This window comes from Magallana gigas, chromosome 1 (genome assembly GCF_963853765.1).
Source record: "Magallana gigas chromosome 1, xbMagGiga1.1, whole genome shotgun sequence".
Classification (NCBI taxonomy): Eukaryota; Metazoa; Mollusca; class Bivalvia; order Ostreida; family Ostreidae; genus Magallana; species Magallana gigas.
In genome coordinates this window covers 12,649,992-12,896,588 of record NC_088853.1, presented here as the reverse complement: position 1 = coordinate 12,896,588, position 246,597 = coordinate 12,649,992, and the positions used below count along the sequence as shown (strand labels likewise).

General features: G+C 34.5%; 5 protein-coding genes and 1 pseudogene across 14 annotated transcripts; 3 read left to right on the top strand and 3 right to left on the bottom strand.

The window, feature by feature from the left end:
- The first annotated feature begins 3,366 nt into the window (after positions 1-3,366).
- LOC105327299 (multiple epidermal growth factor-like domains protein 11) lies at positions 3,367-18,252 on the top strand. Of its 2 annotated transcripts, XM_011427676.4 has the most exons (13): positions 3,367-3,522; positions 4,400-4,624; positions 4,822-5,055; positions 5,335-5,475; positions 5,860-6,000; positions 7,484-7,621; positions 8,234-8,371; positions 8,759-8,896; positions 9,517-9,657; positions 10,006-10,143; positions 10,412-10,523; positions 16,735-16,805; positions 17,955-18,252. In XM_011427676.4, exons 1-13 carry the CDS (start codon positions 3,453-3,455, stop codon positions 18,008-18,010), a joined length of 1,743 nt encoding a protein of 580 aa, XP_011425978.3. In that variant the 5' UTR covers positions 3,367-3,452; the 3' UTR covers positions 18,011-18,252. The 2 variants fall into 2 exon arrangements, with proteins under 2 accessions (XP_011425978.3, XP_034319117.2); XM_034463226.2 differs by lacking the exon at positions 3,367-3,522 and having other exon boundaries at positions 4,474-4,610.
- Positions 18,253-27,095: 8,843 nt separating this feature from the next.
- Positions 27,096-27,668, bottom strand: LOC117688399 (uncharacterized). Its single transcript, XM_034466453.1, has one exon. It carries the CDS (start codon positions 27,666-27,668, stop codon positions 27,096-27,098), a length of 573 nt encoding a protein of 190 aa, XP_034322344.1.
- A 4,629-nt stretch (positions 27,669-32,297) lies between these two features.
- Positions 32,298-122,871, top strand: LOC105348255 (multiple epidermal growth factor-like domains protein 10). Of its 9 annotated transcripts, none has more exons than XM_066083282.1 (21): positions 32,301-32,498; positions 64,126-64,335; positions 74,559-74,789; positions 84,367-84,507; positions 84,909-85,049; positions 86,655-86,792; positions 90,770-90,907; positions 95,663-95,800; positions 103,152-103,286; positions 103,705-103,842; positions 104,954-105,091; positions 107,234-107,371; positions 108,478-108,615; positions 109,727-109,864; positions 112,007-112,144; positions 113,256-113,393; positions 116,432-116,569; positions 117,165-117,299; positions 117,924-117,954; positions 122,099-122,175; positions 122,661-122,871. In XM_066083282.1, the coding sequence occupies exons 1-21, from the start codon at positions 32,390-32,392 to the stop codon at positions 122,687-122,689; spliced, it is 2,757 nt and encodes a 918-aa protein (XP_065939354.1). In that variant the 5' UTR covers positions 32,301-32,389; the 3' UTR covers positions 122,690-122,871. The 9 variants fall into 9 exon arrangements, with proteins under 9 accessions (XP_065939393.1, XP_065939389.1, XP_065939376.1 ...); XM_066083278.1 differs by having other exon boundaries at positions 32,303-32,498; positions 117,858-117,954; XM_066083304.1 differs by lacking the exon at positions 117,924-117,954 and having other exon boundaries at positions 32,300-32,498.
- LOC136273375 (uncharacterized) lies at positions 87,353-90,562 on the bottom strand (annotated as a pseudogene).
- Positions 122,872-135,126: 12,255 nt separating the features above from the next.
- LOC105348250 (protogenin B) lies at positions 135,127-183,682 on the bottom strand. The gene is made up of 21 exons (XM_011457591.4): positions 183,484-183,682; positions 172,818-173,132; positions 159,952-160,099; positions 154,403-154,569; positions 153,951-154,082; positions 153,313-153,456; positions 152,899-153,047; positions 151,898-152,036; positions 151,102-151,239; positions 150,239-150,397; positions 149,467-149,658; positions 148,774-148,890; positions 148,144-148,359; positions 147,126-147,375; positions 145,702-145,829; positions 145,049-145,216; positions 144,334-144,462; positions 143,789-143,903; positions 143,111-143,288; positions 141,156-141,302; positions 135,127-140,237 (listed from the first exon to the last, which is right to left on the bottom strand). Exons 1-21 carry the CDS (start codon positions 183,548-183,550, stop codon positions 139,491-139,493), a joined length of 3,945 nt encoding a protein of 1,314 aa, XP_011455893.3. The 5' UTR covers positions 183,551-183,682; the 3' UTR covers positions 135,127-139,490.
- Positions 183,683-203,395: 19,713 nt separating this feature from the next.
- LOC105331878 (uncharacterized) lies at positions 203,396-212,094 on the top strand. Its single transcript, XM_011434249.4, has 4 exons — positions 203,396-203,642; positions 208,830-209,595; positions 209,705-209,926; positions 210,047-212,094. The coding sequence occupies exons 2-4, from the start codon at positions 208,881-208,883 to the stop codon at positions 210,331-210,333; spliced, it is 1,224 nt and encodes a 407-aa protein (XP_011432551.3). The 5' UTR covers positions 203,396-203,642; positions 208,830-208,880; the 3' UTR covers positions 210,334-212,094.
- Positions 212,095-246,597: the final 34,503 nt, after the last annotated feature.

Below are 246,597 nucleotides of genomic sequence, written 5' to 3'. Positions count from 1 at the left end.
TTATGTATGTTTGCATCTCTTAAGGTAAATGATTGAAATAAAACCGAGTAAAATGTTATATAAATACTAAACCAAACTTCAAGTTTATAAGAACTACTTATGCAAGCGGAATGTGTGCGCACGTGGAAGCATTTGCCGGATGCCTCATATGGGCACAAAAGTGATCGGCCGAAGCCGATCACAATAACTTATATTGCTAATCCACAGGACAGTCGTTTGTTTAAAAAGACGAATAAACTTACCTTGACGAGCTAGCTCAAGTGTATGATACATCGATGATATCAGTCAATTTATAATTTTCTACGTTTTAGATGCAGATCAATCATGAAAACTCCTATTGGTTTATGCTGATCACATGACCTTGAAGAACACAATGTTTTACAATGGTTTGCTTTGACGCTATTCTCGCAACTTATTGAATTCACTTAACACGTTTTATCTACTGGTTCAATACATCTGCATGTTATACATGCAATGCTTAACGTAAATTATTAATTATTATTATACGGCATATTATTTCAAATAGTACTACAGATTGCTCATTTCTTGAAACATATTCCGTAGTATAAAAAGAAAGGACACTCATTTAGAGAGTTTCCTCTTACATTTTCCAAGCATCTTAATTTTTCATTTGGATTACGGTGTCATAAATAATTGAATATTTGCCAATGAGCCAAGGTAGTAATTTATATATATGTATTTAACAGCAATTATCTGATTTATATTTTAACAGTATATCTGCCTTATATAACTATTATTGATTATGATGTTCAAAATTGGTTCCTTGAATAAGGGATGTATTTTTCGCGTTCAATGAAATAAAGAAATAAAAGAGAAAGGGACACAATTATCTACACTGTACCATCGTGATGATGCATTAAAAATATAGTGTGAACATCTTGTTAACCCACTTATCGTTAAACTCTCGGAAGAGTCTACGTTAACATTCGGCAAACGCGTTTGAAATCGTTAGTCCGCCATTTCTTCGGCAAAATCGCAATCGGGCTCGATATCAGTTTGTTGTCTAACAAAAAAAAACCTACCGGATTTCATTTTTCCGATATGCCTGGCTGGGTTAAGTAATAGACTACCTAAACTCTCTCTGCAACAATTCTGCATAAACCTGATTCTTGCATAGAATGAAAACATCTGTTGTTTGGATTGATAGAAGCTTATTTTTGTTCATCCATTTTAAACTACTGATCAGATCTCAGATGTAATCTATAATTAAAAACATAAATTCAATTACATCATTTGTAAGCTGATGAGTGAAAAAACTCGCATAATATGCACGAACAACCAAAATAGCAATCTATCAATATTTCATGATTTTCAAGCATAAACATCTGTGGAACGCATGTTGTATTATATGTCATGTTTACTTGCTAGCATGTCGATAGGTTCAGATACTGTACAAAAATAGAAATACAAGGAACATGCACGTAGAAATTCAAACTAAAAAGAAGAGCAGTCTGCAGCAGCTTGATGTAAAACCAAGACAGAGATGTGTATCGTATATACACAGGGCCTTAGTGGCATTACTAAACAGGTATCAAGTGGATGGTACTGATCTTAATAAGGAAGAGAAGAGAAGTCCTGATAAAATAATCGACCCTTGTTAAATTTTGTTTTCTCATTTTTTCTTTATTACTGTGTTTCTACTAAAGCATACATTTTTTCCAAATATATAAGTGATAGAGTTATCGGTTTTTCTATATCTATCTATCTATCTGTCTGTCTGTCTGACTTATATTGCAAGAAGGCCTTTTTAATCAAGATCCAATTGCATTAATAAAATTAGGTTTAAAAGAGTGGTTGTTTCTATTTTTGGGTTCTGTGGTTAATAATTTTTTTTACAATGTCATAAGCATTTACTGACATACACAGCGTCTACTGCTGTATTTAATTTTTTTAGCAATAGGTATTTCCGTCCAAACACAGTGGACAATATAATGAGGAAAACACCCTATACCTCTTCTAATTTCCTATTCTTCTCGGATTAAATATATAACATTAGTCAGATTTTTTGAAAAACGAAGACTTTTTATGCGAGCTCATCAATATGAAAAGGATCATTTAAACATGAAGTGAATATGTTAATATGAAAATACATATACTTAGCTTAGATTGAATAATTTAGTCCCAATAAACACTCTGATTATTCATGGCCACTGAAAAAAACAACATATAACGATTAAAATATGATTTTCTTTTGCTCAATAAAATACTGATCAAATTAAACCGTATCAAATTTTCGTCTTTAGTCATAACAATATTACAATACTTATAGGTTAAAACTTATTGATAAAAAAAATGTGAGGAACTGCTTGCTTTATACATGTAACAAGTAAAGCAATAAACACTAGAGGTCAAACTTACCGACCTCGTTCTTAAAATGTTTTTTTTTACCTGCAGTCCTTGAGAGAACGGTCTCAACTAGGCAATGATATTTAGAATTTAAAAAAAAATTCTGTTTAATTTAATCTATATTAGACAGGGAGTTTCAAAATTGGGAACTTTACTGCATCATGGATGAACACTTTTCATTCAGTCATCTTTCCAAACAGTTAAAATTCAATGTTTAGATAAGACATGTTAATCCTGTTCTTATATAAACCAATTAAAACTTGCTACAGAGTGAATTCATTATACAAAACAACAGTGTAAATAAGTAATGTAAAGTACAATTTTGAGGAAACTTCTTTTTTCAAAGGTGTATGATTAAAACGTATATTTACAAGTGTAATTGAATACAACTATGAGGAAAACTTCAATGCACATAATATCATACTAGTATTCTTAAATAAATGTAAGGAAAGGAAATTAATAAAGAAAAGCACGGACATTATAAAATATATGCTAAAAATTAGAGAAACAACATAAAGAATTTTAAAAACGAAATCATGTCAATCAATGTATTGCCACTCGCTGCTGGTATGTAGACCCATTTTTGAAAAAAAAATTCGAATAGACGACCTGGGAGCTACAGTTCCTTACTTGTTAAACAGTTGCAATTGATGGTGCACAAAATCTTAAAATATCCTTGTTGTATTATAGACAATCTTAAATGCTACTGTTTGTTATTGATTATAAAAATGTTTTATAACAATAATATCTATTGACAAAATTTGTTAACAGAAGGAGGATTCAGAGTCGAAAACACCTTAAAAATCAATTAAAACTATTGTACACATTTGGAACATTGTGCTTGAATATAATATGCAAAAGCAATACATAATAAATACAAACCACATGAATTGCTCATACAGAAGATTCAACGCAAATAGTAAAATGACCTCCAAACTTATACCTTTTACAGTGTTTCGTTTATGATTCGCTGTTTTGTTGCATTCACTTAATTGTTTTGATCTTTGCTACGTCATATCAGGAAATTATCAAGATGGATAAATTGTTTGTTTCGGGAAGAATTTAAAAAAAAACAAAAAATAAATATGGCTGTAGCAAATGCCCGTCATTCAGTATTTTTGATGTTGCTGAGTGTTGCCAATGTCTCAAGTTACCGTAAGTAAACTGTTTCCGTAGCTTTTGCAATTGCACCGAAAAAAGAGCGTTATTTTCTCAGTGACCAAACAATACTAACGTGTAAGCAAATAATATCATAATTTTTAAAATAGCCATTTTGATGTGATTATGCTTATTATCGCCCAGTTGTAAAATGCCCAGTTTGACATACAAAAGACGGATATACTATATATTTGATCCGGAACTTGGTGAAATATTATCACCATTCTTTACACAAATATGCCACTCTGCTATAAAGTCAACTAAAATTAACCGCCTTTTCAGACATTCTTTTGACTGTTCAGATGACTTAATTGAACTAATATAACTTCTGTTATTAATCATCCTGAATTACGAACGTTGTAATCTTATATAGCAATATCATAATAAGTACACTGAGGGATGATGTTTAAATAATGGGAATTTTTTTTAAAAGTTATCAATGGTCCTCTTATATTTCATTCAGATATATCAGATCCAAGAAGAAAATTTAAAAGGGATATCAATCCAAAATATGTTCTTTTTCGATTTATTTCTTATTTGATTATTTAAGATATAAGGAATCATTCTAATCATGAGATGATAATTTCGGTCAGGGCGTGATCAGATCCAATAAAGCCCGAAGGGCTTAATGACAGATTTGATCACACCCCGACCGAAATTATCAGCTCATAATATTCAAAAAATGATTCCTTATTACTTATATCTATATATTTTTTTAGCAATTGTACGATTGAAATACTTGAATATGAATAAGCAAACCCCGCTTGTTCCCCAATTTTACGTCATTTGAATTTATTAGAGTGTAAAATATAAAATTGATTCGTAGTGTTATAACAGGCAAAGGCACTGAAAATGTAAATATTACTATTTGCAGTGCAGTTTGTAGTCCCCGGTGTTACACAAGCCGACAGTAGCTCAGTTTATGATTTCGAGGGAACGTACTATTGTTGGCCAAACAGGACTGTGGACGGAAACTTCAATCCAAGCATCAGAAACTGCTTACATACAGCAACGACTGACGTTACCGAAGCGTGGTTGCGAATCGATCTTCAAAGAATGAGAAGCGTTAAGTCAGTGAAATTCTGGTATCGAAACGACAGTATGTGTTGCTAAGACACGTTCTTCATTCCAATATTAACTGTTTTATCTTAAATTTTAAAAAAACGCATATTCAAGCCAACGTTGTTACACAAATCACAATTAATGATTATACATGTACTTTAAACAGAAACTTTAATTTGCCTTTTTGACTCTTCTTTTAAACAGTAACACTGTCTTATTGAATCTTTTTAATAGGAGGTGACAGTGCGACAAACACAATTCGACTGAAGGGATATAGTATCAGAGGTTCGAACACCACCGCACAGTCTTCTATCACTCATGTCTGTTATAATGACACAGGGGCGACCACTCTACCTACTATTATTGAGGTAGAGTGTAAGTTGACCGCCAGGTATATCTGGTTTTATCAATCCCACGCGCCAAATAAAGAGGTTCCAATGCTCGAAATATGTGAAGTCCAGGTGTTTGGTATGTTTTTTTTTATCTGAATGTCTGTTGATGTAAACTTCTAACATGCATTCTATTGAGCTGCATGAAGCGAAATCTGTTTGTGTGTTTGTGTAATAATATTTGATAAAGGTACGTATTTTCATTATTTAAGTGAAAATGTAAGTACATTTACATGTAAAATGCAATTTATTTAATTTCTGTCTCATTATATCTTAGAAGATAAGTCAATAAAATTCAAACTAAAATGATAATATAAGCGATTGTACATGATATCATATATTTTCTATACTATATAAGGTTGTAATGCGGTGTCTTATGGGGAAAACTGCTCCAAAAGCTGCACGCACTGTAAGAATAGTGCAGTGTGCGACATTGATACAGGGCAATGTGATGAACTGGGATGTGCTCTTCCTGAAAATCAGGCACCAAATTGCACTGGTTTGTTCACTGCATACTATTAGTACTACGGATGATGTAATGTTCTTTATTATAAACTGTCCCACTTTATGAAATAAAACCACCAGTTGTCTTTTATATTGAAAATATCACCTGATTTCATTTTTTGGGACCCTTTACGTATTAATTAAGTCACTAAATGTCAAGCAAGTTTTAGTACTGATTTAAAATTTTTATTATTATTATCAATCAGGCTTCTGTCGGTTGGAAAATTTTAAAATTGTTTTTTTTTTTGTTTAGATATTTAAATAAAAGGCATTCTTTTTTTAAGTGTTTTATTCCCTGATTCCAAGTTTCAGTTTACATGTGTTTCTTTCCATCTATATTCCGTATCTTTTAATGATGTGCTTCTAAATTAAATTTTAGGTTGTAAACCTGGATTTTATGGAGAGACGTGCTCCAAAACGTGTGACCACTGTAGGTATAGTGAAACATGTGACAAAGACACGGGCCAATGTGACAGTCTCGGATGTTTTCTTCCAGGATTCCAACCACCTGCTTGTAATGGTAAAAACTGTAAACGTATTTAATGTAACGTGTTTTATATATTATCTTAGATGTACTCTTCCTGATTACATGTTTCAACCTTCAATTTGTTTTGTTTAGTAGTGTCAAGCCTCTCTCTCTCTTTCTCTCTCTCTCTCTCTCTCTCTCGCTCTCTCTCTCTCTAATATTGCCACCTTTATAACTGTGTACAACTTTTCATGGCCTATGTAATCATGAACGGGATTTTTTTCTCCACATATTGATAAATGGTAACTAGGGAAACTATATTTACAATTAAAAGTTTTTATGATATTGCAAGCAAACTGTTCGGTACATAGTCATTCCGATAAAGCATCATAAAGGTTTGTAAATGAGATCCCCATGACAGTAACTAAATAGATTTTTTTGAAAAATGTGTATTACAAAGAAACTCATATTACAGATTGTTGGATAGTCTGTTGGAATGCATGATTGGAATGTTTTAGCTCTTCAAGAAATAAATAATGAATTCTTCTAAAAATGAACTATTAAAAGTGTTAATGTAGATTATAGTTGCTAAGAGGAAAAAATCACCTTCCATCACCCTTTTCAAATAAGTAAAAATAAAAAAAATGAAAATGAAATAAAAAGATAAGAAAAACAAAAGAAAGCAACAACAATCAGTTGCATTAGTATTACTAGGGGTTCATATTTAAACAAAAGTGCATGTATGCTAACAGTAGGAGTCCTTAACATTTAACAGAAAAGCATTGGGATCGAGATGTTTTTCATGACTTTCAAAACCATATGAAAATCTTGAATTGTACTGGGTACTGAAACAGCTTTGTCCTTTTTATTCATTTATTTATTTATTCATTTATTTATTTGTTTGACGAAAACCATCAAAAGGTCACAATGATTACCCCCTCGGCATGTATGGCATAGCATGTTTAATTCTTTATAATACATTTTTTTAGGAAAAGTATAAAACAATTAATAGATAGTAAAGTTCTTGTCCTAAATTTACTTTGAAGGCATGTCCAACTTTTCCAACTGCAAACATCATCGTTTAAATTAACTTCTAAATAGATTATCGTCATCGGAGGCCCATTAGTCGTTACTCTAAGGAAATTAAAAGGTTAGACGCTCTGTTAAACTTTTTACACGAAATTTATATTTGAACGACTACCATTTTTTCGCATAATTTTTCATTATACTCATGAAATTTTTTCTCATCAACCTTTGACTAAATTTCTCGCGAGAAACGCGAACAAAACAACAGGGACACGACTCTAGGACAGTCTTATTTACAGAACGTGGGGGTTTCCGGCCAATATTTCATGCTTATTTTAAGAGAACATTCCGAATAAAATATATACAGAGAATGGATGGCTGTCGTTATAAAGGTTGATCTTTCATAAAAACCACAGGGCCAAACATCATAGTTTGTGAACCAAGTTCTTTAGGGCCTCCGACGATATAAAGTACTCAATCCAAATGGGAAGGTAATATTGATTTTTTTCAGAATGTTTCCCTGGATTCCACGGCCCTGACTGTAGGTCCCATTGCAGTCCGTTCTGTAGAACTTACTACTGTGACCGAGTAACGGGCGCATGCTTACACTACTGCCAAAATGGTCATCTAGGTCCATACTGCAATTACAGTAAGACTACTCTTATACTGCAACCACAGTTAAACTATATTCTTATCAAGAAAATGTAACCGTTTTACATGTGTATCACATTTGGTTATCTAGGTCCATACTGCATTCACCGTAAGACTATTCTTGTAGTGCAACTACAGTAAGACTATTCTGATCAAGAAAATTTAATCGTCTTACATATTCTTTTTAACATTTATGGTGAAAAACCGCTTCCGCTAACTGAAGAACATAGGTAAATGTCATTTATAGATGCATAAAAATGAGCACAGTCTGAAAAACGTCAATTCATATCCACGCCAACTTGTTGAAAAATCATTTTCCGCCAAATATAGTACACGCTTAATCTACATGCTGTGTGTTTTATACAGTAAATGTTTAATTGGATTTATAGTCGTTTTCGTCCAATCTTTGCTAGCCAAGGGTCCGATCTGTTTATTCTCATCTCCCCAAACGACAAATCATAAGAACCACGAGATGGCTTTATGCAGTGCACTCAAACTGCCAGGGGAAACATTGGAATAAAAGAATTAGATTATTGTCTACGGAATTTTTTTTTTCGAATTATAGGAACATAATGGCTTCCACTTGTTTTTTTTCCCTCTCTTTACTCAGCCTGCCCTGGTGGTTTATACGGGCAATATTGTTCAAAATCGTGTGGGAACTGTTTACAAAACACAACTTGTAACCATGGTAACGGAACCTGTCTGGATGGCTGTGATGCTGGTTATAAAGGGAAATACTGCACAACACGTAGGTTTGATAGAGTCTTTTTTAAAAATGATAATTTTTCATATCAATTTATCATATTAAATCTCAAACATTAAGCAATTTACGGAACATTTCATAATTTCATCCTGATTGTTTTTTCCCGTTAAATAGATCTTGTGCAATCGTATCTGTTAACGTTTAAAATAATCAAAACCTGCACGGTTCACTTTGTTATATTTCAAGAATATAGTGCTTTAAATTCAAGTAGTAACTGTTGTAAACTCGCATTCTAGGAAAATTTGGGCAATGGTAAAAAGAGGGTTAAATATATCGTTAAGTTATTTTATATGCAATTTTTTTTATCAAAATGATCAAAGTTAAGTAACGTTAAATGATTTTTGAAACAAATGAGTAATACTTATTTTACAGCTTGTAGCAATGGCGAATATGGAGGTAACTGTATACACAAATGCAGTGAGAATTGTGGGAATGGCGAGGTATGTGACAAGGTGCATGGACATTGTGCCTCCTGTGAACCTGGGTTTCAAGGGCTTCAGTGTGATGAAAGTAAGAATAGCAAACTTTACATTTTCCCTACTTCGTTCGCCAGAATATAAGACAATAAAATGCTTAATGTATTACAAAAACAAATATTACGTAGGAACGCTGTTCGCTTACGATTCTTTAATTATACATAAAATACAATTTACACAACATTATGATCAATCCAATAATACGCTTCTTCATTTGAAAGTGCCGTGCTACCGCATGCTAGGTCCTACTACATGTATTTATACATTTAGATCACGTAACTCAAATGTAATCGAACACTTAAAATCATGCCGCACATAGTTCTAATATAAGTAAAGTAAAGTAAATTGCAATTAAAAGAAGACAGAAGAATCGAGGCTCTGCATATAAAGATTAGAATTAACTGCCAAAAAATGTAATACTAAAAACCAATTTTATTCGCGGCAACTTTATTTCGCGATCAACGGCCGATAAACTGCTTTGCAACGACTAATGTTCGCGACCAAGCCTTATCCAGACCTGTATTGTTATAAAAACTATAGACAAAGGATTGGTTCTCGGCGAGAAATATTCGCAACGACAAGGCTCTCGCTAACCTCGCGAAAATTTCTCGCACGCGAAAAGTTGGTTTACAGTATGTATATTTTGCGTTTTAGAATGCAAAAACAGAAGTTTTGGAGAGGGTTGTTCCAAACATTGTGGAGGATGTCTACATGGGAGGGCTTGTCATCACATTACTGGCCGTTGTGATTTGGGTTGTGACCCCGGATGGCAAAAGACTGATGAATGCAACATCAGTATGTCGCAACTACAGTTAAAAATGAATGTGTAACCAAAAATAAAAAAACCAACGCTTCGTTTTATTATGAAAGTCACTCATAAATCAAATACAAACGTCACATCTCTCTCTCTCTCTCTCTCTCTCTCTCTCTCTCTCTCTCTCTCTCTCTCTGGTATTTCAAAAAAAAAACAAACAAACAAAAAACAAGCCTATTAAGATTAACCATATTTTCTAATTGTTTTGTTTTGTTTGGTTCGCATTAAGCGGTTTAATTTACAGATAATAAAAAATAACCTAATATAACATTTAATATAATTATAAAATATAACATAATATAACATAATTTGATATAAATTAAATTCAGCTTGTGAAAATGGTACCTTTGGCAAAGATTGTGTTCATAAATGTGAGGGACAATGTCTGAACGATGAACCCTGCAACAACACAGATGGAACGTGTTCGAAGTGTTCATCGGGATGGGCTGGTGAATTTTGTAACATAAGTAAGATGAGTGTATTTTTTCTTGAACTGAAAGTATTCTTTGAAAATTTGAAAATTAATTTTCTTTAGTAAAATATATCTTAACTTATATGCAACTTTTAGTTTTTTGGTAATAATGAACTTGCAAGGGATTTCCAAAAGTACATAAAAGGAACGTCATTTCTGCATACCAAATAAGAGAGGAACCGTTATTGACTTGATTCTTGTTATGACAGTCTTTTTCTTTTTCAAGCGAAAATTTTAGAGTCTGTTGTTTGAATTGTTTATAGCCGAAAGACTTCTGAAGGAGAAAATGAAACAAAGCGTTGGAGTTATAGCTGGCCCCTTGTTTGGTGTCCTCGTCATCTTAACCTGTGTGACGTTCGCTATATTCATTGTCAGGTGAGCTCAAAATTGTCGGACAGGTGCGATATTTCATCTTACCAATTCCTTTCTTGGAAATATATTAAATATTTGTGCGGTAAAAATGGATATTACCATAAGAATTAACTTGTTAAGCTACGAAAGTTATGAACTTTCTGCAAATTATACAACCAAACTAAATTCCATTAAAAAGTAATTAATAATAGTTTCCAATTCAACGCTATTCTTAAAATATTCATTGTCAGGTGATGTCACAAGCTTATAAGCACAATAACTCGACCCAAGAGCATGTTAGTTAACGCACATGCGTAGATCCACCAAAAACTAAATTACCAAAAAAAGGTAGCATTGAAAATCCGTCTTTTCCCATTGATTAGACACATATACGTTTTAACCAATTTATAATGCTTTACATTTGTCAAAAAATTTACGATATTGATAAAAATACGGACGAAATGTTTTGATACGTTTTCTTGTTTAACTTTTGCAATTGGTCTTTGTCCGTTGTAGTGCGTCGTGCGTTAACAATTTTACATTTTGACTCCAGTCCGGTTAATAATGCAGAAAGAAATCAAAGTGGTAGAAATTTATTTTAAACAAAGACATCTGATTCATACACAAACATATTCATAAAAAATTCAAAGAACATGAAGGTATCAATCAAAAAATTCCCAACTCGAATGTTTGTGTAGATAGTAAATGACAACATATTGAGAAGGGAAAAAAATCACTGCAGGGGGAGCGTCTTTGCTGATTTGATAGCTTGATTCTTAGTAGGATCAACTGAAATACCATCTGCAGAAAATTCATAGTCGAAGAATGATCTCAGATAGTATGACTGTGTTGGGCCGACGTTGGTAATTGGTTGTACCGTTGGTCGATGGTTGGTCCCAGCATGATAACATGATAACACAACTTTCCAAAGTGTAACATTGTGTCTAATAACTTAGAAAGTGAGGGTCAATATATCGGTGCACAGCATCTCTAAACCAGTAGCCTATCACTTTACCCTGTTCCACTGGAACTCCAATGTGACTTAACCAGGTGGCTCCGCCTCCACGGAAAGAGTGACCTTTAATGTTGCTCTCATCTAATCCTGCCCGAGTCAATATGGAATGAAGTTTCTGACGGAATATGAAGTAGGTAAAGGCTGATGCTGTTCCTGTAAGCAGTAGTGGTCGAAGGAGAGCTGCTTCGCTTGTGAGATAAAGGTAAGTAAGCCTGAATGACTGTAGCTGGGCACAAATCACCATTAACTTGTGGCAAGATAACATTCCGCTACCGTTAGCGAAATTGAATTGTCTTTTTATGCTGTAAACAGAGTAAGCAGCCCCAAGAGCATAGCACAAAGTAAATACGCCGTACATGTTTTGATGGGTCAAATGATGAGGCAGGCACACCAAAAAGCACGGTCTGCAACGGAAGAACACTCCAGTAATGAACGGATCCTAAGTAGATGATTTGTGTCACTGTGTCAACTGGCGCTTGGGCTGTACCCAGTTCTCTTTTCTCCCCCATAAGTAGGTATTTCAATTGAAAGTCCTGCGAGATAGGATCTAGGAGATCACAAAGTTTATGCATGTGTGGTATAATGTTCAAGTATTGTTGAATAGAACAGAATTTAAAACGTTTCACTTTCGCTAAGTATGTCACATATAATTGCAAGGTTTCTGAGGTTGCAGGTAATTGTGGTACCGAAATCTGGTCACAAAAACCCAACATTTCATGGTTTGAAAAAAGTACATCAATAAACCAAGCTTGTTTAGAATTTAATAGGACCCAACACTCTGACCACTTCGTGAGTTTTTATTAAATGAGTTATTATGGAAGTGTAGAGTGTTTCGGTGGTTTTTTAAGAGAAAAGTGAGTTTTTGCTATGAAGGTCCGCCTCATCAGGGGTCCACACATTATTGTAATCGAGAGTGAGTTATTAATTCGCCTATGTTTTTGTGTTTACTGTAGGCGATTATTGGTTCAATGTTAAAAATTTCTTTGCAGATTGGATCTTTTTGCAGAATCTTCCTGTGTTTAAGAATGCGTTTTTAGACCCTTAATATGAGGGTTATATTTATTAATCATGACATTTAGTTCGCGCTATTTGCTTTCCTTAGCTTTTTTATGTAAATAGTTTGTTCTATTTGTTTCACATATTTCGAGGATAATAGGATCAGTTTCCTTATCAGAGTGGCCTTTCTTAGACAAATGAGTCTTAAACTTGTTTAAGAATTTTGTTAAGATTGATGGATCACTTGTATTTCTTGCATGTCTGATACATTCACCTTTAACAAATCCTCTAAACACAGGAGGGCTGTGGGCGCTCTCTCTCTGTGTAAATGTTGAAAATTGTGTGTTACTTTGACTTATGATCGAATGTCAAGTATTTTGTTCTTCTGGAATCTGATGCCCTTGTAAATTGCAGTGTCAAGAAAATTTACTTTTCCATCTGAGATTTCAAAAGTAAATTTCAAATGGTCATGACATGTGTTGCCGATATTAAAGAATTCCAAAATTTAATTTTTGTGCCGTTGAAGGCTATGAATCCATCATCTCTAAATCTTCCGTGGTAGAGAACTTGATTAGCAAATTTGATTAGAAATTTGAATTTCGACATGATATGATTTGTGATTTGATACATTCGTGTATCAGATACTTCGGGGGATGGTATCACGCCCATGCTACAACCTATGATTTGTTTGTAGTATTTTCTTAAAGTAATTGCTGTCAAGGACACACTTCAGTAAGAAGATCAGGTCTTCAGCATCTGGATAAGGATAAGGAATGTCTGATTGCGGTTTGGTAGTGCATGTATAGTGCATGTATAGGTTTCATAGACGGCGTTAATTAACTCCTCAAATTCCATGTTGATATACATACTAGTTACATCATATGTAATAAGTAGTACATTAGCTGGAAGTTCAAGCGTTTCGATTTTATTGATAAAATCGGTTGTGTCTTTAATATAGGCTGATTGTTTTTGCACAATAGGAATGAGAAAATAATTACAGTAGGCGCCAAATTTTCTTGTTGGCGTATCGCACTGTGAGATAATTGGGCGCCCAGGTGGTAGTTGTCTGAGGCTGCAGAGACCGTTAAATAATGCAACTCGGACATTATCTTTAATCTTGTGTATTTTGGGGAGCATATATAAATGACCACATTTTAGCAAAGGTTTGTTACCGCTGAGAAAGCGTAAGTTTTTCCTTATCTTTTGTCCCTTTAGAGTGCATTTCGACAATTTTTTTTTTGGATCATGTTATGCAAGTGATTAATTTTTGGTTTTTCAACTTGCATGTAATGCTTGGATTGCAATTGGCGCAAACCCTCTGCGATGTACTGTTTTTTTTCCATAAAAACTATTGTGTTGCTTTTTTCTGCTTTTTTGATAACAATATTGGAATTGTTTCTGAGAGAAGTGAGTGCCTCTCTTTCCAGTTTGGATGTATTATTGCGTATTGTTCTGATTTGAATAGATGATAACTCAAGTTTAGTTTTGTCTGAAAAAAGTATATCAATCAACAAAGCTTGTTTAAAATTTAATAGGACTCGACACTCTGACCACTTAATTAGTTTTTATTGAATGAGTTATTTTGGAAGTGTAGAGTGTTTCGGCAAGTGGTAGCGGTAGTATTAGCCCATGCCTTTCTTTTCAAATCTGATGATTGGTCTCGTAGGGACTGAACTGTAAATCCATCTAGCAAAAATAAATGGTAATGACCTGTGAGACAACAATTTTGTGATTGAAAAAGTGTCATATTGCAATGAAGGCACACATGAATAAAGTTTAGTAAGTTGTCCAGGCTCGGGAAGACGGGACCATGCATCTGCAATATTGTTTGTTTGCCTGGTAAATATTGAGCGATGAAAGCACAATTGTACATTGCAGATAACCAGAAAAGAAAACGGCACATAAACTGGATCAAGGGTGTCCTGGATGTTCCTTTTTTATCCAGGAAACACCGGAAGCATTATCACTGTATATGACCACTTTCTTGTATAAAAAGTTATTGCTCGACCTAAACACGGCTAGGAAAATAGCAACAAACTCTTTAACGTTTATTTGTTCAGATGCACAATCTGGTAAATCTAATGCCCAGTTAGCATAAAAATAGTCTCCATTGTAATAACCTCCACCTCCTTCAGAAGAGGCGTTAGTTTGGAACTTTGGAGAGACGAGATAGGACGGGGTTCCTGTATTCGGCACGTGCCATTGAATACTTTTATGAATAATAACCACCACCGAAGGTCTGCAAAGAAGTCGTTTGTAAGCAAGACTTTATGGTGTCTCTCCTTCACTGAATTCTTCAAATTTAACACTCTCCGAAGAAAAGCGCGGCCTCCGCATATCACTTGCGAGGCCCAATTGAGCTTTCCCACTAATGTTTCCAGCTAACAAACACATACACGTTTCTTCTGTGAAAATTTTCTTAACAAGGTACTAAAGTCTGCAAGTTTTGATGTAGGTAAGGCTAAGGTCATGGACACCGAATCTGCTACAACCCCTAGAAATACTAACTGTTGAGAGGGTCCCTCAACTTTTGACCAGTTAATAGCAAAACCTAACTGTCTAAGGAGGTAAATAAGTGTATGCATCGCAATTGAACATTCTACAAAAGATTTTCCAATAATCAAAAAAATCATCAAGATAGCAGTATAATTGTACGCATTCTTTAAGATTCGACAGACTGTGCTACTAAGTCGCTGAAATATATGGGGTCTTTTTGCCGCACCAAAGGGTAGCTTGGTGTCATACATACATGTATAAGTAGGTGAAGAAAAATTAGCAAACTGCCATTTTAACCCAGGTGCTTGATAATTGGTAGGGTGAATGGGAATAGATCTATAGGCCGAGCTTAAATCTATCTTTGCAAGTTTACACCCTTGGCTGATAAGCTTATTTAAACAATATTTATTTAGTAACTGGCATCATACATATTGCAGCAACGGTACATAACAGATTGAGAAACAAGCCAAAAGCCTTATGTTAATCTCGCTCTCGTCAGTTTTCAAATGAGAGGTGATTGAAATTTTCAAGTACAATAACATTACACATAAACATTGATAAAGAAAAATGTAGGGGATAAAAGGAAAAAAGAAATAAAAAGGCGAGAAATGAATAGCTGGAATTGAGTATTGAGACAATTGTAACAAACCAATAATTAATGTCTATACTAAACGACTAAAGCTACTTAATAATATTGAAATTTTAGAATTTGATTTTTGGATAGTTCCCAATGCACCAACAACAGTAGGTTTGACACAAGTAACAACATAATTATTGTTTGATACCTCACACATAATTTCTCTCGACTTGTTCTGCATATTGTAAGCAAGGCTGATAATTGTCAACTTCACATGGGACAAGTCGTGCTTAGCCCCCTCATCTATAATTCGAAACCCATCTTTGACCCCCTTGCTTAAGAAGTCACGATCAAAATCATCTTGTAAATAAAATTCCCAGACAGAATGATTAAGCCCAGGAGGAAAGCATGAGCAGCCACACGCCACATGGTCTAGTTTTTTGGATGAGAGAGTGTGTTATAAGATTGCGAATAGCACACAAAACAACAACGTTGTAATTTACAGTTAGAAAAGTCGCATGCATCTGTATTAAATTTTCGCATATCTCCTTTTCTTCCGGAGTGAATGAACCACGTTGGGTGCCTCTCTGTTTGGGGTTACTGTCCTTTCTTGTATAATTACTTGTAGACGAGAGCGTTCCTTGTAGAGCTTGTACAGTGAGATTATTTGGTTTCGAAATGAGCTGAAAATATTGTAGATGTGTGCGGGACCTAATTGGAACTTCTCCTTGAATTGAAGTTCACGATACTAAAAGTCAAACAGAAGAACACTGCCTTTGACATGCTTGCTAAAGAGACGGTTGATGTATCTAGTTCGCAGGTCTTTTATTTCCAAAAGTTTACAATTTTTGGCCCCTGGAGCTAGGGAATAGATAATTAGAGATTCCTCCGACTCTTGTAACACCCCCACCCCCCCCCCCTTCCCGCACACACACATTTTCATGAATGAATGTTTTTTCAAGCATCATATAATGAAAAAGGGGGTAACAGTCGGAGAAGTCTCAGATTAGGGTTAAGACTTCAACATGAAGCTTAAAATGCAAACATGAGACTCTGACATGTCAATCTAAGGGCCATGGTACTCAGGTGACCGTCAAGGCCTGTGGGCCTCTTGTTTCTTCTAAAAGTTGTTATGCAACATTATATTTCAGAAAAAAGCATAAGAGTAAAACGACGAGTGAAAAAGTAGACGACATGAACATATATGATTTGCCAAATAAAGGTGCGGGAAAATTAGAGATTTGTATATTTAAAGTAAAGTTGTTTTGTGGCATCTGTCAGGTTATGTTGTCCGTTTATTATGTTGCTTTGTTAAAATGAAAAAAAACCACCAAACCAAAACGAAACAAACGCGCTGATGTAACAGTAGCGTTTTTGTGATATACAGACAAATTGATCAGATGTTCAGAAGTAGAAATCATTTGTTCCATTTCCGTTTATGATGTTGCTTTGTTAAAATGAAGAAGAAAAAAAAAACAACGCGGTGATGTAGTGACCACATACAACACAAAGATAACGTTATTTGTTATATACAGACAGATCGATTGATCAGATGTTCAGAAGTAGAAATCATTTTTTTTCCTGAAAATTAGTTCCATAACACTTCTATCTATGACTAAAAGGCTCCGTATAAAGATATGGTAAAATGTTCAAATGTTTAACCTTAAATAATGAAAATTTTCTTTACTTAATAATAGTTTATAGCTTACTAGATAATTATATTTGAAAAATTAAAGTTGATCTTAATGGCAATTTATTGACCACCTAGCCTCCTTAGATCACAATTTGTACACAATAGAAAAGTTTTAGAACATTAAAAGACAATTGTTAAAAAAAAGTGTTCATTCAAATTGTTCTCCTATGTTGTTTTGAGTTTCAAACTAAGATTGATAAGTGTTGGGTAATTGACAGAAAATTTTGATTGAAGTCTTGGATTTTTTATGATCCCGTACCCTGATTTAAATTAGATTGCGTTCAAACTAAAAAAAATACACTACGCTGTGAGATATTACAGGTGTGATAGAAAATATTTGAGAATTACTGTGGAATCATTTAAGTTCATGGGGGCAAATTTTCGAGGATTGTGTGGTTTTTGCTTATTCGTGGGGATGTTACTTCGTGTATGGTTCCTTTTTCATTTCAGTAAGAAAGATAATTCTTTCTAAATTTGTTTTCGTCGAGAATGTAAATTCGTGGGGAAGGGCTACCCACAAAATACACGAAAATTGAGCCACCATGAATTCTAATAATTCCATCTTATAACAGTTTACACACGTAATTTATTGTTTCTTTCTAAAGAATGTACGTCATAGTATGGAGTCGCCCAGTATCTCCTTAAAACCTATGCTATCTTTTTTTTACTTCCATTCAGGGGACAAGGACTATGACTACGTCAACACTTTACCATCACGTGACCAGTCTACATGAAAGCAGATAGACCTCATTTGTAGGCCGTCATACCGGGCTATTATATGCACACATATAACAATATGATGACTTTATTGTTTAAAATTCTTCTTCTTCTATCCGGTATGGAGTCGACCTCATTAACTGGGTGATAATAACTCCGGCGATTTCTTGATAACTTCTTAAATGTTAATGTAGAAGAAAAAAATAAAACATTTATAAAATTTGAAATAAATGTTTGTGAAACAAAAAACAAATATTAATTGGTACGTATTACTTATTTCTTCTTAATTCACGCATGCGCAAGTAAAAACACGGGAAGATATCTGTAGTCAACGAAGTCGTTTCTTTTTAAGAGGGCTGGATGGCCTCAGCCATTTTTACGTTATATTTAACTCTGAAAGACGAAGAGCTCTGTATCTAAATATCGTAGAAAATGTTCAAATTTTTAATCTACTTTATTTGGGTTTTTTTCGTTACTCAATAATAGTTGATTGCAAAACACATCATATTTAAAAGTTTAAGGCAGATCTAAGGATTAATTGTTGACCCCCCGGCCACCTTAGTATGTGTATGAACTTGAGTGTTCCGTCATGGATCCAGAAGGGTGACACCCTATTATACAGAACAGTGTAAAGATCATTGCATTTCTAAAGTTATATAATCAAATCAGTGATATTACTAAAGGGAGTTGAATTTCATTAAGATTATTTTTTAATAATTTAATTCTGGTTGTAACGCGGCATTTGATTGGATAGAAAAATTAAGTTAAATTTGTATAACCTGGTTTGCACGTCACAATTCACGTCACAATGCACCAACGTACTAATTCACTTGACGTTACGTTTGAATTTTGAACAGATTTATATCATTTTTAAAAGTAAAACGGACTCAATTTGTACAGCAAATTCCAGAAAATTAAATTATAAGGAATGAACTCAATATCTACCCAAGTTATACTCGTATAACCTGGGTTGGAGCAATTTACGCATTTTTATAATCCGCTTCGCGGATTATAAAGCGTAAATTGCCCCAACCCAGGTTATACGAGTATAACTTGGGTAGACATTGAGTTCATTTCTTAAATCAATTCTTCAGTTTCATTCATTTTAGGTATAACAAGCTTCTGATTTCTTAAAAGAACTATTTTATATTGCGGATACATTAATCCAATGAGAGGTCCATTTTACTTCCGAAGCGACTGATTGCACGCAGGACATGATTTTAATAAAATCTACACTCGATAAATTCACGACAGGATCCTTAAATTTTTAAACGTTTCCCTAAAAAAGTTAATTTCTCAATTGAAATTAAGATTATATGTAGGACAAATGAAAGAAAAAGTGAGCAAGTTCACATACCCGATGTTCCCACATTACTTCATAATACTACACATTACGAATACACACTCAATGCGCAAAATTATTAATCAAAGGGGTAGAACTTGCGAAAAACTATCACATCAAAACTTCCGGTAAATATGCACGTCTACACTTTTGTCGTTAACAACAAAAAACAAAAAACAAAGTTCAAAATTGCCTATATTCACAGAAAAATCATAGAATCAAAATTTCCTGTTGATATGCTATTCTAATAAGTTTTAATTTTTACCAGACACCTCTACATCCGCGCATTCATGCCTAAAAAGTATCATACAAATTGTATTCAGGAGTTTAAGAGCAGTTTAATATATTCAAAACTGGCCAGACTTTTAAGTTCAAAAGGACATAAATTCATGAAAAATCATGAATACGGAATTTCCTGGTAAAAAGCATACCTACACATTGTATCCTTATGGTTAACAAAGTGGGTTGAAATTCTTTGCAACGGTTTTAAAGGAGTTGCAATGACTAACTGTTCTATTACTTCTTTTCTAATGGCCAAAATTTTAAGTTCAAAAGGGCGAAAATAAAATGTGAACATTGTAATATATGTTCAAACCTTTAACTAGATACAAGCCATTACCAAATTAAAAGTTATGGATGTTGGATCGCTGAATCAATTGTATGCTATATCGGTGGTGAAATCTTTGAAATGTCTTAACAAGAAAAGGCGACAGACTATATCGTTAGAAATGACATGTTGTGATAACGAACAGTGTTCAAATTCAAAAGACCAAAGGGAAATTCTGCGAGAATTTTACCTTTGAAGCCCTATATCTAAAATTTGACATCACTGACCCCCATGTTATATTATGTCAAAATGATACTGAATACATACATTTATCTAGGCAAACTGGATTAATCTTATAAAATTTTTGATATTCAAAAAGTTTTTATTTCAAATCAAATTTGAAAAAAAAAAACTGGCAACTCTAAATTTCTCTCTTCAGGGTGATTTATTTAAGCACTGAATCATTATTTTTTGAAAAATGTGGTCTCATAACTGCAATGGTGTGTGCATACAAATTGAATAATGCGCGCTAGCGCGTTATGAAAATTTGTTTGCACACACCGTTGCAGTTATGAGACCACATCTTTCAAAAATAATGATTCAATGCTTATATTAACGTTGTTTTAACTTTATTCCCTTTCCGCAATAAAGATTTATTTTTCAAAATCTCTGCCTTATTCTACGAGTAATGCGCAATTAACGGAAGAGCCACTGGAACAGCCGAATTATGCTGACAAAAATAGTACACAATGCTATAAATTCTAAGTTCACAATTTTATTTTTCAATCTGTTATTCAATGAATATAATCTTTGATATAATAATAAATAAATAAATTGATTTCATTTAACTGTTAAAAAATATTTATATTATATAATGAAATGTTTGTCAGCGTAAGTTAAATATCAGGTCGTGATCCGGTTTGAAGTCGCGAGGAGAGTCAGTCATGTTCTTTGAAAAATACTGAAGGAAGATTGTATTCATACGCACCAGATTTGGTGATTGGGTCTTCTGTGTTATGCGTAAATATCATTCAAATCAATCAATGCAATTTAATAGGGGGAAAGAAGGTGAATATAAATATTTTTTATTTATTTATAAATTATACCACAGCGAACCTGCAGGTGTCCGTTAATTATACTTCAACCAAAGGACCCCTGTTACATGAACTGTATATATAAATGTCTACATTTGATTTTTCTTATTCATTCTTCCTGTCTATCTTTTGCTCTCTCTCTCTCTCTCTCTCTCTCTCTCTCTCTCTCTCTCTCTCTCTCTCTCTCTCTTTATTTGCATCATATTGAAATATTTTTCCACCTTCTTGTCCTGAGATTTGATATTAACAACAAATGAGTTGTCAAAAAACTATTTCAATGTATGACAAAAAGTGCAAATTGAATCTACTTTAATCAAAATAAGTTTTTTTTAAAATCTGACAAAAAATAACACTAGAAAACCTTTTAAAAATAAGTCTTGTTTTCAATAAAATATCACTACTGGCTCTAAAAAAAACCCTGTCCGTATTAAAATCCCCTGTCTTCCCCTGTCACCCTTTGTGTGTTCACTGTCATCCCCTGTACATCCCCTGTGTGCCACTGTACAGAGCCCCTGTGTGCCACTGAAAGCCCCTGTCACCCCCTGTAAGCCACTGTATACCCCTGTGCATGCCCCTGACATCCCATGTACGACTTTTGACTGTGTTTTTTTTTTCAATGTTATATTCTTTATTCAACTATTGAAATCACATATGTTATATTTTGAGCTATAAGTCGATATTTGCACTTAACAGCCCCGAATCACAAGACACGCTGTTATCGTAATTTTAGAAATGGCGTGTTTTAGTTAATAATTTATTGATACTTAAATAATCTTGCTTACAACTACAGATTTGAGATTCACCGGGTGGTAAACCGCAGGTGAGGGCGGGGATTATTTTTTAAATCAGGTGTGAAAGGCCTTAGGGCATGTAGTCCTTTAGAGCTTGGGAACATCGCTATGTTTGAAAAACAGACATAAAAAATACAACATAGAGTGAATTATTTATTTTTTTGAATTGTCTACAGATATATGTACGCTTTACATATGAATATTTTAAATCTATGAATCACATAATTCTTGGTAATAAACAATACAATAGACACTAAGATAAAGCCCGGCACATGGTTTTTAATTTTGTATATATCTAAACATATAGGTGCGCGCTAAAACCAATAAATCAGTCAGAATGTAGAATTTATAAGCAGGTATTTACCTTTCTTCTTTTTTTAAAACCAAGTTCTTTGTTATATCTTCATTGATTTCCCGTAAATAGCAAAATAAAGCTTCAATAGCTTATATAAGATTGCCTAAGAAATTATTTAAGTATGTTTGTATGTCTCTGACCGGCTTATTAGACTCTTGAATTGAATTTCAGCTGATGATTTATTCTCATTATCAATTTCATTAATTTCTAAAATCTAATTTTCAATTCAATTCAATTCAATTCAGTTTATTTCGCTCACACCATGGATGGTACATGAGGTCAATCATTATATACAGTTCAAAAGTCAGAGGTACATTGTATAAATGAATAGATAAGTAGTAAATAAATAGAAAATAAGCATAAATTTACAATATATACAATGAAGATAGGAAAAAGTATAATAATGGAGGACAGACTATCATATCAGACTGTATATTTTGATCATAAAATAACATAATTTTTTCAGGTTTGTAGCATTTGAACAAGACATAAGTTCACAAAACTTAATAGTATTTGGCGCTGACCAGTATTTTTCATCAAGATATTTACGTCTAAATGTCAATAGTTCTTTACATTCCAGAATATAATGAAATTCGTCAGCAATTTGACCAGAATCACACAGTTTACACACTCTTTGGTTTAAAGGTGTATTGTACCATCTCCCAGTCTCCACTGGGAGATGGTGATTTGAGGTTCTAAATTTCATAAAAACCTTTCTTAGCCTAAGTGGCAATATATTACTGTAATTTTCATAATTAAAATTTTTCTTAAAAATCTTGTAAATTTGCCCTTTTGACGAGTCATTAATGTTACTAGACCATTTTTGGATATATTGGTCTTGTAACCTTTGTTTTACAATTGTAGAAATCCACTTTACATTTACAATATTTTGTTCATACCAAATATTTGAAAAACCACACATATCTATAATATTTTTAACACCTACAATCCAAGAGTTTGACATATTTCCCCTTTGATATTGCAAGACCAAAAACTTATATAAAACAGATACAATTTTGCTTTCAGAGTTTGTAAATAACTTTGACCAGTAGGAAATCATTCTGGTATATACATTGATACATAAAAGGAAACGACCTGTTTCCCCGTAAACCATATAGGATGGTGTACTACTTTTGAAGTTAAAAACATATTTTAAAATTTTTAAATGTATACGTTCAATAACTTCTATATTTTCGTAACCCCAAATTTCGCACCCATACAATAACACTGGGGCTACAATTTTATCAAATAAGTCAAACTGACAATCGACAGGTAAATTAAATTGTCTTATTTTTCTAATAACACTGTACATTGCTTTCTGTGCCTGTTCACACAAATGTTTTTTAGCTTTAGCAAATGATCCTGTTCTGTAAAAGATTATACCCAGGTATTTAAAATCTTTGACATTTTCTATAGCAACCTTATTGTAATAAAACACATTTTTCGGTAGAGGGCCTTTTGAAAAAATCAAAATTTTTGTTTTGTCAGTATTGACTTGTAACTTCCATTGACTACAATATACATAAAATTCATTCAGTGCATTTTGGAGGTCTTCGGCAGTCTCAGTCATAATTACAGTATCATCAGCATAAAAAAGGATAAACAGTTTCATATACATAAATACGAGGGTCAATCAAAAAATACGAAGACTTTTGTCATATCTATGTTACTTAACGTCATATCATTACTAAATTTGGAAGACATAATTCAACAATAGTTTCAAACAATTTGCAAGAAAAAAAGTTAATAAATTTCTTTATTTCTAAGAATTGTTTAGAATTTAATCCTGCAAAAATGAGGTCACGGCGCACGGTCAAAATGTGTGTTATGTCAACAATAAACCATATTATGTTGAAAGTAATATCTCCATAAATTGGGCATAAAACCAAATAATATTGAAACTTCAAATTTAGTATAGTTCATGGTATTCTATGTACCAAATAATGACGGAATAAATTGTTTTGTCGAACAGATATTAGTAACTTAAGTCAGATAGTCCTCTTTAGAATTGACTAAAAACATCGACGTCGCCGGACGTCACGGCGCAACGAGAAGTACAAATAAAATGGATTTAACTCAGGAAAAAGCCGATACAAGCTGTGAAAATCCTCAATGGTGCAAAAAAAAAGTCAACAGTTATTTGCAAGTTTGTGTTTTACTGTAATAAATTTTGTGGGGGTGGTGGTCATTGTATTTTGAATATAAAACAGTCTGAAAGAGAGTAGAATATCTGTAAATATTTTGTCAAAAAAGAATTAACGTCAACCGACGTTCAGGGTTATCCTTACTGTGAACTAAGAGATACACGGTTAGAAAATGAAAACTTTGAAGAACTAACTTATGATTCTCGTACAAATGTGTGCAAATAAGATGTTTAGTGGTTCAGTGCCATTTTAAATTGTAAGGAGAAAGGCACAAGAGACTAAGCATGATATAAAGATGGGGTATATCTATAAACTGTGCGTGTTTAATCTTGACGTCATGTTTTGAACGTTACCGTGCGCCGTGGTGACAAAACATGTTGTTTTTAAAAAGGGGTAACAAAAATACCGTCTCATCAAATGGACTAAAACTTGGCATATCAATAACATAAGTGTTGGTGCACAGATTAATCTGTTAAGTATGACTTTCATGAAAAATATATGATAAACAGCCACATTGTCTTCGTATTTTTTGATTGACCCTCGTAATTCATTTTCTATAGCATCAGAAATACTCTTGAGACCTTCAATGTTTTTGTCTAATAAGAAATTCTCCAAATCACTGATATACAATAAAAACAAAAATGGTGATAGGTTTTTGCCTTGGCGAACTCCAACATTACAGTTTATAAAATCAGATGTGGTACCATCCATACTAATAAGAGATTTAATACCCTGGTACATATTTTTAATATAAACATAACATTTTCCACTAATACCATTTTTTGACATTTTGTACCATAATCCACTTCTCCAAATAGTGTCAAATGCTTGTTTAAAATCGATGAAGGCACAAAATAATTTCTTTTTCTGTTTCATAAGAGTTTCTGATAAAAACTGCAAAGTTAACGCATGATCTAGGGTAGAATGGCCTTTTCGGAAACCAGTTTGGCTCTCACTTATTATATTAATCTCATTTGCATATGCTTCCAGCCGTGTGCTTAAAATAGATGTAAAAAGTTTACCAAGACAACTTAATAAAGTTATAGGACGATAATTTTCAGGTTTCGTAGGGTCCCCTTTGTTTTTATAAATAGGCTTTACAATTCCAATTAACCACTCGTCTGGAACAATACCACTATCAAAAATAACATTAAATAATTTTTTGTACACTGGTAAAAAAACAGCAATAGTAGAACAAATATGTTCGTTCAACACTCTGTCAAAATCTGCTGCTTTGTTTTTTTTTTAGATTTTTATCCGCAGCCAATATTTCATCGTCATCTATTTCACAGTTAAGAAAATCACCAATATTTTCATAAGCGACATTTAAAAAGTAGTCATTATTTTCTACAGCAAGCGACTCATCCTCAGTTTCACTAATACCCTTTATAAAATTAAAATAATCATTAATATCAACAGCACACTTTAAATTTTGTCTTTACATTTTGAATTTAAAATTTTCCAGTACTCTTTGGTATTTGTAGTACGCACATTCTTAATTTTTTCGGTAATGCTTTTCCAGTAATTTTTTATACACTCGTCCATAACCCGCTTATAGTTTTTGCTTTGAGACTTAAGATGACTTAAATTTTCCTCGGACTTGCAGTTATTATGATTTTTCTTTGCCAAATGAAAATTTTTCCTTGCTTTTCTACATTCTTTGTTGAACCATGGTTTATTATTCGACTTTTTTCCTGAAAATGTGTTGCATCCCATATTGTAATTACCGAATGTATCGCTTGCTGCTTTGTGAAAAACATTACAAATTTTTGTAGTTATAGTAGTAACACTTGTTTTACATACATTATTAACACAAACAGACATTTCTTCTAAGTCTAACTGAATAGCGTCTACCGCTGAAATATCAATATTCTTACAGAAATCTTGTGCTTTGTCTGCTGACCATAATTTTACAGTTGGTTGGTTTTCACCTATACACTCGTTTGTTGACAAGTTTTTACAATGAGAAAATGAAAACGATATTGGGTTGTGAACATCAGAGTACAAATTACAGAAATCAAGGACAGCAAACTCTCGTATAAATTCAAATGTATATGTACTAGCTAGGACATAATCAACGGTACTACTGTTTTTGCATGTTAATCTACCAATGTTCTTATCATTATACATACGACCATTTACTATATACATATCATTGTTTTTACAAAGTTCAATCAACTTGTAACCGTAATTGTTGACAGTATGATCCTGTGCAGTTCTTTCTAATGCTACACTGCATTTTTCAAATACCAGAGACCGAGTAGCAATATCAGATAGAAAAATATCTTCAAAGTCATTTACATGCATCAAATAATTATCGGGTGTATAAAAATCGGGTAAATGACCAACTCTAGCATTAAAATCACCAAACAAACAAATATTTTCTTTATCCTTTGTAATGGACAACAGCTCTTGTTCAATATCAGAAAAACAGTCTAAGGAGGAATATTTGCTGCCCTCCGGTGGAATATAAATAACACCACATAGTAAATCATCTTTAGTATTCAATAACACTTTGCTTAACTTAAACCAAAGAACATATTTACAATCTGTATTTATGATTTTTACATATTTAACAAAATCATCTTTAACAACTAGCATAATGCCACCGGAGCGGGTTTTCGTTAGTTTCTTCCTGTTTTTCATAAATGTGACAAATCCGGGTATCTCTATTTTGTCGGTGTCGTCCGTTTTTGTTTCGGTCAGTCCCACGATATCATGTTTATTAATCAAATTTGCAAATTCATCGTAATTGAGTTTGTTTTTAACACCACAAACGTTTAATGATAAAACTCGCAGATCGGAATCGGTCCGAGCCTCCACGTACTCCTATCCGCGATCGGGTGTTGAACCCTGCCGCTGCCTCTTCAAAGGGTTTGTCTGTCTTTCTGCGGTGGGGGTTCCGGTTGGATTCTGTCCCCAAGCTCCGCGCGGTTTTGGGGTGGACTCTGTGGGTGGGGTGTACATCTCTCCATTGATGTATAGAACATCCCTCACAAGCTTTGTCCGTTTGTTTTCTTTCTTCGCCTGCCTCATAACAGGGTACAATTTCTTTCTTTTTTGTTCGATTTCGGGTGGAAATTGTTCGTTCACATAGAAACGTGTTCCTCGTAGTTTTTTCGGGGCGCTGGTTCGAATAAATTCCCGGTCTTTAAAGTAAGTGAACTTCGCCACTATATTTCGGGGGTACTCACTAAATTCATTGTACTTGCCAACTCGATGGACCCGTTCAAATTGGACTTCATAGTCTAGTTTAAACTTTCTCTTGAGGAATGCTTGTAGGACCTCCTCTGTATCCTTCCTGTCATCTTCCTGAATCCCAGTAAACACTAGGTTGTCTCTCATAGAGCGCGCCTTTAAATCAATGACGGAGTTCCTGATGTCATCGCTAATATCTTTCATCACCTTTAAGTCTGAATCTTTTCTGGTTTCTGTTTTTTTTTATGGTTTCAGAGTGTTGTTCGAGAACTTTTTTATGGTATTTCGTGTTTATTAGTTTCGGAAGTTTGCTTGACTGAATCAAAGATGTTACCAAGAGCCTTTGCACTGGATTCTAATTCACTTGAGAATGTTTTCACCTGTTTCACTTCTGCATCTAGAGATGTATAACGTGCTTCAAGGCTGTTGATGGTGCCTTTGATGGAATTAAGTAATAGCATTTGCTTTTCTATTTCTGTGAGTCTTGATTCCAGGGAATCATTTTTAAGTTCAATGTTTGAGTGTCCATCTTTACAAGTAGCGAGTGTAAAGAAGCCATAGTAATTTCATGATCGTCAACTCCCCCGTATATTACTGAGTGACTCTCCGCCAGTATTTTCGAGGTTTCACTTTCCGTCATTTTATACATACAAGATATAGATATAGATATACAGAAACAGTTACAAATCAGTCTAGACGAGACGAGACACCCTACACACGACCCACTACACAGGTCGTCCGAGTCGTTTACAGGTGAGTCGAACTCACTATATCAGTCACAGACCGCTCACAACAAATTTTCAAAATAAAGTTATTATTTCTACGATCGAGTTGTAAACCCAAGAACACACCGACTTATGGTGCAGAATGATATAATTTTCATATCTCTGCAAAGTGTTAATTAATTGCCAGTGAACAGAAATCTGCCGCCAAGGTCAGAACATGTAAATGTGTGTTCTATACGTGTAGGAGGTTATTTAGATACTAAGAGAGAGAGAGAGAGAGAGAGAGAGAGAGAGAGAGAGAGAGAGAGAGAGAGAGAGAGAGAGAGAGAGAGAGAGAGAGAGAGGAGAGGAGAGTTTGCATTAATTTTGAATTAAATTCATGAATTGTATAGTTTACTCGTGAATTAATTTCCTAATAAGTAAACGTGCAATCTTAATTTCATTACCTATTCTTTATCATTCTGTTGCCCTGTTCATAACATACACAACATACATGTAAATGTAGAACTAGTGTTTTCTATATGTATATGTAGCCTAAGGAGTTTATGTAGATACTGAGAGAGAGAGAGAGAGAGAGAGAGAGAGAGAGAGATTGCATTGATTTTTAATTGAAAGTAACAATTAGTTTACCCGGGAATTAACTAATAAGTAAACATGCAATCCTAATTATTTAGATTAGACTTAGAGCTGTCAAATTGATTTTAAATTCATCAATGTTTTATTCTACACTACATCAATTGATCAAAAAACTTGACACAAGATTAACAACTAGCTGATTGAAGCTACAGTTTTCAAAGGAGAGGATGTTGACATTTTTTCACTCCCTTAGTGATTATATAATAGCTACTGTACACAGCCCTTCTTGACAATTTGCAGTGCACGGTAGCGAGATAGGAAAAAAGAGATGATAGACACACGTGTACATGTATATATACACACACTTCCTCAGATCTGAATGGTCGGTCAGTGATTACATATTAGCTATATACTGTATACAGCCCTTCTTGACAATTTGCAGTACACGCTAGCGAGATAGGGAACAATGAGGTGACAGACACACGTGTACTTGTATTTACACACACACGGCCCCAGGTCTGGATTCTCGGTAATGATACACAATAATGCAATATGTTGTTTAAACACCCCTTATGACTTGTGTCCAAGTCTGTCAATTAAAGAAACAAGAAATTGAAAATTTTGATTTTTCAGTTCTGAGAATTTCAAACACGAAAAGATTGAAGAGCTTTAAATTCAGAACATTATTTGGCACAGTGATATGAATTAAAACTGTATATTGCTCTTTTATATTTTTCATTTTTCAAATCAAATTGAATTTAAATAAATGTATGATATTTTTTTAATCCGAAACACGGAACATTGCTTAAGATAATGCATTTGTGTATATATTTTATCCCGTCACCGGCATTTATATACAGTCATGCATTAAATCATTCAATAACCGTATCATTGCTCTAATTACATGAGGACAATTCTATACAGTAATGCATATAAATTACTAAACTGGAAAATGCACACTGATAGAAGTTAAAAGTGTCAATGAATAGGTCTAATCCCCCCTTCCAACAAAAATCATCTCTCTCTCTCTCTCTCTCTCTCTCTCTCTCATTTATACACAAAAATGCTGACAACAAATACCAGCGATTTACATGGGCTACTTAAAGACTTATTTAATTCTATGCATCGATCATTACACTGGACAAAATATAGGTGATCATTTCATCATTTCGATCGGTGTATCATAACGGAAATTCTATAGAAATTGGTTAAAGTACATGTACATGCATTATATAGATAACGTATGTTTATTTATGTTCATGAAGAAATGTGTTATTAAGTCCAGTGATGAGCCTGTCGACGCCGGGTCAGAAATCTTAATAAAACGCTTGTACTGACCACGGTGCGTCAGATCATTAGTATGCACTTAATCGCATTTACTTATTAGGAGGAGAATGTTATAGCACAGTGTCCGTGCGTATAAAATGGGGGTGCGGGAAACACAGCTCTCCAGTAGTCATCTGGAAGCTGTCTTTTTGCCTCCTCTTTTATACAGGTAAGATAAATTAAAAGGCTTGCGCGCATTCTCAAAAGTAAAGTAAATAGATTCAGAGGGTTCAACTAATATTTTATTTTCAGAGATTTTTGTAATGAATATTAATGTTGATAAATTTCATTGTAATTAATATTGATATTTATTGTTAAAATGTCATATTATATATAAATAAAAGAGTAGTCATCTGGAAGCTGTCTTTCTGCCTCCTCTTTTATACAGACTGGGACACGGGCTACTCCCCAGGTAGAGGAGGAGACATTCCGGAAACACCTTGGCTAGGGCACCCGCCACGTGTGGTGATGTTGGAACAAAGATCTCGAGGATCTTGATAAATTAAATATCATAACACTCCATATAACCAAAAGTCGACTTTCATAAAATAGACTGGAGGCATTATGATATAGTGGTGGACGTTATGATAGGTGTGTGGTTATCTGCACGTGCGGATCATGTTGTGTTATTATGCGCATTAGCTCAAGCAGGTTGCATGGCACAGAACACTGCAGATTTCACGCACTCCTCAACTTGTTTTCTTTAATTTTTTTTTTTTTTTTTTTTTTTTTTTTTACAAATTACAGAACACGGTTATATTTTTAAATGCATGTAATAAAATAAGCGGTTTATCTGTATACAAGTATAGAATTATCTTTATCTGTGTCAATGTTTAGTAAAAATTATTCACGTTTGTAATATATTGCCCTCTATGAAATGCAAAGAAAAACAAGCACTGTCTAAAACATGAATGCTAATTATAAAATTTTAAAAATCCGAATTATTTAAAGGCTATATATTTAATTAGCGAGCAGTTAAAAACCGTACAGGGGATTGTCAGGGGCATGCACAGAGGTATACAGTGGCTTACAGGGGATGACAGGGGCGTACAGGGGATGACAGGGGCTTACAGTGGCACACTGGGGTTGTGTACAGGGGCGCACAGTGGATGACAGGGTATAGAGGGGCTCTGTACAGTGGCACACAGGGGGTGTACAAGGGTGACAGTGAAAAGACAGGGGGTGACAGGGGAAGACAGGGGATTTTCATACGGACAGGGGATTTTAGAGCCAGTAGTGCCCATATACGAAGAAAAAAAATGACATACTTCTGGCGCATTCGTGTATTAATCATAATTAATACCTTTGTGTCCAAGCTACATTCATTCAATGAAACAAATAAAAGACTATTTGGTTAAAAACGCAGTCCTGAGTGGATAAAAGCTAGATGTCAGATTTTTCCATTATAAATCTCCTTAAGAAATGAATTTTTGTTCCTGTGAAATTTTCGGGAAGAGGGAACATGTAAAAGAAGAAATCTTGAATTGATTTGAATTGATGCACTGATCCAGTGCATTCAGTAAATTCTAATTTAAGGCTTGAAAATTTGGATAGATAATTATATCTGTTTTATCTCTCTTCCACTCTCTCTCTCTCTAAGACTCTCTACTGGACAATAATTGAATTTGATATGAACTGTATATATAAATGTGTTCATTTGATTTTTTTATTCATTCTTCCTGTCTATCTTTTGCTCTCTCTCTCTCTCTCTCTCTCTCTCTCTCTCTCTCTCTCCAGAGGGTTAAGTTTAAAATATACACAGTGAAAGTATATCAATTTACTACATCAGGATTGTTCATTTACTATTTATATATTTTGTTCTCTCTCTCCTCTCTTTGTCTATCGTTTGTTCTCTCTCTTCTCTCTCTCATCGGAGGGTATAATGATAATCTATATTTGCTTGAACACTCCCTAATGAAACAATGCATAAATGTGGGAATTTAGGGTGATTGCACATGCATCCGAATTGTCTCTCGTTATGATTGTCAATCTAATGAATTATTTCTTTAAACATCTTGACACAGTCTTTTATTTGACCTCAATATTATTCTGAACTTCAACAGAGGCGATAGATTATCATTTCTTTTTTTTTAAATACCTCAGAACAATTTTGGATAGGATGAGCACCCGTTTCTGCATTCTGCATTCTTTTGTCCATTTCTCGCCGATCCTAGAACTGTTGATCAACATCCATAGTGCACGTGAGAGTCTCTTATGACGTCATCAGTTCGTAATCTCTGCTTCGCCGACCTTATGGCTGTGTGATTTCACGGATATTCCGTTTATAAATGCTTCTGAATGTGGTATGTCACTCAGTCACATACCATGCCAGTTGTTAACTGCAAAGGAACTCTTACGGGCACACTGTTACTGATTTTGTTGTGTGCTGTGCATGTTTCGAGTTACTGTAAGTAAACCTTTATTCAAATCTAGTTTTGCTGCAGTCCGATTAAAATCAAACCTTCACATGTGGATGCTCCTTTTATTTTGATTTTCACGCGACAATCAAAATAAACGGAGCATGTGAAGGTTTGATTTTAAGGTGGAGTGCTACACCAAAATATTCGTTAAAGTATCATTTCTGAAACATGATTTCGTTGTTCAAAGAAGGATGCATGCTCTCAACTATTTTTATACGAATCATGCGCGGATCCAGAAAATTGTTCCGGGGGGGGGGGGGGGGGGGGGTCCGGCGGTTATTTGAGTTTGCCGGGGGGAGGGGGTGGGAACCGAGGCATATTTTGGTAATTTTATTATGTAATTTAAAAAAATTTGAATTTTGCAGGGGAGGTCCGGACCGCGCCGGCCCTGATCCCCCCTCCCCCCTAGATCCAAGCATGCGAATCTTTTTTTTTTTGTATTTTTCATGAGAAAGTAAAAAAATCTGTTTCGGTTGGAAGCAACACACTGTGGAGATAAAAATCAGGGGTGAATAAATACGTACATGTACATGATATTACTTTAATATCTCATAACTCATGGCCAGTAATGTCAATAAGACCTTTTATCTTTTTTAATGTAGTAGTTGGGGCTATATGGACCGTGGATATCGGCCTGGGTAGCTCAGTGGTAGAGCTCCTGACTAGAGTTGCAGGGGTCCCGGGTTCGATTCCCGGTCCAGCCATATGTTTTCAATGTATGTGTATGCTCATTCCTCCTTTCCTATTACATTTGGTTCCTTGACCTCCCCCTGGAACTGACAGATTAACTCCTGCCAGGGGAAGAACCTGGGGTGATCTTCGAGGGCGAAGATCATTTAAGGAGGGAGGAATGTAGTAGTTGGGGCTATATGGACCGTGGATATCGGCCTGGGTAGCTCAGTGGTAGACCTCCTGAGTAGAGTTACAGGGGTCCCGGGTTCGATTCCCAGTCCAGCCATGTTTTCATTGTGGTATATGCTCATTCCTCCTTTCCTATTACATTAATAAAAAATTATTTATGAAAATAAAAGAAACATCTTTAAATTTGTTCATATTTTTCATAAAATAAAATTTTGGTTAGCATTCCACATTATGAAAGGTTCTCTGATGACCTCATGCAGCCTCAAAGTATTTTTTTCATCTTAAAAATGTTATTTGTCCTTCAAACTTTACAAATAAATGAAATAAAAAGAAATTAACTGATGGTATCCTGATGCATTTTACAAAAGTTATTACAAATTTGCCCATGATAGATATAATGGAATAGTCAGGAATACACATACAAGTTGAGATCAAATTAAAAAAAAAAAAACGGTTGTACCGGTGCATCGATGGCTCGAACTCCTTTATCTTTATATATTATGTCTCCGTGGAACCACTAAGCAAAGCAATTTGTTGAGTAACTGTTTGTAATATTAACACTACAAGACAAATTAAATTTGAATATATAAAGGGCAGATTTATGTTACGAAAAAAAAAATTCCGTATAATTTTAATTTTAGAGTTATCCAACATTGCTGAGGATCGGTGTGACTGTTGTGGTCAATCAGCATATGAAAGCTATGAAATTGAGATACACCTACATGTAGGCCTATAGATATTTTGTCCAAAATAATTAATATCTGACATTTTTTTTTTATGAGGCAGGCACGTAAGCATCATTTTTGAAAGTTGAAAGGGGGGGGGGGGGGGGAAGCAGACTCATCACAAAAGTCTGGACAAGCAAAAAAAAAAAATGAAAATTAAAGCAAATAAGCCAATCTTGAAAATCTAAATCCACAGGGGAAGGGGGTTGCGTAGTACCTCTTTAATTAATTTCACTTCATTTCAATATTTTTATGCTCCCCAAAAAGTTGTGTGGGGGGGGGGGGGGGGGGTTGGCAAGGCAACTCTAACATAGCTCAATTTTCTATATATGTAAAAGGCAAAATTTTTGCTGTTCAAAAAGTGGGGGAGGGATGTGTCTGCCCTCCCCCCCAACTTTTAAAAACTATGCTATGTACCTGCCTCGGGTAGGTAAATAAATATATTCTTTGAATTTTCCCCATTTAGCGATTTGCAGACGTTGTATTCAATATAAAGTGAGACTACTCGAAATGTCAACAACAAATCTTCCTATGTCACGAAAATTTCAGATTTCATCTGTTGATCTTTGTATATAATCATTTCGGATTTTCCCCTCTAATTCAACATTTGATATCAGTGGTAACTTTGAATTTTATGTATACCAAAAATGTGTTTGCCAGGGTTGGGGGGGGGGGGGTCTGAGGCATTGCTGCATATTTTCAATAAATTTACTATGTAAATTTGAGAAATTTGAATTCCCCCCCTTAGATCCACGCATGAATATTGGACCTATTTGACATACATGTATACAGTGAAACTTGTCTAAACTGGAGACTGCCGGTGCACTGAACCAGACAAAATGGCTGGTTTAGAGGGGGTGCTGGTTTACCGAGGATCAATAATTGAACTAGGAATTGGACAAGGGAATTATGAATTCCTATGTTATAATTAATTTTCTCTGTAATTTTTTTACATGTTTTTTTTTTTTTATTTGGAGAAGAAAATGTATAGGTATTCCAACTATTACTCTGAAGTTTTATTTCTTGTTGTTTTTTTTTTTTTTTGGTTGTTTTTTTTAATGAAATTTTTATGCAGACTTGAAACAAAAGGAACAATTATAAGCTAAGGTAGCAAGGGACAGTTTCAGATAAAGTATTTACTATATCTGTCAATATTTTTGTAAAATTGAGATTTGCTGTACTTGCGTGAAGACCTTATGACTGTTGCTAAAATTCATGAAACGATTTTTTTGATTATCATTAGTTAGAGGGATGTCTCCTGTTGAAATTGGTATGCAATATGTAGGCCCTTAATTTTAAGTACATGAGAATGATCAATCAGAAGTAAAATGCGAAACTTGCGGTTATGACTGTTGTGTTGACTTTACACAGTAAAATTGCATGTTACAGACGGGTCCGAGGTAAAATAACACGAAAAGTAGGTGGATGGGACATAGTAAACTATACACCGGTAAGTTTTTGATATATGATGGTGCAACGTGCACATGGTACAGAATGTCAACCCTTTGCAGGGAATTAGCTGGGGGAGGTCTAAAAAGCTGAAAAATCATGAAAAATGGGCGAAATATGAAAGGGTCGAAATCTCAGAATAAACACTATGTAGAAATTTTACACGTTCTGACTAGTATTTTTCCTCATAAATTGGTGATTGGCCTAGCTTATAAGGAGTGAATTAAAGGTATGGAAACTGAGGAAATTCTAGTTACAGAGTTCCAAAGACACACATCCCCTGGCTACAGTGAATTGTACAAAAAACACTGTCCCCTGCCACCTTCAAGACTACATGGTATTTTCAGATTTCTCATTTTACTGTAATTTTGAGTGGACATTGTATCAAAAGGAATATATTTTGTGAAAATCAAATGGATGAGTTTTTTGGTTGTAGATGTCAATTTACATGTGTGACGGTCAGCTAGACCAGTTCGAATACCAGCGCCAGATAGCTCAGTTGGTAGAGCACCTGACTAGAGATTCAGGGGGTCTGGGTTCGAATCCCAGTCTGGTCCGTCATTATTTCTCCCATCCCGTTACACATAATTTATTAGCAATAATATACAATTGGAGTAGCTCCCTCATAAATGTGTAGAATGGCAACCACTAGTGTAATTAATTGGTTTAGAAAGTAGGTATTTTCTACTCTGATGACAATAAAAACAATCATTAAATTTATCAATTTGCAGCAATTTTGCTGTCTGATTTTATGAAATAACATTAATTAAGCAACCTGACTTATATAATCCATTTTTTTGTTAAAAAGCATGTTTTTTTTTTTTCAAATGAAGTTTACATGTAGACAAATGCAGTTATCATAGTTTACAAAATGTCAGAAAAACCAAGTTTTTGCTCCTTCCTGTCCAAAAGTGATATTTTAGATGTATTTACATACATGTAGTTGAAAAAGCACCCCCTTCTTTCCAGTTGTCTCCATTAATATTACATGTAGGATATGTAAATGTCCATTTGACCATGCAATGACATCTGCCATGATAATTACTTTTGAAAATGATGAACGAGAAACAACATATTTTTACATTTTAATTATATATATCATGCCTCAAAAATTTAGAAAAACATATAAAATTTGAGCACTTTTAATGGAATTCCCATCCGTCTCCAGCTACCCAGTTGTGTTTGAATTTTATTTTAATTTTAGGCAGGCATCACACTTGTAGGTCTTACTGTTATAGCATGGTTAAAAGAGACTAGATTAGAAACCAGAATAGATATTATGGAAAGCCACAGGGGACTCCCAAGTCATGTTCTATATATTCATAGTAATTCAATCTTGGGCGGTCATGTTCTATATATTCATAGTAATTCAATCTTGGGCGGTCATGTTCTATATATTCATAGTAATTCAATCTTGGGCGGTCATGTTCTATTTATTCATAGTAATTCAATCTTGAGCGGTCATGTTGTATGTGTAACGGGATGGGAGAAATAACGACGGACCAGACTGGGTTTCGAACCCGGGCCCCCTGCATCTCTAGTCAGGTACTCTACCAACTGAGCTATCTGCCGCCGGTTTTCGAACCGGTCTGACCGTCACATTCCTCCCCCCTTAAATGATCTTCGTCCCTCTTCCCCTGGCAGGAGTTCACCTGTCAGTTCCAGGGGTTAGTCACGTCACCAAATGTAACGGGATGGGAGAAATAACGAAGGACCAGACCGGGTTTCGAACCCGGGCCCCCTGCATCTCTAGTCAGGTGCTCTACCAACTGAGCTATCTGCCGCCGGTTTTTGAACCGGTCTGACCGTCACATATGCATTCATGTTTACAATCATGGCCAAGTCATGATCGGCCACATGGGACTCCCAAGTCATGTTCTATATAATCATGGTTATTCAATCGGTCATGTCATGATTGCAACTCTGACCAAGTCAGGTTTGATAACATAACATGGCCTTCTTATCTTTGCCGGTCATGATTGACAACTCTGGCCTAGTCAAGATATATCCCATGTTTTACATCTTGACTAGGCCATGATTTTCTATCCCAAGATTGCATTGGCCAAGATACATTACTTCCAAACGCAGTCAAGATTTACTTCCCAAGATTTTATAGGATCGAGATTCGGCCAAGATAGCATTGTGTCAAGGTGCATTACTTCCAAACGCGGCCAAGATTCACTCCCCAAGATTTCAAAAGATAAAGATTTATTTCCCAAGATTTTAAAAGATCAAGACTAACTTCCCAAAATTTGAAGTGATCGAGACTCGGCCAAGAATTTTTAGTATGCAGATGCGCGACATTATGAATATCAGCCAGCTCGAAAGTGCGGTGGGATCAGCTGGACTTGGCTGTAGACATAATTAGTCAGGAGTCATTGTTGTTCGATGTAAGTACACGTAATACGTTATTTTAATTTCTTTCTTTTCTCTTATAATATGAAGCCAAGTCTCTTATCATCGAGGAAATTCGAGTAAAATCTTCACCAAGCAATAAATGTTATTTTATGATCTCGATTTCTCTTAAATTTCTTAATTTTATCTATACATTTATTAACATATAGCTATAATTGATAAATTTATTTTAATTGCTTTAATTTCCCTATTCTTATAAAATGAAGCAAGTAGATCGAATAATCGAGGAAACTCGAGTGAAATGTGCATTAATGGGTGTCAATTATAATCTTGGTTTCTTTTTAATTTCATTCTTTGGCATCATTATTGGATGGTGACTGACATATGTCACCAATTTCTGAGGATCTTGATACAATGTATTAAAAGTTTTCTATTCAATTGTTAGTGTGGAAAAATATGTACACCGTATGTTGTAACATTAGTTCATTAACTTCATTAAGAATCAATTTGTTTCCCTGAAACATTCAATTAAGATATTGTGGATTATATTATGTGTAGGTCACAGCGATGTACTGTATTGACTATGTTGCTGCAGATTCTTGGATGGGGCATGAATTTATAGGCAAGTGCATTTTAATTTGTTATTCCAGCAAACAGTTTACTATGCATTGCTTCGAGGTGCAACCCCCCTCTCTCTCTCTCTCTCTCTCTCTCTCTCTCTCTCTCTCTCTCTCTCTCTCTCTCTCTCTCTCTTCCCAAACTAGATGAACAACACTAGAATACTCATAACAACAATTTGAATGTTAATAGTCCTCAATTTTAACTCGATCACTAGCAAATAAAATTTAATTTGTTTGAACTATGTTGTAAATATTCTGCACGTGTTTAAATAGAAAGCATACTGAACTTTTATCATCAAGAGTTTTCATAAAGATATGTTGAAGGTTTGTTTCTTTTGTATGTTTTCTTTTTCCATGTATTTTATAATACATGTATTATACATTCGATATTTCAGCATCCTGTTTTGTGTGCAGTGTATAAGGCCAAGGGGTTCGATTGAGGCTAGTTCTACATCTGCAACACCCACCTTAAAAAAGAAATGTATGTAAAACAATGGTATCATTTGTCATAAATATGACAGTGTACATCTGATTCATTTTACATTCTTATATTATCTTTCAAGTAATGCAGAGTATGACCTCATGTTTGACCACGCAATGCAATTTTAAGTAAAAAGGCAATGCTGTTAAACACGCTCATTTTAGGCAATTTGCCGGTAATGGATTTATAAAAAAAGAAAACCAACATTTGACTGGTAGTTTATCAGATACAAAGACACTAGAACATCTAAATAACTGAATCAAAGATTACCAGATTTAAGCATTTAGTATTGAATAGTAGGTATTTTTATTTTTGAGGCAATTCAGTTGACCACTATTTATGATAAATCCAGTAAATATAGAATGTGCTCCTTTCTTCTGCTACCTTTTTAGCTCACCTGAGCTGAAAGCTCAAGTGAGCTTTTCTGATCAAAACTTGTCCGTTGTATGGCGTTGGAGTTGTCATTGTAAACTTTTCACATTTTCATCTTCTTCTCCAGAACCACTGGGGAGATGTCAACCAAACTTGGCACAAAGCATCACTGGGTGAAGGGGATTCAAGTTTGTTCAAATGAAGGGCCACACTCTCTTTAAGGTGGGTCGCGGGTTTACCCCATAAAAAATCTCACGAGAAAACATACCCTGAAAATTTGTCAAATCGTTCTGTAGTATTTACAGTTTATTATATAAAATATTAATCAAATTTGCCTACGCCATTTTTATGCAATACCGCCTTGAACTTGGTATTTTTCATGGTTTTTTTTTTTACGCTTTTCTAATGATTACATAGGAAAATAAGCATTTTGTGAGATTGAGGTTTTTTTTAAATTGCAAGTAACTTTTAACCAATTTAGACAAATTTATCAACTGTTTCTGTGCGTAAAGAAAAGTGATTTAAAACGAAATAATGTAAAAAAAATTATATGTGTTCTCGCTAGATTTTTTTATATTTTAACTTTATTTTTGAAAATTTTACCGAAAATTGCCTTGTTTTTCGTATTTGACGTCGTGAGTACGACATCATTTATTTTTAACCTGTTCACTTATTTAATGATAACAATCACTTAAAAATCAAATTCAGACTTCTAAAACTAAAACTAGTAGCTTACATTTCTGAAAAAGCAATTTTGGAGAGTATGAAAATAATACAGAGATTAAACAAATTTTAAAGCATATCTTTACTATGAATTCGAAGTTATAAGGCCTCCCATGTACCCCCGTATAGCATTGGCCTGTAAAAAACAATAATTCTTAATTATGATTTTGCATTATAAAAACGTTCTTTCTTTCTTTTTTAAATTTATAAAGATTTGTTTAGCTGCTATTAAAGGTATTATATTAAAAAACCCAATTTTGCCCTCTTACTCTAAATCAGAGAATGCAGAGCATAATATTTGTTATATCTAAAATTTAGAGGAAAGGGTGGTACAAATTTTTAAGTGAGTTCCCCATTTCCACTTTCTTTTGTCGAAATGTTATGTTAGTGTAAATATATGCAAATAGTCTTAAATCTAGAAAAAGGATGATATTCGTAAGATATGGACTTTTATTTTGGTTATCAAAATCTCTTTACAACTAATTTAGAAAATTCAATTCCCCAGCTTTGTTCCTCCCTTTTTTTCGGTCAAAATACTTACGATATACTTACTATTAACGCTTGTAAACTTTATTACCGACCAGGCTTGGGGCGAATTACATTATAAAGTAATGCATTACATAACCATTACTTCATGAATTTGGGCATTAAATTACCATTACCATTACTTGATTTTCTTGAAGTAATGCATTACATTACCATTACATGAGTAAAGTAATGCATTACCATTACCATTACTTTCTTTAATAAAGAGTTTTGCAAATGTTTCAAATATAAAACACTCTTTAACATATCTACAGGTTCATGTTCAGTATCAGGTTCAAATTCAATGACTATATATACAAGAGTCATTCTTTATTTGCTCAATATATAATAATCTTGTGGCATTATGAACAACATATTATATAAGTAAAAAGATATTTATACACATTTGGCATGATACAATGTCAGATATGATATAGAGACACAGAATTCATGCATAATAGAAAAACAATTTATGGAATAATGTTGCGGTTATTAAAAAGCTAAATAGAGATATTTCCCCAGATAACACAAATATTTATAATTTTGGACACTTAGTTGTATTAATTTATAGACAGAGGGGTTTTCCCAGATATATTTCTTAATATATCTTAATCGGATTTTTTTATGCTGAGGACACTTTAATACAAAAGATTGCTGTTGCACTTTATGATCAAAGTTTCAAAGGTTTCATCTTTTAACTGCTTCCTATTAGTTTGAAAATCTTCCCAGCTATACTAAATAAACGGTGTACAGGTGCAGTGGAAGCTGGGACTGAAAGATTGTTTGACAATCTTTATCTTAGGATATATTGCGTGAAAAAATACATGAATCTTGTATTTTCTATCAGTCCAAACTAATGTACTTAATATACATGTACAACTGTACAACAGAGAGAGAGAGAGAGAGAGAAAGGAGAAAGCGAGAGTAAAATTATTTTCAAATGGGTTATAATATTGGAAGTAATACCAACCCAAACTATTTTACATCTCTCTCTCTCTCTCTCTCTCTCTCTCTTCTCTCTTCTCTCTCTCTCTCTCTCTCTCTCTCTCTCTCTCTCTCAAAAGTTCGAGACTACATGACTGTCATTACTTAGCCTTAATGTACAGTTTCACATAGAGCAAAAAAGTAACGCTCCAATTCTTGATAATGCTCTACGTAAATATGATGTATTGCTTCCAATCTAAATTTCTAACTTACGATTCTTACAGGAAAACTAAGACTTGGTATGAATTACTACGACATTGTTTACACTATAGACCTAAATCGAATTACTGTATTATAACTAAGAGCATTTGACGTTAGAAAATGTGAAGCGGGAAACTTTGAGATGTCTCCGTTATGACGTCATAAACAAATGTGCACAAAACAGCCTCTCGAGTTGTCTAAATTGAGTGCATAATTTGATGACGAAAGCAAACCCGCGACCCACCTTAAAGGGGAGATAATTTAGAATTACCGGTATTGAAAATTTTTTGGTATTTTATAAAAATCTTCTCCTCAAAAACTATTTGGCCAGAAAAGCTGTAACTTGTATGGAAGCATCCTCAGGTAGTTTAGATTTTTTCAAATCATGGTCCCCGGGGGAAGGGTTGAGCCACAATGGGGGGATGATATTTTACATAGGAATATATAGAGAAAATCTTTAAAAATCTTCTTCTTAAAAACTATTAGGTCAGAAAATCTGTAACTTGTATGGAAACATCCTCAGATAGTGTAGATTCAAGTTTTTTCAAATCATGGTCCCCGGGGGTAGGGTGGGGCCATAATGGAGGATGAAGTTATACATAGGAATACTGAATACAGGGAAATATTCGCCCCTGTTTTATTTTCGCCCCTTTCGCCTTAGTTGTCAGCCGATGAATTTAAGACTAGGCAAATTCCGGCGTGTCAAACTATCTCTCTTAAAACACAACTATGTCTGGGCGAATTCAAGACGAGGCAAACCTGTTTGCAAGTGTAGAAGGGCAAAAATTACACGAGGCAAAAATAACCCTGTATACAGTATATAGAGAAAATCTTCTTTTCAAAAACTTTTAGGCCAGACAAGCTCAACTTGGAGTGGAAGCATCCTCAGATAGTGTAGATTCAAGTTTGTTTAAATCATTGCCACTGGGGTAGGGTGGTGCCACATTGGGGAATGAATTTTTACCTAGGAATATATAGAGAAAATCTTTAAAAATCTTCTTCTCAAAAACTATTTGGTCAGAAGAGCTGTCACTTGTATGGAAGCATCCTCAGGTATTGTAGATTCAAGTTTGTTTAAATCATGGTTCCCAGGGGTAGGGTTGGGCCACAATAGGGGAATGAATTTCACATAGGAATAAATAGAGAAAAATATTCTTGGAAAGTTTTCAGTCCAAAAAGCAGTAACTTGTGTGAAAGCACGGGTTGTGCAGATTAAAGTTTGATCAAACCATGATTCCCTATAGAAAAGTGGGGCCACAAAGCGGGGGGGGGGGGGGTTATGCAGGAATAGAGAAAAATCTTCTTACAGATATAACAACAAAAGGGGCTTGGTATTTACCATAATATGTATGTGGATAAAAATTGGCAGATTTTTTAAAAATGTTGAGCAAGATCTACTGTACTTAGTTGTCAAGATATTTTGATTTTGATACTATAATGCTAATTTTATCAGCTATTGCTGCTCAGGTGAGCAATGTGGCCCCTGGGCCTTTTGTTTAGTTTGACGTATCAAATATGAAAATAATACCACAAATTAAAATCATAAGCATCTGTTGGTTTAATTAGAAACTGTGGAATGTTGCCTATTTCTGTCAGATTCAGCTATTTGCTAGTGTGTAAATGTAGTTGTAGTAGCTTTTGCATATCAAAGAAAGTTAAACTCTCGATCGCATAATAAATGTACAGGGTATGAATGTGCTGAAACATAGTTCTGTATATGTACAAATTTACATTTGCAGGTTATTCAGCATTAGAAATGAATGTTTTACTGATAATTACAGTCATCCAAAATATGAAAATGGCGAAAAGTTGATGATTTTGAAAGACTGCGCATCTTTGGGCAATGGTCTGGACAAGAAAATCAAATGAGGATTAGATGCTTGAAACAACTTTGAACCAAATTCTTTACAAGAATCAAATAAATACATTAATTTTTTGAGGAATCATGGAACCATTAACATTTTTGAATAAATATTCTTTGTGCATGTTAATTAAGTATTATGATTATTTCTTGTACACAAATCAAACAATTTTATAAAGAACAAATGTAAGGACCTCTGTTGTCATCATATTTTCTGTGTAGTGGTGTTAAGCTGAATATATTTCTAGCTGTTCAAATCAAAGCTGAGCAATATTGATCACTTTTACATTTGGTGCTAAATGTGGGGCCTATGTAATCCTGTGGACAAGAAAGCTTGGTGAAAGCATTCTGAGGTAGTTGTTGAAATTATTTTCTAGGAAGGGAGACAATGTGTTTGTGTTAGTTTGAACACATTTCTGTCATATCTGGCAAATGCATGTACTGTATTTCCATTGGGTTGTTTTTTTTGCATGTCACAAAGTTTGCAATAATAGTGTATAAAACAATTATCATCTGCATCAATCATTTTAAGAATTTCAAATGTTTCCAATTGCAAACAATATCAAATATGATCTAATAGTAATTGCAGAAATGAATCATGAAAATAACCAATGTACAAGTAATTTTCCTGTCAAGGAAAAAATCAACATTTTTAATAACTTCAAATCTTGACAGAATCCCTTTAAAAAATACATGCCTGACCTTGACCTTCATTGAGAACAGCTATTATGACAAGGCTATGTACCGGTAATTATAAACAACTAGACATCATTGTCAAGATGGCGACCCTCTTAGAGGGCCTCACTTTAATGATGGAAAATATGATGAAAAGCATTTCAGGGTTCAATTAACCTTCGATATCTCGAACACTGATATTTGGAATACAATGGATATGTCAAAGTGATTTGTAAGTCCCAACCCCTTAATTTTTAAGTATTTTACCCTTGATATCACGAATACTTGGACATCTCAAAGTTTTTAAACAGTCCCATCTAGTTCGAGATAACAAAAGTTGACTGTACTTTGCTTTTACCTTGACCAAGATATTTTTTAGTTGCCACAGAACTTTAGGTTTTTGCTAATTACCTCTTTCAAACAGGCAAAGAACAAGATACGGTATTGGCAGTATTTGGCCGAAAAATTTACGATATTTTAAGGTCTTTGTCTTGGTATTTGATGTTGTGTATTGTGCTAAGTATGATATTAGCTAAATCCTACATGTATTAAAATGACGTCATTTTTCGCTATGACGTCACTCATGTGCGCTAAACATGGAATACTCGTTCAAATGTCTTACTATTTACTGTTATTAGGGCCCCGCAAGGATTTGCGGGTGCCCTATAGTAATCACTCTCTCCGTCCGTCCTTCTGTCCGTCCGTCTGTCACTCTTCCGTCCACAAATTTTCTGTTTTTTTCTAATAACTTTTTTCATGGTTGCCCAATCAATTTCAAATTTAGTATGGTAGTTCAGTAGGCAGAAATACATATTTTGATGCTAAGTTTGATTCTCTATGTCTTCTGGTTTGGAGCTGGGGTGGTGGGGTAGATTCCTTAACTATGCATAATAATAATGGGCAAAGAGAGATAACTCCTGAGAATGTTACCATTGTATACTTGGAAGGCCGTGCAATATTTGTCCTTTGGGATTAATTAACCTTCCACAGGAAGAAAATCCTAAGCTTTACCTTTATCTGTCACATTGAGATTAATTACTGCACTGCCTGCATGTGTCTGCAAATGATCTTTGTTTTGAAGTTAAGGTCAATTTTGAATGATGTGTAGTATTGTGTACATTCTTTGAAATATGGATTTAAAATATATAATATTCATACGGTACTTATTTTGGTTAAAATACCGTACACAATGATTTATAATAATTTTATTGAATTCTAAAATCAAGATATATATTAAGATATCCTTTTTCACTATTTTATTTTTTAATTATTAATTTTATTTCTTTCTGCCTTTATGCTGTTAATTTTAACAGGTAATCAGATAATAACCCCATTCTGTCATTTCTGAAAAAAAAATCTTATTGTAAATTTAGAAGAAAAGGATGAGAGAGCAGAACAATTATTCCCCTGGGATTAATTATCTTGCCTGCTGCAGAAAATTTAGAGGCTTATCCCTATCTGTCATATGAAGATTAATGAACACCTTTGTCTGCAACTGATGTTTGTTTTGAAGTTGAGGTCAACCCTGGGTGATACAATGTATTTGCATTCACTGAAGGCTTGCATTTTATAAAACACCTGTTTAAATCTTTTTTAAATACATATTTAATTTAGTTTTTTTATAAGACATGAGGTTATCCCTGTTTTATGCAGATACAAGGTTACTATTTACATTGTAGAGTTTTTGGACATTCAGGAATTATCTTGAAAAAATACAGTTGTTACTTATAATTTTCATATTTTTTTTTTCACCACCTTATATATATTGCAGTTCTTTACATCTTATGCCGGGCATTTATTTTTCATCATTGTTAATATAAAGTGGATGGAATTCAAAGTTTTCTTCACTTCTCTATATTAATTGTCATAGCGGGGCCCTTCCTGACTGGTCAGTTTTCTAGTTTGAATAGTTTTCGATAAAATTAGACACTTTCACATGCGACAACCACTTTTATACTTTACATACAGGCTCATCATTTCATTATTTATTTACATGTTAAAATAAGTGTTTGTTGTCACATGTGAACAATATGAATTTTTAAAAAAATGAATATGGAAAATGATATTTTTATTGACGTCAGTTACGGTATTATCCATCAGTATCGACGTAAACAACGCCATTAACACTGAAAAAGAAGCTGATTAGCCGAATGTATTAATTGATAATTTACTATTCTGTCTGCACTTAATATTGTTCCACTGGTTCTTAAATTATTCAAACAGTACAGTTCAAGAAAAAACACCGGCCACCGCGTTCTGTTACGGCGTCAAAACAAGAAAAAACACAACGCAACGCAATGCAACAAAGGCAGTTACACTATCTAACCCGCGGTGTATATCTGTGAAAATTGATGATTCAAGTATGAAAAAAAAATTGTTTTTATTTTTTTAAAACAAAGTTAAATACTTATTCATTTATGATAGAGAAGCCAAAGGAAAATTAAAGGAACTGAAAACAACAACAACAACAAATTACATGACACGCAACGTTTAGACCAATGCGATTGGTCTGGCGGATTTCTTATAAGGCAGAGACTGAAAATATTTGTCGACATACTTAAATGCTTGATAAAAATACGTATAATTTCTTTTTTTAAAATTATGTTTAATTAAGTCAATTTGTAATTGTAATATGTGATCGTATACGTAATTGTTTGATCAATTAAAATAGCGCATAGAGTCATAACGGAAGAAAAATTGTCTAGTCCGTGATATTTTCTCACTTACTCTATTCAAGACAACGGTATCAATTCTAAAGGGTTGATGAAATCAATTGGACTTTCTCGAATAGAATAATATACAATAAATTCTATATTTTGTGTAACTTGAAATCTAATTGTTTCTATAAAACATGTTTGCTATCTTCATGTACATGTCAGTGTAGAAACGAAAGTGCAGAGCTTTGGATAGCGCTGTAGGTAAAAAATGTAGGCCTACATATAAGAAGAAGCAATGTATTTTTGAACCAACCAAGCAGTTTCAGTCAGAGTCCACGTGCTACACCTGTCAATCAGATCAGCCCGCGAGCTGCACAATGTACTTCTTCCAATAAACTTATATGCCTAAAGTTTTTTTGTCCGAAGAAAATAGAAATATGTGAAGCAATAAAGTATTTAGAGTTATTAATGTATACTATGATTCTTACACTGCGTGTGTGAAGGTTGATTTGTATACTACGTTGTTAAAACAGAAAGCTCTCTTTTAATTATATTTCAGGTCCAGTCAACATTTTTTCATTCAATGATATTTTTAATTGAGGTTACGTATAAGATTTGCTGACAGTCGAAGACCCCCCCCCCCCTCTCCCCTTTTCCCTTACCTCCTTCGAGTTTATTGTTTTGGCATTATTAAATTAAATCCTGTGATCAGAGGGGTTATTACGGGCCGCCAGAAGAAATAAAATAAATTTACGTGTAGAAATATGTTTTACGCCTTTTAAAAAATATTACATTATTTTTTTGTTTAATCATAAACGTAAAGTAGATCATACACTGTCGTGTTAGGTGCGTTTTTATCGAGACAAAATTTCTCATTTTTCATTCTGTCGGGATCGGTTTACATACTAAAGACCTGAATGACATGAACATTTATATAAATGATATATGTGAATTTCTCATCGTCAGAAACCCACGGTCAGTGTCGCATACGCTTACCGAAGTAAGCGTATGTGAGACTGGCCGTGGGTTTCCGACGATGGAATTTCAGAAACTGAAGTGTAAATAAGGTTTATAATTCCGTTAAGGAAAACAATGTTGAACTTCAAAACGTGTTGCTGAAACAATATTAAAATTTACATTAAAAATTAGTACAAGCAACTCGTTATTTTCTTCTTTGTGGTGCGTTTTTAGCTCACCTGAGCTGAAAGCTCAAGTGAGCTTTTCTGATCACATTTTGTCTGTCGTCCGTCTGTCCGTCCGTCCGTCTGTCCGTAAACTTTTCACATTTTCAACATCTTCTCAAGAACTACTGGGCCAATTTCATCCAAACTTGGCACAAATCATCTTTAGGCAAAGGGGATTCAAAGTTGTGAAAATTAAGGGCCACACTTGTTTTCAAATGGAGATAATTAGAAATTAATGAAAAATTTCGAGAAATTTTCAAAAATCTTCTTCTCAAGAACCAGAAAGCCAGGAAAGCTGAAACTTGTGTGGAAGAATCCTCAGGTAGTGTAGATTCAAAGTTGTGAAATTCATGACCCCCGGGGGTAGGGTGGGGCCACAAACGGGGGTCAAAGTTTTACATAGGAATATATAGAGTAAATCTTTAAAAATCTTCTTCTCAAAAACTAATCAGCCAGGAAAGCTGAAATTTGTGTGGAAGCATCCTCAGGTAGTGTAGATTCAAAGTTGTGAAGTTCATGACCCCCAGGGGTAGGGCGGGGCCACAATGGGGGGTTGAAGTTTTACATAAGAATATATAGAGTAAATCTTTAAAAATCTTCTGCTCAGAAACTAATCAGCCAGGAAAGCTGAAACTTGTGTGGAAGCATCCTCAGGTAGTGTAGATTCAATGTTGTGAAAATCATGACCCCCAGGGGTAGGGCGGGGCCACAATGGGGGTCGAAGTTTTACATAGGAATATATAGAGTAAATCTTTAAAAATCGTCTTCTCAAAAATTAATCAGCCAGGAAAGCTGAAACTTGTGTGGAAGAATCCTCAGGTAGTGTAGATTAAAAGTTGTGAAAATTATGACCCCCAGGGGTAAGGTGGGGCCACAATGGGGGTCGAAGTTTTACATAGGAATATATAGAGTAAATCTTTAAAAATCTTCATCTCAGAAACAAATCAGCCAGAAAAGCTGAAACTTGTGTGGGAGCATCCTCAGGTAGTGTAGATTCAATGTTGTGAAAATCATGACCCCCAGGGGTAGGGTGGGGCGACAATGGGGGATCGAAGTTTTACATAGGAATTTATATATAGAGTAAATCTTTAAAATCTTATTCTCAAAAACTAATCAGTCAGGAAAGCTGAAACTTATTTTGAAGCATCCTCAGGTAGTGTAGATTCAAAGTTGTGAAAATCATGATCCCTGGGGGTAGGGTGGGGCACAATGGAGGGTCAAAGTTTTACATTGGAATATATAGTAAATCTTTAAAAAACTTCTTCTCAGAAACTAATCAGCCAGGAAAGCTGACACTTGTGTGGAAGCATCCTCAGGTAGTGTAGATTCAAAGTTGTGAAAATCATGACCCCCAGGGGTAGGATTGGGCCACAATGGGGGGGGGGGGGGTCGAAGTTTTACATAGGAATATATAGACTAAATCTTTAAAAATCTTCTTCTCAGAAACTAATCAGCCAGGAAAGCTGAAACTCGTGTGGAAGCATCCTCAGGCAGTGTAGATTCAAAGTTGTGAAAATCATGATCCCTGGGGGTAGGTTGCGGCACAATGGGGGGTCAAAGTTTTACATAGGAATATATAGACTAAATCTTTAAAAATCTTCTCAGAAACTAATCTGCCAGGAAATCTGAAACTTGTGTGGAAGTATCCTCAGGTAGTGTTGATTAAATCAAATTAATTGTAGATAAAAGTTGTGAAAACATGATCCCTGGGGGTAGGGTGAGGCCACATTGGGGGGGGGGGTGTTGTGTTAAAGTTTTACCTAGGAATATATAGAGTAAATCTTTTAAAATCCTCTTATCAGAAACTTATCAGCCAGATGATTCTTTATAATTGTTAAGACTTTGGCTCCAGGACAATTCTTCGGCCTCACAAGAAGGTTCAGAGTTTGATGTAGCTTAATATCCCATATATAAACAATTGTAAAGGATCTTTTTGAGGACTGCAATACTCAACATGTGATATGACTATAAAATCATCCTGTTAGAAAAGGGACTAATGATTATAAGCATAAGAATATCCAGCGGGAAAAATGGATTTTATTTATACAGGATCTACATGTATTATTGTGCATTGTCCAGGATCCGGTTGCACGAACGTTAGTTAAATTAACGGCTAGTTAGTGCCGTAACTTGCCGTTAAATATTTAACGGCAAGTTAGCTAACAGTCAGTTAAATTTGTGTTGTTCGAAAATAAATTAAAAACAAATTAACTAACTAAGATTTAATTGATGTTTATTAGTTAACTCTGTGTTAAAATCGTCTGCACGCGCGTGTTACCTTACCTACGGTAGTAAAAATGGCTGTCGCAGTCAAAAGAGAACGAAGTAGTAACTGGTCCTTGGCCGAAATCACAATACTAACCGATTTCGTCGAAAAAAATGAGGAAATACTCAAGGCAAAGCAGAGTAATTTAATTACCAATGCCAAAAAGAATAGCAAATGGGCAGAGGTAACCGATTTAGTTAATGCGGTTGGCGTTCAACGCAGATCGGTAGAGCAGGTTAAGTTCAAGTGGGGGAACCTGCAGCAGGGGGCAAAAAAGACCTTCACTGAGGCCCGCAAACATGCGAGAAAAACGGGCAGAGGTCCTTCGCTAAAATCCCCAACTGCCGCAGAGGAGAAGATTATTGACCTTATGAAGGTTAGACCTAATTTCAGCGGAATTGCTGGGGGGTTCGAGTCATCAATGCCAACCACATCAGGTCAATATATATTTAATATTAAAATTTTAAATGGACAGGAAACTTGTTCTTAGTTTAGAATCACCTAGAAATAATAAAATTCTATGTGTACTCAAATTCTTATAGTGTAGTAATTAAAATTTCCCCATTAATGAACGCTTGGTTGATTGTTTACATTGTCGGCTGGCAATGCGAACAGATTGATGACGTCATATTATAAACACTCTATAGAGATTCAGGCTGAATTGTTTCAGTACATGTACAATATGTATAATAGACAAATAAAAATGAAAGTTTTACATTGTCGCTGCATACATGATCACAGGTTCCAAATGTGGTATACTACCGATTGAAATATTCAAATGCGTCTTAAATGTCACTGGATCCGCATTACGCATAAGTATCCTTATCCTTTCATATACCAACAGTTGATTTGGAACCATTTTGGATACTCATTCAAATTCAGGATCGCATAGCCTTGATACATCAAAATGCTAATTTAAATACAAATATGACGTCACAAGTGGGGCATAAAAAGGGTGTTTCCCATGCAAAAGGCAATACATGTTTATAGGGTCTATTGCTGTAAACTGTAAACCTGAACAAAATATTGAGATCAATAAAACAAAACATATACTCTACTTTATCAAACAAACTATGACTAAAAATTCCTCTACTAATATTCTACACTAAACAATTTAACTTGTATACATTTAATTAAACACATATATACTGTTAATAAACATAATTATCTGTCCTTTCCGGTATATTTCATTTCATCAAATAAGATATACAACATGACAAAGTAGTCATGTTGTATATTTTATTTGATAAAATGAAATATATCGGAAAGGACATAAGCATAGTATTTCTGAAGTCAAATTCTTAATCAATCAGAGCTGGATTTCACAAAACTATCAAATTTATATAGAACAATGAAATTTATCGATTGTCATAAAATCTGACTATAATTACAATCAAAAGATATATCAAATTCCTTTCGCAAAATTAACCTAAGTGTAAGAAATTTTGAGACATTTATTAAGACACGCATTTGAATTTACCAATTTTCTTTATTTTTATCTATTTACATGCGTTCATATGTCAAGATTTTTTTCTATACTTGTGCGGATGCTAGCCGTATTCATTTTGCGTATACCTAACCTTTTCGATAGTATAAAGAGTAAAAAGCGGGGGGGGGGGGGGTATTGCTAAACTGAGCTGTCTAAACTATAATTATGATAAAATTGGGTGATTGAAACATTGATATTATTAAATACTATTTATTATTAAAATTATACACACAACTCAAGGAATAAAAGGTTTTTAATAATGTATATTGCACTCCTTGAACTTTTTATTTTATATATCGCTGTATTTGTGCCTGTATGTTGTTTGAATGCATTCATTTGTGACCAAAAATGGCTAAGAAATAAAGTCCGTGCGGTAATAAACATCCATGTGAAAGTGTTGACGATGACCGTCGATGAGCGGTGTCCAATTTAACAAACCAATTTAACAAACGCGGTTAAAATCAGTTTCAATACAGAATGTCTGTTGGAAGTTGGAAATGCTCTGAGGAAGAAGACAGAAAATGTGAAGAAAGGAGTATCAGGAGTTTTCTTTTTTTTTGGGGGGGGGGGGGGGTATACACTAAAGTCTTCAATACAATTTCTCAACTCGAACTCAGTCGAATAAGCATTACTATCATCTCCAAAAAAATTACTATTTTTTGCATTTCTGTCCAAAGGTTCTGTTTGTTCTTTAACATGCATGAAAACTACTGTAAAAAGTCACCAGATTTAAATATAAGGCATGTATGGTACTGATGATGTTTATTTTGATTAAAAACACAGTACTAATGAAATTTTACTTTGCACAAACGGCAGCATGGAAAGAAAAGGTCTGCAAAGTTGCACGCACTCCAATTATACTCGGCCTTCTGTAGTGGACCAAATTATAGGTTCCCGCTTTTTGTTTTTGTTTTTGAGTAATGAGAACTACTCTCTCTCTCTCTCTCTCTCTCTCTCTCTCTCTCTCTCTCTCAAATGAAGTGAAATGAAGTCTACCTCCGATGGGTTTGATCGTCTCCCCTACCTATCCAAGTAATGTTTTAAACAATTGAAAATTGTACGTTTTATGCATAGATTTTCCCCCTTCTAATTGGACTGTTTTCTGAATCGGTCTAGATAGGCAAAGTTTATCATGAACAAAAAAAAAGTGAGGTAAACACACAATCGAATAAAATATAATTATACATGTGTTGATTTTAATCTAATGTGTTTGCTATAGCAGAGATGCCCTCCTCTCCCAAATCCGCTTCGACCAGCAGTTCTACTTTCGAGTCCACTTGTTCTACCCTCGATTTCAGTCTAAAGGCAACGGCACCTAGCACGGAGGAAGTAGCGGAACAGGCAGTTGAGTCTGCATGCACGAGTGAACCAAACATTGCAAGGTATTGTGCAACTTGAATGCTGCTGTATGTAGTTCATTTACATGTGTATGTACATAATTTTATAAGACTACGTTAACTTCAGTCTAATTAAGATTAGACTTAGAAAACCGCTCGTACGCTTATATATAGCATATTGTATATATAGAGGAGCGGTTTTACAATTCCAACTTTAAGTAGAATCTGTTGTCTTGTCATGTAAATTCCTAATAAGTTATTAATCAGTATGTGAATTGAGTAACCATGCAATCGGTTGATGATACAGATTTTTATACATATATATGTATATATATTAATAGCTAATTCACTTACTTTTTTCTTTGCTTTTTTAAATTATAGCGAAGGAGATAAAACTACTTCTCATGTGGAGATAAAAAGAAGAAAGATCTCATTTGAACAGCTTCAGAAGATGAAGTATGAGGTAAAATAATAAGCATTGTGCATTTATCCTGGTTTCATACTGTCGTTGGAAATTGTACTTCTCACATGTAGTTTAATGATTTTAATTTGCTGGATAAGAAATGATATATTTATTAACACTTAAAAGAGATCAGCAGTAAACGACACATACTACATTGTCGAATTTTATATAGAAAATGATCATTCTCAAGGTTCTATGCTGTCAGAAAAAAAACATCGAACTGCAGAACATGAAGCTACAGAAGGACCTCGAACGGGCGGACCTCGAGAAGCAGAATATGGAATATCAGAATTCGAAGCTGGCGCTGCAGATCGAATGCCTGAAGCAGACTGTAACTCAGAATGAAAATGCTTTGCTTGCACTACAAGCCATAGCTGACGAATAAAAAAAAGCATGCATGTACTACTTATAAAACAGTTGCAGTTTTAAATCATTACATAAATAATATGAAGGGTTCTCAAATTTATTTTTGTTATGCATTCATTTTAGAAGTAGGTCCTGGTTATAAAGTTCCTGATTGCTCTTCCGTCCTCAGGTCCCCGATAAGCCAAATGAACAGCGGCGTTGACGTCTTCTTCGTCCTCATTATCCATCTCTTCCTTAAGAGATATGGCGATGTTGTGCAGAATGGCACAGGCTCCAATTATTTTACAGACTTTTGCAGGCTTCATCTTGATTTCGCTATGCAAGACGTGGAACCTTCTTTTGAACCAATCAAAGACTCTCTCTACAGCGTTGCGTGTACGGCAATGAGCCGTATTAAATGCTTCCTCTGACAGGTTTGCAGGATGTAGATAAGGCGTAATTAAAAACCTAGAACACGCATACCCACTGTCACCAATGAGGTAGCCATCTTCGACACCACGGTGGTTTTCTTCCAAGAAGGTACACACCTCGGATGTCCGAAATACGTGACTATCGTGGGTACTGCCAGGCCACTGAGCATCAATGTTAATGAATTTCCCTGTTGAAGGTGTTATGAAAAATTATGATAGGTTTTCTATCTGGGTTTAATATACTCTCTATTTAACCAATTTGTAATGAGATAATATATGTAGACTATAATAAAGTAAGTACCTTCATGGTCACAAATGGCCTGTACATTGATGGAATGAAACCCCTTCCTGTTCACATACACGGCCTCATCTTCAAAAGGTGCTTGTATTCGGACATGGGTTCCATCTATACAGCCAATTACTCCTGGAAATCCACCCCGTGAAAAGAAATTTTGCTTGGATTTCAAAATTTCCTCATGATTAGGCCATTTTATAAATCTATCTTTCTTTGCAATGAGTGCATTAGTAACATCGTCGATAGCCCTGCTGACTGTATTTTTATCAAACGCCATGGTATCCATGATAACTTCCAAAAAGCTTCCAGAGGCATAAAAACGTAGAGCTAGCATAACCTGCAAGGTTTGATATAATTTTATGTAACATGTATTTTTTCACGTGTTTTTGAATAGGATCAGAGGGGGCACATGGTACTATCATCGATGTTAGCAATCCTTGTATTTATAAAGTACTGACGTCATAATCAACGTATCAAAAATGACGTCATTTTACAGCGTTTATTTTTGCTAACGTTTTCATTTTTTCTTTTAAGATGTTTACATTGATAATATGTATAATTTAAGATCGACAATTTTCATTTCATAAACAATTTAATAAACAGTTTACCAAGGATAAAAAGAGATATGCATTTCTCGGCCCGATGCGTCAAATTTATAGGTATGCAATATACAAAGCATAAAACCTCACTTTGCATGTAACTTAGCATTTTAATAATTGGTCCAGTATGTGTTTATATATATATATATGATAGTATAATGATTATTTTGTGATGATGATGTCTTAATTTTATGAATGTGTATTCTGATAACAAGTACCTGCATTTCCACCGATATGGACTGACTTCGTTTTGTTGCTCTTTGCAGATCATAACGCACAATGTCCGAATATACGTAATCGAAACTCGTCGAAATCGAAATCGGGATCGGATTTGCGTGTCGCTCAAGTCTGTCATTTCTATTCTCTCTTTCTGTAGTTTCTTTTTTTCTTCTCCACAAACACGTTTCCAAATAACAACAGATCCGCCATTTTGATTTTAATGTTTAATTAAATATTTAATGTACCTAGGTAACCTGAGTTAAATCTTTAAGTTAAATTAGATAATAAACTAAGCTTTAACTATTAGTTAACGTTCGTGCAACCCATTTAACTCGCCGTTAATTTTAACGTCACGTTAACGTCAAGTTAACGGCTAGTTAAATTTAACTAACGTTCATGCAACCGGATCCAGATTGTTTGTATTATGACTCCATTAAGCTGATTTTATCATTCCTATTGTTCCTCAGGTGAGCGATGTGGCCCATGGGCCTCTTGTTTATGTAAACAACCAATGATGATACATACAACAATTATATTTGTTGCGGCCCATTTGATGCTTGCGTCAATATGATTTCTTGGGAAAGCTTCGGGAACATTTTTTTTTTGTTTCTGTATTTAGTGAATAGCCAATCGAAGTCGTAAAGTACTTGCATTAATTAAGGCGACTCGCTACACCTTGAAATCGTTTCTCAAATCAACAGAAAGCAACTTGATAATAAAAGATACAACAAAGCATAATGCATCAGAAGTATATTGATTAAATAGGCTAACAAGTAACAGGTCTGTATTAAAAACTCAAAGTTTAAAAACTATGAAATTAAAAAAGCCGCCTGCAGATTTAAACTTGTGGTTTGCGGTTCACCAGCCCGCAACTCAAGCGTAGATGAAGCGGATGGGGCAGGGGGGTGGTCGAGGGCCCGCCCCCCCCCCCCCCCCACCCTGGAATTTATTTTTAAAAAGTACGTATCATGAAAAAAGAAATATTGTTTTACAACATAGATTTACACCAACCGACAAATTCTCGCGTAAATACGAGGGGTGTCCAGAAAAAATTCGATCGTGGACAATAGCGTTTTTGTCATTTTAAATGGCATTATACATGAACATACATAGTGTTTACCGAAATGTTTCTCATAAAATTTGAAATTAAACCAGAGTGATTTTCAATGTTTTCACTAAAATTAAACTACACTTTTACTGCATTAAAGGGTCGCGGAAAGTACGCACGGCCCAGTGTAAAAGTTACCCAAACTTCGTTATTAAGGTTAAAGATATGAATATTAACAATTTTTCTTAAACATGTTAAAACATCATAATCTTTAATTGTTAAGTAGTTAGTATAATGTACTTTATTTTCATACGTCATTTGAAACCGTTTCCAAGGATTTTCAAAACAATTGCGGCAAGAACATGTTTAAAAAAAGCCAGAAAAAGCGACGTCGGCTGACCGCACGGAACAGCGCTACATCATAAAGTTATGTGCCAACTTGGGTTAACGACGATAAAAACGAAATAAACGATAAAGGAATCAAGAAAACATCGATATCGGAATATTTCAAAATTAATTATCTAAAAAAAACCACAAGCGATTTTCTGATGGAGCGTGCGATTGTACCCTTTGGCCAGACGGTGAATGTGGCATGACTCTCAGTAAGACTATAAGCTACGACGTTATAAATACGTCGTTATAGCTCAACGTCAGACTGGGCCGTGCGGCCTGCTTAGACAATGTATATATAATGATAAATCCAATGTATGTACATTCCTCCGAATTTTAAACATATACATTATTATAATCTATATTAGAATATTATAATACTTTCCTGAATACTTTCCTGAATATTGCGTGGTTATATAGAATATAAAAAAAACAATCGCCATGTGTCCACGAACTTTTAGGACAATCTTCGTATGCATGACGTTGCGTTTAAATATACGGTAAAATTGCGACGTCTTGCTAAAAACGGAACAGTTTTCAGCGTGAATTTCATGATTTATATGTTTAAACCACACATATAAGTTATATACTATTGGATTTAATAAATTCAAGGCTTTTGAAAATGTTTTGTGCTCTGCATATTTGAAACACGGCAAATTTAGGCCAATAACGTCCCTTGTTCTTTTGGGTTTAATCTAAACAAGAACTAACCCATTAGGAAATAAATTTTGGTCTAAAACTTAATTTTTAAGATATGAATCATAAAAGTTGGTCATGATAGCATTTTTCTCCAGCTTTTAAACCTGCATTTAACAACACAATAAACTTACACCTGCTCCAGCATCAAGATAATCAAGATCAAGCTCTGTATCTCAAGCTACTTGTATTTACATAAGTCTGACAATGTATGAACAAAATTTACTTTCTTTTCTAACCAGCTCCAAGACCCAGAATTATTTGTTCTAAAATCTTATACCTGCCCAAGCATCTAGATAATCAAGCTCACTCTTGGTATCTGAAGCTACCCCCGTAATTCATTTACTTAGTTAAGTCAACCATGAAAGTTTGAGAAAGTACTATAATTTACATAAACATTTGACATATGCTCCCAAAACCTTAACTTCCTCCAGCATCTGAAACTTATAGCTCAGATTCAGCATCCAAGGCTGTGGAGTACATCAGCATCAAAATATGCATCATCTATCCAAATCTGGTGAATTTAAAACCAGTAATAAATTATAGTGATCAAAGGGAACCTGGTCCAAAAACTTTAACCTGGTCCAAAAGCCTTAACCTCGTCTAGCATGCGATATTCACAGCCCAGATTCAGCATCAAAGTCTTTCAAGTCCATCAGTAGGTCTAAATGCACCATCCATGCAAGTAATAACTTCGATACCAGACCTGCTCCAAAAACTTTATAAGGTCCGCAAACACCAACCGGGGTTATAACATGCATACATGTAGGTTACTCCGACTTCACCCTGGTGAGCTAAAAATCAACATACAGGATATAGTTTTATTTGTTATTTTTATATTTGTGACAGATCTAAAATTTCCAATACACTGTATTGTACTCGAGTACACAGGTCTACTTTTCAAATCATCACCAAGATGTCATCTACAGCAAAGCACTGAAAAGAGAATTTTATACTAAAACTTGATGGCAAAGAGTAACTTTTTAATATTAAATTTGCAGGTATTATCTAATAAGGTGTATGAACAAACATGTATGAATAATTTTGCAATCACTTAAATGGCCATATTTTTTATTAAACCTCAATGGAAATGTCAATATTTGGTATACTTTTTCTCAGAATTGCATAGCCTTTCTAACTCTAAGACGAAATGTCTTTTCATAGAATGTTAGCGTAAGTTAAAGGTAGCAAGGGACAGTTCGGATAAAGTACCCGTCAATATTTTTGTAAAATTTTGTACTTGATGGCTTATGAGTGTTGCTAAAATTCATGAAGTGATTTTTAGCTCACCTGAGACGAAGTCAGGGGGAGCTTATGTTACACCCTCGGCGTCGGCGTCCGGACCTGGTTAAAGTTTTTGTTGCAGGTCCTGTATCTTAGTTATTACTTGTCCTATCTCCACCAAACTTGCATGGATGATGCATCTGGACCTACTTGTAGACCTGAAATACTTGGATGCTGAATCTGGGCCATGAATTTCAGATGCTGGAGGAGGTTAAAGTGTTTGGAGCAGGTTAAAGTTTATTGAGCAGGTGCCCTTTGATGGCCATATCTAAGTTACTACTGGTCCAATCTTCACCAAACGTGCATGGATGATGCATCTTATGAAATATATGCACTTGGCAGGTTGAATGCTGAATCTGCGCAATAGGTTTCGGATGTTGGAGGATGTTAAGGTGTTTGGAGCTGGTTAAAGTTTTTGGAGCAGGTGCCCTTTGATAGACAAATCTTTGTTATTTTTGGTTCAATCTTTACCAAATTTGCATAGATGATGCATCTGGTGATACTGATGCACTCCACAGACTTCGAGCTGAATCCGAGCCATAGGTTTCAGATGCTGGAAAGGGTTAAGGTTTTTGGTGCTGATCACATGTTTATTTAAATAATAGTACTTATTCAAACTTGCATGGTTGATTTAACTATGTAAATGAATCACAGAGGTAGCTTCAGATACTGAGAGCGATCTTAATTATCTAGATGCTTAGGCAGGTATAAAATTTTAGAACAACTTAAATTGTGTTAGGGTCTTGGAGCTGGTTACAAAATGGAGTAAATTGTGTTCATACCCTGTCAGACTTAAACAGTTATTATAAGTATGGGTGTGTAAATAGAGATAGCTTAAGATACAGAGCTTGATCACGATTATATTGATGCTGGAGCAGGTGTTTTTTGATTAGTTAAATACAGGTTTGTTAGTTGGAAAAATGTTGTCCTGACTAACATTCATGATACATTTAACTTCGAATTAATATTATATTTTATTTTATATTTGTTATATAATATTATATTTAATATTTGATATTTTATTATAATATATATTTAATATTTCATCATATTATATGATATGGTATCATATGATATGATATTGTAAAATATTATATGATACAATATGATATTAAATCATTTTTTTGTATTAAGTCTTATGATTATTGATATTTCATTATATAATTTGATATTGTATATAATATTGTATCATAGATCTTGTATGATGTGAAATGATATTGTATTTTATAATATTGTATCTTATGATATTGTATAATGGAGTATAATAAAGTTATCATTTCATTATATACAATATTGTATCAAATAATACAATATCATATAATGCAATATCATTTCAATAAAAAAAATATGATATGAAATGATATCATATGATACAATATCATATTAACAATATCGTATCATATTACATGATACCATATCATAAAATACAGTATCATATTATATGATAAATATTGAATCATATGATATGATATTGTATCATATGATATAATATAGTATTATTTTATATGATATTATACAAATATTGACTGGGGTTGAGGGCAACATTGATTATATTAGCCCCCGAGGGACGAAATATTGCCTGACGCGAAGCGGAGGGCAATATTTTCGTCCCAAGGGGGCTAATATAATCAATGTTGCCCGAAAACACAGTCAACATTTGTTTTGTTATATGAAGAAACAAACCAAAATTTAAGAAAGTAATTGAAAACAGATCGCCGTAATTTTTTCAGCTCAACAAAGAATTCACGAATTCAATTTTGTGCAAAGTTCATTTCCAAAATATCCTCAGCATCAAACGGTCACTGGTGATATTCCGCCGACCGTAAGAATTAAAATACAGATGTTCTACCTGATTTTAATTCACAGTAATTCGCAAATCCTTATATCCGTTATGATAGCAAACCGTCGCATTGCACTTCCGTTGTTTACTTGCCTTGACTGACTGTCTATTATGACGTCACCTTGTTTTGGAGTTGCGAAGAGTTATTTACGTCATCGTTTACGAATCAACAAATCAGAAACGATTATTTGAAATAGAGGGAATGTTCTCTAGATATTATTCCTAGCCGGTCAATATCAAAAAAATATTGACCGGTCAATATTTTTCGTACGAGCTAATATTCCAGTTATTGACTATTTGTCTATATAGGGTTATATAGTGAGAATATACTACTGAATATAACAATGTGTTATATGATATGATGTATCATATTTGTCATGTAATATGAAACAATATCATATCATATTCTATATTTTGATATGAAATTGAATTATATGATATGATAATTTATCATTTGATACAATATTGTAATATATGAAATGATAATGTATCATGATAAAATTTTGTTTTGTGAATATGGTATTGTATTATATTATTGTATCATATGATATTGTATCATAAAATTTTGTATTTTTATTATGATATTATAATATTGTGTCAAACAATGCTACAATATCTTGTAGTTTGATATAAGAGATCATTAACTATGATTTTCATATTCATGTATTATGATCAAGGTGGTCTTATAAAAGGTGATGCCTCGTCTCGGTGAGCTTTGTTATCTGTGATAACCTATGTTTAATGATTATCATTAGTAAGAGGGATGTCTCTTGTTGAAATTGGTACAAAACTGTTGATGGAGTTATCCGTACAATAGGGGTACCCTAAATGCAATATTATGCAAAAAAATTACAACAACTGGTATTTTTTTCATAAATTATCAAAAATCAAAATCCAAAAATATGCACGTTTCTGATACATGTACACTTAATCTGCAAAACAACAACTTCCTATCTTGGAAACTGTAGGAGGAGTTATCCGTACCATAGGGGTACCCTTTTGGCAGCCGCCCGCCATTTTCACCATTTCAATAACCGGATTTTTCCTTTGGAATACCCGTTTAAAAATCTTCTTCTTTGCTCCCATATCTCTCTACTCCCATATATATTTGAGAAAAACTGAATTCAGGGTTATGAAGGCCATAACGCCCTCTACTAAATTTGTAAAATTCAAGGCCCTGTGTCAAATGGGGGGGGGGGGGGGGCAGTATGGTCAAAATTGGCCACATAGTGAAAATCTGTTAAATCTTAGAAAATCTTCTCTACTCCCATATCTTTCTACTCCCATATATATTTGAGAAAAAAGGGGTTCAGGCCCTTTGGGTAGGGCCAATATGCCACATAGTGAACCCGGAGATTTATAAAAATTTTAATTTTTTCTTCTGTAGTTTACCGTCATAGGAGATAAACTAAATGCATTGTTATAATGTCCATAGTTACCATCCTTTACCTAAATTGTGAAATTCACTCACCACGGGGCAGGGATTGGGGCTTCTTATGGGGGGGGGCATATATTTTCTAGGTCACTGAGACACTCGGGTAACCTATTGCCGTTGTTCGTATGTTGTCTGTAAACTATTTTACATTTTCAACTTAAAAACTTTAAGGTAAATTGTCACTTGGCCATATTGAATTAAATGATAAATACATGTTCTATTTTAGGAAATGTATGTATGCATTTTAAATGAAACTGTGAATATTATAGAAGATTGACCACTAAAGGCATGCAGGTCTCTTTTTACCAAATGTTTACAATTTTTGGCACCTGGAGCTAAGGTAAAGATAATCTGAGATTCTCCTCTGACTCTTCCCCCCCCCTCCCCCCCCAATTTTTGAAATAATGTTTGCTAATGTCAAAAAAAGCAAGCATACTTGTCAGAGGAGTCTTGGCTTTAATGTTAAGACTCAAAAATGAAGCTTAAAATGCAAACATGAGACTAAGAGTTATAGTACTCCGGTGACCACCAAAGCATGTAGGCTTCTTCTTCTAAAAGCACTATTTACAGACACAGTGGCGTAGTCACACTCATCAAAAGTGTTTGAAAATTGTATCTTAAAGTGTGACGTAAAAAGGTCGAAAAAGGAGAAAATTTCCAACATACCCACACACAAAAATTACTATTTAAACCCATACTTTAAAAAAATATTAGGAATGTGGAATCAGTGTGCGAAATTAACGCCTGTCCGATAGTTCGAATCTATCTCATATCGCATCGGGCAGATCGGGCTACGCCGATCCAAATCGAAATTGACCGAGTTGTCTATCCCAAGTTTTTGGCGGCTGTGTGTAAAAGAGGTTTTACAAAATAACTTTTCATTTTTTTTTTATTATTGAATTGAAATAGAAATAAAATTAGAATTAATAATTCACAGTTATGTTTTATAGACTAAATTTGTTCCATATTGTTATTAATTTCAACATTTAAGTGAATTTTGAACATCTTTTGTATTGTGTAACTATATTTACCCAAATCTTACTGTTTGTGTACATCCGCCATGTTGAAATATTTAACTGCAGAAAGCGTTGTTAAAAAGCGCAAGATAAATAATCGAAAGGACAAAATTTGTAGTTAATACTTATGGACAATCCCATTTTTCCAAGGTCTATCCCAAATCTATATGGGATTGTCCTGTGGGCTATTTCATGGATTTTGTTAATTTCTCACACTGTAGAATGAGGACCATTCAAGCCAGCTTAAGAGGCAATCTCTTCCCCTATATATAATAAAGTCTAATTGAAAAATCTCGAATTTTGTTCATATCAGTCGATCAACCTAGCCTGTGCGAGCACATTTTAAAATCTATTACAGATAAATTTTGCAATCTTAAAAAACCAAAATTTCCAACGTCTTCGTATACGTGACAGCATAGTAAACAGGTGAAAGTAAACAGCCTGTATATACTGTGGTTTCATCAATTTTCGTGGGTCTCAATTTTCGTGGATTTTCTGAAAACCACAGTTTCAAGGATACGTTATTTTGTGGCCAATGATCCTATCAATACAAAATGTTTGTTGAAATTGAATTTCAATGAACATTAAATTTCGTGGATCAACTTAACAACGAAAACCACGAAAATTGGTATTCAACAAATATTGATGAAACCACAGTAAATGAAAGTTGTCTAAAAAATGTGATCGATTTTCTCTGATTGTCGTCAAATTGGTAGTTTGTTACTGTGAAAGTCATCTATTGGGTTAATATTATTACATTACTTTTGATTTCATATTTTTATTTACAGTGCAGTTTGTGGTGCCTGGAAATACAACGGTCAACATGAGCTCGACGTATCGATCTTTCGAAGCATCCAATACCGTAGATGGGAACTTTAACCAGCACATAAGACATTGTTCACACACAGAAGATTCGGGTGTGACTGAGGCATGGTTAGCGGTCGATCTACAAACAGTTAGAAGTGTCAAGTCCGTTAAATTCTGGTACCGAAATGACAGTATGTTATAAATTATATTGATTTGATTTATCTAAACTTTAAAAACAAGACTTTGGACTTTCGGGTACCATACAATAACTATCTACTTATTGCATGAAAAACTAAAAAAAAAAATGAAAATGACGCTTTATCATGTTTTTAGGTACAGATACATAAAAACAGCATTAGCTGCGGGTCTGAGGTCTGTAGCTTCTGGTAAATAAATAAAATTGGATGGACAACCTGATTTTTTTTTAACCGGGAGCTTAAAACCTGTAGCTAGAATAGCATTGGAGTTGAATCTTGTTGATTTCAATGAGCCATTGCTGAATAACCGACTGTAATAGGGGTCCTTGTGTTTATGATGATGGACACCTGCGGGTTTGTTGTTGTATACCATTTTTTACTATTATAGTGGTGATTTAAAAATGAAAATATACATAAATACATATCGTTACGTAATTCATATAGGATGATAATTAATTTCATAGGCATAAAATATACATAATATTTCAATGCTATAATATCGAAGAGTTATTCCCCTTGACACAGCATCATATAAAATACCATATTTAATCTTTACATGATATGAAGAAATTTTTACATGCTCAATCATTATCATGATCATCAATTCAATATTATTCGAAAAAAGTATTAATTGATTTACATATATTTAGGACAAAAAAAATACCTGTTTATGGAACCGAGTATACATAAGACTTCAAAATCTATGCTACAAGCCCTTGACACAGTCTTATATGAGCCTATATGACTGTAATAAAATAAATACATTCACTCTAACATCTTTCACACTTTATACATTAAATTTAGTTTGTTAACGCAGAATGAATAAATATTTCAGATGATTAATTTATATCTTGTTAATTAGTAAAGAAAAATAAGTACTTACATATTTTGTTTGCTCAGTGTAATGTTCAGCATATTAAAGTCAAATCTATATTCTTTTTAAGGAAAATTTATGTCGGCATGGAATGACCAGTAGCTGTCAATTTCTTTGTCCTAGGTCAAAGTTTTGGTGGTAAAAGTTTGGACCAATGAAATTTAAGAAATTTAAGAAAGCTCTAATACTACTCGGGTACCTCTTACAGGTGTACTGAGAGTATCAGTGGTGGATCAAAATATTTAGTTATTTATGAATTATTTATTGAATTATTTTATTTTATCATATGATTTTATCTTTATGCCATGTACATAATGTTGATAAAATAATACATACATTATTGCTGTTTAAATGATAAACAATTAAAGTATTACCATTGAGGGAGTCAGCAAGATTCCAGTTCCCCGAGAGCAAGCTAGCTAGTCTATTTCCCAAGGCGGAGCCGAGGGAAGTAGGCTTCCCCAGTAATGACACTGTTTTGGAAAGACATTTTTCCCAGTAATGGTAGTTATAAAACTACGTGCGCAGATCTTCATAAGAAGAGGGGATGACTAAAATGAAAAAATATAGCTTTGCCCCCCCCCCCCCCCCCCCCCCCCCGCCAAACAAAATTATCCTGCAGACCCCCCCTTCCCCGGAAGAATATCTGGATTTACGCATGAACTATAATTACGCAAGATGTCCATCATGATCGTTCTAACAAAGCCTCATTAGTTTGATCCTGTTTTTGACAGTTTTATTTTTTATTTTTCTTAATAAAGAAATAAAGTAGATCTTGTAAATATTGTATAATAACAAAAAATGTTAATTAATTTGTCTGTAAAATTTTTAATCAAATTTTGTCTAAAAACCATTCATATACTCTGGCATACGTAATCCTTTACCTCCCTGCTATAAATGCTTTGTAAAATCGCTGTATTCTAACTGGAATTTGATCAAATTAGCATAAAGTTGAGACTTTAGAAATACATATTAACATTGTACTAAACATTACTTTCTGTTCAAGCCAAACATGACTCGACAATTTTTCCGAACAATCTATGTCCAACAAATGCTTTCTTTCGAGTAAAAAATTTGAAAATTTATCAGAGCAACGGACTCTTGAAATTTAAAAAATTAAAATTTATAATTTAAAAATTGAAAATTAAAACAAGCGGGTTTGAGTCAAAGATTTTTCGCTTTCCTAACACGCTACTTTTGTTTTTAACGGTGTATCGTGAATGAAAACATAAATTGTGCTATACTAATTATGGTAAAGTATTGCATATGCATTCATTTAAGTGAGAAATTATTTATATATAAAGTTCTTTGTTCAATAAAATTGATAAAAATCGTATGTCATATTTATAATGTAATGCTTTGATAAAATACCTCTAAATGTAATGCTCCCATATATTTATTTCATATTACCCCCCCCCCCCCCACACACACACACACACACATATTTACGGGGGAGCCTGGTGTGCCCCGCCATTGTTGGTCTCACTCATGACTGTATTGGTAACATTTTTTTCATGTAGACATTCCACTGAAAGTAAAAAAATCTATACAAATTGAATTTTGAGTTCACCATAGTATAAATTCTCAATTAGACATTCAATAACAATGTAATCATAAGCTGTCAAATAAATTCAAGAAATACTATTTTTATACCAATCTATGCCATTTCACATAAAAAGAATTGCAATGTATAAACTTGAAACCGTTAATTAAAACAAAGACGCTTTTTTCCCACATAAAGTGCATCCAAATAAAATGTTGCGTTTTTATTTTGTTGTGTTTTTTCAAAATTAGAACAGGTTTATTAATTGTGGCTCAAAAAGGTCAACATTTATTTAGAAGTGGCCTTCAATTGTGTCCAAAAATTTCCGACCGATTACTGACCAAGTGCAATGCAAAAATCAAACTGTCTATATTACATATTCTTAAGCAAACTTAAATAATTTTTTTTAAGAAATGCATCCATTGTTAAGCACTTGGCCTTCCTATACGGCGTAGTTTTTTAGATCACCTGAGCTGAAAGCTCAAGAGAGCTATTCTGATCACATTTTGTCCGTCGTCCGTCTGTCCGTCCGTCTGTCTGTCCGTCTGTAAACTTTTTACATTTTGAACTTCTTCTCTAAAATTGCTTATCCAATTTCAACCAAATTTGGCACAAAGCATCCTTATGAGAAGACAAATATAAATTGCAGAAATGAAAGACCGATCATTATTCAAAGCTGAGAAAACCTCAAAACTGTAGAAAAAAGGGGGGGGGGTGCATTTTTAAAATTCTTCTTCTCAAGAACTACTGAGTCAAATTCAACGTTGTTTAGCATAAATTATCCTTATGGGAAGGAAAATATAAATTGCAAAATTTAAGGGCTAATTCTGTTTCAAATTTGAGTAATTTACGAAAATGATAATAAGACAGAGAGAATGAGAGTCAATCAGTTTAATCAGGTTCGGCATTCCATATCTCAAAACCCTCTTTGAAACAAAGAAGCGGCCATTTTGAACGTATAAGAAATGGGTCAATCTGAAAAAGATTAATTTATTTGTTGTGGAACAGTTTGCGTGCGAAAGGAATATTTGAAACATGCAAGATACATTAATGCCGATTTTGTGAAGTAAATTGAGATTAAATTTTCCAATGCGTTGACAATTTCACCTTTGACGGTGGTTTTAGCTTGTTTTGATTTTCGTTTCGTTTTCATGAATAACAGTTTATAACTTAAGGGAACTATCGCCTGTATATTGTAACTTTTACGTATCAATCAAATATAGACATCGGAAAGTAAGACAGCTGACTGTTACTTGCGGAAAATAAGATACATTAACAGGTACGGTACTTTAACAACTAAAATACAAATTCTAATGGTAATACGGATGGTCTTAGCGTAATAGTTGATTACTACAATGTGTTTGAGGCTAGTTGTAAGTATTCTCTCCTCTATTCAGTCTAAACGGAGATTAATATTGCTGATGGAAATCCTGACGATAACTTTTCATTAGAGATGTTTTTGTTATCCAGCCGATAAAGGACACAGAAAAAGAAAATTGTGACACAAGGGGGTGAAAAAATATGTTTTTACGAAATATTGTTAGATTGAATTGGTAAAATAAAAGTATGTTTGATAATAAATCGGCGGGGGTGCAATTTAAAAAACGAAAATAAAATTAAGGTAAGATTAAAAAATCGTGAGGAAAAGTACTCTCTGGTCTTTTATTTTGAGCTGAACATTTTTGGCTATAACGGAGAAATTTATAAGAAATAAGAATTTATTGCATGGTTTTTGCTACATGTTGGATTGTGTATATTTGTTCTATAATTTGGAGATGTCAGCGTTTGAACAGGCGCATTAAGCGCAACAGTAATAAGTAATAAAACTTTGCAAAGATCTTCAAACCAGAACTAGGCGATTTTCAGATTAATTATTAAAAATAATCATTGGTTTGTGTGAATTAGTAGTCGGACAACTTAAAAGGGATTAAGACAAATGTGATGCTATTAAGTAAAAGAGCAATACTGACCTATGGAAATGGAAGAACAATTAAAAATTCTAAACGACACATTGTGGGAAGACGTCAGACAATATGTAATATAGGTCGTACATTTTTTTAATCTGCAGATCATTCTTTACATTGTTTCTTTTTAAACATAGACATGCATAGTGAATGTGTTTTTCCTGGAACATACTATTAGTTTCAAACAATTCCCGAAATTAAAACAAATCATTGTTATTGTGAACGACATGAAGGAATACAAAAGACTTAAAAATGTCGACGTCACACATTGCACCACCTGGCTAAACTAGCTTCAACAATTATTCATTTTAACCTTTTTCTAAAAAAAAAATACAGCACAAACTTGGGGTATTGTTCAACAACATAAAGTTTTCTCATACAATTTCAGAGAATAGATTCCAATTTTGTGCACAGTTTACATTAATATGGGACAACCGTCGGATACATGTTACTCATATAATCACACGACAATTACCAAATTATGACAATAGAAGAAAAAAATGTCGATGCTTCTACAATTATACCTAAAAAGACTAAGACGTATGGTTATTATGCACATGTTGTTATATCTGGAAATGTTTTTAAAAATACATAAATAAGCTACAATCTCAACTTCGCGGGCGTAACCGGCAGTGGGGATCTATATCTTTATGTTGGTACTATGTTACAGGATTATCATGTGCAATAAATTTATCATCTTTTGTTGCATTAGGCGTTTTATAATCTACATTATTTCAAAAATATTTACTAGGATTCATTATAATTAAGTAACTTCCTATCTTATTAACAAATTATTTCTAAAGTTGCCAGATTGAACTAAATAAAATGCTCTAATCAAGCAGTCGGAGAAAACGTCACGTTTGTAACGTTAGACTTTATCCACGGATTGCATTGAACATAAACAAAAATTAATGACGTCGTGTTTTCCTTTGTGACGTAAAAAACAATCAGTTGCGATAAGGGGGGGGGGGGGGGGGTTGCCTGGAACGGTTCATATCATATGATATAAAATGAAACAATATTGTATATTGTGTATCGAATTGAATTTTAAAATGTTGAAGAAGTTGCCCCCCAAACAACTGTTTTTAGCTCACCTGAACCGGAGGTTCAAGTGAGCTTTTCTGATCACCCGTTGTCCGTCGTCCGTCCGTCCGTCCGTCTGTCTGTCCGTCCGTCTGTAAACTTTTCACATTTTCAACTTCTTCTCCAAAACCACTCATCCAATTTTAACGAAATTTGGCAGAAAGCATTATTATATTAAGGAGATTATTAATTGTAAAATTAAACGGGCAATCCCTTTTTAAACGAGAAATAATCATGAAACTGTGAAAAAGGGGGGGGGGTATCTTTTAAAATCTTCTTCTCAAGAACCGCTGCTCCAATAATACCAATATTTATGTGACAACTTCTATATATAAGGCAGATTCTAAATTGTAAAAGTGGTGACCCTCAGTCTAATACTGGGACCCTTAGAAGGGTTCAAACTATGTGTTGTAAGCGTGTTCTGATCGTGTGTTCATTTATATAAGATCGGGCTCGTTATTCGGAATTACGAAACGGAAGCTCTTTGTTTGTACTAACCAACCGCCATTTTGAAGAAGATTTCAGACGTCAATTTTGATAAAAGAAAAGTTTGTGATTTGCCGGTTTAACTATAAAAGTAACGTTTTTAACGAAGAATGATATAAAGAATATTTTATGAAATAGTGGTAAATCGTAGTTCCAAATTCAGCTCTACAGTAAACTATCAGCATAATCACCATGCCATTTGTTTTTACACCGCGTTTTCAAGATTCTTTTTTTTATACTTAAAGCTATTTAATTTGTCATCGATTATTGGAATAATTGTTGCGTAATTTAATTGTAAAGTTTACCGATCGAATCAAACAAGTGCAACCACGACCTTGGTAAATATGAATGGTACTGATATCGGAGAACAATGTTACTACGATTTGTTTTTGCAATGAAAGATTAAAATCGGGGTTAGATGTTCTACAGACGTTTATATCATCATGTTGATGCTACATTTTGACAAGCATAAAATGAAATAAAAGAAATTGTTTTTGTTTTTCAATGTTTTGTTTATTATTAATAATTAGTTTGCATGACTGTATTGCATTTGGAGTAAACATAATTTTAATTTTAAGCTGTGATAGCAGTCTAACAATTTTTACGATAAATTGTCAGGCCAATCAACATCAAAATTGTTAGACTGATTTTTATGGACCCTTATTTTTAAAATATGAACTATAAAGAACAATATTTATTGTTATATTACTGGCGTGCGACCAGTTCTCGCCGAGTACCATTTCTCGCCGGGACATTGTGGCGTCATTTTATTAACACATAAAATTATATACGAAAACTGACGTCACAATATACTGGCAAAAATGGTACTCGGCGAGAAATGGTCGCACTCCAGTAAGGTTCTCGGACACTGCTAAGGCAAGAAAAACAAATATGTGTGTTTCCTATTTCATCAGATTTTAAAATAGGGTAGGTAGTTTTTTTTATGAGCTTTTCAGTTTTCCCCTTTCCTAGCATATGATTTTTCTATACATCAATAAAATGTATTTTACAGGTGGAGCAATTGTGAATAGTGACAACATGCGAAAGATGAAATTGTTATTATCTTCTTTTTATGTATTGTTTAATATTTGGCAAAATCTTGAAATATATAAGTTTTACAATATTTATTAAGAGTTCACATCATAATAAACCCTTTCGAAAAAAAATGATGCAAGGACTATTGTTCAGGTGAGCGATTTGTGGCCCATGGGCCTCTTGTTAACTTTAAAATAAAAGTTTAAGGTAAAACGCTACACTCCAACCCCCCACAGATTAGGATTTTGAAGATTGGCGGTAAAAAAAAATAATTTTTTTTTATTTATTTTTTTTACATTTTTTTTTTCATTTTGCTATTCAAGATTTCGGATAAGTCTAACCACTTTCAAAAACGATGGCTTGATTAAAATCATTGAAATAGAAAAAAAATATCCATGATTTCTTCATTGACATGTAACTCTATTTAACCGGGGAAACTTACAAGAATGCACACACATTTTTGTACGGAGATGCTTATTGAGAAATGTTGACATAAATTTTCTATTCTGAAGTACACTGAAGTACACCCCTTGTACAATTTTTTAACGTTATCGTCCAGGATATTTTCATGCCGTTTGCAATACAAAATCCCCACATACTTTTTAGTTCACCTGAGCTGAAAGCTCAAATGACCTATTCTGATCACATTTTGTCTGTCGTCCGTCCGTCTGTCCGTCTGTCCGTAAACTTTTCACATTTTCAACATCTTCTCAAGAACTACTGGGCCAATTTCAACCAAACTTAGCACACATCATCCTTAGGCAATGGGGATTCAAAGTTGTGAAAATTAAGGGCCACACTTGATTTCAAGGGGAGATAATTAGAAATTAATGAAAAATTTCGAGAAATTTTCAAAAATCTTCTTCTCAAGAACCTGAAAGCCAGGAATGCTGAAACTTGTGTGGAAGCATCCTCAGTTAGTGTAGATTCAAAGTTGTGAAATTCATGACCCCCGGGAGTAGGGAGCGGCCACAATGGGGGTCAAAGTTTTACATAGGAATATATAGAGTAAATCTTTAAAAATCTTCTTCTCAGAAACTAATCAGCCAGGAAAGCTGAAACTTGTGTGGAAGCATCCTCAGGTAGTGTAGATTCAAAGTTGTGAAATTCATGATCCCTAGGGGTAGGGTTGGGCACAATGGGGGGTCGAAGTTTTACATAGGAATATATAGAGTAAATCTTTAAAAATCTTCTTCTCAGAAACTAATCAGCCAGGAAAGCTGAAACTTGTGTGGAAGCATCCTCAGGTAGTGTAGATTCCAAGTTGTGAAAATCATGACACCCAGGGGTAGGGTGGGGCCACAATGGGGGGTCGAAGTTTTACATAGGAATTTATATATAGAATAAATCTTTAAAAATCTTCTTCTCAGAAACTAATCAGCCAGGAAAGCTGAAAATTTTTATATGGAAGCATCCTCAGGTAGTGCAGATTTAAAGTTGTGAAAATCATGATCCCTGGGGGTAGGGTGGGGCACAATGGGGGGGTCGAAGTTTTACATAGGAATATTCAGAGTAAATCTTTAAAAATCTTCTTCTCAGAAACTAATCAGCCAGGAAAGCTGAAACTTGTGTGGAAGTATCCTCAGGCAGTGTAGATTCAAAGTTTTGAAAATCATTATCCCTGGGGGGTAGGGTGAGGCCAGATTGGAGGGAAGGGGTGTTAAAGTTTTACATTGGAATATATAGTAAATCTTTAAAAATCGTCTTCTCAGAAACTAATCAGCCAGGAAAGCTGAAACTTGTGTGGATGCATCCTCAGGTAGTGTAGATTCAAAGTTGTGAAAATCATGACGGCCGGGGGTAGGGTGGGACCATAATTAGGGGTCGAAGTTTTACATAGGAATATATAGAGTAAATCTTTAAAAATCTTCTTCTCAGAAACTAATCAGCCAGGAAAGCTGAAACTTGTGTGGAAGCATCCTCAGATAGTGTAGATTCAAAGTTGTGAAAACATGATCCCTGGGGGTAGGGTGAGGCCACATTTGGGGAGGGGGTGTTAAAGTTTTACATTGGAATATATAGAGTAAATCTTTTAAAAATCTTCTTCTCAGCCAGATGATTTTTTATAATTTTTAAGACTTTGGCTCCAGGACAATTCTTCGGCCTCACAAGAAGGTTCAGAGTTTGATGTAGCTTAATATCCCATATATAAACAATTGTAAAGGATCTTCTTGAAGACTGCAAAACTCAACATGTGATATGACTATAAAATCATCCTGTTAGAAAAGGGACTAATGATTATAAACATAAGAATATCCAGGTGGAAAAAATGGATTGTATTTATACAGGATCTACATGTATTATTGTACATTGTCAAGATTGTTTGTATTAAGGCTCCATTAAGCTGATTTTATCATACCTATTGTTCCTCAGGTGAGCGATGTGGCCCATTGGCCTCTTGTTTTAGCTGTGTATTTAAACCTGACAAGCTAGAGAAGGCGTTCCAAAGGAAAACTCTTGGAGTTTTTTTTACACTCGTCTATAGAATGAACATCGTTTAAACCGATTTATTTAAGAAAATGTGCTGCATAAATATCTTAGGACAAACTAAAGTGTGCGCATCTAAACAAGCTGTCATATATTGATATTCTTTCTGATTTGGTAAAACCAGCTAATCAATATTTATGGATTGTCGAAATCTTAAAGATTGTATTTTTATACCCCTGCTCCGAATGAGAAGGGGGTATACTGTTTTACCCTTGTGTGTGTGTCTGTCTCTCTGTTTGTCTGTCTGTCTGCCCGTAACAAAAATTTATGTCGCATTTTTCTCAGCAACTATTCATTGCAGATGCTTGAAATTTAATCACAGTATTTCTTAATTCATCGCATATCGTGGGATATATTTTTGTACCAATCGGACGTCAACTTCCTGTTAAATGACGACTTTGTTTATTTTAAGGCTAAATTTTTAAACAAATTTTCGTCCAAGATTTCTCAGCAACTATTTATTGCAGATCCTTGAAATTTTAACACACTATTTGTTTAGGTATGCCATATTGTAGGATATATTTTTGTACTAATCGGACGTCAACTTCCTGTTAAATGACGACTTTGCTTATTTTGAATATTCACATCAGAGCGGGGATATCACTAGTGAGCATTGGCTCACAGATATCTTGTCTTTAAAGTCTCAACCCGAATACGTAAATAATTTTCCAAAATAGTAATTTATTTTTAGATATGATGCACGTTCATATATATAGACCAAATGCTGTGTATATCACCTTAATAGGGACGAACAAAGATATGAACACCATCCGTCTAAGGGAGTACTTTATCCTGTTCTCCAACGTATCCACTCTGTCTGAAGCCCGTGTGTGCTACTCCCAACCCCCAGGGGTCATCGATACCACTATCCTGGAGGAGGACTGCCAATCAACGGCCAGATACATCTGGTTTTATCAGAATAAAACTTTCGAAGGACCAGTTCCAATGCTTGAAATATGTGAAGTGCAGGTGTTTGGTATGATATTTGCTTTTCTTCCTAGATAATTTAATTTTGGTTCAGTTGTTGTTTTGCAATTTTTGATTGGCTGAAAAAAAAATAAAAATGTTGATTACGTCACATTGACCATGTTTTTTGCGCATTTGAAAATATAGATCGCTTAGTTTTTTAGCTCACCTGACCTGAAAGCTCAAGTGAGCTTTTCTGATCACCTGTTGTCCGTCGTCCGTCTGTCCGTCCGTCTGTTCGTCTGTCAGTCTGTCCGTCTGTAAACATTTTACATTTTCAACTTCTTCTCTAAAACCACTAGGCCAAATTCAACCAAATTTGGCACAAAGCATCCTTATAAGAAGTTGAATATAAATTGCAGAAATGAAATGCAGACTGATCTTTATTCAAAACGAAGAAAAACTCGAAACTGTAGAAAAAGGGGGGTGCATTTTTAAATATCTTCTCAAGAACTACTGAACTACAAATTCAACGTAATTTAACAAAAATAATCCTTATGGAAAGGAAAATATAAATTGCTAAAATTATGGGCTAGTTCTGTTTCAAATTTGAGTAATTTACGTAACTAATAATAAAGAGATAATAGCGGTTAATCAGTTTATAACATCGGGTTCGGTATTGCATATCTCAAAAACGAAATTTCTGTTTGAAGCAGCCATGTTGAACGCATGATAAACGAGTCAAACTGACAAAGATGAATTTGCTTCTTGTGCAACACTTTACGTGCGATGGGAATATTTGACACATGCAAAATATATTTGTGTCGATTTGTGAAGTAAATTGAGGTTAAATACTTCAATGCGTTGATACTTTAACTTGTGACGGTGGTTTTAGCTTTTTTTTTTATTCTCGTTTGATTTTCGTTACTTGAGGAGAACTATCGCCTGTATTTTGGTATTTTTACATATCAAATCAAATACATGTATAAACTTCGGTAATTCAGAGAGCTGAGTGTTTACCTGTGCAAAATGGCCAAAATCTGATGCACTAAAGGCATATTATAAAATACTATACATTTTATTGGTAACTTGGTACGATACCTACGTAATAGTTAATTAATGGAACGTGTTCTGTTAAGATGCTCAGTATTTTCAGTCTAAACGGAGATTGTTTTCGCTGCTATATATATGATGAAAAATAAATTGTGATCTTTGTTTTAGTGCACGTTTCTTCTGTTTTAATTGTTTACAATTTTCTATTTACTTACCGTATTTGAGTGTCAAGCTTCGAATTATAAGCAAGATACAGAGCTTTGCTCACAATTTTCTGTTTGTACACAGAGCTGAGGCTATGCTTTTGTGCTTTTACATTTTAAATGCTGAATAGGAAATACCAAGTTTAAACATCTGAAGTTAAATGTAATAAACTCATGTGAAAAAACAATTGACTCAAACCTAGCAAAATTGTGAGCTCTGTATCAATACTTATAGTTCTACGATTGACCCTGAAATTTTAATTGATCACGAGTCTCAGAAATTTCTCGCTAAACGTTAAATACTTGTACAGAGAAATTAAATGAAGATATGCTGTAACCACTTTTTGGAGCCCCCTCCTTATATGATGAATTATATGAAATCTACACCAACTTTGATGGTTTTTCAAACACAATTAAATATAAACAATCTCTTTAAAACAGTTTCCATGGTGTTACGGGGATAAATGTATCGCTCTTAAGAAAATATTACAGCGAAAAATCATATTGATTTGTAAGCATTTGTCGTTTTTGAATAAAGATGAAAATAATGTGTGAACATTAGTAAAATAGAGTGATATGCCTGTCAATTTATTGTAGTTGTGGTGGAAGCAAATTGAAAATGGGTGGGGGGAGGCTAGACCTTATCGGAAATCTTGACAAGCAAAAAAAAAAAAAAAAACGGATTTTGAGTACGGCTATGTCTAACTTTGCAAAAAAAAGGGTGGTGGTCTTGCATAGGATCTTGTTTTCAGTAAAAATGGTGTTTCATAAAAATACAATGTCAAAGATTAAGTGTATGCAAAAATTAGTGAAAAAGTTGGATACTTTACAGTATTCCTTTTGTTATTCTACAGAGGGGCCATCTGGCACAATATCCTTTGAACGCCCATATAAAGCCATTGTTGCTCAGGTGAGCGATGTTGCCCCATGGGCCTCTTGTTCTTGTAAATTTTAGCATCACAGCGTTGTGAAGTTGAATCTAAACCCGAATGATTGTTCTGAAGATTCTTTGATCATTAATATTAATCATTGAAACTCCATAAACATATCCAAATCCTAAGATTGATTCCAGTGAAATAAGGTAGATAAACACACAAGGCGAAATAATTTGACCTATTTTTCAAAGCATATATATTCTTTATTCTATACGCTTAGCTACGAGTAGAAATATAATTTCTCTCAAATTGTTTCTAAAATTAAACTATATGTTGAAGAAAAGTTATTTCATTATTTTAGAACACTATTTAAAACCAGTAAAATAGTTGAATAAAAGTCTTGAAAGCAGTTAAGTAGTTAGTGTTGTCCACAATAGTGATTGGGGTGTATTTCCTTATAAGAATCGCTTTGCAACCACTATTGAAATACGAATCCTTTTAAAAATAATTATTTCAATAGTAGTTAAGTGAATTTCATTCCAATGAATTTCATTGCAAATATCACTTTTTAACTACTATGAAACACAACCATTATTGAAATTTGCATTGTCCCCTGCTTTTACTGAAAGTGGGGGATTATTAATTTGGGAAATATATATGTTACTTTGTATTTGTAATGCTGTTTTGATTTTACCCTGTATATTTCTGCCATTCTTGTTTGAAATTGGTTGCTCAAAGAGGAAAATTCACTGCCTTGACGCACAGGATGGCGGGCAAGGTAAATAACTCTTAGGGAATAAAATCTATCTATCATAGTAGATTCCTTCTCAGAATCTCCGAAATAGTCATTATTTTTACATATACTCGTTATCTATAGGGAGAGCTTTCGCCTTCTTTGAAGATGCAAGAGGAAAACCTGAGGGAAGTTTGATTTTTCCCCCTTCTTTTTCCTTAAGAGGTCAATTTATGGCTATTAGAATTGTAGGCTTGACCATCTGTCACTTAGTGACACGGTACCATTAGATTAAAGGCTAATTACTGCACCTAAAATATCAGCTTTTTAATAATATGTGTATTTTTCTTGCAAAGTTAAATCTCTTTGTTTATAGACATAGTTGAGTAAAATGTTTTCTTTAGGGGAAATATATCACATGAAAACATTCTTTATTATGTCTTCCCTGTTACACTGAAGTAAAATGCAACAGTTAATTATTATATATAAAAACAAAATTAAAAAGGCTATAAAATGATTAATAAAAAGAAAATTTCCCTTCTTCATAAATGATTTAAATAATATATAAGTTCTTAATCAAAGTACTGAAGTACTGAGGGGAGTTGATTTTATTGATTATCATTTATTTTAAAATCAACTTATATTGCATGGCAATTAGTTTCTAGTCTGTATTTGAATTACACACTTTTAAATGATATGAATTTTTAGACTTTTCCGACAAGAATTTCGAGAAACCCCATTTGAATCATGTTGTGTAATATTTAAAGATAGATTTCAAGCTATGTATTAGTAATCGAAACAATTCTTAAAATCGTATGGATCCAAGCACTATTGATATCGAACTTTAGTCTCGTTCAACCAGACGCTCGGCTGTCTCCGTTAATCTCCGACAAGCAAGAGAGCCTCTCTGCTTGTTGGAAATTTACGGAGACAGCCGATCGTCTGGTTGAACGAGACTTTATTACACTTTGGCGTAGGAACACATGAGACTACAAAAATATCTATATTGTTCATATTATATAAAATCTGACTTTTTTCAAAGTGTTTATAGATAAGTTTCCTTGAAAAACAATGCTTCAGCATACGTTACATCGAATATTTCTATTATTTTCAAGAACTAAGTCTTGTCAGCGGCGATGATTTGTGCTTAGGTCCAAACATTGTTTCACTTTCGGTTTGCTAGAGTAACTGCATAGGAGAGTTGATTAAAATCAACTCCCAAAAAAGGAAAAATTCTCATAAATTGTCCATTCTGTAACAATCTCCGTTACAAACTTATTAAAAAAAGAACAAAAAATACATTAAATATTACATAATATTGGTATGAAATAATTTAATTCTTACAAAATGATAAACAATTTTTTTCTGTTTTTAAGAAAATATGTCCATACTGTTACGATATGTTATATCCTTTATTCCTGTGACAAAATCTCCTTCTATGTTTTAACATACATATTTGAAACAACAAATCTTTACTTAAGGTCAAGATCTAGTAAATGATGCCAGAGTGTCTTTTGGTGCTGGAACCATTATGACGTCATCATTGATTTGGTGAATCTTTTTTCCCGTACTTAACGGCTTTAAAGGAATTATGTAGAAAATAAACAATTTCTTGACATTCGATATTAAATCATGGAAAAAGTAATCCCGATACCAATATTCCTTTGGCATCATTTTAAAGAGGAGGTCAATATCTTGTTTAATGACGTTTTTGGAGAGACTGTAGGCATTCTAGATATTTTTCATTAGTCAAAACTGGGGAAAACTCCGAGATTTGTTACTTATTTCCTTCATATTTCATAGAAAATGACAGTTTAAAACATGATTTTTCATTGTTTTTATCAAAGTTATAAGCCCCGATACACCCTATCAAACAAAACTACTGTTATGAAGCATCATTAAAAGAACTTATATCCCGAATTTCATAAACCTGTAGGCACCTTTCATTTACTAGATCTTGACCTTAAGGTGGATTTATTTTACATACTAATTTAATTTAAAAAAAATTATGAAAACTAATTGCAAGATTAATGACAAGAAAAGTCTTAAATCTGCACTTTTTGCAATGTTAGTCTTTCCTGTTACAAAAATTGTCTTTAATATTACAGGATAGACAATAACAGGATAGACAATTACTCTACATATGGTTATTTATTCCCCTTAATGCCTATAATACAATGCTGATGATGCAATAGTTTTGGCACAAAATTTTCAGGTTATTTTGTAAGAACAGTTACAATTTCTTAATTCCAATATTTAAGTCTGATTTCCTCGTAATAGTAAGGACGTCATTTTTTTCTATTGAGTAAATCGTATGTACATTTTGGACATTGTATTCATACCCATCATATTTAAACAAATGGCTTTAACAACCTGGCTTCATGTAACAGTGTAAATTAAACCAAAACTGATAGTAAGTAAGGAACCCAGAGGTTCATTCTGAATATTTCTATTTTCTGTTTATTCTATATGTAGAATAATGTATTCTATATAGTGATGTACAAATTCATATTAGTTTTTTACGGCGTCGAGCTAATGCTCGGCAGCCTTCTAGCGATCGTCTGGATTGGCAATCGTCCAAAAATTCATGCACTGCACCGCCTTTTTAATGCGCATAAAAAATAAGTTCCTTGAAGTATTAAACCTATTACAAGATTTGTATTCCTTTTATTCAACTAAATTGTGTACAAAAAAACCAATTTGCCTCCCTGGTTATTGACAACTCATTGCATTAGTATAAATTTGCTTAATCAAGAAATGGCGGATGAATACAATAAGGTGCAATATAAACATTCACTAAAATATTATTCAAGTTTATCTCTTACATTTTGATTGGAGACTGTGCCCGATAGAAATAAAATTTGATATGTAAATGTATTTGTTATCATGCATGGTCTCCGAAATAATTGTAAGCGATAAACTTATCTAGAGATTTTGTTGCAATTAATTAACACGATAATGCAGTTGGTTTGGTCGAGCATTTTAGATAGCACGTGTTGTGGATTTGTTTGTAAACAACCATAGCATAGGTAATCTTTTTTTTCAAACGGGGATTGAAATAAATAAAAGTATGTTTTATTATTATAATTAGGGACACACTGTTAATGTATTCAAATTATGAGCCTGTGAAATGTGCAAAGACTTTTTAAAGCAGAAAGAAAATAATAAAATTTTTTAACTCTGAAATTTCTTCTATTTTTGTAACCATGATGAGTTTTTGTATTATGAACTCATCACTGCCTATTTTATAACGAAATATACTGATTATTGTTTTTGAAACAGCACAAAACGTAATTTATTTCCTTTTTTATTCTAATATTATTTGATAAATGACTATATATATATTAGTACAGAAATTCAAATTATTGATATCATTCTATATAAAAGAAAATGTCAGCTCGACGCCTTTGTGGCCGTTCCGGCCTTTGATACTTCCTATACTTTTTATTTGGGTGGGACTAAAATTTAGACGAAGTTTGATAAATACTCAGATAGTTTAATTGATTTTCTATTATAAGATTTATTAAAATTCTATATATCTTCAGATTTGATCATATCTGTTTACTATAGGCTTTTTTGTAACAATGAAATAAGAAATCCCGAGACTTCCAAAGGGGTGAAAAATGAAAAAAAAAATTCCTTGGGAGACTTTGACGTTTTGTTTGCCTTGTCACGTAAATGTATAGACCAATTGGTACATCATAAAAATATCATATAGATGATTTGTCTTTGAAAAAAGGAAAAACTAATGACTTCATAAAAAAATGAACAAGTTTTGCTGAGTATCAATAAACTGTGTTATCTGTAAGATGTCCAATCAAGTCATGTCGATGATACTGTGAAAATAAGTTCAGACCAGTTGTCTTTCAAATCGGATGAGTTGTGCCATAGATCGACCATTGTTTCTTTATAAATGCACAATTCCATCAATCTTGACTTTTTAGCTCACCTGAGCTGAAAGCTGAAAGAAAAAAAAAATTTTCATTGAAAGCGGAGAAAACCTCGAAGCTGTAAAAAAAAAAAGGGGGGGGGGTGCATTTTTAAAAATCTTCTTCTCAATAACTACTGAGGCAAATTCAACGTAATTTAGCATGAATAATCCTTATGGGAAGGAAAATATAAATTGCAAAAATTAAGTGCTAATTCTGTTTAAAATAAGGAAAGGCGTGTTTCGATCAGTTTAATAGCTTCGGGTTCGGCATCCGGTAAAATGGGTAGGCAAGACTTGGCCTGGGCAAAACAAAAGATTGGCAGTTATTAATCTGCCACTCTCTTTAAAATTTCAGGACATTTGATGGACCAGTATAAATGTATTCGCTGTAAATATTGTTGCAAAATAATGCGTATTTGGAATTGATGAATGCCGATCTGCCCCGGCTTTTATTTTGCCACGTCCCGGGTTTGCATACCCATTTTACCAAGACTCGTATTCCATAATTCTAAAACGAGGTTCTTTGTTTAAAGTTATATGATAAACGGGTCGATCTGACAATGATGAATTTGTTTGTTGTGCAACAGTTCGTGTACGAAGGGAATCTTTGAAACATGCAAAATACATTGGTGCCGATTTTGTGAAGTAAATTGAGGCTAAATATTTCAATGCGTTGACAGTTTTCACATATGACGGTGGTGTCAGCTTGTGATTTTCGTTTCGTTTTCATTTTTGCTTTGCGTTAACCTGGGAACTGTCGCTTGTATTTCCTGATTTTTACGTATCAAATCAAACAGAGACTTCGGTAAATCAAACAGTTTACTGTTTACCTGCGCAAATTAAGCAACATCTGATGTATTAAGAAAGAACTAAAATGCAATTCATTCAGGCTATCGGTAATTCGGTATCATCTTTTGCGTAATGGTAGAATAATGCAATATGTTTTGTTGATATGCTCGGCATTTTCTCGAGTTTATTCAGTTTAAATAGAGTTTAATATCGCTGACGGAAATGTGTAGGTATATACATGTTACTGAATTATTTTGAAAAATAAATTGTGTTCTTTATTTGTTAAAGTGCATGTTTCTTGTGTTTAATTGTCTACAATTTCTATTTACTTACCATATTTGAGTGTTATGCTTCGAATTATAAGCAAGATACAGAGATTTGCTCACAATTCTCTGTTTGTACACAGATATGAGGCCATTCTTTTTTTCCATCTTAAATGCCGAATAGGAAATACCAAGTTAAAAATCTTAAGCTGCATGAATGTAATAAACTCATGTGAACAAAATATGACTCAAACCTAGCAAAATTTTGAGCTTATCTTGATCATTAGAAATTCTATATGAATTAGAGTATGTTAAATACTTGTACACAAAAAATAAAAGAATGATATGCTGTATATAACTACTCTCTGGGGCCCCCTCTTTATACAATGAATAATGTGAAATGTGAGTAAACAAAAACGACATCGTTAAAACAGTTTCTATAATTCTGACACATTTCTGTTGCGGGGATAAAAGAACTATCGCTATTCCTAAGAAAATATTACAGCGGAAAATTATCCTGGTTGGTAGCCATTTGTTATTTTTGAATAAAAATGAAAATAATGGGTGGGCCATAGTAAATTAGAGTGATGTGCCGGTCAATACGGTAACATTGATTTTTATAGCTCTTTAACGTGTCACGTGACAACATTTTGCATTCCAGTGTATTCATCAATCAAGTGTGAGTAAAGTTATAAAAGTCACGAGTTTACGCGAGGTAAACAACAGTCATTTAATTATAATGGAGAAGACAAATTAAATTGTTGAATATATTTAATTTGAGAAATTGAGCGCATTGAGGATATATACATGTAGGATTTTTTTGATAAAATACAATAACTATTATATCTAAAAAAAGAAAAATACAATAACTAGTAAGTAGTTGAGGAAGATATTGTACCTATATGCTCTCATATGACTTGATTGCTTTATTAAGTGGGGGAGGGGGGCAGAACGAAAATACAGGGAATTAGAAGTTATATAACAGTGCACCCCTACCAAATATTTAGTTCTATATCTTGCGTAGGATTTTCTTATTCTGTGTAAAATAGTATTTCATGAAGGTACAATGTCAAAGATTACGTGTATGCAAAAATAAGTGTAAAGTTCGAATACTTTACAATATTTATTTTTTTGTTATTCTACCGAGGGCCATATGGCACAATATCTTTTGAACGCCCATTGTTGCTCAGGTAAGCGATGTGGCCCCATGGGCCTCTTGTTTATCACAATATCCTGTACATCTATCGAAATCTCAACATATCTAAAATTTGTCTTTCTGTCATATCTTTCATCTAGTTAATATGTCGCTATTTTTTTTTAATCAAGAGCTTGATTTTTGAAGAAAACAAACCGCTTATCGTTTATAATTAGGGGGCTGAATGGTCGTAGCCAATTTTAGAATATATTAATCTCCAGTCTCCTCTATAAGACGAGCTTTCAAATTGCACGACGATACTGGAAAATATTAAAATAACAAAACTAAGGTATTATGAAATAAGTTTAAGTTCATCGATTTAAAAAAAAATCAGGTTGTCCATCCAACCTCCTTATGAGGGTTCGATGGTCATTGGAACTTTAAGACTGTATTGATTTCCTTTAAAATAAGAACTCTATATAAAAAATTATAGAAAAAAACTCACATTTAAAAAGTAAAATATATGGAATTTTTATTAACTAAATAATACGTTTAAAGCTAAACAAATGATCTCTTAAAATTTTAGGTAGATCTGATGGTTAATTTGTTCACCATCCAACCTCCTTCAGGTAACCAGGGAAGATGGTTTTGATAAAATATTTCAGGTTGTGAAACGGGATTTTACGGAGAAAACTGCTCGTCTACCTGTGACCACTGTAAAAATACTGAGACTTGTGGAATAGTCAATGGGCATTGTGATGAACAAGGCTGTGCTCTATCCGGCTTTCAAGCGCCTAAATGTACTGGTAAGCGATTGGCTTGGCATCCGTCCGTCTTTCCTAATATCAGTCCATCCGTTTGCCTGTCACTTTGTGTATGTGTGTAAATTCTTTACCATTTCTTGACGTCCGTGTAGTTTCTCTCTGCACATATAATAGCTTCAGTTTAAACAAATTTCCATGTATATAAAGGCTGGTCATTTCTTTAAGAGGACTTCATGGTCGTGGCAATTTTTAGACTATTTTCATCTTCTTCAGAAGAAGAGCTTTGTATGAAAATTTAAAGAAAAATTCAAATTTCAAAGCTTGTATATATTGAATTTTTTCTTTACTAAATATTTCTAGCCATAAAACTCGCATATAAAATCATAATGTAAATCTAATGGGTTATTTGTTGATCATCCAGACTCATTAATCTTTTTTTTCAGAATGTTCCCCTGGCTTTTTCGGCGCCGATTGTGACAAGGTTTGCAGTCAGACCTGTAAACTCGACAACTCCTGTAAAAGAACCACTGGATTCTGTCTGCATGGATGTGACATCGGATATATAGGGGATTACTGCAACTCCAGTAAGATTGGACACGCAATTGCACCCTCTCGGGCATACTCGGAAACCCACAATTGATTATTTTACAAAGCGTAGTCAACCGAGGGTTTCGAAGAATCGTTTTGGTCTTATCGACACAGTCCCCCCCCTCCCCCGGAAAAAAAGAACAAACTATCCGATGTTAATTTTTTATGTTAAATGAAGTTGCTTCACATTGATTATGTTCAGCATGTAATGCAATTTCTTCTTATTAATAGAGTCAAATGTCTTATAATCAACAAAACAACAGTAAAACCGTCTCTGAATTTGGAGTGTTTGTAATATAAGACATCTGTAGTACCTAACATAAGTTGAAAACTAAAATGTGCATCTGTGGTAACACTATTGGAAGATGCCTAAAATATTGGCATTGTGGTAAACAATTACAGAAGCAAATGATAATACCTCGATAATTTTTGGAGCCATCTGGGTCAACCTAACACAAGCAAAATAACAGCATCAGACCATTGCGTTGGAAAATAACCCGATGATAAAATACGATTAAAAATGATATTTTATATAGAGCAAAAGTATACCATTGAATTCTATAAAGTATTGATTCAAAATATAATCAAGGCCGTGAGATTGTCTCGTTTGTCTATAGCATCCGATGATTTTTTTTTCTGGGAAATTTCAATGCCTAATGCTTCAAACACAATGGTTCCTGTGTCTTCTTATCCAGATTGGTAGTAAATATAAAGAAACACTCCGAACAGTTCCAAATCAATTGATGTATGTTTATGTTTCCTTTTTTTCGAAAATGCTTATAGAATATGTTTAGGTTGTCTTTACCGAGAAGATTGTTTCTGAACGTTAGTACATTCTTTTAGCTTCGATCAAATTCATATGGTTTATTGTTTTCGTATTATTAAAACGAATGAGTGCTGGTGATAATACAAAAGAATTGATGATTGGTGGAACGACGTGTCAAACCTTTTTTTTTAAATATAAACAACAAGACAGAACTATGCAGCCTAGCTAATGTACAATGAAACTTTTTATAATTTTCTTAAGCCGCCAAACACAAACTGTTCTCTCCTTACCCAGTAAAAGCACGCTACAAAGTGGACAGAAGACTTCTTGTTTAACTGTCAGGCATATACACATGTCATTGTGATAATACTGTGTCCATTACCTAGTGTGTCATTTTCAGTTTTAAATACCATTTATTTATGGTGGGATGCCTGTTTGTGCCAAGTAAGACAAAATATTTTATCTGGCGGTCGCCACATAATTTTCCTGATGGCTACCGGAAAAATTAAGACTACAGTTCGAGTCCTCATTACTTTGCTTATCTTTTTAGGCCACCTGAGTCACCCATTGCTATTGGTTTTTGTCTGCCCATATATGGCCATATCAACATGCATTAGATATCAAAAAATCTTATCTTCTACTGCCCTATAATTCTGAAAAGATTAAATGCATGATAATGATTTCTAACGAAATTATGAAATTCATGACCTTTGGGTTTTTTATTTTAACTTGTTTGTTTTGGTGGTTTTTCTTCATTGGTGTTCTTTTAAAACCAAAAAAAAGACAAACAAAGGGTAAAATGTTTTTTTCTATGTATTTCTTCTTTGTTTTCTAGCTTGTTCAAGTGGGACATATGGACAAGACTGTAAGGAGACCTGTGGGCTTTGTTTAAACAACATGACGTGTAACCCTTTTAACGGGACATGTCCCAGTGGATGCAATGCCGGTTTTGAGGGCCATATTTGTAAAACACGTACGTATTTAAACTTTGTATATTTTAGTATCAAAACTATTATAATTTCCCCTGTTAAATGAATTAGGAATAAATTCAATGTGCAATTTCATGTTTACTGTTTAAACGTTTGGTATAGTGAGCGGCTTCGGGAAAAAACTGAAATATCGTCAAATTAAATGATTGAGTTGTTGCATCTCAAACACAGCTATCAGACCAAATTTCTGTACACTTAACTACAATAAAGGGATGACAAGAAAGCAACCCTGGTAAAAAAAAAATAAAGTTTTTTTAATTTGTTCTGATCTATACGCTTAGTTGCCAAAAGTACTGCAACAAACATGGTTGATGTCATCGCGATTTTGCTGGCTTCAATTTTTATTTTTATTCCTGACGCATAACGAGGTATATTCGAGGAATAGTATCCAGGTGTGATTTATATGGGGTATGATTTATTAAAGGAACCATTTCTCGTTCCTAGATGCATATGATGGAATTTTGATGAAAAAAACTGTACATATAATATAGACAAAAATAATCAAATAAAGTTCACTTTTTTGCTGTACATTAAAGCATATAAGTTACATTACAGGTTGCAGGCATTTTTGGCAGATTTTAGAATCACTACAACTCCCTTCAGTGTTCAATTTTGCACACAGTAGGCTGTCCAAAGCAGTATGAGAAAGTCTCTGTCGCCAATCAGTTTGAACCTTTCTCATGGTACTGGAGCATCTCTCCGAGTCTGCATATGAGTGGGCAATTGTCAAAGTTGCAAATGCAACTTTGCATAAGTTATGGTACATATCCATCCCATACATACATCTTTTGGTTCGGACACGGTCTTCCCAAAAGTTTCCAATGAACTTGTCTTGGGTAAAGATGATTCAGGAGCCAAAAAGTAATCCGCGGCCTCATCTTCCAAATCTTGTAGGTCTATTGCTGGCCTAAGAAACTTCTTGGCCAAAACCATTACTATTCAAAAAAGAAAGGCAACAATAAATACCAGGTAGCAATAAATAAAATTGTTTTAATTACAAGAAGATATCTTACTTACCATCCTCTGCACATGCTGCTCCTCTCATGTCAGGATTCAGAAACTTCATGTGTAATAGAATGGTGTCTTTAAATGGAAACTTCATCATTTTCTTGACCACTGCCTCATAGAATAACCCAACATGTCTAATAAAAAAAATAGTAAGGATATTCAACATGCTGTGGCTAATTAGATTAAAATGTTTAAGCTGTAGACAAGTAAAACTTCGAACCTGTAGAACTTCTCTATAGTTTTAGGTTCTATCTCATCATGTTTTGAGATGTAATCCCTTGTTTCAAGTCCCACAGCAATTAACTTATTATTTAGTTGGAATTATGCATCCTCAAAATCCTGTCTCGGTTATTGCTTTCACCTGCACAAATTTCCCAAGCAGCCTTCGCAGCAGCCCTTTTCATCTGCGTATGGAATTGAGAGATAATAGGTGCACTTGCCTGAAAACAGTAAATGAATTGTATTAGTACATTGTCAAAACACAGGGATCAAATGACAGAAATAATCTTAGCACTTACCTGAAAGGTTGTGTTGAATTCATTCAGAATTGGCAGAGAGAACCTCAGAAAAAGGCAAAACATGTGCATCTCGTGAGACGATAACAAATCTCTGCACTCGCCCAGCTCTTTCTGACTCACTTCTTAGTGCTGGCCATAAATGTATAATTCTTTCCCTACGGTGCAGAATATGATGTAAAAAATTCAAATAAACAAAGAGTACGTCAACAGACTTGAAAGAGCAAAATGTTCAACCAACACGATTTGTAACCGTTCTAACGGGACATGCCACAGTGGATGCAATACCGGTTTTGAGGGCCATATTTGTAAAACGCGTACGTATTTAAACTTTGTATATTTTAGTAACAAAACTATCATAGTTTCCCTGTTTAATGAATTAGGAATGAATTCAATGTGTAATTTTATGTTAACAGTGTCAACGTTTTGCATAGTGAGCGGTTTCGGGAAAAACTGAAATATCGTCAAATTAAATGATATGAGTTTTAGCATTTCAAACACAGCAATTGCTGTATACTTAACTACAATAAAAGAGTGACAAGAAAGCAACACTGAAGTTTCTTAAATTTGTTCTGATCTATACGCTTAGTTGCCAAAAGTACTGCAACAAAACATAGTTGATGTCATCGCAATTTTTCTCGCTTCTATTTTTATTTTTATTGCTGAAGCGTAACGAGGTATATTCGGGGAAAAGTATCCGCGTGTGTTTTATATGGAGTGTGATTCATTAAAGGAACCATTTCTGGCTACTAGATGCAGGCGATATATCCGGTGCATATGTGTGATAAGTTTCTAGCCCCAAAACTATACAAGACCTCTGATATAAATGGAATTTTGATGAAAAAACTGTACACTCCCCATATCAAAACAGTACTAAAACTGTACATTAAAAATCGACAAAAATAATCCAATAAAGTTCACTTTATTGCGGTACATTAAAGCATATAAGTGACAAGTTACAGGCATTTTTTTCAGATTTTAGAATCTCATTTGGAGGTTCATAATCACAACAATCCCCTTCAAAGTTATATTTTGCACACAGTATGCTGTCCAAACCAGTATGAGAAAGTCTTCGTCGCCAATCGGTTTGAATCTTTCTCATGATGCTGAAGCATCTCTCCGAATCTGCATTGGTGTGGGCAATTGCCAAAGCTGCAAATGCAGCTCTGCATAAGTTATAGATCATAACCATCCCATACATATCTTTTGCTTCGGACTTAGTCTTCCAAAAAGTTTCCAATGAACTTGTCTTGGGTAAAGATGATTCAGGAGCCATCCGCGGTCTCATCCTCCAAATCTTAAAGGTCTATTGCTGACCCAAAAAACTTCTTGGCCAAAACCATTACTATTCAAAAAAAAACAAAAGCAGCAATAAATAACAAGTAGCAATAAATAAAATTGTTTTAATTACAAGAAGATATCTAACTTACCATCCTCCTAAATGGAAACTTCTTCATCATTTTCTTCACAACTGCCTCATAGAATAACCCTCCATGTCTAATAAAAAAAAAATAGTGAGGACATTTAACATGCTGTGACTAATTAGATTAAAATGTTTAAGCTGTAGACTAGATAAACTTCAAACCTGTAGAACTTCTCTATAGTTTAAGGTTCTATCTCATCTTCATGTTTTGAGATGTAATCTCTTGTCTCAAGTTCCACAGCAATCAACTGATTGTTTAGTTGGAATTTTGCATCCTCAAAAGGTACATGAGTGATATCTTCTGTGTCGGTTATTGACCTCACCTGCACAAATTTCCTAAGCAGCCTTCGCAGCACCCTCTTCATCTGCGCATGGAATTGAGAGATCATGGATGCACTTGCCTGAAAACAGTAAATGAATTGTATTAGTACATTGTCAAAAACGGGGATGGAATGACAGAATAATCTTAGCACTTACCTGAAAGGTTGTGTTGAATTCATTCAGAATTGGCAGAGAGAACATCAGAAAATGGCAAAACATGTGCATCTCGTGAGACGATAACAAATCTTTGCATCTCTGCACTCGCCCAGCTCTCTCTCTGTCTCACCATTACTACAAAAGTAGCTTCTTAGTGCTGGCCACAAATGTATAATTATCCCTCTGCGGTGCAGAATCTACTGTAAAAAAAATCGAATATAAGGAGAGAACTGTCAACAAATTTAAAGGAGCAAGTTGTTTAATCAACACGATTTGTACCCGTTATAACGGGACATGCCCCAGTGGATGCAATGCCGGTTTTGAGGGCCATATTTGTCAAATAAGTGCATATTTAAACTTTGTATATTTTAGCAAAACAACTATCATAGGTTCCTTTGTTTAATGAATATTATGGTCATTGATAGTCAGAAAAGTGCTGTGGCCTATGGACCTCTTGTTTGTTTTTTTAAGTTCTTTTGAAACAAAGTAACAAACAAATGGTAAATTTTTTTGTGTGTATATCTTCTTTGTTTTCTAGCTTGTTCTAGTGGAACATATGGACAAGACTGTAACGAGACCTGTGGGAATTGTTTAAGCAACATGACGTGTAACTATTTTAATGGGACATGTCCCAGTGGATGCAATGCCGGATTTGAGGGCCATATTTGTAAAACACGTACGTATCGAGAATAGTTTTTATTTAATAAAAGCTGAACTGGTCTTCACGCGTCATTGCTTCCTTTTTTGTAAACTATGCATATAAAGCATTAAATTATGACTCACTGATGTTTTCGAAGCGGCCATGTTTTGTTTGTTTGTTTTTTGGGGGTTTTTTTTTTGGGGGGGGGGGGGGGTTCAATAAAAATTTATTGACAGGGCATAAAAAGAAATATGTTGGCATTTAGAAAGTGTTATTTTTCGAAATATCAATTTTTGAAAACCAGTATATTCCACAATATGCCAAATTACTGAAAACAAAAATCAACTTTGATACAATTCTTGGACCAAACCAGGAGATGAACAGTTTTTTAAATTTCACTTTTTGCCGACTCTTTATTATAGTTTTCATATATTTGAAAAAGAAATCCTTAGAGCAAAAATACCAAACATGGGGATTTAGCGCATTATTAACTAATTCTTATAGTGTCCAAGGTAGTTAAAAAAATACTGTCCTCTCGACCTTATATAGACTGTAAAATAGTTAAGAAAAAGTTGTCCTTTCACATTTATATATAATAGTCTTTTTAACTAATTTACAGTCCATATATAGACTGTGACTATATAAAGAGCAATTCAGGGTTAACAAATGGATTACGGATGCAGTTTACATAAAATAAAACCCGGTTTGGTGTCACGTTGAAAGCTTTTTACTTGTTTTTTTTTCTTTTTGCTTGTTTGTTTAGGCGTTTTTAGCTCACCTGAGCTGAAAGCTCAAGTGAGCTATTCTGATCACATTTTGTCCGTCGTCCGTCTGTCCGTCCGTCTGTCCGTCTGTCCGTCCGTCCGTCCGTCCGTCCGTCTGTAAACTTTTTACATTTTGAACTTCTTCTCTAAAACCGCTTATCCAATTTCAACCAAATTTGGCACAAAGCATCCTTATGGGAGGGCGAATATAAATTGCAGAAATAAAAGTCCGATCTGCATTCAAAGCGGAGAAAACCTTGAAACTGTAGAAAAAGGGGGGTGCATTTTTAAAAATCTTCTTCTCAGGAACTACCTATGCAAATTCAACGCAGTTGAGCATAAATTATCCTTATGGGAAGGAAAATATAAATTGCAAAAATTAAGGTGTAATTCTGTTTCAAATTTGAGTTATTACGAAAATAATAATAAAGGAAAGGCGTGTTTCAAGTTTAATAGCTTCGGGTTCGGCATCCGGTAAAATGATTCCATACTTCTAAAACGAGGTTCTTTGTTTCAAGCAGCCATGACATTATACGAAAAAGGGTCGATCGGACTATGATGAAATTGCTTGTTGTGCAACAGTTCGCGTATGAAGGGAAATTTTGAAACATGCAAAATATATTGGTGCCGATTTTGTGAAGTAAATTGAGGCTAAATATTTCAATGCGTTGACAGTTTTCACACATGACGTTGGTGTTAGCTTGTTCTGATTTTCGTTTCGTTTTCATTATTTATGCTTTGTAACCTGGAAACTATCGTCTGTATTTCGTGATTTTTACGTATCAAATCCAACAGAGACTTCGGTAAATCAAACAGTTAACTGTTTTCCTGCGCAAATTAAGCAAAATCTGATGTAGGGGTACTGAAATACAATTCATTCTATCGGTAATTCGGCATTATCTTTTGCGTAATGGAAGATTAATGCAATAGGTTTTGTTGAGATGCTCGGCATTTTCTCGAGTTTATTCAGTTTAAATAGAGTTTGATATCGCTGACGGAAATATGTAGGTATATACATGTATCATATATATGATTCATTTCGAAAAAATAAATTGTGTTCTTTATTTGTTATACATGTAGTGCATGTTTCTTGTGTTTAATTGTTTACAATTTCTATTTACTAACCATATTTGAGTGTTAAACTTCGAATTATAAGCAAGATACATAGATTTGCTCACAATTCTATGTTTGTACACAGATCTTAAAAACTAAAGATTAAAAAAGTAAAAAAAATGTCAATATTTATTAAGAAAAATTTCAAAGTCTGTTCTTCCAGAAACCAACTTTAACAACTTATTGTATTGTAAACTTAACACCTTTTTAGCTCACCTGAGGGTGGGCCACAATGGAGGGTCGAAGTTTAACATAGGAATATATAGAGTAAATTTTTTAAAATCTTCTTCTCAGAAACTAATCAGCCAGGAAAGCTGAAACTTGTGTGAAAGCATCATCAGGTAATGTAGATACAAATTTGTGAAATTTATGACCCCCGGAGGTAGGATGGGGCCACAATGAAGGATCGAAGTTTTACATAGGAATATATAGAGTAAATCTTTAAAAATCTTCTTCTCAGAAACTAATCGGCAAGGAAAGCTGACACTTGTGTGGAAGCATCCTCAGGTAGACTAGATTCAAAGTTGTGAATATTATGACCCCCGGGGGTAGGGTGGGGCCACAATGGTGGGTCGAAGTTTAACATGAATATATAAAGTAAATCTTAAAAAATCTTCTTCTCAGAAACTAATCGGCCAGGAAAGCTGACACTTGTGTGGAAGGATCGTCAGGTAGTGTAGATTCAAAGTTGGGATAATTATTACCCCAGGGGTACGGTGGGGCCACAATGGTGGGTCGAAGTTTTACATAGGAATATATAGAGTAAATCTTTAAAAATCTGCTTCTCAGAAACTAATCAGCCAGGAAAGCTGACACTTGTGTGGATGCATTCTCAGGTAGTGTAAATTTAAAGTTGTGAAAATCATGACCCCCGGGGGTAGGGTGGGGCCACAATGGGGGATCGAAGTTTAACATAGGAATATATAGAGTAAATCTTTAAAAAACTTCTTCTCAGAAACTAATTAGCCGGCAATGCTGAAACTTGTTCGGAAGCATCCTCAGGCAGTGTAGATTCAAAGTTGTTAAAATAATAACCCCTTGGGGTAGAATGGGGCCACAATTGGGGGGGGGGTCGAAGTTTTACATAGGAATATATAGAGTAAATCTTTAAAAATCTTCTTCTCAGAGACTAATCGGCAAGGAAAGCTGACACTTGTGTGGAAGCATCCTCAGGTAGACTAGATTCAAAGTTGTGAATATTATGACCCCGGGGGTAGGGTGGGGCCACAATGGTGGGTCGAAGTTTAACATGAATATATAAAGTAAATCTTAAAAAATCTTCTTCTCAGAAACTAATCGGCCAGGAAAGCTGACACTTGTGTGGAAGGATCGTCAGGTAGTGTAGATTCAAAGTTGGGATAATTATTACCCCAGGGGTACGGTGGGGCCACAATGGTGGGTCGAAGTTTTACATAGGAATATATAGACTAAATCTTTAAAAATCTGCTTCTCAGAAACTAATCAGCCAGGAAAGCTGACACTTGTGTGGATGCATTCTCAGGTAGTGTAAATTTAAAGTTGTGAAAATCATGACCCCCGGGGGTAGGGTGGGGCCACAATGTGGGATCGAAGTTTAACATTGGAATATATAGAGTAAATCTTTAAAAAACTTCTTCTCAGAAACTAATTAGCCGGCAATGCTGAAACTTGTTCGGAAGCATCCTCAGGCAGTGTAGATTCAAAGTTGTTAAAATAATAACCCCTTGGGGTAGAATGGGGCCACAATTGGGGGGGGGGGGGTCGAAGTTTTACATAGGAATATATAGAGTAAATCTTTAAAAATCTGCTTCTCAGAAACTAATCGGCAAGGAAAGCTGAAACTTGTGTGGAAGCATCCTCAGCTAGTGTAGATTCAAAGTTGTGAAAATCATGACCCCCGGGGGTAGGGTGGGGCCACAATGGGGGATCGAAGTTTAACATAGGAATATATAGAGTAAATCTTTAAAAAACTTCTTCTCAGAAACTAATCAGCCGGCAATGCTGAAACTTGTTCGGAAGCATCCTCAGGCAGTGTAGATTCAAAGTTGTTAAAATAATAACCCCTTGGGGTAGAATGGGGCCAGAATGGGGGGGGGGTCGAAGTTTTACATAGGAATATATAGAGTAAATCTTTAAAAATCTGCTTCTCAGAAACTAATTGGCAAGGAAAGCTGAAACTTGTGTGGAAGCATCCTCAGGTAGTGTAAATTCAAATTTGTGAAAATCATGACCCCCGGAGGTAGGGTGGGGCCACAATGGGAGGTCGATGTTTTACATAGGAATACACAGAGTTAATCTTAAAAAACCTTCTTCTCAGAAACTAATCAGCCAGGAAAGCTGACACTTGTGTGAAAGCATCCTCAGGTAGTGTAGATTCAAAGTTGTGAAAATCATGATCCCCAGGGGTAGGGTGGGGCCACAATGGGGGGGGGGTCAAAGTTTAACAAAGGAATATATAGGGTAAATCTTTAAAAAATCTTCTCAGAAACTAATCAGCCAGATGATTCTTCATAATTGTTAAGACTTTGGCCCCAGGACAATTCTTTGGCCTCCCGAGAAGGTTCAGAGTTTGATGTACGTTTATATCCCTTATATAAATTATATTGTTAAGGATCTTTTTGAGAACTGCAATACTCAACATATGATATGACTATAAAATCATCCTGTTAGAAAAGGGACTAATGATTATAAACATAAGAATATTCAAAGGAAAAAAGGGTTTTTAATTATACAGGATCTACATGTATTATTGTACATTGTCCAGATAGTTTGTATTATGACTCCATTAAGCTGATTTTATCATACCTATTGTTCCTCAGGTGAGCGATGTGGCCCATGGGCCTCTTGTTCAATTCATATAACCATTGGTATTCTTTTAAAACATAAAAACAAAGGGTAAAATGTTTTTTCTATGTATTTCTTCTTTGTTTTCTAGCTTGTTCTAGTGGAACATATGGACAAAACTGTAATGAACCCTGTGGGAATTGTTTAAACAACACGACGTGTAATCGTTATAACGGGACATGTCCCAGTGGATGCAATGCCGGTTTTGAGGGCCATATTTGTAAAACACGTACGTATTTAAACTTTGTATATTTTAGTAACAAAACTATCATAGTTTCCCCTGTTTAATGAACTAGGAATCAATTCAATGTGTAATTCGGTCCACCAACAGTTTCCGTTTATTTTCTTCGCAAAGGTTGCTGATATTGAAATGAAATTTAGTATACAGATTAATCATAATATTATCTAGGTCAACTTCGATTTTGAGTACGATCGAGCCATTTTCGACAGAGTTATGCGCCTTGGACTTAAAAAATTCCAATTACTTGCAGTTTCCTTTCATTTTCTTCTCAGATGTTTGCAAGGGAGGGGGGCAGAAGTGTTTCACATACATCTCGTTTTATCAATTTTGATACATTCGGCAAGAGTTTTCGCATCTCAAACACAGCCAACAGGCCATTTCCTGTACACTTTACTACAATGAAGGATTTTTAAAAAAACAAATCTGATAAAAAATACGGAATTTCCTTTAATTTGTTCTGATCTATACGCTTAGTTGCCAAAAGTACTACTGTCCGTCCGTCTGTCTGTCTGTCCGTCTGTCCGTTTGTCCGTCTGTCCGTCTGTAAACTTTTTTACATTTTGAACTTCTTCTCTAAAACCGCTTATCCAATTTCAACCAAATTTGGCACAAAGCATCCTTATTGGAGGGCAAATGTAAATTGCAGAAATAAATGTCCGATCTGTATTCAAAGCGGAGGAAACCTTGAAACTGTAGAAAAAGGGGGGTGCATTTTTAAAAATCTTCTTCTCAAGAACTACCGAGTTCAATTCAACGTAGTTTAGCATAAATTATCCTTATGGGAAAGAAAATATAAATTGCAAAAATTAAGTGCTAATTCTGTTTCAAATCTGAGTTATTACGAAAATAATAATAAAGGAAAGACGTTTTTCAATCAGTTTAATAGCTTCGGGCTCGGTATACGGTAAAATGGGTAGGCAAGGCTTGGCCTGAGCAAATCAAAAGATTAGCAGGTTTGAATCTGCCAATCTCATTAAAATTTCGGGATATTTGATGGACCAGTATATTTGTATTCGCTGTAAATATTGCTGCAAAATAATGCGTATTTGGAACTGACGATTGCCGATCTGCCCTGGCTTTTATTTTGCCACGGCCCGGGTTTGCAAACCCATTTTACCAAGACTCGTATTCCATACTTATAAAACGGGGTTCTTTGTTTAAAGCAACCATTACATTAAACGAAAAAGGGTCGACCTGACTATGATGAATTTGCTTGCTATGCAACCGTTCGCGTATGAAGGGAAAAATATATTGGTTCCGATTTTGTGAAGTAAATTAAGGTTAAATATTTCAATGCGTTGACAGTTTTCACACATGACGTTGGTGTTAGCTTGTTCTGATTTTCGTTTCGTTTTCATTATTTATGCTTTGTAACCTGGGAACTATCGTCTGTATTTCGTGATTTTTACGTATCAAATCAAACAGAGACAGTTAACTGTTTATCTGCGCAAATTAAGCAAAATCTGATGTAGGGGTACTGAAATACAATTCATTCTATCGGTAATTCGGCATTATCTTTTGCGTAATGGTAGATTAATGCAATAGGTTTTGTTGAGATGCTCGGCATTTTCTCGAGTTTATTCAGTTTAAATAGAGTTTGATATCGCTGACGGAAATATGTAGGTATATACATGTATATATATGATTCATTTCGGAAAAATAAATTGTGTTCTTTTTTTGTTATACATGTAGTGCATGTTTCTTGTGTTTAATTGTTACCCTACAATTTCTATTTACTAACCATATTTGAGTGTTAAGCTTCGAATTATAAGCAAGATACAGAGATTTGCTCACAATTCTATGTTTGTACACAGATCTTTAAAGCTAAATATTAAAAAAGTAAAAAATGTGTCAATATTTGTTACGAAAAATTTTTAAGTCTGTTCTTCCAGAAACAAACTTATTGAATTGTAAACTTAACCTTTTAGCTCACCTGAGGGTGGGGCCACAATGGGGAGTCGAAGTTTAACAAATGAATATATAGAGTAAATCTTTAAAAATCTTCTCAAAAAGTAATCGGCCAGGAAAGCTGACACTTGTGGGATGCATCCTCAGGTAGTGTAAATTCAAGTTGTGAAAATCCTGACCCCCGGGTGTAGGGTGGGGGCAAAATGGAGGATCGAAGTTTAACATATGAATATATACAGTAAAATTTTAAAAATCTTCTTCTCAGAAACTAATCCACCGGCAAAGCTGGAACTTGTGTGGAAGCATCCTCAGGTATTGTAGATTCACAGTTGTGAAAATAATAACCCCTGGGGGTAGGTTTGGGCCACAATGGGAGGTCGATGTTTTACATAGGAATAAACAGAGTAAATCTTTAAAAATCTTCTTCTCAGAAACTAATCAGCCAGAAAAGCTGAAACTTGTGTGAAAGCATCCTTAGGTAGTGTAGATTCAAAGTTGTGAAAATAATGATCCCCAGGGGTAGGGTGGGGCCACAAGGGGGGGGCAAAGTTAAACAAAGGAATATATAGGGTAAATCTTTAAAAATCTTCTCAGAAACTAATCGGCCAGATGATTCTTTATAATTGTAAAGACTTTGGCCCCAGGACAATTCTTTTGCCTCACGAGAAGGTTCAGAGTTTGATGTACGTTTATAACCCATATATAAACTATTGTAAGGGATCTTTTTGAGAACTGCAATACTCAACATATGATATGACTATAAAATCATCCTGTTAGAAAAGGGACTAATGATTATAAACATAAGAATATCCAGGGGAAAATGAATCTATTTATACAGGATCTATATGTACTGTACATTGTCCAGAAAGTTTGTATTATGACTCCGTTGAGCTGATTTTATCATACCTATTGTTCCTCAGGTGAGCGATGTGGCCCATGGGCCTCTTGTTATTTTTATTCCTGACGCATAACGAAGTATATTCGGGGAATAGTATCCAGGTGTGATTAATATGGGGTATGATTTATTAAAGGAACCATTTCTGGATCCTAGATGCAAACGAAATCCGGTGCATACATGTGATAAGTTTCTAGCCCCAAAACTATACAAGACCTCTGAAAAAACTGGAATTTTGATGAAAAAAAAACTGTACATACAATATAGACAAAAATAATCAAATAAAGTTCACTTTTTTGCTGTACATTAAAGCATATAAGTAACATTACAAGTTGCAGACATTTTTTGCAGATTTTAGAATTTCATTGGGAGGTTCATAATCACAACAAACCCCTTCAGTGTTAAATTTTGCACACAGTAGGCTGTCCAAAGCAGTATGAGAAAGTCTCTGTCGCCAATTGGTTTGTACCTTTCTCATGATACTGAAGCATCTCCCCGAGTCTGCATTGGAGTGGGCAATTGTCAAAGCTGCAAAAGCAACTTTGCATAAGTTTTGGTACATATCCATCCCATACATTCATCTTTTGCTTCGGACACGGTCTTCCAAAAAGTTTCCAATGAACTTGTCTTAGGTAAAGATGATTCAGGAGCCAAAAAGTAATCCGCAGCCTCATCCTCCAAATCTTTAAGGTCTATTGCTGTCCCAAAAAACTTCTTACCCAAGACCATTACAATTCAAAAAAGAAAAGCAACAATAAATAACAATTAGCAATAAATAAAATTGTTTGATTGCAAGAAGATGATATCTAACTTAATATCCTCTGTACATGCTACTCCTCTCATGTCAGGATTCAGAAACTTGTGAATAATGTGTAATAGAATGGTGTCTTGTAATGGAAATTTCTTCATCATTTTCTTGACCACTGCCTCTTAGAATAACCGTATAAGTCTAATGAAAAAATAGTAAGGATATGTAACATGCTGTGACTAATTGAATTAAAATGTTTAAGCTGTAGACTAGTTAAACTTCAAACCTGTATGACTTCTCTATAGTTCTAGGTTCTATCTCATCTTCATGTTTTGAGATGTAGTCCCTTGTCTCAAGTCCCATAGCAATCAATTGATTGTTTAGTTGGAATTTTGCATCCTCAAAAGGTACATCAGTGATGTCTCTGTCGATTATTGCCTTCACCTACACAAATTTCCTAAGCAGCCTTCTCAGCACCCTCTTCATCTGCGCATGGAATTGAGAGATCATGGATGCACTTGCCTGAAAACAGTAAATGAATTGTATTAGTACATTGTCAAAAACGGGGATGGAATGACAGAATAATCTTAGCACTTACCTGAAAGGTTGTGTTAGTTAATTCTGAATTGGCAGAGAGAACTTTAGAAAAAGGCAAAACATGTGCATCTCGTGAGAAGATAACAAATCGTTGCATCTCTGCACTCGCCCAGCTCTCTCTGACTCACTTCTTAGTGGTGGCCACAAATGTATAATTCTTTCCCTGCGGTGCAGAATATAATGTAAAAAATTCAAATAAACAGAGAGTACGTCAACAGACTTGAAGGAGCAAAATGTTTAACCAACACGATTTGTAACCGTTATAACGGGAAATGCCCCTTTGGATGCAATGCCGGTTTTGAGGGCCATATTTGTTAAACAAGTACGTATTTCAACTTGGTATCAAGAATAGTTTTCATTTAAAGAAGGCTAAAATGGCGTTCACGCGTCATCGCTTCCTTTTATCGTAAACTATGCATATAAAGCATAAAAGTATGACTCACTTATGTTTTCGAGGCGGCCATGTTTTTTGTTTTGTTTTTGTTTTTTTTTTTTTTTTTTTGGGGGGGGGGGGTTTAATAAGAATATATTGACAGGGCATCTAAGAAATATATTGGCATTTAGAACGTGTTTTTTTTTTTTGCGAAAAAATTAATTTTTCTAAACCAATTTATTCCCCAATATGCCATATTATTGATAACAAACCTCAACTTTGATACAATTTCTGGACCAAACTAGGAGATGAACAGTTTTTTAAAATTTCACTATTTGGTCACTCTTTATTATAGTTTTCATATATTTGAAAAAAGAAATCTTAAGAGCTGAAATACAAAACATATGGGGATGAAGCGCATTTTTAACAAATTTTTATGGTGTCCAAGAATGATAATTGATAACTATGGAGAGGATCCCCTAAGAAATCAAGGATTTAATTAAATCATTTTTTTTTTCTTCATCATTTTCTTGACCACTGCCTCATAGAATAACCGTATATGTCTAATGAAAAAATAGTAAGGATATGTAACATGCTGTGACTAATTAAATTAAAATGTTTAAGCTGTAGACTAGTTAAACTTCAAACCTGTATGACTTCTCTATAGTTCTAGGTTCTATCTCATCTTCATGTTTTGAGATGTAGTCCCTTGTCTCAAGTCCCACAGCAATCAATTGATTGTTTAGTTGGAATTTTGCATCCTCAAAAGGTACATCAGTGATGTCTCTGTCGATTATTGCCTTCACCTACACAAATTTCCTAAGCAGCCTTCTCAGCAGCCTCTTCATCTGCGTATGGAATTGAGAGATAATGGATGCACTTGCTTGAAAACAGTAAATGAATTGTATTGGTACATTGTCAAAAACGGGAATGGTATGACAGAAAAATCTTAGCACTTACCTGAAAGGTTGTGTTAGTTAATTCTGAATTGGCAGAGAGAACTTCAGAAAAAGGCAAAACATGTGCATCTCGTGAGAAGATGACAAATCGTTGCATCTCTGCACTCGCCCAGCTCTCTCTGACTCACTTCTTAGTGGTGGCCACAAATGTATATGCATATCAATAATCGAATTTAATATCGAAACTAGGTGTCCGTGTGTATTTGTTTAAATATAATTGTATGTTTATTTAGCTTGATCTTGCATTAACGGCAAACACTGCAGATGTACATGCGCTCTTACTGCTTAAATAACTACGTTTATAGCTAACTGAAATTCATGATGAAAGGATCTAACAGTCAGCTTGTACGGTACATTTTGATAATATATAATGTCGGTTTTGAGAAAGGGTGCAATAAATATTACTGCCGCTGAACTGAATACGTGTACATGAAATCTCTTTTTTATGCCCTCCTTCGAAGAAGGGAGGGCATATTGCTTTGTTGCTGTCCGTCTGTCTCTCGGTCGGTCGGTTGGTCCACCAACAGTTTCCGTTTATTTCTTCGCAGAGGTTGCACATATTGAAATGAAATTGGTTTACAGATAAATCATAATAATGTCTAGGTCAAGTTCGATTTTGGGTACGATCGATTAATTTTCGAGAGAGTTATGCCCCTTGGAGCGGGCATAAGTGTTTCACAAACATCTTGTTTCATCAATTTTGATATATTCAGCATGAAATTACAGCATGTTTTGGCAAGAATTGTTAATATGTGTTGGGTAAGAGACATAAAAAGGTATTGTCGCTAATTTTGATAAGGGTTACTGAATTTAAAAATAATATTTAGTTTTGGCAAAATTTTGGTCTGTTGGTTACGAAATACAGCAAAAATTTGCGCAAAAATATATTGCCGCTATATTAAGTACGTTTGCAGTAGCTGAAATCAATTTTTAACCGGGTTTTCCAACGGAAAAATCCGGTTATTAAAATGGTGAAAATGGCTGGCGGGCGGGCGGGTGGGCGGCTGCCAAAAGGGTACCCTCATTTTACGGATAAATCCTCCTACAGTTTTCAAGATAGGAAGTTGTTCTTTTGCAGATCAATTGTACATATATTAGAGGTGTGCATATTGCTAGGATTTTGATTTCCGATAATTTATGAAAAAAATACCAGCTTTTGAACTTAGTCATTTTTTGACAAAATATTGCATATAGGGTACCCTCATTGTACGGATAGCTCCTCCTACAGTTCTCAAGATAGGAAGTTGTTCTTTTGCAGATCAATTGTACATATATAAGAGGTGTGCATATTGCTAGGATTTTGATTTCCAATAATTTATGAATAAAATACCAGCTTTTGAACTTAGTGATTTGTTGGCAAAATATTGCATATAGGGTACCCTCATTGTACGGATAACTCCTCCTACAGTTCTCAAGATAGGAAGTTGTTCTTTTGCAGATCAATTGTACATATATTAGAGGTGTGCATATTGCTAGGATTTTGATTTCCGATAATTTATGAAAAAAATACCAGCTTTTGAACTTAGTCATTTTTTGACAAAATATTGCATATAGGGTACCCTCATTGTACGGATAACTCCTCCTACAGTTCTCAAGATAGGAAATTGTTCTTTTGCAGATCAATTGTACATATATCAGAGGTGTGCATATTGCTAGGATTTTGATTTCCGATAATTTATAAAAAAAATACTAGCTTTTTAACTTAGTCATTTTTTGGCAAAATGTTGCATATACATGTAGGGTACTCCATTTCACTGCATAAGGGTTGACATGGATTATGGATACAGTTTACATCAAAGAAAACCCGGTTTGCTGTCACATTGACAGCTTTTCACTTGTTTTTAACTCTCAACATTCAGCCTGTAACAACGGAACATTTGGCAGAAATTGTGTGCACCAGTGCGGATATTGCCTTAACGGAGATCCGTGCAACAAGACGGATGGAGAGTGTCAGAATTGTACAGCAGGATGGAGTGGTGAATTATGTAACATAGGTAAGAAAACACGGTCCTCTCACCCTTATGTAGACTGTAACATTGGTAAGAAAAAATGTTGTCATCTCACCTTTATGTAGACTGTAAAATAGTCAAGAAAACGTTGTCCTCTCACCCTTATATAGACTGTAAAATAGTTAAGAAAAAGTTGTCCTTTCACATTTATAGATAATAGTCTTTTGAACTAAGTTGCAGTCTATATATAGACTGTGACTATATAAAGAGCAATTCAGGGTTAACAAATGGATTACGGATGCAGTTTACATAAAATAAAACCCGGTTTGGTGTCACGTTGACAGCTTTTTACTTGTTTTTCTTTTTGCTTGTTTGTTCAATTCGTATAACCATTGGTATTCTTTTAAAACATAAAAACAAAGGGTAAAATGTTTTTTCTATGTATTTCTTCTTTGTTTTCTAGCTTGTTCTAGTGGAACATATGGACAAAACTGTAATGAACCCTGTGGGAATTGTTTAAACAACACGACGTGTAATCGTTATAACGGGACATGTCCCAGTGGATGCAATGCCGGTTTTGAGGGCCATATTTGTAAAACACGTACGTATTTAAACTTTGTATATTTTAGTAACAAAACTATCATAGTTTCCCCTGTTTAATGAATTAGGAATCAATTCAATGTGTAATTCGGTCCACCAACAGTTTCCGTTTGTTTTCTTCGAAAAGGTTGCAGATATTGAAATGAAATTTGGTATACAGATTAATCATAATATTATCTAGGTCAACTTCGATTTTGAGTACGATCGAGTCATTTTCGACAGAGTTATGCGCCTTGGACTTAAAAAATTCCAATTACTTGCAGTTTCCTTTCATTTTCTTTGCAGATGTTTGCAGGGGAGGGGGGCAGAAGTGTTTCACAAACATCTCGTTTGATCAATTTTGATACATTCGGCATGAGTTTTTGCATCTCAAACACAGCCAACAGGCCATTTCCTGTACACTTAATTACAATGAAGGATTTTTAAAAAACCAAATCTGATAAAAAATACTGAATTTCCTTTAATTTGTTCTGATCTATACGCTTAGTTGCCAAAAGTACTGCAGCAAACATAGTTGATGTCATCGCGATTTTGATCGCTTCAATTTTTATTTTTATTCCTGACGCATAACGAGTTATATTCGGGGAATAGTATCCAGGTGTGATTTATATGGGGTATGATTTATTAAAGGAACCATTTCTGGTTCCTGGATGCAGACGATATCCAGTGCATACATGTGATAAGTTTCTAGCCCCAAAACTATACAAGACCTCTGAAAAAACTGGAATTTTGATGAAAAAAAAACTGTACATACAATATAGACAAAAATAATCAAATAAAGTTCACTTTTTTGCTGTACATTAAAGCATATAAGTTACATAACAAGTTGCAGGTATTTTTGCAGATTTTAGAATTTCATTGGGAGGTTCATAATCACAACAAACCCCTTCAGTGTTAAATTTTGCACACAGAATGCTGTCCAAAGCAGTATGAGAAAGTCTCTGTCGCCAATCGGTTTGAACCTTTCTCATGATCCTAGAGCATCTCTCCGAGTCTGCATTGGATGGCGATGTGGCCTATGGACCTCTTGTTCGTTTTTTAGAGTTCTATTGAAACAAAGAAACAATCAAATGGTAAAATGTTTTTTCTGTGTATTTCTTCTCTCTTTTTAGCTTGTTCTAGTGGAACATATGGACAAAACTGTAATGAACCCTGTGGGAATTGTTTGAATAACACGACGTGTAATCGTTATAACGGGACATGTCCCAGTGGATGCAATGCCGGTTTTGAGGGCCATATTTGTAAAACACGTACGTATTTAAACCTGGTTTCAAGAATAGTTTTTATTTAAGGAAGGCTAAAATGGCGTTCACGCGTCATCACTTCCTTGTATTGAAAACTATGCATATAAAGCATAACGGTAAGACTCAATAAGGTATTCGAGGCAGCCATGTTTTGGGGTTTATTTTTCTTTTTTTAAATAAAAATTTATTGACAGGGTATCAAAAGAAATATAAAGCCATTTGGAAAGTGTTATTTTGCGAAAAATTAATTTTTTGAAACCAATATATTCCGCAATATGCCAAATTATTGAAAACAAAAATCAACTTCGATACAATTTCGGACCAAACCAGGAGATGAACAGTTTTTTAAAGGACTTTGTGCAGTATTATGCATTTTTCGCCCTCCAAATTCAAGTTTTATAAATAGCTTTAAAAATAAGGTGGAAGATAGTTTAAAAAATATTGAAAATAAGGGTGTAAAAGGTTATCACCACAGTGACGTCATAATGTAGAAATGACGTCATGAAGATTGCCTTATTTTGATAAATTGATGTTTTGTAGCAAAATATGGGTGTTTTCCGATGGTTTTTCGACTGGGAATCATCGAGCGCAGGCTTGCTCAAGTACCATGTTTTAATATTAAGTGTATAATTATCTGAAGAAAAACATATGTTAAAATCATACTTGAGCAGACCTGCGCTGTATAATTCCGAATGCAAAATATTAAGCAAAAATGAGAATATTTTCATTTGTTTGCAAATTTGCGGGAATAAGGTCATTTAGATGACGTCATAGATAAAGAGCGAATGAGTAATGATGACTAAAATCAAGATTAAAGTAAAAGGCGTCCACTGTACAGTGATTTATGAAGATTTTATTTTTATACGATACTATTTAAAAATTGGTTAAAATTGGGGGCGGATATTTGACCATACCGCACTTAGTCCTTTCACTATTTGGTGACTCTTTAGTATAGTTTCCATATGTTTGAAAAAAGAAATCCTAAGAGCAGAAATACCAAACATATGGGAATTAAGCGCACTTTTAGCAAATTCTTTTAGTGTCGAAGGATGATAATTGTTAACAATGGAGAGGATCACCTAGAAAATCAAGGATTTGAATAAATTATTTTTTTATTTCAAACAATTGATATAGAAGTAAGACTACGTGCAATAAATTTCATCAACATATCTAGGTGATAAATAATTAGACTCGGCCTTGTTAAATGATTTAAGCACTTTCCTCTATACAGTAATAAGCATATCAATAATCGAATTTAATATCGAAAGTAGGTGTCGGTGTGTATTTGTTTCAATATAATTGTATGTTTACTGGGCGTAGAAAAATTCCAATTATTTGCAGTTTCCTTTCATTTTCTATGCAGAAGTTTCCAATGGAGGGGGCATAAGTGTTTCACAAACATCTCGTTTTAATAATTTCAATGTATTCGGCATGAAATTACAGCATGTTTTGGCAAAAATTGTTAATATATGTTGGGTAAGAGACATAAAAAAGTATTGTCGCTAATGTTGATAAGGGTTACTGAATTTAAATATAATACTTAATTTTGACAAAATTTTAGTCTGTCAGTTATGAAATACAGCAAAAATTAGCGCAAAAATATATTACCGCTAAATTAAGTACGTTTGCGGTAGCTGCAATCCAATTGATTTCAACTCTCAACATTTAGCCTGCAACAACGGAAAACACTGTCTTCTCACCCTTATGTAGACTGTAACATTGGTAGGAAAACGTTGTGCTCTCATCCTTATGTAGACTGTAAAATAGTTAAGAAAGCGTTGTCCTCTCACCCTTATATAAACTGTAAAATTGTTAAGAAAACACTGTCCTCTCACCCTTATATAAACTGTAAAATAGTTAAGAAAAAGTTGTCCTTCACATTTATATATAATAGTCTTTTTAACTAAGTTACAGTCTATAAATAGACTGTGACTATATATAGAGCAATTCAGGGTTAACAAATGGATGCAGTTCACATAAAATAAAACCCGGTTTGGTGTCTTATTGACAGATTTTTACTTGGTTTTTTTTCTTTTTGCTTGTTTGTTTAGGTGCTTTTCATTTCATATAACCTTTGGTGTTCTTTTAAAACAAAAAAACAAACAAAGAGTAAAATGTTTTTTCTGTGTATTTCTTCTTTCTTTCTAGCTTGTTCTAGTGGAACATATGGACAAGACTGTAATGAACCCTGTGGGAATTGTTTAAATAACACGACGTGTAATCGTTATAACGGGACATGTCCCAGTGGATGCAATGCCGGTTTTGAGGGCCATATTTGTAAAACACGTACGTATTTAAACTTTGTATATTTTAGTAACAAAACTATCATAGTTTCCCCTGTTTAATGAATTAGGAATCAATTTAATGTGTAATTCGGTCCACCAACAGTTTCCGTTTATTTTCTTCGCAAAGGTTGCAGATATTGAAATGAAATTTGGTATACAGATTAATCATAATATTATCTAGGTCAACTTCGATTTTGAGTACGATCGAGTCATTTTCGACAGAGTTATTGGACTTAAAAAATTCCAATTACTTGCAGTTTCCTTTCATTTTCTTTGCAGATGTTTGCAGGGGAGGGGGGCAGAAGTGTTTCACAAACATCTCGTTTGATCAATTTTGATACATTCGGCATGAGTTTTTGCATCTCAAACACAGCCAACAGGCCATTTCCTGTACACTTAATTACAATGAAGGATTTTTAAAAAACGAAATCTGATAAAAAATACTGAATTTCCTTTAATTTGTTCTGATCTATACGCTTAGTTGCCAAAAGTACTGCAGCAAACATAGTTGATGTCATCGCGATTTTGATCGCTTCAATTTTTATTTTTATTCCTGACGCATAACGAGTTATATTCGGGGAATAGTATCCAGGTGTGATTTATATGGGGTATGATTTATTAAAGGAACCATTTCTGGTTCCTGGATGCAGACGATATCCAGTGCATACATGTGATAAGTTTCTAGCCCCAAAACTATACAAGACCTCTGAAAAAACTGGAATTTTGATGAAAAAAGAAACTGTACATACAATATAGACAAAAATAATCAAATAAAGTTCACTTTTTTGCTGTACATTAAAGCATATAAGTTACATAACAAGTTGCAGGTATTTTTGCAGATTTTAGAATTTCATTGGGAGGTTCATAATCACAACAAACCCCTTCAGTGTTAAATTTTGCACACAGAAGGCTGTCCAAAGCAGTATGAGAAAGTCTCTGTCGCCAATCGGTTTGAACCTTTCTCATGATCCTAGAGCATCTCTCCGAGTCTGCATTGGATGGCGATGTGGCCTATGGACCTCTTGTTCGTTTTTTAGAGTTCTATTGAAACAAAGAAACAATCAAATGGTAAAATGTTTTTTCTGTGTATTTCTTCTCTCTTTTTAGCTTGTTCTAGTGGAACATATGAACAAAACTGTAATGAACCCTGTGGGAATTGTTTGAATAACACGACGTGTAATCGTTATAACGGGACATGTCCCAGTGGATGCAATGCCGGTTTTGAGGGCCATATTTGTAAAACACGTACGTATTTAAACTTTGTATATTTTAGTAACAAAACTTTCATAGTTTCCCCTGTTTAATGAATTAGGAATCAATTCAATGTGTAATTCGGTCCACCAACAGTTTCCGTTTGTTTTCTTCGAAAAGGTTGCAGATATTGAAATGAAATTTGGTATACAGATTAATCATAATATTATCTAGGTCAACTTCGATTTTGAGTACGATCGAGTCATTTTCGACAGAGTTATGCGCCTTGGACTTAAAAAATTCCAATTACTTGCAGTTTCCTTTCATTTTCTTTGCAGATGTTTGCAGGGGAGGGGGGCAGAAGTGTTTCACAAACATCTCGTTTGATCAATTTTGATACATTCGGCATGAGTTTTTGCATCTCAAACACAGCCAACAGGCCATTTCCTGTACACTTAATTACAATGAAGGATTTTTAAAAAACCAAATCTGATAAAAAATACTGAATTTCCTTTAATTTGTTCTGATCTATACGCTTAGTTGCCAAAAGTACTGCAGCAAACATAGTTGATGTCATCGCGATTTTGATCGCTTCAATTTTTATTTTTATTCCTGACGCATAACGAGTTATATTCGGGGAATAGTATCCAGGTGTGATTTATATGGGGTATGATTTATTAAAGGAACCATTTCTGGTTCCTGGATGCAGACGATATCCAGTGCATACATGTGATAAGTTTCTAGCCCCAAAACTATACAAGACCTCTGAAAAAACTGGAATTTTGATGAAAAAAAAACTGTACATACAATATAGACAAAAATAATCAAATAAAGTTCACTTTTTTGCTGTACATTAAAGCATATAAGTTACATAACAAGTTGCAGGTATTTTTGCAGATTTTAGAATTTCATTGGGAGGTTCATAATCACAACAAACCCCTTCAGTGTTAAATTTTGCACACAGAAGGCTGTCCAAAGCAGTATGAGAAAGTCTCTGTCGCCAATCGGTTTGAACCTTTCTCATGATCCTAGAGCATCTCTCCGAGTCTGCATTGGATGGCGATGTGGCCTATGGACCTCTTGTTCGTTTTTTAGAGTTCTATTGAAACAAAGAAACAATCAAATGGTAAAATGTTTTTTCTGTGTATTTCTTCTCTCTTTTTAGCTTGTTCTAGTGGAACATATGAACAAAACTGTAATGAACCCTGTGGGAATTGTTTGAATAACACGACGTGTAATCGTTATAACGGGACATGTCCCAGTGGATGCAATGCCGGTTTTGAGGGCCATATTTGTAAAACACGTACGTATTTAAACCTGGTTTCAAGAATAGTTTTTATTTAAGGAAGGCTAAAATGGCGTTCACGCGTCATCACTTCCTTGTATTGAAAACTATGCATATAAAGCATAACGGTAAGACTCAATAAGGTATTCGAGGCAGCCATGTTTTGGGGTTTATTTTTCTTTTTTTAAATAAAAATTTATTGACAGGGTATCAAAAGAAATATAAAGCCATTTGGAAAGTGTTATTTTGCGAAAAATTAATTTTTTGAAACCAATATATTCCGCAATATGCCAAATTATTGAAAACAAAAATCAACTTCGATACAATTTCGGACCAAACCAGGAGATGAACAGTTTTTTAAAGGACTTTGTGCAGTATTATGCATTTTTCGCCCTCCAAATTCAAGTTTTATAAATAGCTTTAAAAATAAGGTGGAAGATAGTTTAAAAAATATTGAAAATAAGGGTGTAAAAGGTTATCACCACATTGACGTCATAATGTAGAAATGACGTCATGAAGATTGCCTTATTTTGATAAATTGATGTTTTGTAGCAAAATATGGGTGTTTTCCGATGGTTTTTCGACTGGGAATCATCGAGCGCAGGCTTGCTCAAGTACCATGTTTTAATATTAAGTGTATAATTATCTGAAGAAAAACATATGTTAAAATCATACTTGAGCAGACCTGCGCTGTATACTTCCGAATGCAAAATATTAAGCAAAAATGAGAATATTTTCATTTGTTTGCAAATTTGCGGGAATAAGGTCATTTAGATGACGTCATAGATAAAGAGCGAATGAGTAATGATGACTAAAATCAAGATTAAAGTAAAAGGCGTCCACTGTACAGTGATTTATGAAGATTTTATTTTTATACGATACTATTTAAAAATTGGTTAAAATTGGGGGCGGATATTTGACCATACCGCACTTAGTCCTTTCACTATTTGGTGACTCTTTAGTATAGTTTCCATATGTTTGAAAAAAGAAATCCTAAGAGCAGAAATACCAAACATATGGGAATTAAGCGCACTTTTAGCAAATTCTTTTAGTGTCGAAGGATGATAATTGTTAACAATGGAGAGGATCACCTAGAAAATCAAGGATTTGAATAAATTATTTTTTTATTTCAAATAATTGATATAGAAGTAAGACTACGTGCAATAAATTTCATCAACATATCTAGGTGATAAATAATTAGACTCGGCCTTGTTAAATGATTTAAGCACTTTCCTCTATACAGTAATAAGCATATCAATAATCGAATTTAATATCGAAAGTAGGTGTCGGTGTGTATTTGTTTCAATATAATTGTATGTTTACTGGGCGTAGAAAAATTCCAATTATTTGCAGTTTCCTTTCATTTTCTATGCAGAAGTTTCCAATGGAGGGGGCATAAGTGTTTCACAAACATCTCGTTTTATTAATTTCAATGTATTCGGCATGAAATTACAGCATGTTTTGGCAAAAATTGTTAATATATGTTGGGTAAGAGACATAAAAAAGTATTGTCGCTAATGTTGATAAGGGTTACTGAATTTAAATATAATACTTAATTTTGACAAAATTTTAGTCTGTCAGTTATGAAATACAGCAAAAATTAGCGCAAAAATATATTACCGCTAAATTAAGTACGTTTGCGGTAGCTGCAATCCAATTGATTTTAACTCTCAACATTTAGCCTGCAACAACGGAAAACACTGTCTTCTCACCCTTATGTAGACTGTAACATTGGTAGGAAAACGTTGTGCTCTCATCCTTATGTAGACTGTAAAATAGTTAAGAAAGCGTTGTCCTCTCACCCTTATATAAACTGTAAAATTGTTAAGAAAACACTGTCCTCTCACCCTTATATAAACTGTAAAATAGTTAAGAAAAAGTTGTCCTTCACATTTATATATAATAGTCTTTTTAACTAAGTTACAGTCTATAAATAGACTGTGACTATATATAGAGCAATTCAGGGTTAACAAATGGATGCAGTTCACATAAAATAAAACCCGGTTTGGTGTCTTATTGACAGATTTTTACTTGTTTTTTTTTCTTTTTGCTTGTTTGTTTAGGTGCTTTTCATTTCATATAACCTTTGGTGTTCTTTTAAAACAAAAAAACAAACAAAGAGTAAAATGTTTTTTCTGTGTATTTCTTCTTTCTTTCTAGCTTGTTCTAGTGGAACATATGGACAAGACTGTAATGAACCCTGTGGGAATTGTTTAAATAACACGACGTGTAATCGTTATAACGGGACATGTCCCAGTGGATGCAATGCCGGTTTTGAGGGCCATATTTGTAAAACACGTACGTATTTAAACTTTGTATATTTTAGTAACAAAACTATCATAGTTTCCCCTGTTTAATGAATTAGGAATCAATTTAATGTGTAATTCGGTCCACCAACAGTTTCCGTTTATTTTCTTCGCAAAGGTTGCAGATATTGAAATGAAATTTGGTATACAGATTAATCATAATATTATCTAGGTCAACTTCGATTTTGAGTACGATCGAGTCATTTTCGACAGAGTTATGCGCCTTGGACTTAAAAAATTCCAATTACTTGCAGTTTCCTTTCATTTTCTTTGCAGATGTTTGCAGGGGAGGGGGGCAGAAGTGTTTCACAAACATCTCGTTTGATCAATTTTGATACATTCGGCATGAGTTTTTGCATCTCAAACACAGCCAACAGGCCATTTCCTGTACACTTAATTACAATGAAGGATTTTTAAAAAACCAAATCTGATAAAAAATACTGAATTTCCTTTAATTTGTTCTGATCTATACGCTTAGTTGCCAAAAGTACTGCAGCAAACATAGTTGATGTCATCGCGATTTTGATCGCTTCAATTTTTATTTTTATTCCTGACGCATAACGAGTTATATTCGGGGAATAGTATCCAGGTGTGATTTATATGGGGTATGATTTATTAAAGGAACCATTTCTGGTTCCTGGATGCAGACGATATCCAGTGCATACATGTGATAAGTTTCTAGCCCCAAAACTATACAAGACCTCTGAAAAAACTAAAATTTTGATGAAAAAAAAACTGTACATACAATATAGACAAAAATAATCAAATAAAGTTCACTTTTTTGCTGTACATTAAAGCATATAAGTTACATAACAAGTTGCAGGTATTTTTGCAGATTTTAGAATTTCATTGGGAGGTTCATAATCACAACAAACCCCTTCAGTGTTAAATTTTGCACACAGAAGGCTGTCCAAAGCAGTATGAGAAAGTCTCTGTCGCCAATCGGTTTGAACCTTTCTCATGATCCTAGAGCATCTCTCCGAGTCTGCATTGGATGGCGATGTGGCCTATGGACCTCTTGTTCGTTTTTTAGAGTTCTATTGAAACAAAGAAACAATCAAATGGTAAAATGTTTTTTCTGTGTATTTCTTCTCTCTTTTTAGCTTGTTCTAGTGGAACATATGGACAAAACTGTAATGAACCCTGTGGGAATTGTTTGAATAACACGACGTGTAATCGTTATAACGGGACATGTCCCAGTGGATGCAATGCCGGTTTTGAGGGCCATATTTGTAAAACACGTACGTATTTAAACCTGGTTTCAAGAATAGTTTTTATTTAAGGAAGGCTAAAATGGCGTTCACGCGTCATCACTTCCTTGTATTGAAAACTATGCATATAAAGCATAACGGTAAGACTCAATTAGGTATTCCAGGCAGCCATGTTTTGGGGTTTATTTTTCTTTTTTTAAATAAAAATTTATTGACAGGGTATCAAAAGAAATATAAAGCCATTTGGAAAGTGTTATTTTGCGAAAAATTAATTTTTTGAAACCAATATATTCCGCAATATGCCAAATTATTGAAAACAAAAATCAACTTCGATACAATTTCGGACCAAACCAGGAGATGAACAGTTTTTTAAAGGACTTTGTGCAGTATTATGCATTTTTCGCCCTCCAAATTCAAGTTTTATAAATAGCTTTAAAAATAAGGTGGAAGATAGTTTAAAAAATATTGAAAATAAGGGTGTAAAAGGTTATCACCACAGTGACGTCATAATGTAGAAATGACGTCATGAAGATTGCCTTATTTTGATAAATTGATGTTTTGTAGCAAAATATGGGTGTTTTCCGATGGTTTTTCGACTGGGAATCATCGAGCGCAGGCTTGCTCAAGTACCATGTTTTAATATTAAGTGTATAATTATCTGAAGAAAAACATATGTTAAAATCATACTTGAGCAGACCTGCGCTGTATACTTCCGAATGCAAAATATTAAGCAAAAATGAGAATATTTTCATTTGTTTGCAAATTTGCGGGAATAAGGTCATTTAGATGACGTCATAGATAAAGAGCGAATGAGTAATGATGACTAAAATCAAGATTAAAGTAAAAGGCGTCCACTGTACAGTGATTTATGAAGATTTTATTTTTATACGATACTATTTAAAAATTGGTTAAAATTGGGGGCGGATATTTGACCATACCGCACTTAGTCCTTTCACTATTTGGTGACTCTTTAGTATAGTTTCCATATGTTTGAAAAAAGAAATCCTAAGAGCAGAAATACCAAACATATGGGAATTAAGCGCACTTTTAGCAAATTCTTTTAGTGTCGAAGGATGATAATTGTTAACAATGGAGAGGATCACCTAGAAAATCAAGGATTTGAATAAATTATTTTTTTATTTCAAATAATTGATATAGAAGTAAGACTACGTGCAATAAATTTCATCAACATATCTAGGTGATAAATAATTAGACTCGGCCTTGTTAAATGATTTAAGCACTTTCCTCTATACAGTAATAAGCATATCAATAATCGAATTTAATATCGAAAGTAGGTGTCGGTGTGTATTTGTTTCAATATAATTGTATGTTTACTGGGCGTAGAAAAATTCCAATTATTTGCAGTTTCCTTTCATTTTCTATGCAGAAGTTTCCAATGGAGGGGGCATAAGTGTTTCACAAACATCTCGTTTTATTAATTTCAATGTATTCGGCATGAAATTACAGCATGTTTTGGCAAAAATTGTTAATATATGTTGGGTAAGAGACATAAAAAAGTATTGTCGCTAATGTTGATAAGGGTTACTGAATTTAAATATAATACTTAATTTTGACAAAATTTTAGTCTGTCAGTTATGAAATACAGCAAAAATTAGCGCAAAAATATATTACCGCTAAATTAAGTACGTTTGCAGTAGCTGCAATCCAATTCATTTTAACTCTCAACATTTAGCCTGCAACAACGGAAAACACTGTCTTCTCACCCTTATGTAGACTGTAACATTGGTAGGAAAACGTTGTGCTCTCATCCTTATGTAGACTGTAAAATAGTTAAGAAAGCGTTGTCCTCTCACCCTTATATAAACTGTAAAATTGTTAAGAAAACACTGTCCTCTCACCCTTATATAAACTGTAAAATAGTTAAGAAAAAGTTGTCCTTCACATTTATATATAATAGTCTTTTTATACCCCCGCTCCGAAGGAGAGGGGGTATACTGTTTTACCCTTGTGTGTCTGTCTGTCCGTCTGTCCGTCCGTAACAAAAATTTCTGTCACATTTATCTCAGCAACTATTTATCGCAGATGCTTGAAATTTTAACACAGTGTTTGTTAAGGCATGCAATATCGTGGGATATATTTTTGTACCAATCGGACGTCAACTTCCTGTTAAATGACGACTTTGCTTATTTTTTAACCAAAATTTTCAAACAAATTTTCGTCAAAGATTTCTCAGCAACTATTTATTGCAGATGCTTGAAATTTTAACACAGTGTTTGTTAAGGCATGCCATATCGTGGGATATATTTTTGTACCAATCAGACGTCAACTTCCTGTTAAATGACGACTTTGCTTATTTTTTAGCCAAAATTTTCAAACAAATTTTCGTCAAAGATTTCTCAGCAACTGTTTATTGCAGATGCTTGAAATTTTAACACAATATTTGTATAGGCATGACGACTTTGTTTATTTTTAGCCAACATTTTCAAACAAATTTTCGTCAAAGATTTCTCAGCAGCTATTTATCGCAGATGCTTGAAATTTTAACACACTATTTGTTTTGGCATGCCATATAGTGGGATATATTTTTGTATCAATCGGACGTCAACTTCCTGTTAAATAATGACTTTGTTTATTTTTTGCCAAAATTTTCAAACAAATTTTCGTCAAAGATTTCTCAGCAGCTATTTATCGGAGATGCTTAAAATTTTTACACAGTGTTTGTTTAGGCATGCTATATTGTGGGATATATTTCTGTACCAATCGGATGCCAGCTTTCTGTTAAATGTCGACTTTGCTTATTTTGCATATTCACATCAGAGCGGGGGTATCACTAGTGAGCATTGGCTCACAGATATCTTGTTAACTAAGTTACAGTCTATAAATAGACTGTGACTATATATAGAGCAATTCAGGGTTAACAAATGGATGCAGTTCACATAAAATAAAACCCGGTTTGGTGTCTTATTGACAGATTTTTACTTTTTTTTTTTCTTTTTGCTTGTTTGTTTAGGTGCTTTTCATTTCATATAACCTTTGGTGTTCTTTTAAAACAAAAAAACAAACAAAGAGTAAAATTTTTTTTCTGTGTATTTCTTCTTTCTTTCTAGCTTGTTCTAGTGGAACATATGGACAAGACTGTAATGAACCCTGTGGGAATTGTTTAAATAACACGACGTGTAATCGTTATAACGGGACATGTCCCAGTGGATGCAATGCCGGTTTTGAGGGCCATATTTGTAAAACACGTACGTATTTAAACTTTGTATATTTTAGTAACAAAACTATCATAGTTTCCCCTGTTTAATGAATTAGGAATCAATTTAATGTGTAATTCGGTCCACCAACAGTTTCCGTTTATTTTCTTCGCAAAGGTTGCAGATATTGAAATGAAATTTGGTATACAGATAAATCATAATATTATCTAGGTCAACTTCGATTTTGAGTACGATCGAGCCATTTACGACAGAGTTATGTGCCTTGGACTTGGAAAAATTCAAATTACTTGCAGTTTCCTTTCATTTTCTTCGCAGATGTTTGCAAGGGGGGGGGGGGGGCAGAAGTGTTTCACAAAAATCTCGTTTTATCAATTTTGATACATTGGGCGTGAAATTACAGCATGTTTTGGCAAAAATTGTTAAAATGTGTCGGGTAAGAGGCATTAATAAAAACTGTCGCTAATGTCGATAAGGGTTACTGAATTAAAATATAATATCTAGTTTTGGCAACATTTTGGTCTGTTGGTTAAGAAATACAGCAAAAATTAGCGCAAAAATATATTGTCGCTAAATTAAGTACGTTTGCAGTAGCTGAAATCCAATTATTTTTTAACTTAACATTCAGCCTGTAACAATGGAACGTTTGGCAAAAATTGTGTGCACCAGTGCGGACATTGCCTTAACGGAGACCCGTGCAACAAGACGGATGGAACGTGTCAGAATTGTACGGCAGGGTGGGGTGGTGAATTATGTAACATAGGTAAGAAAACACTGTCCTCTCACCCTTATGTACACTGTAAAATAGTTGTCCTCTCGACCTTATATAGACTGTGACTTATACTGGTTTTGAATAATGTCATAAGTACTTGTCTAGCTGAAAATTCAAGTGAATGACCATATGCCAAATATAGTTTTAAACGAGAGTTCCTTGGTGAGAAGTACGTGAATTTAGTTTTTTGTCAAACAACGAACTTTTGATCTCACCCTGAGATATTGTATGATACTTTTGTGTACGCTGTAAAGCTGTTAAATAGTTTAGCGTGCATGATATTTGATGAATATGGGGTTTTCAACAAGTAAGCATATTGTTTTATTAATAGCGCACTTCTTAATATATAAATTTGCATATCAATATATAATTATCAAGACATTTAGCAATGCACTTGATTTAGCAAAAAGCTGCATTTTCTCAAAAAACGCTTTATATAAAACAGCTCTCAATACACATCGGATTGTTATATGTTTACAGTAAACTGTTTACTGGCGATATGATACAAGTATATATAATCTCCTGTAAACCTGTGAATACTGTTTAAAGCCCTGAAACAGGAACAAAGTGTAGAGCTCATCGTGGGATCATCGGCTGGTTTGCTTGTTTTTGTAGCCAGCGTAGCGGTTGCTGTATTTCTGATTAGGTAAGCTTAAAAAATTTGCACCCCTCCCCCCATTTTTTAACTCACCGAGACGAAGTCGGGGGAAGCTTATACTATACCACCGGTGTTGGCATCGGCGGTGGCGTCGGCGTCGGCGTCGGACCTGGTAAAAGTTTTTGTTGCAGGTCCTGTGCACCCCTTCCCCCTTTTTTTAGCTCACCGAGACGAAGTCTGGAGAAGCTTATACTATACCCCCGGTGTTGGCGTCGGCAGTGGCGTTGACCTACTTATGGATTTGAAAGAGTTGGATGCTGAATCTGGTCCATGAATTTCAGATGCTGGATGAGGTTAAGGTTTTTGGAGCAGGTTAATGTTTTTGGTGCAGGTACCCTTTGATAGCAATTTCTAAGTTTTTACTGGTCCTAACTTCACGAAACTTGCATGGATGGTGTATCTTATGATACTGATGCACCTTACAGGCTTGGATGCTGAATCTGAGCCATAGGTTTCGGATGCTGGAGGAGGTTATGGTTTTTAGAGCTGTTCAAAGTTTTTGGACCATGTGCCCTCTGATGATTATATCTTAGTTATTACTGGTCCTTACTTCACGAAACTTGCATGGATGATTTGTCTTAGAATACTGATGCACCTGACAGGCTTAAATGCTGAATCTGAGCCATAGGTTTTGGATGCTGGATCAGGATTAGGTTTTGGAACAGGTCACATGTTTAATATATAATAGTACTATTTCAAACTTGCATAGTTGATTTAACTATAATATAAATGAATCGCAGAGGTAGCTTCAGATGCAGAGCCTGATCTCCATTATCAAGGATGCTAAAAAATATATCTTAGTTATTACAGGTTCTAACTTCACGAAACTTGCATGGATGGTGCGTCTTATAAAACTGATGCACCTGACAGGCTTGAATGCTGAATCTGAGCCATGGGTTTCGGATGCTGGAGAAGGTTAAGGTTTTAATAGCTGGTTAAAGTTTTTGAAGCAGGTTCCCTATGATGATTATATCTGAGTTATTACTGGTCCTAACTTCACCAAATTTGCATGGATGATTCGTCTTATGATACTGATGCACCTGACAAGCTTGAATGCTAAATTTGAGCCATAGGTTTCGGATGCTGTATGAGGTTTAGTTTTTTGGAACAGGTCACATGTTTTATAGATACCATATTAGCACTATTTCAAACTTGCATAGGTGATTTAACTATAATATAAATGAATCGCAGAGGTAGCTTCAGATGCAGAGCCTGATCTCCATTATCAAGGATGCTAAAAAATATATCTTAGTTATTACAGGTTCTAACTTCACCAAACTTATATGGATGGTACGTCTTATGAAACTGATGCACCTGACAGGCTTGAATGCTGAATCTGAGCCATGGGTTTCGGATGCTGGAGGAGGTTAAGGTTTTGATAGCTGGTTAAAGCTTTTAAAGCAGGTGCCCTCTGATGATTATATCTGAGTTATTACTGGTCCTAACTTCACCAAATTTGCATGGATGATTCGTCTTATGATACCGATGCACTTGACAGGCTTGTATGCTGAATCTGAGCCATAGGTTTCGGATGCTGTATGAGGTTTAGTTTTTTGGAACAGGTCACATGTTTTATAGATACCTTATTAGCACTATTTCAAACTTGCATAGGTGATTTAACTATAATATAAATGAATCGCAGAGGTAGCTCCAGATGCAGAGCCTGATCACCATTATCTAGAATACTAAAAATCTCCTACCTTACTTAAACCTGCTTGATAGATATGTTTGTTGTTAAATGATATAACATGATTCCTATTATATAGTATTGTATGATATGATACAGTATTGTTTTATATGATAAAATATTATATTGTAAAAAGTTATATTGATACGATATGTTATTGTATCAATTTTTTCTACATTATGATATGATATTGTATCATGATATTGTAATGTATAGTATTGTATATTATGATATTGTATAATATGATATTGTATTATATATTATTTTATCATATGCCATTGTTTCATATCATATTGCAATATATGATATTGTAGCATATGATACGTCATTGTATGATTAATAATATGATATGATATTGTGTAATATGATAGTGTGGTTTATATAATATAAAATGAAATCACATGAAATCGTATTATATGAAATTGTAATATGTTAAATTGTATAATAATGTGAAATTGTATTGTATGATATATTACTATATCAAATGATTTTGTATCATATGATATGATACAATGTTGTATCAAATTATATTGTATCATATGATACAATGTCATATTATGTCTTAAATAGGATACAATATCATACAATACAATATTATACTATATTTTACAATATAATATCATATGTTACAATATTGTGATGTATTATGTGATATGATATTGTATTATATAATTCTATATTGTATCATGTATTATATGGTATGATATTCTATTATGTGATCAAATAGAATAATGTATAACACGATACAATGTCATATCATATGTTGCAATATCATATTGCGTCATTTTTTATTACAGTATTATATTGAATTATATGATTTATATTGTAAGTATCATAGGATGCAATATTGTTTTTGATATTGTATTGATAAACATTTTATCTTATAATACCGTATGAAATGAACATATGATTATCATACAATTTGTAACATATGATATACGATATTGTGTCAAAACAGTATCCATGAATATCCAAGATCATTAAGCATGATTTTCATATAATATGATAAAGGTGGTCTCATACAGGTGATGCCTCATAAAGGTGATGCCTCATACAGATGATGCCTCATACAGGTGATGCCTCATAAAGGTGATGCCATTTCTCGGTGCGCTTTATAATCTGTGATTACTTATGTTTTGGTACACCGTGAAAAAGAAACTTATTATACTTCATTATAATAATTCTATATAATGTGATATCTGATTGGTCTAGACATTCACATTACTAGACGAACATAAGGTTGGATCTTCCGGGAATTCAAATAATATCCCCTAAGGAAACCTAGGGATTTTTCATTCCATTGGTATGAAAAAAAGTCGATATGAGCATATGACGAAAACAAACATATATTTAGAATTTTAATTTTTGTTGAATGAGAAAATCAATTCAACTATATAACAGAGATCCTAGCAGCACATACATGTACAATTTCAGTACCGCTGGTAAACAAATCATTAAAATATTTGCAAATGTCGCACGTACATACTATTCTTTGTCAATTGTTATTTGGCCATAATCGCGTCCCCCTTGCATCACGTTTGTGCTCATTTGCATATTTCACCAGTCCAACTTGCTAAAACCAGATTTTCTGCGTTGTAACCATAGCACAAATGTTCAATTTTCATTTCATTATTTTCTTGATATATTGCCAAGGCACAAAAAACAGATCAAATACAATTTGTCTATTAAATACTATTTTTGTTTTAACAAACTGAAAAAATGTTATTTTTAAAGATATGTTTAGTTACCATGGGATACTTTTATACTCTTCATTTTCCCTTGAAAAATTTTTTTTAACTTGAAAATTCGCAATATTTTGTGTGTGATTATCTAATTCGGTATAGCTGAAACTACTCCAATCACTGACAATTTGCCTTCAAAATAGCTTGAAAGCCATTAGTATTTTTAATTGCTTCTGTTACCATGGCAACTGGTCTCCATAGCAACCGTTTAAGGTTGTCTAGCATCTTTATTTACCAAAGCGTATTAAATTATAAAACATGAAGAAAATTGGGGACTGTGCGTGGCCACCGAATTTTGATAATTGTATAGAATTGATCTTCAGAACTCGACGTATTTTGTATAATCGTATGTCGTTCGGTATAACAGTCTGCATTATGAATATTTTCGTACGTGCGACTTAAACATTGTAATTGTACTCCATCCATTTCAAACAGAATTCTAGATATTTGATTATATTGTTTTGTTAACATTTACATAATTCTCCATAATAGGACTTCAATTATTGATTCGCCATCTTTTGAAATGAGATCCAAAATGCCGTTGAATTATGTTGAAATTTAAGTTTAAAAAAAAATATAGTTTTGCTATACATGCATACATATGCAATTGTTTTGTTTTGTTTTGTTTTTCAATAATTATATGCTATATAAATTGTGCATTAATTTGATAGATTCTCACTATTTATGTGTGAAATATGTTAAGGAAAAGCCGAAAAAGAAAAGACACAAGCAAGACAGAAGACAAAACGAATACCTCTGATTTAACCAATGTCAATCAGGGCAAGTTGATTTCTTTTATACAACATACTGTACTTTCATTAATATTCGTTGATTTCCGATTTTCGTGGATTTTGTTGTTGAGTTGACCCACAAAATTCAATGTTCGTTAGAGCGCAATATCTAATACTAATATATACTTTATTGCTAGGAACATTGTTTATAAATTTATGTATCCTTTAAACTTTTCAGTTTTTGTAATTTTCATTAATTGATGCCCAAGAATGTAATTGAAACCACAGGATATAAGATGTCTTGTGATTTGATGCTACATAATGTTTATTTTTATTTTTACAGTAAATTCAACAGTAAGAAAAAATAAAACGCAACGAATTGGATAAAAATCAAATAGTATTTAACGTATAACTAGAGGTTCTTTTTATTACATAATTATGTTGATCCCATTTACGTCAGTTGATGGTTAAAATCCAATCATTTTTAAATTAGCTAATGCTTTTGATGATAAATGAACATGTGCTTTGATTCAGAGAGAAATGGTGTACGCCCAAGGTTGTGAGGTGAACAGAATATACTAACAGACTGTAAACAGACTGTAAAAAGCTGTAAAGACTGTCAACAGAAGTAAAGGGTCATCCATCCACAGCCATGCTCCAACCATCGGTTGGTCGAGCGATTTGGACCTTGTTTAACATTATTTAGTAAAAGACTTAACTGATTAAGTGCTTTATTCAAATAAAACGCTTTCTTTGGTATTGTACACTGGTATGGAAGTAAAAGTCAGTATTTTAGAAAACGATAAAAATCTGCAATCAGTACTACCAGCTTATCCCGTATAAACAATAAATAAAACAATAAAATGTTCTTTTTTGTGATTAATGTGGGTATGAAGATAGCTAACATTGGAAAACAAAATACATAACATGCGTTTGCGGGTTAAGTTTTTGTCTACGGTGTATGTTACCTTCGAAGAAAACATTACAATGTTGATATGCACATCTATCTCTTAATCATTTATTGATAATCAGTTATCCATAACAATAGGCCCATGGGCCACATCACTCACCTGAGCAACAACGGATAACTACTTTGACTTTAAACACTTTAAATAATGAGAATTAGAAAAATGTAACATTAGCAAAGTTAGGAACCATAATTTTCTGATGTAATATTCAATACTTTATAGAGGGTTGGGGTAAAAATATATTGCAATATATAAACCATATATAAGACTGGTATGTTATTTTTTGCAGTTTTTTGCACATATTTGAACAGAAATAGTTCTTTAAAGATAAAATTTCCATACATTTTCAAAGATGTATATCACTTTAAAAATCAGCATTCATTGTGGGCCTACATTATTTCATGTAATCATATTTTGAACAAGTTGAATCTACACAACTAGAGGATGCCAACATTCTGTTTCATTTATTTTTGTCTCAGAGGTCATGCAATACATATCTAGTTTAATTGAGAAAATACTGGATAAGGTGATTACGATTTAAACTTTCTAGATCCTTAATTTAAGGGCCCAGACCCTTCATAATGTCATATGATAGCTCGTGTTATTTCACCCAGCTTTTGTTTATTTTCTAGATTAAAAGTTATAAGAAGTGCTCGCAAAAATCACAGGTAATTTGTGATCTAAATTGTGTCCATTATAATCTAGCTTCATTCATACGTTGACTCAATAAACCCAGAAATTGCAATGTGCAGTCAAGCTATCGCATTCTTTTTGTCTAAATTGAGAAATTGGCAACATTTTTTTTATGTAATCCCTTGAAAATGTGAAACCTGTTGAAATATGTTCCAATCACAATGGCATGAATTTACATATCTACAATAAATAAATAAATATTTTAATATATAGAACATGAGACATATATTTCATGTTAGAAAGCAATTTTATTTAGAAACAGTAAACATATACAATATATCTAAAAAGAACTTTGTGATTAACTTTAATGTACAAGCATAACAGATTTAAATAGTAGCTACTAGTAATACATCAGTTTAAAGACATTTTACAAATCTACCTTACATGTAACGATGCAGTTTTTAAGTGTCTTAATATTATGCATATTGTACATTAAATGAAATGAATTAAATGATGACAATTCACAGGAAATCATATATGACTATTCTTCATGATTATATATAATATATATATATGTGCAAATCATATACTAGTATGTACACAAAGTTTATATAAATTTACAATCTGTACTGCTTTTTCATAACCTTTCTATTTTCGCTATTTCGGAGAAAGGTTATGAAAAAGCAGTACAGATTGAAATTTTATATAAACTTTGTGTACATACAGTGCGTACGTACAATGTTGTTGATTTTAGACAAAATTTAATGAAAAATACATGTATTTGATAAAAATTTATATAAAAACTAGTAATATATCTATTCATGTGTCTTTTCCTAACTGTAAAAAAAACAGTAAACTGATTTGATCAAAAATGATTTAAAAATACAGATTTTTTGATAATTTTGTCAGTTTGGGTGTCATTGTTAGAATCAATTGAAGAAATGCATTATATACATTTAAGTGTAACAATCATAAAAAACAATTAACTTTATGATACGTTAATGATAATTTGTTAAATATGACCATACAAGATGACATATTTTCTGTTGTTAATCTATAGCACAAAGTACAATATTAAGTCCTGTACTGGATGATACAAAATAATGTTAGATGCATATATACTATGCATGCACAGGCATTTTTAATAATAATTAATTAAAAAAAAAAGAACATTTAAGGGATGAGTGTGTGAATGATTTTGAAGTTTCAATTACAGACAAAATATTTGATTGGAAAAAAATTACTTTGAAAGCATTGTATTTCCTCTTATTTCTCAGGTTCTTTTAATGAGATTTTCTATAGTGTACATTAAGAGTACACTGTCTCAAATATGCAACCAGTATGTAAGATTTTAAAACAATGTTTTTTTTCTTAATATGTCATAATGTTTAACTATGAACTATGTCCATAGATAGATTTACAAGAAAAGGCAGGTTTACCTCCCTCTACAGGCTGGCCATTGGCCTTCTTTCTTTATACTTACCTGTCATTTTAGAATGATTTGAGCTAGTGGTTCTTAAATACTGGTGCATTTCGTATTCATAAGAGAAATACATGCATTCAAATAAATTAATAACATTACATTAGTAAAATATAAATTCATGATGAAAAGTTATATTACCGGGGTATTTATAGTTTATTACGGGTCGCCAGAAGGCGGTCCGTTATTTGATATACATTTAAATAGTGTTTCTGCGGGATAGTTCTTTTTTAATAGAATTAATATTTTGCTTCTTTTTATGAATTGAAAGTAAATTTGCATGTAGAAATATATTTTATGCCTTATTAAAAATATCACATATTTTTGGTTTTACTCGTAAATGAAAAATAGGTCATACTTAGTAGACTGTCGTGTTTGGCGCGTTTTTATCGAGACTATAATCTATTCGGAAAATTTCGGAGTTCTTCATTCTTTTCAAAACAATGCATCGGGATCGGTATGCGGGACATACTATAGACCCGAAATACTAAAGACCTGAATGTCATTAAATTTTATATAAATGATATATTTGAATTTTTATGTGCAGTTTCAAATAAAACTACTTTGTTTGTGTAATTATTATATTTCCATGTCAAATGTGGTAGAAATTATCATGAAATTATATCCATATCAATTATTTACGCAAAAATATGACAGAAATGAAAATTTGAATTGACTGGAAAATTTGAACTAATCCATTACTATTTTATCATGTGGTCCCTTAAAATCATATAAACTAATGCATTAAGTTTTCATTCAATACAATGCAACAAAAAATGGTTTTAAATACATAATCTCCAAGAGAAAAAAGATGAGTTAAACTTATTGTATTACAGTAATGTACAAATCAATGTGTTCTTCATTACTTCATACAGTAATGAACTCGAATTTTTATGATAATAGTAAAATGTCAAACTTCAAAACAAGTTGCTGAAAGTATATTAGAATTTACCATAAAAATTAGTACAACCAACTTTTATTTTCTTCTTTGTGGTATGTTTTATGTAAACAACCAATGATTCATACAACAGTTATATTTTTGCGGCCCATTTGACGCTTGCGTCAATATGATTTCTTGTATTTTATAGAAACACGATTCCAAACAAACAAAAAAACCGAACAGTACTGAAAAGATGCATGTCCTCTTTTCTTGCTCCAATATTTTCAACTAAAATAGTACATGTACAGGTATTAACATGATTCAATTTACAACTTCTATGCAGTCACATGAAGGAAGTACACATTGTGCATATATAAACAGTATAAATAAATATTACATAATTTTGTATGAATTCATTGATAACAGCTATAAAGATAATGATTAAATAGTGAATTTAAAAACATATTTGAAAAATAATTTTTCTAGAAAATGAGGTCTAATTATTCCTATGAGATGCAAACAATTTTGCTGTGACATATACCGGTATATACTAGTATATATATATATATATATATATATATATATATATATATTTATTATAAGTACAATTTAATTTAAATCACAGTTATTGTGACACATGGAAATATAACAACAAAATATAAATATAAAGCATCAGTTACAATTCTATATAAAACAATCAAGTGCAGATGCATAATTAATCAGTTTGTTTTTTTTAAATTCATTATCTTCTTTCCTCTCTTCAGATATTGCCACATTCTGTTTTGCTTGAATATGAAGGAAAAGATCAATTTTTGATGTGGCTTGTGCACAGTACTGAAAGTGTTTACATGACCTGTCTACAATTGTAATTCACAATGAATTCATCTGTAGTTCATTAAAGGAGCACATGGCTCAGTCGTCATGGGCGTTAGGCCAGTAATTCAAAGTTTGCAGGTTCAAATCTCCTCTGCGGTCACTTGATGGTGTGTGTTGTGCCGTTAGACAAGGTACTTTGTTTATCTTTTGTTTCAGTCCACCCAGCTGAAATTGGGTACCAGCAGTAAGCTGGGAGTTAACCTGCGATGGACTGGTGTCCCATCCAGGGGGAGTCAATGACTCTGACATCCGCTTAGCACCTTGGAAACCGGGGATAAGTTCTGGCCTTACGCGCTCTCAAGGCTCGGAGAAGGATTTAATTTCACTATTGTCAATCAGTGTATTTCCTCTCATTGATGCAAGTCTGCAAATTATTATCTTAGAATAATGAGGAAATATACACAGTTGATTTTCCAACAGCAGAATCAAAAAAATTGACCCAAACTATGCTTGGTCTTGATATGCCTTCCATTTTTTTTCAATCAGTTGAACCTTACATGATGACCCATTTGTTAGCCCATCAGAGACATCAATATTGACCGAGATATCGTATATCATCCCAACAGCAAGAATGAACATTTGCATTAAATTGGCAGTTTTGCTTACATCATCTTCATTTACTAAAGACTTGAGAAGCTTTTGTTTTACTTCCTTTGAGTAATCTTTGATAACAGTATCAACTGATTTCACTGTGACCTTTTCTCCTTCAAGTGTTTCAATCAAATGATTGTTGTAAGTATCTACTTTAAAATTCTGAGTAAAGAGATGTGGAACATGGTGTGGATAATTGTCACTTGTTTCTGTTATCATGCATCTTTGAATTACGTTCTTGTCTTCTGATGTTAGTTCATTGTAGCGGAGGCGATTAAGCAGTTGAGCAAACTCAATATCATCTTTTTGTCTCACTATTTCATCCAATTCAAATACACAAAAGTGATCCTTCCAAAGATTGTTTGCAAGAGCTTGGGCATTTCGTTTTAAATCCTGAAAGATCCAGCTGTCCATCACAGGTTTGAGTTGAAAAAAATCACCAACTGCTAAGATACTAATACCACCAAATGGTTTTTTGATGCCTGTAAGAAGTTGCAAACGACTGTCAATTAGAGGCAGTGACCTATTTCCTACCATTGATATTTCATCAATTATGATTAATTTCAGGTTTCTGTATTTGGTTCGAAAAGTGTTAAATTCATCGCAGTGTAAGCTTTGATTAATTTTTTGATGAAAAGCGGATGCTATGGTTGATCCTCCAATGTTATAAGCTGCTTTTCCTGTGTATGCACATAGAAGTATTCTAACATCATCTGGGTTTTCACCTTCAGTAAAACATAGCTATTGGTGCAAAGCTTGATAAAGTGCTCTTATCAAAACAGATTTGCCAACACCAGCACCTCCAGATAAAAAAAAAACGGCTCTTTTTCAGTTTTGACCCATCGCAAAACATGATTGAAAAATTCCCTTTGCTTCACATTCAAACTTTTGACCAATTTCAAACATTCATCCTCTGGCAGTCTCAGAGAAATTTCCTCTGTAATTTGTCTTGATGGGATGCCAACATCTGCTCCAATATCATATATTCTTTGTTCAACTGGTCTTTCAGGATTAAACTGAACAAACTTGTCTGATTCAAAAGATCCTTCAGCTTCATCTTCTGCCTCTGTTTGCTGAGTATTAGGTGCTAATTCATCAAAAGCATCTGTTGAATCACCATTTGCTATCTGTAATGCTGCATCTTACAGTTCAGCATTAAACTCATATTGCTTGATTTTATGAGCCAAAAAAGACTTTCTACGACTAGATGAATTTTCAAAAGTGTCAGTTCCAGACAACAGATCAACTGATTTATCTCTCAAGGGCAAAAACAACATTAACTTTTCTCTGTAGTAATTTTTGGGATCTGTTTTTAGATTGAACCGGACATATCTAATCACTCTTGGTACTTTGCGACGTCTGATGATAATGCCATTCTTTCGAGTATCAAGTGTTACATTAAAGTCAACATCTGACTCATCATTTTCATCTTGTTGACCGAATGTGTTTTCACTTTCTTTTGGAAACACTACATCAAGTTGGGATACAAAGTCAGCTAAACACCAGTTTTCAATTTGTTTATGTCGTTTTGTGTACCTTTTAATGACATTACTGCATTCAACACTTGTCCTGATGATAAGCGGGCATTCCCGTTGTAAGTGGGTGAAATCCCCGCAGACGTAGCACCCACCGAATCGAAAGGGAAAGGTTCTGGTTTGTTGTTTATGCTGTGGAACGAAATTACCTGGAGGTCGAAAGGACATAAAATTCAGTACAATTTTAATACAGATATTCAAAAGTCTTTGGATTCTATAAGTTGGGCGATTGGTAACGGAAAAGTAGACTACGCGAAGGAAGTCATAAAAGAAGCAGGTCAGAAAATTAAGGAACGAAACAAGTATATTCGAATTGCCGATTCTTCCTCTGGTGGGTGCGAGACAGTGAACCAGTACGTGACAGACCCGGTGGTAAGCGACTCAGATGATGAAAGCAAGATATATAAAGCCGAAAACAGAGCTCTTAAGAAGCGCAAGACGGACAGCAGCCGTTCGGGGACAGGGAGGGATTCGAAACTCAACCTGCAGCTACTGCACCAAATCGTTTTCGAGCTATGTTGCATTAGTTCCTGCTGTTCCTTATGTTCCACGTGCTGTACCACAGCATAAACAACAAACCGGAACCTTTTCCTTTCAATTCGGTGGGTGCTACGTCTGCGGGGATTTCACCCGCTTACAATGGGAATGCCCACTTATCATCAGGACAAGATCCACCCCTAGTTCAACTGGAGGACTGTCAGAGAAAAAACAGAGTGCAATCTGATGCTTCAAATTTTGTTATAGATGAGTATTTTTTATTTGACAATCATGAATTTAAAAATCAAAGTCTTACTGATTGCAGTATTGAAGATAGATTAAAATCTAATGTAAAAATTTTTGGAAAAAATTGGTGCTCATGATATTATCAAACATGGTTATAAAATTCCTTTTTATAGTATGCCTTGTAGGAATTTTCAGAAAAATAATAATTCTTCTTTGATGCTTAGGGATTTTGTTGATACTGCAATTTCAGAATTGTTGAATCAAGGACTTATTGAACAATGTAATACTGCTCCTTATGTTGTAAATCCTGTGACAGTCTCTGTTCAGTCTAATAACAAAAAGAGACTTATTTTGGATTTAAGATGTTTAAATTAAGATGTACTTAGACAAAGTGTAAAGTATGAGATATTAGAACGGCGCTAGTATATCTTAAATCAAATTCGTTTATGTTCAGTTTTGATTTACATTCTGCTTATCATCATATTGAAATGTTTCATCCACATACAGAATATTTGGGATTTTCATGAATTAGAGATGGTGAACAACAATTTTTTTTAAAATTTTGGTCCTTCCATTTGGTTTGAAATGGTTCCGTATGTTTTTACAAAAGTTACCAGGCCACTTAATAAGAAGTGGAGGTGAGAGGGCAAATGTGTTATCATGTAGGCCTACTTGGATGATGGTATCGGAATTGGTAGTGATTTACAGGTAACTAGGTCAATGTCAGAGAGTGTTCGGAAAGATATACGGCTAAGTGGGTTTGTTATTAACGAACGTAAATCTGTGTGGTCACCAGTGCAGGACTTAGTGTGGTTAGGCTTTTGAATTGATACAGTGAGGTTTGTTTTAAAAGTCCCGGAAAAGAGATTAAGGAAAGTTCTGGATACTGGTTCAGAAATTATGTCCGAATTTCTCAAATTAAGAAAAGTGTTTATTAGAAAAGTTGCTAGTTTTGTAGGGCAGATATTTTCAATGTCTTTAGTTTTAGGTTCCGTTAGTCTGTAAGTCATGACCAGGTTTTTGAGTATTGACATATTAAGTTTAAGGTCATGGAATGATTATGTAGTTTTGTCACATGACAATTGTGGGCAAATTCAGTTTAAGTTAGATAACATTTATGCTATCAATATCAGGCAGTTTATGTTTCAACCATCATGTGTTAAGTTTGTACATATATTTTCTATTGCTACTTGATATGCTTCTGGTGGTTATGTTGATAATTCTATGCATGGAATTTCTCATGGAATGTGGAGTCCAGAGGAGATGGAGAAAAGTTCAACTTGGAGAGAGTTGGTTGCGGTTCAGAGAGTTTTGATTTCCTTAAATCACGAAGTTGAAGAGAAACGGGTCAAATGGTTTACTGATATCAAGAACATAGTCAGTATTATTTTCAAGGGTAGCATGATAGGTGATCTGCAAAATATTTCTTTGAATATTTACAGGCATTGTTTAGTTAATGGTATTCATTTGGAGATGGAGTGGAGTCCTAGGTCTCTTTATGAAAAGGCAGATTTCATTAGTCAATTTAGAGATTCTGATGATTGGGGTGTGTCGTTACAAATTTTCAATTATATAAGTGAATTATGGGGACCATTTGAGACTGATTGGTTTGCTTGTGATAGTAATCACAAATTAAACAAGCATTCTGAGAGTATTGCATAAGCAATACATGTCCCCTACCGGTTTGTGGAAATTGTGAAAACAATGTATTGTTTTGCAGAATATCGAACCCGAACATTAAAAAATTGGAATATAAAAAATTTATTTTCTCGAAAATATGTCAACCAGACGCTACAAAAGTGTAAACTTAATCTGTAGTTTGACATTTTGAAGCTGTTCAGCAAATTTCATATTATTCCTCTAACGCATAAAGAAAAAAAAGTGTGGAAAACCGATGTGGACACACAGACGGACAGACAGATGGACGGACGGACTGACGGACGCAGAGGAAAGCTATAGTCCCCTCCGGTGAAAACCGGTAGGGCACTAATAAGGTTCAGAAGCCCAATACTTTATCCACTGACCTACGACGATATACAACCCAATCGAACGATATAAACAGTTTAACAAAACATTTAAATCGCCATCTTGTGACGTAGTTTCTTAAAAAGTATAAGTTTAGGTGTAGTGAGGTACCTTAAAATGGAGGGAAATCAAATGCCGCCGGTGAATAGTTTTGATAACTATTCACCATGTGCAGAACTCTTAAATGTCTAGTGTACGAGTACATGTAATGTTGAAGAAAAAATTATAAAATTTGAAATACGTTTGTGAAACAAAATACAAATATTAATTGGTACGCTTGACTTATTTCTTCTTAATGCACGCACGCGCAAGTAAAAGCACGGGAAGATACATGTATCTGTAGTCAACGAAGCTGCTTCTTTTTAAGAGGGCCAATTGGTCGCAGCAATTTTTAGGCTATATTTAACTCTCAAGATCGAAGAGCTCTTATTTAAATATCGTGAAAAATGTTCAAATATTAAATCTAAATTATTAGGATTATTTTACTCCATAAAAGTTGATGGCAAAAAACATCATATTAAATAGGTTAAGGCAGATCTGATGGTTAATTTGTAGAGCACCCAGTCTCCTTAATGACTGTATGAGTATGAACTTCGATTTTTCGCCATGAATGCATAAGGATGATCTAATGCTCTCTTATACAGAAATAAGATAATTGCATATCCACTATAATATATATAGATAGTTATATTATCAATGAAGTGATACTACGAAAGGGAATTAAATTTTTGTAAGAGAATTATTTAATCAATACTTCATTTTAGGAAACAGTTAACAAACACATATTTTATATATACAAGTTTATTTGGACATATAGAACATTATTACCATTGTTGCCTAGCCTCCACTGTCATTCATCCCCCCTAGCACGCATCTCTCATACAGCTTAAATTGTCGTGCATGTGACGTATCGCTGATAATTACACATGAGGAAGTTCGCGTGACTCCAATTCTCATTCATTTTAGGTGTAACAAGCTTCTCATTTCTTAAAAAAAAAGTATATTGCGGATACATTAATAAAATGAGAGTACAGGTCCATTTCACTTTCTCAGCGACTGATTGCACGCAGAATGATTTTTAAAAAAAATCAAGATCTACTCCCCAAAAAAACCCAAAAAACAATCGATACCAGATTCGTTTTCATTCTCTCACCAGAGGTCATGCGACATAAGCTTCGCTTACAGCTCTGTTAACGCCCAGTGTACAAGATTCTTGTGCAGACTTAAACGATGGGCAAAATCAGAGACATTATGTCTCTGGCAAAATGTAATTAAAATTTATGTAGTTATTCCTTTTATCCATGAATATGATTATAAGTCATTAAATTTAAATCTTTAACGCCTTTATTCATTTTTATTTTAACATTATTAGGACTATTTTGTGAAGGTAAAAACTAATCATGCGGGACATGAAGGTAACGACATTGCAGCTATTTTGAAACGCGTGAAAATTGATCAAAATAGCTTACTTGAGTTTTTTAACTCAGAAAAGCTAAAAACGGCCTTAACTTATGACCAATCAGCACTCTTCAGGTACCGTAGCCCCTGTATGTTGTTTCCATGGATACCAATAAACAAGGACGAGTCGTGATTACAGAGTATTGGTTTATTACATGATGATCGTGTTACCAACCTAAGAATACAATGATGCTCGGCTCCAGACCAGAGGTATATATATTCAAAATACATACTAGCAGTTCAACAGGCAATGACACATTAACACACGGACGATTTCTAAATCTTAAATACACAGTAACTACAAATTGAGGAATATCAAGATAGAAAACATCTCGAGTCTCTTTGTTTTTTAACTGTAGTCTTGGGTTTTTTCCCTCCTTTAATGACGTCATACATTTAAATGATGTCATTGCATGCGACAATGCCAGTACGTATTTTAGAGGTCAACACACATTTTAAAAAAAGAGCAAAGAATTGATGACAAATTGACATAATCGTATATATGCACTAAAGCTTACAAAGTTGATACAACAAAATCCACTGTTCAAAAATCCATTTACAACCATTTAAAAATTCTGATTTATTTCACACAATTTCCTTTATTTCACTTGTAAATATTTGTTTTATATAAAAAGATTTCATTTAATGCCCGTATCTTTTCCACTCACCAAGGTTTGGTGGACTTATACCGCTAAATGGTCTCAAAATAGCAATAAATACGTTTGATAAATAAGTAAATCTTTAACGCCTTCATCATGTAAGAGGAACCCAGGTTCATTGATCGTGGGTCGAACATAGCTGATTCAAAAGTAAAAAGTTGTAAAATTGTAGGAGGAACATTCCACCCGCTTAGCATGTGATATTAATAAGAACACCAACTGGCATGTCTGATAATAAATCAACAAAAAAAAAATCAGTCAGTTAAACAAGAATTAATTCCACCGACAAAGATCGGGGACCATGACACTTAAACTTACTTACTTTTGATCTCTGTCTTTTATTTTTTTTCAACGTCATTTCCCTTATGTAAAAGTGAGATCTAGGCCAAAAGTGAGATTGTTTACGTTTTCAGGTCACCGATTCGAAGCCATTTTTTCTTCTTCAGATTTTCAAAGCCATATTCTAATGATCCTAAAGGTTTATCTTTGGGAGGCAATAACCCACCCTGTTCAATGTACCAAGGCGATTTTTAAACAAATTAAAAATTTCAGGTCATAAGTTGCTATTCAACGAAGCAATGTATAAAAATCTTGATTCAAAATTCAGATTGAGCACAATTTATTTATATTACTTAAAAAAAAACCTAGAGAAATTATTCTGTGTGTCGGGCCTCTAATAAAAAGTTATAATAAAAAACATCAACATTTTTTGTCTCTGGCTCCGTAATTCACTACGATGAAGAGGAAGAGGGAAAAAATGATAACATGACGAGAGAGAGAAAAAAAAATAAAACCACACATATATAGAAATACAGACCTCAATGATGATAATCATTCTGTCGTCGACAACTTGAGCACTGCCATGTAAATAACTATCAATAATAATTATTTCATCTCAAAAAAAGGTTCGTATTCACCGGGATTAGTTGATCTCCGCCGCGGCTCAGTGTCGGATCACCGTGGTTAAGGGGTTTTTTTAAGAGAAAAAAAAAACCAAACAAGTCCTATAATAATATTTTCCTTCACCGCCGCGGCGTCGATTTCAAACCACAAACAAATTCAAGGCAAGCAACTCTATACAAACATATCTCGAAGGGCGCTCACTCGGTTTCAGTATGATTAAAGGTACAACAGAGTATAGTCGAAGATCCTTTGTTATGGGTTTTTTTGTAAAAAAAAAAAAAATTTTGTTTCCTTTCTGTAAAAATTGATAAAACACTATTTACAACACATAAAGTCTTTGGTTTCATGTAGTTTCAAAATCAAGTTGATGCCCCATTCCTTTTCTGTTAATAACTACCACGCAGAGAAATCTCCACAAATCTTATAAAGTGTTCAACTGAGACTCTGCATCAACTTCTGTAACGTTTAAACTGAAAAACCAGTACAAGCACAAATAGGAGAAAACAAAGTTCATATTCACATTAACAATAATTCACACCCCTTTAAGTGTTTTTCAAGGAAACTGTATAGTTTTTTTTCTTTTTAACATGCTCATATTCTTCAACATCTTACAAAAATTATGTATGAAAACTTATCAGGTAATTCAAGTGATTATGTTTGTGTTCAAGAAATATTCAACTTGTGTTCAAGTATTGGTTAACTGTGTGTTCAAGTTGCCTCTCCCTGAATTCTGCAGTCCTGAGGTAAACAAAATCATGAGTTTCTACTGCTCTAAATGATCTAAATTATGTCCACAAACACACAAACAAAACATCAGTTTTAAAATATATCAATTTCAATGTCAGACCTAGTGATTTTACAGTAGTTTCAGGTGAATACACAGTAAATAAGAAATACTATCTGCTAAACTTGTGAACATCAACAAAAATAAAATGAGTGTTAGGGGGTCCTTGTCAATACATTATCCTATCAAGTGTTGTTGCTGGTTCCCAGTGATTAAGGTATGTGATCCTTTTCAGAATGGACTATTTCACAAGGTTAAAGAACTAACATGGTTGCACCCATTATTTGGAATTTTTCTACCTCCTGGCCAAAAAGAGTGATGGAATTTGCCTTATGTTTACAAGCTAGCCTCGGCTCCTTATATTTCCAACCTAACGATTGGGGAGTAATTGATGAGTTTGGAGTTGGTGCTCGAATTTAAAGTAAAATAATTGCACAAAGGAATGTTTCATTTAAAATATCAAATTGCATGTGTGTCATCTGCTTGTAAATGTCAATAAGTTTTCTGGTGTAAATCATGTTTTTGCCTTAGCTGTGCTTCCGTCAGTCTTAATCGCACTTGTATCTCTACACAACCGGGAGGAGAGGAAAAGAAGTTCATATTATCTTATAACAACAGTTCAGGTTTTTTATCCAAAAATGGTTTTCTTTTCTTTTCCAAAAAAACACAAAAAAAAAAAAAAATGGTAAAAATCTGACATCAATGAATATTTGATTCATTTCAAAATAAGAATTCTTTCCATAATAATAGTTTTTTTTCTAGATCCCTCTTGCTCGCAGTAAGAAATAATGAACGCTCCCTGAGAAATGCATACCGAGCAAAAGGCATCTTGAGGTAGTCATAAGAGGTAACCATGGTAACGTATGAAGAGGTCGCCGGGGTTACGACATGGTTTGAGTTGACAGTGCAGAAAGGTCCAATGTCAAAAAAATATGTTTTGTTGTACAATAAAAAGTTCACAAAGTTAGCAGGTCTGACAAAACATACAGTACTTTTTTGTTCCAACAAAAATCTACGTCAGAACACATACATGTATCTATATTTTAAAAATAAAGGGAAGGAGGGGGGGGTATTGGGGGGTCAAAGAGGAGAAAATTGACTACAATGTTAACAGGCCAGGAATGGCCAGTGAAATAATAAAGTAAACCATACTACACATAATAGTCCAGTCAGGAGTACTAGCCAATGAGGAGAAGACAAGTGTGAGATATATAATGTATGGTAATGGATGCGAGGCACCACAGACAACTGCCGCGCTATGATGAATATGTACAGAAGAAGGTTCCCTATCCCATAAAGTTCAAAAGGTCACAACCTGTTCTAGCAGTAAGGGGAATTCAACAGGCAGTCTGTATCAATTTGTATACATATAAAAGACGGACAATCATCAATCAAACACGTCAAATATTCATAAAGGAATTTTTTTTGTGGGGGGTGGGGTTTAAATAAAGTGTATTTCAAACAATAAGAGGATCATTCTTGACAAATGTTTCTATCATTATTATCCAATTTTAATTTTTTAGGTCCACAAAAACCATGACCAGTTTAGCCTTTATATGATTGTGTAGCAAATTGTAAAGATTGTAAGGAGAGGGAGAGAAACCTGGTGAAGTTTTTCAGAGATTTGGAAGGGCTGCTAAAATTCCTGATGGTTATATACTTTAAAAAATTCTACTTAATGATTTCAACCCAAAAATTCCTGATATAAAACACTGAAAAAAGCCAGTATTAGAAACAGAACCAGATTTTTAACACGATTCGTCAAATCCGGATCAACACATCCGGATACCTCCCTTCATGCTATTTAAAATCCAAATCCAGTTAGAAACAGCAGCTTATAAACTTCTTGTAAAACATGACATTTCTGATAAACAATAGGCCTGCACCATACATACCATGCACCAACATGGGCCATTAAGAATATTTGAAGTCAAAAATATATGGGGGGAAAAAAATAGTTTCTTGTTTACCAACAACACTATCAAATTCATGTACATTTTGTATATAGTGGATGATTCCACCAAATAGAAACCGTCTTACCCTTTTAAAAATATTTTCTTCTTCAGTCAGAAAACACTTTTCAAGTTTCCTTCCGAAAAGAGCTACAGGCTCATATAAAAAATTGAATAATGAACTTGATAAAAATCCCTGCATAAAGTTCAGATTAAATCGATCAAAAAAAAAATATTTCTGCATTGAATTCTTCAACATGCCTATTAAAAACCAGTACATCGAATATCACTTTTTCCCCCAAAGTTTAAACAACTGCCGATTGAACAAAAAAGAGTTCAAGAAATTCGTCAGATCAAATCATCAGATCTAAAGAAAAATCTAAAATACATTAAAATATCCTAAAGCATCTTAACAAACAAGGGAAAAAATGTCAAAATTATAATTTAAAAAATAGCACTTTCAACATACAAGTAGCACTAAATAATTCCATATCCATGGTTTTGTTTTGATTTTTGGTAAAATAATTTGATCGCCCAATGTCAGCCATTGATATGCTAGCTTTAACTTCGATCAATAACATGTTCACTGCAACACTGGTTTCAATGGCTTCAACATAGAAACTCATATTCAAGGGAAGTAAAAATACAATCAAACAACTTCGCTTTCTGAAAAAGCCCTAGTTAAGATTTTCAAATGTAGCAATGCCCTTGGATAAAATTTTAAAGACATTTGCATAGATAAACTATTACATTTTTCTATGGTATTGTTTGGGATTACACTAGTTAAAAAGGGAAAGGGGGGGGGGGGGGGGGTATAAAAGCACACATCACAATTCAAAACTCCAGATCCACATAATAAAAGATTTCCTTCACAAAATATAATAATACAACATAAAAAAGACCCGTTCAGTTTCAGTGTACCTGGGATGCTTAAAATATCGACTCAATAGTAACCCGTTTTTTCTTTTTGTCTGTTTTAAACATAATCTACATCACAAACAATTTAATTCAAGCCCTGATTACAATTACACTTCTAAAAATCGAATTTTAAAAATGATGTCAAAAAAACCCTCTAAATGTCAGGGGGAAAAAACCTGTGTTAAGACCATTTTGGCAAACATTAAAAATTCACAATTCTAAACAACGGCTTTCCTACCAACGCTACAACTATGGAATCATTGTTCTCTACGTTAAACTTTCACACCATTATACCGAATCCATAGGATGATTTGAATTTCTCAAGACATATCAGCAATGTGATATGAAAACAAGTTTTAAAAATCTTTCAACATGACATTTTTCATAAACAAATTGGGGATCACATCATCATAGTTGTATAATACAATGAAAAAAAAGAACAAACAAACAAACCCCAATAACACGTTATGAGATTGTCCCTTGAAACCGGTTTGTAAGGGGGGAAAAAGGGGGTCGGGAGGGGGATGAATTAGCCACGTCAAATAATTTAATGGAGCTGTGAGGTAAGTTTGTAAGACATATCATCTGATAAAGTAGTCCAGGCATACACATTAATATAAACTTACAAAAAGAACAAAAAGAAAATGCTAGCTACCCAGGGGCCCCCTCTAGGGGAAAACGATATACATCAAATGTTTCTGACCTGCATTTCACATGTAGAAAATAAAGCAACAACAACAACAACAAAAATTTTCAAGCCTTTCTTCCCCCTCTTTGGGGGCCCCTGAATTACACCCGTATAGTATGAACATAACCAATATAAACAAATACACAGTTTCCATTTCACTGAGAAACGTTTCTTTTATCAATAGCTGCAAAAAATCCTGCCTGATGATTAAGCTCGTCATGAGAGCCTTCAAATCCGGGGGAAGGAAAACCATCATATTTTTTTTTCTTCTCAAATAAAAACAAAAAAAACTCAGACGCTCACATCAGCCGTTCGCCGCAGGTGCCCCCTATCATTAGGGGCCCCCTTCCCACCCTTGGACACTTTGGGGGCATTCTGACGAAGAAGATCACCCCGCCGCTGACCGGTAAATATTCTCTCCTGAGATGAGGTATACTTTGTGTGAGGTTCCTCATGGATACTACGAGGTGTACCATGCGAATGGCCATTACAGGTGCTTGTTGGCAGGTCCTGAACTTTGCCCTCTGGATATGGCCCCCGGCCCTTATTTTGGCCCTTCTGTTTATCTCTTGGCTGTCCCTGATGACTGTAGTGAGGAGGAGGAGGAGGAGGAGGAGGATTTGAAGTGACTGAGGTTGATGGTGAGGACGCCACCACGCTGCCTCCATGTTTCCTTTCTTCTGGTGAGGTAGGTAACTTACAATGATATCCCCTGAGTGAGGGATGAGAAGGGGAGACAATCTCTCCTTGACACGTCGTAGCTGTGGCGACACTTTCTGAGGTATTTTGTGCGACGACGTCTCTGTGTGACGGAGCAATAGGCTGCATAACGTCGTCTGACACGTCGGGAGGTAGATTTTGTATGGAACTGTCTTGTTCATTCAAACTCTTGTTGCTGTCCTCTGTGTCCTCCAGACTCTTGTCGATTCCGTCCAGAAGGGAATCGCGGTCCGGAGCTTTGTCTAATGAGGTGGGATCTTCTGACACGTGACTTACTTCACTCCCCGACAACATGGCCGCTATCAGACCCCTCCTTTCCTACAGAAAAAAAACAACAGAGCTTACTATTTAGACCAAAAATAACAGTTAAGTTTTCCATAAAAAACTAGCACTTTTTTAAAAGCAGATATAACAGTTGAGTTTTCATGCAGAAATAACAGTTGGGTTTTCCATATGAAAATAGCATTTCAATGAATCAACCAGGATAATATTACAAATGTACAATATTTTATACAAAAAGCTTGGTTCAATTTTAATCATATCTTGCTTATTTCACAGTAGCCTAGGATACCAGCATGCAAACAAAATTGACCTGCAGTAAAACACACTTATAATGCATATAACACAGTCTGTTTTCCCCTTAAGGGGGCTGGCTTTTTAACTAGGTCATCCATATATTCTAAAAATGATTACCACAATTCAAATCTCTTATTATTGCATCAAAAACCTATCAGATAGAAAAAAAATTGTTTCTCTATATATTTTGAATTTAGAGTTTTTCTTGAACAATATTTTTGCACTCATTAAATGCACATCACTTCTTTATAGAAATTTAGAAGGTGTTTTATGTTTAGGTCTTCTGTCTTTGTTACATTAAAATTTGTATTTAATAAGAAGGATATGTCTAAATTATATCTCCTGATGCAAAAGTTTATTAATTTATTTAAAACATTGTCAGGCTTGAACAAAAATGAAGATTATATTTGATTGGTGCAAAACTTTTGATCGGCCGATGAAAAAGTGGGTTATGTTCTAAGTAAGTTGGATTATATTATGTAAAATCTATGGGATTAACAATAGGCTCGGTCGCTTCGCTCCCATTGCCCCCTTCTTAATCTTGTAAATTTTACCTAACAATCTAACTATTACTTAATGAATACTAAAAATGGCTTTGGCCATTAAGGCCCTCTTTAATTTTATGTACATTCATGCGGCTGTGCTATTAGGTCGCCTTACCTCCATGCTTCCCAGACTGGCATAGCCCACAAAGGTAGTCATGTGACCATTTGAAATGTGGCCGTTTTTCATGCCGTTCTTGAAAGGTACGTAGCCGTTTATTCTGGACCCATTGGGTGTGACGATAATGTTCCCACTGCCGCAACCCTACAAAGGAAAAATAATAACTGTAATCATCATTGGTTGTAGGGCACCAATGTTTGCAGCTTTCTAGGGTAACCTTTGCCCATGAATTAACATGCCCACGAACTTAATTACAATCATTTGTTTAATATTCATTAAAGGTATCTCCATTACACTACCAACAAAATAACCTTCAAAAGAACCAGAAAAATTATGGCTACCCATGAACCTTGACCCCAACGAATGAAAATGATTCCAAAGTAACTGTGCTCTCATAAATATTTGATGAATTCCAATTTTTTGTGGATTTTGTTGGCGAGTTGACGAAATAAAACATTCATCAAAGGGCAATTTTTCAGCAATACACCATTGATCATTTTCCACAAATTTACCTATCCATGAAACTGTGACTTTAACAAATTATTGGCATCAATTTAAGAAAACTGAGGACCACAAATATTGACGAAACCACAGTGTGAAGAAAAAAACATTGCAATGTCTCTAGTGTGGTAATTTCAATGTCTATTTGACCTAATGTTTTCACAGATTTCTTTTTCTATTTATAAGTAAGAACAGAACTGTCATCATTTGTTTCATACAATACACTGACCTGGAGAATCAACAATCTACCAAAATTTCCTACTTTAATTCCAAAGTAGGGACAGAATTTGTCATGATAAGTTAAACACAAAAATTATGTTCGATGTAAATGGGACCTGAAGTAATACAACATACAACAATTTTCTTTCATTAAAAACTGTGTAATTCTTTTTGGCATATGCTCAATTTTCTTTAAAAAAAGGACACCGACAGAAATTGACAGAGTATTTAAAGATAGCTGCAGGACTGTAGCTCCCGGTCTGAAAAAAAATCGGATGGACGACCTGGGAGCTACAGTGCCTCCCATAGTAAAAATCTGCAATTTACGACGCACAAAAAAATGCGCTAGGTTTGGACTTATTAATCTCATTTACGATCTCATTCTGTACAAATATTTAATCCCAAAAAATTCCTCGGACATTTTACTAAAGGTATTGTCACTTTACTTGCCTCTGATATTCTTTTAAACATCAACCCCAGCCCTGTAAATTAAAGTGGTGCAAGTTTGTTTACATTTAAAAATGGCGACTCTCGATCTCAACGTAAATTAACAAACTTCATTTTCCGAGGTCGGTTATCATGTTTAAGAGAAAGTCTGAGGCAAGTAAAGTGACAATATCAGTAGTAATTTTGCTGAAAAATTTTATGGTTCTAATTATTTTTACAGAATTAATGTGAAAATAGGGTTAATAAGTCCAAAACTAGCGCAATTTTTTGTGCGCCGTAAATTGCAGTTTTTTACTATGGGAGGCACTGTAGCTCCCAGGTCGTCCATCCGAATTTTTTCAGACCGGGAGCTACAGTCCTGCAGCTAATTTAAAGAGTGATTGAAAAATTGCTTTTTTTTTCCAACTCAACAAACTCTCAAAACTGGTTTGAAATATTAGCCATTAGTTAGAAATAAGAGACACATTCAAGACTTATCAAGTCTACTTTTACAAAATCTTTGTAACAGTCTGGAATAAATACACATTTTCAACTTTAAAGTTCGTGGTACCTCAGTGGAAGAAAGTATACAAACTTTCCTACATTTCACTAGCCAGCAGGGTTGTCTCTAAGGCCCGGGAGGCGGAGAATTCCCCCGTCTAAAGTGACGTAATTACCCTGCTATTTTGGCATTTCAAACACAATCTATCTATAAGCTAGACCTTCAGACCCCTTCTACTTTTTTGTTTCTTCCTTCTACTTCAGATTTTAGAGACAACCCTCCAGTAGACGTATAACACACTAACCTTGGAATCAGAGTGCTCGTTCTCCCCTGGTATGGAACTCAACATGGGCGTGCAAGTCTCGAGTTGATACTCGTTAAGCCCTGCCCTGATCACATGACCATTGCCCCGCCCACCTGCGTGTCCGTTAGCGTGGAGGTAGGCTGGCTGTGTGATGTGAGACTGTGGGGTCGCAAAACACCTGGGAAGAGAAATGATGGAAAATCAACATTTTGTAAAATCTGAAAAACGAAAAATATAGTAACCCTACAGGAAACAGATAGATATCTTGCATGTAAGAATATTAATAGACAAGTACTATTTGATGAGGCCTGGGAAAGCTGGAAGAATCTTTTCAATGTCTAGAGCAATCCTCTCCCTCTCTCTCTCCTCAAGGTTTAAAGCAGTCCTTTCTGTCTCTTGCTCTCTTCTCAATGTTTCGAGCATTTCTGTCTCTCCTCTCTCTCTCCTTTCTCTCTTCTCAATGTCGAGCAGTTCTTTCTCTCTCTCTCTTTCTCTCTCTCTCTCTCTTTCTCTCTCTCTCTCTCTCTCCTCTCTCTCTCAATGTTTAGAGAAGTTCTCTCTCTCTCTCCTCTCTCTCTCAATGTTTAGAGAAGTTCTCCCTCTCTCTTTCTCTTTATCTGTTCAAAAAACCTGGAGAGAGAAACAATGGAAAGAATAACTCCTGGACAGAGGCCGTACCTGTTCCTGAACATGATGATCAGGATACAGATGATGATGCAGGCCACTCCGATGCTGACCCCGAGGATGATTCCCAGTTTCTGGTCCTCCTGGGAGCTTGGTTTGGGCTGTGGTTCTACAACAAACAGTTTTTATATCATTCAGGAGGCTCAGTTGTGATCACTTGGTCCTTACAATCTCACTAAATCTGCATCACCAACCATAGTTGATTCTTTATGCACAGCATAAAAATTGTTGATGAAATGTCACCATTAAAAGGTCCAAGTTGTGAACACTTTTCAATCCATACAAATCTCTTCCAACTTACTGAACCAAGCACAATGAACGCACTTACAATGTAAAGTTACATGCAATATGATAAATTATTTATTAGTGTTCAGAAGCAACTTGATCCATACAATTTCTTCAGGGGTTTTTTTAAGTTGCTTTAACAATCACAATTTTCACAAATCACAAAACAAAATTCAAACCCCTAATGAATGCTTTAAACCCCTGCTTTAAACCAGAGTACATATGAAACAGCAGTTTTTATTGGTGGGACTTACGTGGCATGTTTATGTCGGAGATTTCCATTGGGTCAGTAGGGGGGCCTGGACCTGCATTTGTACACGCCTTCAGCATGATGCGATACAGTCCTCTCTGTAATTCTTCAATGGTAGCCGACGTCAGAGAACCTGCAAAATATATCTCCTTCTTAATAGCACCATCTTAAACTAGAAGAATCAAAGTTGTGTCTTCCAAGTAAAATACTGTAAACATATTATATTTATATTCATATTATTATATATGTGACTATCTTAACACATGTGCATGGCATTAAGCGATGTACTTGATTTAGCGGAAGTCGCATTTCGCCAAAAAAGCTAAATAGAATACACAGCCAAATGTAATATGTTTACAGTAACATAAAATGAATATTACATGGCTTCTTGGACAATTATTCAGAATATTTGCCCTCAAGTGCGATATCTTCACCATCAGATGACAAAACTCTCCAGGGCTTTCCTAATATCAAGGGCAATATAACTTTTTTGTTTTGTGTGTAATAGCTATCACTGACAATACATTATATACCATATACATGTATGTTCCATGTGTGTAATAGCTATCACTGACAATACAATATGTACCATATACATGTATGTTCCATGTGTGTAAAAGCTATCACTGACAATACATTATATATAATGTGTTTTATATGTGTTGTAATCTACTGTTCACAATACATGTTCATTATGATCAATATTGGTAGCCTCGTACCGTTGACACTCTTGATTTCCCAGTGGTTCAGGTTCTGTGTGGAGGTCAGGATCTGGTACATGACTAGGTAGGTGGTGATGTTACCGTTGGGTTCCGCCGGCGGCTTCCAGGTGATGAAGATGCCACCCTCCAGAATCTGTCCCTGTAACTCCCGCGGCTCAGAGGGCACTGTAAAAGCAGTAGAGAGAAGTCAAATACAGACACACAATACAATAGAAATGGAAAGGCAGAGGTCTCAACAAACCACACAATTACCACCTATTTGATATAGTTAAGAGGTTTAGGGTCCTTATCAGGGTAACATATGTGGGATTTATCAATTTAATTTATTAGAAAAAAAACAAAACAACATTCCTAATTACCATCAAGCATCACCAAGAATTCTCCCTCCCCTAATCTCCACACCACATTTTTTCTACCATTAGAAGACCCTTAGTATCATTTTGCCCTTTAATCCCCAGTCTAACCTCCCTCCCCTGCTTTTTGGCCTATTTTCCTCTGCCTCTATGTCCTTCAGTTGTCCCTCCCTTGCTTTCTTTACTTGCAATTCGCCCAAGATTTACATCCCCTGCCCTTTGAACCCAAGTTCTACCTCCCCTGCCCTTCAACCTCAGTTTTAGGACCCTCCTCTGCCCTTTGACTCCAAGTCTTACCTCCCTCCAGGGTGAGGTTAATGATTGGAGAGCTCCACCTGCCCTTCTCCCCGTCCGACACGGTCCGGACATCACAGCGATACTTGGTGTAGGGCTTCATGTCTCTTACCCACAGAGACGACTGAGTTCTGTCAATGGACAACAAATCTCTATTTAACAACAGCAAAAACAACAAAAGCAACAGCAAAATCAAAAACAACAGCAAAAACAACAAATGCGCCATAAAACAGAACATTCTTTGGCAACAGATGCCTGTTACAAATGTACTGTTGCCTGTAACATTAAACATTTTTCAAAAGTAACCATTCACTAAAATTATCACTATTAAAACCGATTTCAAATCAGTACACACAAAAAAGTTCTTAAGAGGCTGGGTGGTAAACCATCAGATCTGCCTTAAAATCTACAGTTTATTTTTTAATCCATAACCTATTGTAAAGAAAAATTCCATAGAGTTTTATAGCTTGAAATTTTAATTTTTACGCGTATAGAAAACTCTCCTGTTAAAGGAAATTAATGTACTGGAAATGGTTCATATTTGGTGTTTTTGATTTTTCGCAGAATTTCGGTTTTAAAAAGTAAGCAAAAATTTGATTCAGACCATTTCTAAAAATTCAAAAAATACTAAATTGAATACACCAAATGTAACATGTTTACAGAAGTCTAACCACCTTAATAGCACTGGATGGTTGTTGCCATGTCAAGATTGTATCAAACTCTTAAAAAGAAGAGATCTATATAAAGATAAAGAAAATCTCAAAATTCTACAGACGAATCATTCGGAACTTTTCTTCACTAAATGATAGTTTGAGGTAGATCTGGCCCCTGGGCCATAAAAGTTAGACAAGCTTGCTTTTGGTCAAAGTCTCACTTTTGCACTATATATTCCTTGTGTAAAAGCGAAACTGAGATCAAAAGTGAGCTCGTCCAACTTTTATGACCCCGAAGCCTTCGGAATTTTTCTTTACTAAATGAAAGTTTGTTGGTAAAGATTTCATCTCTTCATCTCTTAAACAGTTGAGTGTTTCTTATGCAATGTCGTCTTTAAAGCTCTTCTATGAAACACAGAAATTTATTTCTTATAAAAATGGTGAAAATGAGATTTTTGATACTCATTGGAACATCTGGAATCCAATTTTTACTTGAATTTTCCTTCTCTTTCTCTCTTCTCTTCTCTCTCTCTCTCTCTCTCTCTCAAAAAAAAAAAAAAAAAAAAAAAAAAAAAAAAAAAAAAATTTGCACTTCTCAATTATTATATTTAAAGCATCATAATCATGCATTGTATGTCTGCAGAATGTGTGAAATAAAAAAAAAAAAAAAAAAAAAAAAAGATTTCATCTGTTGAATTTCGAGGTAGATGTGGGCAATTTGTTGACCACCCAGCCTCCTTAATCCACATTCTCCATTGACCGGCTCTGACTCACGTTTTGAGGATGACCTCTTTGTCCATTGCGAAGGTCAGGGGCTGGTACCGGACCTCATACTGCAACCCCTCCCCAGGCCCTAGCCCGGGGGCGGGGCTCCAGGCCAGCAGCATGGCAGTGGAGGTTCGGTTGAGGACCATCAGGCCTGAGGGAGGGGGAGGGAGGGAGGGGCTGTATTCCTCTACCACAGGGTCAGACGGACCTAGGGGACTGTTGGCCACCAACACAAACTGGTAGGACGTCTTGTTCTCTGCAACAGTTACAAGTTCTTTTCTGAATGAACCTCAATTACTTAATTTTTTTATTCATGTATATTATTTTAACTTTTTTTTTTTTTTTTGGCAACTACTCTTTACTCTCTACTCTTTAATGAAAAATTCTGTATATTCGTTGAACGCCAAACACCAATTTTTGCCGATTTTCTTAATGTAGCCATAAAATCAAATGTTAGGGAAAGTAAATATGACAACAGTTTTAATGCTGAAACCTGTATTATGTTTTCTTAAAACTGTATATATTATTGAATAATTTAATTCTGGCTGTAACGCGGCATTTGATTGGATAGAAAAATTTAGTTAAATTTGTATAACCTGGTTTGCATGTCACAAGACACGTCACAATGCACCAACGTACTAATTCACTTGACGTTACGTTTGAATTTTGAACAGATTTATATCATTTTTAAAAGTAAAATGGACTCAATTTGTACAGCAAATTCCAGAAAATTAAATTATAAGGAATGAACTCAATATCTACCCAAGTTATACTCGTATAACCTGGGTTGGAGCAATTTACGCTTTTTTATAATCCGCTTCGCGGATTATAAAGCGTAAATTGCCCCAACCCAGGTTATACGAGTATAACTTGGGTAGACATTGAGTTCATTTCTTAATTGTGTTCACTTTTGCTTCTACCCAAAGGTGGTTTATTTTTAAAGCCAACTTATAATCACTCAAGCTAATTCTACAGATTAAAGGGCAGCATCCCAAAAATGCAGAACATAGAGAAAAATCCTCACCCAAGTTGTTGAGCTTGATCCAAGACTGGTCAGGATCGGAAATCTGGTACTTCTGTGGACCCTGGCTGGATCCCGTTAACTTGGTCACCGACAACGTGTAGCCTGTCACCGGGACTTCCTCCTGCAGGCTTTTCCAGGTCACGTTGACCTCCGACGGGGAGACCTTGACCACGGAGAAGTTGGTGGGGGGTCGGGGGACTGTGTCGTTGGCCGAGGCTACAAATATACACGGTTATTTATATCTCTACTCTGACCTACATCTCAGAGAGTAGTGAGGCAGTACAGACACCACAGACATACATTGTTCATTATCTATAGTCATTTGTTACATATTAAATCATTTAAGTAACTATTGGTTTTAAAATACTCGTCTTTTTTTTTGGTCAGTATCTGTTAATGCAAATTACACACTATTTTTCTACTGCATTATATCTATAGGATAGTATGGAAGTATCATTATGTTTCTGATGATGATTCCACAGTAAACAATCTATAGATTAAATATGTCCATTCGCTTAGCCTCCCCAGTACAGAGAGTGAAACTTACCATTGGTGTCATACCAAATGTACAACCTAAAGATTAAAAATGTCCACTCCCTTCACCTCCCCAGTACAGTGAGCGAGACTTACCATTGGTGTTGCCAGCTGTTCTGTATTCCACCCACTGGCTGTCACTGGGAGGGTTGGGGTATCCCATTTCAGTGCCCGCCTTGACCCGAATCTTGTACAGTGTGTTTGGTGTCAGACCTAAGGTACAGTAGATATACAGATAAGCATCGAGATTATATAAAGGATCTCTCATGGTCTGTGGTAGTATGTGATTTTTATTCAACAAGTTGTAGGTTTTCTATCACCAAGCCTTGTAATTCAATCAGTGTTGTTCAATATATATCTCCTGTAATTTAATTGGTGTTATTCAATATATTAAACCTCCTGTAATGCAATCTGTGTAGTTCAATATACAGTCAAACTTCGTTATCTCGAACTAGATAAGACTATTTCAAAACTTCAAGATATCTGAGTATTCAAGAGTAAAATACTTAAAAAATAAGTAGTTGGGACTTACAAATCATTTCAACATATCCAATGTATTTGAGATATCAGTGTTCGAGATATCATATTTCAAATGCATATTTTAGTCTACTATCTAGGCTATTAAAATTATATTTTGTTGGATGTTTAACTACCAGGGAAACATAGAAATTATATATTAATTAGATACGTGATTCGAATTCATCAAATGCAGAAACACCACCTAATTGTTTTACCCTCATCTTAAAAATTTAATTGTGTATCTCCTGTAATTTACACAAGGTTGGGTACCTGAGATGAGGTAGGATCTAGCGGCGCCGGACACCTCCTTGGTGTGTGTCTGGGTGTCCGAGGCGTGGCGGTACTCAATCAGGTGACCGGTGATGACCCCCATCCTGTCCTCGGGGGCCAGGTCCTCCCACTCAATGTTGATGCTATTGGAGGTGGTGCTGGCCTCGCGAATTACAGGTAACTTACTGGGCTCTGCAAGGGGAAACCAAAATGAAGAATATATACAGTATTCAGGGTTATTTTCGCCCCGTGTAATTTTCGCCCTTCTAAACTTGCAGTTTCGCCCCGTCTTGAATTTGCCTGGACACGGTTGTGTTTGAAGAGAGATATTATAAAACATTGGAATTCGCCCAGTTTTAAATTCACCCGTGGACAACGAGGGCGAAAGAGGCATAAACAAAACAGGGTGAATAATTCCCTGTATACAGTAGTCACAGGTAACTTAATGGGCTCTGTAACAGGTAACCACAATCAGGAATTGGATGCTGCAGAAAAAGCAGACTGGAATCTCCTTTATATTACATAGAATGCTGATTGAAGCACTGCAAATTAAAAAAGTCCTTAAATTAAAAGACTTGAGAGACTTTTAACTTAAAGACTTACAACTCATGACTTTGAGGAATTGAGACTTCAAATAATGAGATGTTTGACTTTGGAGACTTAAGACTTGAAACTTGAAGAAATGATACTTTGACTTGAAGACAAATGACTCGTGACTTAGAAGACTTGCAACTGAAGGAATGAGACTCATGACTTGAGGACTTGAACTTACTGCTGGGAAGAGTCCTGGCTTTGATGAGGTCAGATTTAGGCCCTGCCCCGCTATTACTGGCGTAGCCTCTAATGGAGATGGCGTACTCCGTGTATGGACGCAATCCCTCGATCTTTGCTGATGTTTTCCCATTCACAACCATGCTCTGTATCTGCTTGCCTGTACAAATTTATGATAGGACAAATTTATAAAGCTTCTTCAAACTCATTTGTTCCACTGTTTTAATATTTCACAAAATGTACACAAGAATACTCAGATGTTAATAATATTGCTTTGTCTCATTAAAATTTTTCTGGAAGTTGATCTCTTTCTTTTAATGAAGAATCTTGATTTGAATCAATTTGTCTAACATGAATGAGTAAAAAGGGTAGGGGGACAGGGAAAATATGCACTTATTGAGATTGAATTGTGAAGAAACATGGGGAAAAAAAAGTAGCTGGATTACAAGACTAACTTGTGAAACAATAGGGTTATCCGAAACAGTGAGGAAAATATTGATGAAATGGAGTTGGATTGTTAAGACTGAGACTTGCTTATTGTATAGTTTCTTTGATTACTGGACAGAGCTTGTTGAACAAAGATATCCGACACAGAGAAAAATAAAACTTGGACAAAAATGTTCACAAGATGGATTTGGTTTATTAGGACTTGCATGTTGGATTTGGATTGTCAGGACTTACATGTTGGATTTGGATTGTCAGGACTTGTGTGTTGGATTTGGTTTGTCAGGACTTGCATGTTGGATTTGGATTGTTAGGACTTGCATGTTGGATTTGGATTGTCAGGTCTTGCATGTTGGATTTGGATTGTCAGGACTTGCATGTTGGATTTGGTTTGTTAGGACTTGCATGTTGGGTGCTTACCTGGATTGTCGGATACAGCGTACTCCACGGTGTAGGCCAGGATGGGTTCTGATGTCTGCGAGTTGTTCCAGTAGACGTTAATTGTATGCTGGTCCAAGGCAAAAGCTGTCACATTCCTAGGGAGTCCAGGTGGATTCTCTGTGGAAACAAACAGTCCATGTGAAAACTCAGAAAAACATGGATGGATGGATGGATGGATGGGTGGATGGGTGGATGGAGGGATGGAGGGATGGGTGGATGGAGGGAGGGATGGATGGATGGATGGGTGGATGGAGGGATGGATGGATGGATGGATGGAGGGAGGGAGGGATGGACAGACGGACAGATGGAGGGAGGGAGGGAGGGATGGATGGATAGAGAGAGGGAGGGATAAATGGAGGGATGGATGGCTAAACTCTTAATGTACAGTAAAAGTATTGCATTTGTTTTCTATATGGCTTTTTTTGGTGGAAAGCAGCTTCTGCTATATCAAGTAAATCGCCAAATGTTATGCATGTACAAATTTTTTATAGTGGTGACCCTTTCAACATAGTTTACTTAAAAATTGTCAATATTGCTGAAAAGATCTTTCTTTGTAATATTTTACACAGGAACAAATACAAAGCACACTTTAAATATTTTAGTGAGAAACTGAATCATTTGAAGAAAAAATATTTCTGTTAAAAAACTTGTTTATGTTTTATCCACCAAGCTTTGTCTAGTGGAGCTTACTCTCCCTCACAAACAGAAATAACTATACAACGACAGTGCTTGAAGTTTAGCCTCAATAATGGCCGTCCCCAGACTCGATACTTACTTCCTGTATAGATCTCCAATCGGGCGACGCCCATGTCATAGCCGAGCTCGTTTTCACCCACACACTGGTAGTATCCCGAGTCTGACAGCTCAGTGTTGACAACCACCAACTCGCTCTTGAGTCCCACCTTGTTCTCCACCTGTCAATACCAAATGTCAAGCCAGGGTAAGACCAGGTTTATGCTAAATATCAAGTCTGGACAACAATAGACTTCTTGAGTCCAAGCCTGGACAACAATAGACTTCTTGAGTCCAAGCCTGGATAACAATAGACTTTTTGAGTCCAGGCCTGTACAATAATAGACTTTTTGAGTCCAAGCTTGGACAACAATAAACTTTGAGTCCAAGCCTGGACAATAATCGACTTTAAGTCCAAGCCTGGACAACAATAGACTTTTTGAGTCCAAGCTTGTACAATAATAGACTTTTTTTTTATCACTGTCAGACATAAAAAAGTTCTGTCAGATTGGACAAAATTCTGTTGGACAAGACTAGATTTGTCTCCCTTTGAGACTATAGCTTCCAAGCATTGTATGGCTAATAACTAGGTGACAGTGATGGAATAATCCTAAAGACAACCTTTTTATTGTATCTGGAATAATCCTAAAGACAACCTTTTTATTGTATCTGGAATAATCCTAAAGACAACCTTTTTATTGTATCTGGAATAATCATAAAGACAACCCCTTTATAGTATCAATCTTACTTTTCATGCAATAAATATCTTTTTAATGCTTGAGGGAAAAAAAACCTCCCCATAGTATGATAACAATACTTTGGAATCATTGAAATTTTGGGGGGCCAATTTTCTTGGATTGTGAGGTTTTTATTCGTTGGGATATAATTTCATGGATGCATGGATTTTCATTTTTAGTAAGAAAATTTTCAAAATTTGGTTTTATGGAGGATGGAGTTGGGCTACCAACGAATACCGCAAAAATTGAGCCACCACAACTCTAATGATTCCACAGTATGCTAGCAGTTCTGGAGAACTGTGTTTACCTTGTATCTCCCCTCATTTTTGATTTGCTGACCGTTGAAGTACCATGTGACCTTCGGCTGCGGCATCCCTGCGAACTCGCAGGCAAACCGTGACGTTCTGGTCTTGGGATATTTATGGTTGAATGGTTTTTTCAAAATAACTGGTTTTGCTGTAATGGACAGTGATAAATCTCAAGACATAATGAAAATGGGGGAGAATAGATCAAATATTGAAAACAGTACAAAAAATTAAATAATTTATCCTTTTATTGATATTATTCTTGTTCTTCTATTAGTATGCTGATATGAATGTGAAAATTTTCCCCAAAAAAATTCCAACATTCCAAATATTTCAACAGGCACTCTCTCCTACCATATCCACATTATCAGGTCTAGATATCGACAATCAACAGAATATCCAAAGAGCCCACTTACTTGTGACGGTGAGTAACGTTTCTGGCATTCTGCCAGAGATGGTGCCGTTGACGCCGCACACATATACCCCCGCGTCATCCATGTCGACGTTGATCAGCCTCAGGTTGCCACCCACCATCTTCGAATGCGGTAGTGGTTTCTTATCTGTAAACAAACCCATCTCCTTAACTTGTATCACATAAAAGAACAGGTTTCTCCTACCCTTCACACCTCACTCAACGAGACTGTCTAAACACATATATCTATATTCTTATATTAAGAACCTCCTTTACACCTCACTCAATGAGACTGTCCAAACACATATATCTATATTCTTATATTAAGAACCTAAAGAATAACGAAAACGTTCAATTTTTTTGTGATATTTTTAATGACGTCACAATTATCATCACACAGTTGCATTATTGTCAACATAAAAACACTGTTATTTCAGTAATTCTGAACAATTTACCGTTTTCGTATGTAAACGTACATATAAACAGCAATGTTCAAAAGTTCAGTGGGATATGATCTTGGTTGGTACGAGATCAAATCTTCTGAGAAGCCCTTTGGTCTACACAGGATTTGATCACATGGCCAACCAAGTTCATATCCCATCGAACTTTTCAACTTGCTGTTTATCTCTGAAGTATACTGACCTTTCCTGTACCATGTGATGTGTGGGCGGGGATTCCCATCCGCCAGACACTCCAATATCACCGACTTCCCTTTCTCTACTGAGGTATTTTGGGCTGGGACGGCCACAAAAGTGACCTCCCTTCTTCCTGAGGCTGTGAATAGATAGGAGGACCATCAATAACTGTGTTTACTTCCACATCACTGTTCACTATTCTCATTGTCTGAACTTTAACCTCTGTATCAAGCTTTTATCCTTTTAACCTTGTGTATCACATTTTCATTTTCTTTTTACCTTGACCAGAATATCAAACATTTATCTTTTTAACCTTGACCTTATATATCCTTGACGTAATGACCTTGACCCAAACTTCTCCTCTGAGCTACCATTATATCATTAAACAGTTTTTCTATAAACTATCACCATTTCAGTTAATATGAGTATAAAGCTTTTATCCTTTTGACCTTGACCCACCTGAAATGACCCTGAGAGTGGCTGCATTGCTGCGCTTCCAGGGCAGGCTGTCCACCTGGTCTGGGAGCTTGTGGAGTTCTCCCCCCGTGGCCGAGCACCGGTAGTCCCCCGCATCCTCCTGCCTCACGTCAAGGAGCTGTAGTGTCCCTGATGGGAGGATGATGTATCTGAAAATAGAAAATGGGTAAATCATTGTGTCTGAAAATAGAAAATGGGTCATTGTGTCTGAAAATAGAAAATGGGTCATTGTGTCTGAAAATAGAAAATGGGTCATTGTATCTAAAAATTATGAAAAATTTGTCAACGTGTTTAGAAACAAAAATCTCCAATAGAAATTGCACATAAAAATTGAAAATGTGTTTATCTTTAAAAATAGAGAATATATAAGTATAGAAAATACATTACTGTTTTATAAAAAAAAAATGCATATAAATATAGAAAATAGAAACTGCAGTGAGAAAATACATATATAAAATGAAGTTATAATATTGTGTCTGAACATTATGTCTAGAAATAGAAACACATCTATTTGTTTGAATCAAGAAAACTCATTAATGTGTTAAAAATAAAAATACATCAATTTGTCTTAAATGAGAAGAAAACGCATCATTGTGTCTAAAATTAGAAAACACATCCAGATGCTTAAAATAGAAAATGTTTCAACGTGTCGTAAAATGATGGCTCCGATAGAATGTTCGAAATAGAACTATGTTTGCCTGAATATTTCAATCATAGGAAGAAAGAAGATCTAAAACAAGTCAATGATCGCAGAATTTGACTTTCAAATTGGCAGAAATTGGCTTTCTCACAGAAAAATCCCATCTGTGTTTGTCCACTTCCAATTTCGTGTTTGAACTTTGCAACATTAGGAAGGTAAACTTTGCATGATTAAGTTGATAAATAGATTTTTTTACGAAGAAAAAAATTCATGTTTTATCTGTCAGTAGGTTGAAGGAGGGCAAAAAATACCAAGTACGACCTATAAAGTCAACACTGATTATAACAGATTATAACCATGTAATTATTAATAAGATTGTTTACTTATCAACACCGATTTCTTCATTAACAGTAGTCCAATCCACACTTTGCAAAAGTTGTTTCCCTTTCTGGTTTCAACCTAAAGGTCAAAGGGAAAAAAAACCAAAATTTCCCCTTCCTAAGATGAAATCTCATTGAATTTGATTTATTCCTGTGAAGTGTGGGTTGCCCCAATCTAGGGCAGTCAAAATACACAACAAAAATGACAAAGTTTCAAACCTCTAAACTACATAGGCTGCTGTAAGAAATCTATGGGTGTTTTCCCCAAAGATGGTGGCAAAGGGAAATAACTTTTGTAAAAAGTGACTGGTCTACAGCTCTTAATTCTGCAAATAACTAAATGTATTTTTTTTTCCTGATCATTTAGAATTACAAAATTCTTTTCATTAAGGTGGAAAAAAATCTTTTAGTTATGAAATAAAAATGAACATTGTTGTCATAATGAAAAGGCAAAAGCCAATAATAGGGGAATACTTAAGGTCACCAAATGTGAGAGAGAAATCAATAGATTCTGAACAAAATCTGTGTCATCGGTACAAATATCTGGAGCAGAGCTTGATTACTAATGTATACTCTCTCTCTCTCTCTCTCTCTCTCTCTCTCTCTCTCTCTCTCTCTCTCTCTCTCTCTCTCTCTCCCCCGTATACATTATTACACAATATCAGTACCCAGTCAGTTTGAGAATTGTGTTATTAAAATGTATTGAAAACGGGTCAAACACACAAGCTGTATATGGCTCCAGGTAAAAGCCCTAATGCACAACTGTCAATCAAAAAATGCACACCTATTTCTTTTACACCTGTCAATAGGAGATTCCACAACACCTTCATTCACCTGAAATAATTTCTCTCCAGTGCATCGGGGTAACACCCACCCCATTCCCCTTTTTAACCTCATTTTCAATAATTCACATCTCAATGTACATGTATTACCAAACAATATTGATTTCTTTTTCTCTTATTTTTTTACACTGCACTCGATCTCCTTTTCCTTTTTTTATGCTGCAAAGAAAATCAGTTTTTTAATAAAACTGACTGGTTCCTCACAGGAAGTTGCTAATGGCCCCGTACACACGGCAGCTCCTTGTCATCATCCGTCGTAAGACCTGGATCCTTTAATCCAGCATGTTACACTAGGTACTGTAACATATATTTCACTAAGGTTCATCAAGTTTCTACAGTCTTCAACTCTATGGAGCTCTGCTTTTGTGGCCACGCAAATGTACCAAAAGAAATGAAACTCTATAATTGAAATGCACATAATTTCAGCAAATATTGCTGCGCAATGTTCGCTTTAAGTCGCCTTTAAATTTAGGAGTTTCGTAAAGGAATGATGGTCAATGATCATGGCTTTACGACGGTTCTTTCTATTTAAATTCATGGGATGTTTGAGGCCGTTACAAAATTACATAACCAAAAGAACAATAATTTTCAGCTCAAAAAAAGGAAAAAGTACATAGTTTAACAAAATTAAAACAAAAACATTTTATTTTTTTTAAATCAATCAGCTAAATGTTCCATCTGTTGGCAAAAGATTTTTAAACCAAAATCTGATAACATGTTTCATCTAGCTGTTGACAAAAAAGATATCTGTATTAAATTGAATTAAATGATACTTTCACACCAGGCAAAAGATTTCGATCAGATTAGTAAAGAATTCACTGCTCTTAATATTAATCTCTTAACATCTGTCAACAACTCTAAATCTGCACAGTACACAGAAATTATCTGGTGAATGATTTTTTATAACAACCACCCCCCCCCCCCCCCCCACCCCAAATCCCCAACAAATCCCTGTCTTTTACAGCATCACTTTCCTGTGTTACAATTTTACCCATGAGGAGACAAACAGGGTTGTTATTGAACCTGAACCGATTCTCTGGAAAAACCCACCACAAAGATGAGATTTCCCGATAACCGAGGGCCATTTAGATTTCAATACATCATGAGCCCCCTATACAAAACACCTCCCCTTTTGATGGCCTCTGTAGATTAAATGGCAGCTAACTTGTTCTTTTGTTTAATTGTTTATCAAAGACTTTAAACCTTATGCCTCCAGTAACATATCTAACAACAAAACACATGCATTGCTTTAAAATTGCTGCAACTTTAAACTTTTATAATATATATAATTATGCATATTTTTTTTTTATTTCAAAAATTACATGTAATTGGAGATTCAATGAATCGTAGTAATAGTAATGAAATAATTCATTTTGACTTAAGCACACTTTTATACATTGAATAAAGATGTGTCATATTTTGTTTTTAACAAATCAAATCGTTGCAGCTTGGTTTTCAGCTGGTCATTTGCAAAAAAAGAAAAAGAAAAAAACAGCCACATACTTATAAACCATGCATGCATGTTAACCTATACTCACTAATTAGATTCCAAATTAAAAGCAAGGAATTAATTTCCGCATAAAATTGCAAGAAGCATATTTGGTGGATTTTAAAATCTCATCATTTTTTGGATAGATTTAAACTACATGAAACTATGGTAAAAATCAGTGTTTGCAACTTTATATTCTGAGGATTTGAGGCAAAACATTTAAATCGTGAAATTAAGTACTCGGGTAAAATAAGAAATCTACAGCATACTACAGATCAGCATCATTTGATATGACCTAATTTGCCTAGATGACATTGCAGAGGGAACTCGGGGGAACAAAATAATCAATGTTTTGTAAGGTTGACACAATGCTAATAATAGAGATAGCAGAGGGAAAAAAAAACGAAAATCAATGTAATGCTTTGTAAGGTTGACACTAATTTTTTATGCTCATAATAGAGATAGCAGGGGGGAAAAAACTAATTAGAATAAAATCATACAATGGTTTGGGAAAAAAAGTAATCTGGACTCATATCTTATAATTGAGAGTCCCAATTTCCATAACCTTTTCTGTTTTTCATTTTCATTTAATGACATTCGCCTTGACCTTTCACTCCAGGCCTGAAACCATCAGTTACACATTACATATGTTCAGCAATTTCCTGGAAAAGAAAATCTTTTCACACAACATCATTTTTCTAAATTTGTTGGCGAAAAAAAAAGTTGATAAATGCTGTTCTGGAGCATAGTAGTTCTTGAAGAAGAAAAAAATTTTCTAAGTTAGACTTTTTTAATATTCTAATAAAGTTGATTCTCTGTTACAAAGCCTTGTTTTGAGTTTCATATTTTCTGTTTTCTTGGTTGAAATTTTTTAATTTTCAATTTAAAAAGGCTAAGAATCGTCTTTAACTACTACTGTAATATATAAATCCAAATGTCATCACAAAATATTCTACCAAGTTGTCTTGGAGAGATAAATTTTTACTTATCACCATACTTTATTTATAGAAATATTGTATATGCCTTTCATTAATTATCTCCTTTTGGATAGGAATACGACCATAAATATTAGAGCTCTTCATCCAAGGATGTTGAGAGCCAAATTTGGTTGAAATTGGAACAATAATTATTAATGAAGAAAAACTTCAAAATTTTAAATTAAAAATAAAACACAGAGAAAGAAAGGCTCCCTTCATCTCAGTTGAGTTATAATTCAGTAATTAACAAAGTAAATTTCAGCACTAAAGAGAAATAAATTACAGTTGACTACAGTACTTTTCTGCAAGTTGTATGATTAATGTAAAACAAACATCACATTTATCTAATGTACCGGTATATATTGCGAGTTGTTTTAATTCCACGACATTAAAATTTCACGAATACTCAAAAGGTACCAATTGCGATGGTTTTAATTTCAAGCCCCAAGAAAACCAGTTGATCAAAGTATAAGATGGTTATATTTACAATGGGTTTTATTTTGTGGGAAAACGATAAATCGCAAACGTAGTGAAATTAAAACTATTGTAAATATTTGCCAATCTTCAGTATATATCCCTGACCCACTTCCATGAATCCTATTGTACGGTACACATTTCCAAAACCTCGTAGTCCTACATTTCTTATGACCTTCCAGTAAAAATGAGTGGAAGGGAAAACATTTTATGTATTTTTTTATTTTATTTTTTTTTGGTTTGGTTTGATTTTGATTCACAGGTCTTTAAATGAAAAAAAAAATCCCCACGGTGAACTGTTGACAATGAATCAATAATAGAAAACCTGTTCATTATGACATCTTAATAACCCAGTACTCTGTACAGACCAAATTGTTCAATCAATAAACCCAGGAAAATTGATAGGAAAACAAAATCAATTTCTTCAATGTATACCAATTCAAAATCAAAGTACTTAGATGATGTAAGCTTAATCACTTCCAGTACTGAACTATCACAATGGTGGATAGTTCTACCATCAATTTTCTTAGCAATTAAAAAAATTTTATTGAAAAATTAGGCTAAGAATACTTCACATGTTTTAATATATCAAAAAATCATCACGTCAAAATATTCAGGCAAACTCTCGATAAATTTGAAGAATGAACTGACGAAATAAATATATTCTACTAAAGAGAGGTGCTAATTAAGAATTTCATTGTTGCAGCAATAAAAAGAAAAAGTTTTTACCTTGGCCCTTCTCGAATTTGTTTCCGATCCTCTTTTTGCCACAAGTAAAAAGGAGGAGGGGTGGACTGGATCTCACAGTGGAACCTGGCCACCCCTCCCAATGGAACCTCCTGAGACTGTGGATCCTCTGTGTAAGACTTGGCTATCCCTGCAAAAGAAAACACAACAAGGTTAGCTTTTTTTATAAAGCTAGGAAAACCAGTCAGTGGGATATTCATTTTTAAGTAAATAGTGAATACATGTAGATATATTACGGTAATGAAATAAGATAAATATCATCTCCAGATCAATCAGAGTCTGTTTGTAATCAGAAGCCTTGTTTTTGTTAAGTTACCTCACTACACCCAGACTTATACTTTTTAAGACACTACCTCACAAGATGGCGATTTAAATGTTTTGTTAAACTGTTTATATCGTTCGATTGGGTTGTATATCGTCGTAGCTCAGTGGTTAAAGTATACGGCTTCTGAACCGCAGATCATGAGTTCGAATCTGCCTACTAATTACTAATTGTAATTTTTTCCTCTTTTTCAAATAAATACAATAAAATGCTGCAAAAAGTTTGTGTGGTTTTTTTAATTAATCTGCAAAACTCTAACTCTCTCTCTCTCTCTCTCTCTCTCTCTCTCTCTCTCTCAGACACTCTCTCTCTCTGTATTTTTATCTGTTTTCAAAATAATTTCTCCTTTAATCTGTCAATCAATCAAATATTGCTACCAAGAATAAGATTAAGTTATGCTTTGAAGATGATAATTGTTTTTTTAAGGAAAATCATCTATATCTAAACAATGCTAAATGATAAGACAATTAAAATAATGTTGAATTTAATACATACATACAAGTCCATATTTGTTATCAGATGCACAACAAGAGGCCCATGGGCCACATCGCTCACCTGAGGAACAATAGGTATGATAAAATCAGCTTAATGGAGTCATAATACAAACTATCTGGACAATGTACAATAATACATGTTGATCCTGTATAAATAAAATCCATTTTCCCCTGGATATTCTTATGTTTATAATCATTAGTCCCTTTTCTAACAGGACGATTTTATAGTCATATCATATGTTGAGTATTGCAGTTCTCAAAAAGATCCTTAACAATTGTTTATATATGGGATATAAACGTACATAAACTCTGAACCTTCTTGTGAGGCCAAAGAATTGTCCTGGGGCCAAAGTCTTAACAATTATAAAGAATCATCTGGTTGATTAGTTTCTGAGAAGAAGATTTTTAAAGATTTACCATATATATTCCTTTGTTAAACTTTGACCCCCCATTGTGGCCCCATCCTACCCCTGGGGGTCATGATTTTCACAACTATGAATTTATACTAACTGAGGATGCTTCCACACAAGTTTCAGCTTTCCTGGCTGATTAGTTTCTGAAACGAAGATTTTTAAAGATTTACTTTATATATTCCTATTTTAAAATTCGACACCCCATTGTGGCCCCACCCTACCCCCGGGGGTCATGATTTTCACAACTTTGAATCTACACTACCTGAGGATGCTTCCACATAAGTTTCAGCTTTACTGGCTGATTAGTTTCTCAGAGGAAGATTTTTAAAGATTTACTCTATATATTCCTATGTAAAACTTCGACACCCCATTGTGGCCCCACCCTACCCCCGGGGGTCATGATTTTCACAAGTTTGTATGTACACTACCTGAGGATGCTTTCACACAAGTTTCAGTTTTCCTTGCTGATTAGTTTTTGAGAAGAAGATTTTTAAAGATTTACTCTATATATTCCTATGTTAAACTTCGACCCCCCATTATGGCCCCACCCTACCCCGAGCGGGTCATGATTTTCACAAATTAGAATTTACACTACCTGAGGATGCTTCCACACAAGTTTCAGCTTTCCTGGTCTTATGGTTCATGAGAAGAAGATTTTTAAAGATTTACTCTGTATATTCCTATGTAAAACTTCGACCCCCCATTGTGGCCCCATCCTACCCCCGGGGGTCATGATTTTCACAACTTTGAATCTACACTACCTGAGGATGCTTCCATACAAGTTTCAGCTTTACTGGTCTTATGGTTCATGAGAAGAAGATTTTTAAAGATTTACTCTATATATTCCTATGTTAAATTTCGACCCTCCATTGTGGCCCCACCCTACCCTCGGGGGTCATGATTTTCACAAATTAGAATCTACACTACCTGAGGATGCTTCCACACAAGTTTCAGCTTTCCTGGTCTTATGGTTCATGAGAAGAAGATTTTCAAAGATTTACTCTGTATATTCCTATGTAAAACTTCGACCCCCCATTGTGGCCCCACCCTACCCCCGGGGGTCATGATTTTCACAAATTAGAATCTACACTACCTGATGATGCTTCCACACAAGTTTCAGCTTTCCTGGTCTTATGGTTCATGAGAAGAAGATTTTTAAAGATTTACTCTATATATTCCTATGTTGAATTTCGACCCCCCATTGTGGCCCCACCCTACCCTCGGGGGTCATGATTTTCACAAATTAGAATCTACACTACCTGATGATGCTTCCACACAAGTTTCAGCTTTCCTGGTCTTATGGTTCATGAGAAGAAGATTTTCAAAGATTTACTCTGTATATTCCTATATAAAACTTCGACCCCCCATTGTGGCCCCACCCTACCCCCGGGGGTCATGATTTTCACAAATTAGAATCTACACTACCTGATGATGCTTCCACACAAGTTTCAGCTTTCCTGGTCTTATGGTTCATGAAAAGAAGATTTTTAAAGATTTACTCTATATATTCCTATGTTAAATTTCGACCCCCCATTGTGGCCCCACCCTACCCCGAGCGGGTCATGATTTTCACAAATTAGAATCTACACTACCTGATGATGCTTCCACACAAGTTTCAGCTTTCCTGGTCTTATGGTTCATGAGAAGAAGATTTTCAAAGATTTACTCTGTATATTCCTATATAAAACTTCGACCCCCCATTGTGGCCCCACCCTACCCCCGGGGGTCATGATTTTCACAAATTAGAATCTACACTACCTGATGATGCTTCCACACAAGTTTCAGCTTTCCTGGTCTTATGGTTCATGAGAAGAAGATTTTTGAAAATTTCTCGAAAATTTTCATAAATTCCTAATTATCTCCCTTTGCAAAAGGGCGTGATCCTTAATTTTCACAAATTGAAATCCCCTTAGGCTAAGGATGCTTTGTGCCAAGTTTGGTTGAAATTGGCCCAGTGGTTCTTGAGAAGATGTTGAAAATGTGAAAAGTTTACAGACAGACGGACAGACGGACAGACGGACAGACGGACAGACGGACGGACAGACAGACAGACAGACGGACGACAGACAAAATGTGATCAGAATAGCTCACTTGAGCTTTCAGCTCGGTGAGCTAAAAATGACCGCTGAGATCAGAAAAAAGAGAGTCATATATTTGATATGTATTTTGCTCTAATTAACAATAAATATAAACTCAATTGTCAGTTTACTTAAATACCTACAACTCTTTTTCCTAAGGAGGTAAACAAGGTCCCCCAAAAAAGAACTGAGTGTTAATTCCCCTTAATAGGCTGCTGAGATCAGAAAAAAGAAATTCATATATTTGATATATATTTTGCTGTAGTTTATCTAAATATCTACAACTCTTTTTCTCCAAGGAGGTAAAAAGGTCCTCCAAACATAGGTAATCATAGATTACTAAGCTCACCGAGACGGAGCATCACCCTTATGAGACATCACCTTCATAAGACCACCTTTATCATTTTATATGAAAATCATACTTTATGATCTTGGATATTCATGGATTCTGTTTTGACAAAATATCGTATATCATCTGATAAATTTTTTTATGATAATCATATGTTAATATGTTAATCAATACAATTATGATATAAAATTAAATATTGCATCATGTCATATTTCTAATATAATATATATCATATAATTAATAAAATACCGTAATAAACAATAATGAGATTTGATATTGTAACGTATGATATGACATTGTATTGTGTTATACCTTATTGTATTTGATCACATAATACAATATCATAAAATATAATACAATATAGTATCATATTACAATATCATATTACATAATACATCATAACACTGAAACATGATATTATATTGTATAATATAGAATGATATTGTATTGAATGACACTGAAACATATTTGATACATTATATGATATTATATCATATAATACAATATAATTTGATTCCAACATTGTATCTTATCAAATGATACAATATTATGTGATATGGTAAAATATTATAAAATACATTATTATATTATACATATTGCATCATATGACACAATAAAATATATTACAATATTATATAATACAATTTCATGTGACATGATAATATATCATATAAACCAATATCATATCATACAATATCGTATGATACAATATTATATATTACAATATCATATAATACAATTTCATGTGATATAATTCTATATAACTGAAACCAATATCATATTATACAATATTGTATGATACAATATTATAGAATATTCAATATTGTATCATAGGATACAATATAATATTTAGCAATATCTTATGTAATTGTATCATGTGATAAAATAATAAATTAAAAATACAATATAATATTATACAATATTGTATCATAATATACAATACTATACATAACAATATCATGATACATAATCATATCATAAAATATCAAATAAATTGATATAATATCATATCGTATCGTATAACTTTTTTATAATATGTTATGTTGATAATGGAGATCAGGCTCTGCTTCTGAAGCAACCTCTGCATTTAATTTATAATAAAGTTAAATCAACTATGCAAGCTATCATCTATAAAACATGTGACCTGTTCCAAAAAACTAAACCTCATCCAGCATCCGAAACCTATGGCTCAGATTCAGCATTCAAGCCCATCAGGTGCATTTGTATCATAAGACGCATCATCCATGCAATTTTGGTGAAGTTTGGACCAGTAATAACTAAGATATCATCATCAGAGGGCACTAGCAATTAAAACCTTAACTTCCTCCAGCATCCGCAACCTATGGCTCAGATTCAGCATCCATGCCTGTCAGGTGCATCTGTATCATAAGACACACCATCCATTCAAGTTTGGTGAAGTTAGGACCAGTAATAACTAAGATTTATTTTTTAGCATCCTTGATAATGGAGATCAAGCTCTGCATCTGAAGCTACCTCTGCGATTCATTCATATTACAGTTAAATCAACTATGCAAGTTTGAAATAGTACTATCATCTATTAAACATGTGACCTGTTCCTAAAAACTTAACTTTATTCAGCATCCGAAACCAGACTATGCATTCAAGCCTGTCAGGTGCATCAGTATCATAAGACACACCATCCATGGAAGTCTGGTGAAGTAAGGACAAGTAATAACTAAGATATCATCATCAGATGGCACCTGTTTCAAAAACTTTATCTAACCAGCTCTTAAAACCTTAACCTCCTCCAGCATCCGAAACCTATTGCTCAGATTCAGCATTCAAGCTTGTCAGGTGCAGCAGTATCATAAGACGCACCATCCATACAAGTTTGGTGAAGTTAGGACCAGTAGTAACTAAGATATAATCATCAGAGGGCACCTGCAACAAAAACTTAACCAGCTCTAAAAACCTTAAACTTCTACCAGCATCCGAAACCTATTGCTCAGATTCAGCATTCAAGCTTGTCAGGTGCATCAGTATCATAAGACGCACCATCCATACAAGTTTGGTGAAGTTAGGACCAGTAGTAACTTAGATATTGCTATCAATGGGCACCCGCAACAAAAACTTTAACCTGCTCCGAAAACCTTAACCTCCTCCAGCATCCGAAACCTATAGCTCAGATTCAGCACTCAAGCCTGTCTGGTGCATCAGTATCATAAGGCACACCATCCATGCAAGTTTGGTGAAGTACAGACCAGCAGTAACTAAGATACTGCTATCAAAGGGCACCTGCAACAAAAACTTTAACCTGGTCCAACAACCTTAACCTCCTCCAGCATCTGAAATTTAGGACCCAGATTCAGCATCCAAGTCTTTCAAGTCCATAAGTAGGTCCAGATGCATCATCCATGCAAGTTTGGTGAAGATAGGACAAGTATAGCTTAGATACAGGACCTGCAACAAAAACTTTAACCAGGTCCGGACGCCGACGCCGACGCCACCGCCGACGCCGACGCCGACGCCGAGGGTATAGCATAAGCTCTCCTTGACTTCGTCTCGGTGAGCTAAAAAAGAACTGAATGCTAATTCCCCTTAATAGGCTGCATAGGATAACTGCATCTCTTATCACTTTTATGTACTCCTTAACAAACGAAGAGCACTAATTTTTTTGTGTGTGTTCTGTGGTCTTATTAGCTTATCCAGCCTCCTCCATTGCTTCATTCCTCCCTTCTATTCCCCCTCCATGAATCGTAAAACATGGCAGCCTATTTCATTATTGATTCCTGCCTACTATAATGTTAATACCTCGTGAGGTTTAGCAAAAAGAGAGAGAAAGGCAAAAACACGTCTAGTCCCTTGGGAGGTGTTCTGAATGAACATTTGCAGAACAGAGCCCTTATGTTCCAAATAATTGAATAATGTACAATTTACCATAAAAACTAAGTGATGGATAAAAATGTGGGACTCTGCAGATCAACACTAAGGTCAAGGAATAAGAAAGAATATGGCTATCAAAATGGTCTCAAACTACTCCATCTAAAGCTATCATTTCACTACCTTCATTTGAGATCAGTTCCTTCAGTCTGGACCCCCTGACCCCTGACAACCCCCCCCCCCCCCTTCCCCTTATGATCCGGGCATTCCCATTATCACCTTCAAACCTACTCCATTCACTTCACAACTTGTCACACATTAACATCACTAGCATCCATGTCAATCATTGTTTTGTCAGTGAAGTTTTATCAATCTTCCATTGAGATTATTATTTAAGTGAAGTTTTGTCAATCTTCCATTGATTTAACAGTGAAGTTTTATCAATCTTGCATTGATTTAACAGCGAAGTTTTATCAATCTTCCATTGATTTAACAGTGAAGTTTTATCAATCTTCCATTGATTGAACAGCAAAGTTTTATCAATCTTCCATTGATTTAGCAATCTTCCATTGATTAATTCCATAATATATTTGGTTTAATTTCATCAAACTTTTCACTGATTTATTCCACATAATAATATCATAATACCATGTAAGATTTAATCAGCAGCTCTTCTTAGTTAGGAGGCGGAGAAATACTACACAATAAATGCCACTGTTGACACTCCTTAATTTTCTTATTTACAAACAATGACCATCACAATGTTCTGAATTGATTTTTATAAATAGAGAAGTTTAGTCTAAAAAAAAAATTGACCAACAGTATTAGTACACTAATAGTACAGTGTTAGTACAGTATTAGTGCAGTGATAGTACAATGAAAACGTTGACAAGAGAGCTAGGTCAATTCTGTTGTTTATTTGCTAGCATTACCAGGTCATAGGAAATAAGTTCGGTTCAAGTGACATTCAAGAGAGAGTATGTAGCATAATCAAAAATTTAAGATTTCAAATCCTGCACACACATTAAAAGTAAACTGTTAAATCAAATATTACAGAGGAAAATCATGATGCTGAAAATATGCCTGCAATACATATTTTTACAGTATTAAAGTAATTGCAAGATGACATCATACCCATACTCTATCTGAGATTTTATGATGAATGTGGAGCCCTCAATGGAGCTTATCTGTTGCTGATTACCAACTGTTGACAAACTGTTGACCCTTATCTTAGTGAAAGAGCTAGTAGTTTAAATCTCGAGTCTTGTAATCTATATAAGGGAGGATCCAGACACATACCCCTATAATCCATATAAGGGTGGATCCAGCCACTTACCCCTATAATCTATATAAGGGTGGATCCAGCCACTTACCCCAATAATCTATATAACGGTGGATCCAGCCACTTACCCCTAAAATCTATATAAGGGTGGATCCAGACACTTGCCCCAATAATCTATATAAGGGTGGATCCAGACACTTGCCCCAATAATCTATATAAGGGTGGATCCAGACACTTGCCCCTATAATCTATATAACGGTGGATCCAGCCACTTACCCCTAAAATCTATATAAGGGTGGATCCAGACACTTAACCAAATAATCTATATAAGGGTGGATCACTTATCTCCACTTCTAGAGAGGAAATGTTTAATTGTTTTTCCAAAGGAGACCCTTTCATTGCTGACATTCTTAGGGTAAATCTTCCGATTTTTGTTTTTTTTGCTTTAAAATAAAATTGACCATAATTCTAATATGTGGTACAAGGATTATAATGGTTTTTTAAAATTCAAAAATGATCGGAGAAAGTAATTACCTATGGTATATATCATGTTTGTTTAAAAGAAAAAAAATATTTTCTATTCCGTAGTTGCCGGAGTTGCAAGTTTCCAAAACTACACATGGTGGCCAATGGGAAAAAACTTTTGATAAACCTCTACGTCCATCTAAAACAATGATGTAGCTAAGCATTGAAGAAATACAGAATTGAAAGAGTAGTAGATAGAGAAATCTTAAAAATACATTTCTACATTGGGACAAATCTGAATCAATGTATACCCCCACTGTTAGGTAATTCGGCAATAAAAGTATACATAGAAATCAAACATGTAATTGAGCATCATAGTCCAGATTACTCCATCAGCAATATTACACCTTCGTTTATTGTTTTTACTATTATAAAGATTAGCAGCATCCCATTCACCCTTGCTCTGAACAACAATTACAGTATTATTATTGTGCGACTGAAAAGTTTTCTAATTCAAAGACAAACGCCTTTGTAATTAATGTATGCACTGATGTATATTAAAAAATTCTTTAAAGAACAGTAGAAATATCGGATCATCTTAAAAATCAACAATAATTAAAATGTGTAGAATTACATGATCTGGAAGTGTGTACTACAAATAATAGAAACTGATCTACACAGTATTACAAAATCTCAGTAGGTGCTGTGTTACCTCTCTCTCTCTCTCTCTCTCTCTCTCTCTCTCTCTCTCTCTCTCCCTCTCTCTCTCTCCCTCTCTCTCTCTCATTCTCTCTCTCTCTCTCTCTCTCTCTCTCTCTATTCAGGGAGATATGATGGTTTTCTCTCCCCAAAGTCAAAAGATCTCTGCATAATATAATTTATAGTTCTTCAGTAAGAAAAAAAAAAATTCAACACACTCATTAGCCTGGGCAGGCATGCAGAAAAAAAAGTAAAAAGATATGACCATAAAAAAAAACCAAGTTAAAAGTGGCAAATAAAAGGTAAGGGCGCTGGTGTTAATCCCCCTATGAATGGCTGTTACCCAACCAGTGTATGTTCAGTCCCATTCATGATTCTGTCCTGTTATCGACCAACCCGATCAAGTTACCCATATGTAACGCAAGGCCTTGGTAAAATATGTTGTCAAGTATTCTCTTTTTCTGTTTCTCTCTCTCTCTCACTCTCTCTCTCTCTCTCTCTCTCTCTCTCTCTCTCTCTCTCTCTCTCTCTCTCTCATATGTTCACTGTCTACAGAGAATGTCAACAGGTACTTTGCCAAGATTTTATCAGGGATAACTTGACCTAAATTAACACCAATTTCCAGGGCAGTGTAAAAATAAAGCAAAAGTAGCAACCTTTTTTGGGGTCTCTTTTCATGGCAGATTAATAATGTTATGCTTTAAGCATGCAGTGATTGTAGTAGAAACTGTATGACCTGTTACTCATGAAAATCCTACAAAAATTAATCATTTATTAATCTCCCCATACATCAAAATAAAAAAAAAAATCTGACATATCAGAATCTCCTTGGGATCAAATAAACCTCTGATACAGAAAAAAAAATCAATCTCAGAAAAAAGAGAGAAAATGAAAATAGATTTGATGCCAAAGTTAATGTTGTTTATGTTACATTAATAGAGCAGCCCCCTTTGGTGGGGCCTCTCCTGATCTTGTTATGAGAAAAGTGACCTGGTCTCTGTAGGTCAAACCCATGTAACCCTCTATCAGGTCACAAAGAGCCCAAATTGTCTAAAGCAACCGTTTTTCAGGTCAACATTCACTTTTCACACAGATACAGAGCTGTTTGAAATAGCCATTCATAACAAATTATCAATTCTCGGTTACCTATCACTCCAAAAACGACGGAACTATTTTTCTTCAAAACATTGCTGGGGCCCCAAGTGGGGGGTGAAACTCTTTGAGTTGCCTGCGATGACTTAAGGGGCTATTGATTGGTTAGGCTTATTTGCGAGAATAAATCATAAAAATAATCGAGGCTTTAGATTGCGAGGGTGATACAAATAATAATAATACGCGTAATAGCAGATTGTAAGGTTTTTTTTGTGTCATAACAGATAAAAATTTTTTTGTATACGGAAAAGAACAATAACATAAGCACAGCTTGATTAGGATCTGGTCGACTTTATGTGAATATACAAGGTCAGGATATCTCAGCTGTTATAAAGAAATAGCATAACGGATACTTTTCAGAAATTAATATCCGGTTTTACAAATAACTACTTAGCATACTACACCTATTTTTGGACCAGATTTATTTTCCATAAGAGGATTTTTTTGTTCTCAAATGAAAGAGTTATTATATCTCACTTGTGAGAAAATAAAAATAACGAAACCAGCTTTTCAAATATATATAGATATATATCCTATTTTGGACATTAAGCTTCATTTTCCAATAGAGCATTAAATTTTTATTCTCCAATTTTTTTTCCCTTCAAACTAAACTAGTTTAATATCATTTTCAACATTGCCCAATAGTGTTCAATTATTCATCACATTGAATCATAATCATAAAAGCTCTATATCACATATCACACTTAATGTTCTCAAATATAATGAATTCTTGTTACAATTTGAATTTTTTTTTGGCTCTCTCCTTCTTATAAACCCATTTTTCCTGCAACAATCATTTTTTTAAATAATTTTTTTGGTAACAGAAACCACACCCTTCCCTGATACACTGCGATGAAGCGAGAGAGCCTTGAATCCAACCCAACACGTCAAATACAATCAGCTGATTTATGTGACTAATAATAATTCAACCATGTTCATTGGAAGCAAGTACGAAAAGGTGAACTGTACAGCCATATTGCATAAGAAGCACACAACCCCCCCCCCCCCCCCCAACCAACAAACCAATGCCATCCCATCCTTTCTAATTTTGTCATTGTAAATAAATTGGTACACCAGTCTTTACTCACTTTGAGCAAATACACAAAGTTAATGAAAATAAATGTCAATTCAAAATTCCGGGCTTGCAAGCAATTTACTGCAAGCGGCGAGCACATGTGACAATTTATGAATGAAATCTCCATTCAAACTTCCTGCAACTGAGTATATACATGCACACGTTCAAATTACAGGCCATTTCTAATTAATGAGCCCATTATTATTCAATTCTCATTCCATCCTCTTTGAAGCCTGATGCTCTGCTTCTGTGGGCACACTTATTTTGCCTCCTTGGACTTGTACAGGGAACCGAAATAGAACCATTTTAACAAGAGCTTGGACTTTGAGAAGTTATGTCAAACAGCAATGTGATGTAGGCATGTGTATTTCATGCTAGCCACTCAGCCATGGCTCTTTGAAATCAACAAGACTTGTCTGGCTTTTGAGCTAAGACTACCCAATCGGTGGATATTTCACTTGAAACCGCGTCATTTTTAACTTTTTTGACGCAAGAAAAAAATAGCTGCGTCTAACTGAAAGTCCAAAGTCTTGTTAAGATGGTTCTAACACAGCATGTTTAGATGGAGATTGTTGTAAGTTTTAAACACTAAGTTTTATTCCTTAGAAAATTTCATGATGTTTGCAAAATATATTACAGGGATGAGAAAGGCAGGAGATTCATGGGTCTGCATTGGTCTCTAAAAGGGACATTTTGATTTCCAAATCCGCGGAAATCAGCGGATCCACTGAAAACTCACATCCCTGACGTTACCTCGTTTCATAGTAAAATGTTTCCAGCCACTGACAACCAGTTATAAGTTAAAGACGCTACTTAGAACCAACCTCTTAGCAACATATCTTTCTTCCCTCACAGGGAAGCTTACTGGGGAAACATTAGAACTTTTGGAGGGTACACATTTCATGGATTTTAACGGTGTACCCCTCTCCAACAAAACCACACCTTCACGATTCTGTCTAAACAGGCAAAAATGGAATTCTCACTGTTAAACTTTAATATACAAGTACTAAAAACTTCCGATAAACTATTCATTTATTTCACACAAACATTAACTTTTATTATTGAAATTTATTTATAACTCGAAGCCATATCTGAGCTCAAAGGATCTGGCCCCTGGGCCATAAAACTAAGACAAGCTTTATTTTGATCTCTGAAGTCTTACTTTTACACAAGGAATATATAGTGCGAAAGTAAAACTGACATCAAAAGTGAGCTCATTTAAGTTGTATGGTCCCGGGGCAAGCAATGGTGCGACACTTCCACCCTTAATCATTATTCAAATCCGTGACCCTTCTTCTGATTAGCTATTCATTAATTTTCATTATTTTGAATTTATTTAAAATGGAAGCCAAATCTGAGCCCAAACAATCTGCAATGAACACTTCCATCCATTTAAATCATAATTCATATTACAGTTTAACCTCGCAATCTCGAACTAGGTGGGACTGTTTAATCTTTGAGATATCTAAGTATTCAAGATATCGAGGGTAAATAATTTAAAAAATAAGTGGTTGGGACTTAGAAATCACTTAAACACTGATATCTCAAAGACATATCAAATGTCTTCGAGATATCAGTGTTCGAGTTATCAAAGTTCAACTTTAGTTAACAAAACAGATGCCACATCCGTGACCTTTGCCACATTCGTGACCTTTGCCACATCCGTGACTTTTCTCACCTGCAATAACAACTTTGACCCGTTTTGCGATGATGCTGCCGATTTGGTTACGGACATGACACTCGTACACTCCTTCGTCCGTCACATTCTTTTTCCGCCGGAACAGGACCCGTTTAAACGACAGCGACCCGTTTACAACCTGGACCCGCCTCTGATTGGACAGGTCAAGCGGCTCCCCGTCCTTGTACCAGGAGAACCGCGCAGTGACATTGGACCCCACGGAACAGTTCAATAGGAGGGGGTTCCCCTTCTGTGCCACCACATTGTAGGCGTCTGGCCGTGTGAAAGTAATACCCGTAGAAATGAGATCCTCCTCTGAAAAACCAGAATGAAAGCATGTGAAATTCCTTGATCCTCCTATATATATACAAAAAACTTCATTCTTATAATGACTGAAAGTAATATTACTTCTTCCTCCTATATATATACATACAAAAAAGTTAATTCTATGACTGAAACATTACGTAATGTAACCATGCGAAAATTCTTGATTCAACCATACAAAATGCTGTAATCCTCGGGTGTGAAAATTAAATGATATCATAGGAAATTCTTAAATCGCCCTCAAATTTCTTTCTTTTATGACAATACATTTAAAGTTCATAGATTTCAAATCAAAAATGCTTTATTCTGTGACAATGATTTGTAATCAGGTGAAATTCCTAGATAGTCCCATACAAAATCATTTATTTATGACAACTACATGTAATTATGAAAAATGCTTTATTATAACTACGACAATAATTATGTAATCCGGTGAAATTCTTAGATAGTCCCATTACATGAGATCAGGTGACATTTCTAGCTCCTACTATTGGGTCAATACAAACTGCTTTATTTTATGACTACGACATGTAATCAAGTAAAAAAGATCTACCGCCTCTCATCCAAATTGCTTTATTCTATCTAACTATATATTAAACATCATGTAGAGAAGCAAGCTGTTGCCCTGACTACATGGTGGGTTCAGAGTCATATACTGCTGTTCAGTATTGGAGGTTTATGGCCTGGTTCGTGATAAACAATATTTACACTTTCCAGTGTCTTTGTCTAAAATAACACAACAAAACAATTTTGTAATGCATTGTCCAATACATTTCATCAATGACTATCCTAATATTTAATCGTACAATTGCTGAAAATTATGTAAATACATGTAGAAGTAATAAGGTATCATTATTTGAATATTATGAGGTGATTAAATACGGTCAGACGTGATCAGATCTATTGTAAAGCCCGTTGGACTTTATTGGATTTCCCCTGACCATATTTGATCACCTCATAATACTCAAAGAGTGATTCCTTCATTATTTGTTAAATGCAAAAAGTTTTCAATAAGCTTCAAGATGAGCAGGAAAATGAAACTGACTTTTCAGTATGTGTGATTTCGTTACAACCTTAAATGTGTAACTGTGTTGCTTTTATAACCATGGGTGTGTAAGAGTGTTGCTGTTATAACCATAAGTATGTAATAGTGTTGCTGTTATAACCATGGATTTGTAGCAATATTGCTGTTATAACCATGGGTGTGTAATGGTGTTGCTGTTATAACCATGGGTATGTAATGGCGTTGCTGTTATAACCATGGGTGTGTAATGGTGTTGCTGTTATAACCATGGGTGTGTAATAGTGTTGCTGTTATAACCATGGGTATGTAATGGTGTTGCTGTTATAACCATGGGTATGTAATGGTGTTGCTGTTATAACCATGGTATGTAATGGTGTTGCTGTTATAAACATGGTATGTAATGGTGTTGCTGTTATAACCATGGGTATGTAATGGTGTTGCTGTTATAACCATGGTTATGTAATAGTGTTGCTGTTATAACCATGGGTATGTAATGTTGTTGCTGTTATAACCATGGGTGTGTAATAGTGTTGCTGTTATAACCATGGGTATGTAATGGTGTTGCTGTTATAACCATGGTATGTAATGGTGTTGCTGTTATAAACATGGTATGTAATGGTGTTGCTGTTATAACCATGGGTATGTAATGGTGTTGCTGTTATAACCATGGTTATGTAATAGTGTTGCTGTTATAACCATGGGTATGTAATGTTGTTGCTGTTATAACCATGGGTGTGTAATAGTGTTGCTGTTATAACCATGGGTATGTAATGGTGTTGCTGTTATAACCATGGGTATGTAATGGTGTTGCTGTTATAACCATGGGTATTTAATGGTGTTGCTGTTATAACCATGGGTATGTAATGGTGTTGCTGTTCATAAGCAATCTCTGCCGTTGTTTTCTAATATTCAAAAAGAAATTGTATATTTGGTTATTACAGTGCTATTAGTCATGTATTGTATATTTGGTTATTACAGTGCTATTAGTCATGTATTGTATATTTGGTTATTACAGTGCTATTAGTCATGTATTGTATATTTGGTTATTACAGTGCTATTAGTCATGTATTGTATATTTGGTTATTACAGTGCTATTAGTCATGTATTGTATATTTGGTTATTACAGTGCCATTAGTCATGTATTGTCTTTTCTGGTTATTACAGTGCTATTAGTCATGTATTGTCTTATTTGGTTATTACAGTGCTATTAGTCATGTATTGTCTTTTCTGGTTATTACAGTGCCATTAGTCATGTATTGTCTTATTTGGTTATTACAGTGCCATTAGTCATGTATTGTATATTTGGTTATTACAGTGCTATTAGTCATGTATTGTCTTTTCTGTTGGTGAAATTTTATAAGTACTGCTAGTTCATTCTTTACAAGGTAGTTTGAAATGAAATATTAAATGTCAAATAAATATTAAACCTAGCTGCTTCTCCCTCTCCTTTTTTTTTTACAGAAAATAAAAATCTAATTGAAAATGGGGAAATTCTATAAACATTACCTACACTCAAACCTCAACATCTATAGCAAAGTATTGTTGATGAGACAACCCCCCCCCCCCCCCCCCCAATGATAAATACCGTTGAAGATACTAAAGTCGTGTAATATAACAAGATTGACCCAAATTTTTATATATTACACAAAAATTTCTCTTACAAATTCCTAACTGAACCTGTACTTTTCTCCCATAATTTCTGCTGCCCCAAAAAACCCCAAAAAACAAACATGACAAAAGTACTGTTTTTGCTATTAAGGAATGAAAGGGAATAACACTAAACAATTTATAAAAATACAATGATAAAAAGACAATGGCAGAACAAATCGATTTCATTTCCTATATACTTTATCTATATACAAATCTTTCCCCCAACTGACCAAAACATCTATGATTTTTCTTAATTCAAAAGCCACAGGCCCCTTTTTAAAAATGGAGAAAATCATTGAATGAAATACATAACAATTTTGAATACTTGAAGGGTCAATTAATTCAGAGAGGTGTGCTTAAGACATTACCCTTAGCAAATATCAATTACATTCGAACTTCAATATCTTGAACACTGATATCCCACATACAATGGAAATGTCAAAGTGATTTGTTAGTCCCAACCACTTATTTTTAAGTAATTCTTCCTAGATATCTCGAATACTTGGATATCTCGAAGTTTTCAAACATTCCCATCTAGTTTGGGATAACGAAGTTTGACTGTACTTTCTTTTAAATTCTGAACCTTCAATTTTTTTAATTGTACCTCTCTATCATACAACATCATTTGCTGAAACTATTGTGTCCAGGTTTGGACCTTTAATTAATCGCATCTGACCTTTTGACCTCAGCAGGGTAGTGGTTACATAACCTGGTCATTGAGAGAAGAATTAATCCGCTTACTTAAGCAAGAACTTTCTACGTTAATTCCCGCAAATCCCAAACTTTGTCAACTTTTTAAAGAGAGTCCTCGTAAACACCTCTGTTTATTACGGTAATAATTGACCCATGGATTTCCATCCCATCATCTCTGAATAAGACTAATAGAAAAAGCCCCCCACCCTCTTTTACATTACCAAAAAGCATGTTTTCTAAAGAAAAAAAAATAACTTGACAAAGAAAAAATCTTAATAAAATAATTCAACATGCATATTTTTACGGCCCCTATTTTCATATAAAAAGAAAAAAAAAGAAGTCAAGGAAAAAGGTTCACGCAAAACTATTGAAAAATTTGTGTTAAAACTGAAAAATAAAAAATCCATTACAATTGACGCATGAAATTCATCGCATAACAAAATTTGGTGGCGACAGCATTAGCCTTACTGTTTATTAGAGATAAATACGTACAAAATTCCTACAATGATTGGATTAGTACTTAGTCCTACTGTATTACGTATACATATATATACAAGTACATGCACATTTTATTATAAATACTAATAGGACCAATATTGGAGGTAAAAATTTGAACTATGCGAGTGTGTGCGTGTGTGTCCCTTTTGTTAGCGGATTTAAAGTCTTAGTCTGTATTGTGACCTGAAGTCCGTTAGAACTTGTATAAATGGGCCCCAAATGTTTCCCAAACAAACAGCAGTTGAGTAAGAGGTTTATCTTAGGGGCTGATTACACCAGCCAGGACGCAAAGGGGAATGGGGGGAGGGGGAATGTTGTGTACAGGACTAGAGAACTTTATGTAATGTTTAAGTCCTTGGGGCCTCAAAAATAATTTTCTATTGATTGTAAACTTCAATTCTCTTTCAACAGCAGCACATGTAAGTCACCGATCATGTTCTTCAAGAACTTTTTTAAAATTTATTTATAAGACAGCAAACAAGGCGGCCAGATGGAGGGAAGGGGGGGGGGGGGGGGTATACACAGCACTTACGTTTGTAGAGAGAACAGGTTTATTATTAACGACCTAGGGGGCCTTCAAAGTCAGTCAGGGGTTAGTCAGTTACTCCTCTGTACTTATAAGAACACTTTGTAAACTTAGCACCGAGAGGAGCATTCGTTCATTGCCCCTACATATGTACATAATCTTGGAGAGCATTTATTTTCGCAAAGGCCCGGACTAAACTGTTTTTAGTTAGTATAATTCCAATATTTTCAATCATTCACAGTTGAGGATTCTAGAGATGACTTCAGTATGCTTACAAACACTTGTGATATTTTTACTCTGTTTATTATCATTGACTCTCATCAATAGTACTCAATTCTACAAGGTTTCAGTTTATTCATGGACTTACTAACTTAACAGCTTATATGCTACCTGTACTTATTACATAATTTTTTTAAATATAAACCTTCAAATTGATAAAAATATTTCTCATCAATTCAACTGAAAAAGCTTAAAGCATTGGCCTCCGGGAATAGCTTATTCTTTAACCATTTACTTATATACCTTAATAAACATTGATTGGTGGCAACCTGCAGCATCAATACTGTAAATATAAACAAAGGCGTCCTTCACAGTGGAAATCCAATAATTAATATAGATATTAAATCTAACAGACCACTCACCTTATATCTACCATTTAATCAATTCAGAAATTGTTGACAACAGTGATTTTTCTGGGGGGTTTTAAAGAAACCTGTGGCTTTTGAATATGGAAAAATCATCAAGATTTTGGTCAAATAGGAAAAACTAGTATATTATAATTACAGATAAACTATAAAAAGTAAATTAAACTGATTTGTTCTAATTACATATATTATTCACTGTATTATAATTAATAATTAAGTATTCTTCTCTTTTAATTTATAGATTTATATCAAAAAATACCTGTCTTTTTTTTTTTGACATTAGAAATTTGGGGGGCAAATAATAATTATATTTATCCAATTTCTTTAAACTGGAAAGGCATATTTAAAGTGAAATAAAAATGACCCTGTCTTGATTAACTCCCTGCTTGTCAGTCAAACACCCCCTACACACCCCCTCCCCCTGTGGGGGCCCCTTTATCTGACCACTGTTTGACCTTCGGTCACTCCCCTTAAAGGTGAACTCTGCGGCCAATGACCTCTATAGCATTAGATTTATTTATGATACCGCTACAAATCCTAATGCATTCAGTCAATACTTGGACTCAGCATACCTTATGCTATGTACTGTATAACAGCAGACTTCTATGTTCTAGGTATTTCAATAAACCTAATATGATCTTTGTATTCAATAATAAAACTTTTGATCCTTGTACTTCAGTATTCATATAATGTTCTTTATAATAGTACATATGCATTTTAGTTTTATGTAACATATTATGAACAGAGTATTATTTGAATTTGAAATTATTTTGATTCATGGAATTTAGGGCTTTTAAGAAAATTGCCCTTAGACTAACGGTGACAAATAACATGAATTTTCCTTATGAATAGTCCAAATAAAGGCAATTTTCTTAATAGCCCAAAATTCCAAGAATCAAAATAATTCTAAATTCAAATAATACTCTGACATTGCTATTTTACAAGAAATAAATACAGCGAGTACTACAATTTGTCATTTATTAAACAAACTCTCTTTGGTATGGAGAAAACTGGTTCAAATGTATACCTAAATAGACATCATTGAGATTCTGACCATTTCAGAGGGCCCTGCTTAAATAACGGAAAATAAGATAAAAGCACTCGACATATGAATTTGCTTTGACTTGGAAATTTTCAGGCTGGCATAGAACTTGAAGTGTAGCTCAATACCTCTTACAAACAGGCAATTTTGGGTTTAATATGGGCAAGCTTAAGCCAATGGAAAATAATTCATGGTCTAATCCTAGATTGTAAAAATATCTGCTTTGTCCTTCACCTTTCACCTTTCACCTTGCTAAAGGTTACTGCACTCCCTTTACCCAGAGGCTCTGTTTATGTGAATTATGACCTAGATAGAAGACAGTAAATATGCTCTGAATTTTTTTTTTCATGGTCTGATATGGCCTTGACCCTTAACCTAGAAATGTCATTCAAAATCACTGCACACCCTTCCACCAAAGGCACTTTGTGGGTGAAGTATGAGCCAGATTGGACCAAGGGGGGAGAATGTAAGATTCCGGCAAAGTTTTTTCAGATAATTCTGCTATGACCTTAACCTTAGACCTAGAAACATGGTTCAAGGTCACTGCACACCTTGTAGGTGAAGTATGAGCTAGATTGGAAGGACAGATGGATGGACAGATGGACAGAATGATCACTACAAGTTGCAAGCAGAGCAGAGTCCTATTAAAAAAAAAAATTTGATTTCTAAATCACATTTAATATTAACTTTTTCATTAGCTATCTCTTTTAAAATACTTTATAAAAGCATATTATAATATATATAGAAGGGCCTATCAAGACAATATTTTTTAATCAGGATTCTTGCGTCACATCTTGTCATGAGACCATGCAGGATTAATGTTAGAATTAGGAAAATTAGCAATACTTGGGCAATATTATCATACAAAGCTATAAACATATAAAACTTGTAATATTTTTGTTTCCTGGGGTTTTGTTATTAACTTTATTACATTTCTTTGCAATACACAGCAAAATATATAGCAAGACAAGTTCACTTATTCTGCACTCTCCTCACATTTTTTTTTCTTGGGGGAGGGGGGTACTTGTTCCGTTCAATTTTTTTTTTTTTTTTTTGGGGGGTTATTCTTTTCTTTAGGAGGGTGGTATTGCTTCTTTCCTGGTGGGGGGGGGGGGTCATATTTTGTTTATGAATTTGGTGGGGTGGGGATCAGTTTCTTATAAAGGTTACCCTTTTTATTAAATCTTTCAATTGCACAAATTATAAACAATCTAAAGTCCTCTTTAAAAATCTTACCAGATCTTGAGAGAAAATCTGAAAAATTTACTCATTTTTTTTTGCTATTATATAAGAACCTTACTATATGTAATTCATGTTCTATCAGCATGATAATGAATAGAATGCACTAAGAGCTTGAAAATTTACACTCTTTTAGTAAATGTAATGGATACGCTTATAAATTTACTTAATATGAAAAACAGCATCACAAAGTAGAATTACATTTATGGCTTACACTGGGTATTCATCTCTGCAATTACATCACAAATACGTATAATAACATTATAAAATGGTCCGACCTTGACTGACATCAGAATTCTCAAGGTATTATATGCAAAATAAAATTACCCGATACAATGTAATAAGCGTCAGATTACCGTGACAGCAAAGAATGATTGGAGATATGGAACTTCGTTTACAGCATGTAAAATCTGATGTGTGAAACGCATACTCTGGTTACAACAAAAAAAGTGTGAAGGCCGATTCCAATTTCAATTAAAACCAGACAAAATCAATCGGTGAAGAGTTGTATATGTATACAATTTCAAATAATGGATTTCAATCTAAAACAAATGTTCTAAAAATATCATACATCAAAATTGTATTGATATCCAGGATTTATATTGCTAATGCAACTTAATATATAACAGAAATATGTAAATTATTATAGCAATTTGTATCAACAAACTTAAGTTACTGCTGGCAACATTTTTTGGTAAATAGCTTCCATGATTAACACAGCATATTTCCTTACTAATTCATCACTAGTATATTCAAAGAAATTAAAAGAAATTAGACTACGTCAGTTGAATAGGAAGTTTGGGCTATAACATGCATGGACAACAAATTTTTATCTGATCAACCTCAAAATAACATGGAGTAAAAAAAAAAATAACCCCCATCCAATCCATATCTCTGCCCCAACCAAAGGTCCATAGAAAAAACTACCCCCCACCCCAACACACCCCCCCTACCCCACCCAAAGGTCGGCAACACTGCATATTTTGTGACATTCGATAAAGGGCTTTAAAAACTGCTGATATATGCCCATGTACCGTCAACTGACGGGGCACAGGTCTTCACTAATGATTCACTGAACACCTGTTCAATTCTTGGTAAAACCACATATTCACCCCTCCTTCCCTTGGCCATTACATGTATATATTAAGCATTACATGTATATATTACCTGTAGATATTAACCCGAGACTTAAAAAAATGCGCATTGAATACCATACTGTAATCCAACTTTTAATTAAGTGCAAGAAAATTTCACCATCGGTCCATGCAGATTTGCTGGAACCTCTTTCTTGCAATACAGAGGAACATTGATACTTACAAGCTAATCTATCAGTCTACCTTCAAAAATCTGTCAAAAATGTTGCTATTCTCTAAAGTAGTGAAAAACTTTTTGGTCAGTATGTAGGGCAATGAAGGTCAAAAGAAACAACAAACAAGATCTGCACCAATTATACCCCCCCCCCCTTTCCATCATCATCAAAACATATGATTTAGTTATCTTAAAAATGTTGAGTCTTAGACCCTAGTAATTTTCCTCGCTTTAAAACAAAAAGCTAATTGTTTCATGGTCTTGCATGTGTCTAAATATTTATTAGAGAGAGAAAAAAGCACTGCAAGCGTAGCTTATTCATACATGTATCATTAATTCATTCAAGGCTGCCCCCCCCCCCCTCCTAACCATGAAAAATACCTTTTAAAAATGAAGTGCTGCAAATGCTACAAATAAATACATTTAAAAGAGTCTATATTCTAACTTGAATGCAGTGATGAACTAATGATGCCAAAAAATTGCATTAAAAAATAAATCAAAAAACCATTGTTCATGTGTATCTGGAAATTGATTTTCAGAATAATATTCCCTACTGGTACATGCATATTGTTGAAACTCTGCATTCTAAGTGGCATGACCTTTGTAATCATAACGGCTATATTATCTTGCGATTTTAAACAGTATCAGTTTTCTCATCCTAAATTTCAAATAAATCTCCTTTTCTAGAAAAGAAAAATGGGTCAAATATTGTATTTCAGCATAAAGGTTGATCATCTTGTCAACATATCATTTCAAAGAAATAGAAATTTTCTTTGAACACTTCTATGATCAACATCTGATCAGAAAAATAAGTACATGTTCACTCAATAAAACCAACGTAATCAATACAATTTATATTTATTTTATGCTAATATTCCTCTTATGGAACATGTGTTGTTGTTGATTTTTTATGTACTTCAAAAAAAAAGCAGGTGTGGAATACTTTTCCACAGCATGTGGGCGCATTCTAAAAATGGCAACTTTGGCCTTATCCAACCTGACCAAGTTAATGGGGTCACATTATTCTGGTTTACATATATTGTTGGGTTTTTTTTTAAAGATTAACTCTATGATCAATATATTGGAACTTTTTATCAACAAATATCTTTGCACAAGTTTTATTGTAGAACGATTATCATATTAACCTGTTGCTACTATCTTGCACTGATCTTTGCTCTTACGAGGTCAACCACCTTTTTACGTTTCAAAACAAAAATAAACCATTCATATTTAATTTGTTTCCGCTCTCTTGGCCTGTAATACCTAATAAAATTATTTCACTTCAACATTTTTATAAAAAAATAAATCTAAACTGCCATCATCCCCCGAAAAAAACGAAAAGTGTGGTAAACAATTAAAAAATCAACAATTAACCCTTCGTGGGCCTCGCCACATTTTTTAATTCATTGAATACACAGCAAAAACATGCGAGCGAAAAAAATCAAAACAAACCACGCTGCATGCTACGTTGAAACGAAAACAAACAAAGACATAACTGCCCGTCAATTCTGTACACAAAATCAGGGACCCCTGCACGATTCGGTCGTAGACAACAATTTATATGTCCTCAGCCGATAGGGGTATAAAGACCTTCTGATCTGGCTCGACCATGGCACGATCGGCCATATTGGTTTTTTGTGATCGCGAGGTCAACAATACATAGCATGGATAAAAAATGGCGATTTGAAGAAAAAAAGAGAATGCTACAAGATACATACCCCTGTCAACGGGAAATCCCTCCGCTAACGCGAACAATATGAGGCTACATAAATATATGTACGCCATTCAAACCAACACATCGGGGAGATTGTAAATGCTTCTTTCGAACGTAATGTTGGTTCCGGGCATGAATACATTTATTGAACCGAAGCACACCTTGCAAGTCGCAACCCCTACGCCAATGTTATTGGAACAACGGAATACGGTCATTGCTCTGAGCTCGCGCAGTTTATCAAAGGATAAAAGGCTTTCTAATCTAACGTATAGAAGAAAGGGGGTATTCTGAGGGTTTTTTCGGCCCTTACATTACGAGGCGGATCAAGTGAAGAGACGGATATTGAAAACTGTGTATTACGAGTAGATGTGTTGTGTGGGTGATTTGATAAAGGCTCCCGTTACGATAAGCTATCGATAAACATATTACAAAAGAAAAACTTTACATAATATATTTATACGCTGAACAACAAAGATAGGCCGAGCAACGGTATTCGTTTGGTTAAGGCGACGTCGTGAAAGCACCTGCCGAATAAAATTATGAAAAAAATATTGTGTTGAATCAGGGACGGGGGGGGGGGGGGGATATGCAAAATTAGTAATTTTTTTCCGATTTTATTTTTTTTAATGTAATTAAATTATAAATATTGATGGTAACGTTTATCAGTTGGGGCGCTCTTACAGCACCTGATTTACCCGGCTTGAGAAATTGGAACTAGAATGTGAACTAGTAATAAAAACTATATTCTAATGCAATGAAATAATTTAATACAATAATCATTTTATCATGGTAAAAAAAATGCTTAAAGTATGTGTAGCAAATTTATTCTTAGTACTAATTAATGTTCAGATTGTAAGGTGTTATCTCTTATCAATTTCTCATTTACCGTTAGTCTTATCTATGCTTATCTATCTTTATGCCAGACCCCTAATTACCTTTTAATTATAGTGATAATTAGTTAATTGCCCGAACAGTTATATTTATTTAATATTATGTATTCCCTCCCCACACTGAGGAGGTAGATTTTTCACTCCCCACACTGAGGAGGCAATGTTCACTATATAAGTAGGTGAAAGTACCAGTAGAAGAGTGTAGTAGTAGCAGTGGACAGTGTATAGTAAGTAACACAGTGAGCAGTGTAGCAGAAGTGGTACAGTGTGTGTAATAGTAGCAATGGACAGTGTAGTAATAGCAGTGAGTAGAGTAGTAGAAGTGGTACAGTGTGTGTAATAGTAGCAATGGACAGTGTAGTAATAGCAGTGAGTAGAGTAGTAGAAGTGGTAGAGTAGAGTATAGTAATAGCAGAACAGGGTATTAGAGCAGCAGTAGATAACGAATATATTGTGTGGATTATGTGGATTATTTTCTGTGTGAATTGTGTGGATTGTTCTTATGTGATGCATAGACTTTGTGTGTAGATATGTAAATAAATTCGTAAACTCTTCAACGACTTTTTCATACTAGGACTTCATACATTCATTCGGATCAAATTTAAATGTGTTGTAACTCGGCAATGTTCAGACTGCACGCTTGGCGGAGAACGCCTCGGACCCCCCCCCCCCCCCCCGACAAACTTTTAAATATTAAATATCCCTCAGACCCCTCCCTTCTTCCCCCGTTTTCTGGCCATCTGCCCATACAAGCATATACTAATGTTTTAAAATGTTGTCAAAGCAAGACTATAGGATCAATTTACTCAAATATGGTCGTGCGATATGTATCTTAATTTAACTCACTTGAAAGTAAAATAAAGAAAACTTTTAAGGTAGACTTAATTTGGACTTGAAAAAATATATTTAGAAAAATTGTCTAAAATTTTTAGTATTATTTTTTTGAAATTTCGCGCAGTCTGACAGAAAGATAAGTAAATGTATTCCATATAACAAAACAAAATTGTATGTTGTGTAACGAATCAAAAATTGAAGACGAATTTCATCATATATATTAGAATGCACGGTATTTTTTCAAATAGTATAGAATGCAGAGACCTATAACTTTTGCCAAATTTCATGAAATTGCCGGGTATGTCAAACAGAATAATGTAAAGAACCCCTTAAAAATTAAAAAAAAAATCTATGAGTTTATCTCTTCCCCTACACACGCTGACACCTATATATTTTGTACACTCCACAAAACCAAGCACGAACTCATAATTGTATGTTTACATCCACTGAGCAAGATTCCTTGTATTTCTAACGAAAATTGGTTGTAAATCAATATATAAAATGACATTATACTGAACTCTACACGATCCAGTTCTAACCGGTTTATCAATCGTTAGAAACCTTCAGCAACCTAAGAAAAATTAATCATGGAACGCACGAAAATATCAGGATTATGTCAAACTCAAAATTTGCAAACAAAACGACTAAGCTATTTCTTTTATCTTATTAAACAACAGCATGCAACAAATATATTCATATTTTCGTTTGTTTGTTTACATATTGATTATCAAATTTAAACAACAATTATATAGTGAACCATCAAAATCAAGGGCGGAGAAACCTTAAAATAAATAGTCATTCATTTTCTGATTAACATAGCAATTCTAAATTTGCTTTGAATTCATCCATGCAGGCTTAAATTCGCCCCCTGACAACGAGGGTAAAAGAAGCGAAAATAAAACAGGGGCAAATGTTTCCTTTTATTAAGTGTATTGACTTGTTACTAGTTTAGAAATTAAGTCAGGAATTTAGATAGGGTTTACTGTTGAAATACTTTTTTTTTGGAATAGTTAATAGAATTAATTTTATTATTTCACAAATAAAAACTAGTTACTAAAGTTTATAAATCTGTTGCGAAAAATTAAAGATTTTGAGAAGTTTTATAAAAAATATTTCTCCATAGTATACGGAGATCCTGAAATTTTTTCCGAAGGAGTTCGAGTAATGCTTATTTTCCGTGTGAATGTTTGTTGTGTGTGTGTGTGTGTGTGGGGGGGGGGGGGGTCCAATGCTTCATTTTAGATTAATTTGTTATGTGAATAACTGCACCCCATGCACGGATCTAGAGGGGGGTCAGGGGGGTTCGGAAGCCCTTCAAAATTCAAATTTCTTTAAATTACATTACGAAAATCAAAAATATGCCTTGCCCCCCCCCCCGAAAACCCAAATAACCCCCCCCCCCCTGAAAAAAATTCTGGATCCGCGTTTGCCACATCTTTCGGCCTACTAATTACTTCTGATAAAATGCATAACGGATAAAGTCTTCCCAATTTAGAGAAAAAAATAACATACATGTAAATTAATTGCCAAACGTGGTTACATTTTATAGCTGCATTCATGTTGTCATTATATGTCTTGAAAGAGTTGTCCCTCTTTTGATTTCTCGCGAAATTGCTTCAAGAGTTACCTTTTCTTTACATCTAATCTACATTATTTAATTAATGCTAGCTGTCCCATGCACGGATCTAAATGAATTGGGAGGGGTGGGAGTGGGCTGGAGATAACATATGTTGTATATTTCAGCTGTCACTGATGTCTTAAAAAGTCAACAAATTATACACGTGCACGGATCTGGGGGGGGGTGTCATTTTAGATTTTGCTATGTGAATAACCCCACCCCATGTACGGATCTAGAGGGGGCCGGACCCCCTTCAAAATTCAAATTTCTTTAAACTACATTATAAAATTACCAAAAATATGTCCGGACTCCCCCTCCCAACCTGGCAAACTCAAATCTCCCTCCCCCCTCCGGAAAAAAATTCTGGATACGCGCAAGATACTTGTATTTGTTGTATAATGCACACCCATGATTGGAAAATAAATTATTTTAATACACATGTATTCTATACTAATTTACCCCCCCCCCAACCCCGAGAAAACAAACTTAACGTTAGCCGATGCCGATGAAGTATCCTCGTGTAAGCCTAGATGTTTGCTCTCATGCGATCAGCATTCGTGGTAAGGTGTATAGGGGGGGGGGGGGGTCACCTAGAGTGTGTGGTCTAATATCATACCTTTGACCACAGGTGCTTGAAGAAAGGATCGACCCCCCACCTTCCATCCCCACCCCCAGTATATAGCCACCCGGGACTTTATTCATTTTTTTAATCAAAATATCCTTTGATGACATATTTCTGATCTAATTTATACATTCGTTGCACAAAATTACCTAAAACAAACATTTTTTTTAAAAATCAGACCCTCTACAAACTACCAAACTACCAAACAGATCTAGATTAATTATGCTGTAACTAAAGAGTAATTTCACATGCCACCAATTACTGGAAAAAACATATGTGAAAAATTACCAACAAATATTGAAAAAAAATAGTGTGTATTAGAGTGGGTAGATGTGTACTAAAAGAATAATGACGTCTTGTAAGGGCAGTAATCCACGAGTTGTCTTTCTTCCCTCGTCTTCATTCTTTTAAACTTTTCGTTGAATATTGCCTAAAGTGTTACAAACCTCTGTTGTCTCCCTTTGCTCATAAATCTACATAGTGGACAAGTTTCAGATAATCTGCATTGAAAGAATTACAGACACGACACTTGTAGAAGCATATCTCATTTTGTAGAAAATCACATTTGATAAAATAAAATTGTTTTCAAAATCATTTAACTATGTGACCATAAAAAAGCCAAGTTAGTTTGTTTTTATAACATTGTTCATTTTCATTACGGATCCAGAATTTTTTTTCGGGGGGGGGGGGGGGGGATATGAGGAATGATTGTGTTTGTCGGGGTGGGAGGAAGGGGATTATTTTTGATAACTTTACAATGTGAATTTAACATGATAAGTTTAACTTTTGCACCCCTCCCTCCCCACCCTGAATGCTTTCTTCGATTGTCCTTTTAGTGAATTGGCTTTGTCATGAATATGCTTCCTTTAGAGCGGGTGCATGGTGATATAATTAAGGAGATCATCCGTGGTTATTGGATCATACGTGAATCATTTTACATATACACTGTATCAGGTTGACAAATCTGGGAAATCTTTTCACTTATTGTATCCATTATTGTTATAATCATGATTATATTTTTGTTTTTAATCATGATGATATATTTTGGTTTTAATCATGATTATATTTATGGTTTTAATCATGATTATATTTTTTGTTTTTAATCATGATTATATTTTTGTCTTTAATCATGATTATATTTTTGTTTTTAATGTATAAGAATGCCTCTGCTCTTCATTGATTGGACTGGTGAATAAACAAAATAAAGATTTTTTAAGCTCTTTAATAGCAGATGTTTTGCAATATAGTTCAAGAATATTTTTTAAAGCAAATTCGAAGTGAGTTTTGTTTATAGTCGAAATTAACAACTGTAAATTCTGTATTCATTCCACCGCATAAATTCAAAATTTAGAATAATATGCACTATATATCCATATTTTACATGCACAACAATTAAACAAATCTAAAAATTAAAAGCACAATCATGACATCAACAAGACTTAGTTTAAAGTTTACAAGTGTTGTCAATAGCAATGCAATTATGCACATAATTATATATTATTTATCTTTGTTTAATATTTATGCTGCCAGTGAAAGAATCCACACATTTAGTCTCTTTGAAGATTTGATTAGTGGTAGCTACAGGTCTGTAGCTCCAGGTCTGAAAAGTCATCAATTAATCCGAAATTTTTTTTTCAGACCGAGAGCCACAGACCTGCAGCTATAGATTTCTGGATGCACAACTGCTGTTTTCTCACGGTACACCGTATATATGGCGATTTCATCCAAGACTAGACTGGAACCAAACGGGAGCACGATTTACCTCATTTAACCAGACAAAACTAAGAGGTTATAGTTTGCTCAAGGCCGCTTTGATCTTCAAACATAATATACTAAATTATTTTTTTGTTATACTCATTTATCTGAAATACTGTAAAAGTACGTATTTTCGTTAGGTTAAAATTTCGTTGTTTTGGAACCAAATAAAATTCCAGTGGCATTTAATTTCGTCATATCGTAATTCCTAAGATGTATATCGCGTATCAGCTCTTATTTATTTTTACTTGGGTTTAAATTCGTCATGAATTTAAGGACACACGAAACGTTCCTCAATTTTATATAATTTTCCTTGATATATTATAATTCCTTATTTATTAACATTTAGACCTGTTAATTCCCAAAATTTCAGGATAAATTACCAGGCTAGTTTTGGTGTGTCTGTGTGTGTGTGTGTGGGGGGGGGGGTAGGAAATGATGAAGCAGTGGGATGGGTGGGGGCATTTAGATTGAGTTAGCACAACCCAGGCCGTTTTCCAAACACATTACATGAACTATCTATATATGAGAATTTATAACCGTCGTAACGTTTAATAGATTGCAAGTCCATGCAATTTTAGACCAATCAACGCCAGTCTGAAGTTGACGCATATTTGACGCGAAATTGACAGAATAGGACGCAACCCATTGTGTAAAAAGCGTCAACTAAATATTAATTTGACTTCTCAGTGTATTTGCAAAAACAAAACAAAATATTACAAAACAAATTAACAAACTCTATTTTACAATGTATGAATTCAATCAGTCCAATATATTTCTTTTCATGTAAAGCGTAAAATGTGGCAAAACTCTTGTAAAGCAAAATAAATGAAGCATTGATTGATAATTATGGTGGTTTTTTTTACTGATATTGAATAAAAATGACAAAGATCCATATCATATCTTCAATTTTAAGATAATTTTTGATGGTCAAAGTACAAAATTATACCGTAGTCCGTATAAATCTATAAACAATGTATAAAACAATGTTAAATTAATATAAGATTTTTTGACATTTTTACAAACTTTCTATATACATGCATATATGTCTGCATTTAACTGCATTTCCCTAGATTTGAATTCGTTTACATCAACATATTAAATCTCAATGTCATGGAGCCTAAAATGGTACTTTGTATCTAAAAGAGAGTTGAGTATATAGGTAGTTACATAATGGATATTTTTAAAGTAAAGCATTTAAATTAAAATTAATTATGAAAACAAATAAGGGAATTCTTTTTCAATTTCTAGCTTTGATTTTATTCAATCTGACAGAAAATACGTTCGCACGAATGCTGAATGCCACCAAAACAAAAATCATAGAAGGAATATTTAAACCTTTAAACGATAATGCAAAACAAAATGGAATTTGCATGGACTCATTTGCATTTTCTTTCCATAAAACTTAGTCCGAAATATCTGACGTTTTCCTGGATTTTTAAACGATTTTAATAATTTACTTGCAAGATTCTGACGTTTTCCTGGCAAGTAAAATATCAAAATCCTTAAAAAAAAAGCCAGGAAAAGGTCAGAAATTTTTGAGTACATAAAACTGTATTCACATTTTAAAAACAGATATTTTAATTTTTCAGGCAGTTTTCTGTAACAACATTATCTTGAAGTTTGTTGACACACCAATCTTGATACGAAAAAAAAATATCATCTTTTTATAAAAACTCTGTTTAAACGACCTATGGAGGGCTTACATATAATTAGCTAAAAAGCCATAAGGAGGTATAACTTTTCAAACGATATTTACAAAAAAATCAAAAGGCCGAACTCTTTCAGTATAGAGATAGAAAAAAGCCTCAATTGTATCGATGTCTTAAATGTCACTTCCCCGGATAAAAACGGACACAGCTTGCCTCTTTAACGAGTATTTCACGGGCTTTTGGTAAACTTGTTAACTTTGAAAACTTCTCAAGTAATTGTCAAAAGAACATTTCAAGCAATTCGTTGAACTAGGTAATTGTCGTTTTCAAAATATTGACTATTTGATCAATTGCTGATCTGTCAACCATTTCTATGGCCTTATTGTGCGCATGACAAAAAGGTCATTCATCTGGTGTCATCGTTTTAAATTGTCCACAAACCCTTTTATTTGCTCTTTTTCTTTGCAAACCTTAACAGGTCGATAACGGATAAATTTGTGGTTTGAAATGATAGAAAGATAGAAATGATAGAGAGAAAAATGAGAGCGAAAAGAAATGATAAAGATAGAAGTGATAGAGAGAAAAATGAGAGCGATAAAGAAATGATAGAGAGATAGAAATGATAGTAATTGATAGAGAGATAAGACTGATCGCGTCTTTCTTTCCTCGAATAAAAAAAACATCACCGATAAACCTTTGCGATACTCGGCTTAGGTTAGCTGCAGGTCTGTAGCCCCTGGTCTGAACAAATTCGGATGGACGTCCCAGGTCGTCCATCCGAATTTAATGTGTATATGTAAAGAAAATTAGTTGTTTAGCGTTATCGAATTCATTTATTATTTTTCCACGAGCCAAAAAAGATATCCTCTTAAGCTAGAGGTTATTAAGTTAGTACATGTATAAGATTCTTTGAAACTTTTCAAATCAGTAATCAATTTATTTTCAAATCATACCGATAATGAGTAATGCTATTTTTAAGAAGTGTAGAGAGGGGTCAAATCACAGAGATGTGTACTAAACATGACAAACAAGCAAGCAAGAATGGCAAGCAAACATTTAAAAAATGATACCGAAATTTGAGGGGGTGTGATATGGGTGCAACCTTCCCCTTGTCTCTGTTTGTACATACATGTACTTTGAATTCCGATTTTCATGCCTTCAGTTAGTTTATTTTCTTACAAAACATTTCCTCAAAAAGTTTTGTTTTTGGCTTTTGTATTTTTCTCAGAAGGTAACAGAAGAACTACATGTACGGAGCTTTAAGGAGGCGCGGGGGGGGGGGGGGGTAAAAAAAATTAACCGTCAGATATACCTTAAATTTAAAAAAAAATATAGATTTTTTCAGCTATAATTTAGTAAAGAACATTCCATAAAATTTAACTATAAAGTCTGAATGTTTCCCGATATCCTTATAGAGAGCTCTCCATCTGAAAGAGACTGATACGGTCTAAGAATGGCCGCGATCATCTTAAGGTTGATTTGTAAAGAACTATCAATACACGTAGCCTCGTTGACCCGTGAATGTTTGTGGAGTTCTGACTCTTCTTTGACTGTTTAAACACTCGACAGCCATTAATACTACACGAGAGATCCAAGGTCACTCTATATCATTCGCCATTTACCACAACTCTGGGAATTCCAATATTCTGATGATTTATTTCTATATTTCACCCTACCGCGTCATCACGCTAACTATTTTTTTTTTTCATGCAAGATAGGTGGGTGTTAATACTAGAATAAATATTACAACATCAACATTACTACCCAAACTCATACCGTACGCTGTGAATTCCTGAGCTAATTTTAAATGCGTCTCTCGGTCGTTTTTGAAGCATGCAGATATTGGCGCCCCGCCTTAAGAAATTAATATGCAAAATAAAAACCAAGGGATTTTATGGTCAACGCAGTTTATGCAAATACATTTGGTAAGAGGTTATTTTAAGCATACTTCATGCAGGTCTGTCACGGCGTTTTTTGGGTAGATTATTTTTTTTTAAAAATTGCATATCGTTGATCAACAATGTTTTTGCAAAAAAATACAGTCATATTCTAGAGCAGTAAACCAACAAAGTTGTAAATCTCGGGACCAAGAATTAACTGAGTTTTCTTGGAACAAGACTTTACTATCATTAGAACAATTATTGTTATTACGTCTTTTAGTAGCCACTGTAATAAATATAAAAAGTTTTATCCCATAACATGCACGGGTCCAAAATTTCTTCCAGGGGGACCAAGGGATATTTGAGTTTGCAAGTGGGGATCTCAGGCTTAAATTCGGTAATTTTATAATGTTAGTTCAAGAAGTTTGAATTTTCCGGGGGGGGGGGGGGGTCGGGTCCGGATCCCGACCCCCCTGTAGATCCACGGATACATGACATCGTGAACTGAGTATTGCATGGAATTATTGCCATCATACATGTACATGCTAGACGTTCTAATTACAAGAGCCCTTACACACCCCTACAATAGGTACACAATACGATATACATATATTTGTTTTGTTTCTTTGTTCAAGGTTTGAATTCTCAGTAATCGGTCGATACGTATACTTTTGTCTTTAAAAAGTTTACTCAGTGTTTTCATGAGTAACCCTAATTGGCATATTGGCGCAATTGAATATATCACTTCTAATTGCATTCGGTAGAGAGGGGGCAACTTTAAAAATTATTAACCATATACTCATAAGGTATCTGTCTGAACACTTTTCCCAACATTGTGTATTTCTAGCCCTAAAAACCCCTCCACATCCTCAACCTCCGTATTCACGCACGCAGTTTATGCCCCCCCCCTTTCCTCCGACTTTACTCACCTAAGCAACCCGGAAATGATTCTTCATCAAGATAGACCATGTTTTATTTTTTTTAAATTTATTTATTAATGGCTAAAGTTTCATTCTGCCCAAGGATCGCCCTCTTTCACTTTCATAAGGTTGCGTGACGTTCGCTTCAGCATGATATATTGTTAAGTTCTGAGTGTGATGGGCGGAAATTAATTCAAAATTTACAATCCTCTGACCGCCATGATGGTTATTGTATAGAAGGCTTAAGGGGGCTGAATTGCCATTGTCATTTGTTTAGACTATATTGATCTCCTTGAAAAGAAGAGCTCTTCATAAATATACATAAAATATTCAAATCTCTGAACTAAAAAGGATGTACATGTTCTATATTTCTTTACTAATTAATAGTATATATCGGAAAATTTTAAGCTAGATCTGATGGGTAAATTGTTGATCATCCCACCCCAGCCTCGCTAACCTTGGGCTACTAGTACTCGTAAAGGTCAGGCACGTAGCATCGTTTTCGAAAGCGGGGACCAAACTAATCCGAAATGGAAACTTCTCAAAACCATGAAAATCCTACTCCGTGTGTGTGTGTGTTGGGGGGGGGGGGGGGGGGGGAGAGCAAAGCGTACCTACAACTTCATGTAACATCAATTTCGTTCCTTTCAATTCAATTTTTTACGTGCTCTCCAAACAGAGGGGGGAGGAACCTTCATTTTGATTTATTTTTTATTATATGAAAATTTTGTAGGTTCTAGCCTAATGATCATGAAGCAATTTCAAATTGTTCATAAAATGACGATTAAAATTTGTAGTTTACAACGATATATTAAGACACTTTTCATAGCTTTTCAATTTCGTCAGTGTTTGCTGTCAAATATACGACTGAGTATACAATTTTTGCTTCATGATCCTGGGGGCTTGGTTAAGGTATTCATTCTTTTTTGCCATCTTGTATATAAAAATTGGTTTGATGTATCTATATCCTTCTACAGAGAAAGATTTTCGATAAGTTGGTATTAATGAAATCATCATAGTACCATATTTTTGCAGCATAATGCAATTCTGAAAAATACAGCTTATATAGAATTTAAGCGATACCGGTATAATTATTTCAAACAACAGAAAATTCACCATTCAGAATTTGTGACCCCTTTCAACTTGATTTTGACCGTTTGACCTTTAGACCACAAACAATCCAATCCTTGATAAATATATATAAGCTATTATACTAACATAAGTGTTACATGTAATCGTATGCATCATTGTGTGTGTGTTGTGGGGTTTTTTGGTGTGAAACCTCTTTTTTATAAAAATGGTTTAATTTCGATGTAGCTATCATTTGTTAATTTTTCTTTTTTCTGCACATGCATGCATTAAAAATTCATTTGATTTATTTTCTATCAGTTAAACAAAGTTCTCTTTTGTCACCCGCATCTATACTATTTTTGTCCATATTTGCATTCTATATAATACAATACACATTTCCCCCGAGTACTTGAGTTTCCGTTTGGTCAGAGTATTTAGTAGTACTGTTTTTTCTATGGTTTGACTGTTCCCCGAGTGCCCAGTAATCCATTTATTTTCAAATCCACCCTTTTATTCTCCTTTACCTCTCTGTTGACACGCCAAATATCGACAGGAATAAAAATGCCGAGTAAAACCCCAAAAGAATGACAATCTCATTGATATCGAAAACAAACAATTGGGACATTTTTGGGGGCGAATAATATTTGTTTTGAGTTGTGAATTAAATGAACAAGCCCAAACATGTGCCGATAAAATTGGCCCGTTCAAGTCTGAACGCGTAGCGTGCACGGGAAATAAACCAACTAATTGTGGCAAAGGTAAAAAAAAAAAGATCAGCACCGATTGATCCGGCTGATAAAAACATATTTTTACCTGTATTCACAGGTAATTTCTGAAGTTTGAAATAGTGACCCACTTTTTGTAAATCTTTGCAAATATCCACAAAATGATCTCATTTTTTGAAAATTATCTGCACTGGATTTCCGTGTTTCATCATCTGTATTTCAAGACGAAAAGACAGAAACAAAAATAATGGCCCTCTTCATGGATTGACAATGAAGCATTAAAATCTTTTAATGATAATATATGCTCAAGAAAGAGTAAATTATTACCCTTATTTTTTTCATCCATGTACGTTACACAATTAACGGATTAAACAGGCAGGACAGAATTCAGAAATGCAGTAATGAAAACGACCGTCATTTTCTTAATCCTTTTAAAACTGTTTCTATCAAGCGTGTAAAATTTCTCCGATCATCTGAAATTAGTTTATACAATACAGACATTAAGACGACAAACGTGTATAAAACTGGAACCTTTAGTAGAACGGTATTCCATGTATACACGCGTGCATACATTTACATGTACAATATTATAGCCATGTCAATCGTGAAGAGCTAGTCTTTATATATTACTGCCGTGCACAAGACTATTTATTATTTCTCGCACGTGCACTCTTCAAAATAGTAGTGCTAAGTTTCAAAAATAAGCTACAAACAACTGTACAAAATATTAGCTGCTCCATTACTACAAAGAAACATCATTTTCTTCAATATCTTACAAAACCGTGCACATCATTCGATGTCTAACAACCGCGCATACCACTAGCTGTGATATCTAACAACCGTGCACACCACTAGCTGTGATACCTAACAACCGTGCACACCACTAGCTGTGATATCTAACAACCGTACACATCACTAGCTGTAATATCTAACAACCGTGCACATCACTAGCTGTGATATCTAACAACCGTGCACACCACTAGCTGTGATATCGTAAAAACGAGCAAATCACTAGCTGTGATATCTAACAACCGTGCACATCACTAGCTGTGATATCCTATAACCGTGCACATCACTAGCTGTAATATTCTACAACCGTGCCCACCACTAGCTGTGATATCTAACAACCGTGCATACCACTAGCTGTGATATTCTACAACCGTGCACATCACTAGCTGTGATACCTAACAACCGTGCACATCACTAGCTGTGAAACCTAACAACCGTGCATACCACTAGCTGTGATATCTAACAATTGTGCACATCACTAGCTGTGATATCTAACAACCGTGCACACCACTAGCTGTGATATCGTAAAAACGAGCAAATCACTAGCTGTGATATCCTATAACCGAGCACATCACTAGCTGTAATATCTAACAACCGTGCATACCACTAGCTGTGATATCTAACAATCGTGCACATCACTAGCTGTGATATCCTAAAACCGTGTATAACGCTAGCTGTAATATAATAAAACCGTGCACAATTAGCTGTGATGTTTTTCAACGTGCACATCACTAGCCGTGATATCTACAACCGTGCACATCACTAGCTGTGATATCTACAACAGTTTATATCTCTGGCTTACAGTTTTACCACCTTCTTAGATAATTTCGGCAAGCTCAGGGGAAAACCCAGGATATCTTTTTAATAGCTGCAGGTCTGTAGCTCCCGGTCTGAAAAAATTCGGATGGAGGACCTGGGAGCTACAGGGCCACCCATTGAAAAAATTGTAACTTTATTGCGCAGAAAAACGTGCGCTAGTTTTCGACTAATTTACCTTATTTATACGCAAATTCTGTGAAAACAATTAGTACCATTAAATTCTTCATGCAATTTACTACTGATATCGCCTCTTTATTTGCCTCAGACTTTCTCCGAAACACGCTACCGACCTCGGAAATCAAGTATGTTGAATTTACATCGAGATCGAGAGTCGCCATTTTTACATGTAAACAAAGTGGGCCACATGAATTTACGGGAATGGTGATGGTGTTTAAAAGACTATCCGAGGCAAGTGAAGAGACGATATTTGTAGTAAATTGCATGAAGAATTTAATGGTACTAATTGTTTTCAAAGATTTTGAGTATAAATAAGGTAAATTAGTCAAAAACTAGCGCACGTTTTTCTGCGCAATAAATATACAATTTTTTCAATGGGTGGCCCTGTAGCTCCCAGGTCCTCCATCCGAATTTTTTCAGACCGGGAGCTACAGACCTGCAGCTATCTTTTTTAGAGTATGTCCGAAAAAACAAGATATGATCTTTTAATTTTTAAATTTTTCATAAATTATTTCTCATTTGGCTTTTGGCTTGAGTCTATCACACGAAAAATCCGAGAAATGAAACGACAATCACGTGTTAAGCCTTCCTTTGTGTGTATAAACATGGCTACAGCGCTAGCTCACCTATATTTTCAAAAAGATAATTTTGTTGATACTTACATTACTCAGTTAATCAAAATTGCACGAATTACCCCCCCCCCCAAAAAAAACAAAAACAAAAACAAAACAAAACAAAAAGAAAACTACGTTACGATGCAGGTTTTCACAAACTTGAAATCTGAAATCAAGCCAACAGTCGTAAAACAAAAGTTTGTATTATGTATGGTACAATATGCATATATAAATCATTGAATGCTGGTTTTCATAGCAAAAAAATATTTTCTGAATGTCATCGATAATTTGGTGTAAAACATCGAAACTCCTCCATAGTTCCACATACACAAAACACGAGGGCCCTTGTACTTTTTAAGATGGCTATAAACAGGAATGACATGCACTCCTGGGTTGCAGTGCATTTGAAAAAAATATTCAAAAGACAACCATTCCAGACTTTTGTGCGAAAAGTATGCGGTGACTCATTAAATTCATAACTCCAATAACTCGCTACTCCAAATAGAAAACAGAAATATCTTTATTCAATGGCAATGGTATAGATATAATGAGCATATAATGATGTTTTACTTTTAAAAACGCATTACCGGATTTTGTGACAACTTTAGCTAAATGCAGCTAAAACTGAAAACCTTCGACATAAAAACATACGGTCGGTGACATTCCGATTTTCTGTACATCTCCGTAAATAGGCCCAGAACCCCGAATAACTTTACATTATTGCCCGCTATCTTAAACTAATTTAATATGTAATACATTAAAACATCAATAACAAGTATTTAAATTGTTAAGTTTATTGCGAATAGATTGTCCAAATCCATTAATCCAGATAGAGTTTTTAAAGTGAAAAAAGCAAAACCGTGACGGAATACATATACACGGTAAAAGGGGATCATTAAATTGTTTACTTCATTGAAAATTAATACATTAGGCTTCGCTTTCCTCCCTCCTAAAGGGGTGAAACCACAAATCACGAACTAATCATTCCCTTTACCCGGACCAAGGCTTCGGGTTTCTTAATAAAAGAGGGAACCAAGGAAAAAACCTAAACTTGGAATTTTTTTTATTTCTTATTTTCATAACTGCAATATTTATTGGTCGATTCTACGTATACGTCAATGCATATGATTATAGTTTTACAAGAATAGAAGTCGAGGCATGCCAGCTTTGATAGTTCACTATTTGGGACAATTTCCGCCTTGATGCCATTTTTTACACCCCCACCCCTCCACCACCGATGCATAATTCAATTTAATGAGGAAAATACTTTTAAATAACGCTCTTAATAACGCATATGTTCAGCTTAACGGTTTTTAAACTATTCATAAATTTCGATATGTTTATTTTTTTTAATCACAGATCTATTATCTTTTTGACTTATTGTTATTTTTTTTATTGTCGTCATCGCTGAGATCATCATCATCATCATCATCATCATCATCATCATCATCATCATCATCATCATCATCACCATCATCATCATCATCATTTCATTAGTAACACCAATACAGTCCTTTTAATTCGCCCCACTTAAGAAAATCAATCTACTTACATCTTTTAAAAGAAATTTTCATTTTCAATTTTTAAACTACGATATTCGTATTCCTTGAGTCAATATTTGCACGCCCCGTCTGAGTAAGGGGTCGTGTTGTGTGTGTGTGTGTGGGGGGGGGGGGGCTATTACAGTCAGGTTTCCCCCTCTGTTTGACCTGGGCGTTCTGTTCCCCTTCTCGCCTCCCATCCCTCGCCTTTACTTCACGTGTGGCGACATTGTCCCAGAAGCGCGAAAAGACGCATGAAACTCGCCGGTTTTTCGACGAAATCCAATTAGGAAGTAGGCGAAAAGTGGTGTACAGTTCTAAATCCGTGATATTAAAGTCTTATAGTTGGTTATAAAAGAAGAAGAACATATCTCCTTTACGACCGTTTTATGATTTCGATTTAACTTCACCCTTCCTGATTTTAATTTTCTCTTTCTCTCTTTCTCTTGTTTTTTTTTCTTTCTCTTCTTTATTGTTCCGTCCAAATTCTGAAGTAAAAAAGAAAGTGCTTACTCAAAAAAGGAATTTTGGGCCATTTAATGTATAAAATTGGCATATTCGTGACTTAAACAAAATATGCAGACCCTGAAAATATGTTAATTTTCTTAAAGCCTTTTATTTATTAAACTTTGCAAAACCGACTATAATTCCTACATGTATTATTTTCAAATTGTATAATTCATACAAACGCCATGTGGATTTATTTTTTTTTCTTGGAAATGCCCTAACCAGGAAAAGCACCAAAAAGCGATAAAACACGGCTCTCTTTAACAAATAAATCAACCCTCTCACGTTCGTGACTTTCTGCTTATTTTCATAAAGAAAAAATGTTTTGTTTTTGCTTTATGTGTATGAGTTATTGAAACCCAAATACACAAGTATTAGTAATGAATATGCTTGTATATTATTAGTAGTAGTTTATTGGCGTATACATTACATACATTGTCATAGCATACATTTCACAGTACTTTACAATAATTGTGGGTACAGGTGGGAGGCAGGTTATATATATATATATATATATATATATATATATATATATATATATATATATATATATATATATATATATATATATATATATATATATATATATATATATATATATATATATATATATATATATATATATAAAGTGGATGAAAAAATATCAAAAAGACAAACAAAGCAGTAGTTATATATAAACTTAATTTCCGCTTATTCACGTCTGATGATAAAGTTATCCCTCTTATCAAAACAAAACAGTAATGGTCAGCTTGTTTGCATAATATAAATATTTACCTAAATCACATTAGATTAGTATTAGTATCAAAACAACATCAAAAAGACCTCGTTTCGATGTTGTTTTTTGATGAAAAATGAAGTCACACAAATTGCTTGTGCAAAGTGATTTCGTTGAAAATAATTTATAGAATTTCGGGTATGACAAACGTCTCTTTCGTTCAATGCCCGTGAAAAAATTAGTAGATAAATAAATTAATTAAATTGAAATAAATAAACATTCCACTTTGCGTGGTACCGTGTAATTATTTAATCCAGGGTTAATTAAAGTGACACGTGTCGTTAGATTTAATTCTATTATTTAAAAGTTTCATAGTAGCATAAGGTTCCATGGAACATGTTGTGCAAATTCATGGTTTACAACTAAAACCTGCTGAAACATGAAAAGAAAAAGCACCTTTCTACAACAATTAGCGCAGCAGGTGCAGTTACTAAACAAAATTTATCATTATCATCATTTTTTTGGTATTTTCTTAATATATAGTTAAAATTGGTATGATTCAAAATTTATCATGAGATCATTTAAATATATTTTTCTATTATAATACATGTATTGTGTCTCTCCGTCAAAGCTTCGTATATATATACATATATGTATACATTTACACAGTAAAAGAGATGGACTAGTTTTTGCACGCACATTATTATGTATGTTGATTTACTATTTTCAATTCAATTTTTTTTTTGGTCTGTTCATAAATTGTGGGAAATTTTCGCCACAGAAAGAAAATAGACGAAGATCATTGCAGTTCGATAGCTTTATTAAGATTTATAGCAAAACTGCTGCAAAATGACAATCATATGTTTTTATCATCTTTCTTATCTGATGTTTAAATCGCTCGGAGAGAAAATTGAAAACGTCTGGGAAATACTTGAAAAGTGAAACTTACGAACCTGAAAAAAATAAATATCTCAAAAATAATTATACGGTTGAAAAACTAAGGCAATGTGCAGTCATAAGGCAAGTGCATGTAGGTATATGTCTATAAACTCTTTAATTTTGACAACAACTATGAGATGTAAAATGCCGGTGGATGAACACATTTTTCTCTGTAATAGCTGGGACCAACATAAATTTGTTCACATTGTAAGTAATATTTCAGTCAATTGGATGGGTTTAAATTTTATACAAAATGTATACGTTGTCAAATTGTAGATTTTGCATTTACATATAGTTAGTAAATTCAAAATTAAACTATGACACTTAAATGGGGATAGCGTCGAGTTGGAATCAAATGCACGGTGTGCGATGTTATCGGAGGGGTGGGGGTGATCACTTAGTCTACAATAATAATTAATATAAAGGGGAGGGGTTAGGGTTTGGTGTGTGTGTGTGGGGGGGGGGGGTGGGGATGGGGGTGGGTGCGCTAGATACACGTACAAACCTACATGCAGGTAAAGATGCATTACATGATATTTAATACCTGACATACACGACATTTAAGAATAAAGGAATCATAATTTGTCTCTCAAAGGAAACACCGAATTCGACACAAAAAAAGCAATGGAGACAGAGCAGGAAACATGTTACATGTGATAAAACAGGTATGTGAGAGAGAGAGAGAGAGAGAGAGAGAGAGAGAGAGAGAGAGAGAGAGAGAGAGAGAGAGAGAGAGAGAGAGAGAGAGAGAGAGAGAGAGAGGGGTGTTATTTATTTGACATGACTGTGAGATGGCAGATGCAAGATTAATTCAACGGTACAAGCACAAACACAATGCTTAAACAATACATCAATTACTAGTCTCTAATTAATTGTGTTTCAGGTTTCAGAAGAATCATAATACATATTACTGAGTCTGTTTCTAAATTCTTTTGCAAATATTGCTTCAAATATTACCTTTTTTATTCATGTTATAACCTGAATAAATGGAATAAATATCGGAATTTAAAAAATTGTCTTTTGATTAATGTTTTTCTTTCCAAGTTACTCAGATCTTTTTAAAACGAATTTAGAAGTGCTATTTTTCTTTGATATGCAAAATCATGCAAAGATCTCGACTTAATATGAAAATTGTTTTTAAATATCAAGTGCATTTCTGCGAGTTTTAACATGAAAAGTCCTTTTCACTCAAAATTCTCAGCACTCGAAATGGGAATTTCTCAATACACCATGCTTTCTTTAAGTAGGTCGAAGACGCTATTGGGTTTATTATCTACTATTAAAATCCGAACTTCTTGTCAGGGCACGTAAGCGGCCCCCAAAAATGTGTAGTTTTTAGAAAAATCAAATATCTCAACCGTTCTTAGTGCCAAATCAATATTTGTGTATGTTTTAATAGAAGGGCTACGCCTTTTATCCGAGTTTAAACCCTCGTGGATGGGAAAATATAATACATTCCATTTAGAGGAATCGCCTCGACAAAGCATACATAATGCAGGGGCTATACTTTAAATTTTTGACGGACAATCTCTTCTCGTTTTGTTTGATCAAGGGTTACTTAAATTTCAAAATGTAAATACGACATCATATTCTCTCGGACATGTCAACCAAGAGAGTTCCGCATTTATCTTAATCAATATTCAAAAAGGGCGGTCCATGGTAACAAACGTATCATAATCAGCCAATAAGAGGCGTTCACCCGTTAAAAAGTAGGCGGGGCTTATCTATTGTTTCTAGGGCGATGATTGACGTGTGTAAGTGCTAGAACCTCACTCTACGGATGACTGATTCCCGGTTAAATGTGTGTGTATATGTATTAAATCCACGTGGGGTTTACCTATACCGAGACACATAACGGTTTGTTTTGTCAGGATAGGTGCACGGTGTACCCTGACAGGGCAATTTAAAGAGCCGAGTCGTCGATCTACCGTTATTCGCACGCCGGGCACCCCATTGAAGCACACCGTTCTATTCTGTATAGGGAACCATTTAACGGACTAACATGTGCAATGGATTATTATATACCTATATATACGACTGACCTTATACAGAACATGTTCTTATGAAGAAGTCAAGATGAAGTTTCATTTCAAAGGTAGATGTTTACACTTTTTTTTTTAATTTAAATTTTTAATTCATTTCACCAAATTAGTGAAGATTAAAATTTTCATTTGCTATAAGCAATTTCGATGGAATAACATTGAAAGTGAAGAATTGAAAAATTCTTGTTTGCAAAAGTATTGAAAAGTTATGAAAGGTGTTTCTTCATTTTAATTAAAAATCAAGTTATACCAAACTTAAATTGATGTCATTAATTCCGTTCTGGGCCAAAATGACATTTTTAAAATGCTTCCTGCGGGGAAAAGGGTAAACTCATTGCAAATCACATGTAAATGCATAAATATCTCCGTGCACTTAAATCATTTTTTCGGCGAATTTTTAAGGCATGTTTTAATGCATAACACACAGAAGACGTGGGTAAACATTCACAAAATATAAAAAATGATCAACAATTGAACGAATCACTACCGTGCTTATGCATACAGATGTTCATAGAGAAAATATCGGACAAGATACAGGGATTCCATTCCACCATATAGCACCGTTACGTACCAGGTTTTCGCCGACTCACGTTACGGAGCTCAAGCAATTAACGGAATAATATATCATATCTGCTGAATAAGAAACCTTTGAATAATAATTATGCACCTGCTCTCTCTCCACGCGCGCACGGTTTCAGATGTCGCAGAGTTAGGTGATACCCAATACACAATTTCGCAGGTAAATGGGGACCCTTCGTGTAATTGGTCCATATGGACCAAACGTAGATTGGCTCGAGTTTCCTCTGGCCCCATCTCAGTCTATAAACCTGTTCCCGACGACAGAAGAAAACCGGGCAATTATCATCTCGACCAAACGACATTATCAATTTAAACCGATAATGTTATTTAAATATTTGAAATGCAAACTTTATTTCTATGGGACGGGGGTCGGGTAGATTTCAGTCGGTATCAGCCAGGGCCCTCTATTCTTATATATCAAATTACGTCCCCCCCCTGTACGCTATCTTATCGCCTGTTATAAGGATATGTAAATGCTATCTAGAAAATCCATTCCGTGTCGCAAGGGTTTAAATCAATATTCAAATTCGAACCGCAGTCGATTTTCTTATCAACAGTCCGCGCATTCAGAAAAGAAGAAAAAAAATACACGTTTACCTGGGCAAATTGCAAAGTACGCGAGTGCGTGGCACCTCAATGTTCCAAAATAAAAACCCAGCGTAGGACTCTTAAATGTTTTTTTTTTTAAATCAAAACAACGTATCGATTTTTTTTTCAAGTAATGCACTTCATTTGAAGTTCACATTTCTATGGTTTTAAATGCATACTACAACCTTGCAAACATTTTTTCCCTTTCGTTGACAAACTCACAAAAGGTATTTTTTTTTACCTTTCTCCGTTTTGAAAAAAATCTTAATATTTTAAATGTCGGAGGATAATAACAAAAAAGTTGTCGCTTTTAATTTTTTATGCTTTGAATAGGTGTAATAGTACCCAAGGGGGTTGACTCGATTTAATCTCCGTTTGCGGATATACATAATAATAAATGGGTGAATAGATTGGTATATAGCCTTTCTTTTTCAATAGCTCTTAATTGATCAATCCGATTTAAGAAACCTCAGGTGCGTTTGAACACGTCGGGATACGTAATTGGTCTTTAAGCCTTCGTTTGAACTTGTCAAAGTCTTCAGTTGCTTACGGCACTTTCACAAAAAAGCATTGGTTGTTAATCATTTCTTATTGACTCCAAAACAACCCACTAAAAAAAACGTAAGAACTAAACTGGTATTTAAATATAAATTACATAGACTGAGAAATGGAATTAAAAAAAATAAAATATATTCACACCATATCGCAAAGCAATCAAAGAAAAGGGGTAAAAAAAATTAAAGTATAGATTGAGTTTCCAGACGGTGATCAAATGGAATTCATTAAAAACTCCGTTTTCATCCGAATGCAATAAATTTGCCATGATTGAATTACGACATTTAGGGCAATATAAATGTTTATGGAATCCCCGGCCGACGTACACGGGAATCTCATTATAACGTATGCCAAACAAACAGACAAGGAGGGGTCATCCCAAACCGACACAGACATAGATAAATCAAGTCCAAAGCGCCCAGTCCACCCGGACTATATTTAATCATCAGTGTTGAGTACTCCAGGAGATGATTTGATGACATTCCATAATGTTAGTAAACACACTCAAGACCTTGTCCTTATCACCCAGACTCTTGAGATTGTCTCCGCGAGATGGGGACAGAGGTCATAAATCACTGTTTTCTCACACTGTATTATCTACGGCTTCTCCCAAATCTACTTAAACTTAAGGAGGCTCTATCATTTTATTACGAAGACGGCACCATGGTATATATTGCATGCCCTAGTCCGGAGAAGGGGACCAGCCACTATTGCTCGCTCAGCATAATCCCCTTTCCATACCGCTAGTAAACGCAGAGTATAAAGACCAAATTAAGCAAGAGATTATAACTATTTAAACTTAAACGCTACGAATTTAAGAGAGATGAAGTCAAATTTTGCAAGATTGATTAATATCCTCGCGGAGTTTTTGAAAGCACACACATAAGCCCGATCTTGATAAGATACAAGGACATCTATTATCAAATCTTGTTCTTTGGAAGTTCGCTACATCCGCGCACATTGATCTTTGGTCATTCACAAAGATAAATTAAGGAGAGAACCTCCAAGCGGAGGAATGCAAATTTGACTCTTGACACAGAAACAGAAGTGAGGGGGAAGTGTTACGTAGATTAGATGGAAATTCATAATTGTTACACGAAACCTCTAATAAAAATCCTAACCCTTTGCTATATTAAGCATAAATGCTGAATTTTTTTTATGATCGGCTTGGTAATTCAACAATTTTATCTTTATTTGATTTTTACCCGTTGATTCTCAAAATAGACAGCTTTTGTACTTTTACAGTTTTGATAACGGAAAATATGTTCTAAATAAACATTAGTATAACCTTTGACCCCCACTTTCTATTTTCGCAAGTCATCATGCAAAGGGGGATGCAAATTTATGACGTCAACTACACAGGCTCAGACGCAATGAAAAACCTCTGCTGTACTCTTGTGATAGAGTAAAAAAAAGGATGAAAAATAACACGCCCTTACCGGCTTTCACTTGAAATAAAATAAAAAAGAGGAGACATCGCGATATTGAAATAAGATTTCCGTTATCAGATTTATCAGTATTATTAGATAGATATGTTTATTTCACAAGGGGAAAAATCAATTACAGAACTCTTTTCTCCATGTTTTTACACCCAAATAGAAAAAAATCCGTTTTGAATGGAGTGCGTCAAGGAATAGCACTTAAAGAGCCTTTGTCAGTGCATAAAAGAAGAGAACTATTTTATTACGTGACACGAAGTCTTTGAAACCGTTGAACCTTTTCTTAACATCTTTTGAAAAGACTTGAGCCTATATATCATTTTATTACCATTCTTAACGGTATTTTATCGTTTTATATAATTCCTCGCTTTGATATTTGAATTCCTGAGGTATTTTTTTCTAAACCATTCATTCATGATAACACAGCGTAGATTTTTTCTCTCTCAGTTACGTAAAAAGGACTAAAATTCAGAAATAAGTTTTGACTCGCATATCCCACGGTCTACATTGCGATAGAAACCTGTGTGTATATATGAAACTGCCGAAAATCGCAATTCATGATGATTTGAGTCAGATCTGATGAGAAATAGCGAAAAAAGTCTTTTAATTATTTTTCTGAGCGTGAGAACAGCCGTTTAAAGATCTCATTGGGCAATCATCTTGAATAAAGCGCTTATTTGACCATGCATCACATCTTCACGTAATGCATATTAAGCAAATGATTTACAAATGATGTCGTAAAAATCACAGAAGCGTTTACGATATAAATTAAATTTCTATGTTAAAAAACACCGATAAGCACAAATGCGCTAAGCGTCTTTTGTATATAAAAGTAGTTTTTGACACATAAACATAATCGTAAAAAACTTTCGTTCTCATAATAATAAATTCTTCTTTTTTTTTCTTTTGTGAAATGTAACAAATTAAAGTTATGTGTATGTTGAACGAGAATTTGAAAAGCTTGACATGTTTGACTCAAGTGTTTATAAAACGGTGTAAACGATCTCTATAATAAACTCCACCATACATAGACTCCGGGTTATTTTGCCTGTCCTCTATTGTCTTTCCAAAGCCCATACAAAAATATCAAGTTTTTAATCCGATTTGACACAATTTAAATTCCCCTATAACTGTACGCCTGCCTATTGTTCGCCATTGTTCCCCGGTTTTCGGCATGGCATTGTGGTCATTCTGTTAATCCTTGATTCATCGACGAAACATCTGAATTCCACAGAACATGGTCAGGGATCAGGTGTCCCTATGCTCTCTGTGCATAAGTTTGATCAATTTTCAAAATGGCAGGTCTATTCTCTAGGAAAAAAGAAGAAGACCGCACGTTTATCCGTCAAGAAATAATTGAATATTTACATATTGATGATAAAAATTGCTAAATTTCTGAGTCGCCAATATCCCAGGTAGATAGGCTCCACGTATCGACTTTCAATACCTGCATTTGATGTCAAAGTTTAAACAAAACGGCAGTAATTGTCCGAAAGACCGTTTCTATTGTTAACCATAGGATCACCTCAATGTTTGTCAATACGTGTGTAAATAATGGAATAATTAGCAAGCGCCTGTCAACGCAGAATTCCAACCGCAATAACGTTCCGGTACTGCATTACAGACTGTTAAGAATACAAAAGAACCATTAACCGAATTTGTTACTAAATATTGAAAGCTATCAATGCAGCCGTTGATGTACGACACATTAAAACGCTTTCACTTAGCAGAACAATTGGCTACATTATAATGTCATTAAATCTAACAGGGCGGGGTAAGCGATGGAGATCAATAATTGGGTTTTCTATTAATAGATCCTGGGTACAGAAACATGCAAGTCGGTATTTATACCTTAGGTAATACGGGGGATATGTAAAACTCGGGGGGAGAAACCTGCGTTCATTCAACTAGTAATCCGACTTATATTGAAATGATCAGAATTCAGATTCTTTTCAACGCCATTCAAATTCTAATTTCGAATCATTTAGGCATGGGCGGAATCAATGAATAGCGTTTCATAATATGCCCTCGTTATATCAACTTTTCTCACGACTTTTTTTTTATTTCTTCCAATTTCAGTTTGACAGTCAGCATTAAATCATCAGAAGGAAAAACCTCTCTCCACATAGAATGGAATCCAAGCAGTCTTTCCTCGACTTTTCATCATTTCCAAGAGAACTCATGGAACAGTTGCAAAAGTTCCGACAAATTTCCGCACGGAGTCGGGAAGATTCGGAAGTGGAACGATGTTTTCCGGACATCAGATCACCATTCAAACCATCGGACGGGAATTTGTTCAAATTTCCTCGTGATTACCGGGAATCTATTGACATGGCGGCCAGAAGTTACATTCCTTCTCCGAAAATCAATAAGACTTCGTGTGCTCTTTACGGAGAAAATTCGGACTGGATGATGGCGGAAAGAACGAAATCACGCACCCCGCCATCGTCACCATTAACTCCCTCCAGCTCTAACAGCGCCATGAACTTCAGATACTCTCCGTCACTGACCAACCAACAGAGGTCAGAAAGCAAAATGGCGGATCCGGGTCCGAACGTAGCAGGGGACGATGAAATTGTGTACTGTGTTCCTCGAACAATCACCTCCGACCCTAAATCATCACAAAAAGACTGTTCATCCATAGAACTAACTCCATCCAAACAAAGTTACGGGTCTGACGTCATCTCACCTTTTCGGAGACCCTCTCCCAGTCCAAGTCATTCGGAAGAGATGTTCCGTGCTCGTCTCTCGGATACTGTGGATAACGGGACATTTGACGAGAGGCAGACGGAACGTGCCCGGAAGCAACTCAATTTTGACGCATGCTCAGTGAGCAAGAAATCAGGTGAGTGACCAGCAGATAAAAAAAATTAGACCTCTTCTTTTTTTAATTCGAACGAACATTCGAAAATGTGCAATGAGTATATAGTTCATATGTTCGACAATATTCGCAGGCACAATGGACGATCTGTATTACTCATCCGAGAGGTCCCGAAGTCCCTGTAAACAGAGAAGGGAAGTCAATGAAGACGACCAAGAAGAACATACCTCAAGACTCGTCCTTCAACTTCTGTCTCAGATCAAAGGTCAAGGACGCAAGCGGAAAGCCTCGGACTGTTGCAGCTGTGAATGCGACACAGATTGTGACAGGGACAGTTTCAAAAGACAACGAAATGGTAAAGACCAATATATCAAATAGCAAATACAGATTCTTGCATTGGTTTTTACATTATGATAACAGATACTGTATGTTTTGATAAAGCTTTAATAATTAACGACCTATTGTTCTCTTTCAGAATTCTTTCCCAACCAATTCCGTCCGGAGAATGATTTAAATTGGCGAAGGTTTACTGACCAACAGGACATAGTAACGGATAATTGCACATGCGCACTGATGGAAAAGGAGTTTCTGAAGATGGCTGAGCATGCGTACAAGAACATTAGGCGGCAAGATGGTAGCACGGAGAGTTTTGTTCGATTTCAAAAGGAACTCTCTGAGACTAACTCGATCATCAATGAGTCGCTCTCCGTCCTAAAAAACATGAAGAATATTTGCGAGCACCGCCATGTAAACAAATTCTGACGCCTGAGTCGTCGCCATATTGTCCCTCGCCGTCCAGACTACCTTCATCTTTTTTTAAGTTGACTCTATATTTTTATTAAAGAGTTCAAAATAATGTGTTCAGCAAGGTCAGAAATGTCAGTTGTTCAAACCATGTTTGCAATCTGAACCTTATAAATGTGTTCATGTTTTTTAATATAGTTTTTATACAGAGTTTCTATTATGTGCTACAATAATTGCCTTATGAAAATTTTCACAAAGTGAATTTTTTTTAGTGAAAATGTACTATGAAAATGAGTACACGGTATTTGTAAATATTTTTATTGTCTCTCTTGTATGATACCGTGCTTTGTTTATCACGGTACTTTTTGGTGTGTGAACCGGAAACGAGATTCAGTGTTCAAAAAATGGTGTTCAGATGATTGTACTTAAACATTCCTAGATACAGACGTTCATCTTGCTGGTCAAGTCGATTTTTTGTCACGTGTCTACTGCTTTGGTCCACAGCCATTTGCTGCGGTCCTGATATTAAGTGCGAGACCGTGCCGGAAGTCGACTGCCACAAGATGACGCTGTATGGCTCTTCTATTGGCTGTGATATAAAAATGTGTACAGAATTTAGAACAGAGAATTTAGTCCTAACACTTTAGAACTATCTCTACTAAAACCAGAGTATTTATTTTCCTTGTTTCTGAAACAAATCAGTAGAGTTTAGATTTTAACTTATATCCGAGAAATATAATTCTGTCGTATTTATTTTTTCTATACCTATTTAAAGAAATTAATTTATTGCTAATTTTTATTGAGAAAAGGTTGTCTCTCTCGCTTTTTCATATATATATATTGGTTAATACCACGTGAATTTTGAAAGATATAATCTGTGATTTGTACATAGATCTCCCAGTAATTTATTTCTTGTATCACTTTATCTATTTATTCATCAGAGTAACCGGTTTTTATATCTATTATTTATTGTTTTCAAACTTTTGGAGAAAAAGCCTCGAAAACTTAATTGACTGGTTGTTCAATGTCAACAAAACTTGATGATTTGTGCTGTGTAAGTCCATTAGCTCTTATGGGAAATGGTGATGTATAACAATAGTTTCTTAACAGGTTTTCCATTTTGACCTTTTCTTTTTCTGTACTTGATTGGATTTTTTGTTTGAGTTTGCAGTGGGTTTAATGTCTCTCTTAGCGAGTTTTTATATTAATTTTTTATCTCTGTCTCTTTAGACGCACTCCGTCCAAATCTATATATATAGCCATTACGTAATTTACTAAAAATAGCCGTTTGTTTAGAAACAAACGGCACACTTAGTATTCGATTATTTCGCTAGGTATAACGAGTTATAATTTTGAATATTCATTATCTTTAGTATGTAGTGTAGGATTCACGCCAGACTAATTACACGTCTGAGCTAAAACCTTATCAACCCGCCGTCCAAGTTTTGTGTGGTTCATTTATTGATTACCTAATAATAATAATTAGCGGTAGAATATATCAACTCATCACATTGTTCGTTGTGGATCGCCTTGATCTTTAACCATATAACCGTATCGGTTAAAGTACATGCAGACGCTTTCACTTCGAACGCCTCTTTTCCCATCACGTGACTTTCTATACATCACCCTTCATCTTTAGATTGTGAGCAATCTATTATAACCCTTATCGGAATCCGTCCAAATCTTCGATAAGTTATTTTAATGATATACTTGCATTGAATGAATTTATGGATTGTTTTTTACATTTTATAATTTTGAAAATAAAATGATGAACAACTATATTATTCTTATTGCTTATTTTTATGTATATGGCAAACAAGAATTTTTCATTATTTGAAACGCAGAGAAGAATGAATCAAATTGCGATTATTAAAAACTTAATTTTGATCAAGTATCGACCTTCCAGAACTATGTCCAGCAATAAAAACACAGCTTTACGAAGCTTGAAATAAAATATGCAACGTAACTCTTTTGGGAAGCAAAACTTACTACTGCGTATTTTCTGACCCAAACAAACTGATGTTAGCAAACTGGACGAATAGATAATAGATAACCTATGTACACTGTATGTAGAGTTTGTTGGTTTGTTGTGTAACAAATCCTAAGAGCGATTAATATACAAAGGTATAGACAAAAAAGCAATGAATGTAACAGGGACGCTTCCTTTCCTTTGATAGCTACTGAAGAACTTTTTTGCTTTACATTCGTTTAATCGAGGCACACGTCGTAATATATAATGTGCTAATTTTGAGTTTTTATACCTTAAAGTCAGCCTTCAAAGAGCAACTCCTTCGAACAGAGGCTGTTTATTGTTACAGTGTACTAAAACAGTGGATATGTATCGATCCAACACGCGACCAAAAAGGTGTTCATATTTTCTAAGAAATTGTGTCTTTCGGGGAAAATCGAGTTCTTATTCCTGACACCATTTCATTTTATCGTCATTAAGATGTAAGTGTTTATCGTGTTCACTGTTCATGACTGAAAGGAAAACCTTTTGCTTTTGGCATTCTGCTTTCTTAATTTCTGCTACAAACTTGGTTTGCCAAAGATCAAGCCTTCAACAAACAAGAGTAAACCTCAAAACAACACTCCGTAGACTTTTTTCAAACGATAATTTGGATCCAATCCATATAATATATTAATTATATTCATTATTACATGTACTACTTCTTATTACATGTGCTAATACTTATTACATGTGCTACTACTTATTACCTGTGTCACTACTTATTAAATTTTATACTACTTATCATATTTCATACAACTTATTACATCTTATAACATTTTATACTACTTATTACATGTACAACTTATTGCATGTTATATACTACTTATTACATGTACTACAATTTATTACATGTACCACTGTTTATTATATGTAAAACACCTTATTTAATAAGTAGTACTACTATGCAATACTACTTATTAAATGTACTACTACTTATTACATGTACCACTACTTATTACATGTAATACAACTTATTACATGTACTACTATGTAATACTACTTATTACATTTTCTACTTCTTATTACATGTATCACTGCTTATTACATGTACCACTACTTATTACATGTGCTACTTCTTATTACATGTGCTACTACTTATTACATGTAATGCAACTTATTACATGTACCACTACTCTCCATCAAAGAGACTCAAGGGAAAGTTATTTGATCCGTGTAACAGCTGATCCGGATTACACCCGTGTTTGTATCTTCTTATTTATTACACAATCATTCTCCACTCAAACACAAAAGGTATAAAGTAAGTAACAACAGGATTTAAACGGATGAACTGAGCAACTCATTTTGGTCTACTTCAGCTTAAACAAGTTAGGTTCGTAAGAACCTATCTTTCTATTTCCAGTGGGTCGTATATTTACTTTAACAGATTAAAACGAAACATAAGTTACATTAACACAAATAGCCGATGATGGAACACAAATTTAAATATTGTTATGTTAACTCAGGAGATTGAAACAAAAACAAAAACAAACAAACAAAACACAACAACTCAACAGCGATAAAACAATATTTAATACAAAGCAGAATTACAATTAAATAAATTTAATACTTGGATAAAGACAAATCTTAGTGTTCACCCAGGGTCATTATGAACTAAACCTTTAAACTACATGTATAACTTGTGTCCACTTAGGGCTTCATGTACGAAAAACTGTACGCTTCCTGAATAATTATAATCTTTGGCCACAAGAACCCCTCTCCATCCCTGACTATAATCTCTTTTTCAAACTGGCAAATTTTAGAGTTGACCAATAACCCCGAAAAAGATGGCGACTCCAAAATGGAATTTCGACTCTCATTAATCGCGTTGCTGCTGTATAATTGATGGGATTATACTGATTGTTATAAATCGGAATGACCTAGGCGGCCCCTGACTGGACCGAGATGTGGTCAACATGGCGGGGGGAGAGGGGAGGGTCCGGCGCCTCATATAAAACACACACAAAGAAAAACTTTATTAAAAGTCAAATGTCTCTTGAAAGGATATGGATTTTTGTAAATCGCGTCATATAAGTATAGTATGGATCATGTATTCCGTTTCGGTGAGACTTGTTTTTTTACGCGAGGCTTGCGTTTAAATTGCACGGCTAGTACATTGGGGTACTGGGACCCAAACAACCGATTATTTCAGATTACAGGGCTTTAATTCATTTTCATGATGGAGTTGTAATGGTGCGGAAAAACCTGATAAATGCACGAATCATTATTTATAAAAGCATGTTTTTGTTGTTGCTTCATTGCTATCAAGACAGGGGGTTATGAACAGGAGGCCATTGTGTATGTCTAGAAATGCATTTGGCGACATGGAAACTTGATATATCGAATATACTGGTTTTCCGTCAATAATTATCCTATAAAAGTAATCACGGAAAATCCTCATTAAAAATAATGATTCATGCAGAAAAAAAGGACTCTGAGAAAAAAAATCAAATCTTACGACAGAAAAGAAAAGAAAATGCCTCTAGTTTCCGGACAAACACTTAGTCTATTTTATTGGCGTTAGTGTAAAGACGATGTGTATTGGAGTTTAAAGAGCGATTCTGCACCGAAAGCATTTTCAATTACAAAACGTCTGCCTTAGCAATGATTTGCATTTGCACCTGAGATCCCAAATTGATTGAACCATTGGCGGCAAAAACAATACCTGTATACCTGTAATACCTACATGTTATGGAAAAAATGGAACTAAAAAGCGGCAAAGAATGAGAATTTTATTTTATTACCTTGTTTACAATATTGCGTGTTGGCGATAATATTTTTAAAAGAAAAATATACGGAAAGCGAAATTATAAAAGTGAAGACATATTTATCAAGTTAATACAGCTATTTTTTTTATTGTCATAGACTATGAGTTATAATTGTGTAATACTTCGATACTTTTAAGTTCCCAGGCTTTTGAACAGATATCGAAAATATCTTACTTCACTTATCGGTGACGAAACGTGCTGTTAAGATAACATGTTGGATTCTGTGATCTTTTTTGTGGTGATAAAAACAATACTTACATCACCTGTAGACGCCAAACTTTTATTAGATGGCGATGATCTTGTACGGAGCACAACTCGGTTTTCATTTTTGGGTAAGAAACTAGTGTTCAGGTAGAACCCTCTTTTGAACCCCACCCCACCCGAAAAAAAAATCTCTCGTACAGAAGGAGTTGAAGAGATAAATAAGATTGAATAAAAAAGATAATTGTTTGCACGGGTTGGGAAAGAGGGGGTAGGTAAGAAGGGGACAACCCTCACATTCACGAAATAACTTACTCCCCCCCCCCCCCCAAAAAAAAAAAACCCCAAAAAAACGAAACCTCGGACTACACCTCCCGACATTGAAAACAGAATTATTCCTCAGAGATTGTTCCTTAATTAGCGAGTTGCACACCAAAGTTTTCATAAAAAATTGATGTAGCAACTCCCTAAATTCAATTCTTATTTTGAAATTAGCATTTGAGTATGTCATTCAAGAATATTGCCTACACGCACCTGACGTCTTTTTGAATGAAGAAAAATAACACTTGAATAAAATTGTAACGGTTTATCGAGGTATTATATTTCTATGCTAATGGCGTAATAAAAGATTCCCTCATCAAAGTCGCGGATTCATATTGCGGACGGGAGTTAAGAAATGCGAGTCTCGGCGCGTGCTGGTTGTATAGAAATGTTGACAGAGAGTATTAATATTATAATTAGATATCAACTGCTGTCATCCATATTCTATATGCTATTGTAAATAGGGTACATATATATATATATATATAAGAAGTTTTATTATATTAAACCCTCTGTCTTTAAATTAATTCTATTATTGTCAACACAAAATGTAAAGGATTTGTGCAATTTAGGTAAATATATTAAGAATGCTTTTGTAATCAGAAAACTTCATGTATAAACTTGCCTTTTTCAAGTGACCAGTATATGTATTATAACATGTGTATATTAATTGTATATGTCTATGAGCTGTACAGCTGTTGACTAATAAACAATACAATATATATATGACATCGTCTCAAGTCACAATTCCGGAGTCCGCTTAGCTCTTGATGGGAGGGGATCGTACAGATTGGCCGTGGTTTCTGACGATGAGTATATAAGTTTATATATATACATATAAATACCAGGTTTTATCGCAAATATTGTGGAAAACGTCCTATTAAAACATATAGTTATAACCCAGAAACCATTATCAACTACAATGTAGGTTTTTTTTTGTTTTCTGTTCGGCTCAATAATCTTTTCAGTGTATTTTATACCCATCATCGAATATGTGGAGTTTCGCAAAAATCTTCTATTTAAAGATTTTTTTCCTTGTTAGTCACACTTTGGAGGGGTAAGAAAATAATTAATCGCGACCACATGGTTAGAATAGATTATGAGTACATCCGCTATATGACATAATGTATACAGGTCGCCATCCCTTGAAGTTACATAAAACTCAACTCTCTGAATAATTCTGAGTCCCTAACCTAGGAAAACAAACAAACAAAAATTAGAAAACACATTTACCGTTTCGCGGCAAATAAAAGAAGCTGAAAAAAAATCGAATTTAGATGAGAAAAATCTTCGTTTACAATGACTGCAACAGCTAAATAGAGTTTGGAGAATAAAATCAATTTAACGCTAATCAATTAAACCAACAAATTACAGCAAAGGTAACTGCAGTCCAAACAAACAGAACAAAGAGGCCACCAGACAAGAATATCCGAATTTTCTCATGAAATACCTGCGACGCTTTTAAGACGGTCAATATTTGATCTGGGGAGAAAGTGAGAAATGAAAATATTTCTTCCTTGAAGTTTGTCAACAAACACTAGCCCTTTGACTTTTAAATTACGTTCCTGTTTGAAGTAAAAGGTGCAAGCGATTTGACGGTCAGTTGGGTTTTAGGTGTTAAACTCGCTCGCGAGATTTTGACGTAGGTGTGAGATTTCGCGCGAGTCTGCGAAGATAAATTATTGGAGACAATGGCTCCGATTTTCTGAGTCATTCTCCCAGAAACATTTTTAAATCTTTTAAATAGTAAGACCAGTAACTAATTTTTGTTTTCTTTACAGATTTTAATCCATTAACAAATTAAGTTCTTTGAAGATTTTCGCCCTAATTAAACCGGCTTAACTTGCGTTTACCCCCCAGAAATCCAATTTACTAGTAGTTCCATTCTAGTTCTACAAGTAAACTGTCTTCTCTTCGAAATGTATCAACAAAGAATCTTCAAATATTTGATGTTTTTTTCTCCGTATTTAGCAAACGTCATTTCTGGTCTGCATGTCTTTACGTTTTTTTCGGTTGTAAACGTTCCACCACAAGTAAATATTTCTGTTCTATAGGTCTATACTTTTAAAGAATTTTTCTTGACACAATTAGGTCACAAATTCTATCTTGGAGTCTAACCTTAGAGTCAACGATCAGAGCGCTAGGACATAGAACTCTGTAAGAAATCGGTACCAAGTCACTCTAACCTTGTACACATATAATGGTAGAAGGGGTTCAACAAACCCACCATTATTCTACAGAATTTTTTTTACTGTATATGAATGATGACCATCTGATAAACGACTCATTGACGTTCTCAACATTGTCAGACCGCCTTTAGAAAACCGTTATAAATTAGAAACTCGATACGCCGATTAAAGGAAATATTCTTTTCAACATTCGGTAAATAAATTTGTATTGAAGGAGATCGTTCTCTCTCTCTCCCTCTTTCATTTTTCCTCCATTCTTCGTTTTCTTTCTCTCCCTCTCCTGCTATTCTATTTTGTATAAGAAAGGGAGGAACAAAATTGTGTATCGTAAGCAATTATAATGATCGTGAGAACTAGATTTGATTTTTTAGAATCTCCTCAAAATTATTATTACATGTATGTTGAATCGAAAGATACGCTCTGCGCTCACGCACACTGCCATAGAATTAAGAGCAAGGGGTTTTGTGGATGTGCACACATTCAAAACCTGGGAAACCACAGTTTACGGACAACGTAATATTCTAAAAGGATTATCATTAATTTAACCGAAATTACATGGTGATTTTGAGGAAATAATTGGATGTGTGTGTGTGTTAGAGAGAGAGAGAGAGAGAGAGAGAGAGAGAGAGAGAGAGAGCAAGTCATCTATACCTGATATATATATTTTATGTTCAATATCTTTATAGAAAGGTACTATGAATGTGAAATGAGAATTTATGAAAAAAAATCGTGCTCTTTTAACATTTGGTAAATTTACAATAATAAATCAAATCCAAAGGAAAAATACAAAATATATTATGGAAGAGGGTTAAGTTCGTGACTCTGCATGAAAATTTTGTGTTCCGAATTACATATAATTCTCATATACTTTTTTATGTTGAGAAAGCCTTAAAAAATAAGATTAAATGTTTCGATATTAAAGTCTTATTTTACACAACGCTGTATAAATCTTACATGACTCCCCCCATTCATATTCAATCGTATTGTGAAGGGAAAAACTAAAATAAATTGTTTTCACTCAAAATTCTCAGGCCAGGATTTATGAAATTGAACTGGTGATCAAAGAAAGTTTTATAGGACTTTAATTGCCGACTCAACGACTTTTTCCACAAAAGAAAAATGGGTTTCTTTTCACTCCGAACCCGATCATTGCGCGCTGATCCCGAGGCCTTTGAAATTTATTAAACGCAATCTACTCAAAAACAATCTTCTGAAAATGTCTACTCAGCTTTGTGTAGACTATTTAACTCTCCACTTTCCCACCATGCCTCTACAATAACATATACATAGAATCTGAAACGAACTTCCCGTGACCATATTCATAATGCAGAAGTCAAACTGTGGTGTTTTTATTTATCCAAATAAAGTCTGAACACTGCTTCTTTTACATTTTATTGCAATAAAACTTTAAAAAAGGCATATGATTTTGATGATTAAAAATATCATGCAAATTAACATCGAATATTTTCATAGGAAGGTAAAGAAAGCATGCAACTCGTATTCGAAAGAAAATAAAAAAGCAAAAAAGTACATGAAGGAAACGGGATTTCAAGTTGAATACTAGTACTTTATAAATGAATAAGCAATATTACAACTATATTCTGGCAAAAACAACCAAGCAAGAACAACTTTTTAAATATGAAAATCAAATTTCAATATAATTAAACATGAATTAATAGTTTAAAGTACTACATATCCAGAAATGAATGTTTTATAGACTGATATAAATTATGTGTACTGTTTTATCCACGGCCCTAACATGGCTCCTCGCCGCATCAATACGCTAACGGAGCTTCAGAAATTCAATTCTTTATATTTCTGTAATGTGGAAACAAACTTTAAAATTTCACAATTAAAATTTTCGTCAAGAAAATGCAACTTAATGCATAATTTTGTATTAAGCAAACAGTCCTTTACAAAAAATTTAGATTATTGGAAATCAAAATTTGTGCATGGCAAATGATATTATTTTGTTTACTTGACGGGGCGGAGGTTGAGGGTGGGTGGGGTGGGGAGGTCCAAGATCTATTATTTGTACTTTTACTCTCTTAAGTCCGGGACCCTGGGACCCCCCCCCCAAACGACCACTCCCTCTATAGGTTAACCAGAACATAATAGATAATGTACGGTTTCCCACGCTGTGTAAAGGCGCTCAAAACAGGAACGGTTGTCGCGATAAATAAATAAAAAAAAGAAGAAAAAAAGGAAAGAAAAATTGACGGAAAATTAAGAGATATTAAGGATTTAACTCTATCGCGAATTCAAATCTTATCAGTCATCGGGATATTACAGGTTAAATACCGATTTCTTGTGTCAAAATAATTGACACCTAGTAAAATGAGATCGCTATCACGGGGCTTACACCCCGCCCGTATTTTAATTCAATGCACCTCAGTTCAAAACAAGCAAAAAACTGGATTTATAGACAAGAAAGAGTTGATTTTGTTGCTGGCGACACCGATTTTTAAGAATTTGCGATCAATTAATGTCGGAGAGTGCAGACGTCAGTTTTTTACGCCAATGTTTATGTCGGAAAATTTCAAGCGAGAGAAAAAAAGAGTAGATGAAAAAAGAGCAAAGAAAAGGGGGTCCTTGAACGCCAATAACAAACAATATTGATAACAATCTATCAAAATGCAGGGTTTTTTTTCTTTCTTTTTCATATTCCATTTACAATTAAAACATTCAAGCGACCTCTGTGTGTTGCGATGCGTTCAGTTCGATTCTACCGGTGTGTACGCTGCACCATTATTTGGGGAGCGTTCGTTTTGGAATACTGATAAGTACATATTCACGTAAAGTGACATCGCTCTCGACCCATGACTCCGTAATGTACATTAGGGGATATTGGGTGTAAAATGAGATTGATTGGCCGTAACATTGGGCGATAAAACGGCACCTATGTAGAAAATTCTAATGCAGAACTATTATATATTTCTATCGTGTCATGTCTGACATAAAGTTATACGAGGTCAGGGCAGTTATTAAATCATCTTACCCTCATTACGTTATAATAGGGAGGAAAATGGCATTTCTACCCGTTGATTTTTTGAGACAGGGAAATTTACCGCCTTGACAGCATAATGCACTGACTTGCAAATTTCATTAATTTCGACCTCGTAGTTAATCACTCAACCGCGAACCTACGTCAGTGAGTCCATTTTTTGGTTAAAAATTGAAAGTACTCTTTTTTCAACATCAATAGATGGCAAATAAATAATTTTTTCTCATTGAATTGAACTCCCTCCGAAGAAGGGATGTATTTTGATCGAAACTTCATTCACTAAATTTTCATTGTCGTGTTTTAATAAAAGCAAAACAGTTTTGTCCAATTCAACAACTTTAATAGAGGAGAAAAAAGAAATACAGAGTAAATTGACCAACTTTCCAAGCAATGAAAAGAGCAAATTGGAACGAATTGATTCCTTCAATGCATGAAATTCTTTTTCATGGGGGACTATATATTATGATAACGGACCGTAAATCCACATTGGGGTAGATTTATTGAACGAAATGAGACAATAATCGCTCTGCTGAAGGACAGGGTAAGACGTGAGAAAACACAGACCAAACGTTAGTTACACGAGCAGAGCCGTTTTGCGTGTTTGGTCTCCGTTATAGATCTGTCATTGAGCCCTTGTACACAATGCTACTGTGTGAGTTATAACCTCAATAAGGCAGGTAGACCAAATTCTGTGGGACCCTTTGATCCCGGGGTGAAATGTCGGCTCTCCATATCGATTCATCGTCCACGGATATATGTACATGTGGCTTATCACCTCACGGCCTTATCCAAGCAATATACCGCACTGGTAGACCCCACGCCCAACTCGCACCCCCCCCCCCCCCCCCCCGCGCTTCCTAGTACGAATCATCAATGTGTTTATTCACTAACCAAAGACTCTTGGAGGGGCACATGAACATTAAAAACAATAATATAATGATAAATATTTTTGTGTGGTTATCAAATGGGAGTGAAATGGGAGTTTTTAATTTTGAGTATTGTCTACATACATGTAAAGTTAAGTATGAACGACTACTATACGATTACATGTATTCAATATGTGCAGAATAAGCAATGCAATTTAAAACCTTAACAGTCCATCAAAATTAAATAATGCCTGCATGCTTAATATGTACAGTATATTTTCTTTATCGATGCGCATGAAAATAAACTCCATTGACTGCTTCAAAGTCTACTCTTGAAAATGCAGGGTGGGCTTCAAGAATACATCGCACACTATGATTCAAGTTTAATAAACTGGCCAGGATTAGCGATCGACTTTGGTCTTCTTCAGAAGACAAGTGAGGAATTCAATATTCCCCCACTGCTTATCTCATTAATAAGACGCGGCGCATTGATATCACTGTTTGTTTACTCACAAAAGGATGAGTCTGCGAGATAAAACTACTTACCCCTGATCAAACGCTCGGCGTTCGATGAGGTGTGCGGTCGCTGAATACATATCAGGAAGTATCCAGTGTGTACTCATACATATATATCAGGGCAGAGTTTTAATTAATTCTGCTCGTATATCCCCATACAAGAGGAATTAATTCAATAAAACCGACCCTGATGAAATTTTAAACATATTCATGTTTTTTTTTATCCCTAGACTATTAAGACAGTAGACTTTGAAGTTTTATTTTAAGAGGAAGGCTTTGTATTTGGTGAAAGAATTGGTAGCAGGTCAGAGCTTTAAATAAACGACCTCCTCCAAAGATGCCGGGGAGTCTACAGATTAAAGGGCTCAGGGTTTTTTACGGCTCATTTTAAAACAACAAATTGCATATATTATAGAGAAAATTGTAGAACCGTTAGACCAAATCAAGATGGATGTCAATATTAAAGCAATTGGGTTGATTCCATTGTGTATATTTTGTACGTCGTTTAAAATAGATAACGCCAACTTATCTTTAGAATTTTCGTACTAAACTGCTCAATATGAAAAGAGAATTTTATTGATTCATCTAATCTTTCATGGTTTTAATGAAATAAATAAAGAAGAAGAACAAGAAGAAGAAGAAGGGGAGAAAAAACAAGTGTTAGATGACCAGCCTAATATTTATGAAGTTAAAGTTAACTAGGCCTATAACAGTTTGAACTGTTCTTAAAAGTAACGTTTAAATCAATAAACTTTTGGCTTAACTGATCTTCTTGAGAAGAAGAGCTGTGAATAAATATATGATAGATATATAATGAATATTCAGATTTAAAATCTTAGATAAATAGAATAATTTCTGACAAAAAAATAGTATATAGCTTTACAAATCATATTGCTGCCCTTTCTGATATAATTAATTTTAACAAATAAAATATACCTCATAATATATATAATATATAATCTATTTTAATATTATATGTTGTTTATTTTATTTGTTAAAATAGATTATGTAGGAAAAGGACAATATCATTAAATTGAAGGTAGATCTGATGAAAAAACTGTTGGCCACCCAGCCTCCCCAAGACAGTCCCACGATACTCTATGATGGTCCACCATAACTAATACTGAACCGTATTCAATACGTGTGGGAGTCAAAAAACCGAATTATGGGTCTCTCCCCTCGGGGGCTGAAGTACCTGGGTCAAGGAGCAACGGTGATCCCACAACACCGATCTCATAGGATTCCATTCTGTCCATCAAAGCTTCTTCAGGGTCAACGGTGAACCCGATATCTTTGATCCAGTGGGGTGGGGATTTGAGAAAAGGGCATCTTGTACGAATTTAAATCCCGAACAAATTGGTTAAAGGGTACCTGCAGTGCCGGTCAATTTTTGATATAATGGAGATCTATGTGTAAAAACATCATCCTGAAAATTTTACAGCGATCGCATAAGTAGTTTTCGAGATATTTGGGGAAAACCCGATTTCACACCTGAACGAGTTTTGAATCAAGCCGATTTGGCGCGAGATGAACTGTGACGTCACGGGGTCAACGCCGCTGTATGAGAAACAGGAATATCGTATGAAAACTGTTCGTTTTCTTGCATTGTTTTATCGATATATGAACATTTTTTTCTGTTGTTTAATTTCCTTATCAACCCTGGATGACTAATTATACTGTTGTTTGAGTTTAACCCGTATTTTATCGAACAAAAATGCCGAATTCGGACAATTGTTTACTTCATGAATTTCGTCAAATGTGTAACACATTTTACATATAAATGCACACCATATGTAGCAAAATGACAATTAATCAAAGCATTATTGTTATAAGAAACATATGTTGTTAATATTGTCATTTTTTCGAATGATTTCTCAGTGACATAATTAACTGATTAATAATATTGATAATACATAATGATATTTCGTAAATGGTAACTCGGGGTCTATTCCTCGTATAAGGCATAAAATTACAAATGATGTTGCCCGACTATTCAATAATATTGATATCGGACCAATAACAATCAAAATAGTATGCATTCTTTAACAAACAAACACGGGATTATAAACGGATCAAGGCGAAAGTCCAAGATGGCTGCATGATTAAGTCTGTCTCGTATTCTTTTAAAAATACGATAATGGAATTTAATTTTACATTAATTTACATCCTTTGTCAAAATGTTCCTGTTTATTTAGATTTCATAATGATTCGCTGTCAGTATTACCATTTTTAAAAGCTATATAGAGTTATAAAGCGTTTAATTTCTGACCATTGCGCTCGAAAGAAAGTTGCACTTTATTAAATAAGAAATTATAAAGACCAACGTAATTACTTCCGAAATAATTACTTGATCACATAAAAAAGGTTTCAATTGCTGAATTGTAAATTTGGTCATTATTTAAGTGATTAGATAAGTAACAATAAAGGCATTTACTTCGAACATAATTTTTACTATTTAATAGTACCATGCATGATTCTTTAATCACTGATTGACGGACTATACACATGTTTTAGCTGACGAATGCTTGATTTTACACAGTTAAATTTATTTTTCTGTTTTATCTTTTAACAATTGAGTAGCTAATTATACACAAATCAATTTACCAATCCAGAGGTGTGAAACCCCCTCTTTGTTCACCAGACTCGTGTACCTTGTGTATACATACCCAAGATACACGTGTGTCTGGAGCAGTGGCTTTGTTAGTTTACCTGTTTACCTGTGTCATTATCTCGGATCACTCGTGTGTGAAAGGATATTATGTAATCAAAAAATGAATAATGAACATAATTTGCCCATGTAAGCGTTTTAAGACATCGTATTCATCGGTAAAAAGGCGACGAGAATAACAAATTTTAAAATCCTTTAAAAAGAAATCTGATTGTAATAAAATAATAACGGATACAAATTTCTAGATCTACAATACTTAAAATAACAAGATACGTCAAAACATCAGACCTATATCAATCATTTTAGCTGAAAAATTGAATTTAATTTGTATAGCTTTGTAAGGAAATTTCCCTCATGTTGACCTCGTGACGTCACTTCCGCTGAAGCCTCGTTATCGCCTAATTCTGTTTTCTCTTGATTAGATTTCCCAAAGCAGGTAAAAATAGCCACTTTGAAGAGGCATAACTCCGTTATTTTTGCCCCGATTTCGATGCGGTTTTTTGCATTAAATTTTGGTAAATAAACTCTTTAACATATGTTTCACATCGGCTGGGCTGCAGGTACCCTTTAAGTATAACTTCAAAAATAATTCATTGATGTATCGTGTTTGTCAAAACTATCTTATATTTCTTTAATTAAGGGAGCTGGTTTACAAGTGAAGAATTGATGAGAATCGGATGCCTGGTCATCTACCTGTTACCGTAATGTGCGTGGAATTACGTCATTGGCGGAGGAAAATGATTCAAAATATGATGTCACTTAAAAAAAACACCCCCTGCAAGAAAACCACCCCCTTAAAAAAAACCATAAACCCAAACTTCAAAAACCAATGTGGGGAATTTTCTGAAAATGTCGTAGAAATAAAAAAAACAAAACGTGAATGAACAGAATTTTGCCTTAAAATGATTTCGTTTCTATTAAAAAAAGCCAGCACATGAAGGGGTCAAAAGCATATATATCAAGGGGGACGCTCTATGATATATCAAGAGGTGACCCTAACAGGGACCAGGTAAATATTGGATGTTTACACGGCCATCAGAGTGACACTTGTGTTAGTGTCCAAGAGGTTCCGAATGCCCATTCAGGGAGTTCAAAACTAGGTGAGATAGAATGTCCCCAATCAAACGAGAGAGAGAGAGAGAGAGAGAGAGAGAGAGAGAGAGAGAGAGAGAGAGAGAGAGAGAGTCATCAATACCTGATATGAAAGAAAAAAAGAGGGAGACTGAGAGAGAGAATGTCCCCAAAATTGAGACAGAATGAGTGAAAAGAGAGAGAGAGAGAGACAGGCAGACAGAGAGAGACAGACAGACAGACAGACAAAGAGAGAGTTCTATAACCTGGATACAGTTCAGTGTCTTCCTCTTTATTTCTAGCACTCGCCTGTATGACATTCATATATCAGAGTGAGTGAGAAAGTACGAGGGAGAGTGACAGAAAAAGAAGGAGAGAATTAATTCTAGCTCTGGTTCCTAGAGACATTTTATAGTGTCTCTCAACTCGCATGCCTCGTTGACACAATGAAAATTTCTAAGTTGTGTATCGCTAAGTCTGTGCACGTGCTTTAGGGCCTTTGACTCTTGAAATCATAAGGAGGTATGGAGTATTTTCAAAGAGAGGCATGAAAAAGTAAACATCACAAATCTTTACATTCATCTTGTCCCCGTGCTATAGGAATTATGTAATGTAAACAAAATTTTTTTCCCTCCTTGAAATTCCTGTCTATTTTCTTGTCATACAAGGGAAAAAACACCGTAGAAGAGATAAAAGGTAAAAAAAAAAAGAGTCCAATATGTAGTATGGAAAATAGGGTCCAACACGTGCATGGCTATCGGACAGGGAAAACCCGATCAAACACAACTAAAACAAACAGAGCATGTTTGTCTTGGACTGCAATACGAATAATGAACAAGCCCCTTATAATGTTTGCCCATCAAAATACTGCTCTATTTGGAATAGATTTGAGGGTCGATCCGTTGGACGTCCTTATCGCGCTATCTAAATACTTGTGGTAAGGAGAGAGAGAGAGAGAGAGAAAGAGGGAAAAATTGCCCAGGTGTGTTATGATACAGGTGAAATTTGCATTAGCTCGGTAGGTACACATTGGAACCCCCGTACCGTTAGCTAATGTACAGAGGTCGATAAAGGCCGAGCCTTGGTGTATAGATTATCGAATATCAATAGGCAGAGTTCAATACGGTCTTTAGAAGTGTTGAAAGGGGCTTCTGTCAGAGAGCAAGGGGTGCATGTTTTATTCTCGTTTTATTCTCATCTTTGTTTTTATGATTCGATTAAAGCATATTTCACGGGGTTTTGCGATAATTATTTATTGTGTTGAAGAATTGTTTAAAAAGTTGTGAAAAATTGAACATGACCATTAATTGATCTTTATGATATTTAAAGAAAATATGGACACGTGTTTCGAACAATTTAAAGCTGAAAATTCAAACACTAGGCTTCTAACATAAAAACACTAAAATATTGGCAAAAATCCTCTCTCTCTCTCTCTCTCTCTCTCTCTCTCTCTCTCTCTCTCTCTCTCTCTCTCTCTCTCTCTCTCTCTCTCTCTCTCTCTCTCTCTCTCTCCTTTATTACTCTTGCAATGCAGTTAATGTATTTATTCTCAGCATGAAACAAAATCAACAAGACAAAAACAAAATCAAATTGAAGAAAAAAAAATCTTTGCCAAAGGATAAATGATTTAACAAAAAAGACTGCGGTAACTTAAGTCTCTAATTATAAAAATTATCGGCGACATCTTTGTGTAATATGTTCCGTCGCAAATTCTTTCTAAAATGTCTGCAATTTATATTCGTTACAGAATTTCTTTATTCGCAGATGTAGCGATGACAAGGGAATATCTAATTATTTCGTCTACTTCTTTCCCTAACAAAAAGACCTGTGTAAGATTATCTCTAGAAGTCTTGCACGCGCCGCGACTCGCATTTCTAAATCTTGCAAGATGAGTCTCAATTGATGAAGAAATCTTATCTTGCGTCATTAGCATAGAAATATTATCCTAGGGTAAACCGTTACAATTCTATTCATGTGTAAATTTTCTTTCATAAAAGGATAGCGTGCGTTTACAAGTAATAAGCTTCAAGGGCGAACTTAAATGCTACTTGCAAAATAAAAAAAAAAAGACTAGAAAAAGGACTTGGTACATAAAAAATCTCAATTTCGATAAACCCTTTTATGTTGTCCCAACTCTGCACTCTCTGCCCAATATATCTTTAAAAGTAGGGTCACCCAGAGATACAATGTATGTCGGGTGGCCCGATAAGCTATTTTCTCTTTTTAAAAAAAGGAATAAAACATTTAAAACCCCTGATATTAATTATTTTCTTTAAAATGAAAAAAAAATCCGTTGACTGTCTCGGCTTTGGTAATATTCTTAAGGTACCGTAACCTAAGGTTAACGAAGGAACTCGCCCAAGCAATAAGACATTGAGGGTGTTAACTAGGAAATCTATTGTTATCCATCGTAATGAATACCGGGCGATATGGAGAAATTGAAAATCAAAGTTTACCCGATTTCTAAAGCCTGCAGAATTCGATTGTTTGGCTAACACGCGTACCAGGTGACTTATCTTAAATAAGAGGATTAGCGAGACATTGTCTGGGATTAAACGATTACTCGTACGAAGATTACTCGCACCTTGTAAAGAGATAATTCGTTCGTTGTATTATTGAAGTTTTGAATGAAATCGAACATCGCTGATTTTGCCGTTTCTTTTGATGCATCGATTTGTTTAAACGTTAAGAGGATTCAGATTCATAGGGCAACAAGTCAAAAAGAAAAGGTTTGAAAATACATCAGACGGTGATTGTGTGAAGTTTTAAGACAAATAAAAACACAACAACAACAAATAAACTGCTTCAGGGGATGGGAGAAGGGGAGGGGGAGGAAAGAAAGTTGAAAAGAGAAGAAAACTGGCTATTTAAAACAATGCCAATGATTTGATTTCAATTTTGAGTTTACGATTGTGTTATCTTGTAGTGACAATTAAAATGGTTGCATGCATTGGTCAGGGCCATTTTTAGACTATTTTGATCACATAAAAAGAAAATCGTGCTTAAAAAACAATACATTTAAACTTCAAAGCAAAGGGATTTTTTCTTTACTGAATTATGACTTGTGGCACAAGCACTTCCTTCTTCAAGAAAAAATGAAATGAAAGTGTTGATTCACGGCGCCTTTGTGATTTTTATCAAAAATACTTCAAATTTTGCTGAATAATAAATAAAAAATGCAATAGAAATCATTAAAATGTTGTAACTTAATTTTTTCCATTTTTCTTCTACTGAATATATGCACTTTAAGGAACATGCAATTGTGTCTCTAAAAATATAAGAGAAAACAAGTGCCAGTGGTTTATGGCTAGTAAAATATATTTTCATTTTTTGGGGGGTGGAACTGCTTTGCAAATTGTTGACTACGGCGACTGCCTGACTCTTAACTTAAAAAAAACACATAGCATGCAGTATTATCTTTTGTCATTTTCTTTTTTTTTTCTTTTAAAATTTTTATTTTCTTGAAAGAACATAAAGGGACAAGAAACACGATCAAGTTATTCTTTCGCCTTATGAAATTAAAATTAATCTGCGTCTCGGTAAACCCCGAAATGAAATGGCATTTTTTCCTGAAGAAAAGAAACCCCAGAATGACGACGTATATTCTAAGTACATTTGATAAAAATCACAATAGAGGGCAGTGAATCAATATTTCCATTCATAACATTTAAATGTAAAGAAAAAACATTGAAAATAAATTGACATTCAAGCCATGCTTTTTCTCATGCGGTTTTCCTTCAATGAATTAACAATGGCGGGTCATTACTGGGGGCTTACTAAAGTCAATTTGCACCCAATATCTGGGCACAATGAAGGTTATATGTTAAAGTATTAAATTATAATAGAGAAAAAAATCGACCAATTGTCCATTAAATATGGCTCTCCGGTCACAATCGCTGAATGGAACAATCAGAAGTTGTAAATGAGTCGTAAATAAATGAATTGTGTGAGAACTGTGAGCCCGGCTTCTTAGACCGAGTGCACTCGCACAAAGGGCTCTAGGTCATTTGGAGATCCTCGAGACTGATTGATTTGTGCAAGTTCACTCGATCAGAAACCCGTTTCCTGATGCCGATTTCATATAAAAACTATTACTATAGGGGGACTGAAATACGACACCGGTATCAAAAAAGATGTACTTTAATTTACGGATAAAAAACCGTTGTTTGACAATTTTTTCCTTACTCAGTAGCGCAGACAAGACTTTTTTTTTTTTTAATCTTTAGGAAATGAAGAGTGCATTTCCGGTATAAGCTGTTGAATTTCACACTTTTATAACTACGGGCATTTTGCATTGATAAAAAGAGAAATAAGCATTATGACAAAGATATTCTTATTCACAACAAGTGAAGTTTTTTGTTTAATTCTCACGCATTTAGGATGAAAGTAATCTTAGTCACTTGTATAGAAGGCTTTGATGAATTAACAAGTACATGTAGGCGTGTAGGCTTTCATGATCTTGGGATTTCCTCGCATTCTCTTGATATAACTCGCAATAAAAAAAGAAGAAAAATAATATGATTTTAAGGAAAAACCCATGTCCTTCATCACAATAGCGACGAATCTCAGTCATCTGTCTTATCAAGTCTTATTGGCATTATTATGTCATAGAGAGAAAAAATTAATTTACGCGTTGCGTAATAGACGCTTTTGAATTAAGAAATCTTTAACAATGATACTGTCAAATTTTAAAGAGCTATAGAGCATTGCATCTCTAAATTTGCTTTTTATTTTCACTAAGTCATGTCCCATTGACTTTATGACAATAAGTTGCACCAAGAGCTGTTGTTCAGTTGCTAGATAGACATTTTCCGCATTCAATGGGACATAACGTGAGATAAATAATGTGAAAACATCGAAACAATTACAATTGACCATAAATTACACTAACGACAATTCCATTTACTGTGTGTATTTCATTCCAGCTCTAAACCCCCTCCGAACTCCATACCCATCCACACCCCCTTATCTATTCCTACACCGCCAATGCAGCTTTGATGCAAGATTTTGGAAAAGAAATAAAATCAGAATTCAGTTGTTCGGGAGTACACCTTTAAAGAGGGTTTTTTTTTCAACATCGAATAACATTGCCAAAATTGAAAATTTCAGACTGTTAAGGTTTTAATGTATAAACTTTCATCTTCATGTATGCGTTTGTACTTAAGCATTTCTACAGCTACGATGAGAAAATCTTATGACATATATGTTGTACAAGTCACGTGGTTCCGGTTGTCACTGGACATTCAATGGCCGTCGTCGAGTTGTTCCGGAAATAATACATGGCCAAAACCGGAGGCACTTCATCGGAATGTAAATAAAGAAAAAAAGGTTGAAATTCCTGATAGCTCTTAACACATGTGAATTGCATGACATGCCAAATTCTCGTATCATTTCATTCAAGCTGTCATGCATTAACAAAAGGGGTCATTTAAGAGGACACATTTCATCGGGATGCTATACTATTTGTATCTTGTGTAAATTTGCATACAGACCCCGTACATCATAAAGACCCCGTACATCTTTTAAAAATAGAGGGATTATTCAAATGTATTGAAATTGTGAAAATGACATTGCGAAAGTTTGTTTAAAAAACGAAGCTCAAAATGAAATTATGACGTAATTTAAATAAATGAAGAAAAGATTCCTTTGAAGAAAAGATTCTTAATCTTTATGCTCGCTGAAAACAATGAATGTTTTCAATGTCAGAGATACTATAGGCATAACAGAATTTGAAAAAATGATTATCGAAATCCTTGGCGACCTCGCCTGGGGGTAATATCATGTGAACAAATGCGCGTGCCGGCCCGTGGAATATCCCCGTCTTACAATGGTCGGAAAAAAATACAACCAACTTGAAACAAGGAAAAGGTTTCGTTTCTGTCCCTTGTTCTAAGCGTACACTTGATATCTACAGCTGATAAGCGGGAATACAATTTCAAACATTGTCCGCGTTGCGTTGAAACAAAGCAGCGTTGAAAAGTAAAATTTTATCCTTGAACAAATTCTGATTCATCAAGCGAAATGGTGCGTAAAAACGTCATCAGTTTTTTAAAAAAGTGAATTTTGACAAGCCTATATAGAAGTGTATCTTAAGATTACTTTGTGTTGTCATTTAATATAATAGATAAGACCGAAAGGTTTTAAGACTTTTCACGTCAATAAATCCGGAAAAAATAAATAAATAAAGAAAATCAATTGTATGACACATTTCTGTTTGAAGTAAGAAAGCAATATTAGCTATATTTTCGAAACCTTTTTTTGCCCCCCCCCCCCCATTATGATAATTTTGTACATAAAGTTAATCTTTATGATATTTAAGATTTAAAAGAAATAATTTTTTTAAAGGAAATATTACTCAATTCAATGCAAACCAATTCTGTACGCGACGACGCTACGTGTAATTTTGGCTTTAATTAGGGCCTCTTAAATATAGCTTATAGAATTTTTTTGGCCATTTTAGTAGTAAATTTGCCAATTTACAACAAAAATCTTCGATAAGAAAAGTGCACCTTTAGAATAATTTCCAATAAATAAGTAGGTTTTACAGTACTAGTATATATCTGAATTGAAATAAAATTTTCAAATCTGCATTTAAGTCATATGATAGATTTTCAGCTATGTCGATTTTAACATGCATTATTAATTTTATTTTACACCTTGCAATCTCTAAAGTTAAGAAGGACAAATAAATTGACATTTCAAATTCCATCAGCAAAGTCGATCGGAATTTACTATAACTAGCTGAAAAGTACTTTAAAGAAAAATAGAATTATTTAACTGAATTCTTCAAAACAGCTCAAAATATTTCTTTAAGTATCTATATACTTTCTTTCAGCGAAGATTGGTTTTAACATAATCGAACTTTTTAAAGTTTTAACGATGGGTGAATCATCCTTTTTGAAAACACGAAATGCATGCAAATATACCACATATAGTTACAACTGAAATCTGTCCCATAAAAACCACAGACATCACGACGGCAATTTAATTAGATTCCTAAGCATAATTATTGTTTCGTGCCTCGAACAATTCAACCCTGAACGTCGAGATAGCCATCGAATTTCATTGATACGATCGCAAAATAGCACCTCGGAACAAAAAACACAGATAAAAAATTAGAATATTAGGACACCGAACCCGAGCAAATTGACCCACCCAAGACAAAAGAGAGGCCTTCCATCAATAGGGTTATAGCATTTTATAGAATATAACTGTTACGATAGTCTAAATAAGGGAATTTAAATTACGCATTCTGCCATGCACGGAAAATATTCACTAAATTGAAAAATCTCTGGAATATTTGCGGGACAATGCAGGGGACCTTAAAGGCTTTACGTCTTGATCTTTTCAAGGCTTAAGAACAAAAGGTCGCACACAATGGCATGATAAAATTGGAGGTAAAGACTCTTTGGTGAGTCAGTCTTCTCTCAGATCGTCGTTTGTTTGTATACAAATAACGGCACACAATGCCCGGCATACCTTCCATAATAGAAATATTATTATCCAGGTTTTTGTACTGACCAATAGCTGAGGTCAGCATAATATCTCTCTCTCTCTCTCTCTCTCTCTCTCTCTCTCTCTCTCTCTCTCTCTCTCTCTCTCTCTCTCTTGTACTCTAGAACAACCAAATAAAATCCATTAATGCACATCGCTGCACTCCAATACATACCCCCTGCTCAACTTTACACACTAGGTCCTTATCTCTGCTAGCGGAGGGACAGTTTTTCTACAAATCACGCTTCGAAATTCTATTTGTTTGCAAGCATGTGCATGCACTTTTGGGCGAGGCACATCTATATTTCAAAAAAGAAAAAAATCAAGGAGTAAAAAATGAATTCTATTTTATTTATTAACTTCATATGCATCAAACTTTATAGAAATCATGCTAAATTTAACAACATTCATCTCTGAGTAAACCACTGTATATGTTTGTGCTATCAGGTCGCTTTTTGATTTTTTTCTCTACTTACAATATGTGAACACATTCAATTCTTATCAAATACCTATACAAATGTATCATATTGTTTAGGATTGTAGCGAGAGCTTATGCATAGTAGAATATCAAACTTAGAAAAATATTAAATATACATGTATGTTATAAAATTCACGACTCGAAGCTATATGTAATTTTATATCTTCTCATTTTCCCCAAATTAATCAGACGATAAAATTCATTCTTCCATTTTTTCCAATCTGATAATTTTGATAATCCCAATTGATTATCTGTCATTTAGAATTCAACATATGTAAGACTTCTGTCTGACTTTGATTTATTCCTTTAGAGGGCAGCAAAAAAGTCTGATCCGATAAAAAAAATAGATAATTCGACAATAGTATCGAAATATCCCGAGATGTTGAATAGTACATATCACCGATAATATCAGACCAAGTCTCGACCTAAACGGGATCAAATGTCACATGATACGAGATTTTAAACGGATTGCTCATCCTCGCTACAGCCAACTTGAATAACATTTATATCTCATTTAAATACGATATTTGTTTATGAAAGACCATCCAATCAGATATATTTTATACAAATGAAAAAAAAATCAATTCTATTGTTAATTTTCAGGGGGGGGGGGGGCGTATATCAACTAAATTGAATTTTTTTTTTAAAGAAATCTATAACTGTGCACGATCAGAAACATCTATTGTTATTTCTTAGTGGAAAGTATTTTAAAATACCATAACAAAAACTTGCAAGTTAAATCTAAATATAAAACTTGCACAGATGAATTTTTATCTTCAACATTTGAATCATAATTGTCCCAAAAAAATTTATAGTCACGAACTGAAACCAGGAAGATGAGTTTTTATTCCACACACCCAACGAAAAGTATAAAATATTCAAATTTATATGCACTACAAATGTAGGTGATGTCAAGGCATTACTGTCATGTTGTAAATTTTGAATTTACTGGATAGGCGTTGGCCTAAATACAAATACATAGCAATACGCCGATCCCATGTAAGAAGTAGGATACGTGCTCTTTCTTTCTTTCTTTCTTTCTTTCTTTCTCTCCCTCTCTCTCTCTTCGTTTCTCTTTATGCACGTGTGTCGCTGGGCCTCTTCCAGCTTTCTTCAGAAAATGCTGCATACAATGACTACAGTCACAACATGAGGGACCTCAGAGATCCCAAATGAACAGTACTGTCTATACGCCCCTATGTTCTTTATTTCTATGACCCAGACGTTCCTCCCAAATTATACATGCTAGGTGCGCGAGAAAACGCCCTGTCGCAAGATTCACTTCAACATTGTCAATATTTACTTTTTCTTGACGATTGTTCTTTTTACAGCCATAACGTTATTACATACTCCCAGCTAACGGCATTTAAAGGCGGCTTCCCATAATGCTTGCTGACAATGGCCGACCGAGATTCGGGTTCCGATCAAACGGCAATAATAACAACGGATCACATTACCGCCGGGAATTAACTCAAATATCATCATTGTGACATCCATGAAAGAAGATGCATTCCGAAGTTCGGCTCACGCGATGGGAAACGTAAACATTGGTGACGTCACACAATAAGTTTTTTTCTTGGCCAGGAGGCATATTGTGTTGTCTTGACAATGTTTAGTGTTGTACGAACCGCTCAGGCGCGCGTGAGAACTTCTGATCTGCAGTGTTCGCAGATTCGGAGATATAGATGGTTTTGAATATGTGGTATTGAAAATAATCGTAAAATGTAGATTACACAGAATTGTCAAATTATTGGTATTCTCAAAGTTTGGGATGACATCCTTCCGAAATAAAGCTCCAAATGATACATTTATCATGTATATAGAATTTCCTAAGAGAGGGGTTTGCAATGTCGATCAGGATTTTTGAGTTTATCGATTTTGATCGCTTTGTCATTTCTAGTGGAGGTCATAACCAACACAAACTAAGATGAGAAATATAAGATTCAAAATGATAATGAATAGAAAAAAATAAATAACACAAGAAAAGAAAATCAATGCACACAAAATAAAAAAAGACTAGAACCAAAGGAGGAAAAATTCAGAATTTGTTACAATAAGTTTTTCAAAAGTTTTTATTTTTATTGGTCTACCCTTTGCGCATACAAATTTTTCTTGACGTCACGTATTCAACGTCATAATCGTGGAATTTTTTGGGGGGATGATTATACCAGTGTACTACATTATGCATATGTGGTAAACACAGTTAAGTAAGTTATAAAGGTATTAATGTAATATGCGTGCGTTTATTCTACATATAACCAATTAAGCAATAAAATGGTAACATTTATTGATCTGTTATGACGTAATGTAATCTGTCTACGTCAGAGCATTGACTATTTTTATCAGTTGGTTTATCATTCATCAAACAATTCAAATTTCGATGATATTAATATCAGATAGATACGAGATGCCCGTGTCACTATGGATAGGAAACGCTTTATTAAAACTTCAAAATTCATTAAAATGTTGGATATTTATTTTTCCCACGAAATTCTCGCCTCGGAAGAAGTCTATACAATGTATATGGTCAGGATAAAACGCAATCTTATCAACAATTGCTAGGGTAAAACGGTAAAAATTATGAACTACTTTTGCTTTTATTGCATTTTCAGGCAATCTAAAAAATTAATTCAGATAAATCTGAATTTGACTTATTGTTCATATATAGTACGAGAGAGAGAGAGAGAGAGAGAGAGAGAGAGAGAGAGAGAGAGAGAGAGTAAACGAAATTCTGAAAAGCGATTTTTTCTGTAATTTGCATATCTATACAAGCTTTATTACAAATAGTGCAAATGTACAAAAAGACTTTCTCTGTTTACAGGCCACAGAGAGCGAGAGGTGACGGACGTCACACGACCCTCCTATACAGAAGAGTCGCAGGATGGCGTGTCAAATGGCGCGGTAGTTCTAATTCTTTTGATAAATTCAATAAAACCCTCTCGGGTTTCTGTGTATTTTTGGTAACTTACGTCTTAAAGTTCAACCCGAGAAACTTTTTAAGTGCCAGCTTTCTCTCTTTTTTTGCATGTTGTTAGAGGAAATTCTATATGCCTGTACATTATAAATGCATGAATAAAAATGCATTCACGCAATTGCGCTTGCAAAATGTAATTACATGTATTACCTCTCTTGAAATTAAAATCGTAATGCATCCGACCTGAGCCATAAACTTTATGAAAGAAAATGAATGCACACTTCTTTAACTCCTTACTATTATCTATCCAACTATTAAGCTACGATGCGTCCATTTTCCATTTGTTAAAGGCCCTGGCTAGTGGATAAATCAGTAAATCCTATACGCATAGCAGTTATTCCATAGTAGATAATGGAGTCATTCCAAGAAAATATAAAAAAAGAGAAAACTTTAATGTTTACCTTATATTGTCCTTAATATCATCGAACAAACTGTAAACAAGCATTCTGAGAGTATTGCATAAGCAATACACGTCCCCTACCGGTTTGTGGAAATTGTGAAAACAATGCACTGTTATGCAGAATATCATTTCCTACTGTCTTCTGTACCCCAAATCAACAGACCAACCCGATAACGAACCCGATTGTAATTATACAAAAGACCCTGTCGATTAAATTTACAACACAATGCTTTACACTATTTTACAGAACTAATTTGTTTGTTAGAAACAATAAAAAGAATGGTCCAAGTAATGCACGATATTATTACTGACTACATGTACGTTCCTCATTTATTCAATACACACCGAACCCGATAACGAACCCGAACATTAAAAAATTGGAATATAAAAAAATAATTTTCTCGAAAATATGTCAACCAGACGCTACAAAAGTGTAAACTTAATCTGTAGTTTGACATTTTGAAGCTGTTCAGCAAATTTCATATTATTCCTAAAACGCATAAAGAAAAAAAGTGTAGAAAACTGAAGTGGGACAAACAGACGGACGGACAGACAGACGGACAGACAGACGGACTGATGGACGCAGAGGAAAGCTATAGTCCCCTCAGGTGAAAACCGGTAGGGAACTAATAAAATGTACCGCTACAACATTCATATTGAGGTGCATCAACTTATGCTTGGCGAAAATTTCTCAAAAATCTGATCGAAATGATTACAAGACTCAGCGAAAATTCAAAAGATAATCCCTGTGTATGTCCACAGAGAATTTCAAGAGTCGGCGCAGAGCCTGTTGGCACAAGCTCTGAAGATTTGTATCGCACTGAACGTGTAACAGTTTATCGCCAATGTTAGCGTAATGAGCATGGCGAGGACCACAACCGACATAACACTTGACGGTCTGCTGTAAAACATGGTCCCCGGATGAGAGAGTTGTTTATAGATACAGGCCACACGTACTGTATACTCTGATAAGGGCACGCGATCGTGTGGAAACGTGCACAGACAGTTTGGTTAACATTGAAGTGGGTTTACGATATATGCGAAGTGGTTTCTCATACGTTGCAATTTGTGGAATTTAGTTTGATATATACACGAAATATATCCAGTGGATATAAACGGTACCATATATTCTATATATAGTATATACATGTACAACGTACTATGCAGAGAAACATAACGAACATCTATTATTAAACTATTAATTAATGTTACATATGTACATGTATTTTGCTTTTAATAAAATACAACATTTATAAGATTGATTATAAAATATATATATACACATACCAACACTCTTGGATGACAACGGTGTCTGTTCATCTTCAAATTCAAATGTAAATTTACGTGCAATTAAGAGGAATGGGTGATAGTGGCCATTTTATTACTGTATATATTATAATCTCCCTGAGACTAAGGAATTTTTATAAAGATGTAGGAAAACTCTCCGATTCCAAAGTAAAATATATGGATTTTCCCTTGCCTGCATAATACTGTTTATGTTAAAAAAATCATATTTATAATGGTAGATTTGATGGTTCTTAAACCCCCTGTCTCCACAATTGAGTAAGTTTCCACCCGCATTCGTAATTTGAATGTGGCGATGTGAGAAAAATTTCTCTCAGCCGTATTTCTTATCTTAGTGGATTGTCCTTGTAACGTTACACTGTCGTTTTATTAATATTCGCTGAGTACCAAATTTTTGCGAATTTCGTGGATCAGTTGATGAAAGAATTTTAGAGTTCATTGAATTGCGTAGTAGTAACGCGAAATGTAATAACAACGTAAAATATGATTAAACTCAATTTTTATATTTTGCGTTATTACATTCTGCGTCAGGGTCAACACAAAATGTAATGATGGAGGTTTATTACATTTCATGTCGCTACAGTGCACTATCTAAAAAGAAATTGTATTTACAGGATCACTGGCCACGAGTTCACAAATTCTGAAAATATAATTCCCAGGGATATAAATAAAACAACTGCAATTCTAACTACACGTATGTCCTCTTGTCATGCATTGGGAATATTATCAATTCATTAACGTTGTTACCATGAAGAGCAATATTTGCAAACGTAAATGTAGATTCTGAGTTACATTTAAAGGAATTGTCATTTTTATCATTTTATATTCAGGAAAGACTAAAAGGTTCTGGACATGTCTTCACAATAACTTAAAAAATGCTAAAGACGTACACTCAATAACGCATGTGAATATTACTCAGTTAGTACTTGCTCTATAGAAAGGGGCCGGGGGTATCCGGACCCTTCCCTCCGAAGATTAGAAATTACGAACCTCGAACCCGGACAAAATAACGCATGGTCCTCATTACTCTGGTTTTTTTTTTTACGCCTTTTTGATCGTTATAACGAGCTATAGGCCAAGCAAAGAAAGACAACCCTGTTATTGCTCGGAAGAGATTTTTTTTATGAATGTGTTCGGTCTATCTTTTATTTGATAGAAAATATGCCAACTGCTCTGAATCATTTTTATATTTAAAAAAAGTAAAGCAAATATTTCTTATTTCTCCCTAACATTGGTGTTATAGCAAGTTTATCACGTAAAAGTTTAGTCGCAATTCATATCTGAATATATATATACCCATTATGAGTAATTCCTTCTATTTCTTCCGGAAGTGATTTGTAATTCACAGCTATGTGGAACCTGACATGAGTGAAATCTACATGCCCCTTTCATCGATTGGTTGAAAGATTCAGCGGCAAAACAAAAATCACGAACTGCACGAAATAATCATTATGATGTCAGACTGAAATTCCCACAGAAGAAGATTCGCTTGTTTCTTTTTATTAAAGTACTGATGTATGTAAGTAGTAATTTTGTGAGTTTTCTTACTTTTTACGATAAATATTTCAACTTGTGTAAAAACTGTAAATATAAACAATTAACTTGTTTATTGGATGATTCCTGCGGGTTATGAAGGTGGCGATCACGACACAAAACAAATTACATAACGCGGGTTATGTATTTTTTCATTATTTTCGCTACCGTCATGTTGTAAATTTTGAACTTGCGGGGTGGCAGTAAATACGAAATTTACAAAATAACAACTGTTGTCATTATGTTAAATTTGTATTTACTGCCACCTAGTAAATTCAAAATTTACAACATGACACTAACTTCATTTTTCACCCCAGGCTTTATTTTGATTTTCTAACTTTTGGTTCGTCGTTTTAGAAGTCACCTTTGTTAATGAAAATATGGTTGGTGAGTATTTTGTGGTTATTATTGTTGGTTTTTTTTTACTTTGAATGCAACAAACACCTTTATAGATAACCGTAATTCAACCTGTAATCCAACTTAAGGTAGCTCGCGGGTTTACCTGCTTGTGAGAAAACCTACCTTGAAAATTTGTCCACGTGATCCATAGGTTTTATAGTTTTATTTCTAAAATTTATTTAAGATTCGTCTGCGCGGTAATAATGTTATCGTGTTTCAAATACAGTGTCATTGATAAAATCAAGCAACTCCATTTCAATGAAATATATAGTAAAATGCACATTTTAACCGAGAAACGCATTACAAAACTATGCTCCAAACTTTTGAACGATTCAGACGAAATTAATCACACTCCGCACAAAAACAGAGGAGATAATTATGAATCAATTCATAAAAAAATATCAGTATGTGTTCTCGGCCAATTTTTGGCAAAACAACTTTAAAGATTTAAAAGTTTCTCAAAACCTTATATTTTCATTACGACGTTAGCCTGACGTCATCATTTCCTTACTTCTTAGAACACCAAAATTGAAATGCATTTATTGACAAGACTAGCTGTTTAACACATTTTAGAACATGTTAATGCTTATTAGACATTATTGTGAATGTTATTTAAAAATGCAATTAGTGTAAGGCTGTAGAGATACAGAAAATTGCTATTTTTGTTTTTATGAAACTCTGAGTCAATCAATGCAAAAATAAAATGCCAGGCAACTACTGACATTATAAGTAAGTAATCAAATAAAACAGTTATCTCAAGCCAAAAGAAATTTAAGAATTTAATCGGTAGTACAGATTACGGAAGTTATAATTGTAAAAAAAAAAGCGAAGTTAATGCATACATTCTATTTTAAAACATGACTTTAAATGGAAGAGCTCTAACGCACACTCATTCTTTATCTTTATAGAACAAAATGTGACAATGTATGTGACATCTTTAAATTTTCAGCACTTGATATTATAAATCTTTATATAAACAGTCATAAACCGCATATAAGCTTTTTAAAATATTTTCTTTTATACTTCTAAATATCTCATTTGTCATTTTAAAATAAAATTATGAGTTTACTATGACGGTCAACTCTTTACGTCGATTCCTATTGTGACGTCAGCAATACCGCGAGCTACGTTAAATAGCCACTATCTACAACGTGAACAATAATAAAAAAAAAATTGGGAAATGGACAGCAAATTCATATTACCAGTTTGGTGTGTTTGCATCGTGAGATTCAATAGCCAGAGTTTATAATTATTTCTCTCGCTGATATCGTAACTGACATGACTGAGTCGGAAAACTTAACGATACTCCCTCGTTCCTTGGATATAAAAAGTTTAGAAAAAATGGCGTTTCTACTGCTTAAACAAAGTTCCTATGAGCATTACTTTTCTTGTTAAATGGGAATTTTCCTAATTAAAAAAACCCATTGTTGTTATCCCGTACAAAAACTGGTTCGATATATTGATATACTAGTATACCTTAGTAGATAAAGCTTTCTTCTGATAAAATGTAATGACTTATTTTAATCTTATTTACCTATCTCAATATGAGGTTTATTTTTTACATTAAAAAAATACAGCTTGCATGTATTGCTTTTAATTTCTACTATGTGCAGGGGAAAGGATTATCATTGGATAAAATTATATGAACACCTATCAATTGAACTCAGCTAAAGAAAGATAACTCTAGTCTACAACACATTACACACTATAACGGTATTTGCATATATTATGGAAATCAATTATACCGCTCCACTGTTGCATAAATATTGTATTAGGCAGTGATAAATTTCTCTACAACGGCAACATTCAAAGATAAAATGGCTTATGATAAATTTACCAACAAGCAAAATTAATTTATGTTCATGTTAATAGAATAACTGCTTATGAAAGTAGATTAATAATAACAATAGACTGTCTCTCATACACAAGAGTACAAATAAAATATTTTTACAAAAAACAACAAACAGACAAAACTAAACAATAATGATATTAACAAAAAACACCCCTCCCATGCACTTCCCCTAATAAAAAAAAACCTTCAAAATCCGCAGTCAGCACTTTTGTGAAGACCGATTAGCATACGTTAAGTACCCTCTCTTTTGTTTAAGTAGCTTTCACGAGAAGGATCTATTTCTACCATATATTCTTCCTGATCATCCATTATTACGCAAAGAATGAGCGAGAGGACACTGTCACAAGCAACATGGCAAATAAAACAATACAGTTACTGCTGTCAGAACGATACTCGAAACCTTTCCTTAACGCCGTCTTAGACTTGATTGAAGGCGGAATTAGTGTTTTTGCAAACATGACTGTTCTTGTTATGTATTCAGGATACATAGTTGATAAATCCCGGCTTTATTTTGATTACCCACTCATCTAATTTTCGCTATCGCGCTGCAGATATACCTGATGATTTACCGTCCGTTCACTAACTTCAATGACTTGAAACTACTGCAGAATTGCTATTTAATGACCATTTTTTTTCTCGCTTGTCATTTTTGGTATGCGTGAAGAGAGACGTTTTTCTATTGTGATGTGCAAATTTGATTAATTACTGATCCTTAACTATGTTTTTTTTGTGTAAATTTTGCGAAATTTTATGAACATTGTTTCTCCAAATTTGTTTTTTCTGTAATATGTTAAATGTCAGAGTCAGAAAAAAAGTCGTCGTCAGTCGTCCGATGGTATGGTGTCCGGATAGGGCCATTTGCGTTAGCGCGACATCGCGTTCAGATAAACGAGACCTCGCGCTAACACACAACACGCCGTCGCGCTAACGCAACTTTGCATAACACGCCGTCGCGCTAAGACACAACACGCCGTCGCGCTAACACAACTTTGCACAACACGCCGTCGCGCTAACGCAACTTTGCAAGTTTCACAGTCTAGTAGGAAGTCGTGTCCGGAAATATCAGACTGCGCATGCTTAAATATGTAGGCATGCACGCAAGCATGGATGAAAAATAAACAAAATGTACTTTGAAATATATATATTATTTTCATTTATTATCAATGCATATGAATAAAAATATAGTTACTAGTGTGTCACTGTATAAGGATATGAATTATTATAAAATCTACCAATTGATACATTTACCTTAAATATTTAATAAAATTCATTAAATCAACAATAATATATTCATGACACATAGGCGTCGGAACCGGTGGGGGGGGGGGGGGGGGGGAGCCCCCCCCCCCCCTCTTTTTTTTTTTGATAAGTTATACCTAACCATTAGGAACATAGCAGAATATAGGGTTCAGCCCCCCCCCCCCCCCCCCCCCCCCCCCCATCGCAGGAAACATAATTGTTCCGTAACGTACGTTTGAAATATTTAGAAGTTGGAGTAAAAGGCATAACCCCCCACCCCCACGGATTAGGATTTTTATGATTTTGGGAAGTAGGTTTTTCTCTCTCAATATTTCTGAGGATCAGTCTAGCCCCCCACTTTCAATTTGCTTCCGACGCCAGTGTGACATGTTATATACCTGTAATTTTACATTTTAAAATTTCTTTGCTTTGGTAATATACAGAGCACCTAATATGAATTTGTGACATGTACATGTTATAAATATATCATTGCTAAATTAATTAATTACATCAAATATTTAAGCTAAATTTATCAATTGGTAGATTTATTAATAATTTATATGCATTCTAGCATATCCTTATACAGTGACATACTAGTAACTATATTTTTATTCATATGTATTGATAATAATTGAAAATAATATATGTACATATGTATTTCAAAGTACATTTTATTTATTTTTCATCCATGCTTGCGTGCATGCCTACATATTTAAGCATGCGCAGTCTGATATTTCCGGACACGACTTCCTACTAGACTGTGAAACTTGCAAAGTTGCGTTAGCGCGACGGCGTGTTGTGCAAAGTTGCGTTAGCGCGACGGCGTGTTGTGTGTTAGCGCGACGGCGTGTTATGCAAAGTTGCGTTAGCGCGACGGCGTGTTGTGTGTTAGCGCGATGTCTCGTTTACCTGAACGCGATGTCGCGCTAACGCAAATGGCCCTATCCGGACACCATACGATGGGCTCATAATTTGGTGAGTTCGATTAGGAATCTAGAAAACTTGGAGTCCGATTTGACAGATCGAATGGTTATTATAGGAAAGGCTATCGAAAATCTACAGAAAGGCCAGTCACAGTTACAAGAGCCTTTGGATAGTAAATTGAATATTTCCGAAAAGAATTTCTGTCAAGTTTTTACGATAAATTTAATGCTATAAAAAGCGATCTCGACCTTGAGCTTGGATGTCAACAAACAAAAATTATGAATAGATGTCTTATCAATATCTATCAACTCCATTCTTAAGCGAGAAAGTTGAGAAAATTAAACGACCGGTCTCAGAAAATTGCTCAACCCCAATTGGTTGTTTATTAAACAATGACCCGTTAAGAGACCGATGGGTACAATATTTGCGAATAATGTGGAGCAAAATATAGTGTTCCGATGGGGCCACTTCGACCTTCGCCTTTAAGGCGAAGATGCGAGAGTGCGAAGTTGTGAAGGCGAAAGTGCAAAGATGCGATGGTGAAGCGCGAAGATATGAAGACTTTCGCCTTCGCGTTTTTTGATTGCATTCAGCAAGTCTCGGTCGGTTACACAGAATTTGGTGCAGGCACGGTACTCGGCCAATGTTTGCCGATTTATCTAAGATAATATTGGTACGCATGCGCTAGGCCATCGTGTTTACTTTGATTGTTTATAATTATAAATATTTTAATGTGTATATGTGACATATATGTTTACCAGCCTAATCATTATATACTCTACATAAGATTAATGTCCGCCATAATGTGTACACATGCACTTCCAGACTCCTGTTACCAGTTGTCTATTTACCGTGGATCAAACACAGTAACATTCTGATTTCATTATGCGACATTCCTTGCTCATGCATGGATCTAGAGGGGAGAGGGGGTCCGGACCCCCCCCCCCGGGAAATTCAATATAAATAATTTCACACAGTAAAGGGGAAGAGGGGGTCCGGACCCCACCTTCCTGGAAAATTTAATATTATTATTCTTATATAATAAAATTTCAAAAAATATGCCTCGGAACCCCCCACCCCGACATATACAATTATCCGTCGACCCCGCCCCCGGGATTTGTTCAGTTCCTGTGAAATTTCGAGCGGAAGTATAAGTGTTTGGATAATATTATCAAAATACGTAAGTATTGGTCGTTTTTTAAATATCATATCCTGGTTTTATTTATGTTAACATATGAAAATCTATTAATTCAACCACTATACACATGGTTGAAAACATAAATATTGGGTTGCCGAATAAAATCATACCCATGTTTGATGCCTTTAGTGTGCAATACCATGCTTTTAAAAAAAAAAAATTGAAAACAAAATTATAAATTGAAAAAAAATATGAATGAACAAAGAAGCAACATAAAAAGATTTTGAAAATAGCATATGTTTACCGTATGCAATCCTATAAGTATAAATTCAACTTAATTACAAATGTAAACTGACTTACAATTCCATTTTTTAAAGCATAAACTGGACATAAAATCAAATAAAATCATGAAAAAATCTAACGTGTTGCATAGTTCATATTCTAGATGATGTAAAAGAATTTTATACAAGAACCCATCAATAGACTAAAAATCGCTTACGTTTCAAGAATCTTTCTTAATGACAGCGCTGTGCAAAAATCGCTGATGTTGATGATGTAATGGACACATTAAATAATATATACAGGCAAAAGTGCTTCGCATATCCCTTATGAAAATCTTAAAATTCATGCAAATTCTTTGCATAAGAAGGAAACAAAAAGTAACAGGCATGAATTTCATTTAAAAATTATGTTAATTTTAAATGCGTTTTAGCTGCAGATTTTACTGGTACACTTCACAATAAATCCTTGATACAACCATATCAAAGAGTGGGATACCTTAATAATTCTATCAAATTCTAATAAATCTATTTTTTTTTTATCAAACAATATTCTTTCCTTTATGTGGTATCAATTATTTGCTTTTAAATTAACACATTACTTAATTACTTTCTTGGTGACCTATTGTGATCAGTTTTTGTCCGCCTATTTATTT

Excerpts from the sequence above, each read along its gene's own strand:
- LOC105327299 (XM_011427676.4), top strand. The coding sequence starts at position 3,453 with ATGGCTGTAGCAAATGCCCGTCATTCAGTATTTTTGATGTTGCTGAGT. Across the intron at positions 10,144-10,411 it reads TGGTGAATTTTGTAACATAA|CCGAAAGACTTCTGAAGGAG; the intron begins GTAAGATGAGTG and ends AATTGTTTATAG. Across the intron at positions 16,806-17,954 it reads ATATGATTTGCCAAATAAAG|GGGACAAGGACTATGACTAC; the intron begins GTGCGGGAAAAT and ends ACTTCCATTCAG.
- LOC105348255 (XM_066083278.1), top strand. The coding sequence starts at position 32,390 with ATGTGGTATGTCACTCAGTCACATACCATGCCAGTTGTTAACTGCAAA. Across the intron at positions 86,793-90,769 it reads GGGCCATATTTGTAAAACAC|CTTGTTCTAGTGGAACATAT; the intron begins GTACGTATTTAA and ends TTTGTTTTCTAG. Across the intron at positions 112,145-113,255 it reads GGGCCATATTTGTAAAACAC|CTTGTTCTAGTGGAACATAT; the intron begins GTACGTATTTAA and ends CTCTCTTTTTAG.
- LOC105348250 (XM_011457591.4), bottom strand. The coding sequence starts at position 183,550 with ATGGCGTACATATATTTATGTAGCCTCATATTGTTCGCGTTAGCGGAG. Across the intron at positions 145,830-147,125 it reads AAAGAGGTCATCCTCAAAAC|AACTCAGTCGTCTCTGTGGG; the intron begins GTGAGTCAGAGC and ends GTCCATTGACAG. Across the intron at positions 144,463-145,048 it reads GGAAATCAAGAGTGTCAACG|GTTCTCTGACGTCGGCTACC; the intron begins GTACGAGGCTAC and ends TATATTTTGCAG.
- LOC117688399 (XM_034466453.1), bottom strand. The coding sequence starts at position 27,668 with ATGAAAGATATTAGCGATGACATCAGGAACTCCGTCATTGATTTAAAG.
- LOC105331878 (XM_011434249.4), top strand. The coding sequence starts at position 208,881 with ATGGAATCCAAGCAGTCTTTCCTCGACTTTTCATCATTTCCAAGAGAA. Across the intron at positions 209,596-209,704 it reads CTCAGTGAGCAAGAAATCAG|GCACAATGGACGATCTGTAT; the intron begins GTGAGTGACCAG and ends CAATATTCGCAG. Across the intron at positions 209,927-210,046 it reads TTTCAAAAGACAACGAAATG|AATTCTTTCCCAACCAATTC; the intron begins GTAAAGACCAAT and ends GTTCTCTTTCAG.